Source organism: Hemicordylus capensis, chromosome 1 (genome assembly GCF_027244095.1).
Source record: "Hemicordylus capensis ecotype Gifberg chromosome 1, rHemCap1.1.pri, whole genome shotgun sequence".
Lineage (NCBI taxonomy): Eukaryota > Metazoa > Chordata > Lepidosauria > Squamata > Cordylidae > Hemicordylus > Hemicordylus capensis.
The window spans coordinates 295,487,264-295,760,858 of NC_069657.1; the positions used below are offsets into that span (position 1 = coordinate 295,487,264).

The following is a 273,595-nucleotide window of genomic DNA, read 5'->3' on the forward strand; positions in this document are numbered from 1 at the left end:
CTTGTATTTTTTGCAGATGTTCCAGTGTATCATCCCTGCTACCTTGTCATGCCTTTGTTTGTAGTCAGTCTGTGCAGTCTTTTTACAACAGCTGATTAGGTGGTCCACTGTTTCATCTGCATCTTTACAAAGGTGGCACTTGCTGTTTGTTGTTGACTTTTGCTCTTATTGCATTTGTTCTTGGTGCCTGTTCTTGTGCAGCCAGTATTAAACCCTCTGTTTCTTTCTTCAAGTTGCCATTCTTAAGCCATTGCCAGGTCTTGGTGATGTCTGATTTTCCACTTATATTGTGCAAATATTGACCATGCAGGGGCTTATTTTTCCATTTTTCTGCTCAATTTGTGACTTGTTCTTTCTTGTAGGCCTGCTTTGTTTCATTGATGTTGAATAGTTTCACATTATTGACCATCTTAAGTGCATCTTCTTCACTGTCCTTCATATTTTCTTCAAGGCTTCTTTTCTCCTCTTCTCCTGTTTGATGGACTTGCAGCATTCCTCTTCCACCTGAGCTGCGAGGGAGGTAGAGCCTATCTACATCACTGTGGGGGTGCAGAGCATGATTGATGGTCATGATTTTCCTGATCTTACGATCTAGCGTCTCTAGCTCTGCATGGGTCCAGTCTATTATTCCTGCAGTGTATCTGATAACAGGTATAGCCCAGGTGTTTATGGCTTGTATGGTGTTTCTGCCATTGAGTTTGGACTTGAGGATTTTTCTAACTCTCCTGATGTATTCACTTCCCATTTTTCTTTTAACTTCAGTGTGTGCAATTTTATCAGCCTGGAAAATGCCCAAGTATTTGTAAGGTTCTTTCTCTTCCAGGTTCTTGTTATTTTCCCTCTGTTCATTATTAATGCAGCACACTTGTCTAGTCCAAACTCCATTGCTATATTGCTACTCAATATATGGACAGTGTTTAGCAGTGATTCGATTTCTGACTGGGACTTTCCATACAACTTCAGATCATCCATGTACAGCAGATGGCTTATTTTACTTGATGTTTTAGATGTTTGGTATCCGAGGCCTGTTTTGTTTAGTATTTGTGAAAGTGGGGTCATGGCGATTACAAACAACAGAGGGGATAGTGAGTCCCCTTGGAAAATACCTATTATTTTTATTTTATTTTACACAGTCAGACAGGTGTTATTGACTGGTTTGTTTTATCCAGACATCGAGTCCTTCCCAAGGACCTGGGATGCCAGAATTTTATTGTCTATGTTGTTGCTGTTGTTATAGATATCGTCGCAGAATATAGGCTATTCCCAGTAAAGCTGCTTTTTGTAATTGGCTGATGGTGATTTCTGTGGCCCCTATGGTGTTGAAGTGCTCTTCATGGTCTTTTGGAACTACACCCAGGGCGCCAGTGGCCACTGGGATTATTTTGGTCTTTTTCTGCCACAGCCTTTCAATTTCAATTTGTAGATCTTTGTATTTTGTGATTTTTTTCTATTTCTTTTTCTTCTATTCTGCTATCCCCTGGTATTGCTATGTCGATTATTTTGACTTGTTTTTCTTTCTTCTCGCTTATTATTTATTTATTCATTCATTCATTCAATTTCTATACCGCCCTTCCAAAAATGGCTCAGGGCAGTTTACACAGAGAAATAATACATAAATAAGATGGATCCCAGTCTCCAAAGGGCTCACAATCTAAAAGAAACATAAGACACACACCAGCAACAGTCACTGGAGGTACTGTGCTGGAGGTCAATAGGGCCAGTTACTCTCCCTCTGCTAAATAAAGAGAATCACCATGTTAAAAGAGGTCTCTTTGCCAAGTTAGCAGGGGTCATATTGCCAAGTTAGCAGGGGTCATATTAAAATCAGAAAACACTTAAACCAGATTAAAATTTAAAATTAAAACTAGATATTATCATTAAAAGCCAGGTTAAAAAGATGAGTCTTTAAGGCTCTCCTGAAGACCTCCAAGGAAGATAATCCTCTGATATCCATGGGGAGCGCATTCCACAACCTAGGGATGACAACTGAGAGGGCCTGATCCCTGCTTTTTCAGACTTGCTTAGGATTGTCTTATATGCTTCAAGTGTTACTTTCAAAATATTTTATTCAGACAACTGTGGTTTAAAGTGGCTTACAATATCTCAATTCCTAAACTTAATGTGTCAATATATTCTTTTAAAGTGAATTATTTTCAAATAATCCATGTGAAGTGCACATGCTCCAGGGGCAGCTGTTGGGACTGGGTAGGCGCTAGGCAGGGCAGATGAAGGGCAGGGCCAGAGGTAGTAAGAGGCAGAGCTAATTGTGAGTGGTGCTGGAGGTGGAGCCAATTGTGGGTGGCACTGGAGGCAGAGCCAGGTCTAGACAGGTACATTAGTAATAACTTGCAAAGCCAACTCATTTCTGCTTTCTCCCTTTCCTCCTCCTGGGAAAAAAAATCCTCCTTGTGGATGGGGATGATGGGAGTTGTAGTCCAACAACATCTGGGGACCCAAGTTTGAGAACCACAAGTTTGAGATCTTTAGCATATTGTATGATATGGAACAAAATAAAAACAATAAGCCACATGTGACATCCTTCTCTCTCTGAGAACACTGTAGGAGGCTGCGCCACATAATACCATAAGTTCCGTAGAAGCCATCAAGGAAAATCATTTAAGTGATGCCTTTAATGTCATGTTATCATTTGCTACAGGGTCAACAAGCAGCACAAGGTAAATGACCATCAAAGCAGTCAAAATTTAATTTTAAAACACTCAAGATATTGTTGTAGAGTATTGGATTAAGGAGACCCGAGTTCAAATCCCCATTCAGCCATGAAATTCACTGGGTAACAGAGGGACAACCACTTTTCCATCAGTCTAACCTACCTCACAGGGCTGTTGTGAGGATAACCCCCACCCCCAAAGTTATGAACATCACTCAGGGCTCCTTGGATAGAGAGTGGGATAGTGGAGTAGATCAATCTTAATCTAAATTAGTCTTCACTAATTTAAACGGCACAGCCATGGCACAGCGGGGAAATGACTTGTTTAGCAAGCCAGAGGGTGCCCATTTGAATCCCCACTGGTATGTTTCCCAGACTATGGGAAACACCTATATTGGGCAGCAGCATATACACGAAGATGTTGAAAGGCATCACCTCATACTGTGTGGGAGATGGCAATAGTAAACCGCTCCTGTATTCTACCAAAAGATAAACACAGGGCCCTGTGGTTGCCAGGAGTTGACATCCTCCACTCAACGGTACACTTTAACTTTAACTTAAGTATCTTATCTAAATTAGTCTTCGCTACCAGATTAGGTTGTTTAGTAATCAGGATTCCTAGGTATTTCAGAGAGTCCGTTATCCATGTAAGGGGCCAGGGCATTTCTGCTAGAAAGAAATAATTTCCCAATGGACATAGCTTCAGGTCTTGCACCAATTAATGTGTTTCCAGACAGGTCCCCAAACTGGTGTAATAATTCCAAATGTTTAGGAACAGATTCATGTGGTTGTACTAGAAACAGAAGGGTGTCATCAGCATATAGCACAATTTTAAGTTCCTGCCCATCCACCTCAGTCCCTTTAATATCTACATTTTGCCTCACCACACAGGCCAAGGGTTCAAGGGCCAAGTAAAAGAGCCATGGAGACTGAGGACAGCCCTGTCTCACCCTACATTTTAGAGAAATGTGTCCTGTCCACTGGCCATTGGTAAAGATTCTTGCTGTAGGCATTTTGTAAACAGTCCACACCAAGTTTAGGAAGGTAGTTGTGAACTGGAGTTTCTCAAGGGTTGCCAGAAGAAAGTCCTTTTGTACTTTGTCCAACTTTGTCAAATGCCTTCTCTGCATCAAGGGACAGTAGGAGGGACTGTAAGTTCCTTTGGGACATAATACTAAAAAATATGGTGCAACACACGTATGTGTGTCCCTAGGTGCTACCCATAGGGAATAATGGGCTGGTTCGATTTTCCATTATTCTCTACAGCAGAACCAAAGAGCACTGCAAGTTCACACACACTAATTTTTTTTTAAGGGATTATTCCACAGAACATGACCCAAAGCAGACCAATAAAGAATCACTGATCCAGATTTTGTGCCAGCCACAGTGTCAGGTACCCTGCCCAGTGCCCGCCACTACATCATTACCAATGTCACAAGTTGCTCTCCAGACACACAATTATTTCATAGCAACAGCAGCAGGAAGTACCCTTTTGACAAAAGAACAGAAGAACAGCCCTGCTGGATCAGGCCCAAGGCCCATCTAGTCCAGCATCCTGTTTCACACAGTGGTCCACCAGATGCCCCTGACTCTGAGTGTACATGCACAATGCACAAAGCCAGACCATGAGACTACAGTTTACAGTCCACAGTACATTGTGCTGCTGCAAAGACAGACACATGTTATGGAGCAAATCTTACATGGAAAACCAGCAGAGATTTTGGCACCACGCCAGACAGAACCTCAAGTCTCCAGAAGGAAGGGCAAGCAAGCCTGGCAAGGCAATCAAGTTCTTCTGCCGTTGTCCATCCAAGATCCAAAAAAAGCAAGCAAAATTGAGTGTGTGTGTGTGTGTGTACCAGCCTCCGATGGGTGCTAGCCCTGGGGCACTAGTCCATCACGAGCCAGTGGTGTGCACATCTGTCTGCATATGTCAGGAGCACTAATGGGCAAACTGTGACACATTTTGGAATGGTAGTATACAAATCTAATTAATTAATTAATTATTAGTTAATTAAATTGGGTTAGCCAGGGTAAGCTGGTGTTGCAGTGGGTGGGGGTCACTCACCCTCCACATCCAGCTCAGGATAGCCCAGCAGGGTGAGGTGGGCCTTCAGGAAGACCTGCTGCTGTACCAAGCCAGCATCCAAGCATGAGCAGTGAAGTGTCACCACATCCCCAGCCATGGCGAACACACTCTCAGTCTGGACACTGGTTGGCTGGCAGGAGAGGAGCTGTCTGACAACTGAAGCCAAGTCCTGCCAGACTTGGTGACTTGTTGTCCAAAACTGGACAAGATCCATCTCTGGGTCTGCCACCACTGGCTCCTGCAGGTACTGCAGAACACTCTGCTTGGCACCACTGCAGGGCACAGTCGGTGCCTCCCATACCCCTGGCAATGTGCCAAGGCATTCCTGTTTGAACCACAGGACGGATGAACGGGTGGAAGTATTGGCAGCATTGGCACTGCAAGGGACACCCTGCTGCTGGACTGGGAAGCAGTGCTAATGCTGTTGCAGGGCATGGAGTGCACACTCAAAGTAGGCGCCCAGGACCCTCCTCCTGGTTCTGACCCAGCCTCCTCTCATCTGCCTTCTCTTGAACTAGAAGGCCCTTCCACATGTGCGGCAGCCATGTGCATGCTGATGCAGGCTGTTGGGAGTAGTGCTGCAGCCGTGCACAGCCTTTTGAACAGTGAGTGCTGCACCTGGAAATGCAGCGGGGCGGTGGAAGAGCAGGCACGGTCCTGCTTACCTTCTTTTTAAAGGAACTGCCCCCACCCCGCCCACATTTGCACAAGCCATGCATGCACATTCCTATCCACACCTCGAGTCCTCAGCTGACCTGATGGCATGTGCCTCTCCAGTGGTCATAGTGGTCTGGAGCTCGCCCATCGTCTTCTCCAGGACAAGAGCAGCAGGCAAAGCCTTGTTCAGAGCTGCTGTCTCAACACACAAGTTGCTTGTTGCAAGGAGGAATGGCTTGAGTGTCAAGACCAGCTTGTAAATGAGCTTCCAGTCTGCGGTGGAAAGTTCACACACTCCCAAGCCACAGCTCTTTGCCAAGGTGCAGGGTGTGGTTCCTTGCCACTTGCTGCTGCAGGCACTGGAGCAAGAGAAAAGTGGTTTTCAACCACATCTCAACATCCCCAGGGATGATGTTAGAAGGTTGGCCAAGCTCACATTGCCTCCCCCAGAGCATTCACCTACCCTTCTTGCTGAGCTGGAAATAGGCTGCAATCTTGCAGCACTTGTCCACAAGGGCAGCCATGGCAGCAGCAGCCCCTGATGTGGGGAGCCCCTGACACTTCCTCCCACTAGCCTCCTTGATGCCAACTGCACCCATCACAAGCAGGTGCAGTGTGTGTGCCATACAGCACATGGACACAAACGGCAGCTGGCGTGCCACCCTCAGCACATTAGCTCCATTGTCAGTGACCATGAATCCCTTGCAGAAGTTTGGCTGCCCAGACAGCCATTCCTCCACCTGGTGCCTGATGACCACAGGCAGCTCATCTGCTGTGTGGTCAGTGTCCAGCGACTCCACATGCAGCAGAACCCCGCTTTGCTTTGCTGCCTGGGAGTTTGTGCTGGCCATGCCAGCAGCAGCAGATGTGGTTCCCTCTCTCTCTGGCCCCCACCAGTGAGGGACAAGAAACCATCCTGCACTCCACTACAGCTGGTCCACACACCTGTAGTGAAGTGCACGCTTGTTTCGGGTCCTGCTAACTCCAGCAGCCCCAACAGGGAGGGCACCACCTTCCTACTGATGGTGGTGAGTGACGGGATACGGCACTCAGGGGGAAGCAGCGGGCAGAAGCCAGTGTTCTCCACCATCTGAAATGCCTGGTCACCCAGGGCCATCCTCTCTCCAATGGCCCGGGTAATGAGAGGTGCCTTGGGGCATCCAGACTATCTATCTATCTATCTATCTATCTATCTATCTATCTATCTATCTATCTATCTGATTTGATTTATATACCACTCTTCCAAAAATTTCTGGATTTGCCCACTGGATGCCCCCACTGCATGACAGGCAACGTGCCCTGCTTGAGAGCAGGAGCATGTCTCTTGCCACCACTAGTCAAGGGCACAACAAGCAACCTAGTACCACCAGCGGAAGTGAGGATGCCTGGATGATGCCATTTGATGTGCCTGTACATGGATGATGCCCCCACTTGCTTGGTGTCCTTTCTCCTGCTGACCCGTGCCCTGCATTATCCAACACAGTAGTGTGCACTACTTGCACACCGCAAGTATAGGCTCACTTTGGAAGTTGTGTGGACCACTTTGTCCCACACAGTGCTGCCAGTGGTCTTGGACTGGTTGGGTGCTGGTGGTGCTACTGGGCCTGCTGGATGGCCACCCCCACCACCCTCCATTGTCTGTGGTTGCCAAGGTTCTGGGGTAGGAATGACCTCCTCCTACTCCAGATCCTCCTTAGTCTTGGAATGAGTGGGGATCACACTGATAGGGGGAGGAGTGGGGAGGATCTTGCTGGGTAGGCAGCTGTCACCACCACCTCCTCCACCTCCATCAAAGGAAGAAGAAGTTCTTCTTCCCCTACAGGACTCCCCCCTACTACCACCACCTCAGCTACCATAGGCGGCTGCACTGTGGGAGCAGGAGTCACCAGAAATGTGAGCCTGTGTGCAACAACTTCTAGGGGACTTGGGCCTTTTGCTGCCCTCACCCCCAAACCAGCATCATCCCTCCCTCTGCCCACCCTATTCCTGTGCCCTCCTTGACATCCATTCCCTGAAACTAGGCCCAAGTAAACAAGAAAAAACTACACAAAGCACCTAAGCACAAAATTGAACCAGACTCTAGATACTACACAACCACAAAACCCAACCAAATCTACCACAACAAAACCACTACAAACTAGAACAGCACACTACACACTACAAGCTAGAACAGCACACCTAAGCCCAGAAAAGAAACACACACAAGCACCCCCCAAACCTAAAAAGAACCACCAAACAACAAAACTAGATTACTAAAACGAACCAAGAAATGAAAGAAATTGGTGAGATCTCAACAATCTGATGGTGGTGGAAGGGCCGTCAGTCAATCCAGTCATGTTGGGAATTTGGTGGGTAAACAAAGAAAAATCAAGATAAAGAGATAATCCACAAGGCTGGGGGTCAGGTGATAGTGGTGGAAAGGTGGGTAGTGGGGGGAAGGTGGGTGAGTCAGGTGGTGGCGGAGGAAGAAGGACAGGTGGGTCAGGCAGCAGCAAGGCATGTGGGGTTCCAACCAGGTAGGCGGCAGGCAGGGAGCAGATCAGAGAAGCAGGGGTTGGGGGTGCAGGGGGTCCACACCACAGCAGACCAAGGTCCAGTTGCAGACAATCCTCCAGTAGGGATGTGCCTGCCTCCAACAGGGGTGAGCCAAACCACCTGGGCTGGTTCAAGCCCAGTTCAGGGATGTCTGCAACATTACATCTTGGTTTTTTTAAAGGTGGATTTACCCCCGCAGAGGGCTTTGGTGGCCTCAGAGGGTGCTGCTGTGGCCATGGGGAGTGGTGGTATCCGGCAGCTCCCCCTCCCCCTGCTGGCCTCCCCCAGTCACCCATGGGCTAGTTTGGCCCATTTCAGGCCTCTTGTCTGTTTGCAGTGGCCATTTTTTAGGCTGCCATGCATGTGTGTGGTCCATTTGTATGGCCAGGTCATGACCCAGCCATGCAAATGGCCTACGCACATGTGTGGTGACTTAAAAAATGGCTGCCACACATCGAGGTGTGGCAGGTGGGAGAGAAGCACAGAAGCACCACCCCAAGGCCACCAAAGCCCTCAGCGGCAGTAAGGTCGCTTTGTTGTTTTTTTAAAATTAATGTCGCTGACATCCCCAAACCAGGACCAAACTGGGCCCCTCATCCGGGTTGCCAAAACTGAACATGCCCTGTCTGGTTTGGGTCCAGTTCAGGTTCGAGCCAAACTGGGCGAATCAGTTTCGTGCACATCCCTATTCTCCAAAATCCAGTAACTCCTGGAGCACAGCCAAAGCTTTTCTAGCAAAGCAGAAGAGTAAAGTCAGGCAGGCACTGCCTGGCTTGAAATACTTTTCAAACTTGCTCCTCCCCCGCCCCCCCAGAAGCTACACACACACACACACACACAATCCCACTGAACTCAGTGAGATTGGTTTTTGGTAAACTTGCTTAGGATTGTACTGCCTGAAAGCTAAATTATCCTCAAAAGTATCTTCCTGTGGCAGACTTAGAATACCCTCTAACTCAACATGGAGAAACACCCAATTTTCCATGTATTTCAAGATTTGATGGGATCAGCAGGCACCAGGCCCAGCACTGATTTTGACAACCAAAGACCCTTGAAAGGTCAAATGGAATTAAAAAAAACACAGCAGTGCATCAGATCTGTTTTCCTTTCTGTTAATTTGCTTGGTTGTCTAGGTCCAATAATCTTAAAAGACTCCCCCTGCCACCCCACACACACACACACACACACACACACATTTTCTGTTCCTCTGTTCTGTGCTCACATGGTATACAAGATTTTTAATCTTATGTAAACAAGGCATTTTATAGCATCTCTGACTAAAGGTTAAAATGCACATGTTTTCCACATCACAGAGAATGTTTTGTTTTCAAGTTGCTGTTCATCCTTCTCTCTGCATCATGAAGGGTTTTGACATGAACACTTGCTAGACAAACATTTTTAGAAGAGTTCTTCTGCTGGATGACCAGAATCCAGATACTCAAGAATGTGGATCAAACCCCTAATTTTGGCTTTCTATTCCTTTGCACTTGTGGTTTGCACAGAGGAACAATTTGCCTCCCGAAGGAATTTGCTGTCGGAAGCCTATTCTGCTGAAGATGGCAATAATTCTGGAAGAAATAGATCCAAAAGGACACTATCCGGGAGAAGTTATTGCAGGCTAAAAGGCTGCTGCCCAGGCAGAGATGATGGCTGTGCCTTAGAATACTATGCCAGAAATGCCACATGTTACTGTGATGACTTCTGTACTTCGGGTCCTCCTGACGCTGTGGACTGCTGTCCTGATTTCTGGACTGCGTGCCATGGCCGTGCTAGTGGGCAGCACCCAAATCCAGAGCTTATAAGAACCGTTCAGTTACAGCAAGTGGGTAAGTGTTTAAAAAGATGGTGCAACAACACTAGGTTAAAATAGATCAACATGCATCTTATCCTTGCTGCTACTAACCAATACAGTTCTACAAATTAAATGTTCATAAAACTCTAGAAGATATACCCATCTTTGAAGAAGTGCACTCTTAGGTTCTGCAAGAGGTGCAGTCTGTGAATTTGCAGACAAAAAAAGGGTAGCTTTTGTCTCATTGCTCTGTGTGTGTGTGTGTGTGTGTGTGATAGAGAGAGAGAGAGAAATTGATTCTAAAATCTCTGTGTAAAATCTCTGTGTAATTCTTTTGCTTCAAGAAAATCATACTGGTTTTTATCCTATCTACTTTGAGAATTCTCTCCCACAGTCACGAGACACAAAGATGATTTATTTGGCTGCATGGAGAAATGTAATATGCCATGTTGTTGTTGTTGTTGTTGTTGTACTGTTGAGTTGGTGTCAACTCCTGGCATCCACAGAGCCATGTTGTTTTCTTTGGTAGAATACAGGAGGAGTTTACCATTGCCTCTCTCACACAGTTTGAGATTATGCCTTTCAGTATCTTCCTATATTGCTGCTGCCCAATGTAGGTGTTTCCCATAGTCTGGGAAACATATCAGTGGGGATTCAAGCCAGCAACCTCTTGCTCCCTAGGCAAATTATTTTGCCACTGTGCCATTAGATGGCAATATACCATAGATCCCCTGTATTTTGGGACAGAAGAGCTACAGTATATAGAGTTACTGCAGGTATGGACAGACTTCAAGCTTGGAGGATCTACTTTGTTTTTTACTAGTGTTTACAGCTGGTCTGCCAACTGATGTGACATGCAAAATGACATCCCCAAAACTTGGGAAGCAGAGGCAGATGTAAGATCAGCTCAGAAGGCTGATCCAATTACCTACTGCACAGGTTTTCAAACTTGGGTCCCTAGATGTTGCTGGACCACAACTCACACCATCCCTAGTTATAATAGCCATAGCCATTGTGACTGTGGATGATAGGAATTGTAACTGACAACTCCTGACTCCTGAGGATGTGGACAAGCTGCTTGGAGCAGTATATCCTACTAGGGATGTGCAAAACATTTCGGATACAAAACATTTTGTACCCAAAACAGCCTGTTTCGGGTGTTTGGTAGACAAAACAAAACACCCATTTCCCAGATCCAAAAGTTTTGTATACAAAACAAAATGTCCCTGTTTCGGCTACAAAACGTTTTGTTGTTTCGGACCTCCATTTTGTAGTGATCTCTGAGTCAGTCTCCATTTTGTGTTTGACATCTCTTTGAATTTCCCACCCTTCCAGCCTTCTGATCGGTGACCTAAATCATGGGCTGACCTGCTGACAATTCCCTCCTTGTTCCCCATTGGCTCTTTTGCTTCTTGCCACTCTTTACTGACCCCACATTGGCCAGGGGAAGGGTTGCTAACCCATGGGGTGCTGGGTTCTGTTGTTTTCTGTGGTGTTCTGAGTGTAGATTCTCTGGTAGCATATGAGAGTGGATTCTTGTTTTTCACTGAAAATCTCATATGCTACCAGAGAATCTACAATGAACACCTCAGAACCACAAAACCTAGTACCCAAAGGCTTGTGGGTATGGAAGTGGTTGGCACCCTATGTGCACTACACAAACCCTCGCTCTGGGAAACCCCAGTGCCCCCCAAGTGGAATTATGGGGCTGCTGAAACCTCAATTATTCCCTATGGGAGAAATCTTAAAATGCACGTAAACTTCAACAATTCACAAAAGATCAGCCCTTTGCCCAATGGAGAGGAGAACTGGTCTTGTGGCTGAGCATGACTTGTCTCCATAGCTAAGCAGGATCTGCCCTGGTTGCATATGAATGGGAGACTTGATGTGTGAGCACTGCAAGATATTCCAATCAGGGGATGAAGCCGCTCTGGGAAGAGCAGATGGTTTCAAGTTCCCTCCCTGGCTTCTCCAAGATAGGGCTGAGAGAGATTCCTGTCTGCAACCTTGGAGAAGCTGCTGCCAGTCTGTGAAGACAATACTGAGCTAGATAGACCAATGGTCTGACTCAGTATATGGCAGTTTCCTATGTTCCTAATTTTTTTTTGAGATAATTCTGGAAGTTTCCTTGCCCCCATTGGGCACTACCACTCACCACACTCCACTCTGGGTCATCCCTTTCCCCTTGATTTGAAGCGATACATTTGCTGGAATCCCCATTATTCCCTATGGGAAAATTCTTAAAGATGTGTAAACTTTAAAAACGCACAAAAAAAAACAGCCCTTTGCCTAATTCCTTTGAAATTTGGGTGGTAGCTTCCACCCAGTGGACACTACCACCACCCACTCTTTTTGCCCTGGGACCCTTTTTAAAAATCCAAATCGATTCGGATTTGGAAAATTCAGCTACAAAACAAAACAGGGCTGATTCGGATTCAGAAAATTTGGGTACAAAACAAAACGGGGGTGTTTCAATTCGGATACAAATCGAAACAAGAAAATTCCAAAATGCACACCCCTATATCCTACCACCTGTTCTTTGGATCCTTGCCCAACGTGGCTGATTTAATCTTGCAGGGAGATTGTCTACACTGAGAGCTGGCCTAATTGATAACATTAATATCTCTCTGAAGGAGGACTGGATGCCACTTTGCTTGAAGTAGGCAGCGGTTGGTTAGACTCCTTCTTAAGAAGACCACTTTGGATCCCTTGGTGTTGGATGTTTATAGGCCAGTCTCCAAATCCTCATGGTTTGGTAACATGATTGAGAGGGTGGTGGCTGACCAGCTTCATGCTCTCTTGGAGGAAACTGTTTAGCTAGACCCATTTCAAACTGGCTTTAGAGGGGCTTATGGGGTTGAGATGGCCTTGGTGGGCCTGATAGGTGACTTTCACCAGAGAATTGACAGAGGGAGCATGACTCTGCTAGTTCTTTTGGATCTCTCAGCAGCTTTTGATACCATTGACCATGGTATCCTTCTGGATTGCCAGAGAGATCTGGGGACAGGGGCACTGTTTTACATATATATTTTTGTGTGTTCATCTGTGACAGCAGGTAATTGATTTTTATTAATTTTTGATGGTAATAAGCTTGAAAAAGATAAAGATAATATAAGTGTTACGTGTTTGGAAACTAATTAAATTTCTATATAAGTGTGTAAAAATGAACCGGATTTATTTAATGGACAATTTTATTTATTTATTTATTATTTATTCATTCAATTTCTATACTGCCCTTCCAAAAATGGCTCAGGGCGGTTTACACAGAGAAATAATAAATAAATAAGATAAATCCCTGTCCCCAAAGAGCTCACAATCTAAAAAGAAACATAAGAAAGACACCAGCAACAATCACTGGAGGTACTGTACTGTGCTGGGGGTGGATAGGGCCAGTTATTCTCCCCCTGTAAATAAAGAGAATCACCATGTTAAAAGGTGCCTCTTTGTCAAGTTAGCAGGGTTCCAAGTTAGCAGGGGTTAGGGTTACATTTCTACATTCATACATTTCTGAATTGGTAGATTTCAGATGGTGGCGCTTGTGACAGTTGCTCTTCAGACTATTATATGGAGCTACTATATCAGAGCTCCATTCTGTCACCAATACTTTTTAACCTCTACATGAAACCACTGGGTGAGGTCATAAGAGGATTTGGTGCTAGGTGTTATCAGTATGCTGATGACAACCAAATCTATTTCTCCTTAACATCAGGAAATGAAATTAGCCCCTTAAATGCCTACCTACAGGCAGCAATGGGCTGCATGAGGGACAATAAACTGAAGCTGAGACCAAGCAAGATGGAGGTGCTCATTGTTGGGGGTTGTAATCTTCATGATGGGATAGAACTTCCTGTTTCTGATGAGGTTACACTCCTTTAAAAAGAACAGATTCGTAGCTTGGGACCCAGGTCTCACCCTGGTGTCTCAATTTGAGGCTGTGGCCAGGAATGCTTTTTAGCAGTTGCAATTGAACCGACAATTCCACATGTACCTTGAGGAGAATGATGTGAAAACAGTGGTACACCAGCTGATAACCTCCAGGTTGGACTACTGCAATGTGCTCTATGTAGGGTTGCCTTGTATGTAGCTTGTAAACTTCAGTTAGTTCAAAATGTGGCGGCCAGATTGGTATCTTGGAGAAACCATATTATGCCTGTTTTTAAACAGTTGCACTGGCTGCAATTATGTTTCTGGGCATAGTACAAAGTGCTGATTATTATCTTTAAAGCCCTAAATGTCTTAGGTCCAGAGTACCTGAGAGTGTGCCTTTCTCTACAAGATCTCCACTGCTCATTGAGAACATCAGGAGGGGCCTGTGTTCGGGTGCCACCAGTTCATGCCACCAGTTCATCACCAGTTCATCGGGTGCCACCAGTTCATCATTCAGGGAAACATGCTCCCTGTTGATGTAAGAGGATTATCTTCCTTGGGGGCCTTCAAGAGAGCCTTAAAAACCCATCTTTTTAGCCTGAAAGGAAAGCCGAGAAGAGAACTAGAGGCCCGATTCAGCTAGTTGTTGTGCATTTCTTATGGTTTTAGAAACCTCCCTGGGCCATTTTAGGAAGGGCGATGTAGAAATCAAATAAATAAATAAATAAATAACCATCTGAGGACCCAGGTTTGAGAACCTCTGACCTGCTGCTTCTCATTAGTCCTGCAGTGAGATAAACGTAAATCTATATCTCAGGGCAAATTAAATATAGAATCCCCCCCCCACTTAAAGCCTGCAGTTGTTGGGGGGTGGAATCAAGATTAAGACTGCAGAACACAGGAAGGAGTTATTTAAGCCTTTTCTTGCATGACATGGCCTCAATAAAAACCATTGAAGCTCCCCTGCATGTGGAAGAGTGCAAAGCAGGGTCCACCCTGATTTGTATTTGAATGGGAGACTACATGTGTGAGCACTGTAAGATATTACCCTTACGGGATGGGGCCGCTCTGGGAAGAGTGCCTACATGCTTGCATGCAGAAGTCTCCAAGTTCCTGGCATCTCCCAGACAGGGCTGAGAGAGACTCCTGCCTGCAACCTAGGAGAAGCTGCTGCCAGTCAGTGTAGACAATACTGAGCTAGATGGCCCCATGGTCTGACTCAGTACAAGGCAGCTTCCTAGGTTCCTACGTTCCTAAGCTTTGGCTAAATCACCATTTCAGGAGTGGGGTGTGATTTTCAGCAGGAAAATGGCACGAGGTTAAAGAAAGGATTAACCTCTGCATCCTGCACATGGTCCTTGCTGAAATCACCCTCCCTGGATATGTGTGTGTGTTTAAGGGAAAGAGATGTTTTCTGTTGGAAGCCGGCCTCGTTAGCATGTGTTCCTATGAGTGGGTAGTTTGACCTTCACAGTCTGCTCAGTGCTTAAAGTCAATCTCATTGTGAGGATCAACTGCTTTTTAGATCATGAATTGACACTGAAACATTTTATTTAAATAAAAGTGTTGTATTTAAAGTAATTTCAAAAGGCAGAGGCTTCTGTTCTCATTTGCCTGAAAACAAAAGAGCAACAAAAGAAAATGTTTCTTGAAAAAGTACAGTGTTTTGACAATCCAGCCTCCTTCTCATTTAGTACTCTCCAGAGGAAAGGGAATCCCCATTGAATACAAATTGCATTTGGCTCCTTTATGTTCAGTAGCAGCCAAACCCTATCATTGCATTTTCTTCCTGCTGGCAGTCTGACAAGAAGCGGTCCTTGCCCAGAAAAATCCACGGAAAGCACTAAATTGTTACTAATAGTGGGAGAGGTCCCCTAATTTGAACTGATACGTATTGAGACAGCTCACATCTAGACCGTTGGCTGTCGAATTCAGTGGACTTTTTTTGTTAGAGAAGGTAGAGAAAAGGAAATAAGGCTGGCATCCTTCCCACTGCCTTCAGCAAATGAGTCTGAGTACAAAAGGCCATAAAACCAATTACAGACACCAGTACTGATCTCTCTGTGTATGCTATAAAACTGGCTCTTTCTTCTAAAAGTAAAGTAAAGTTGTACAGTCGAGTTGGTGTCAACTCCTGGCGACCCCAGAGCCATGTAGGGAATTATTATTTTTTTCCAAATAGAGACCCAAGATGGAACTTCTTTTGAGGGTGGTGGTAATATTGTTCTGAACACCAAATGTTGTAGGATTTTGTTGAGCGCCAAACCAACTTTGGATGCTTTATTAAATAAGAGTGGGCTGGGCCCCAAATCAGCTAAAACTAATGGTGACTAAAGCTGCAATTCTGTGCACACTTAGGGATGAAGGCTCATTGAATTCAGTGGGACATCCCAGCAAGCTCTGTAGTGCTCATGTCACCAGACTGTGTGCAAGGCATCAGCGTGTCTGCAGGGCGGCACCCATAGGCCATCATGGGGGGTGCGCTGAGAGTGATTCAGGGGGGTGCACTGAGAGTGATCATGCCTTTTCAGAATGGTTCTTCCTCCCCAGCAGGGAAAGGGCATTTAAATCTAGTGCTGCTTTTGACAACGAGTGCACCATTGCCCTCGTAAGAGCCCTAAAATAAAACTGTCTCACACAAGCACAATTTCTGATGGTGGGGGGATCTTGGGGGGGGGCACTATTTTCCTGTTACTCAGGAAAGGAAAGGTAACATGATGACCTCCAAGGAGGGGATATGTATATGAGAGAGGGCAAAAGATACTGAGGTGTGGCCTGCTGTAACCAGACCTCAAGGCTCACCCCGGCAAAGCAGTCCATGGAGACCCAACCAGCAGCTTGCTGCCAGCAGACTAGCACTCTCATGAAAGGGAGGACCTTAGGCTTGCAAAACCTTTGGTCTCCTGTCAGACTCCAGACTCATTAGTTGATTGCTTGATTAAGTGCTGTCAAGTCGGGGTTGACTCTTAGTGACCACATAGATAGATTCTCTCCTGGATTATCTGTCTTCAGCTTGGCCTTTAAAGTCTCTCAGTGGTGCATTCATTACTGTCGCAATCTAGTCCATCCACCTTGCTGCTGGTCTTCTTCTTCTCCTCCTCCTCCTCCTCCTCCTCCTCCTCCTCCTCCTCCTCCTCTTTACTTTAATTTTCCTCAACATTATGGACTTCTCAAGGAAGTTGGGTTTTCACATAATGTGTCCAAAGCATGATAGTTTGAGCCTAGTCATTTGTGCCTCACATAACGTGCCTCACATAATGTGTCCAAAGCATGATAGTTTGAGCCTAGTCATTTGTGAAAATTCTGGATTGATTTGTTTTATGATCCATTTGTTTGTTTTCCTGGCTGTCCATGGTATCCTCAAAAGTCTTCTCCAGCACCAAAGTTCAAAAGCATCAATACTTTTTCTATCTTGCTTCTTTAAAGTCCAGCTTTGGCATCCATAAAGTGTCACAGGAAAAACCATTGTCTGAACAATTCTAACCTTTTTAGGTATAGACATGCCACGGCATTTAAATATCCTTTCCAAGGCCTTCATTACAACCCTACCAAGTGCTAATCTGCAGTGTATTTCTTGACTACTGGATCCTTTACTGTTGATGATTGATCCTAAAAGGCAGAAGCTATCCACCACTTCAATGTCTTCATTATAAATTATGAGGCTGGTTGCTGTACCTGTTGTTGTTAGTTTAGTCTTCTTTACATTTAGTCGTAGACACATTTTTTCACTGTTCTCCTTGACTTTCATTACTAGAGCTTTGCAGATCATCCACACTTTCAGCTTTCAGAGTGGTGTCATCAGCGTAGCGCAGGTTATTGATGTTTCTTCCTCCAACTTTAAAACCATGCTCATCTACTTCCAGTACAGCTTCTCTCAGTATATGTTCAGCATGTAAGTTGAATAAATAAGGAGAAAGTATACAGCCTTGTCTTACTCCTTTGCCGATCTGGAACCAGTCTGTTTTACCATGTTCTGTCTAGACTGTGGCTTCCTGACCTGTGTATAAGGTTCTCATGAGAACAATGAGATGTTCTGGGATGCCCATTTTCTTTAGGATATCCCACAACTTGACATGGTCGACACTAGGGGTGTGCACGGACCGGTCCGGGGCCATGCAAGAGGCCTCTGGACCGGTCCGGAATTTGGCCAGTCTGGCAGTTCAGCGGGGGGGGGCTGTGGCTTTAAGGGTGAGGTGTAGTACTTCCCCCCCCCCACTGCTCTTCCCCCTCCGGTGCTGGACTTTTCTAAAATGTTTTTGGGGCGGCAGAGTTCCTCCCTGCTGCCCCTGCCCCCGTTGTTGTCTCCTGATTTTACAAGTAGTAAAAGCTGGCACCCGCATGCGCCCGTTGTGGTGCGCGTGCACCCATCACTGCTGTCGGCGCACGCACACCGCATACATCATTGTGATATATGCGGCGCGTGCGCTGGCGGCGACAACAGGCACACATGCGCCACTATGGGCACATGCGTGGCACCAGCTTTTACTACTTGTAAAATCAGGAGACAACAACGGGGGCAGGGGCGGCAGGGAGGAACTCTGCCGCCCCAAAAACATCTTAGAAAAGTCCAGCGCCGGAGGGGGAAGAGCGGCGGGGGGTGGGGTAAGTAATTGAATCTGGGCCAGTCACTTCTCTCTCAGCCTAACCGACTTCACAGGGTTGTTGTGAGGAGAAACTTAAGTATGTAGTACACAGCTCTGGGCTCCTTGGAGGAAGAGCGGATTATAAAATGTAAATGTATGTAATGTATTTCCATCCTCAAGGTCTTTACAGATGTCATTGTAGTAGTGCTTCTTCTAACAGCTTTCTGAAATTCCCTATTAAGTTCCTTCCTGAGGTCTTTATCTTTCTTGACTTTGGCTTCTCTCCTCTTTTTGGCAATTTCCACCATCTGTTCTGACATCAATTTCGCTTTTTTCTGTTTCTTGGTCTTTGACAGTCTCCTTTCACATTTGTCTTTAACAACTTCTTTGATTTAATTCCACAGTTACTCTAGTTTCCAATCAATGAGGTTCAGAACTTCAAAGAGGTTCCTGATCTTCTCCTTGGAAATGGTGGGTACATTCTCAAGATCATATCATGGAAATTGGATAGCTTTGTTTTTCTACTTTAACTTGACTTGGAACTTGCACATGAGCATTTCGTGATCTGTCCACAATTGGCACCCAGCCACCTTTTTGCTGTTATAACTGAGTTCTTCCACCTCCTTGCACCAAAAATGTAATCAATTTGATTTCTGTGATGTCCATCTGTATCTATAAGTGCTGCTTTGGTTGTTTGAAGAATGAGTTAGCAATGAAGAGATAATTGGATTGGCAGAAACTACTAAGTCATTCTTTTGCTTTATATCTGTTTCCTAGGCCATACAGTACAACTGTGTTCTCCTCCTTACCATTTCCAGCTTTGGCATTCCAATCTCCAACCACCAGCAGCACATCTTGCTTACATGTTCTTTCAATTTCAGACTGAACCTGAGCATAAAACTCATCAACTTCCACTTTTTCTGCATCAGTTGTTGGGGCATAGACTTTAAAAACTGTCATGTTAAAGGGTTTTCCATGAAATCTAATTTATATTAGTCAGTCACTGACCGCATTGTACCCAAGTACTGTCATTGCTATATCCCTCCAGACCATGAAAGCAACACTATTTCGTCTTTGTTTTTCGTGTCCTGAGTAGTAAATGGTATGATTTTCTGACTGAAAGTGTCCCATTCCAGTCCATTTTAATTCACTAGTGCCCAAGATGTCAATCTATAGTAGATTCATTTCATCTTTCACTGTGTCGAGCTTTCCCATATTCATGCTTCTTACGTTCCACGTTGCCACTGTAATTCTGTCTTTGCAGCTTCGGACTTTCTTTTCCCGCATGGCAACATCAGCTACTAGATGTCCAAAAGGCTTTAGCCTAACTGCGTCATAAACCCCATCGGTACTCTAAGAGATCCTCAGCTCTTCCTCAGTAGCATGTTGAGTACCATCCGACCTGAGGGGCCCATCATCCGGCACTACATCGACAATAATTCTATCTTGTCTATCCATGTGGTTTTCTTGGTAAAATATGGGAGTGGTTTATCATTGCCTTCTCCTGTGCAGTATGAAATGATGCCTTTGTCATTGTCACTAAAGTGACTGTCTTTCCCATGTCGCTGCTGCCCAATATAGGTGCCTGCTTGCTTTAGCTGGGCAGTTGGGAAGACCTTCGTGCCTTGGGTGACCCTACTGGGAGTATACCACCCAGCGTACTTTGCTCATCCCTCCTAGGAACACACACACACACACACACACACGCCACGATGAGGCAACATAGCAGGACTTAGTTGGGTCATTAGTTGAGCTAACCCAAAAGAGGGGGCCCATCTTGTGTGAGGCCACTGTTCTCTCTGGTTAATGATAGAACTTTTGCACAGTGACCCACTCTTCTCCAGGGAAGCCTTTCATGCATCCAAAGGATATTTTGATGCCCCATGTGTCCAGGTGTAGCCAGGTGGGCAGACTGGAGGGAAACAGGGACCGGGGACAGATCTTTACTTTCATTCAAATTTCATGGGTATGAATGGGCATGGAACGGGCATGATCTGGTTTCTTTCAGCATTCTTGAAGGATAACAAATAGAAAATAGTGTGTGAAGTGCTTTGAACACTTGAAGGAACTACACAAATGCTAAGTATTATTATCAGACTAGACAGACCTTGGTTGATTCAGCAGGTTATTCTCATTTTCTTATGGACTGTGTACCCCACTGAAACCAGTGGAACAAGTTAGTTGTGACAATCTTAACTCCCATTGTGGAGTTAATTCCACAATTAATGGAATTAATTAATGTCACAACAAACCTTAGCTGGATATAGAAAAATGTATTGGCCTACATGATGTGCAGCATTACAAAGCTGTAATGCTGTGCTCCGATGCTTTTTGCAGAAGTAGCTTTTCTGCAGCTTTCTCCATTTCCAGCAATGGGGAAACCTGCAGAAACACTGCTTCCACAATTGCTACTCCAAAACAGCATTGGAGCTGTCTTTGAAGTCCACACGGTCATGGGGTATAGCTCTACAGCTCCATACAGCTTCCTCAAGATGAACCTGTTTTCCCAGACTTAGCTGAAATTTAAATTTTAATGTTTTTATTCACTGAGATTTTTAAAATCTGTTTTATGAATTTTAACTGTTTTATATTGTTTTTACATTTGTTATGTTTTAACTTTGTACAATGCCTAGAGATGTCTATATCAGGTGGTGTAGAAATATGATAGCTAGCTAGCTAGCTAGATAGACAAAAATAATGCTGTGCAAAATGTCAGCTGTTCTTGGGAGTCATTTCAAACAAAAATGCTTCTTCATTCCAATTTCCATCTAATGATGCTGGGATGCTCTATGCAAATTAAGTACACAACAAAAATACTTTGGGTAAGAAACAAGGAATTGTTGCATTTTTGTGGAAATATGAACAATTATATTGGCTGAAGAGGGGCATATAAACAAATATCTAGAAGAGCTGTTGTAGACATGTATTTGAAAAACCTTTCTGGAGATCTACAGGCATGATGCATACCTTAATCAGCTTAACTGATGTAGAAAATTAACAGTTCTATTTCGCACAAATTATTCATTGACATATTATGCACAATTACTTCACTGGGAGCAATTTAATTGTTACCTTTTTCTCTCTCCTACTATTGTGTTGGCAGGTTGTTTCAAAGGTGGTCAGCATTATGGAGAAGGAACAATGCTTAAAGACAACTGCAACTCATGGTAATGGCATGGAGAGAAAGAAATTGAACTTTCCACTATAAGGGAGAAGTTGTCAGATAACATGTCATATGCTAAGTTGATGGTGACTTTATTGAGTTATATATTGAAAGGGCTTTCCAGGTTGAACACCTGCAAATTGGCTGTTCCACAACAGCACGAGGGGCCTTCTTGTGTAAGCATACACACACTGCTGTGCTGAAACAGCTTCTAGCTCCTTTGATCAGGGCTGGAGCTGTATGAGGAGAATTGTGCAAAGAGTGGGTTATGCCCCTAGTATCAGTAAAGATTTACATTGGTGCAAGAAGAGGTAGAGAGAAGATTTACTTATTTATCCCATCCTTTGTTCTCCAGTGAATTCAGGGCTTTGTGCCCCCCAACAGGAGGATACTGTTTGTCATCTTCCCGTTGGTGGTTTGCAGTGAGAGCCCTCAAGTAAATAGTCTACCATAAATTCTTATAGGTCATAGGTTTTAGAGTGACTCGGGCTTCTCCCTCTAGATAGCCCGCTCCTTGGCAATGCTGGTGGTGAGAGCCAGTTCCATGTCTAGGAGGGCTGTTGGTGCAAGAAAAGCCCTCCCCTCCTTTGGGTGCTGTTTCTGCTCTTCACAAGGGAAGATACACTGGAATTCGCCTCCCCTTGAGGGTTTGCAGGAAGGTCAGGAAGGGGAGTCTGTGGAGCATGTTCTCCTGTTCTGCAAATTCTATACTTGTGCCTGCCAGCAACTGATTATTTCCAAGCTGACTGTACTACCGGGCAGTTCTATCCAGTTTTATGTCAAATTCCTTTTGATTGATAAATCCAAGGGTCACTGTAGCAGATTAAAGCTTTTGTCTCAGAGCACGCTCATGTTAGGGAAAGAAATGCTGAATCATCCCTGCTGAGCTGCCTGGCTAGGCTTCTTCTAAAATTATTCTATATTCCCGGTAGGTTCAAAATGCCTCCACCGCCCTTCTTATCAACAGAGCTTGAACCTCCCTGGGCTTGGGGTTGAATCCTAGGGAAAACTCTCTTTATTTTGCTATTGGATAAATACAAAAATCTTCCACGTGAAGCCTAAATGTGGTGAGAAAACTTATAGTTTCTGAACATTTGAGGACGTGTTTGTATCAGAGGAATCCCCCTTCACACCATCCCACTTTTCTTGAGTTAAAAACCAACTCAGAGAGGCTTGTAAAAAGAAAAAAAACTTAACACAGTTTTATTCAATTACTACGGACTGCTTCCATCTGAGGCTTTCTCAGCTTTACATACAGTTAAGAACACTTAGTAAGATTACAAAAATAGATTGTCTTAATGCACGCTTAAATGTTTATAGATTCTTTTGCAATGCCCTAGGTAGGGTGGGCGTAGGTTAGTGTTTCTTATTTTAATTATGTAATGTTACAGGTAAACAATAATAGAACAGTATCAGGAATATGCAAAAGCACACCCAGAAAGAAATATAAGTTTCTAACACAAAGTCTGACTAAACAACATTTCCCTTAAATTAATCTTCCCGGAACCAAAGCCCTGGCGCCTTGCCTTGAACTCAATGAATGTCTGATGAGAACTGAAGCTTCCTGCCTTCTTGTCTTTCAAAGATCTGCAGAGTTATTCTGCTGCAGCCAGTCTCTATGGCCACGTCCTCCTGTGCACCTCCAGCCTAGTTTCTTCTAACAAACAACTCCCTTCTACTTGGCAGTAGCTCTCTAGGTCCCACCCACATGGTGTGCTGATTGGCTGAACCCTAGAGTTCACCAGTCTGTCAGTGCTTTTTCAATTAGGAACTCTGTGGCTTAAAACTGAAAATAAGGTGGCACCTAGCCTACATAACTGTGTTTGGGGGAAAGGGACATCAGAAACACAGTCTAGAGCCATTATCTATGACTAATTTGAGGGTCTCTCAAGAGTGCTGAATATCCATTAATCTTGAATAAGCCTATTAGCTTATTCTCATCAGCCTATAAGCAAGTCATGCTAATCGTCATAATAGTAATAGCATAATAGTAATAGCAAGTCGTGCTCATCAGCCTATTAGCAAGTCATATCTTTATACAGCAGATACAGATATGGAGGAATAGATAAGTGAGCATAAATGTTCTGCAGCATTTTGGGAAAATTAATACACTGATCATTTCAGGGCCACATGTCCTACAATATTTGTTTGGAATGTCAGCATCGTTTTCCTATGTCAATTTATTCTCTGTTCTGTTCATTTCAGCAAATGTGTAAACAGTAATTGGAAATGCTCTGATGAAACATGCCTTGTGCAACCCAGTTTAATTAAGAAAATCAACAATGGGAACTATGGGTAAGAATACTGTTTTGCAGCACTAAGATGCTATGAGTTTTCTTTAAAAAAAACCAAACCCAGACAAAACATCATGTGGTCTTTTTCTCTTGACACTAGGGATGCTAAAGCACTGTGCCCTCAGATGGGTGCCTGCATGGTATTGTTATTACAACATTTCATTTGAGCAGGCAGAACAAGTTGCATGCATGTTTTCAAGCTCATATTCATACTTACAAATAACACAATCAACATTCAGGCTGAAATACAGAAAAAAACCTGAAAGCTAACAAATAATTCTTCAGGTTTCTGTTTGTTTTTAAGATGGAAAACATTGATGTTTCCATTTATGTCTAGAAATGAACACGTTCATGATTCCTTATAGCTTACATGGGACAGATTTTTGTGTGCTAAATATTAATGTATGTGACATTTTCATAATGTAATGGAGTATTGAACTATGGATGCATTCCTAATATATGTCTATTTTCATATTAATTGATCCCATGGGGACAAAATGACATTGCCTTCTATTGCTATTCTATTGTTTCTATAGCTCACTGTGATAATACAGTATCACAGTATCAGTATTCTCTGATAGATTTATGTATTAATAAATGTATTAGTTTTTCAGATGCCACAGGACACTTTTAATGGGTCACAGTTCTTCAACTATTCTCTAAGGGTGATTAATCACCTGGTGTTCCAGTCTGCCATGCCTTGTGTAATAGTTAACAAAGTTGTGGCCCTTTTCTTCCATACTAAGTCTACGTGTTTTCTTGAGCTGGGGTCTGGGGACAATGTTTAATTTTTGTTTTAAAATGTTTTTAAATTGTTAGTTGTTGTTTTATTGTTTTTAATTTGTTTTAGCTTTTCATTGTTTTATAAGTTTGTTTTAATTGTAAACCGCCCTGAGCCATTTTGGAAGGGCGGTATATAAATCAAATAAATAAATAAATAAATAAAATAATAAACTATGTGCACTATTTTAGTCATATGGGATGCAAAATGCAGAACACAATAAGCAATAGTATGATCTATGTTTTCATAAGAGACAAGCTAGTAAGAGTGGTGCAGTGGTTAGAGTGTTGGACTAGAACCAGGGAAATCTGAGTTCAAATCCCCATTCAGCCATGAAACTTACTGGCCACATTCAGACATAGCAGGAACTGGATTAGAACTGCAGTTTGCAGTTAAAATTCTAGACTGGGGAATTGACAATCCTCCATCCCCAGTTTGGAAAACTCCAGAGGCAGGGTTAGAGTTTTCCCTCCCTCTTCTAAGTTCCCTCCAAGCCTGGTTCTGCTCACTTGTATAGCCATGCTGTCAGCAGGCTGTGGGCATGGCTTCACAGCTCTAGGCGTTCACTCACAATTAGCCAGGAGCTCAGGCGGTGTGTGATTACTGGCTGTGAGAGGAAATGTTATCCCTTTGCTCACAGGTCTTGTATCTACATGCTTATTTAAATATGGTTGTGATTGCGGGGTGGGAAGGGGTTTTTTTTCTACAGGTCCAGCATGTCCAGCATGAACCTAACCACCTTTGCTGCAAAGATCGCAGACTTCATTTCTGGCTATACAAATCAGGCACTCAAAAATGTAAAGAACATAAACAAATGAACATAAAGAATCCAAAGGATACCAATCAGTCTCTCAGTTGTTCAAAACAGACAAGGGGCAGACAATTTTACACGTTTGTACTGGCTGTAGAGAAGTAGTGCTTGGGGACTGTATATGTAGTCTGTTACACAGAGGCGTATCTAGGAAAAAATAGCGCTTAGGGCAAGCACTGAAATTGCGCCCCCTGTCCAAACATCTGACACCCATCTTTCAGATAACTTTACCATAATATCAGCTCAAAAATACATGTCAAGCTCGTTAATCTTTTAATATTTCAAAAACTATTTAGCAGTAGACTTAGCCAGACCAAAAAATGCTGGAAAACTACAAATTTCAGTATGCTGGGGCTCATGAAATACCCAATTACTATGTGGAGGTGTACTTGGAAAACTAAACAGAAGTGCCTATCTAATTCTCTACTATGCATTGTAGTATCACTATTACATAAGTTTTAAAAATAAATGGAGAATTTGACTTTTCCCAGATACTCTGGAAATACTTAAAAGATATGCAGAGTAAACTGTGTCACTGCTTGGAATATATTCTAGTATTTCAGAAAGACAGTAAAAATGAGAGAAAGAGAAAGAAACTCCCAGTGGGCCTTAATATTAAGGATTTCACACTGATTCAAAGACAAACTCACGATTAATAGCCATATAATTAAGACATCACATTTAACTCACTTATCACAAGAAGCAAAGTAAGAGCAAATGAATACAATCCTAGCTCATAAGCTTCAGCTCAGTATTCACAAGCCCTGATTCTCTGTACATAGTGCCAATCTGAATATGTGTACAGTGACTTAAATTTTTTTTAACTTGTAGCCCCTTCAGGGGGCTTCCTAAAGGCTGTGGGGGGGGGTCTGCAAAGGTTTCCCCTCCTCCCACTGGTCTCTAGGCCTCACAGGGACCATTTTAGCATGTGCAGTGGACATTTTTAAAAATAATCTTTTTTTAAAAAATGGCTGATGAAAACAAAATGGCCACCGTGCATGTTCAAATGGCCTCTGTGAGGCCTGGCATTAATTAAAAATTAATAATTTTTTAAAATGGCGCCCCCCCTTCAAGTGGTGCCCACTGCTTGTGCCCTACCTGCCCCACCCTAGATATGCACCCGTGTCTGTCTGCAAGACCTGGCTGTGCTGTTTACAACAAAAGGCAGGTCCCCTCATTTCAACCAGAGATTGACCATGGACATTTTGTAACACTTGAAGGCTGTTCATTCATTCATTCAATTTCTATACCGCCCTTCCAAAAAAATGGTTCAGGGCAGTTTACATAGAGAAATAACAAATAAATAAGATGGCTCCCTGTCCCCAAAGGGCTCACAATCTAAAAAGAAACATGAGACAGACACCAGCAACTAGGGATGTGCAAAAAATTTCGGGCACAGAACGATCTGTGCCCGAAATGAACAATTTCGGGTGATTCGGGGATGAACCGAATCACCCCCGATGTCCCCCAATATTTTTCGGGTACGAGCCGAATCACCCGAATTTCGGACCCAAAAAATTCGGGTGATTCGGTTCATGGTTGATTTTTGGCGATTTTTTGAAGTTTTAGTGACTTTGGGGCAGTTTGGGGGCATAGCATGGGATCTCGGCAAAAGGAGTGGGGTGGGGTGGTAGTGCCTAAGGGTTCAGGCTACCACCCCAATTTCAGGGGGATTGGGCAAAGGGCTGATTTTTGGTAAATTTCTGAAATTTTCATGTCTTTGGGGCAGATTGGGGCAGAAAGTGGGGCCTGGGGCAGAATAGTGGGGTGGGGTGGTAGTGCCTAATGGGTGGAGGCTACTCTCCCAATTTCAGGGGGTTTGGACAAAGGGGTGATTTTTTGAGAATTTTTGAAGTTTTAGTGACTTTGGGGCAGTTTGGGGGCAGAAAGTGGATCTGCCCCAAAAGAGTGGGGTGGGGTGGTAGTGCCTAATGGGTGGAGGCTACCACCCCAATTTCAGGGGGATTGGGCAGATGGTTGATTTTTTGGGAATATTTGAAGTTTGGGTGTCTTTGGGGCAGATTGGGGGCAGAAAGTGGATCTGCCCCAAAGGAGTGGGGTGGGCTGGTAGATAGTGCCTAATGGGTGGAGGCTACCACCCATCCCCAATTTAAGAGTGATTGGGCAGAGGGGTGAATTTTGGTGAATTTATTTTTATGAGGTTTGTCTTCATAAGGTGACTTCATAAGGCACTACCACTCCACTCCACTATTCTGCCCCAGGCCCCACTTTCTGCCCCAGTCTGCCCCAAAGACATGAAAATTTCAGAAATTTACCAAAAATCAGCCCTTTGCCCAATCCCCCTGAAATTGGGGTGGTAGCCTGCACCCATTAGGCACTACCACCCCACCCCACTCCTTTTGCCCAGATCCCATGCTATGCCCCCGAACTGCCCCAAAGTCACTAAAACTTCAAAAATTCACCAAAAATCAGGACTTTGCCCAATCCCCCTGAAATTGGGGTGGTAGACTCTACCCATTGGGCACTACCACCCCACCCCAAAATTTTGCCCCTGGGCCCCTTTTTACCCCCCCCAATCGATTCGGATTCGGATTCAGATTAAACCCGAATCCGAACCGAATCAAGGGTGATTCAGGTGACCCAGATTCGGGCACAAAACAGAACAGGGGTGATTCGGTTCGGGTCGGAGCCGAATCACCCGAAAACCCAAATTGCACACCCCTACCAGCAACAGTCACTGCAGGTACTGTGCTGGGGGTGGATAGGACCACTTACTCTCCCCCTGCTAAATAAAGAGAATCACCACATTAAAAGGTGCCTCTTTGCCAAGTTAGCAGGGGTTATTCATGTGCCATTGTAGATATAGTAAAATGCTGTGGCCCAAAAATGACACATTTAGATACTGCCATTCACCCAAATCAGTGGAAACTTATGGAAGGGGTCGAGCCATGTTATTCGGGATCATGGCTTTGCATTCTGTCCTCTGTGGATTGATTCTGGGTTGCCTGCTAACTCAATTAATAGCAGGGAGTGGAGATGTAATCTCTTTATGGATATCCATTGCTTGTTGGCTTTGTCGAGTGAAATGGTATGAGTTTTATTTCCAAATCTCATAAATAGCAACATGTGGAAGTCTTGGGAGAGGGGCCATAGCTCATTAGCAGAGCACCTGCTTTGCATGCAGAACGTCCCCTCTTCAATGTCTAGCATCTTCAGGCCATGCTGGGAAAGACCCCTGCCTGAAACCCTGAATAGAAGATGTGTAGACAACACTGAGCTTGATGACTCAGCCAAAGAGAGCTCCCGGGGTTCATCTGTGAATTGGGTGGAGTGAAGGCAGCATACAGAATGCTGGAACAGTAGGTTAATGACTGATTCACTATGTATTTATATTTGTGAGACAGGTGGAAAGCTAGCAACTACAGCCAGTTCTGGGGAATGAGCCTGAAGGGAGGTTTCCATTATCGTCTTGGCACACTTCCCCCATCCGCCGCTCTGCTGGCCATGAGACCAGTCACAGTAGGTATCCATTTTGTGTTTCATGTTCATGTTCAAAGGGCAAATGTCAACAAAGCTTTCCCCACCTGTAGTCCTCAGGCTATGCTTTAAATATATAACAGACTCTTCCATCATGCCAGGCACTGCACTGAAATAATTTGTCAGATGTAGGCTGTCGGCAGACCAGACCACTAATCTTTGTTGTGAGAATAAACTGTTTCCCCTGGAGTGCCACTGACTCAGACAACATTTGAAAGAATGGTCAGGATTTCCTAATTTGTTTCATAGAGCTCTGATGGATTTGTCATTCATGTATTAGGTAAGTTTGAATGTATTGCATTGGGGACAATGCCATTCCTTGCTCAGGCACACACTTGTGTACTGAAGGATCTCCATAGAGTGCAACAGAGCTCTGCTTCCTTTCTCTCCCATTTGGTGTGCTCACCGGACTCTAATATACCAAGCCATTAAAGCTGGGCCCTCGAGTCGGTGTTGACCACAGATTCATGTGGTTGTCTTTGGTAGAATACAGGAGGAGTTTACCATTGCCTCCTCCCACACAGTGTGAGATAATGCTTTTCAGCATCTTCCTATATCTCTGCTGCCTGATATAGGTGTTTCCCCATAATCTGGGAAACATACCAGTGGGGATTCAAACCGTCAGCCTCTTGCTCGCTAAGCAAGTCATTTCCCTGCTGCACCATTATGTGGCATTAGGTCCCCCTATATCCCTGTCCATCTGCCCACTTCTGCTTGGTCGAGGAACAGAGCTCAGAGCACAAGGGGCAGGCTGGATTGGGATGTTGGAGGTCTGCATGGGTCACCCTTCCCTATAACTCACAGGTGCACTGAGTGCCCATGTGAGCATGCGGCAGGGGGAAGGCAGGGAGGAGACAAGCAGCATTCTCTTACACACTCTAGGTACAGATGCTGTAGTCGGGAAAAATCACATTCTGCACATCTCTACAAATGAAAATCAAGGAAATGCACTCTCTCTGTTTTTCTTTTAGGGAAGCTTGGTAGCTGAAACAGACTTCCCTGAATTTTTTGTGGCCTGGTATGAATGGCCTGGGTGGATTCATGATCCTCTGGACCAAAGAAACTGTGCTGCATCCTGGGCTTTTTCAACTGCAAGTAATGTATTATTTTTATCTTCCTTGCACCCCAGAAATTTTGCATAATATGTATTATGAAATGCAGTGGTTATTTATTTATCATATTTCTATACCGCCTGATATAGACATCTCTAGGTGGTGCACAGTTAAAACACAGCAAATGTAAAACATTATAAAACAGTTAAAATTCACAAAACAAAACAAGAGGTAAAACAACTCTCAAGAGGTAAAAAAAAAGAGAAAGAAAAGATACAAAAAGGTGGCATCCATACCTCCTACCTACCCAACAACATCAGAAAGTAGGAACACCATTTTACTGTTTGCTTTTTAAAATGTAAATGTTTAAATATTTGTGTGAGCCCTTCCGATCCTTTAGGATGGAGCAGGATAACAAAGAAGTAAAAAATGCTGGAGGGAAAGACGGGAAGGCTTTTGTCAGGTGTTCTTTAGGTAGAGGACATCCTGTAGGCAAGCAGGTTGGAACAGATGACTCCATAATTATATCTTGTGTTTCTCCATCTCTCTCTTTCAATTGGCCAAACAGGCTGATCATATTTGTGAGTACAGCCATTAAGCCTGTCATAAGTAAAGAGATGCATGTATGGGAATAAAGAACTTTAAAGACCCTCATAGCATAGTAATGTTCTCACATGAATGAAAACCATATGGAAACAATACATTTTACTGGTTTCTCTGGGGCAGGATAAATTATATTGGTCCAGTGTGGATTGCTATGTAATCTAACTGTTTTCCATAAAAACAGGTGTTGCTGCAGATAGACTAGCAATCCATTCCAAAGGCCATTTCACAGACAACCTTTCCCCTCAACATTTGATCTCTTGTGACACCAGGAACCAACATGGATGTAAAGGAGGAAGCATACATGGTGCTTGGTCTTACCTCAAAAAACATGGGTAAATATTTTATTTATGACCATTATTAAAGTTTTAAAAGAAAGCAATAACACTTAGAGGAAAATAATTCATACACAAACATCTCAAAGCAAAAAATCCTCACAAAGTTCAAATGCAATTCATAATAAGTTTCTCAATAGGTGGGGATATAATTGGCAGATCTGAAGTAATGAATTAACATCAATATTTTAGGCAGTACACATATAAGTCAATATGAATTATATATAGTCCTATAAGCCATTCCTTTAATGTGCTGGTAATTTTATGGTGGAGACCTGGGTCTAAATGTGAACTCATCCATGGACTCACTGATCTCTTTAGGCAAATTGATCTCCCCTCCATTCTCCATCTACAAAATTAACATCATGACAGCCTCCCTCGTAAGACTGTAAAGAAGATAACTACTGTATGGCAATATTTTGAGTCAATATACAATATACAACTAACAGGAAATATTCCTGATCCAAATAGAACTAGATGAGTTAGAAAGATCAGGAGTTTATATTCATCAAATGTGTTTATTGGCTGATATATTTTAATATACATGTATTAAGTATGCAGGTGTGTGTGTTTGTGTGTGTATGTATTAAAATCCAAATAAATAATGATTCACAAAATATCTACCCACATAAATAACTGCTAAGTATTCTCACAAGGAAAGTTCCAGTGTGAGGTCAGCTGGATAGATTGGCAGGGGGACCAATCTAAAACCAGGCACAATGAGCTGAGCCTCGGCGTGAGGGCAGCGAATTGGCCAAGCAGGTAGTCATTTCAGCTTGGATGGCCCTAATGCAGGGGGCAACATCAAAGTGGTCTGCTGTTGCTATGAAGTCCCCAGTGTAAAGCACAAAGGGAGCACGAAGATGGTTCTGCTGAAGTCCTTGTTGCAGTCTGATGGAGTCCCGAGTGTAAAGCACAAGGGAGCACACTGGGTCATGGAGTTAGGGATACTTATATCACAAACTGTGCCTTGAGGGTACTTTTCTTTTGTCATACTTTGCTGAATAGGGTAGCCCATACAGGCTTCATTGTGCCTAATCGTCCTTCCTGGGTGGGAAGGTGTGTGAATCTCCTATTGTATTCAAGGCTGATTGTGAGGACAACTGGAGTGTGCAGGTGCGTCCAAGGGTATCCTGTGCTGGGAAGGGCTTCTTAATAGTTCTATCAAGAGTTTTGATGGGCACCTCATCAAAGTTACATCACTGATTCATCTCTATTGTAATGAGTCTGTTGTCTTATCTGCCTTTGCTTCCTGGCCTGAGTGCTTCATTAACAACATCTTCCTCTTGTGCGAGGAAGAGGGGAATTTAGATTTCATTCCAAGTCCGAAATGATCTTGAGTGCCAGACACTTGCAGTAGCTAGTTCTGGAGTCTGCTTAGCCAGGGTCCCCTCACAGAAAGAGGGAGTGTGGATCTAATTCCCCTTTCCAGTTTATGGGGCTTTCAGCCAAATCTAGGGGTGACCAGTCCACTGCCAACTAAGTGACTTGTCCCCATGTATAACATAGACTGGGAGCTCACATTGTGGTTCAGCTCCTGAGCATAGCAAAAGTGCAATCTGGAGATGCAGTTACAACAAGGGAGGCTTCTGGGAGCAGGTAGAATAAGCTCACCTGGTGACAGGCACCAATTTCCTAAATTAAGATAGCAAGGTTTTAAAGAAATGATTATAGGCTTAACAAAAAAATGAGTATCTAAAAGCTGTTCCCTGTACTAATTAGGTGTCAGCACTGCCATTCTGCTAGAGAGGGATATTATCCAGACAGAGCCGCCTCTCCTAAGAATCCAGTGTGGACTCCCCACACCATGGCATCATCTCACTCCATATGCCACTGATATGCCGCCAATCGCCCTGTATTTTGGCAGGCCCATTCTTCTAAACCAGGGGTTCCCAACCAGTTGTACTCCAGATGTTGCTGAACTACAACTCCCACCATCCCCAGCTACCATTTATTGTGACTGGGGATGATGGGAGTTGTAGTTCAGCAACATCTGGAGTACAACTGGTTGGGAACCCCTGTTCTAAAAAGAGGCCCCTCCACGCCTCCCTGCAAGTTAACGGCAATCTGTTTCTGCTTCAGGCCCCTGACTAAAAGTAGGAGCAGAGACACATCTGAGGGGCTGGACAAAAGGTGAAAGGATGGGCCTGCTGAAGTAGAGGATGCTCAGTGATGCACTGAGTACAGAGGGAAGTGCCCTGGTGAATGTCCTGTCCTGAAATCAGGAACCTACGAGGCAGTTGGGGTTGCAGCACCAGGATAACTCCTAGAGAGATGGAATGAGGCTTTACATCCCTGTAGGTTCCAATTTCCCCTCCCAGGCTTAGCCTCCTTGCCTGGACACCAGATTAATTTAAAGGGACAGTCCTCTGGCCCTTTTCCACTGCTCCAGTCCAGGCCCATTGCCGGCACTGTTGTGCAGGCTTGGGGAAGTACAATGTATGTGGTGTGGAAGAACCTAGTTCATTGGGGGCTTGGGCATGCTGATTCTGGGGTCTCTCTGCTGGCAGGCTCCAGCCTAGGGTCAGAACTTGAAGCTGAGAATGTTGGAGATTCAGCTCCAGATGGCCGTAAACCTAGCGACCTAGTAACCAATAACCCTAATGACCACTAGGGGCATTGGGGGTAGAGATAGATAGTTAGGGTCTCCTTCGCTTTCCTCTATGATCTCTCCTCTCTGATCTCTCTATGATCTCAATATATAGGAGAGATCGTAGACAATCATTTCTCCTCTGTGACCCCTATATTGATAGAATGTACTCAGGAACTTCCTGAGAATGACTTCCTCTCCCCCCTCCTTCTTCCCAGAATACTTCTAGCCCTCTCTCTGAGCACCATGCTTCTATAGGTCTCTTTCTGACCAGTTCTCTCTCTGACCAACATTTAGCCAGAAGTTAGATATAGTTCTTTTCTATCACAATGGACTTCTGAATAAAGTAGATTAGTTTAACCTTATAAGAATCTCCATGCTTATCATTTACAAGCCGTTGCCCCTGAGACTCTGTTAACTTCTGCTGTGATGGGAGTGAGTTAGCTCCTGAAATACTCTGCTATATAAGTAATCACCCCCAACAGAGACTGGTTCCTGCTGAGTATCAGACTCTATGCTACTGCTCAGGGCCAGGGTAATGGGCGTAACTTTGATTAGACAAGGGGAGACAGTTGTCTGTGGGCCCACTGCCTTCAAGGGGCCCCCAAAGACATGTCACATGACTCCCCATTGTCCACCCACCCAGCCCCAAGGACCCTCAGCCAGTCCTCCTGGCCGGCAATCTAAGCAGCCAGCCTGCAAGGTGCTAGAGAGCTCCTTCTCTCCCTGCCTTTCAGCTGATTGGTGGGTGGGCGGGGCTTCCAGAGAGGCCTCCATGCAGGCCTCCCTGAAGCCTGAACTTGAGTGCCCTGGCAGGCAAGCAAGGAAGGAGGAAGGCAGAGTGGCCATCGCTGGCTGCCCTTTACCCACCACAGTTCTCTGCAGACCCTCTGCCCAGCACAGACCAGTCTTTGCCTGCTTAGTAATGGAGGTATGATGTGAATTCCTTTTTGTGGTCGTCATCCCCCTCCATATATAAGGATCTGCTTGCCATAGGGCTTTGATATGGTTGGGGAGGAGAGACTGAGAAGTCTCTGAATATTTGAAACAGATTGGGAAATTTGCTGGGTTTTGTTTTTTTTAACTATCTAAAAAGTCCTATTAGTGTCTTGTTTCATGACAGAAAATTACAAAAACTTCTGGAACAAACAATATTTTATTCATTCATTCATAAATGCACTTATGTTCAAGTTGTTTTGCAATCCAGAAGGTCTGAGTGAGAACTGTGAAGCATGTGTTGTGCTTTTGTTTTATTTTTCTTTAAAAATGCCAAGCTGGTTGGACATGTCCAAAAACCTCACTCACACTATTTACACTGCATGTCATCAGTCAGTATGATTCTGTAATGATATGAAATGTTAAGGAGGCCCTGGACATACTGATTTGTCCCCCAGCCCCACACCCCACTAGGGATGACCCTGCTTCTGAGCACCTGCAGAGACTGGTTTTTAACTCAGTACAGTGAGAGACCACAACCAGCCCTGCTTCCACATTGGGGAGCAGGGAGAATGACTTTTAGGGCAGACAAGGACGTAACTTCAGGAGCTCCTTGAGCCCCAGCATGTCTTACAATTTTACCAAGAAGAATTCTTGGTAAAATTGGCAGATTCCTCATCCCCCCCTGCCCACCCTTTTTCTCCTGAGGAATGGTGCTAATTCTTGCTCTTTTCTCTGTTTCTCCCCACCTATCTTCCTTGCTTCAGTGGGACTTACTGGTCTCCTATAGGGAGTAAAATATGCTGGGAGCACAAATTGGTTTGGTTTGGTTTACATCCCTGAGCATGTGCAATCCTATATGCACTTACCAGTGAAGGATCTCAAACAGTTGAATGCAGAAGAGTTTATTTTTAAGTAGACATGCTTTCCTTGCTAGGAAATCCTTTAGGTTTCACTGAAATGTACTTCCAGCTAAATGTGGTTAGATTTGCTGCCTGAGGCTACAATTCTCCACACAGTTACCTGGGCAGGGGCGTAATGAGGCTGGAGTGGGACCAGAGACAAAATTTTTAAATGGACCCCTCGCTGATACATACACACTCACTTCACATGTGACTTGCCTCTGGGGGGCCCCTCGAGGTGTGGGGGCCCCCAGGCAGCCGCCTCCCCTTGCCTAATGGTAGTTACGCCCCTGTACCTGGGACTTTTACACACAGCAGGCTTTACTGCAAGTTTGCTGGGAGGCTTTACTGTGAAACTGAAGTTGTTCCAAAGAACCAACGCAAAATAGTGTATTTTTTTTACTCTGGATATAAATCAGGCTACACTCTAATGAGCAGTGAAAAACCTGAATTGTGTGTGAACTGCTCCCCAATAACTCTCAGGGACTTCAGGGTAAATCTGGCCAACATGTGGATGCAGCACCTCCATTCCAGAGGAGATGTGTGTTAAAGGGCTTTAAAAGCCCCGTGTGAAAAACCTCCTGGAATCAAACTTTACTGAATTTGTTCAGAATTCTGAGAAAACAAACATAGGCTCACACTGCATGGTTGAATGTCTCCTTTGCTAATCTGCAGCGAGGGACCCATTTTAATAATCAGTGTTTCTAATGTGTCCTAGGCATTAAAAGTAGCACAAATATATAGTATCCAATGTATATCACTAATGAGGTCATTCACACAATTGAAAACTGTGTTCTACCTGGGTTTGGGAACTGTGTGTACTCCCAATTTTTGATTGTGTGGAAGCAAGGTTAGAGGAAAACCTGGGTAGAAGTGACTGTGTGGAAGCAAGGTAGGAGAAAAAGCTAGTCAGGTTTTCCTCTGTAGCACAGGCTGATTTCGGCTTCAAACAGGGCCGCACGGCCCCGTTTGGAACTGAAATAATGCCCCTGTGTCTGACGTCAGACACAGGGAGCGTGTCTGGGGCCACGCTCGCGGCCCCTGATTGGTGGCAGCCCGGGTTCTTTGAACCTGTTCACCGAATGGTGGCTCCACCCCTGTGGCTGGGCATGATGGGAATTGTAGTTCAACAGCAGTGGGAGGGCCAAGTTTGCCCATCCTGCTCTAAAGCAACCTTTTTCTAGTTGTGTTCCTAGGAACCTCGTGCTTCCATGGCGGAGTGAGGGATGAGACTGAGCAGAACTACACAGTGCAGATACTGTATCTTGGAACCTGGGAAGTGGCCAACAGCAGCTAGTGAGGAGAGCGGCTTATGATGTTGCTTCCTGAAGTTGGCCAGTGTCTAATGTGTTTGCACTGTGTGCAACACTGTCCTGACCCACCTGCTGGTAATCACATGAATTCCCCCTCACCGTCACAAATTGGTTGGTTCTAAGGAATATGGTGGTTTCTAAGGAAAACAAACAAATGGATCCAGAATTTTCACTTGAGGCACAAATGACCAGGCTCAAACTATCATACTTCAGACACATTATGTAAAGATCCAGCTCCCTTGAGAAGTCCATAATGCTGGGAGAAGTTGAAGGAAAGAGAAGAAGAGGATGACCAGCAGCAAGGTGGATGGACTCAATTACAACAGCAATGAATGCACCACTGAGAGACCTTAAAGACCAAGTTGAAAAAAGATCATCCTGGAGAGAATCTATCTATGCGGTCGCTAAGAGTTGACATCGATTTGATGGCACTTAAACAATCAATCAGTCAATCAATCAAGTAATATATAGGGCCGGGTCTCACGATCAATGAGACCCGGTTTGGGGCAGTGAGCAGGAAGAGCGGGCAGGGAGCCTTGGGCGGCTGGATTGGCTGCCCACACGATGGCTGGCTCCGTGACGGAGCCGGTGGGGGGAGCAGGGGCCGTGTGGCCCCGCAAGCCCCAGTATACTGGGGAGACCCCCGGCTGGGGGTCTGCTCGTGAGTAGGCGTGGCGCGAAGGCACGCTGCAGCTACTCACGCTCCTAAAAAGCAGGTTTGCTGGAGCACTCGCTCCGCAAACCTGCTTTTTAGCAGGGGTTCTCGAGCGGGTTACCCGCTCAAGAACCACCGGGCTCGGCTGCGAGCCCGGTGGTTCTTATGGTCAACAAAAATCGGGCTAGCCTCTGCTAGCCCGATTTTTTGTTGATCATGAAAATCGCCTCATAGTCTGTCAGAATTCTGTCAAAGCACTTCTAATGTGTCTTCTTGGCTGTTTGAACCTGACAATGCCAAAGAGAGCATTGAATAGTTTGGTAATTTTTCTTACCTGATAAGAACAGATCAATCACAAACTACAGCTAAGGTTTAAAAGTGTGAGATACACTTATGACCACAATTCTTTTATTAACAAGGTTTTGTTTGCTAAGTATGATTAATGCCTTGGGCAGTCTCCACAACACGCTTAGCCTGGAGTACTTCATATCAAGTGCAATGGGACTATTTCAGAGTTGTGCATTGCAAATCTTTGTTGTTGATATGCAAATTATCTACAGAGTGAGCTGAAATTACTGCTGTGAAATTATCTTGGTAAAGCCTGGCATCTGTGTCATTTTATAACAATATTTTAAAATATCATTTTTAATCTTTTTGTTGTTTTATCCAAACAGGCTGGTTTCTCATGTTTGCTATCCATTATTCTGGCATCAGCCACCCACAAATGGTTGTGCATTTTCCAGTGAAATTGGTGCAGATGGGAAAAGGCATGCCACACGTCCATGTCCAAATAACATTGAGCCATCCAACCATATTTATCAGTGTGGTTCTCCCTACAGAATCTCTTCACAGGTAGGTGCCAAGTAGAGAATGTGACTTTTATGACAAAGGAGATGGGATTTGATAATATAATTCCATTTTAGGCTCTTATGACCCACATCATACATTTGCTTCAGTAGTATCGTCCTCATGTACTGGAGAAGCAAGCTAGCTTTGGTCCCATCACCATCAAGTGTGAACTAGGCTCATGGTGTGAATGCCAGATTGTGCAGAGCTTTGCATAATTTTAGTCCCTAAGGAAAAAATTAAGAATGGTTTGTGGGGAAGGGGTGATGCTGCACAACCTGAGTGTCTGAATGACTGGGCATCCCTCTAGTTCACACTAGTTGCTATTTGCATAGTTGAGGAAAGGGATGGTGACATCACTCCACTCATGTGTAAAGAATACAAATCCTGTGACAATAACAATAGACTATCAGCCTTGGTTATCATAAGCTGCTCTGTCTCAGCTGATACTCCAGTCCTATGAGACCATATAGAAACAATAAAACAATAAATGTGGAAACAATCAAGCTACCTTCAGTGCATATTGCACTTCTTGAATCATGGACAGTGGATTTCCTTTAAAAAAAACACAAGGATGTATTAGGAACAAAAAAACTTATTATGTTTGCAAATCCATTCATGCACCAAAAGGCATAGAAATGTTCAATTAAGGTGTTATGGAGCAGCTAGTATGCCTTATCTTAATTTGCTTGTTCAGTCACTTTGAAAATCAGACAATTTATCATCATGATTCCATGAGACATCATGTAAAATATTTTTACAGCTAGCTCATTCTGAAATGTTAAATGTGGGGAACTATATGTAAACCTTAAGAATATTTCTTATCTTTTCTCTTTTCATTCTTTTCTTTTCTTCTTCTTTAGGAGACTGATATAATGAAAGAAATTAAGGAAAATGGGCCAGTGCAAGGTAAAAACAAAAAACAAAATCACCACAACTTTGATTTTTTAAAAAAATTATTGTGCGCAACACATGCATAAAAGCAGGTTTTGCATAGACTCCTGCATTTTATTCCTCCTCTTCCCTATCCCACCAAACATACACTTGGTACATACACTTGATAATGTAAATTATCTCCACCCTTGACCTTTTGTTTCTCCAAAACAAAGATGTGAAATAAATATCAGTTTATTAGAATTTTCTTTCTCAGGTATGCATATCTGCTAGGTCTGGTACTGTCATGTATAATCTCTCTCTCTCTCTCTCTCTCACACACACACACACACACACACACACACACACACACACACACACACACACACCTTTTGCTGATTTCAGTGTTCTGGCAGCTATAATCTATTCTCTCAATAGTAATGGATCAAGGTCTCCTCTGAAAAATAACCGTTATCATGTGAATGATGGCTTGGATGATAGCTTCCACTGAGCTAAAATCAAGCTTTTTAACTGAACTGTGGTTTTAAATAGTTTTGAGGTCTTTATTTTTATTCTGTTTGATGTTGTTGTAAACCGCCCGGAGACGGAAGTATGGGGTGGTATACAAATTTGAAAGATAAATAAATATTGCCTGATTTCCCCCTCTGTGATGAATGTTATCACTAAGACACTTCTTTGACAGTGCTTGAATACTTGCTCAATAAGCACCTAGGCTTTATTTTCAGTGATTTGATCCTGATAGAGAAGTGCTCAGATAGCTCATTTGAGGCCTTTTCCTTAGGCCTGAAGCATGACCTTTTAGTAGACTATGAGGCTGTTCTCGTGAGCAGCCAAGTCTGGGCTAGGGCAGCTAAGCCTTGGCTTGGCTGCCCAGGCGAACTGCCAGGAGCTGCGAGGCTCTTGATGGCACCTTGGTGGCAAACCTGCCTAGGGAGCCCACTGGTCAGCCCAGGTAAAAGGTGTGAGCGCGCACTTCATTTTGGCTAACTGCTTGTGTGTCTGTTCTGAGCCAGTGCTGACACACAAGCTGGCTCCCGGCTGTCACTGGGGGGGATCCCCACAATGCACTGCACACTGGCGCAGTGCATTGTGGGATATCCAGGAGCCAGAATGATGCATCCTGGCCCCTTCAGGGGCAGCAGTGGAGCATCTTGGCGTGCAATCCACGCACCCAGCACCAACAGGATGATTTTCTGTGGGGGAGGTAAGCTTTCCAAGGTTTCTTTCCTGGCCACCCAGCTGTCTTCACGCTTGATTGTGAGAAAGGCTCCAATAAGTGCTCATCCATATTCAAGATGTGTTTCATGTCTCAGTCTGCCTTTAAACATTGTTTTTAAAAGCTTGTGTCCACAATACTGCTCTCCCAGAGCACATAGCTGCTGTAGGAAGGCCTGATCTTGACCAGGACTGCCATGGGGGTAGATGGTAACGCCTTCTCTCCATGTCCCAATCTGTGGTGGTGCCAAATGCTTGAAGTTGCCAGTTGAAGTGTCTATTTACTGAATAAAAAACAAGCACTGACCTCAGTCACATACTTCATGTCACGTCTAGTTTAACTACTAGCGGGTGTATGAAACTATGAAGCTCCAGGGATGGAAACGTGAAAGCAGGTGCAAGAAAGGATATGTTTTGGAAGATGGAAGGGAGGGCAGGGAGCATCCCTTAATATGATTTCCTGCAATTTAGCACTAACATTTTATAGATTAATTATGTGTCATATTGTGCGAGGGATTTCTAATTGTCCTTCTAAGTGGCAAAGCTACATATCAGCAATAAAGCAACAGTTGGAAGTAGAAGAGTAAATAACATAAATATTAAGTTGGCTTGGTGTTGCTTTTTAAATTTAGCTGTCATGCAAGTCTATGATGATTTCTTCCTTTACAAGAGTGGGATTTATAAGCACAGCCAGAATGCAGAAGGCCAGCTACCACACAGTCATCAGAAGAAAACTCACTCTGTTAAAATTGTTGGGTAAGTGAAACTGGGTGTGTTTTACTTGTCTTTCCCATCATTCATAATGGACAAGCAGTGAATGTACTGCAATAATACAAAAGGAGGCATGCATGTTTTCCCACAAAAGTCTAGGTAGGATCTAATCTTAGGAACTTGGGAAGTAACTTGATTCTTGCTTCTGTGATTGGAAAGATAAAGACTTTATCCTTTATTATTCCTGGATGCAGGAATAATAGTGGGCAGCCCTCCCACTAACTCTTCTTTTCTATTAGCCCACACATTTGCTCAGAAATATGAGTTCTAACCCAGAGTTAGAACCTATCGTTCGTGTTTTATGAATTGTATTCTTGTCATTTCCCAACCTGATCTATGCCAACTGTTCTGCTTTTACCAGAATTGAAGCATGTACCTGTCCAATGTGGACTGGGAAAGAGCTAGTTTTCTGGCTTGCACTCCCTAAGTTAGCACATTGTTGTTTGTTTTAAAATGTGTGGTGGTGTTGTTTTTTTAAAAAATCCATTACTCTATTATTGTGGCAAAGAGCATGTGCTGCAGGAAACAATAATTTTTAAGGAGGATATTCTGGGGCAACAAGAAAACTGGGCCACTGGGTCAGCATGTATGGCATTTCAAACAATAGAATGGCTGGTGCAGAACAACACTGAGCAATTGCAGTGGCGGGGGGATTTCCATTGATCTCGCTTTCCTTCTGAAGCTCACTGTGCTTCCTCAAAATATAAGAACATGAAAAAGGTTACAATATTCTATTTCTAATACTGTTACTAATACTAGTACAAAAGGGTAGGCACAGTCACCCAAACCTAATAAATTCTAAGTCTTTCTGGTTTCAGTAGAAGAGTTAATCCCATCCTAAGATTTCCTTTAGAATTTCAAGTCCCAGTCTACATTTTGATTTTGAATCTATGCATGCAAGAAATCTCTGTGCATGCAAATGCACACATTGATTTCCGGATTGGGGACCCTACATATTTCTTATGCAATGGAGGAGGGTGTCCTCAAAGAGGTTATATCACCAAACCACTCTGGACATGTTAATCACAGGCTTTCCTATGATCCCATTGGAAGTCCACTGCTAACTGAGCAAAGTGGTTATTCTTTTTAAAGTGGTGGTTCTCTTTATTTAGCAGGGGGAGAGCAACTGGCCCTATCCATCCCCAGCACAGCATCCCTTCAACGTTGCTTTTTTTCTTCCTCTATTGCTTTTTTTTAGATTGTGAGCCCTTTGGGGACAGGGAGCCTGTCTATCTATCTATCTATCTATCTATCTATCTATCTATCTATCTATCTATCTATCTATGAACTGCTTTGGGAAATTTTGTTGAAAAGCAGTATATACATATTGGCCAGATTTGTCGTCATAGTCATATAAGTAGCCACACCCCCAGTTGTGGTCCTGGATCATAGGACTGTGATGCAGCTCCATTGCTTCTTCTCTTTTCTTTTTCTTTTTATTTGTTTGCTCTTTCTCCCCTCTCACCTTTTCTCTCTTGGATAGGGAAGGAGGGGATGGGGAGCCAAATCCACTGCCTGGGAAATCACCAACTCCTAGAAACGGGAGTATTTGTGTAAGTGGGTTGGGGAAGCTGAAAACTGGAAAGGCAAGTTGGAAGACAAGTCCCTTGTCTGATTAGAAGACAAAGGAAACCTAAGGGACAGGGAGCCCTGAGGAGGGCAGACTGAAATGAAGGGACAGAATACATTCAGCATTCTACAGATTTTGGCTGTTCATGGATGAGTATTCCGATAGGCTCTCTCAGCATGGTAGGCAAGCGTGGTGCAGTGTACAGAGTTGATACTGGCATCAGGCTTCACTTTGTATCACTTCTTCTCCTCCATGGTGAGGAATGACCCAGGCCCATTTTCAGCCTTGTTTTGCTTCCTCTCCCTCTTCAAATCTGTAGCCCATAAATAGGCCACTGTGGGGTGGGGGCTTAGTCGATAGGCTTGGTGCTCAAGAAACTGGGTTGGAAATCTGCTCCTCCATTGTGGCTTTTCCAATTGCTCCTCGCCCCCTGAAAATATATAAATGGTTCCCTGTCTGTGAAGGGCTCACAATCTAAAAAAAGAAACCTAAGATAGACACCAACAACAGCCACTGGAGGGATGCTGTGCTGGGGATGGATAGGGCCAATTGCTCTCCCCCTGCTAAATAAAGAGAATCTCCACTTTCAAGGCACCTCTTTGCTCAGTTAGCAGGGGACCTGTTTGGTCTTATTTGCAAGAGTGATAGCATTGTCTTGGCAAGTCAGCCATTCTTCCATTTTTGGCATCCAACATTGTTCTCAGACCACTGAGCATGCAGTTTGCCAATTTTTAATTCACTTTTCTTCCTGTAAAAATTACCAGTGTACACCAGCACATATGCACATTGATTAAATCCATGCAGAAAGAAATCCTGATATAATCATGCAATTAAATAAAGGTTGTTTTGGGCAGGTTTGATCAATGCACCTCTGCACTTCTCATGCACATTGGTAAGATCTCAGGTGGAAAATGCACAAATTGAATCCTGCAACTGCAGATGCACCAATTCCCAAACTGATTTTAAAATTATCCAGGGTAAACTGAAAGGCAGGTTGACTAGAATGTAGGGCACAGCCAACCCAGCAATGATATTATTATTTATTATCATTATTATTTATTCAATTTCTATACCACCCTTCTAAAAATGGCTCAGGGCAGTTTACACTGAGAAATAATAAATAAATAAGATAGATCCCTATCCCCAAAGGGCTCGCGATCTAAAAAGAAGCATAAGATAGACACCAGCAACAGTCACTGGAGGTACTGTACTGGGGGTGGGTAGGGCCAGTTACTCTCCCCCTGCTAAATAAAGAGAATCACCACGAGTGATTCTGTGCCTCTTTGCCCAGTTAGCAGGGATGATATCTGGTGATATGTGGTGTCCTTAATCAAAATCAGCTTATTCTGAAGGGATAGTATGAAGTCCCTTCATCCACCTTAACCCTTTCCCTTTCTGATACATCTTCATTCCAAATCACCCCAAGCCACCCGCCACAGTGTCCCAATGGTATGCTTGTCTTCTGTAGGTAGTTAATATCTAAGAAACAAAACCTGCGCAGGAGCGAATATGAACAAACATTATTTTCACATAATATGCAGTTCTTTTATGTGAGGCAGTGGAACAGAAATCATAAAAACATATTAATACCACTACTGAATGCATATGTTCATGTTTTGAAATGCCTCCTTTATTTTCTTCTTCTTTTTCTCCATGAAAAAGAAGATAAATAAAGGATTTGAAAAGAACTGTGTAATTAGGTCATCACCACCCATGTCTTTTCTCAACAAAGGTATCTGTGACAATAGTTCTTATATAGGCACTCTTGTATCATTTCCACCAAAAATGTATTTCTAGTGTCAGTCATATACTCTGAATATTCCATATTCAGATAGATTCAAATAGATATATCTTCAAATTTCTTTGCTTAAATCTGTGTTTTGGACCTTTTCAAAGCAACATTCTGCAAAATCCATATTAAATGCAACAAATGTGTATTGGTAGTCTATCATCCAGGTTGTGATTTTGTTCCAGGAATGTTTTCATTTTCCCAGCATGGAAAAGTCTGCAGTAACGTTTATTGCTTCTTTCCATTGCTGCATGTAGTATGTGCTTCCGTAAATGTCACAGACATTGCCCATGTCTGTAGTTATACAACATTTCTTTTGTTATAAGTTATGTAACATTTCTTTTGCAATTGGAAGCAAAAAGATGGTGTGCTGCATAGCTCTCTTAGTTCCTGAGATACACAGAAAAAATTGATACCCTCAGTGGTGGTGTGCGTGCTCAAGGAGCAGTTCTGTTACTGAAGAGCTCATCCTGTCCATTTAAACAAAACCAAAAGGAGTTGTGAAGAGTAGCAAGACTCCCCTTACCTTCCATTGCTTCCCGTTGTTCTCTACTTTTAAAATGTCCTTTCCTCCTTTCTTTTCCTTTCCATTCTTTGGATGCCAGGTGCTCGTCTTCTTCTGTGCTGGAGCATATCTTATCACAAATGAAGTGAGCAGCAGCCAATCTATCCTCCTGTCGCTCTCTCATTATTTGGGATGAGATATATTAGGCCTTGGACAGTGGGGAGTGTTGTGGTAGGAATACAATACAATTGGCTGGGAGACATTTGTTTGATTCTTGCTCTCAGGCTGAGGCATTTGTTTGATTTTTTTGCTCTCATCAAAGGGAAAGACTGTTGTGGGACCAAACTACACATTCACTTGTTTAAAACTAGATGCATCCTTCTTTTTGAACAATTATGAGGGGGTCAAATTCTGACTGGAACTGTGGCATGAGGGAAGAAGGGGCTACTCTTTCCTCATGCATTTTGCCACTGAAAACGGCTCGCCCCAAGTGATTTCCTGCAAATAGTAAAGACTAAATAGGTAAAAACAATGGTTCCTCCTTGAGAGATAGATAGATTGACTGAATTTCTATACCGCCTAATATAGAAATCTCTAGGCAGTGTACAGATTAAAACATAATATAAAATTTGAAACATTTAAAATTCATAAAAACAGATAAAAATCACAATAGATAAAAACACATTACAATTTAAATTTCATTTAAAAGCCTGGGAAAATGTCTTCAAGGTCCTCATAAAAGCAAACAGAGAAGGACATGCTCTTATTTCTTATGCGGTTTTTTCTTGTGCTTTATTTCTTACGCTTAAAAAAATAAACACCCAGGTGATTGCTTGGGAAACCAGTTATCTTTGGGTTCTGACTGCATGATGAGCAGTCAGATGATATAACCCTGTGTAGCATGGTTCTCCCCCCCACCCATGTGTCTACACATGAAGGGTCCCATAGTGGGACCCTTTTACGCTTCTTCCTGAACTGATGGCCAGTCCAAGGTCTGCCTGTGCCTGAAATGCAGAGTCAAGTGTTGCCATCATCACCCTTTGCCTGGAGTAATGTTGTGCTTTGCTGCTGCTCCTTCACACACACTCTACAAATTTAAAAAGGAAGAGGGGAATGAAGAGGAAATATGGGGGATAGGAGTGGCAGGCGAGGCATCCCATCATGGGAGATGCTCTAGCCCACTACTTGTGTTTCCCATACTTCCTCTCCATTCTCCTCTTTCTTTTTATATTAGGGGAGCAAGGGAGGAACAGCAGCAATGGATATCAGAAGGGGACAGTGGCAATAACCCCCACTAATGTGCTGCCTGAGGTCAGCTTTCCTCACCTCATGGACACCTCATGGTGTCCTGGAAACTAGTTTGGAGTAAGACTGTTGTAGAACCTGCAACCACATCAACCACATCCCTGTTGAAGTCTGCAGGGGCTTTACTGGGATGATGGTACAACTATGTTAGTACTGGCTGTTGTGCTTGCACAGAGCACGGGGCTGAAATGTCTCTTTCAAATTATTGTCGGCCCTCTTCACTTTCCTTTTTGCACTTGTTCACTCAGTGGAAGAGAGAGGATCTTTTAAGAAATACATCAAAACCAAGATCTAAGCTGAATGCATTACTACACATTGATTTATATATGTGGTTTAATAGCAAAGGAAGCCATTAGCCTTTTCAGGGAACTAGCTTCAGTGTTAACCAGAGTGCTTCAGCATTTACCTCCTTGGTAACATTAAATCAACTAAAGAGGATGCTGCAGTTTAGGGCTGAGAACTCTGGCTGTAGGATACAGCAGAGAGTCAATTGCTAATACCAAAGAAGCTGGAGTCATGAAAGCAGGTACCTACTCCAAATATAATAACATAAGTCAAGTCATTGGAAGCCACAATTAAGTAAGGATGTGTGCATGAACCATCTGTGGTTGAAGTGCAACCACACACCTGCCACTTCTGGTCTGACTAGTTTGGGCACATCCCTACAATTAAGCACACAGAATAGAGGTCCTTGTAGTCTGCTTGTTGTGCCCATTCCCAACACAATAGTATTTTCCTTACAAGGAAAATGCTAGAGTTGTAGAGATGCTGTTGGTCACCTTTATCATAATTGGGAAAAAATATTCGAGCTGCTGTTGGGACATAAGTATCCACTTGGAATGGGCTATGTTTAAAATTGTTACTAGTATCATTAACATAAATAATAATGTATTTTAAATTATGCTGAATTGGTATCAGGGAGCAATGATGGAGTGGATGAATGGCAATAAACTGAAGCTCATTTCTGACAAGGAAAAGGTACTGTTGTTGGGTGCTTCATTGCTCAGGGAGAAAGGTAGCCCATTCTAGTCAAGGTTGCACCCCCCTAAAGAATCAAGTTCACAGCCTGTGAGCGCCCATATAATCCAGCTTTGTCATGAGGCCCATGTGGCACTCATGGTATGGTGCATCTTTCACCAGCGACAGCTCCACATGGATGGAGAGAGGCAAACTAGCCACAGTTATCCATGCTTTGGTAACCTCCATATCTAGACTACCATAATGGCCACATCCACACATAATGTGAATGTTAAGGGGCCAGAGGTTGTTGTGCCATTACAACTGAATGCAGAGAACTCCAGTTCCACAAGGTGATCGACTCTCCAATATGAACCCTCGGGTTGTATTGAGTTTCATTGCCCCAACCCGAGGTTCCACGCAGCCTGTGCTGCGTCCAAATTTGGAACTGCAGGCTGCATTCCCTTCAAGTTGAGTTGAGTGAGGAAGCTCCTCCTGCTGTGATTGGTTGTGTGGGTTGGCCTTCATGCAAGAAGGAAATCTGCATAGCCATTTCATCTCTCTCTGCAGTCTCACTAACTGCAGAGCGAGTGCTCTCCATTACATCTGAATTGAAAGAGAGTGGAGAGTGGGGAGCGGAATCAGTTCTGCATTATGTGTGAATGCAGCTGATATGTTTTATGTGGGGCTGACTTTGAAGACTGCCTGGAAACTGCCGTTAGTTCAAATTATAGTCACTAAGCTACTAACTGAGAGCAGTTATTGGTCATTGGGAACAAATCTTGCTGCTTCCTGAACAGCTCCACTGACTCCAGGCCTGTTTCAAAGTGCTGGCCCAGCGTGGTGTAGTGGTTAGAGTGCTGGACTAGGACTGGGGAGACCTGAGTTCAAATCCCCATTCAGCCATGATACTAGCTGGGTGACTCTGGGCCAGTCACTTCTCTCTCAGCCTAACCTACTTCACAGGGTTGTTGTGAAAGAGAAACTCAAGTATGTACTACACCGCTCTGGGCTCCTTGGAGGAAGAGTGGGATATAAATGTAATAATAATAATAATAATAATAATAATAAATTTAACATCCTCCATGGCCTGGGACCTGAAATAACACCTACTCCTATAGCAACCTGCCAATTCAATGAGGTGGGTGGCAACTTGGGGGTTGGTCTCCTTGCTTGTAGTCTCTCAGGGAGTCTAGTCTCTGCTACAGATTCTGATGTCTTTTGCACTAGGCAAAGACCTTTTAATTTTCCCAGGGTTTTTAACTATTGATGGAAGCATTTTATGCTGCTATTAGTGAAAGTATTTTATGACTTCATAGTTTTATTGTATTGACTTTGTAAGCTGCTCTGGCAAATTTGTATTTAAGTGCAGGAGAGAAATTTGTTTAAAAAATTAAGTAAAGGGACTTTGGCTAAAAGAGAAGTAACCTTAACTTTAACCTCCTGAATTCAGATTTTGAAAAATTGGGGACGTTTGGCAAATATTTCTCAACGTAAGGCCTATGAGACTCAGCGGTGGCTGAGAAAGTAGCGGCGCAATGCCCAGCACTGCTGTGGCGGAGAATCGGCTCCGCCACTCAGCTGGCCTCCGTTCATGCATGGAGGCCATTTGTTGGCCATGCAAATGGCCTCTGCCAGCTGAGTGGCAGAGCGGATCCTCCACCGCAGCTGGTGCTGGGTGGCATGGTGCTGCTCACAACAGCTTTCAGGTGTGGCGGGAGGAGAGGTAAGCGCCTAGTAATTTAGAGTTAAGGGTGCCTCCTGCCACTGCCTCCTGGCGGCGCCTGCACCAGCCACCTCTGATGAGACTGTAGCCTGCCTTTTCTCTCTTTTTTTGGTCACTGAATGATGGCAACAAACTCATATGCAGGTTATACCATGAAACAGTTGCTCATCAGGTTGTAGGGAATGAAGCCTGCATCTTCTTTGTCCAACCGTGAAATTCTCTCCTCTGTATTATACATGCTCTCGTGTGCAATTTAAATTACTCTGTATGTTTATGCTTCGACACTGATACAGCATAAACCATGAATCACAAAATGTTGAGAAGTGAGATTCTTCACAGCCTTGTCAAAAACAAACAATAGAAACTAAAATTCTGTATAATTTTATATTGATTGATTACATTTACACCCTGCCTTGCTTTCATCATGGAACTCAAGGAGTGACGGGGCAGGGCCATGGGCAGCCACCACAGAAGACTCCACAGTCAGGATGGAGTGGTGGGGAAGGTCAAGCTAGGAACTAGACTTGAAGTGTCAAGTCACTGGTCAAAGCTGAAGCTGGAAATCAGAAGTCAAACCATGAGTCAGAATCAAGAAGCAAGTCAGAACTGATGCTAGAGCCAAGGAGTCATAGAGTCATATTTATTTATCATATTTTTATACCTCCTGTAGGCAATGAACAAAATTTAGATTTAAAAGTCAACACAGATTAAAATACACGGCAGAATAAAAAGAATTGCATAAAAGAATTATTTAAACAAGTTATTAAAATTAATTATAATTAAAAGCCTGTCAGAACAGGAGAGTCTCAAGGATCTTCCTGAAAACAAACAGAGAAGGAGTTATTCTTATTTCCACAGGGAGCATATTCCAAAGCCCTGGGGCAGCCACAGAGAAAGCCTGGTCCTGGGTTGCCACCAAACAAGCTGGTGGCAACTGTAACTGGACCCCTCCAGAAGATCATAACAGGTGGCAGGGTTCATGACAAAGGGGTCGCTCTCTTAAATAGCCTGAACCCAAGCTGTTAAGGGCTTTATAGATGATAACAAGCATTTTGTATTTCACCCGGAAACATATTGGCAGCCAGTGCAGTTCTTTTAAAACGGTGTTATGTGGTCCCTTTGTATTGTCGCAGAGACCAATCTGGCTGGCACATTCTGTACCAATTATTAGTTTCCAGATTATGTACAAAGGCAGCCCCATGTAGAGTGCATTACAGTAGTCAAACGTACCTCTGTTTTAAGGTCATTCACCTCTAGAAATGGACATAGCTGATGTATCAGCCGAAGCTGATAAAAAGTGCTCTTGGCCACTACCTCAACCTGAGAAACCAGGGAGACCTTTGGGTCCAGGAGCACTCCTAAGCTACATACCTGATCTTTCAGGGGGGAATGTAACCCCATCCAGAGCAGGCAGATCTAAACCATCTCTCAGGTCGTGGCCCCCCACAGTCAATACCTCCATCTTATTTGGATTCAACTTCAGTTTGTTATCTCTCATCCAGCCCATTACTGCCTCCAGGCAGGCATTTAGGGAAGATATGCCATTTCCTGATGAGGTCAACATGGAGAAGAAGATCTGAGTGTCATCAACATATTGATAACACCCAGAACCAAACCTCCTGATTATCTCTCCCGGCAGTTTCATGTATATGTTAAAGAGCATTGGAGACAGTATGGAGCCTTGTGGAACTCTACACCAGAGGCGTAAATAGGGAAAACGGCGCCCGGGGCAAGCACTGAAATGGCGCCCCCTGCGCCCCCCTGCCCCCCCAACATACTACATTATACTTAGGTTTTTCCTCACAAGCACCCGCCGCCGCCGCCAAGCCAGGCCACTGACTGGCCGCCAGGCGCCAGCAAAGCAATGGGGGGGACGCGGGCGGCGCAGAAGGGACTGCTCGTGGGGGAGGGGGCGCTGACGCGCTCCCTTGACTGCTGCAGCGCTGCTGCACTGAGCAGGAAACATTTGTATTAACAAAAATTTTTTAAAAAAATTTTTTTAAAAATTGTCATGGCGGCGCCCCCCACGTGACCAGAAAAGATGGCGCCCGGGGCATATGCCCCCCCTGCCCCCCTATAGTTACGCCTCTGCTCTACACTTCAGTTCTTGCTTAACAGAACAACAGACTCCAAGAGACATCATCTGGAATCTACCATAGACGTAGGAACAGAACCCCTGTAAAACAGAGCCACCCAATCCCACCTCCCTCAGGCGGTCCAGAAGTATACCATGGTCAATGGTATCGAAAGCCACACAGAGATCCAAAAGGATCAGCAGAGTCACACTCCCTCTGTCGATAGCCCGTTGGAGATCATCCATTGGGCCGACCAAGGCAGTCTCAACCCCATAGCCCACACAAAAGTCAGTTTGAAATGGGTGTAGATAATTTGCATCCTCCAAAACTGCCTGGAGCTGAGAGGCCACCACCCGCTCAATCACTTTGTCCAACCATCATATCAGGATCAAGACCAAAAAGCAAGCCAAGTCAAAAACAAAGAAGTCAAGCCAGGATCAGACACGAGCCCAACAGATCCACTTGCTACTCAGACAAAATTCTCGCTTAGACAGGGAGTCTTTTAAGATGCTTCCTGTTCCAAAAAGAACTAATGGCAGCCGGGCTGGATGAAGTCAGTCCAGAGCTGGAAAACCCTATATTTCAGGGATGATTATGCAGTTCCTGCAGCATGCCAGGCAGCTCTCACCAAGTTTAAGCCTTTCAGTTTCAACCCAGACAATTGAATTCCTGACAAAGTGGTGTGCATGGTGTTCTCAAGCAATTGCACTGGCCACACGTTACCATACTTCAGACAAGCCAGAGAAACCTAGCTTTGCTGACTGTGTGGAGTCCATTGAATATGAGAACCTGTCATGTAAACTATTTCCATAGATTGATTGATTAAGTGCTGTCAAGTCAGTGTCAATTCTTAGCAACCACATAGATAGATTCCCTCCAGGATGATCTGTCTTCAACCTGGCCTTTAAGGTCTCTCAGTGGTGCATCCATTGCTGTTGTAATCGAGTCTATCCACCTTGCTACTGGTCATCCTCTTCTTCTCTTTCCTTCAGCTTTCCCCAGCATTATGGGAAATGCATTATTTCCGTAGTTGGTCCTGATAAGCCCTGATTGCAGCTTTTGAATCCTACCCCCCGCCATGGACCAACACATTTACTGAAAATGTGTGTGTATTTCCAAAGGGATTCATCAGTCTTATGACAGCAGAAGTCGCCATGGTATCTGCATAGCTGATCATCTGAATCTACCCTCATTCCTTCAGTCGTTTGTTCACCTGGCAATAGCTCCTTCAGTGAAAGGTTACAGAATGGAATGTCTCTAATTTAATTAGGGGCATAACAACTGGGACCATTCATTGTCCCAATTAAATTGTGAATAAAGTGATTTTGGAACTGAACTAAACACATGGGAGTGAAGCTCAGGGGAAAACTGTCTTTCTGTTTTCTTCTTCTCATTTAACTTAGTTTAGTTCATTTATCTTCCAACCTTCCCACAGAAGAAACCGATAAAGGAAAAATCAGGCTACTTCAGTGACAGGAAGGATGTGCTGTAATGTTGTATGCAGTGTTCCATACTGACACTGAAAATATGCTTCTCAGCATATTGTCAGTGTAACAAGAACATCATCAAAATTCTTGAAGGAATTACATTTTGTTTGTTTGTTTGTTATGATTTGTATTAATTCCTCACAGTAAAAAGATCAATGCACTAGGGATGTGCACAGAACTGGCCTGGCGCTCCTTTTCTGGAGTGCCGAACTGGTTCCATGGAGCAGCATTCGAGCCAGTTCAAACATGTGGGGATTCCCTTAAGAGGCAGAGAAGGTGCTGCCTACCTGCCAGCCCCTGCCCCACTACTCTTTCCCCACTGGCACTCTCTTCAAAAGCAGGCACATGGGACAGCAGCATCCCAAATGCGTGTGTGTATGCGCCTCGACCATTTGCACGGCGACAGAGAGGGAGGCTGCTGTCCTGTGTGCCCGCTTTTGGAGAGAGCGACGGCTGGGTAAGAGCGGCGGGGAGGGGGTTGACAGCTAGGCAGCACCTTCCCTTCCTCTTAAGAGAACCCTGCCCCCTGCCATCCCAGTTGTGTGCATCCCTACAATGCACACAACTGTCTCCTTGATATTTTTCTTCTCCCCTTCCCACCACTAAGATATAGAAGAGAAGTATAGCATGTCTCATTCATGTCATCTCTTTGGTTAGGTGGGGTGCACTGCAAGATGAAGAAGGACGAAGGCAAAAATTCTGGGTAAGTGAATGCTGGCTTTATAATAATGAAAGGATAGAGGCCCCGATCCAGCGAAGGTCAGTCATGCGTCTCATTGAAATTGGGGGAAGAAAATGTTCACAACTAATTTAATCATCAGTTTTAGTGAAACTTAAGTGTTAGTAACATTCTCTGGCTTTGGGCCACAGTCGTCTTCACTCATATAAGTTATGAACATTTTCAGTTAAAAAGTGACCATAGGAGAAAGAGTTCAGCAGCCTTTCTACATCAGCCTTGTCTTCACTCTCACCCTGACTTGCAGCCTGCTCATGCTTACTTTAGCTTTAAGAAAATGTGGAGGCAAAGAAACACAGGACACTGTATAAGGTGCTTTTTGGGCCAGAGGACCTAAGATGTACAGGTAGATCTCCTGATGTATTTTCTCAAAGATTAAACACAGGTGTGGAGATGAGTGGAAAAATGGCCCAGGGCAGAGATCCTGAGAGAGGTGGTTTGTCTGGTTTGGTTCGAATCTGGACTGGATTTGGGCTTGGATGAACTGGTCCAGACCAGCCATCAAACTGGGCTGAACCGGTTCGCAGACTGGTTTGGGGGTATACTTGTAAAGAGGAATCTGACAAAGATTTTCCTTTATAAGTAATGTGGAATTCCGTAACATAGGATTGTGGCGGGGGTGTGTGTGTGTGCAAAAGTACTTTTAATTTAAAGCAGGGCTTCTCAACGTGTGGGTCCCCAGATGTTATTGGACTTCAGCTCCCATAATCCCCAGCCCCAGTGGCCTTTGGTTGGGAATTATGGGAGTTGAAGTCTAATTACATCTGGGGACCCACAGGTTGAGAAGCCCTGATTTAAAGCCTGCAATAGCGGATAGTCTCCGGAGGCGGCAGTGGCAGTGGCGGGGGTTCTTCCAAGTCTCTTGGATGACAGCCTGGGCTGGCTGTAGCCTGGTTTGGGCCTTTGTGCACACGCAGAGGCCATTTTTGTGACCTCTGCACATGCACAGAGGTCATTTGTGTCACCTCATAATTTGCGTGGTGATGCAAATGGTCTCTGTGCATGTGCAGAGGTCACAAAATGTCCTCTGCATGTGCATAGAGGCTCGAACCGGGTTGCAGCCAGCCTGGGCTATCATTCAGTAGCTGGTAGGGGGCTTGGAGGAGGCCCCGCTGCAGCCCCCACCTTCTCCAGAGACTCTGCACCACAGGCTTTAAATGTATTTATTTATTTTTATTTATTTATTTGATTTATATACCACCCTTCCAAAAATGGCTCAGGGCGGTTTAAAATTAAAGTACTTGCTCACTCCCCGCTTCTTTATGTTAGGGAACTCCCATTTACCAGAACCAGTCCACGAACCGGTTCTTAGAACTGGGAGGCCAGGCCAGTTCGAAATCAGACCACCCAAACCAGGCCAGTTCAATGTCGAGCTTAGCTCAAATAGAGCCAGCTCGCACATGCCTAGTTATCTTTCTCCACAATGCTTTTCCCATTTGAAATCAATCGCTTGAAGCTGCTAATAACCTCACTGTGACAAAATGACACACACAATAATATTGCCTTTGTTTCCCCCACTAGCAAGGGACAATTAAGGTTGGGGAAATGCACAGGGGAAAGGATTAAATTCCTCTTTCCCCAACACGGAGCCAATTCTTCCTCCCTCTCTTGGATGCTATTGAATTTGAGAGATCTGATCATGGATCTCCCATGTCAAGTATACTTAGGCCCTAAGAGACTTGAGATATGCAGCCCGACTAAATTCCTGTTGGACTGTGCCACTAGTAGAAGGCAATAAAAGCTGATTAGAGCATTTGTGCCTTGAAACCTCTTTACTATTCCACAAGTTTGTTTTTTGCTGTAACCAAGAGAAAAGATTCCCCAGAGATCTGCTCCTAATCAGGATCAAACTAGATGTTATGAATGAGATGAAGCTGCCACCATTCTAGCCTCCACACTCTTTCTTGTGATGTCTAATACAAACAACATATGACGTGATGTCCTCATGCTGTCTCTCTCTCTTTTCACCACACCTTATGTATGTTGGGAATTTTCTCTGGTAAGAGAGACCCTTTTTCATTATAGCAGAGTGCACAGAGGCACAACACAGTGGAATTTGGTTAGGCATGCGTGTATGCTGAGAGTAAAGTAACTTGGAGCCAGTTCATAGTTTCAAATTAATATAAATGGTATTTATTAGAGAACTCCATTCTGGATAGGAAATTGAGGGTTAGGATCTCTAATCTATCTATCTAGCTGGATGCAGATGGATTCTGCATCTCTGCACACAGAGTGCAGGGGAGAGGAGCTTGCATGTTGCAAGGTAGAAGGAAGGGAAGAGAGGAAGGAAGTGGCTGGAAGGAAGGAAGTACCTAAGATTAGCAATCTACATATCAAAGGGATAGTGTCAGAGCAGTAGAGAAGGGATGACCAATGTCTTGACCTTCTAGCCCTCTGACTTACTAGTCTGTCCTCCTATGTCATTGAGACAAGAGACAGCGCATAGTCCTTCACTTCCAACAATGTAATTGGCTGGCCAAGCAGAAATACAGCCATATGATATCACATCATACACTGTTTGCATCAAATGTTACAACAAAGAGTATGTAAAAAAAGTACAGTGGCATCAGACTGTGTCACTCGTAACATGCAGTCTACTCTCATAATACCTGGATGCTGTCAGTGTAGGCAGTATTGGGATAGATGGACCACTAGTATGGCTCAGTATAACTTGGATTCTTATAAGAATCAGGACTAGTGACTTCCATACTGACTGTCACTAGGCCAATACTACCACTACACACTAGGGATGTGCAAACCGGCTTGAGGTCAAGCCGGATTGCCATTGAACCGAGGTGGCTTGAGGGCTCGAGAGGCCCATTGGGTATGTGCAGCAGCCTCCAAAATGGCTGCCACCACCAAAGGAATGACCTGAAAACATGCTGAACCAGCCCTTTTTAGAATGGGAGAAGGTGGAGGATGGGGATATGGCAGAGACCACCCCTTGCTGCCGCCGATGATGACCCTGACCCAGTGGTGAGTGTAAAAAGCTTAATTTAAAAACAAAAAACCCTTAAAAACCCCAAACTGTCTTGAATTTGAGCCCAGCCAGGGGTTTGTTCAGGGGGTACAAAACCGAACATGCCCGGTTCAGTTCAAATCTGGTCCAGACTTGAACTGGGGAAACAATTTTTGTGCACAGCCCTACCACTTGTAATTTAGGCGGAGGTCTATCACCCTCCAACCCACCTAATGGTGCAGCGGGAAAATGACCTGCTAGCATGGCAGAGGTTGCCAGTTCAAATCCCTGCTGGTATGTTTCCCATACTATGGGAAACACCTGTATCGGGCATCAGCGATATAGGAAGATGCTGAAAGGCATCATCTCATACTGAATGGGAGATGGCAATGGTAAACCCCTCCTGTATTCTACCAAAGACAACCACAGGGTTCTATGGTCACCAGAAGTCGACACTGACATGACGGCACACTTTACCTTTTATATCACCCTCCATCTTCTCCTTTCATTGCACTGCTGCATGATTATAATTTGGGAATTCACAGTAATAAAGTGCCATGTTTTCCAAAGTATCTCCATGTCATTTTTACCTACCTAGGTTGCTGCAAATTCTTGGGGAAGAACCTGGGGAGAAAATGGCTATTTCAGGATTTTACGTGGACAAAATGAATGTGATATTGAGAAGCTGGTTATAGCTGTCAAGTGTCACCTTTAGGCAGTTTTCATATTGATTTCATTTCAGGAATAAAATTTTGTCATTTTATTCTGTTCCATATGCAATCCTTCTGTATAAATGGGATATAATCTAGTGCATCAGTGTGTATCCTTGTATTTTTTTAGTTTTACCTTTCACTACATCTAGTGTATTTTTGTACATTACACATCCAGTATTATCAAACTCTCTGTTAGCTGTGTTTTCCTGCTGCATGGATGCTGGCATTTTACATATCTTTTTATTCATTACTGGCATAATCTAAAATACAGCAATTGAGCGCAAAAGTCACTTCTCATGACCCTCTAGTATGTGGCCTGTGGTAATTAGTCAGTGTATGCTGATCTGAATTGTGCTGACACCTGTGAATGCCTGAATTTTGCACAGCAGCCAAGTAATCAATTAAGACCATTAATTTCATAGAAATGAGGATGTAATGCATGTCTCTTTATTGTGAACAGTGGCATCAATTCAGTTCTTGTGAGCAACAAGTTGATGGCCCTGGATGCAGATATATCTAAAAATTCAATTAGCCCAGAGATGGCCAACCTGAAGCTCTCCAGCCGTTTGTCTGCAATTCCTAACATCTCCAGCTGAAGTCCAGCAACATCTGGAGAGCTTCTGGTTGGCCACACCTGAATTAGCTACAGATAGGGCATAGATGAGGACACAGTATGAATGCAGATAGTCAGGTGTGGATTTGTAATATCAGCTATGCTTGCATGAAGTTGCTTCTCTGTGTGGATCACCTTTGTTGGAATAGAGAGACTTTCCTCACACATTTAAAGCTTTGTTGACATCAAAGCTTTTATTGATCAATTTTATTGATTGTTTTAACTTTTAATTTTATATATGTTCTAAATGTGTTAATTTTTTTAGTTTGTTTTGTTGTTGTAAACTGCCTAGAGACTTTGGTCGTCATAATCATCATCATCATCATGTGAGTCAACTCTCTTTTCTCCACATAACACAATAACTTTGTGAATCTACTAAAAAATCTTGTGTTTCAGCAGCAGAAATTTGTTTTACACATCTTCTGGTGAAGTTGACACTGATAGTTGCAGGTGCTTTTTATGCAAGGACTGATAATCCATCTGCATCTGCGTACTAATTACTTTCTTGAAATAAGCACACACACAAGCAGTCCTTGCAAACACATAAAATCTGTTTTGAATTATATGCACACGTTCTGTGTTCCTAAAAAAAAAAAAAAAAGACCCAATGAACCATTATTTCATTTTATTGCTCAATACTTAATATGAGAAAAAATGATAACACAGGAAATAAGAGTTTGTTTTAAAACTGAGACCACATTCGTATATGTGATTTGTAGAATATAAGCTGCATGCTATAAGGGTTCAATTACATGTAACAAGCTTCAAGTGCGATGTGGTTTCCCACTTGGTTGCAATGGTTTCAACCACACAACACAATTCTTCTTTGCCATGGAGTTTCTGATTATTATTATTATTATTTATTTATTTTATATCCCGCTCTTCCTCCAAGGAGCCCAGAGCAGTGTACTACATACTTAAGTTTCTCTTTCACAACAACCCTGTGAAGTAGGCTAGGCTGAGAGAGAAGTGACTGGCCCAAAGTCACCCAGCAAGTATCATGGCTGAATGGGGATTTGAACTCGGGTCTCCCCGGTCCTAGTCCAGCACTCTAACCACTACATCACGCTGTAAAGTTGAAACTGATACAAACATATAGTAGGGAACCATGTCACACAAGGAGCTTGCTATATGGTACTGTGTTCGTATAGTTGTGTTTCAGGCAATTTATTGCACAGCAACACACATTTATAGAACCTAACTTAAAATTGTAGTTTATTACCTTATAAAATGCAGTGGAAAAATAACCAGATGGAACCAGTAAGAAAAGAACAAGATGGAAGCAGACTGCAGGCGCTTAAAGTAAAAAAGGTCGCAGAGCAGCTTTTAAAGTGATGCCTGGGGGAATGCCAACAGAAACTGGGTGGTATCTGGTTCAGCAAGCAAAATCCTCTGAGGGTGCAAACCTTTCAGAGAAACCAAAAGGGACCAAGTAGAACCAGGAGCAGAGCAGATGGAAACACATGACAGATGGTCAAAAAGGTCAAATGACAGATAGCACACATCAGTGCCAGGTAAGAGACTCAGTGTATAGGTGTTTATATACCAGTGCTAGAAGCCTCTGAGCCATTTTCAAACAAATGTTGGAAGTGTGGACATCTTGAAGGCACATTTTTTCATATGTGGTGGACCTGCGGGAAGGCTAAAGCCTGTTGGGATATGATATATAATGAATTAAAGAAAATATTAAAAATGCCATTTCCTAAGAAGCCAGAATCCTTCCTGCTGGGAATAACTCAAGGTGCAATTTCTACAACCAATTTAACATTTTTAATGTATGCCTCCATGGCAACTAGAATTATAATGCACAGAAATGGAAGTCTAGTGAACTGCCTGCAAAAGAAGACTGGCTGATAAAAATTTTGGAATATGCGGAGATGGCAAAACTTACAGCTCTATTGAGAGATCAAAACTTGGAATGTTTTAAAGAAGATTGGAAACCATTTTTGTTGTATCTAAAGAATTGCTTTCCTACTATGGACTTGACAGCAGGGTTTGAAATTTAGTATAAATCTCAGGTTGGTTAGATTAATTATGTTTGTAAGGGTTCGAACTTAAGTTTTGAATTATTATCATAGCAAGGGTAAACTTTATATAGTTGTTGAGTCACGAAGAAATGTGAGCGGGAAGTCCTCCCTTTTTGTGTGTATTTTTAATGGATGATAATATTGTTATTGTTAAAATCAATAAAAATTGAATTTGCAAAAAAAAGAAGAAGAAGAAGAAGAAGCCTCTGAGCCATGAAATATGCTTGGTTGCTAATGAAAACATAGATACGGTGGGCATAACAGAAACCTGGTGGAATAGTGACAACCAGCGGGAGACTGTTATTCCTGGATAGAAACCCTACAGAAAGGACAGGGAGGAGCAGGTTGGGGGTGGAGTAGCACTGTATAGGTGAAACTCGGAAAATTAGAATATCGTGCAAAAGTCCATTAATTTCAGTAATGCAAATTAAAAGGTGAAACTGATATATGAGACAGACGCATTACATGCAAAGCGAGAGAAGTCAAGCCTTAATTTATTATAATTGTGATGATCATGGCGTACAGCTCATGAAAACCCCAAATCCACAATCTCAGAAAATTAGAATATTACATGGAACCAAGAAGACAAGGATTGAAGAAAAGAACAATATCGGACCTCTGAAAAGTATACAGTATACTGTGCTTGATTGGCCAGCAAACTCACCTGACCTGACCCCATAGAGAATCTATGGGGCATTGCCAAGAGAAGGATGAGAGACATGAGACCAAACAATGCAGAATTGCTGAAGGCCGCTAATGAAGCATCCTGGTCTTCCATAATACCTCATCAGTGCCACAGGCTGCTAGCATCCATGCCACGCCTCATTGAGGCAGTAATTGCTGCAAAAGGGGCCCAAACCAAGTACTGAATAGATATGCATGTTTATACTTTTCAGAGGTCCGATATTGTTCTATTCTTCAATCCTTGTCTTCTTGGTTCCATGTAATATTCTAATTTTCTGAGATTGTGGATTTGGGGTTTTCATGAGCTGTACGCCATGATCATCACAATTATAACAAATTAAGGCTTGACTTCTCTCGCTTTGCATGTAATGCGTCTGTCTCATATATCAGTTTCACCTTTTAATTTGCATTACTGAAATTAATGGACTTTTGCACGAAATTCTAATTTTCCGAGTTTCACCTGTATATTAAAGAATGGATAGAACCCCAAAAGCTAGAAAACCTAGGAGGACCGGAGTTCTCCCCTTACCACTGTGTCTCTCTTTGATGCATCGCTGATTTGCTTGTCCAACTCCAGGCTACTCTCAGCTTTTTGATCCAGAGGGTGATAGCACATCCCTAGTAATACATTGGGCCTGTTGCCAGTTCAGACATAACACGTAACCGTGAGTCCAGTGGCCCTGTGGTTCCATACTCCCCACCCCAGCCTGGCATGGAAATTCAGATTGCCTCAACTATCATACAAGACTATTTTTAGATAGATTTTCTGGATTTTGAATGCAGATTTTCAGACCAAGCAACAATTAAAATTATGGCTGGCTCACTATATCCTCCTTCCTCAACTACTGCTCAAATCTCATGCCACAGGATAAAGATAACTGTTTCATTTCAGAATGTATCTTATTTGCTGTATTTCTCTGGACACAAACATATCTGAGGGGGGAGTTTGTGGACATTTTCCAGTCTTCTGTTTTGCAAATCTGCTAAGGGTGAGTTGAGTCCTTAATCATTTCTGTCCAAGATTAAGCCCTTAAAAGGAAAACAATCTTACTGCACTGGATATATGTATAATTTATATAGCACTTTAATATGTCATGTGCGCTTTCACCTGACAGAAACCTTGTAAGGTATGCTATTTACTGGAATCATGTAAACATGATTCATGTAAAACAGGAGGGGGGAGGCAAGTAAAGAGCAGGAGGTCCCAGAGCGAAAGCCCGTGGAGCGTACTTGGGACAATTGGCTGTCAGGTTCTAGCATCTACATTGGCATGATAATTAGGGCCCAGCCTGCTAGGGGCCCAGCCTTGGTTAGATACATGGATATTATCCATCAGGCCAACATAGATATTGCAGGTATGGCCTGGGATCGTTAGGATGAAAATTTCAGGATGAGGGCTGCCCTAAACCCCACCCTCCCATGGGAAGCCCCGCTCAATGAGTTATGGCTCCTCGTTATGTCCCACTTGTGCCCTGTTGTGGTGACAGGGTGGATAGCGATCATCTGCTGTCCAAGGCATCTGCCTCTTCACACTCTCCAGGTGCCAGGCGGCCGTGGGTTCAACCCCACCTGGTATGTTGAGAGTTCAACAGCGGGGGATGCTGCATCAGCTCCCCATGTAGGTTACAGCACTTGTGTGGTTTGTGTAACACAGATCCGCCTGCATCAGGGTGAGGGGCTGGAACTCAGGATTTAGGAGCCACCCAGACGACCAGAAGAAAGGCAATCTCCCTTCCCCGCCTCTGGGTAAAGGGGCCCAGTCCAATTAGATTAGGAGTCTTGTCACAGCTTCTAGTGGGTTACCCTCACATGCCAGGCTGCTGTTTATTTGTGGGAGGGCTTTCGCGATGGTTTTAGGATCCTTTCATCCTCACGGAGGGAGGGATTTGTGGCATGTAATCTGCATTCAGTTGGGGGCATGGAAGAAGTGGTGCTGCTGCATAAGATAGGAAAGGAGGTAAGCAGCGGGAAGAGTGTTGGGCCCCTTTGATGTTCCACCTTTCTCTGATCTGCGGGTCTCTCCTTTAGGGGTGGTTCCCGAAAAGGCTCCAGGCGCCACCTCTCCTACCCTATGGGGTCATCTGTTAATGATGGGATCCCTGTCTTCGGTGCAATATACCTCACCTGATGAAGCGATTAGGATGGTCTGGGGCTGTGGCCCCAGGGCCCTGTTGGCATGCCAAACTTGGTTTGGGGAGGCGTGCCCGCGTGTGCTGGCTCGGGATGTGGGGAATGCTGTGGAGCCAACTGCTTCCAACACTGTGGGAATATTTAGCTGGTAGCCCACCCACCCCAGGTTCTGGTCATGCATCTGGGCAAAAATGATCTGGGTCAGCGAACTGGGCTCTCCTGGATTCAACAAGCCACCTCCGACTTCAACACCATACGACGGGTTCCCAGGGTGTCTATTATATGGGCAGACTGGCTTCAACGGAGAGTTTGGAGCGGGGTTCAGAGCATGCCAGGAGTTGAAAGGGCCAGGAGGAAAGTGAATGCTGCCACGGGCAAACATGCCGTGGCCCACAATGGCGCATTTATCCCACAGCCAGATTTTACACGTTCGTTGCCACACCTTTTTCATTCTGATGGGGTGTATTTGGCCACAGCAGGGTGTGATTTGTATCTGGATAACCTTGCAGTGATCTTAGAGGTTGGTGAGGGAGGAAGGCCAAGGAAGGCTGACCTCCCTTTGTGGTAGGTGTAGCGTGGGCTGGGTGAGGCTCTATAAGGGTTTGAGATCAGTGAGCACCCTTGAGCAGTTTAAGAAGGATGGATTGGTCAATCAGTCCTTAGAGGCTTTGCGGCTCAGGGACTTTGATTCCAGGGTTTCATAAACCTTAAAGGCTGAGCGGCTTGGGGGGTCTGAAGCCCTAGAGTTGCCCTGACCCCGAGGGGATGACAATGAGGGGGATGAAGCGGGTTATCCCACTTCTATCCTGAGTCAGGATGTGTTGCTCATTTTAGGCACGAGTGAGGAAAGCAATGTTCTAACCCAGCCTTCATTATGCCCGCACTGCTTGTGGGGGTGGGTGGGGGGATACTTTTGTTGCAGTTTACTGATTATACCATATTAATAAAGTTGTGGTCCTTTTATCCAAGCCAATTGCGGCTCTGTCCTCCTTGTGACTGGAGTATGGGGACAATGTACAAACATCTCTTCCCATTGTTATTTTAAGGGGAAACCCACTTGACAGTGAAAAGGAAATTAAGCATATCAAACTATAGAGTTCTTATGCACTTTAAGAAAGAGAAGAATGATAGATGATACAGAAATAAACTTGAGAAATAACCATGCTAAGGTATAGTAGTAGTATTTATGAAATTATAAAATATGAATTTTAAAATATGAATTCTCATATATTAGCTCAGTAATCCTTACAACTCTCCTATAAGTAATCCGCTTTTAGATCTTTTGTTAAAAAGCAGTATATAATATTCATTGTATTCGTATTTGTTGCTCCCGAGGGGCCCACTATATCCCTGCCATGCTAAAACTGTTTCAGGCTAAAGCTGGGTCACAACTTCTTTACAGAGCTGAGTTGGGGCTGGTTGGTGTTGTTACTGACATTGAAAAGATACAAACAAGATTTTTAAGGAACATCTTCGAGGTAGCACAATGTGTCCCCTCATTAGTGTTACGCAGAGGCAGGATTTCTTAACATGGAGACTCAGATTTGGAAATGCTCAAGTCAAGTTGGAAAAAAGCATTGGCACTTAAGCTGCCCTATATTGGGTTTTCAAGCGAAATTTTATTGTCAATGGGCTATGAAAAAGCCAGATGAATATTGGTGCAATGTTTGATAGATTTAGACCTCCAAGAGGATATAGCCAGTTTACCAAGAGATGTTTTTCTTAGCAATGGTTCTCCTCTGCTGAGACCTGCTAGATATTTATATTCTATCACGGTCCCCAAGCTAAGAAGAGCCTTGACATTAGTTATATTTATTTTTTTACCTACAGCTGTTCTTGAAGGAGAGGAGAGCTGGTCTTGTGGTAGCAAGCATGACTTGCCCCCATAGCTAAGCAGGGTCTGCCCTGTTTGCATATGAATGGGAGACTTGATGTGTGAGCCCTGCAAGATATTCCTCTCAGGGGATGAAGCTGCTCTGGGAAGAGCAGAAGGTTCCAAGTTCCCTCCCTGGCTTCTCCTAGATAGGGCTGAGAGAGATTCCTGCCTGCAACCTTGGAGAAGCCTCTGCCAGTCTGTGAAGACAATACTGAGCTAGATAGACCAATGGTCTGACTCAGTATATGGCAGTTTCCTATGTTCCTAAGGTTCTTTATGGGGCCAGGGTTTGCCCATGTGGAGCTGGGGTTGTTGAATCTTCTTCTTATGTTCTATTGTACTGCCCATATTTCAGAGATGCTCGAGCTTGATTAATCTTACAATTGCTGTCAAAACATCCAGGGCACTCGGATGCTTTCTATTTGCAATTTTATTGTCTGATAATAATTATGCCATTTCTTTAAATGTTGCAAAATATTGTTTTGTTGTCTGTAAGATACGGCCTGAGAGCGGGATTGTCATTATTTTAAGCTTTCTTAAAGTTTTAGATGATTGTATGGCATCTATTGCTGTTATTGTCTGGTTATTAACTGTATTTTTAAAATAATAATATCTGATGTATCTGATCCTTGATCGTAAAATAAATCTGCATCTTCATATTTGTTAAACAGATTGTACACCTATATCACATGGAGAGAGAGAGAGTGTGTGTGTGTGTGTGTGTGTGTGAGAGAGAGAGAGAGAGAGTTTCAGTTTATTTCAGAGCTGATCAGGAATTTTAATCAGGATCTTTCTGGAACCCCACCATTTTCTGATTCTTGGAGAAAAATGTACATTGCATTGATTGGAATTGAGTTGTATGTATATGTATATGTGTGTGTGTGGAGAGAGAGAGAGAGAGAGAGAGAGAGAGAGAGAGAGAGGCAGCCAGCCTTGGCAGCATGAACTAAAGTCCAACAGTTGTCAGTTTGAGGCAACCTTTGGTTTAATTTGCACACAGGAGTTTTACCTCTTTGAGCCTTTAAAACTGCTTACAATAAGCTTATTTTCTTCAGTTCCCTAAAATCCACTTGCATTCTGAAACTTTCTTTGATACTGTGCCTGAATATTAGCTACACTTTTAAAATCACTGCAAATCCTTTACTGATATAGTTGAGGAATGAATATGAAAAAGTATTGTTGCAATATAAGACACTGCATTAAAAAAAAACATCTTTGGAAGACCTCATTTGGAATGTGCAAAGGAGACAATGAGGCTATTCTCACAACAAGTAGCCTGACCCAGGCTAGAGCAGCCCAGCCTAGATTAGGCTGCTGCTCATGGGGAACTCCAGGATTGAGGTTGATCCCAGAGCTGCCGCCCCGCCTAACCCACTGTTTTACCCCAGCCTTTAGCCAAGGTCAAGGGTGTAAGGTGACGCAAATGTTGTGTATTTTGAACATAAGAACAAAATTGGTGACGCAAATGGTGTCTGTTCATGCGTGAAGGTCATGGGAATGGCCACTGCACGTGTGCAGAGGTCTGAATTGGGCTGCAGACAACCCAGGCTGTCATTTGAGAGGCTGGCAGGGGGATTGGAGCAGCCCCCAACCCACCTCCGATGCTTCTGCGCTGCCTCGCCACCTATCCTGCAACCTCCACTAAAGGGATGGAGGCCTCTTTCTCTCACTACCTGCCCCTCTCCTGGTGCCTTTAGGGATTCCCCTATTTCTTGTAAAATAAAATCTTCAAGGATTCCCCTTTACAATTATACCCAAGCCGGTCCATGAGCTGGTTTGAGGGTTGAACCGAGCCGGACCCAGTTCGATGGAACCCAGAACCGAAGTGGCCAAACTGGTTCCGTGCACATCCCTAATATTATTGCCAAAGGAGATGTTGGGGTTTGACTTTGGTCCCCTCTTGGTGTGTCTGCTGCTATGGTTGTTATCTGCTGCTTGGTGTGTCTGCTGCTACATAGTTATTTTAGGATGGCGAGCTGCCTGTCCATGATTTTCTTCTGACAAACTTTTTTGGGATAATCCTGCCACACTCCCTGGGTGGCATGCACAGTCATACTCCCCATATGCTCTTATTAACAAGAAAGGATTGAGTTCAATGTCACTGGAAACTGATAAAATGCTTTTTCCATAGACTAATTTTGTAATTAACAAGGAAAAAACCCTTGGGCCATACTAGATGGGATTTGGGGATGGGAGCCATTATTCATACTGTCCCAATTTTTGTTAACGTAGGCAGTGGAACAGTCTAATTTCAGTATCGTAAGATGTGGACAGGTGAGGGGGGCCAAACCCTTCTGTACCTTACCTTCCTTGAGCACCAAACGTCAGATATATAGTTTCTCAGGCCTCCTCAGTTCTGTATCAGGGTTGGTCTCTAGGAGAACCAACTCAAGGAGCTCAAGGAGGGGTGGATGAGGGCTCAGCTCTCCCTTTGAAATAAAATTAGATCCCCACTTCTTGCATTATATGGGAACAGGACAAACACATGAACCACTACCATGGCTTCCCCCACAACATCTACTTAGGTCCTGAATTTTTTGGCTCCAGTAAGAGTGAGCGAGCTGAAGACTGCAACCATTACATCCAGCATAGCATAATGTACTACTGATTAAAGGACCAAACATGCATCCATTTTGTGTGGGTATGAACTGTGTTTTTTCTTCTTCTTCCTTTTAAATATGTGACTGAGTCATAGCAGTAAATATAGAATTCTAATAGGAAACTTTGCAAAAAAGAAATGAAAATGAAACAATGATCTTTTAGCTGTCAGTTTTGATTTGCCTTTGATTACTCTATAAAAAGAGAGTGTGCCAGGGTGTGTGAAAACTTAGTCAGTAGGAAACAGATACTTTTGGAAGCAGTAATTAGAGAGATGAGATGAATAGCTGCTCTGTGAGATTGATAGAGACTAGAGCACCTGGCAGCACTGTTTCCCTTCTGAATGTCACGGGCAAGCTTATGATAAGGCAGGAGAAGTTTTTAAAAAGGGATCCTACCCCCATCCCACTGCCAACATGTTTAATGAAAGAAAAAATCAGGATTCAGTTCACTATATTGGAACGCTTTGTTGTACTTCAGACACGTAATCTAAGATTATTGCATCACAGTTAGTAGCACTGAGGAGTAAAGAGCACTTACTAAGACATTTAGCAATGTTGTGTTAATAATACTGCCAATAAATGACTGAGTGATCTGTTTTGCTTGTACGATTTTTTAAATGTTTAAATTTATGCATTGTAGCAGTGTGCAATTATATAAAATTAAATACATGTTCAAGTTACAGAAGCCAAAAAACCTCACATCAGTATAAAAATATCAGCAAACATAAGAGTAGCCAGTGGCATAGCAACTTAAATTGTTTTAAGTTTGTGTGTGTGTGTTTTTAACTTGTTTTTATGTTGTTGTTAACCGCCCAGAGACAGAAGTTTGGGGCGGTGTACCAATCTGATAAATAAATAAACAAATAATAAATAAATAGCAATGTCATTTTTTTTTTATGGGCTGCCGCCTCTGTCACCGCAGCCCCCCGCCACTGGCCTCGTGATCCCCACAGCCGGCTTGCTTCCCTTTGCAAGGTATAATGAGATCGCCACTCAGTGCCTCTTATCCCGGAGATCACAGGTGCTGGGTGGTGACATCATTATACTGTGCTGCGGCTGGCAAAGAGAAGCAAGCCAGTTGTGCTGACAGCAGCAAGTACTGGGGGCCATGGAGGCCAGCAGAGGGCAGGGCTAGGATGGGAGAGTGGTAAACGGCAGGGTGGGGAGCACATGGTGGAGGTGGCAAACAGCAAGTCCCCTTGGTGCCCCCACCCCGGCAGGACTGCCGGCATATGCAGAGTACATGGCCGCTCAATCAGTGGATCCAAACTAATCAAGATGGGTCAGCAAGATGTGTCCTCCTTTGCCCACCTTAAAAAAGGGGGGGGGGCTGGGAAGGGGACAGTCTCATAAAAGCCAGCAGGGAGATCTTATCGGTGACGGTCTCCACTCCAACTACATGGCCCAGTACTGCTGCCTGCCTGCTTCCGATACGGAGGGAGCGAGACTGGTGCAGTCCGATCACCAGCTCAGTGAGAGAAAAACATGCATGGGGGAGGAGGATCCTGCCTGCCTGCACAGAAGCCTGAGAAGGAATGTGGCCACACTGAGGAGATGCACTGCCATGCTAGGGGCAGATTTTATTTTTATTTTATTTTATTTAAATTGATATACTGCCTGACTCCAAAGGCTCTGAGCAGTTCACAAAAATAAACATAATTTAACAAAAGCAAAGCAAAACAAATGGTTAAAACAATGTACAGTAAAACACTGAGATTACTAAAAGCCTGGCTAAAAAAATGTGTCTTAAGGGCTCTTTTAAAGGTTGGTAAAAATATGGCGCAGCGGCGGGGTATTTGAGGTATGTCACCTGTTATGCATGTGAGCCACCTAATGGCACAGCAGGGAAATGACTACCAAGCCAGAGGTTGTCAGTTCGAATCCCCGCTGGTATATTTCCCAGACTATGGGAAACACCTATATCAGGGAGCAGCGATATAGGAAGATGCTGAAAGGTATCATCTCATACTGCATGGGAGGAGGCAATGGTAAACCCCTCCTGTATTCTACCAAAGACAGCCACAGGGCTCTGTGCTCAGCAGGACTCGACGGCACACTTTGCCTTTAAAAATATGAAACCACAAACATCTATAGGGAGTGCATTCTATAGCCCAGGACTGACTACAGAGAAGTCCTGCTCCCAGTCAACGCCAAAAGACCTGGCGGCATCTGTAGATGGAACTCTCTTGATGACCTTAATGTGCAACAGGGATCATGCAGATCCCCAACAGATTAGGCATGGTGTGGTGATTGCACTGAAAGTGGGTATGTTGGGTGAAGCAGGGGTGAAAAAGTCCCCAACCTGGAGGGCAGGGTGGTGGTGTCATGGTACTTGTACATGGATGGCTAGGGTAAATTTGTCCCTCCCCTCTCCCCACTGAATGGTACGTACACCCCTGGTCAGTGTCTAAGACCTTCAGCACTCATATAATGTCTGTTTCATTCAATACTTATCTGCACAGCATGAATAATGCTGTGAAAGGGAGTTGTGAAGACAGTCCTTTTAAGGTGCTCGGGTTCCATGGTGGTGGCCATTTAAGAAGTTAAAGAGATAAGAGAGAATGATTACTTAACTGGAAAGGTAAAGGATAGCTACCAAATCACTTGGCATCTAGGAGTTGCTGGCACAAAATTGGGTTTTGAGTAGCCAGTAGTTGTACTGTGCCAATACACAGTTTGTTTTCTTCATTCTGATATCATAATGGAGACAGCAAATAAGTTTTGTTATGAAAGCAAACTAATATCAGGCCATTAAAGCTCTACCGCTGGATCCTTTACTCTGGAGCTGCTGTTCATAGTTGAATCAGAAGTGTGCCTTCTCTCTCTAAAATCAATTGCAAAACCAGGGAAGAATAATCTATTCTCAGCTTTCACAGCAAGCAAGCAAACATCAGTTCCACTTTAGAGATATAGAACCCATTGCTCTGGAGAGTTAAATTGTGCCAGTATGAGTGCTCTTGATCGTTTGAATATAGTACTTTTCAACAGGCTTCTCACATGGATTTTTTCAAAGAATGAATGAATGAATGTGTTTAAACCAATAGTTCCTTCCATAAAGTGACTAGTAAAATGTATTTGAAATGTTTAATGTACATGTGTCAGTTATCACAAACAGATGGAAATAAATGGATTCAAAGGAAGACAATTGCATGAGGTAAAAATGAACTTCATCATCAGTTTTATTACGGCCATTGGCCAGCAAAAATTGTAGTAACAAATATACACAGTACGTCAATAAAACAATGCTAAAACACAATATGAGAGATTACAATCAATAATAATAAATTATTTAAAAACAACAGACAGCTCTCGCAGTTAGGCACTTAATAGGGACCTCAACCTAATGGCAATACAGAAAAATTTAGCCACAACTGCTGTAGTCCCAGGGCTCGAATCCGCGAGGCAGTAATAAGTATAAAAGAGATCACACCTTCCGGGAAATTTAAGTAACAAAGGGGAAATGAGCTCTTCTCTAGCATCCCGATACAACGAGCAGTACAACACATGGGTGACAGTTTCCAGAAGGCCAATGCCACAAGGGCAGAAAACTGCAACAGGATTATCTTTTGCAAACCTCCGATCCAAAAGAGAAGAGGGCAGCACATTGAACCGGGCTCGGGCAAATGCAGCCCGAAATTTGGAAAAATGTAGCATTGTCAAATAACTAGCACCTCTATCTCCCCAGGGTGGCAAAATCCCAAAATGTAAAGGGGAGCAAGTCCTATTGGCCGAGGACCTAAGTTCCTGCCATTCAATATCATGCAACCGGAGAAATAATATTTCCTTCACCTTATTATATTCCCAAGTGAGGAGTTCTGAAGGAGAAAGGCCCAGTTGAATAATTTTATTATTTACAAATGTTAGCCAGGGGTTAGGATAAGAATCCACCCATAGATGTTGGAAAAAAGAAAATTCCTGAATCTCAGAACAGAGTTTACTCCATCTAGCGAAAGTAAGCTCCCAGGCTTTACAGACAATAGAGAAAGACCCAGATTCCAAACATAGAGCAGAATAAGGCACACATCTAGGCACTGCAAAAATTGCTCTCAGAAAAATAGACTGTACTCTCTCCAGTTCAGCTGTTACACCCTGGATCCATAGCGAAACTCCAAAAAGTAGTTGGGCCACGATCTTAGCACGAAATACCCGGAGTGCCATGGGAACAAACTGGCCCCCTTTAGAGTAGTAAAATCGCAAAAAGGCACTGAGGGTATTGCGGGCTTTGTGAATTGAAGACAGCCTTTGAGTTTTCCAATTTAGATTATATTGAAATGATATGCCTAAATATTTATAGTTGTAAACCTGCTCAATGTGGTTCTGATTTATTACCCATTTATATAGTTTCCTGGATTTAGAGAAAACCAGGACCTTTGTTTTTTTGTAGTTAACTGTTAGTTTGTTATCATTGCAGTAGCCGGCAAAAGCACGCAACAGTCTTTGTAAACCTAATCTGGACTGGGATAGCACGGCTGCGTCATCGGCATAGAGTAAAATGGGCACTCGTTTGTTAGCCAGCTTTGGGGCATGGGAGTCCACACTCTCCAGAAATGGAGCCAAATCATGGATAAAGAGATTGAACAGTGTCGGGGCCAAGACGCAGCCCTGTCTAACCCTCGAGTAGAGGGGATAGAATCAGTTAGGGCCCCATTGATAGCATATCTAACCCGTAATGAGGAATTGGAATAAAGCTGCATCATCAAAAATAGCAATCTCTTATCTATTGTTGTTTTTTCAAGTTTGGACCATAATAAATATCTGGAGATAGAATCAAACGCGGATTTTAAGTCAATAAAGGCAACAAAAAATTTACATTTGGGGCCACTAGAGTATTTCTTTGCTAGATGGTGCAAGATCATACAATGATTGAGAGTAGAGCGGCCTGCTCTAAAGCCTGCTTGTTCAATCCTGAGAATTTGATTTTCTGAGATCCATGCCTCAAGCTTAACCAAAAGGTACAGAGCATATAATTTGCCAACCACTGACAGCAAACTAATGGGTCGATAATTGGATGGGTCTGAATGGGAACCATTTTTGAATATGGGAACCACTATTGCTGATTTCCATTGCTCTGGAACAACGCCTGAACTATTGATCAATGTAAATAAATTAGCTAAAACTAAAGCCCACCATTCTATATTAGATTTTAATAGTTCAGGAAGAATAAGATCAGGACCAGGAGCTTTACCATTTTTAAGGTGACCTATTAGATCCGTTATTTCAGCGGGCATAACAGGAGGCCAACGGGGCAACTCCCCAATCAGAGGGGGAACAAAGATCTGGCTAGGCTGGGCATCATTATAGACAGCAAAAAAGTGAGATTCCCACGATCTAACCGGAATTTTACAAGGGATATTAACCCAGCCGGTTGCCGAAACCAATCTCCAAAAAGTGTGGCTATCTTTATTATTAGTGGCCATGATAAGCTTGTTCCAGACATTTCGCAATGCTTGATGTTTAGCATATTTAAGACTACTTTTGTATGCCTTTTTAATCTGATAGTAGATTGATGGAACTGTTTGTTCTGTACCCGATCTGTATTCTCTATAGATACTCAGCAGTTGTTTACGTAAAGCCCTGCAACGCAGATCAAACCAGTTATTAGCTGCTCTTTTACTATAGGTCTGTGTGGAATGTAGCTTACTACAATGTAGGAACTTTTGCATAAAAGCAGTTTCCAATTTTCCGTATGCAACAATTGTTTGAGGTCCCAGGTGAGCTTGCACAATGAAATCAAATAAATCTCTACCTTCGGGAAAATCATAGAACCTGGAGATCTCATTTTCTACCTCCTTGGACCATTTTATCTTACAGCTAAGATTGGCAGAACTTTCCTCAAAAGCACAGGGGAACAAATTACCCCTCCTTTCTTGAGGAAGATCTAAATAGATGTTCATGGGTAAGTGATCACTAAAAATTTGCTCACCCACTTCAAAGGAAGATACATAGGGAAGGATCGATTTGGAAACCATAACATAGTCCACTACACTATTTCCCCGGGAGGAAAGAAACGTATATTCCCCAGGAATATCTGAGGGTATAGTACCGTTTAAAATGGTCAACTCATGTATCTTAGTTAAATAGAGCAATTGAGCTCCTGATGAGTTGATACATTTGTCTTTAGAATAACGGTTAATGAGAGAAGCACCATCTATGCAATCTCCCCATTTCCAAAAACGTGAAGCCATCAACGTTTTATCATTGGTACCACATCTGGAGTTAAAATCCCCCATAAGAATTACAGAAGCATGGGGAAAATTCAATAATGCTTCAGTTATATAGATATCCAACTGTTCCCAAATTGTTGTAGTGGAATTAAGTGATTGACTGGGAGGCAGATAAACACTGATCATTGAAAAATGAACTTATGATAAGAGGGCATTTCTTATAGGTAATTGATTATGTTTTGGATTTGTTGGTGCTGCCACAGAGAACAAGAACTTTTTCGGTCCTTGACATTAGAAATTCAAATGTGAAAAATTTCGCATACTAATGATGAGTCATAGCAAGCATGGCAAGAGGATTTGAGCACTTGATCAAAAGGCTTCTGGGCACCATACAGGACTTCTGTTGATTTCAAAGGAATTAAGACAAAGTCTGCTCCAAAATGGATTATGTTTCTATTCAACACAGAGGGGCTATTCCCACGAGCAGCAAAAATCGGGCTAGGAGAACCTAGCCCCATTTTTGCTGCTTGTGTAAAAGCGGCTAGCCCGTTTAGTTAGCCCGCCCCTTAAACTGGGTTTGCAGAGCGAGGGCTCAGCAAACCCGTTTTTTAAAATCGTGAGTAGTTGCGGTGTGGTGCCGCTCTGCACCACAGATACTTATGAGTAGACCCCCCCCCCAGCCAGGAGGCTGAAAAGCAGCCTCCCGGCTCGGGGGTCTCTCCAGTATGCCCTGTGCACTTGCAGTATGCCACGCAGCCCCTGAACTCCCCTGACCTAGCTGGCTCTGTCATGGAGCCAACAGTCATGTGGGTGGCTGCTGCGGCCACCTAGAGCAGACTGCTGCTCGTGTGCGGGGAGAGCGGGCTAAACCCACTCTTCCTGCAAATCGCCTAGAGGTTCTTCTCCGTAATCGTGAGAAGAGCCTCATAGCGTTAAATTAATACATACTAGCTGACACCGCACAGAGTATCTGTGCAGTTGTGCACTGAGTCTGTGGTGTCCCCCCACAGTGCTCTCGCTCGTTCGCCCCCTGCAGCGCTCTCGCTCGCTCGCTCTCCTCCCTGCAGCGCTCTCGCTCGCTCGCTCTCCTCCCTGCAGCGCTCTCGCTCACTCACTCTCCCCCTGCAGTGCTCTCGCTCGCTCTCCCCCAGCGCTCTCGCTCGCTCGCTCTCCACCCGCAGCGCTCTCGCTCGCTCGCTCCCTCCGCAGCTCGCTCACTCGCTCTCCCCCCGCAGCTCGCTCGCTCTCCCCCCGCAGCTCGCTCGCTCACTCTCCCCCCGCAGCTCGCTCGCTCGCTTTCCCCCGCTCGCTCTCCCCCACTCGCTCTCCCCCTGCAGCTCGCTCACTCTCCCCCGCAGCGCTCTTGCTCACTCTCCCCCTGCAGCTCGCTTGCTCTCCCCCCCGCAGCTCGCTCGCTCCCCCCCGCAGCTCGCTCCTCATTAGGTGGGCCAGGGCCAGGCCATGCCACCTCCCACCTCCTCCTCCCAGCTGGTAGGGCTTTGCCTGCCTTCTGCCCACTTCCTCGCTGCCACCATTATTTCTCCCCGCCACCGCCTCCTCTTCCTGGCCAGCGGGGCTTCACCTGCCGGCCCTCCACCTATGCATCCTGACCGCCTCCATGATTTCTCTCTGCTTCAATGCTGGAACTCTTGCACGCTCTAGAGCATCTTTGTGTTAGTACTTGATTGCTCCCCTCACTTCAGAGATCTCCCCACCATCACCTCAACTGCACTCCTGTTTCTCCTCCATCCTGTTGTTTCCATCGCCCTCACCCTTCTTTTATTTATTTATTTGTTTGTTTGTTGTTGCATTTATATACCACCTTTCGTTAAAAGACAACCCCAAGGCAGTTTACAAAAGTTAAAACATACAATAAAAAGACAATAAAAATATTAAGCTAAAAAATATAAAAACAAACCAAATTTAAAATCTATAAAATATAACCATAAAAACAATACAACAGGTAAAAACACACAGAAGCAGCAGTAAAAACAATTATGTAAAAGCCTGGATAAAAAGCCAAGTTTTAACAAGCTTTCTAAAAGCCGTGATGGAGTCCGAGGAGCAAATGGCCACTGGGAATGCATTCCAAAGTCTGGGAGCAGCAACAGAGAAGGCCCTGTCCTGAGTGCACGACAGCCGGGCCTCCCTCATTGTTGGCACCTGGAGCAGGGCCCCCTCAGATGTCCTCGTCAAGCAGGCAGCAACCCTTGGGAGCAGGCGGTCCCTCAAATACCCCGGGCCCAAACCGTTAAGGGCTTTAAAGGTCAAAACCAGCACCTTGAATTGGACCCAGAAACGAACTGGCAGCCAGTGCAACTCTTTCAGAATGGGGGTGGTGTGCTCCCAACGGGCAGCTCCGGATAAAACCCTCGCTGCCGTGTTTTGCACTAGCTGCAGTTTCCGGATATTCTTCAAGGGCAGCCCCATGTAAAGCGCGATACAGTAATCCAGCCGCGACGTGACTAAGGCATGGGTAACTGTGGCCAGATCTGCCTTCTCGAGAAAGGGACACAGCTGGCGCACTAGCCGAAGCTGTGCAAAGGCACCCCTGGCCACCGTCTCCACCTGAGCTTCCAAAACAGAGCCGGCTTGGACGTGACTGCAGCATTGCTACCACCTATTGGCCAAGCTGCAGCCCCAGAGACCTCAGCTGAGCCCTGCTCCTCCCCACAGGAGCAGGAGCAGTGGTTGACCGGGCCCTTCCTTGCTGCTTGTGCTGCCATGGCTGCTCATTCCCCTCAGCCTGGCTCAGGCCTGTCCCTTGCCCTTCCTTCTGTCTCTCTTCCCCCTCCCTTCTTTTTCTCTTTCTCCTCCACTCGCTCTTCCCCACTCTTTCTTCCCCCTCCCTTCAAATTTTTTCTCCCTCTCCTTCACTCCCTGAATTAACAGATCTTGTCCATCTTGTTTCCTCATTTAATTCACACAACGGCAGCCTCCTTCCCCTGAAGGGGCTCTTTCCTCCCTCACGGCCCGTCTTTTTGCAGACCCCTGCCTGCTATCTATCTATCTATCCATCCATCCATTCCTCTCCTCTACAATCAAGAACATCTTCTGACCAGTAACAGTTGCATTCCAACTGACCTTAACCATCATAGGCTCCTCCTCCTTATCTGCATAGGGAATCCCCACTGCCCAATCACCACAGTGCCACAGGCTCCTCCTCCCTATCTGCATATGGAATCCCCACTGCCCAGTCAGGTGCTTCTGCTTGCAAACTCTGTCAGCCAATCGCCTCCTTTCTACCACATCCCCACGCATGGCCCGTGTTGGAGAATTAATAATATAGATGTATCTAGCTGGGTCTTCTTAAAATGCCTTATCTATGGGCATGCTGCCATCCCCCAATGAATTTTGGAAAGCTGTCTTAGCCTAATTAGACTGAAAATGCCCTAAATTTTCACCATTAATTGTAAACTCTATCCACAAACAGTCTAGATATTATTGTCTTAGTACTTCATTTCCTGCTCAAACCAGAATATCCATTTTCCTCAAAACAGTCTGTTGATTAATGTTATAGGGCATTTCTGCATGACGTTATGGATGCTGGCTGGCCATTTCCTTAGTTAAACAGATTCTCAGTTAATTGTACAGGATCCATGAGTGCTGTTTTCTCAATGGTGGCAAATGGTCTGAGGGTATTTCTCTTGTGTGTTTGAAAGAGTTGGCCCTTCCCAAGTTAATGGGAGGAGCTGATGTAAGGTGTATGGATGTGAAGAAACTGCAGTTTGCAGAGACAGAAGCTGAAAGCAGAGGCTGTGAGTTAGAAGTGATATGGAAATGTTTAATACAGGCTCATCAATAATCCGTAAGTGTAAAGTTTGGTTCAGTCTTCCAAAAAAATGGAAGATCAGAAGGTCTGAACAAGATTGTTTCAGAAGGTCTTAAAAAAGGATTGTTTAAGAATGTGAGGCCAAGAGGTAGCAAATACCAGGGCTGATAAAAATGTAACTGAGGAGATGAGACAAATTCACTTCTCAGCAGAAAAGTAACATGTCTGGTGTCAGAAGATACTGATAAGAAGTGGGTAATGCAGTAAACAGTAGCATATGCCAAGGCTAGTTGGCACTGTATGAATACAGCTATTTTAATGACATAGACATGTATTGAAGCGTCTGTTTGATTTGTTTTTTTATTTGCTTGCTGTTTTTAATCTATATAAACTAGCAGCTGGATGCCCTCTGGGCCCAGTGCTGGTCAGATTTCTTGGCCTGTACTCTTCCTTTCATGATCACAAAATAATTAATTAGAGCACCACCCTCGTTGAGTTCAATTTCTGAGCCAAGCAGCAAGCTCAAATGCGGGAACCTGGTCGAATCCTTTATGGTTCAGTAAGACTCCCCATGCTACATTGAATATTGATGGAAGGCTGAAATCAAGTGACTGAATCAGACAGGAGGGCAAAGATTCCAGAGGATTTCCCGCAACAGAAGCACCCTCTGGGGAGCAGGGCCTGTTCCTGAGGATCTATGCAAGCCTGCTGAAGTGCATGGTGCTTGCCATCCATGGGGTTCCATGTGCAGGAGGAGGCAAACATCCCCCCATTGTGGTTGTCCCTCTCATCTTGGTTTCAAAAACCTAATATGTGGGACTCAGCTCACACATCCAGAAATGCATTTTGCCCCTTCTGTGCCCCCCTCAGTTTCCCCCCAGTGCCGCCACTGTCCAGGTGTGCATTTGCAAATAAAGCAAGGATTACTAAACTGCCAGAAGTCTCCAGTGCTTTCTCATCCCAAGGCAATTAAACCAAAGTAATGCTACCTTTAGAACGTCTCACAGCTTGGGTTAAGTGGGAGGCGTACAACAATATAAACAACCACCAATATAAGCATGGCTGTGAGTAAACTGAAGACGTATTTTAAAAGGCACAGCATGTAGCGCCAGTTGTCTCCTGAAGTCTCAGCCTTCATTCTCAACAACAGCAAAAGGAACTCTCTTGTCCTTTTGGGTATGAAGAAGTGACAAATGCCTGATGACATCTCAGCAGCCAGAAGAGTTGATGGAGAGCCAGAGCGTAGTTCTCTGTGCACAGCCACCCACCCACCCTGACCAGCAGACACAAAATGGCATGCATCAAGCAAACAGATGGAACCGCGTAATTCACATTCTTTACAGAAGCTGCAGACACTTGATTCTTTATACCTTTATTCTTTATAGGAACTGCAGAAGCTTTTCTTGGTTAAGCACTGGAATATTGTAATATAGAGTTTTAATTTTTTTAAAAACAAATGCATATGCTTATGCATTAAACGTTTTTTTAATCAATGAGGAAATTAAAGGTTGAGACTTTTAAACAATGTCTTCTCCTTATAAACAGAGACAGGAATTGCATCAACAACTCCTTCCTCCTTCCTAATGCCCATTAAAACAAAATTGCATTCCACCGTTGTTCTCTCTTCCAAACACCTGTGGTCTTTTTGAAGGGCTAGAAAGACCACACACACATCTCAGTACATCAAGAGGCACCTTCAACGCCCTGCTGTATTTACTTGGAGTTGCTAGGTAATAGATGACAGCTGAAATCTAATTTTCTCTTCATTCTATAATAATACCAAGCACCTAAGACACTTACCTCTGACTTATGTGAGAGGCTTCTAAGGTTACAAGGGGAGATGAAAATTGCTCTTAGGAAATGCATTTCAAGCAGCAAAGTTATTTTTCAGAAGGAAAATGAAATAAAGGATAAAAGGGCACACAGTCAGGGAGACTGCAGAAAGGGGGAATGGCTGTGTGGGCTTCTTTCTTGCATGACGGACAGCCCGCACAGTCAATCACAGCTGGAGAGAGGGAGGAGCTTCCTCCCTCAACTCCGGTTTCAGACAGACCAGCCTGCAGTTCTGCATTCAGCTGTTCTGCAGGCGGCTGTTAACCTCAGGTAGGAGTGGCGAAACACCACAAACCGAGGGTTCACATTGGAGTTTGGAGAGCAAAACCTCGAGTCACTCTCTGTTTGGGGTCAGATGTTCAGGTTTGGGAACCTCCGGCCCCTTCAACTCTGGTTTCCTGTTATGTGCAAATGGGGCCATAGAGTCTGAGGGAGTGGCAAGACTTAGTTGAGGATACACCGGAGGGAACGTTTTCTCTCTGGTTCTTCCCTAGAGAATGGAGAATGTATATTGAGAATGGAGCCACACAACCTCCTCTTCTCTCCAGTTCTGTGTGGATCTCTCTCTTTCTCCTCCTCTTGTTGCAGGCATAGTTAGCTATCTGAGCAGTGACCAATGAATGAATTGGAGCCAATACTCGTTGATTACTATGACAGAATGATAGATGCCAGACAGTGCTAGATTTAGGCACAAGCTAGGGAAGCGACAGCTTTGAGGGCCTCACATTCTGGGGGGCCTCTGAATACCAAAACAATGACGAAATTTTCAGTGTTACATAATTGGTTGAAAAATTAAAGGAGGAAGAAAAATGACTCTAAAACAGACATCATTCTGATAAGATAAAAATATTATTATATGGCTACACAATTATTTCAGCCACCTAATGGTGCAGTGGGGAAATCACTTGACTAGCAAGCCGGAGGTTGCCGGTTTGACTCCCTGCCGGTATGTTTCCCAGTCTATGGGAAACACCTATATCAGGCAGCAGCAATATAGGAAGATGCTGAAAGGCATAATCTCATACTGTGCAGGAGGAGGTAATGGTAAACCCCTCCTGTATTCTACCAAAGAAAACTACAGGGCTCTGTGGTCTCCAGGAGTCGACACTGACTTGACTGCACACTTTACTTTTACCTTACACAATTATTTATCATTTTGAGTTTATAAATACGTGCAGAAATAAATGCAAGTTCTATTGAAATGTCATTAGACCAGGGCTGCACAAAATCAGTCCTCTGTTTTTGGACTACAACTCCCATCATCCCCAGTCACAGTGGTCAATGATCAGAATTGTAGTCCAACATCTGCAGGAGGGCCAGAGTTGTGCAGTCCTGGTATACAAAACAAGGTACAGACAGCATTTGCCTCTTTAGACAAACGCAGCTGTAACTGTGAGCAGTGCAGTGGGGGTGGGTGAGTGGTGTGCCAAGGTGGGGCTTCTGCCCCATTTTTTAATGTTATGGGGCCCCTTAACCTCCATAGCTTAGGGCCTCATCTTATCTTACTCTCTAATGCCTTAGATGGGAGAGGGACAAGGTGACTGTAGAAACTGGTAATGTATTTTATGTAGGGAGTACAGCCACATTTTAAGAGACTGAATGAATAGTGTTGATTTAAAAACAAAACAAAACATTTTTGTCCATTGTCAGCACACCTGTTTTCTATGGAGAGTGTTGATATCATATATCAATGTTCTTTTGTTATGTTGGTGGTAAAAGGCGAGGAGAGGAGAGCTGGTCTTGTGTAGCAAGCATGACTTGTCCCCATAGCTAAGCAGGGTCTGCCCTGGTTGCATATGAATGGGAGACTTGATCTGTGAGCACCGCAAGATATTCCCCTCAGGGGATGAAGCTGCTCTGGGAAGAGCAGAAGGTTTCAAGTTCCCTCCCTGGCTTGTCCAAGATAGGGCTGAGAGAGATTCCTGCCTGCAACCTTGGAGAAGCCGCTGCCAGTCTGTGAAGACAATACTGAGCTAGATAGACCAATGGTCTGACTCAGTATATGGCAGTTTCCTATGTTCCTAAAAAAACAAAGTTTTGGAAATCCTTCAGTGATGTTTATATATGAAAGAGGGATTGTAGTGCCACTATCTTTAATGAGCCTTCCTGGGCAGAATCCATCTTGTCCAAGACAGTTGACCAACATGTTAATATTTTTAGGGTAAACCCAACCCTTGCATATTGGTCTTGTATGCCGTAAATTAAAGTTTGTTTTGCAACTACTGACTGTTATAAATTAGAGGACTGTTAAAAAAAATCATATACAATAGGAGGTTAGCATTTACCAAAATATTCTGTTCAATGTAATTTTTACAAAGACATTTTGATCATATGTTTTATTTAAGCAGTAAAATTAGTGCATGGAACAATATTGATAGTAGAATTAAGCTACTTTGATCTATAAAGTATTCCCTTCTCTAAGCCAAAAAGACCCACTTTAAGGCTTTCATATTAATGTAATCTGTCTTGCTGAGAAACCATTGATTATTTTCTTTCATTATACCAGCCAATATGTAATTTTGTACTGAATGTTCCTAGGGTAATGTTAAAAAGCTTACACCATGCTGGCCAGTTTCCAACTCCCCTGGGCTACTTTTGAACTGCTTGAGCATGTAAAATTGCCATTAAACCAGAAATTATGAAACACCAATTATACATAGCTATGTAGTATAATTACTAATGTACTCATTTTTAGAAATACCAATAAGCCTAAATTCCAGCTTCAGTAAACGGAAAATGAAACAATTTTTTTTTGTAGAAACCGATGCTTTTAAAAAATGTCATCGCAATTCTCTGTATTCATTGACAAATGATTTTAAAAATTATAAAAAAGAAACACATGATGTATTGCTGCATATCAGGTTTAATAGTTGCCTGATAGGTGGCTTTTTCTGAAACATACTCCCCATCAAAATGACCTTAATGTTAAAAAAAAGAGTTGCTTTAGGCCATTGTACTCTATGTTAATAATAACAATGTTTTATTTGTTTTGTATTTTACATACATCTTTCCCCGTTTCCCCCCATCTCTTCCCCCCACCCTGCCCCTCCATCCCCTAGCCAGTCTTTGTATGCTACACTGGCTGGGGGGAGGTGGGAAAAGAAAGGAGAGATGGAGGAAAAGAGGGAGCAGAGGGGGAGGGAGGGAAGAAGAGAAGGAAATACACACCATTGCATCAAGAGATGTGGGTAAATCAGAAAGGGTTTTTCTTTTCTCTTAAGAATAGTTCAGGAAAGTTATCCCAGATTTCTGACCATTTATCCAGTTTATTTATTTTTATAAGGGCCCGTTTTTCATGTGCTGCTAACTTGAGCACATCATGCACCCATTCCTCACTCCTAGGGGGAGTGGGAAATTTCCATTGGTGCAGTATGAATTTCTTGGCTACCAGTAAGCTTCTCCATAGCCATTGTTTAGGACATGATTTTAGTCCCCATTCAGTTGGGATAGACCCCAGTACTGCATTCAGGTCCTTCAGTGCAAGGGTTGAATCCATCTCTAAATTGATACGTGAAATATTAATCGAAATATTTCAAAATTGAAATCGAATAAATAAAATAATAATAATAAAATAACCTCCCTCCAGAATCCTTGCACTACGGGACAGTCCCAGAACATATGCATTAAGCTGGCGTGAGGATTATTGTGTCTCCAGCAATTACCTTTTGAGGCCATTTTTAACCACTTAAGGTATAGAGGGGTCCAATATGCCCTGAAAATAATCTTCTGTTGGATAAAGCACAATTTAAGATCCATTGAGCTACATTTAACACTACCTAAAATATCTTGCCATTGCACTGGTGACAGTTTGTGTGTAAGATCCAGGTTCCATTTTTCCCTAAGTATATCCAGGCCACAGCCCATGTCCCCATATACGAAGGTAAACAGATTTTTATTTAGTTTTGAAAGAGGAGACATCTTAATGGCATGCACTAATATATCTGGAGCTTCCATGTGGGCACCAAGGCATTGGGTCCGAATTGAGCAGATCTACAATGTTTCAATTGCATATACTGCTAGGCACTGGATGAAGGTAAGTGGAACTCCTCTTGCTGGGAAGTGAAGGGTTTGTAGATGTTCTCCTCATTTATCAACTGTGATAAGCCGGCTGATGGCTTTCCCCACCCAATGCTTCCATAAAATTGGCTGTTTACCTATCAATATGTGTGGGTTTCTCCTCAGTGTCATTTCCATGTGGGCATAGGGGTCAAAGTTTAGTTGTCCTCCCAGTTCCTTCCAGGCATGATGGGTTGCTTGTATTGTAGAAGATTGGTAATGGGGGTGTTTAAGATAATTGGAGCCCAGTGCCTCCCAGCCTTCTAAGGGTTGCAGTTCTGCTAGCTCCACTTGTGCCCATTCTGGCCTTCCCCCTTCTGTGCTGGTTCGCCAGTGTTTAGTTTGTGCAATTAAAAACATGCTATGATACAATCTAAGGTCCATCAGGTTAAAGTCCCCCTGTGATTGCAGCTAGCTGGAGTTTGGTATAATAAGCAATCCGAGGCCTGCTGTTTCCTCAGAGAAACCTCCTCACAATTTCTCTGAAGAATCTTTGAGGAATAAGCAGCGGAAGTCCTCTTAAAGTGTAAATACATCTGGGCATAACATTCATCTTTATCACATTTATCTTACCCCACCAACTCAGAGGCTGGTCAGCCCAGTGGAGGAGATCAATCTTAATCTATGTGAGTATTTTATCTAAATTAGTCTTGGCTACCAGACTAGGTTGTTTAGTAATCAGAATTCCTAGGTATTTCAGGGAGTCTGTTTTCAGGGAATGTAGATTGTGATACTGTAAGGGTCAGCATCTGGATTTTATCGAGGAATTGCTGGATCCCTTCATTACCATGGGACAGAACATGGTTATATAGTGCTGAATAAAAATTTTCAAATGCCATATTAATAGCCTTGCTGTCTGTATGTAATTGCCCTGTACTGTTCTTGATGCCTGCTATGTGGGAGCAATTTTGTATTTGTTTGATCCTATAGGTCAAAAGCTTGCCTGCTTTTTCTCCTGATTCCCAGTATGTTTGCCTAGAGCAAGCTAGGAGAAAGGTATCAGATTTACTTCATACAGAAGCTTCAGGAGGCTAGCATAGGTATGAGGGGATGGGTTGGCATTATACTCAAGCCAAGCCGCTTTGAGTTTCTCTTCAGTTTCCTTGTTTCTCTTGAGTAAGAGAGAGAGAGAGAGAGATGGCAAAGGCGATAATTCTGCCTCGTATGCATGCCTTGAGAGTATCCCAAAGGAGTGCACAGCTAATTCCTGGGGTCCTATTAGACTGCAAGAATTCTTGAATTTCAGACTCAGTCATTGTAATACATTTGGGGTCCTTTAACAAGGATATATTTAGTCTCCATTGTTTCTGCTTCTGGTTTCCAGTATCTGTCAATAGTAATTTTAATATTACTGGTGCATGATCTGAGATATTAAGTGGGCCAATTTCGCATGCAATTACATGTATTCCCAAAATTGGGGACAGAAGCCAAAAGTCAATCCTTGAGCTTGTTTTATGGGTTTTTGATAAGAAAGTATAATCCTTGTATTTGAGATGTAACAGTCTCCATGCATTGTAGAGGCCAAGGTCCTCAATAATAATATTTCTAAAGGAGCACGATGTATGGCCTTTGGCATTAGTTTGGTAGGTTGTGGGGGTGGGCTTTAAAAGTTGTGTTATTTATTGTTTCAAATATATTTTAGGACTAATAATGGCTTTGAACAGTTCTGGAGAATGTATTCAAATATTTTGGATCAGACACCCTACAGAGGGGTGTAAGGTGTCTGATCCAAAAATAAATCTCAGCACAGTTCCATAAATCAGCATATGTTATAAGGAATGGAACTGTGGGGTGGTGAGGGTAAACAATGGGGAGATTCCTCTTCCCCTATAGTGAAATGGTGTGAGGCAGCTGAACTCTGGGGCTAGATGAAAGCATTCTACTCATCACACCTGAACACCAGCAGCCTAATGCAATAATCCAGTTGCCCTGCAGTGCTGACTGGAGTTTGGGGCTGGATGAGCAGGAGTGGTACAGCGCAGGGAAGATATTTTTACCTTCCTCTGTCTTCGGCTGCATGGGAGAGTTTGTGGGAAGATAACTGGGGTTGGGGGGTGCATATCTGTCTCCCACTAGGGTGCCATGTTAGGGACCTGAGGAGACCATTTCCCCCTCCTCCTCTGTTTCCTCCCTCCCTGTTTTAAATGACGTTCAAATGCCCTCAACATTCAATGCTTCCTTCAGAGCAATAAACGTGTTCAGACACCATCAGGCCTTGGGGAGTTCTACCCCCTTAAAAAATACAAAATGGATATTTATTTTTTTACATATCTGGGGATTCCCTTGGTATATAGAAACAACTACCTTGTCTGTGGATGGCTTCATTTCACTTCCATACTTTGGGTAGATTCAGAGGTCTGTGATGTCTGCTTATGGACAACATAGTGACACAAGGAGGCAGCCATTTGTAGTTTTTAATCATGCCATACATTGAGAATGACCACGTTCCATTTTCCCACCAAAAAATGTGGGAAATTAGAAGAAAGTTGTGGCAATGTTTCATTTATTTAACCACTGGAGGTTACAGATTACCTCTCCATATAGTTAAGGCCACTAGAGAGCCAGCGTGGTGTAGTGGTTAGAGTGCTGGACTAGGACTGGGGAGACCCGAGTTCAAATCCCCATTCAGCCATAAAACTAGCTGGGTGACTCTGGGCCAGTCACTTCTCTCTCAGCCTAACCTACTTCACAGGGTTGTTGTGAAAGAGAAACTCAAGTATGTAGTACACCACTCTGGGCTCCTTGGAGGAAGAGCGGGATATAAATGTAAAATAAAATAAAATAATAATAATAATAATAGTTAGTTTAGTTTATTATGGTCACAGACCAGATTAACAATTGATAAAGGCCATTACTTGATGAGTTTTTAACCTGCCACTGTATAGTTAACAGTTCTCTGATTTATTTATTTTTTGAGTTTATCCAGATTATGAGCGCAAAACATGTATTGGCTGACATCCTAACTAATCAAGTGCATATGCAAAGAGAGATGGCAGGGACACAACTGGAGCCCACATACAACTTCTCATGCTCATCTACATGTGCACTGTTGTACAAGCAGGTAAAATGTCCCCATACTGCCTGCACTCTTGAAGAGAGGAAACGCATCACTGAGCTTCAGTGATGTGTTTCATCTCTCCCAGAGGACCTCCAGAGTTGGCAGAGCAGGGATCTTTCTACTATTTGTGCAACAGTGTTCATGTGGATGAACTGGGCAGAGTTGTGCGCAAGCTCCAGTCATGTCCCTGCAGTGCCACTTTATATGTGTGCTTTAGTAGTCAGGATATCAGTTCTTGACTGCATTTTAGCCCTTATACGATAGTTCTGCAAGCCCCCGTTCAAAGGCAAGAGCATGCCAATAGATCTACATGTGATACAGAGGCAGATCTTCTTCCTTGGGGGGACAAGCAGCTCCACTGATCTAGTCCTTGTTTTTAAAAGGCCAAGCGTGTGTATGTGAGCATGAGAGAGTTTAGCACAAGAAGGAACTGACACAGGAGCCAAAATCGACTAGTGCAAAGCTTTGGCAAAAGCTGAATATTCTGTACAGCCTGACTGGCACTGCATGGAGATAACTGTTCCTACAGTCTGCAAGAGGAGAAGAATCACATTATTTAAAGACAACTAATCTTGTCCCTCATGAATGGTTGAAGTGGTGTTTTTACAATCTTGACCATATGAAAACGTTGGCTGTTAGGCCAAAGAAATTTAGTCACAGTTGAAATTTAGTCACAGTACTGATATTAACAAGTAGTACTGTTTAGGTTTGTTGTTGTTTTAAAGACAATTTACATGTTTTCTTTCTTACCACATACCCATATGATGGTGTCTGTCCAAGAGCAAACAGCACAAACCTGTGTGATTGGATTCAAAGGATGACAAGCTACAAAGAATCCAATGATATTACTATATAAATACAATACTATACCTAAATTCAAAATTATATAATGGCACATTTATTATAAACTATAAAAACAGTGGTTAAAAACATTTAACATACAGCATTAAACATCAAAATTGAGTTGACTTAAAAGGCCATATAGCCGTGGTGGCTGGTCAGTAAGGGCAATGCTTCCCCAAACAAAAACAAATAAGCGAATAAAGGAGGGATTGCGTCCCCCCTCCCACCAAACAAGCTAATAAAGGCTCCGACGTATGAGCAGCCAGGGAAACCTTCAGAGCAGGGAGCTTCTTCCAGGCCCTCCTCCCTTGCCTGCAACTTCTTATTTTGGTCTTACTGGCTGGAAAGTTGCTAAAGCTGTGCCAGCCAATCTGATCTCTGGGGGCGGGGGGGGGAGGGGCTCCTCCTGGCACTGCCCCCAGGAAGAACTAAAACAATGGGTTGAAAATTCACTTCCTGGTTGTTTCATGGAGTATATTTTTAATACATTTCCCCCTTCTTCCTGGGGACAGTGCCACCAATACACACGTGCTTCATCAGTTGCACTGGTTCCCAGTCCATTTCCAGGCCCAATTCAAAGTGCTGGTTTTAAACTTTGACGCCCTAAATTGCTTGGGATTGGGTTACCTGAGAGAGCACCCTGCCTCATATGTCCCGACTCAGACCTTAAGCTCTTCGGAGGCCCTGCTCCGAGTGCCCCTGTCAAACAAGGTGAGGCGGGTGGCTACTAGGGAAAGGGCCTTTTCAGTGTTTGCACCCCATTTATGGGGTGCAGTGAAGTTCTCATGGCTTCAGCAATTTGTTCTCTTAGATTCCAGGTAAATACCTTTTTCTTAAGTCAGGCCGTTTAAATTTTGATTTTTAAAACTGATTTTTTAAAAAAGTTTTAGAATTGCTTTGTATTGAAAGCTGGATAATTAACCCATAGCTTAAAATAATAAAGAAAGAGAGAGAGAGAGAGGAGGAATAGTGATTTTATAAAAGACTAATATGAAATCTGGGGCTCTCGATCTTCTAGAGACCAGATAATTAATCCACGATTAGGAAAAAAAAACAAAAAAGTAAAAATATAAATAGAGAAAAAGAAAGAAAAACATTGCCCTTTGGTATAAAGATTTCCCTCTTCATAAATTCTTGATAACAGCTGTTAAATTAACAGGGAATATATACGTTAAGTCTTCATGTTGGAAATAACTAATTACACGTACAAGAAAAAATATAACAGTAATTATAACAATAAACTGAATGTATATAATATACACTAATTTCCCTAGTCCTTGTAATACTTTTGTAAATAATAACAGGGAATCCAATGCAGAAAAAAGATAAAAAATCTACTTTCAGTAATCTCTATTCAACCCTATAATTTCAACTGAAAAGTTCAAATATATGCCCTTAAACACAGCTCTCCCTATTACCAATATCGTAGATTTGCTATTTCATAAGAGGGAATAAAACTGAGTATATTCACATTGAATAAGTTAAACAATAGTAATAACTAAAATAACAGATTGGGCATATATGTCCGTTGTTGTATATCAATTGTTATAGCCTAGATATATACATTTTTTCTTAAAGTAAGTCAAGAAATTATTATTTTTAAAAAACTCATTGTGGGGGGAAAAAGATAATAAGGGCAATGAATTTACAGAGGAAATAAAAGGGGAAAAAACCCTGTTACCTATTTTCAGAAAATCAAATCAAATCAGATAGTATTACAAATCTTTGGAGTACCATCAAAGGGTTAACGAGAGCCTTAACAAACATTCCCAATAGATATCGAGACTCTGCAGGGAGACTAAACAATGCCGGAACTAGACAGAAACTTGTGTGTGAGAAAATGTGTTATTAGGTTGCATGTAGTGAACATTCCCCCCCACCGCCCCTACCCATGAACAGCCGAGAAAAGTCTTAGTTCTTCTATTTATGATTGTTCCAATTTCCAGATGTTAAGTTTTGGGGCTGACTTCTAAGAAAGATTTACAGTGCTGAGTGATGTTTGTACTCCACCAGTAGTGTGTTCATCCAATAAGCAGGAAATCCTCTCTGTTCTATTCAGCTTTGTTCTCCTAGATCCTTTGAGCGTCCACACCTCCCACCCCAATTCCCTTTCTCAATGGCCTCTATTTCACTCTGGTTGTTGTTGTTTTTCCAGTTCTCTGCCTTTGTGCTTCCTTCCTTCAGATCCATCTATGTCTCCAAGCTCACCTACCAGTTTTTGCTTCCTGGGCCCTTGTTTCACTTGGTTCACACTACTACATACAGTATCTGCCTCTGCCTTCACTCTGTGCAATACCACTTGCCAACACAAATCTGGACTGAGTTGTGAATATTTTTCATAAGGAAGGTCATTTAAGAAGCACACAATTCACTGCAGATATTATAAATACAGTTTCAGACCATGCCATTTAAACTGGCTTTCTTGTACAAAGTAAAATCGGAAATTGTTGATTAACAGGTTAACTTTATTAAAATTCAGGAACTTTACTTTTGACAGAACAGCAGCTTCAAGTCTACTGATAACCATAGTTATCCTGAGTTATCTTTCTTGTAGCTCCAGAACATGTGCTTGAGAATTTAGGGCAGCAGGCTTTGCTGTCAATATTGAAAAACACTGACAAACTCCAGAGGTGTAGCCAAGCAAAAACAACAAAGAGTCTTGTGGCACTTTAAACACTTATTCATTGCAGCATAAGTTTTCATAGGCCACAGCCCACTTTATCATGTGCTTAGCAAACAAATCACATAGTGTGATTCACACCATCAGAAGCAAGGTAGGAGGAAAACCTGGGTAGCTTTTCCTCCTACCTTGCTTCTACACTATCACTTCTACTCAAGTTTTCCTCCTACCTACTGTAGCTTCCACACAACCAAAAATTGGGAGCACATACACCTCCCAAACCCAGGTAGAACACAGTTTTTGATTATGTGAATAACCTCATTGTTGCCATAGGGCCAAACCACAGTGAAGAATTCAATACAGCAAAATTTAGCAAGATCCTCCTATACATTTTATATATGCCAAAGTTTTATATCTAGCAAGGCAATATTTTATAGGATGTTATAAATGAACACACACTAGTGGATGAAAAGGGTGTTCATGCAGAGAAGCAGATCCTCATGCATGTCTCCTTCTCTGAACCAGAAACCACAAGCATACACCATGTGTGCATCAGAATGCAGCTCTCATCCATCGACACATCACTGCTTTCCATGGAATACAGTTAGATGCATATCCTATGCACATCATTAAGTTACTAAAGCAGGACAGTGGCAATGGTGTTTTGCAGATGATCCTTAAGGTAAAGGTAAAGTTGTGCCCTCGAGTTGGTGTCGACTCCTGGCGACAACAGAGCCATGTGGGGTTTTTTGGTAGAATACAGGAGAGGTTTACCATTGCCTCCTCTCATGCGGTGTGAGATGATGCCTTTCAGCAGCACCTTCCTATATTGTTGCTGTCCAAAATAGGTGTTTCCCATATTCTTATATAGCACACACATTTCCCATAACAATATAGGTGTTTCCCATATTCAAGTTTAAGAATTTCCCATATTCTGGGAAACATACCAGTGGGGATTTGAACCAGCAATCTCTTGCTCCCTAGGCAAGTTACTTCCCTGCTGCACCATTAGGTTACGCTTAACTTGAATTCATCAGAACTGAACTCCTGAATTTGATGCTAAACCAATTTTAAGAACTGCTTGTCAGATCATTGTCCTCAGCATAGACTATATCCTTTTGTCCATTTTAAATATAATCACCATTTGAAATACTGCATAATCACCATATTTGTATTATTTAAGTAGCTGTTACTGCTGATGGGTCAAAACTGGTTTTGACAGCAAAGAGTAAATCTCTTTGCTGGAAGGATTATACTGAAGTCTGGGACAGAGAGTGGCAGTACAAAACCTGGAGTCAGAAATGCTTATGTTCACCACCAATGGACAGCATGAGTGGAAAACATAAGGGTCAAGTTGGCTTTCAGCCTACTGATAATCATAACCTTGGGGGTCTGAAACATATTCCAGTGCTCTGCACCATCCTAGTAAATCACATTATGTTCTTACTGGCATTCAACCCATCCATTTACTCTTTCCCTTCTTTTTTAATGATTCTATATGTCACAAAATGTCACCTAGGCTCTCCTCTCCTAGGCTGAAGTAGTGCTGATTTTCTCTTGTTTGGATACCCTGATGTATAACATATGTCATACAGTATATTATCTCTCTCTTTGGCAGACAAGGTAGCCTATGAAGTTGTTCTCACGAGCAGCAAAGCCTGGGCTAGATTGCTCACGTGGCGCACTGGGATACACATGGATCCCCATGTTCCCGCCCAGCCAGACCTAACTTTTATGCCTGGCTCTTAGCCGAGGTTAAGGAAGTGAGGGGTCCTTTAACCTGGCTGCCAAGATCATGTATCTCGTCGGGCATATAGAGACAGGCACCTAGAGCACCCGTCTGACGGGGGAATACCCAGACGCCAGGATGCATCGTCCCGGCTTCCAGAGTGCCGTGCTGCCTGGAGCAGTGATGCTCATCTGGGAACGTGGTCCGCACTCCCAGCAAGGTTCCAAGGATCATCTGCGGGGGAGGTAACCACCCGGTAGTGTAAATACTCCTACGTTTGTTTTTGCAGTTCAGCTGCTGTCTATTGGGGTCATTCTGAGAGGCTTATCTCATGAAATATTGGTAGGAGTGCTTTCTCCATGATATATTACTTTGTTATAAATTGCAATTTGTGTCCTCTTCAGTTTTCGTAGTTAAGAACCTCACCTGAAGTCAGTATTGAAGGGGGGCGGAATCTGAATGTCACCAACAGGAATTCTTCTAAATACAAGAGCTCAGGAAGGCAGTTGAAATGTTAGGTGAATAATTAAGGGCTTGTTATGACTGATTTATTTATTTATTTATTTACCACCCAAAACTCATGTCACTAGGTGGTTTACAATAAAACAGTACAGATTAAAACATTAGACAATTTAATTTTAATTAAATTGTCTCATTACCCAATAAGGTTCACCTGGCTTCATCGCTTTGTTCTTTCAGATGCCAGGTAAAAACCTTTTTGTTCACTCAGGCCTTTTAAATTTAAATTTTTAGGAATTGTGATCTGATTGTAACTCATTCTAAAAATGTTTTTAAAATAATTATTGTATTGTATTTTCTCCCCCCCCCCACCGCGCCTTTTTTTTGGTCTGTTATGACTTACTGAGGCTATTTCTACACATGTGCAAAACCGGGCTAAGGAAGCCCAGCCCGATTCTCCATGTGCATGTGAGCTGCTGGGATCAAGTGTGATCAAGTGTGATCCCAGTGGCACCACAGCAGCAAACCTGCCTATGGAGCCTTCCTCTAAAATGAGGTTAAGGGAGCAAGCGATCCCTTAATCCCGTTTTTCGGATCGTACGTCAGACTTAGCTGCAAGCAGCCGTGGCTAGGAGATTCTGGGAGGAGGGTGGGTCCCCATAATGCACTGCACGCTTGCATGGTGCATTATGGGAGCTCCAGGGGATGGGGCTGCATGGGGCAACACGTCCTGGAACCCTGACCCTCAGAGCTACCAGGAGCACCCGGTGTTTGTCTGGGCGGGCCAATCCGCCCAGGCAGCTGATCCGCCCACCCAAGCAGCCAATTTGCCCGTAGCTGATCCAGCAGCTAATCCACGCGCCCAAGGAGAGGGAACTGCCTGTGTGCGGGGAGATAAGTTCTTCAGGGCTTCCTCCCCACTAACCCTATTGCCCTTTCTTAGTGGTCATGAGAAAGGGCTCGATGTGTGTTTTTATCGCATGTTTTAATCTTGTGTTGTAAGCCGCCTAGAGAACAATTTGTTATGGGGCAGCTAATAAATTGTGTGGTCATGCATATGGCCTTCACACATGCGCAGAGATCATGTGTGCACACAAGCCAGAACCAGGCTGGAGAAGGCCCAAACCGGGTCACCACAGGCCCTGGCTACTCTGGGGGAGGCTGGCAAGGGTGGAGAACCACCCTTACTCCCACGGTGGCTGCCACCACTGTTGTACTACTGACTCTCCCCCTAAGTACTACTGACTCCCCTCCCACCCCCTTTAGGCTTAGGGAAGCCCCCCTCCCCCTTTACTGATAAAGGGGAATCCTCACCAGAATCCCCTTTACCAGTAGAGCCCCAAACTGGTCCCAGTTCAAACCAGGGCCTGTCTGGTTTGAACTCGGACTGGCACCCCCCTTCAGAAGGACAGTCCAATTTGAATCTGAACAGTCCAAACTGGGCCAGTTCAATTTGAATCATGGGTTAAATCAAGTTGGCTCACACAGCCCTAATAGTAGTGTGTGTGTGTGTGTGTGTGTGTGTGTGTGTGTGTGTGTGTGAGAGAGAGAGAGAGAGAGAGAGAGAGAACGAGGGAGAACGAGAATGGAAAACAGTGGCAAACTCCATGCAGAAATTGTAAACAATGTTCTGAATTAAGTTGGAAAGCAGACAGGCAGAGCATAACATAGGGCAGAACCAAGTCACAAAACATAAAACAGGATGCTTGCAAGGGGGAGGCCAGCCTTTCTGCAAGAGACCCAGATTTTGCCATCACTGCTAACAGATAGTAGGTTATAGCAACTGAATCCAACTGGGAGTCAAGCTAGATGTTATAGGAACATAGGAAGCTGCCATATACTGAGTCAGACCATTGGTCCATCTAGCTCAGTATTGTCTGCACAGGCTGGCATCGGCTTCTCCAAGGTTGCAGGCAGGCGTCTCTTTCAGCCCTGTCTTGGAGATGCTGCCAGGAAGGCAACTTGGAACCTTCTGCATGCAAGCCTGCAGATGCTCTTCCCATAGCGTCCCCATCCCCTAAGTGGAATATATTACGTTGCTCACACATGTAGTCTCCCACTGAAATGCAAACCAGGACTGCTTCTCATAGAAAGAGGGTATGTAATCGTTTCACCCATGGTCCAGGTGAAAACAGTCCCCCCCCCCATTCAGGACGAAAGTGCTACTGGAGTATTGAGACAAAGAGAAGCTTTGAAGGGGCCATTTTCATTGGAATGATAGTGTGAGGGAGAGGGTTAAATATCCCCTCCCTGTGCACCATGATCCCAATCCTGACCCACCCCACAATAGCATCTTTCTGAGTTTAGTAATATATGTATAGGGCCAACCTTCACATTTAATGTTGCATATAGGCAGGCAACCTGCTTACATGTCTTATCTTATCTTATCACCCAAACAGGGAGCCAAGACAGGTGATGCATAAACATCTACTAGGGATGTGCATGGACCAAGATTCGTATACAGGTTTGATGCGGCTGCGGGGAGAGGAGGGGCAGGGGTGTAACGATAGGGGGGCAGGCAGGGCACGTGCCCTGGGCGCCACCCCGGCGGGTCATGTGGGGGGGGCGCCAAAAAGTGGCATCCCCGCCCCCCTGGATCGCCCGCCGAGTGCGGCGGCAGGTGTGCGGCGGCGATTCGGCGGAGGCGGGCAGCGGCGGCGGGTCGCCCGCCGAGTGCGGTGGTGACTGGTGGCTGGCGGCGATTGGCTGTAGTGTAGAGGCCCAAGCGGCGGCGGATCGCCTGCCAAGGAGTTCATGGCAGTTCACAGAATGAACTGCGCAGGCATGCCTGCGCAGTTGGGAAGTGACGCCGGGCCAAGCGGCAGGCCTCTGCGTCGCTCTGCCTGCACTCCTCGGCGGGCGATCTGCCGCCGCTTGGGCCACTACACTACAGCCAATCGCCGCCAGCCACCAGCCGCCGCACGTGGCGGGCGACCCGCCGCCACCCGCCACCGCCGAATCGCCACCACCGCCGGTGATCTGCCACCTGGGGCGCCGCCGCGCCAGCGGCACAGGTATGTGGGGGCTGGGGGGGCACCATTTCAGGGCCAGAGCTTGCCCTGGGCGCCGTTTCCCCCCGATAAGCCACTGAGGAGGGGAGAGCAGTGAGCAGGATCTTTAAAAAAGAGGTCCCATGGAGCTTACTGTGGTGGTGGTGCTCATCTCAAGAACCCATGCACAGCACCAGCATGCACATGGTGTCCGCATATGTGCGGACACCATTTGTGTGGTCAGCAACACCATGCTGACCATGCAAATGGTGTCTGAGCATGTGCAGATGCCATGTGCATGCTGGAGCCATGCATGGATTCTTGGGACCAGCTCCGCTGTAGAAGAGAGCTGGTTAGGACCTGATCTCCTTCTTTCTAAAGTTCCTCCCCGCTGCCCCGCCACTGCCAATGGCACCAAACCTCTGCATTAACCTCAGTTTGTGCTCATCCCTAACATCTACTTCACACAGAGCTCTGGGAACTCACTCACCATCATTACCATTTACTATTACTACCTTTTTTATGCATACAGTATATTTCAAATACTGAAAGTGTGTATTAAATTAATATTTATAAAGCATCTATAGTACTATGTATATAAAGATGCATGGACCTCACCATTTCACTCAAAGGGATATAAAAATAGGGTACTTCCACATAACCCAGATCTCTAAAATGTGGCATATAAATAGCTTAAAACATGTCCATTACTTGAAAAATTCCAGAACTGGAAGTTTGTATTTCTCTTCCTCAAACTACAAGCTCAAAATGTCTCACAAAATGGTCACGCTACTTTGGCATTGTCTAAAAGCTGTACTTTAGGATACCTGTAGCCAAATGTGTTTTTTTTTAAGACTAGTATGGCAGCAGAGTTTGACAACTAGACAAGACAATTAAGATCTGAAATGAAGGCCAACCTTTTACACAACCACCAATATTCAATATTAAATTGAAATTGCTTGATTAGCGATTTCAATTTAAAGGCACTATCCAACACTGAGAGAAGAGTTCAGGAAAAATTGACTTGCATCTTAACTGGGTGTCCCAGGTGGCACAAAGTGAGCACATGAAAGAAAGGCAAGTATTCCTAGAAAAAGGAGCATGCTTTGATATGTTACAGTGCATATCCAACATTTGGTGGATTTCAAAAATCACAAGTGAATGCTGACAATCCCAGATAAATTTTGTGGGTTATTGAAAACTCAGAACTACTTCAGTGAAAAGATACATAAATGTAATTGACAGAATTCACTATTTAAAAAGTTGGGAAATATTTGTTTTGTATTGTTAGCATTCCTAGGTGGACATCCACTGTAACAGAGAGAGACATCGATACACCTGTTGGGTATTAGTAGTAAGCCATATTTTGGCCACTAGAGGGCTGTACAGCTACAAGAGCCATGTGCAAAGAGTGCTGCTGAGCTTGTCCCACTACAGGCTGCAATGAGGTAAGGAACTTCATGCTGAACAAGGAAAGTGAATGTTTTATAACCCCTGCTGTGCTGATTGCTGCTCACATAAAATGGGCGGATTGAAACAGAAACAGGTGGCAAAAACAACAACCAACCACTAATCAGAAAGACTGGAGAACTGAAACATAAACATCCACGATATTAAAACACAGATCAAAGGGAATTTTGCAGAAGTTTGTAGAGAGAAAGTAAGAAGAACCCTGCTCAACCAGATGGCAGGTTCATCTAGTCCAGGATCCTGTTTCAAATGTCAACAGCAAGCCCCTCAGAAGTATTTTAAAAAATTATTCAAACCTCCAAATGTGTTAGTGCAGGGGTTAACATTGCTCCCACTCCCTAAACAATCATTTTGGTTGCCCCTTTCTGCACCTTTTCAAACTCTCTTATATCCTGTAAGGAAAAGGTAAGGTGTGCTGCTCCTGGTGACCACAGAGTCCTGTGGTTGTCTTTGGTAGAATACAGGAGGGGTTTCCTATTGCCATCTCCCACACAGTATGAGATGATGCCTTTCAGCATATTCCTATATCGTACGACTTGTATCCTGTAGCAAACTGAAATTGCTGGAGGGCAAAGGGGGAGAGTTATTGTCTAACTAACTTTCTAACGAAAATTGTTAATGAATAAGAAAATACAGTTAACATTAGATATCATATAAAGCTTTTGGGATTGGGGTTTGCCACTGGTGAAACCTCTCTTCACAGGTGACTCTTCTGTCTAGCTAAGCAGCTTTGAAGAGACAGAATAAATGCAGCAATGACAGACCTAGAACTACACACCCAAGACACTCCCCTGTAGATCAGAGCTGGGGTGTTTTTCGTCATGCAGTGTTAACTACCTTTTGTGTTTGCTTATCTTGGCTGGGTAATGAGTCTCCTTCAGATTCTGAAGATGGTGCTGTCCAATTTTTTTGTTCTGCTTTGCTTCTTTATGGGGCATTTGCTTCCATTTTCTTACACTATTTCACACATTGTCCTCATGCTGAACAGGTTGCTGCATGATGATAGTACCTATTGGTGGTGTGATGCCTGGCTGTTAGTTGGGAAGTCTCTGATCTAAAATCATTGGCGGCTTTATAACTTACCATTGCTGCTGTATACCACTGGTGATTTCTGCAACAAACACAAAACATGCAATAATTTAAAAGATTTATGTCCCATGGTTCATGTGTCTGCCTCCCAGAGCAGCTGATGTAGGAGATCTGTAAAAACAATTGTGGGCATTATTCCTGGGAGTATACGCAGACACCAACATACAGATCTTTAGGTAACATGTTTGGGCTAGTTTCCTCCCAGACATGTACAAACTAGTGCTTAAAGATTCATGCACACTCCACATCAGGGCTGCTCAACTTTGGCCCTCCTGCAAATGTTGGCCTACAATTCCCATAATCCTTGGCTATTGGCCACTGTGGCTGGGGATTATGGTAGTTGTAGGCTAAAAGGGGCTGTGGGGGCTTAGTTGAACAGGCCTGCTCCACATAGTACAATTGCAGTGGGTAACAGCAGTATTGCACCAATGCTTCCACAACAAGCTCACACCATGTGGACATCATATGTGACGTCCACATGGCATGGGTTTGCTGTGGGAAACAGTGGTGTGACACTGCTGTTACCTATTGCAATTGTAAGGTGTGGAACTGCCTCAAGTGGCTTTAAGGAAGTCACCGAGGCTGTTCGCACGTCTTGCAGCCCTTCCTGGGCTTGTGCAGCCCTACCAGGGTAGAGCTGCTTGTGTGGAGTGCTGCAATTGGGGCTGATCCCGGTGCTGCCCTGTTGGGTAGCCCAGGAATTTCCCCTAGGCTATTACTGGGGCCGTAGGGCACGAGTGCCCTTCCAAGCACACACAGAGCTGGGCGGCAGGAGCACCCGGCTCTGGGGAAAGCCCTGATTGCACTGTGTTGCTTGGGTGGTGCAGTGAGGAATGCACTCCCTCCTCTGCTGCTCAGGATAGGAACATAGGAAGCTGCCTTATCCCGAGCCAGACCATTGGTCCATCTAGCTCAGTATTGTCTACCCAGACTGGCAGCAACTTCTCCAACCTTCTGCATGCAGGCATGCAAGTGCTCTTCCCAGAGCGGCCCCATCCCCTAAAGGTAATATCTTACAGTGCTCACACATTCAAATACAACAGTATTTGGCATGGCACGGTGGACAGCAGAGTGAACTGGGGAGGGTGATCGTGTGTGGGGAGGCATAGGATAAATATGATTAAATAAATACATAAATCTGCTGCATCAGGAGATAATTCTGTGTTTCGTTTCCAAGTCAAACCTACCTTTATGCAGTACTTACTGAATAGTCTAAATACCACTCAGAGATACTTCACTAGTAATAGGTAAGGATCTCTCAGGGAGATAAGTGCACTCTACTTCTACCATATTATAGGGCAAATGGAATCTGAAGAATTATACAAGAACTCACCACAATGTGAAGAAAACTCCAGTTACTCATCAACAGATGCTAAAAAAATATGAGTGCAGATTCTTACAATCAAATTGAGAGGTGTTTTTTTTTTTTTAAATCAAAGTAGTAGTTAGTAAAAGTGCAGAAAATATGTTAACAAAAAGGCTGGAAATAGGGTTTAATTATGAATTTTTGATTTCATGCAAAACTGCAATCAATGCTAGTACAGAATAATACCATACTTTACAAATTTAAACTTAACTTTATTTGTACGTATGGGACAGTAACATTTCTACAAAAAGAAAATAACTTTCAGATCTTCTAGTTTCCAAACAGTTGTCTTATATAGTGTTGTTTTTCTTTTTCTTTTTTTACATTTTTCAAAATCTACAAGTTGGTGCTTTATTCTTTTCATTTCTTCTTGATAGACTTCTTTCTAAACCTTTCTGAATTCATAAATTTCCAAATGAATTTCAAATGGAATTGGAAATGCTGCTTCTTGTTTCTTATTCTTGTACTCCACATACATGGGTGCAATTTCAAACAAACCAAGGGGCTATTCACATGACAGTGCAGTTGGCAGCTAAACCTCCAGATGATTGATGTTAGTTGCTTTGGTGTACGAGCTATGCATCCACACAACCCATGCTGCCGGGAGCAGTGCAGATTAACACAGGCTGGGACTCATTTTCCCAGCCTCCGGATATCCCACAAGGCACCTCACAACCAGCATGGTGCTTTGGGGCAATTTCAGTGTCAGATGAGCACTCCAGACCCCCGTCTCTGTGTCTCCTTGGGCTCCATGGAGACCAAGGAGACACACAATCCTGGCAGCCGGGTTAAGGGAGCACTTGCTCCCTTAACCTCAGCTAAGAGCTGGGCTTGGGAGCAGGGTTAGTCTGGGCGGAAATTCCGGGATCCGCGTGGATCCCGGCACTCCACACAAGCGGTCTAGCCCATGCTCATGAGAACAGCCTGCTAGTTCCCTGCTAACTGGGCAAAGAGGCACCTTTTAAAAGTGGTGATTCTCTTTATTTAGCAGGGGGAGAGCAACTGATCCTATCCACCCCCAGCACAGTACCTCCAGTGACTGTTGCTGGTGTCTATCTTAGGTTTCTTTTAGATTGTGAGCCCTGTGGGGACAGGGATCCATCTTATTTATTCATCATTTATCTATGTAAACTGCTTTGGAAACTTTTGTGGAAAAGCGATACATAAATTGTTGATGTTATTGTACTTGTACTAGCATCAAATAGTATTATGTCGGAATGCATTACATTATATTTACAATCATCGCAGTGATGATGTCTGATAGCTGAAGTTCTTAAAGCAATGTCAGGTTAGGCAATTTGTTACAGGCCGAGTTGTAACTAACTGAAAGTGGCAGAAATTCTGAGCCAAAACCCACTTTAATTCAGTACTCAAAATGAATTATTCAGATCAAAACATTTGCTATTTTGCATAAAGTTGACCAGGCTTCATGCTTTACTCTGACTCTGAGGTTTTGCAGAATTCAGAACATCTAGGCAAGAAGCATGCATTATGATTACATGAGGGACACTAGAAATGTACTGATAGGCTAACATGACTAGAATGACAAATAGCCACAGAAAATACAGACACTTTCCATCTCCCTTGACATTAGAACATTTTAAAGACAATTGCCATGACAGTGCCCTGCAAGCACATTGTAGTGAACATATAACCCTTGAAGCATGAGCTACTTCCTTTATAAAATGAAAATAAAATTTAAAAAATCCCTACACAACTCTGTTCACATGTACCCATTATGTTCATGCAGCTTCCTCTCCGCTGAAATGTATGCTGGAACCCTCACACTCAGGTGCTCTGTGTGTGCTGAAAAATTCACACATGACAGGCACAAATAGGCTGACCCTCATGCTGTAACAGACTGCTGAAACGATGTGTTTCTAGATTTAGAAATATGGAGATATTTCTAAATATACATTCAAAACTAAGATGACTAAAAACCAGCATTTTAATCAATCAGTGATAGTTATTATTTTATTATTTATTCAATTATATACTGCCCTTCCTAAAGTGGCTCACAGTGGTTTACACTAAAATTTAAAAATACGTAATAATTAAAATAAAAAACACAATTAAAAGCAGATTATAATAACAATTAAAACTAGATATCATTAAAAGTTAAGGCTTTCCTTAAGGCCTCCAAGGAAGATAATCCTCTTATATTGCACCACGGCTACTCACGATAAAAAAAACCCCGGGTTTGCGGAGCTCCGCAAACCCGGTTTTAGGGGTGGGCTACTTGAACGGGTTACCCGCTCAAGAACCACCAGGCTCACAGCCGAGCCCGGTGGTTCTCACGATTGCAGAAATCGGGCTAGCGGAGGCTAGCCCGATTTTCTGCAATCGTGTGAATAGCCTCAAGATCCAATAAGATCCGATTCAGGCTGTTGGTGTGCGAATGTTCCAATATGCAAGACAGATCGTCAAAACCCAGATCGTACAAACACACACCAACCCTATATGTGGCAAAGCAATTTTAAGCTGTCATCTGGAAAGCACCCATGTTTGTCTGGAAATTCTGGGTTCTCATGACATGCTCCATGGGGTTAACTTTTTAACAGCAATTGTCATCATTGTGAGAATGCAGCCACAGTTGTCCTAAAATGCTGAAACAAATATACTGAACATTACAGAATATAATCAAGCTTTGAATCCAGGTTCTGGAAGGGTAATTTTAACACCTCTTGATTTAATCCAAACAACACTAGTTGCAAAATGCCGCTTCATTTTAATGTGGATAGTGCAAATAAGATCCATTGAAATTAATTTATGTTGTGCAGGGCTCATACAACCATTGAAACTTTGCTGAAACAAGCAACTGCTACCAATTCTCATTCCAAAAAGCTGGACTGAAACCCACCCCCTTTTGTGTTTCTTAAATGCCTTGGGCAAGTGTTGATTTATATATTATTTGAATTAGACTAGGATTGCTATTACAGTTAGCAGGAATGGGGAGGATTTTATTTCTAGAAGAGAATGCCAGTTTTTTAAAACTGTAGTGAAACTAAAGCAGGACAAGCCCAATGTTACAGAGGCTTACCTCAGGGATATTGAAACAGCAGCCAAACTAGTCCAACTTGTCCACTTTCCCATGCTGCTGCTGGGATTCATCTGGCAGTATGCTGTATAAGAAGTTCAACATCAAGGAGCAGCGTGGATTCACTGTTACCTTCTATGTTACAACAGCAGCCTCTTGTACCGCAGTTGAGCGGGCAGCCTGGTTCAGGCCTCCGTGCATGTGTAGCCAGAGACAAGCACATGCAACTTCCATGTGCGCTGGTCATGCATGTATGACTGGCATCCTCCTGACACTTTGGGTGGTGGGCAGCCTGATTTCAGCTTCTGCATGCGTGGAAGCCAAAACCGGGCCACCTGGCAGTCCACGGTGCAGGGGGGTTCGCTGGTGGGGCCACCACGTAGCTGCTTGCAGCACCAGTAAGTTGCCCCCTTACCCTCCCCCGCCTGCCCCTCAAACCCCTTTATAATTAGGGAATCTCCTTTGCTTGTAAAGAAGAATCCTTACTGGATTCCTCTTTACAAACAAGGCACTAGAACCAGGTTGAACCGGGCTGAACTGGTTTGACATCATGAACTGAACTGCCGGTCGGTTCTAATAAACTGCTTCATGGACCAGCTGTTTGGTTCAAATTGGCTTTGAATTTGAACCGAACCACTGTGGACGGTTCATGCATACCCCTAGTCACCACCTTGTTCATAGCTGGGAGAGCAGGTGCAGTCTTAAGAGATTTGAGTAATTCCAGATTTTCCATTGAGCAAAAAACCAAAAGAAAACTCTGAGGTCGTTCACACAACCAGGCGGGGGAGGCAAAACTTCATTCACCCCCCCTCCCCCAGATGATTGCAGGAATGTTGCTTGGAGCACAGACCATGCTCCCAGATGAGCGAGCACTGGAAAGCCAAGACAACACATCATGGCTTCCACGTATCCCACAATGCACTGCAAGCCGAGCACTATGCATTGGGTGATTCCCACAGGAGACGGGCACTCTAGGTTCCCATCTCTGTGACCATGGAGTCTGGATTAAGGGAGTGCTTGTGCTCTAAACCCAGGCTAAAAGCTGGACTACAAAGCTGGGGTAGGTGGTGGTGGTTCTCATGCACATCTTAACCCAGGCTAGGCTTCGGTATCCTGAGTTAGGCAGCACGTGAGAACAGCTTCTCTGATTCCCAAAGTCTTCTACATGCAGGATTGTATTTACTCACAAGCCTCGTCACAGAGCACCATAATTTCATGCAGCTCTGCAAACTTATTGTACCAGTACTAGTTTGGTGTTCTTCAAGCACACCGTTCATCAGGTTGTCAACAACTGAGTTTGTTTTCCTATTCAGTTATTTTTCGTGGAACCTTAGGTGTTGTTTTTTATTGTCTTTTACAAATATGCTTCATGGATTTCAATGAGCTCTATACGAATGAAAGTAATAAGAAAATGTAGAAAACAGCAGAATTTTGGAAAAGCAATACAAATAATCTGGATGGTGATTTTCTGGTGAGAAACTGGAGAAAGCATTTAGAAGCCATGATTGTATAAGAACCCATCAGTAAAAACAACATCCCCTTCTACTAAATGATATGAAATATAAAATGGCTTCATTATTTTATAACAATCTGTGAGAAGGCATACACCATAGAAGTTCATTATGGCATATTTTAATCTGTTATTTGTACTTTTCAATACTGCTTTTTCTTTAGAAAGCTCACAGGAGCTTAGATAGGCCCTAAGTGGATTCTCATGCAGGCAGAGAGCAGAATGTGAATATTTCCAGCAGATTAAGTGTTTGCAGACTATTCACATGCATTAAGAAAAGGGACTTACAGTGTGTAATAGACTATTGACACTTTTGCCTTTTGCAGAGATTACAAATTCATAATTTCAGAAACAGATTTGGTACAATACTGGTTATATAATGTTTTAAAAACTCAATTAAAACTATGAATGTTCTAATTATTACTGTGATGATTGTGGATTCAATATGCTCTTAGCTGATTTGATAGTTTCAACAAGGAAGTGTCAAGGAAGTTGGCAAATATGATTGGAAGTAAGACTAATTTATGGAAATCAGACACACCTTTTACGCTGCCACTCCACCTCATTCAGTTTTTCACAAAGTCGATCCTTGGAGTGCCAACAGACTCCTGTTCAGCTGTCTGATAATATGAAGTGGATATGGAATTCCCTGTTGCAGATTGTTCTTTTATTCTGCAGTGTACCATGTTATTAAATAGCCATATCTCAGGTAGTTGAACTTCACTGACAAATTATCTTCTATTTCCTAATGCTCAGTTCATTTAGTAATTGGTGGCCATAAGAATATTTTGATCTAACAATAAAATATAATAGATATAAAACTGTCCATGCAATTTTATATCCCATGAGGAATAAAGATCTTCAATCTTTATATCTCCACATGTAGCAGTCTCCTATATGTATAGATTTCTATTTGCACTGTAAAATGGTCAGTGCTAGATGTTAATCTAGCTGTTAATGCTAGATGCCATTTGGAAACTAAGTAGAGTGGTCAACACTGTCAAAGCAAACATGGCAAAGCTACTGTATACCTGGGCTGAGGCAAAGAATGTGGGGACCAGGCCATGTATAACCCCTGCGAACTGGGCAAGGAGGCACCTTTTAAACGTAGTGATTCTCTTTATTTAGCAGGGGGAGAATAACTGGCTCTATCCACCCCCAGCACGGAACCTCCAGTGACTGTAGCTGGTGTCTATCCAATGTTTCTTTTTAGCTTGTGAGCCTTTTGGGGACAGGGAGCCATCTTATTTATTATTTCTGTATGTAAATAGCTTTGGAAACTTTTGTTGAATATCATACTTCTGCGTGTGCATGCGGAAGGTAATTATTTCAATGCATGGGTCATCCTTGTTGGACTGGAGTGATGGTTTTTAATATTTTGTTATTTCAGCCAGGAACGGGGAACTACCATAAAAATATTTATGAAGTCATCCTACTTGGAATATGTGCATAGGTGAAAGTGGGCAGGAACCAACAGGTATGGAGTATCAAGATGGTATTACGGGGATTCTAGCAAAACATGTAATCCATTTTCATCACAGAATAAGTCACAGCATGAAATAGCATTACTATTACCAAGGAATGAGCCACATAGCAGTATGAAGCAATTCAAGATTCAGGTAGTCCAATGCAATGCACCAAAAGAGGTGAACAGGAAAATCAGATGTTGTTAAAACATTTTCTGTAATTCAACTGCATACTCAAGTAATACCAACATTTTCTTCCTCTTTCTCAATCCATTTTTAGTCCCATGTTGAAATTTAGGATACAGGAAAGATAACATGCTCAAAGTAGTAAACAGGGCATTTGACTATTACGCTGGAAACATTCTCTGATTCCTTAACAACTGCAGTAACTGAATTTCTGAAAACTTACTTGGAAATTGTGAAGAGCACTTTTAATGTCTTAATCTGTTTATAGCGGCTGATATATAAAACTGATAGTTACCCCAATTTATTAGGATTTAAAGACAAACCAGCATTTAAAGGGCTTTTTAAATGAGTTTCCTGTGATGAAGCAAGTGCATAAACATAGATTTTTTTGGTGGGGGAGGGGAAAATGCTTAATGTTCATTTTAGCAATTTGTGAAGCCACTTTCAAGAAGTTGGGGGTATTTTAGTGCAAGCTTAGGATTTAGAATTTCAGAAGATAGTCATTTCCTGATCCAGGAAATGGATCCAGGAAATGGATCATTTTCCATTTACAAATAAAATGAGGAGTGAACTGAACAGTTACTGCTGTTGGGCTTTGTGGATGCTGCTGGCTGCTCAAGCCTCCAAACGCACAGCAGGGTCCCCCCCAGAGTGCTAACATGCGCACGCACGCGCGCACACACACGCACACACCAGGAAGAAATTAATGAGTGGCACAAAGCGCAGCACACAACTGTTTACTCCCTTTCAACATTCTGCCACTTACATTGGCAGAATCATGCCTGTTCCTTCCTCGCGGTGGCCACACCACAGTGCAGAGGAAGCACTGGGCTGCTGGGAGCCACCACCACCACCATTCCTACTCCTCCATCCTCCTCTGGCTCCATCTGCAGATCTCATTGGAAGTCTCGCAAAAGGGAACTGGACTCTCCCAAGAAGACTTCTGATGAGATCTGCAGCTGGAGCTCGAGAAGGCCCAGCCAGGGAGAGGGAGGAGGAGGAGTCCGCCAATCTGAGGAGAGGGTGAAACTGGGACCTTGGTGGGCAGTTGGGCAGCGGTGGTAGGAGCAGCAGCGCAGCTGTTAGAAACAACACCATATGGGGAATCACGGACAAAAAACCAAGCTGGAAACAAAATCAAAAACCAAGCACCGCCCAGAGCCTCTGGATGGGGCAGTTTATAAATGTAATAAATAAATAAAATCTGTGAACCAGTTGTGAAAGGTGAATGTATATGACACAAACATATATGTAAATATGCAGTTTATATATCAAATTCCAAACCATACATGGAACCAGCATATGCAATGATGGTAAAGATGGAACAATGGGCAAATGTAAATGTTCAAAGTCCAATCTTCTCAGCTGGAGTATATAACATGAAAAATACTTCAAAGCCGGAGATTGCAAAAACAAATCTTCATTCTTCACAAATAGGAGATATGTGAATCCCCTAACAGGCATCCTAGAATATCTTCGCCAGTTTCGAAAACAATCTTCTTCAGAAGTATGTCATATCTATATATAAACAACAAACATTAACATAATATACATACCAAATGAACAAACTTGTTCCTTTGTTACAATAAAAACAAACCTATCTGGAACAGCCTTGCTCTGTCAAACCATATGTAACAAGTATCTGCACGAGCATGCTGGACTCCTTACTGAACTCCAAATGCACTCAAGGTTAAAATACACCCCAGCCAATCATCCAATTAACAACAGGTGGAAAGGATACTCTCAGTATACACTATACTCCCAAACAGTAATGCATCACATGTGTCTACAGAAAACTCGAAAAATCACAGTTAACATTTAACCCTGTAGGAGAGCACGTTCTGAATTTATAAACGAACCAAGCTTCTTTCTGGAGAAGAATCCTTTGAATATCCTGCTTTTCAAAAGAACTTGGAGAATATTTAAATAAAACAAAAAACCTCAGGTCATCCGGTGAATGAGATTTATCTCCAAAATGCTGAACTAATGGGGCATGCAGTACTCTATTTTTAATCCTAGACCTATGTTCAAGTATATGGGTCTTAATGGTTCTAGTACTGATGCAGTAGATGATTGAAATTAAGACAATATTTTGGGGATTCACCTATGCCATCGTTAGATATAGTTAGAGCTAGATCGGAGTTTATACCTAGCGGGGAGTGTCCTGCCATCCAGGTTTTCCAAAAAGTAGTAGAAAGAGATATTCATCGATTGGAGATGAATTTTAGAATGAGGCATTCTAATTTTTCTAGAGCCGATTGGTGTATTTTGAATGATCTAATTATGGATTCTAAGATCATAATTAAACAGCCTGATAAAGGTGGGGCGATTGTAATATTGGATAAGGAGGATTATTTGTGTGAGGTGAAGAAATTACTAGATGATATGGACAGCTATAACCCCATTTCGTATGGCCCACCTTTAGAATTATGAGCCTAGTTAAAATAGTCATCAATAAGGCGTCAGCTCTAGGGATCATTTCTGAAAAAACATCTAAAAGTTTATTAAATTTGTATCCTAAGGTCCTCATTTTCTATATCCTTCCCAAGATATATAAGGTGGGTTTTCCAGTATATGGAACCAGTATATGCTGGTTCCATGTATGGGTTGGGATTTGTTATATAAACTGCATATTTATGGCTGCTAGAAACAGCTGTGCGGGGGGCTGAAATATGTTTGTACGCACAGGCATGCACCTTAGAGGGAACAGTGCTTACAACTCTTATTTATTTTTAAAGGACATTGATTCATATATGTTTTTAAATAACAATAAGTCCAAATAATTTTGTTTTTAATATGAATGGCACCCAAATCTCTAACATGTTTATTTGGAAGGATTTGTTTGCCGACATGATGTGCAGCATTACAGAGACTAATTTTCCGGCCCTGGGCTACCCTGGACTCATGAGGCAGCTCCAGTGCTGTTTAGGAACAGTGGCTGCTTGGGCAGCTACTACTTCTGAACAGCATCAGGGCTGCCTTCTGAGCCTGCAGCAGCCCTGGGGTGCAGCTTACATCACATCTTCATAATGTTGTACATCATGTAAACCATTGATTTCAATAGTGTAAGGGACTCATGAGGGGAAATTCCCCAAGGAGACACATTTAGATAAGTAAAAGACATATCTCTGATATTTGCTAAGGGAGAGATATACACAGTCACAGCAACCTCCTATTCTTGCTGTACACTTATTTGGGGAAGGTTTATGGATGGCAAGCTGAGACTCCCAAATAATTTCTGAATGGTCTTGCATCTGAAAGTGGAAAGGGGAAAGAATTGGATGGACGTTGGGGTGGAATGCGTGAAAAGTAACCTGGTTAATTTTGCTTAGTCTTGCAGCACTAGATAAAGCCATTTTATTTACCCGGTGCTTAGATGCTGAATGTTCTGTATTTTTAAACCCGGCTTATGATGTTCTGCCCTTGCTATGGTTTAATATTGTTTTATGTATTTTCTTTAATTTCTTTTTTTTTTTAATTATGTCAGCCACTTTGGAAGCTCCCCCGGCCCTGCCCCGCACCAGCAGAACAGAACAAACGTTCTTTGAATGGATTAAAAAAACTTATTCCAGCATCCCAAGCTTTCTAAGATTTCCTTATTGCAGGTTAATAATGGATTCTGCACAATATACTGTAAAAATCACACAATAAGCCCACAATTCTCACAATGCTTTTTCATTCCATATTAATAATATGCTGGAGCTATGAATCTGGCTACATCAATGGAAACTTTATTACTGAAAAAGAGAATCATGATCTCTTTGTAAGTTTGTTTGCTTGTGAATTACAATGTGAGGGTTTCTGGATTTCATTAGTTTTGTTTAATAAACAAACAGGAATGTTCCAGCAATTTTGTTTTGTTGAACGCTTTTGGTCAAAAACAAACGCTACAAGAAACAAACACACTGGTATGTGTTTTTGATACATTTGTATGTATCAAAAAAGTTCACTACAAAGAGAAATAAAATAGAGAAGATTTACATATTGTTATGGCCCAGGCCACTCATATTGGACCAGAACTCATAGCCTAGCGGGCCAGGCTGAGGCCTGTGTGTCTTTGTCAGCAATTCCATTGAGAGAAACACTGATGCAAGGCCTCACTCAACTCTGAGTGAAATGATTAACTCCTAGGAAACAAGCTGGAAACTAATCCCTTACTTCCTATGACAGAATGCTTATGTTGATGTCACCTATATTGTTCTTCCTTAGTCAAATGTGTTAACTAGCCTCAAACATGTATCCCTTGGCTGTTACTTTAAACATTCTTTTTTTAGAATTACACATTAAGTAGATGTACACAAGAAGTAATTTAATTGCTGTCTCACACATATAGCTTAGTTTCTTCCTTCTTAAACAACCTCTTTTGAACTTTTAACACTCTTTGAAGCAAGAGGAGCTAGGAGCCTGCCTCTTAGGCAAAGACAGACCAACAACTTAAGAAATGCAGATGTTTGGGAGAACAAAACAAGCAAATTGCTTCTGACAACAAAAAGACAGTATGTAGAGGATGCTGCTCTGAACTGCTCTAACAAAGAAACAGCTTTTGTCATGAGAGGGAAGTTTTATGATAAGAGTGACTGACACTTTCCATGGACAGAGACTGTCTGTGACCTCTGCTGCACAGTAAGAAGTCAGGACTACCCAGCCATGGTGTTCTCTCTCTGCCTTGCTCTGAGCATCTACCACCAGCCTGCCTGACTGCTTGAAGCCTGCATTGCTCCCAAGCCCCAACAATGAACAAGTCCTTTGAAGCCTTCTCCGTGAACCTGGTGAGATGCCTATACAGCTAACAGCTCAGCCTTCTCCCCACTTCCCTTCTCCCTACTAATCTCTCCCATCCCTTTCCTAAGCCCTCCCTTCTTTCTTCTCTGTTTTTCTCTAAATGTTTTATTAGGAGTTGTTAGACAGCTGTAATTATTGATTGCACACACATGTGATAGCTAGGCACATTGCACTACACCTTGAACTGGAAACGTGTTTAATTTGGATGACCTGTTTGAATTTTATCCTGATGAGCAACTCTCTATAATAAAGCCCATTGAACTTTCTGAGTATGTCTCCCTTTATCTCTGTTTGCGTGCCCAGATCCTACATGGTCACCATCTCCAAGAACTAATTCAGTTTATGTATGATGTGATTTTGCCTCTTTGCCTCTGAGCACATACAGAGTGCGAAACACGGTGTAGCTCACAACAATATAAATATTTATGTATTTTATTATCTTTCTTATATTTGCCTAAGGAAGTGATCTTTATAGAAAAGATGACCACTTGAACCTATACAAAACCAACATTGGCATAAAAAGAGGCTTACATTCATTTCCCCCCTGAATTCCAGATGCTGATTAGATCCTTACACCTGAAACGTAGGCTTTCAGTGGGATTTCTGTATAGCATCTGAGCTCAAATCTAATAATACACTTCAGATATGCTGTGGAAGTGAAAAGAAGATAGAGTGGATCTAAACTCGGGCAAAACAAAAGTTGTATTTGTTGCATTTATCCTGTCAGTTTCTTCAGTACCTTGATCAAATATTCATTTGCCACCTTTTTAATCTAAGCAACATTCTTGCCCTTCAACTGGCCTGATTTTTATTCTTCACTCTAATTCAATGATTTTGAAACAACACCTAGCTGGCTTTCTAGGGTAGACATGACACATGACTTGCTTACCAAAGTTGTGTATAAGGCAACAGCACCCTGGCATATTTCACCATATGGCTATGTTGAAATCACTCCGCCTTTAAAAAACAACAACAGCTTGTTTATGCCTTCAAGCACATTATATTTGGAATATAAATCAGTCTTTGAATTATGAGGAAGAAATAGCAGGGGTGACTTAATAAAATCCACAAGTCTGACTCCCTGACTCCCCCATCCCCCTTTTAGCCAAATCACTCTTTCCCATAGTGTTCTAAAAACAGTGGTTAAGAAAACCACTAGAATAGATAAAAAGACCAACTCCCTTTTTTTCTTCTGTGAGTATTGCAAATGGCCTCAATTAGAAGTGGATAAGGAACAGGTATGCTCTGCAATTCTCCAACTCCTGCCGCCTCTGCCATGCCTCATTTCCTTCCTCATTTACACACTTCTCAAAATGCCTTTCATCCTGGCAGGTGTCACTGAAAAAGGGCACTTTCCAAATTACACACTACAACAGTGTCACTACATGTCCATTAAGTGTGGTTCCGTACTGCCTGTGTTTCAACATTGAAGTCAGCAAGGTGCTGGTCACATTTCCGAAGCTTTCTTTCGGATTTTATCCCTGTGTTTTAGTCCTACTTTGTTGCATGTGCATTGCAAATAACTCCTCCATTGTAGGAGGGTTGCGCAAGCTATTTATGTTTTCAAAATGATCCTGCCAAGCCAAAGCAATTTACTGCTGAACAGTGTGTAATCTGGAAAGCACTCAGGTCTCTGCTTTTTTGCTCTCCAGGAGCAGAATGGGGAAGGAATCTGACAGCTCTCAATTATTAAGCCTTAAAAAGAAGAAAATACTTGCTTGGGGTGATAGAGCACATGCCTTCTCCAGATTCAAAATTTAGAAACATCCCCCTCACCTGCACTTCCCAGTACCAAGTTCCACTTCCCCACATTATGTAGGGCTGAGATATCATCACAAATTCCCATCAGCACAATTTTAGTGCTAAGGGTAAGACTAGCTTCCCCCCCTCGCCTTTCTGAAAGCATCTTGACTCTTATTATGGGTAAATTTAGTGTTCTGGTAAGGTGAGCTAGTCCATACATTTTTTAAAAAAAATTACATTTATATCCCGTTCTTCCTCTGAGGAACTCAACACGGTGTACATGGTTATTGTTTTATCCTCGCAACACCCCTGTGAGATAGGTTAGGCTGAGAGATAAATGACTGGCCTAGAGTCACCCAGTGAGTTTCTTGGTTGAATGGGGATTCAAACTTGGGTCTTCCTGGTCCTAGTCCAACACTCTAACCACTATGCCATGCTGGTTCCCCTCAGACAGCCTTCTCTCTTTTCTTCTAGTTATTATGGAAAAAAAATGTTTAGGACTAATACTCCTCAGCCCTTCATGCTTCAAAAGTTCCTTATTTTTGTCAACTGTGCAGACTTGTGCTTTGTGTGTGCTCCCCAGCATACCAATTGCTAGGGAGTAAAAGCAAGAAAGGGCATGACAACATCACAGCATCTGAAATGGGTATTGCAATCCACTCCAGCGAGGCCTTGTATCATCAAGGAAAGTTTTCTAGGCTTTGCTAGACAACCTCGTATCTACTCTGAGGACTCTGATTCTCTGAAGGAGTAGCGGTTAGAGATGTGCACAAATCATTTTTTGTGATTTGATTCTATTCAATCTCGAATTGAATCACAAAAAATTGAATTGATTCATCGAATTGGCCTACTATAGCTGGCCAGTTCAACAAATCAAATTGGTAATTCACCAAAAAAAAAAGCAATTTGCCCATTGGGAACAATGGGGGGCTTGACTCATCCCACTGTTCCCCATCAGTAACTCCTAGGGACACCGAAGTGGGTCTGAGTGGTAGGCAGTGTTCTCTCTAATTTTTTTTCATCTGTGTGCGGAATGAGTTTTGTTCTGGGCGGCAGTATCCAAGCAGTGTGCATGCATATGCATTCAGAGTGGGGCCTTCCAGATTCAACCTGAACAGGATCTAAAATTAACGGAGCGGACATCCAGAAACTTGTGAACGTGCACACATGTGCACGCCTTAAAGGGAACAGTGGTGATAGGGCATGATGGGTGCTACCTACCATCCAAGCCAAATGGAAATGGGCGATTTTAAACAAATTTTTAACCTTTCCCACAAGGCTAAAAATTGTTTAAAATTGCCCACTTGCCTTTTATTTTGTGGGCTGGGTTGTAAGTAGCATCTATTATTACCTACCCACAAATGACTTTGGTGTCCCTAGGAGCTACCCATGGGGAACAATGGAGTATTTCAAGTTTCCCCATTGTTTCCTAGGGTTGAAACACTTGAAATGTTTTGAGTTTATTTCATCAAAACAGCTGGTTTGATTGCTGTTTTGATGAAAGGTGTCAGCCATTTGCATTTAGGTTTTAAAAGGTGGACCTACCCATGGAGAACAATGGGGTGATTCAAGTTCCCCATTGTTCTCTATGGGCGAAACAAACAATTGTGCAATCCTGCCTTGAAAACAAAACAAAACAAAACATGCAGAGCAGAAGCACACACAGTCTGTCCCAACACAAAACACATTTTGCCAAACATGACCCAGAATGTGACCCAGAATCCACAACCAGCCACAGTGCCTGTGCTCCAGTAACATCATTGGCAAAAGTTGCTCTGTCTCACACAATTATGACCCCATCCTTACTTGTAACAGCTGCTGCAGCAGCACTCCTAGCAGCCAGCAAGCCAAATGCTCAACTAGAACAATGTCTTCAGTCACATTTTGACTGAGTACACCTTGCAATGCAGAAAGGTCAGAGCAGTGAGTGAAGCAAATGTTAGTTTCAAGGCCAGACATGGAGCTCATCACAGCAATCACCAAGAAATATTACACAGAGACCTGCCACTGGTTATTTCTCACCACAACACTATCTCACAAACAGACCAAACCACAATTCAAGGAAGGCAGGCACCCAAGTGCTGCCTTTGTCAATCTGATATCCAGCAAAACCAGATAGTTATACTGTAGCAGTGAGCAATAGCACAGCAAGCATATTATACTTAGTTACTCACTGAGAAAACCACAAAATCTAACTGCCTGCCACAAAGAGACAGGAGGACAGAGCAGTCATGGCCTAATGGACCAATGGACTGACAAGAAAGTAACAAAGCTCTTATCATGAGAAGAAGCATTATTTCTTCTCTTCTTCTCCAGCCAGCGTATATTCCTGCCTGTCTGTGTCTGGATAACACCATGGCCTCAGATTTGTGCTGGGCTTCGGTTGACAGCCTGACACATGGGTCAGAGCTCCAGTCCATATCTCATCATCAGCCATGCTGGTGGCATGCATGTGTCAAGCACCTCAACTGCCTCTCCTGATTGAGATGGAATAGAGAGATAGAGCGGGACATCATCAGCATACTGGTGGCACCTCACTCCAAACCTCCTGATGACCTCTCCTAGTGGCTCCATATAGATGTTAAAAAGCAAATGGGATAAGACTGACTCCTGAGGAACCCCTTCCTCTTGGGAAAATATAGAAGGTGATTCTGGCTTTACTGAACAGTCTTACGCAGTCCACAAGACTTCAGTAGTTCGTCTCTGGACCAGAGTTCCATAAAGGCCTGAGCATATTGATGCCCTCATATTTTCCCACACGAGTACAAAACAATAACAATTGTAATATGGTTTGATAATCAATGGATCCCTGAGCTGGCCATCTGATTTGGTTTTCTAATTCGTAGAAAGGCCAAGCGTTCTGACAATAATTAATCATCTTCTTTTTCCTAAGGGGATCACCCCCTGTCAACACCTGCCAGTTTTTCAAAACACATTCCAGTGGTGTACAACCTTCGGAAGCCTTACTCTGGCTTCCTCCCATTGTCCCTTTGACCTTGGGGACTTAAACATCCTGGTCCTGAAGTGGAAGCCTTATCCACCATGTGAGTCATATTACGACAATCCATCCACCCAGGATGGATTCCATATCCTTCCTCTTTGGGGAAGAAGAGGAAGGAGGGAATGGAGTCAGAATATCTGCCTGACTACTCAGGTTTGGTTGTGGGTAGCTGTGCTCACGTTGCTCCCCGCTACCTGGGGACAATTGAGACCCCACCCCAAGGTACAAGGCCTTCAAGCAGTTAACATATATTTGCCATACATCAAGACTGCTATGATTGCGGTTGGGCGGTCTCGGCCCTGACCGCCTCCTTATATACATCCATGCCCCGAGGAACCTGTACCCACTATTCCTAGTGCCCCTCGCCCTCCGAGAAAGGTTTTGGCTCAACCCGCTCGGCCGCGGCTCCCTCCTGACCCGAACTTGGTTCTCCCTACTCACTTGCGTTCAGAAAAGGGGGGAGGGGATAGGTTGTGGTTGCCAACAGGGGGAGCGGGCGTCGGAGCTGCATGGTTGCCACTGTCAGCAGGAGCAACAATTCCCAAGCACCTGGATATTCCCAAGGCACGTTTAGAGGAAGAAGAGACAGTCCTCTTTCAGGAGGAGGAACAAGCTAATGGGGAAAGTTCGAGCCCGGCCCTTGTGGCCCCCCTTCGTGAAGCCTTGTTGAAGAATGGGGAAAAAACTTTGGTCCATGTTCCCTTCACCTCGGCTGATCTTTTAAACTGGAGGCAGAATACCCCCTCATTAAGAGAGGACCCTAATAAGATGTATGGCCTGTGGGAATCAATTTTTGAAACTCATAGACCTACCTGTTCTGATGTCCGCCAGATGGCTCATAGTTTGCTCACAATGGAAGAGCGCCGCTTGTTGGAAGAAAAGGGCTGGGAATTAGCAAAGAAGGCGGCAAATGGGAGTGAAGAAGGGGCCCAGGAGATCTGGCCCGTGGCTAATCCTGATTGGGATGTTAGGACAAGCGATGTGAGAAAAATCCTGGGGAAGGTCCATGAGACGGTGTTAGTGTGTTCCCCATCGTGCAAAGAGAAATACCTCCCCACATTCAGCTGTTCCCCCTCACATATATGGATTTGGAGCCAAACAAAATAGATATATGGATATGGAGCCAAACAAAATACCTCCATGACAACTCTATGATATCGACCCTGGAGATGGGAGCAAAAACACCACACTACAGTTCCTCCAACCCCCAACTCCCGAAGCCTTTCCAAAAGGATACCAAGGTCAGCGGTATCAAAAGCCGTCGAGAGATCGAGAACCAGCAGGTTAGCACAGCTCTTGTTCCTCTCCTGGTAAACGTAGTCAACCAGGGCGGCCACAGCCATTTTGGTGCTGTGACCAGGCCTGAGGCCAGACTGGAATGGATCCAAATAATCAGCTTCTTCCAAGCATACCTGAAGCTGAGTTGCCACCACCTTCTTCAATAACTTGCCAAGGAAAGGTATATTAGCAACCAGTAGATAGTTATTCAATACTTCTGAGTCTAGGGAGGATCTCTTAAGGAGGGGCCTCACCCCCACCTCTTTAAGAGCTGGCGGAACAGTGCCCTCCCACAACGAGGCACTAACCACTGCCACGACCCACCCGGCTATAGCCGTTCAACTAGCCCTTATCAGCCATGACGAGCAAGGATCCAGGAGACACATGGTTGGCTGGACCCCTACAAGCAGCCTGTCCACATCCTCAGACTGCAAAAATTGAAACTGAACTGCAACATAGTAACTGAACCAGACGGTTGTCTGGACACCTCCAACAGACCATCCTGAGACGTGGCCTTGAATCCCATGTGGATCTGAATGATTTTATCCTCAAAGTGCCTTGCAAATTTATCACAGCAGGCCTCCAAGGGCACAACACCATCCTTTCTCTGGCCTGATGTCACTAAGCCGTTCATCACTCAGAAAAGCTCTGCTGGATGGCTACTTGAGGATACAATAGTGGCAGAGAAATAGTTCTTTTTCACCGCCGTCACTGCCACATGGTTGGCATGATAATGTGCTCTAATCTGTGCTCGATCAGACTCGCACTGGGAAGTGCGCCTCCTGCACTCTAGTCGTTGGCCCTTCTGTTTCATTACCTGGAGCTCTGTGGCATACCAGGGTGCTCTACGGGTCCCATAAGAACATTGAGGACACTTGGGAGTGATCGTGTCAATGGTCCTAGTCATTTCATGATTCCATAGAGAGACCAGGGCCTCAGCAGGACCACCATCCATGCCAACCGGTAATTCCCCCAGAGCATTCAGGAATCGCTCATATTCCATAAGTCTCCGTGGGTGGACCATCTCAATGAGTCCCTCATCCTTATGGAGGGGAACTGCCACTATGAGTCCACATCTTACCAACCCGCCTATCAACAGATTCCCACCAACCCGCTCTGTAGCAAAGACCAAGTCAAGGGTATGTCCCGCTATATGAGTTGGGCCAATAACATATTGGGACAGCCCCCTGGTTGTCATGGAGGCCATGAAGACCTGAGTCGTCCCGGCATGAATGTTGAAATCCCCCAGCAACACCATGGCAGGGGCCTCCAACACCACATCCGAGACTACCTCGGCCAGCCCAGCCAGGGAGGTTGCTGGACAATGGGGTGAATAGTACACTAGCAGCATCTCTATTCTGTCCCTTTGACCCAATACCAGAAACAACCCCTCAAACTCAGTCACAGAGCAGATTGGTCGCCTGGCAAGAGAGATAGAAGTCCTATGGACCACAGCAACACACCCTCCCCGCCCCACTGGTCTGGAACAGTGTTGCACTGAGTAACCTAGGGGGACAAAGCTGAGTGAGACAAGGCTCACCCAAATCATCCACCCAGGTCTTGGTAATACATGCCAAATCCACCCCCTCATGCACAATCAAGTCATGGATGACCAATGTTTTATCCTGGAATGATCTTGAGGTCAACAGCACCAGAGAAGTGGGCTGGTTGACAAGATTCCCCAGAGTCTTCTGGCTCAGCGGTGGACCAGAAGGGATGATAGCGTTAATGTATCTAACACCCCTTCTCCCAATTAATCTCCTCCATCTTCCAACACCATATCTACCCCTGCCCAACGTTACAGAGATGGGTGCCCCCAGTAACGTTTCCTCCCCTCCTTCCCTGCCCAGATACATTGTTTCTTCCCCCCTCTCAGTACACTGTATCAATATAAAACAGAATTAAACAATTTAAGATTAAAACAAAATATCTCACAACCCATTCAACCTCACCCACAAATCCCGAGGTCTTGAACCACCGCCCTTGCCCCAAGTCTCCCTGAAGTGGCTCCCCAAAGGGGCAACCCCATTTGGTGTCACCCCTTCGGTGGTGGCCCCGCTGCCACAAGCAGCATGCCTAATGGCCAGCAGAGCCAGCAGCTGATGTTTATTTTATTTATTTATTTTATTTATTAGCATATTTTTATACCGCCCAAAACTTATGTCTCTGGGCGGTTTACAACAAATTAAAAACAGAAAGTAAAATATTAGTTTTTTAAAAATGAAAAATTAAAAACATTACAAAATTTTTAAAATTTTAAAAGAATATGTTAAAAGTATTAAAACCATTAAAACAATATTAATTAAAAGCCTGGGTGAACAGATGTGTCTTTAAAGACTTTTAAAAAGCTGTCACAGATGGGGAGGCTCTTATTTCACTAGGGAGCACATTCTAAAGCCTCGGGGCAGCAGTGGAGAAGGCCTGTCCCTGAATAGCCACAAGATAAGCTGGTGGCAAATGCAGACGAACCTCTCCAGCTGATCTCATTGGGCGGTGGGGTTCATAACGAAGAAGAAGTTCTGTGAAATGCCCAGGGCCCAAGCCATTTAGGGCTTTATAGTTTATTACCAACACCTTGTATTTTGCCTGGAAACATATTGACAGCCAGTATAGCTCCTTTAATACAGGACTAATATGGTCTCTCCGAGATGACTCAGAGACCAACCTGGGTGCCACATTCTGGACCAACTGTATTTTTCGGACTACATACAAGGGCAGCCCCACATAGAGTGCATTGCAGTAATTCAGTCTGGAGCGTCCCAGCAGATGTACCACTGTTTTGAGGTCATTCACCACAAGAAACGGACGCAGCTGGTGTATCAGTCAAAGCTGATAGAAGGCACTTCTGGCCACCACCTCAACTTGGGAGACCAGGGAGAGGCTCGGATTCAGAAGCACCCCCAAACTGAGTACCCATTCCTTCTGGGGAAGTGTGACCCCATCGAGAACAGGCAGATCAAAATCGTCGCCCGAGTTTCGACCCTGCACAATGAGTACCTCCATCTTATCTGGACTCAGTCTCCATTTGTTCTCTCTCATCCTGCCCATTACCAACTTCAGGCAGGCATTTAGGGAGGTTATGCCCTCTCCCGATGATGCTGACATGGAGAAATAGATTTGGGTGTCATCAGCATACTGATAGCACCCTGCACCAAATCTCCTGATGATCTCTCCCAGCGGCTTCATGTAGATGTCAAACAACATCAGAGACAATATGGAGCCCTGAGGGACACCATAAAAAGTTCAGATTTTAAAGAACAGCAGTCTCCAAGGGACACCATCTGGAACCTGCCTGAGAGGTAGGAGCGGGACCACTGCAAAGCATTGCCTCAAACTCCCAACCCACTCAGACGCTCCAGAAGGATACTATGGTCAATAGTATCAAAAGCCGCTGAGAGGTTCAAAAGGACCAACAGAATCACACTTCCTCTGTCTATTCCCAATTAGAGATCATCCATCAGACAGACCAAGGCAGACTCCACCCCATAGCCACCCCGAAAGCCAGTTTGAAATGGGTCAAGATAATCAGTTTCTTCCAAGACCGTCTGGAGCTGGGAGGCCACCACCCTACCTTGCCCAACCACGGAAGGTTGGAGACAGGCCTGTAATTGTTCAACTCTGAGGGATCCAAGGTAGGCTTCTTCAGAAGTGGTCTAATAATTGCCTCCTTAAGTCAAGGAGGCATCCTACCTTCCCTCAGAGATGCATTTATAATCTCTACCAGGCCTTCTACAACAACCCCCCTGCCAGATAATATAAGCCATGTCGGGCAAGGGTCAAGAGAACAGGTGGTAGGCCACGCAGCTCCAATCAGCTTGTCCACATCCTCAGGAGTCACAAACTGGAACTGATCCAACCAAATCACACAAGAGGAGTTTCTGTACACCTCCACATCAGACACTGAAGTAATTGTGGAGACGGAGTCCAAGTCGGCCTGAATACGAGAGATTTCCCCCACAAAGAATTCATTAAACACATCACAGCGGGTAATAGATGGTTCCAGATTCTGATTCAAGGGAGGAGGGGCACATACTAGCCCTCTCACAACCCTGAACAACTCCGCTGGACGTCAACTTGCAGATGCAATATGGGCAGAAAAGAATAGCTTCTTTGCCGCACGTATCGCCTGAGCAAAGGTCTTCAAATGAGCTCTATGTTGCAATCTGTTGAATTCCAGCCGAGTCTTTCTCCACTTGTGCTCCAGTCAGCTACCTTGCCGCTTCAGCCCCCTTAGTTCTTCTGTATACCAAAGGGCCAGTTTTGAAGTGGGTCAGAGAGGACACTTAGGAGTGATCATGTCTACTGCCCCAGTGAGTTTGCTGTTCCAATTCTCCACCAGGGCATCAACAGGATAACTGACAGAGCCAACACAAAATCCCTCTAAGGCTTCTTGAAACCCTATTGGATCCAATCACCTTCTCGGGTGGACCATCCTAATAGGTCCCTCGCCTCTGCGAAGGTGGGAAATGATTGTCAGGCCAACCTTAACCAGATGGTGGTCCATCCATGACAATGGGGAAATCACAGGATTCCCCACCCATGGAACACCACCCTCATCAGAGTGAAAGACCAAATCAAGCATGTGACCAGCAATGTGTGTCAGCCCCGAGACCACTTGGGATAGGCCCATAGTCGTCACGGCACTATGAACTTCTGAGCCTCCCCAGACAAATTGGTCCCAAAGTGAACATTGAAGTCCCCCAATACCACAAGCCTGGGGGACTCCAACACCAAGTCTGAGACCAAGTCCGTCAGCTCAGTTAGGGACTCCATTGAGCAGCAGGGTGATCAGTACACCAACAGAAGTCCCAGTCTATCCCTGGTCCCCAGACGTAAGTACACACATTCAATATTGTCTGACACTCTAACAGGGATCATGGTAAGGGAAAGGTTATTCTTATAGACCACAGCCACTCCACCTCCCCGCCCACGGTCCCTCACCCGCTCCTCAACAGAGTACTCTGAAGGAAGAAGCTGGGACCACACTGGGCCCCCAGCCAGGTCTCTGTAATACATACCAGGTCAGCACCTTCATCCAGAATCAAGTCATGGATGGTTTCTGATTTGTTCTGGACTAACCTGGCATTACAGAGGAGCAAGGCGAGGTTCCAAGAGTGGTCAGCACTGCTCCGCAAGGTGAAAGAGCTTGCAGGACACCCAGGAGGGGAAACAGCTATTAGATTTCCAATTCCAATTCCCTGTAATGGCCCACTGACCTGCCAACGTTACTTCTTCTGTTCCCCACCACCACCAGAATGGCCGCCCCACAGTCAGTTGACATGCCCCCTGTCTCCCCATCTCCAGGTATGCCCAGACACATCCTAGGACTGTCTCACCCAGGACTAATTAAAACAGAAGCCCCACTATTAAATGCCCCCCCCCCACATATAAATACCTGGGCCAGGAGACCTGGCCCTCACCCTCACTGTCCCCCAAAGGGGTGGCCCCCTTTAGTGCCACCCCACCAGTGGTGGGCCCGCCGCCACTGGCAGAACCCTATATAGCCCTGAGCAGGCAGCTCTAGGCAGATGGAATCCAGGAAACTGCCAAGTCACCCTCCTCCCCAGGCCCTAGTCCTGCAAGGCCTCACCTCAGCACAGTAGCCAGTCGTGGGGGGCAGATAACAGACAGAGGGCAGCAGAAGCAGTAAAACAGGCAGGCACCCAGTTTCTCACCCTGGGGTCTACCGAGGAGCAGATGTTGTCCCTCCTCTTCTCTCTCCTGCAAGATTCTGGGGTGCTGAAGTCACTGACAGAACCCTATATAGCCCTGAGCAGGCAGCTCTAGGCAGATGGAATCCATCTTAATGACTCCTCACTGTCTTGGGCCCAGTCCTGCAACCACTTCCCACTCACAACAGCCACAGGAGCAGTCTAACAGTTGGAGTGCCGGCAGTAGCACCACACAAAGTGGCACTAGCCAGATACCCCAGCCTCTCATCCTGGGCCTCTGACTGGGAGAAGATGGAACTCTCTTCTGGAGTGGAGCTTCTAGCAGGCTGAGAATACAAGCAGCATGCCTATATGAGGCAAGGCTAGAACTCCTGGGGCTTTTTAGTTTAGAAAAAAGATGACATGATAGAAGTCTATAAAATCATGCATGGCGTGGAGAAAGTTGGTAGAAATATTTCTGCCTCTCACATAACTCTAGTTCCAGGGATCATCCCGTGAAACTGAAGGATGGGGAATTTAGGACCAACAAAAGGAAGTACTTTTTCACACAATGTATAACCAACCTATGGAATTCTCTGCCACAAGATGTTGATAAAGAAATGTTTAATCCAAGCACACAAAAAAGTGTATAAAAGTTTGGTTCAGGCTCCTAAACAGAATGTAAGGCCAGTAGGTCAGAACAAAATTGTTCAAGTCAAGGATGTGAGGCCCATCAGCCAAGAGGTAAAAATACCAGAGCCTGACAGGAGACAATGTATGTAACGAAGGTCATGAGACAAATCTCCCACTCAGCAGAAAGAAAAATAGCTGGCACCAGGAGATGCTGATAAGGAGTAGGGTCAGCAGCAGGGGCGTAACTATAATAGGGCAAGGGGAGACAGTTGTCTGGGGGCCCACTGCCTTGGGGGGGGCCCAGAGGCAAGTCACATGACTGGCTCCCCAGCCACGCACCTGCCCGGGATTCCTTCAGTTGTATTCATCCTCCGAAACTGATGTGAGTGTTAAGACCTGGAGCTACCAGAACAGCATGCTTTTCTCTAGTACCATTACATGACTTGCATCGTCCACAATTTACAAAACCTTTAGGCATCTTAGAATCTTGTCTCTGGGCCCACTCCAACCTTGCTACGCCCCTGGTCAGCAGAATGGCCAAACAGGAACTCATGTCCAAGGCTCTAATTGGCAACACAGGAAAACATATGTTTAATCACAAATGACATATATTGATAGATTTACTTGCTTATTTTTAACCTATATAAACTGGCAACTGCGTACCCCGGGTGCGCAGTGCTTCTCAGACTTCTGGATTATACTCTGCCTTCATGATCATGAATAAAAGCTATTTTGAGCACACATCGTCGTTTTGTTGACTTGTAAAAACGGAATTTCTCCGTCAGGCAACGAGCTCTATTGCGGGAACCTTCTCTAATCCTCTTTAGTTTGGTTAGATGCCCCATTCTCTTTCAATTTGATGGAAGGATGATTTCAAGGGGCTGAATTATACAAGAGGGAAAGGTTCCAGAGGTTCCATTTTCCTGCAACAATGTGGATGGCTTTAAGTGGGGTTTAGAGAAATTCATGAAGGACAGGTCTATCAATGGCTAGTGTCTGAGGGCTATAGACCACCTCCAGCCTCAGAAGCATGGTGCCTCTAAATAAGAGCTGGTCTTGTGGTAGCAAGCATGAATTGTCCCATTTGCTAAGCAGGGTCCACCCTAGTTGCATTTGAATGGTAAACCATGTGTGAGCACTGTAAGATATTCCCCTCAGGGAATGTGGCCACTCTGGGAAGAGCATCTGCAGGCTTGCATGCAGAAGGTTCCAAATTCCCTCCCTGGCATCTCCAAGATAAGGCTGAGAGAGATTCCTGCCTGCAACCTTGGAGAAGCTGCTGCCAGTCTGTGTAGACAATACTGAGCTAGATGGACCAATGATCTGACTCAGTATATGGCAGCTTCCTATGTAACAGTTGCAGGGGAGTAGCAGTAGGAGAGAGGGCATGCCTTCAGCTCTTGCCTGTGGGCTTCCCAGGGGCATCTAGTGAACCACTATGTGAAACAAGATAGGGTTTGGGCTTGATCCAGTAGGGCTTGTGTTATGTTCTTATGTTGAGTGCACACTCATCTGAATCTCAGGTTCCTGCCAGCTTATGTTCCAGAATCACACAAATCTACCCATTGTTAAAGAAAAAAAGATGTCTTTGCTCCCTTCCGCGCTCCTGAAACTCTCCGCTCCTTGCAATGCCTGAACAAACACCACCATGCTCAAAGTATAGGAGGAGTAATTGGCTTCTGTGATGCATGGTAACAAGCCATAGTTCAGCTTCAGGCAAAGGTAGGAGAGAATTATAAAATGTTTGGAATGTAGCAGAAACATGTCTGGGCCTAGATATTGTATAGTCAAGTAGGAAGTAGATAAGCGTGTTTTCAAAAGCCAACAAAAACTGATTTTGCTGCCTACAAGACCAGAGGAAAAAAAATCTAATGTAAGATTAAATGTAAGAAAACTTAAGCTTCATTAGTTGAGTTAAAACAGCTCTAAAGAATGGCTTTCTCAGCAACTGTTGAACAAGGGGTGGTTATGAAAGTTATAAGGCCATAGGCAATTTCAGATATAAAGTAGATTTCACAATCCCGGAGCTTAAAACAAGTCCTTCTGTATCACACACTTCAGACAAGTTTGTCTGCAAATTAATAATCATTTTAAAAATGCAGAAGGCCTTTGCCACATCCTGCTAACATAGAATGATAATAATACTGAACTCAAAACCTGATCTGGTTGGGAGGCAAATTGTCTTAGGTGAATATAAAATATTTGCCTAGGGCTGGCATATGCTGCATATACTGTATAATTTTTTTTAAAAAGATGCCCAATAGGATCTACCAACATATTTAACCAATGAACAAAAAACAATTGACAGCCACAAGCATGTAGTCTCACAACAGATGCAATAAACCAGTTTGGAGTTCAGATTTCGAGTGTAATAGCATTTAGTGCTTTGTAGCAAGCTTCTTGCTCATATAATGCTGCATAGTATGAATTATTTTCATATTCACAGTGGGTTGTATCTAAAGAAAATTAGTTGTGACTCAGCATGTACTGAGATCAATGAGATGTTAGTCATGATCAATGTAACTCCTATTGAATTAAGTGGGAATTAGTCATAACTAACTAACTTTGGATATGACCCAATATATTTGATACCTTACAGATGCTCACATGCATTTGTATAACCAATAAATTAAATGTCCCATAATTGCTTTCAACATTTCTTTTGTCAAGAACTCTTCATTTTCTTGTTCTTTGAGAATTTTGCTTCTTATGGGTACTAATTCTGGCTAAATGCCTTATACTTTAGAAACTGGAAGTTATGGACACTCCTGTGATAGAACAGTGGGTTATTGCTTTGGAGTGCTTGTGGGGAAAAATGGCTTATTTTAAGAGAAAAGCTGATGACAAATTTCAGATAACTTGGAAACCATTCTTGAAATTATTATTTCAATCTTTTTAATAGAAATTAGAGTTCAACATGATTCTGTTACTAGCATCATTTTGTTTTGTTTATATAAACGAGGGAGGGGTTTGAGAAATGGGATGAGTATTTATATACTATATGAAGTAGAGAGAGGGAAATATTGTACAGTAATATGCAGAAAGATGAATTTTTATATCAGTTTGTCTTAATATATTTTATTAAAATCATTTATGCTCCATGAAAAAATAATTAAAATTAAAAGATGGCAATTAATTAATTAAAATAAAATAAAAAATAAATAAAAAGATGACAATTATCTTGTGATGGTCTTGACCACTAGAGGTATGTGTGGAGGCATGGCATAGCCACACCTTCAGTGAATGAACTGGGACTACCACCATCTGAGTAATGTCCAAATAGTAGCAAAAAGGCCCTTCTCAGTTACTGATGTGTGCAAGCAAATATATTTTTATTTATTTATTTATTTATTGGCACAAATGTATATTTGCTGACCCTTTAACGCAACAGCACTTGTTGTATAGCAGTAGCAAACATAAAAAATAAGGAGAAAGAACCATAGTTCTTTGCCTCTAGATAAATCCCAGTCCCTTGGAATATTCATGTATTGCTATAGAAGCTGTAGTTTCAAAATGAGAACCACACACTAACAATATTCTTTCAAAGACCTCCTTCTACAAGATGGGAACAAACTTACAGTCCCATAAAAGATGCACTAATCCTGCATCTCCTGTATTACACAGCCAACAGTTATCAGCAAATTTTAAAGTAATCAATTTGGCCTTTCAAATTTTAAATTTAGAATCTATTATCATCTGTGACTTGTATACTTGCTTACAGTTGTGCAATTTAGGCTTCTGCCACATTAGCTGAAACGGCACTAATTGGAGATGATGGAGGTTTATGTTGGAATGCTCTGGCTACCTGATCTGGAGATATTTCCATTTGTTATGCCTCCTTCAGGTTCTTCTTCTTTTGGAGTTTGATCTGTTGGTCCTACTCAAATACAGACAAGCTTATATAAAATATAGACAACATTCTTAATTCTTAGATGAGTTGTCAGTGATTGTACAATGGGCTTTGAATTTGTTGATGGGGGGAGATTATCTGAAACATGTATGCACACCACTTGCAAGTGGATCTTGTTTATTTCTGAATTGTGACAGTAATGTTTACCATTATACATTAAGTATCATACAAGTAAGTAAAACAGCAGTAGCAGTTAAACTTCATTAAATCTTTATCAGTACAACTGATGGGACATAAAACTGCTAAACTGTATAAGAAAATAAGTTTGACAAAACTTCACAGCCTTTGATTTACTATACAAGCTACTGCTGAGGGGAGCTGCACAGAAGGGAGACCACTATGTCAATAGGGTATCACAAACCACACCTGAGTGCCTGTGTGTTAGTCACTTCCAACGAGAGATACTAACACATCTTTCATTTTCATTTTTATCAGACACTTCAGATCTTCATCCAGGAGGTATATTATCTAGCAATAAAAAGCAACAATATCCTTAGTAACATCATACATAAACTATGCCCTGGAAATTCATCCAAGCCTCTACAGAAAGAGTCTAGCTCCGAGTTCCTTTGAAGTCCATGGTATCTCTTTACTGATCATGGCTTCTATCAAACAGACGTTATTATATAGTTGAAGTAATATTCTGAAGGTGCTTTTACTTTTAAAATGGTAACATAATAAACTTATTCACCATCTCATGGGGAATGTTTAGCATATTAGTGTGTATCTTTAAAAACATCTTCTTGGTCATATTTCTGAGGGTTTTGTGCTGCATGTTTGTACAATATGAAACTCTGCATTATGCTGATAAAAAAATTCTCAATTTTTTGTTACTCATCTATTTCATATGCTTAAAACCAATACTTTACGGCTTTAATCAATCGTGGATATTTATCTATGGTTTTTATGTTTCTAACAAGAAGAATCTTCAGTAGTGAAAGACATTTGTGATAAACAGTGTAGGGAAAACTGACATTTGCAATATTTTGTACAGTAGTCTGAGCCTATGCTAGACTTCCTTGTAGTGAAGGATACTAAATTTAAATTGAACATATGTTATATTCCATTGCAAAAAGCATTGCTTGAAGTATATGTCCCTTTCACCCATTTTTCAAATTGCCTCTCAAAGAAAACCATATTCTTTTTAGGATATTGGTGAGGACTGGTGAAGACATAAAGAGCCTCTTCTCATGATCCGTGAGAAGGGCTAGAGGGCGGTCTGCGGAGAAGGCGGGTTAAGCTTATCTTCCCTGCAGACAGACACAGTGGCATTGCTGGGTGTGCTCCCTGTGCCCCCAGACAATGACCCATGCACCGAGGCAGCGGGGAGGGTCTGGGACTGGGATGTGCTGTCCCAGCCCCTGGAAGTACTGTGATGCACAAGTGCAAGCCAGTGGGGTTCTGGCTTGGGGCTTCCGGGGTAACTTGTAGCCCCACATGCCTTGCCCCCAAACCCAATTTGGGGTGCCCAGGCACCCCTCCAAGGGGGCAGATGGGGCAGCCTCAGACCCCCATTATTCCCTAAGGGGGAAAATGCAAAAAACTGAAAAATATTTTATAATTCCTTTAAAATCGCAGGAGTGAGAGATTGCTTTGGAGTTTTGGTGGTAGTTGGCACCATGGGTGCCTACCACCCACCCTGGTTGTGTGCCCCTAGCAAGCCACAATCCAACAGTAAGTGACACAACTAAGAAGACAACAAACTGCAAACCAAAAAAACAGCTAACCACAGAGACAGACCTGCCTGCTTGCACAGAAAACCAAGGAAACCAAACATCAAAGACTACTACTACAGCCACAAACACCTAGCAAGACACACTACAGCACAAGGCAGCAAAACCAACCTAGCACGCAGGGCCGTCCTTAGTAGGGTGCAGGGCTGGGGCCAAATCAGCATGTGCGGGGCCTCCTTAACATTTCATATCATTACAGAATCATACTGATTGATGACATACAGTATAAATAGTGTGAGTGAGGTTTTTGGACATGTCCAACCAGCTTGGACATAATGCATTTCTAAAGAAACAGAAATAAAAAGCACAACACATGCTTCACAGTTCTCAGACCTTCTGGGTTGCAAATGAACTTGAGCATAGTGCATTAATACATACATACATACATACATATTAAATATTGTTTATTCCAGAGGTTTTTGTAATTGTCTGCCATGAAACAAACCACTTATAGGACTTTTTGGATGAGTTTTTAAAAAACAAAACAGAATCCAACCATTTGTCCAATCCACTTCAATTTAAAAATACATATTCCTCCCACCATAGGAACATAGGAAGCTGACATATACTGAGTCAGACCATTGGTCTATCTAGCTCAGTATTGTCTTCACAGACTGGCAGTGGCTTCCCCAAGGTTGCAGGCAGGACTCTCTCTCAGCCCTATCCTGGAAAACCTTTTGCTCTTCCCAGGGCGGCTCCATCCCCTGAGGGGAATATCTTGCAGTGCTCACACTTCTAGTCTCCCTTTCATATGCAACCAGGGTGGACCCTGCTTAGCTAAGGGGACAAGTCATGCTTGCTACCACAAGACCAGCTCACCCTGCCCTACATCTCTGCTCAATACCAAAGCCCTATGCCAAGTCATTCAAGGACAGGTGATTTAAAGGCTGGGGCAGAAAGTGGGGCCATTTTACCCATTTTTATGAAGGCAAAGGGCAGATTCTTCCATATGGGGTTGGAATGATGGTCTGGAGGGGACCTTCAGTTCCAGACATTTTTGTAATTTTCTGCCATGAAACAAGCCACATAGGATTTTTGGATGGTTTTTAAAAAAAAAAAATCTAAAAAATTAAAAACCAACCATTGTCCAATCCACTTCAATTTAAAGATGCATATTCCTCCCACCCTGCCCTACATCTCTGCTCAATACCAAAGCCCTATGGCAAGCCAATCCCTAAATATTCAAGTGCGGGGGGGAGGATATAACCACAAAAAGGAAATCACATCATACCTCCATTACTAAGGCTTGGCTGGGCAGAGGGTCTGCAGAGAGCTCTGGTGCTGGACACTCTCTGCCTGCCTGCCTGCCTGCCTGCCTGCCTGCTTCCTTCCTGAGCTTCAGGCTTCAGAAAGGCCTGTATGGAGGCCTCTCTGGAAGCCCCGCCCACCCACCAAACAGCTGAGAGGTGGTAGAGATGGAAATCTAGCAGCTTTTCAAACTGCACACAGACACAAAAGATCAGCTGTGGGGAAAGATATGTAGCTGGGAGTGGGAAAGAGAGGATAGCAGGCTACACTGCAGTGTGCCAAGACTGGGGCCTGTGCCAGTGGGGGGGGGGGGCTCGGGGCAAATGCCCCAGTTGCCCCGCCCTAAGGATGGCCTTGCCGGCACGCAAACTGCAAAGAAAGAGGTCTAGGCAAAAACACACCACTGAACGAGACATTAAAATAATGCACCTTGAGATTTTTCTGCTCCATTCTTCATGCATGTGGCAGTGCCTACAATAAAGGAAAATCTGCCTCAGACTGGCAGGTCCACCACATCTTTGCTGGAGGCCCCAGACGCGTGATAGCACCAGCTATTGTGGCAGCGCATATCTGATCACAGGAATTGTCTCATGACTGGTAAACATTTAGTATGAGTTACCTGTCAAAATACATGTTTTGAAACTGGCCTCAGTTTAGTTTTGCCTGGGTTCAAAGTGATACATTCACAAAGTATAAAAGCTGTAAATGTATGAGAATTGCATGGCTGGCTAATGAATGAGTAGCTACGTTTAGTTCAGGAACATTAGGAACAGGAAGGGTCATTGGAGCACCATGCTATTACACCTGCTCAACATAAAAAGGTCATATAAAAGAAGGGTTAGAAAGATAGACTAAGTTCTTTTAGTGCGGTCTAATTAAAGGTAGGAACACAGTATATATTCTGTAGTTCACAGTACAATGCAGGTATCTAGCCTGCTTTGTCAGAAATAGGATCTGACAAAGAGTCATCTGACTCTGTTCCTTCTACTGAAACAATGGCCCAATAAGAGCATTTTGCCGCACCTTATGTGGGCCAGTTTTCTCTCTCCACTGAATACAAACAGGCATTTTTAAGCCCCCAACTTTAAAATTACACAATGAATTTTCTCCAACCCAACAAATGCTTGAATTTTTGAAATTATTTCAACCTCTAAAAATATAAGATAAGAGTATGTATTTACTGACCAGGAAAGGGAGAGAGAAGAGAAAATGATTGAAAATAACATACCCTTGCAGCACAGTTTATTAAGCTGCTGCAGCTAAGACAATGATCATTGCATTTTTCCAATATTTGGAGCGCTTGCACACCATACCACAGTCAAGAGGCTAGGACGATACCTGAAGGGTACAACATACTTCAAACTCTCTGCAAACAGCAACCCCAGACTAGAGGGATACATAGACACAGATTGGGCTGAGGACACAAACTGATCACAAGTCCACAAGCGGAAATCTGTTTTTCCATGGAGGCAGAGCCATTGGACTAGCCAAAAACAGTCAATTGCTGTGCTTTCATCCACAGAAGTGGAGTACATATCAGCTGGGCAATCATGTCAAGAAGGCACATGGCTGCACAAGTTACTGTTAGACTTCAGAATTGATGAGCCAACTGAGATGTTTGAGGAAAACCAAGGGTGCATCCAACTCTCTCCGACAGAAAGGTCTCAAACAAAACACATAGATGCAAAGCACCACTATGTTAGAGAGGCACAAGAGAGTGGGCTAGTTAAGCTGAAGTACTTCCCCACTCAAGACATGATAGCAGATGGGCTGACCAAGCCACTACCAAGAGACTGGTTCTAGAGAGAGACTCCTCCTTCTCCCTTCCCCACTTTTATGTAACTAGCAATGAGGCATGATAGGTCTTATCTATCTCCTTGATGGATTTCCTAAATAAACTACTTTATTTGGAACTTTAACTGCATGTCTCCAGACAATATTAATTAACAGTGCTCCCTTACCCGTGCACTTGCATTGTAGCTGAGGCAGATAAAGAAATCTCCTCGCGTGAGCTTTCTAACGCTCAGCAGGACTTGTGTCAATCAGATGTTGTCCCAGAATGCTGTAGGAAATGGACCCATCCAGTTCTGGGCTGGTGCAGCTTAAAGCAAAACAAAACAGGGTAAAAGGCGGTCTTGATGTAGTGAGCATGAATTGTTCCCCTTGCTAAGCAAGGCCTGCCTTAGTTTGCATTTGAATGGGTGACTACATGTGTGCACTGTCTGTAGGGGATAGGGCTGCAGCTCAGAGGTAGGGCATCTGCTTGCATGCAAAAGGTCCCAGGTGAACTCCCTGGCATCTCCAGGTAGGGCTGAGAATGACTCATGCTGAAACACTGGAGAGTTGCTGCCAGTCAGTGTATACTAGGCTTGTGTGTTTCGATTCGGCCACAAAATGTTTTGTGTCCAACAATGGCATTTTTGGACATTTTGTACACAAATCGAAATGAGGAAATGAGAAATGAAAATTTTTGTAATCGAATCGAAATGACCCCATTTAGGACCCGAATGTTTTGTTCTTCAGAAAAACTTCGGACCTCCATTTCAGCATTGCATGAAAATTGTCCTTTTGGTCTCTCCACTCCAGCAACTGAGTGTTTGTCAAAAGGAATAGCAGAAGATAAGATATGCAAAAAGCCCACACAGCTTCTCTGAGGCCAGCCATTTCCTTTGGCATGAATGTTTTAGTTACAAATGTGTTGTATTGTAATGCAATTGTGTACTAAGAAATTCTGATTAACCTGAAGAGTAGCCATTGCCAACTTAAGCTTCCACTCTGTGCCGCTTGCTTTGATAATGTTGAAGAAGTTGCAAGGGTGGGGTGGGGGTTGAAGGAGGGAGTTTGGTTCAATTCATTCAACAAGTTAGTTAGTTACTCAGTCACCATTCTCTGCCTTTCTGCCTCATGAGAGAGAGAGAGAGAGAGAGAGAGAGAGAGAGAGAGAGAGAGAGAGAGAACTAGTTTGCTTTGCATGTCTCAACTAAAGCTTCCACACTGCCTTGTTGCCAGGCTGCCAGCCTGAGCCCAGCCTGCCAGCCTCCTATGGCTGGCTATGCCAGCCTGAGAAAATGGATTTATCTGCTGCATTGCTTTTATGTTCCAGAAAGAATTTTTTTAACCCCCTTGAGAGACTCGCTGCCTGACTGTGCCAGCCACCAGTGCCCTAGACTGACTGAGTGGGGAGGTTTAGGGAGGTTTGGGGTTGCAATTGAATTTAAAAAGTTGTGTGTTGTTGTTTTGTTTAGAAGAAGCTTAAATAGGGGTTCTGTGTGGGAGGGATCCCCTTCCTCATACTAGTAGGTGGTTAAGGGTAGAGTAGACTTGTGATTTTTTTTTAAAAAAACTGTCTTTTCCCCCTAGTTAATTGTATCTATTCTACATAGATACATAGTTATATTGTATCTGCTATTGTGTCTCTCTGTTCCCTTACTGCTCCCTATTTAGTTACAGTGTGTGTTTGTGTGTGTGTGTGTGTGTGTGTGTGTGTGTGTGTACACACACACACACATTGCAATTCAAATGCCTGTCTAGGATGGTTTGCTGTTGTGCTGTATTTTGGGACCTCATGGATGGGCATCTTGGTGGTTTTCTCTCTCTCTCTCTTTGGACTTCTTTGCAATGAAGATTGGGTCATATTGTGACTTCTAGCATCATCATCATTTTTATTCAAACTAGATCAAATAGGTTGTGTGGTGCCACAGGTTCCAATCTGTAGCAGAACAGTAAAAAATGCGCCAAAAGTTGTGTGCAATTGTCAGGATCATCACTCTTCTACTTGGGTAGGTGGGAGAGGGGCCAAACCTGGCTGTTACATGGCAGAATGTTGCTGTTGTTTGAACCCTTCCTTATTTATCCCACTTTTATGGCCGGGTGCCACAGCTGTAGCTGTGTCTCTGTTACTTGTGGACAAAAAATGCTTGTGGGAGAGAGAGCAGGGCACTGTTGTTGGCCCTACAGCCTAGTCTGCTGCATCTGTGTGATCTTGCTTAGGAAACCTGCTTTCCTGCAAAGCTCTGCTCAGGTGGTAGTCCCCCCATGGGTGCCTGCCACCACCCAGATTTCAAAGGAATTGGGCAAAGGGCTGATTTTTTTGCGATTTGTTGAAGTTTGAGTGTCTTTAAGCTTTTCCCCCATAGGGAATAATGATAGCAATAGCAATAGCACTTACATTTATATACCGCTCTATAGCCAGAGCTCTCTAAGCGGTTTACAATGATTTAGCATATTGCCCCCAACATTCTGGGTACTCATTTTACTGACCTCGGAAGGATGGAAGGCTGAGTCAACCTTGAGCCCCTGGTCAGGATCGAACTTGTAACCTTCTGGTTACAGGGCAGCAGGGTTTTTTTTATCACTGCGCCACCAGGGGCTGATGATGGTTTCAGCAGCCCAATAACTGCACTTGGGGGGTTCTGGGGTGGCCCAGAGCAAGTCGTGGTGTGGTGCACAGAGGGTGCTAACCCATTGGGGTACTGGGTTTTGTTTCTGAGACGCTGAGTGTAGATTCTCTGGTAGCATATGAGATTTTCAATGACAAACCATGAATCCACTCTTATATGCTACCAGGGAATCTATACTCAGAACACCTCTAGAACAACAAAACCCTGTATTTCATGCAACTCAGGGGGATGGTTGGCACCCTATGTACACTACACCACCACTTGCTCTGGGCCACCCCAGTGCCCCCCAAGTGCAGTTATGGGGCTGCTGAAACCTCCATTGTTCCCTGTGGGGAAAAATCTTAAACTTCATTAATTCTTTAAAAATCAGCCCTTTGCCCAATTCCTTTGAAATAATTGTGGAAGCTTCCTTGCCTCCATTGGGCACTACCACAAACCACACTCCACTCTGGGACACCCCTTCCCGTCCCATGTGAAGCTATACTTTTGCTGAAACCTCCATTATTCCATATGGGAAAAATCTTAAAGATGCGCAAACCTCAAAAATTCACCAAACATCAGCCCTTTGCCCAATTCCTTTGAAATATTTGTGGTAGCTTCCACTCATTGGGCACTACAACCGCCACCCACATTTTTGGCCATGTGACCCTTTTAAAAATCTGAATTAATTCAGATTTGGATTAATTTGGATCCAAATCGAAATTGGGGTGTTTTGGAAGGCTTATTTTCGGACAAAATCCGAACTGGGGGTGTTTTGGATTCGGTCCAAATCAAAACACAGAACATACAAAATGCACAACCCTAGTGTATACAATACTGAGTTAGATGGATCAATGGTCTGACTCAGTAGAAAGCATCTTCCTATGTTCCTAAAAGCCAACACATTTAGAAAGTTACAAAAATATTTACAAGCATCCACAGGCACTAACGCTTCCAACAGAACCTGGGAGTCTCTGCCACCAACATGGATCCCACCCAGAGGGATAAACAAACCAGAAACCACACTCACTGGGTTGGTTGGTATTAGACCTGTTGAAGGAATGCTCTGGGATTAAGGTGGGCAGATATAGTTTCCTATTTTGTGTGCTATGGCTGTTTGGGCGGTGGCTTTGTTGGAGTGGGCTAGAAGTGCTCATTTGTTGCAGGGAGAGCCAAAAAGGCAAGTTCTGTGGCACCATCTATCCGACTTAATTGTAGACTTGCCTCTGTTGTGATTGTTGGGGGTTGCAATTTTTATCCCCCAGTTAATTAGCAGAGCATTAAAGAAGCTACCCACTCCAGTCAGGCTTTGCCCTAATTTTTTTTTTTAAAACCTCCCTTCCCATGCTGACTAGCATTCAAGGGAATGGGTGGTGAAGAGAGAGAGAACAATAGCCAAATAAAAAACTAAGTATTGGAAGAACAGGAGCAAGACAGGACCAGAACAGGGTGAGTCCTCCACTCACGGTGTTCTGTGACAACTTTTGATTGACACAAACTCTGTCTACATGGAACAAGTACAAAATGCAACCTACAGAATCCAGCCTGCAGAATCAATAGTAGCGCTATAGTACTGCATGATGCTAGAGTGGTTGTGTATATGGTTATGTCACTGAGCAAGGCAGCCACCCAGAGAAGAGAAAAGGTAGCAAATGACAACAAAATTATCTACAATGAGGGGTGGGGGGGAGTGGAGGAGCACACAGGTGGCTTGAGTAGATTGATAAGGTGAGCTATCTCCTCAACAGTTATGTGCTTATGTGCTACAATAGCACTACCCCTTCTATTTTAGTTTTAATGTCTATTCTTCTGTGGCTGACACTTGCTCATTGATACCAGTCTAAGTAACACATTATTTATCTTTGTCACCAATTGCAAAATCTCTTTCAGTCAACTGTATCATGTTAAATAGTTTCACAAAGATAGGGATTTCAACACTTCAGCCTTCTTCAAAGTTTCACTATGATAATTCATTCCCAGAGCTGTCAGCTGATTTCTTGTCTGTCTTGCTATGTCTGTTGGGATAAATGTCCTCATTAGAATTGATGCTTTCGCTGGAATTTGCTGCCTAAAGTAACTTTCTAACATTGTCATGTTAGGACTTGTCTTTGATTCTAAGTTTTTACTGTCAGGGTGCAAAGACATAGCTGAATCTATGAGCTCTACATTCTCATCGCTATATAGTGAGCTTGATGCTGCTGCATCTGAGAAACTTCTTCAGATCTGTTGATTCTGGACAGCTTGTGTAATGACCCCTCAATAAATCTCTGCCACAGAATGTTAAAAATCATTCACCTATCTGGAATTGCTTTGCTGCAATTCATTTCATAGAGTCTCTATAAATATTTTTCACCTAGAATGCAGAGCCTAGAATCTTAAAGCCCAATTGTAAGCATATTTTAAATTCTGATTTATTCTTTTGGTGAGGTGCCTCGGTCAGCATTGCACTCAGGGGCAGGATATAAATATTTTTTTAAAAAATAAAATATGTATTTGAAATTAAGTTCTATTGTAATCAGTAGACCTCAGATTCAGCAAAATAAATGTACAGTGAAAAGGAGTGGAATGTGTACATTAGAGCACTTTTGTGATACTGCATAGTTATTTAATTTAGAAAATGCCGATATTTTTGGTGTGCTAGTCTTATTGTTGCACAACATCCAAATAAAGTATTTTGATTTAATGATATTTTGATCCACTGAATACAGTCTAGTACATTTAAGGGAAGCAATACATTCACATTAATACAGGTTCCATGGCTGCTATATAAAGCCATAAAATAAAGTAGCTACTAGTTATAAGTACACTTCTCCTTAAAATCCTGATTATGAGTTAAGTTGTAACTTTCAACCTTACTAGTCTAAAGTTGGGCATCATTCTTTGAGTAACTTGAGTGTGTGAAAACTTTAGGACTACTGGAGCCAGGAAAGGTATAAATCACTGAGTAAGTTTTGGAGCAAGTGTTACTACTTTTACATTTCCTTTGAGAGGAGGAAAAATGAATATACTACTGGCACAAAAATGACTATCAGAAACTTTTGATGAACTACAAAAGAAGAAATATTATGGTTACAAAAAGTCTGGGTCATAGCACAAATGTTAAAAAGATTTAATATTGAAGTCTATTGAACTAAATAATGGCTTTGTTTGAATCTAGATGGTATCCTTTTATTCAATCAATCAATCATATAGCGAACAGGGATAGCAAACAGGACGTTGGAGTTTTGCAGGAGTTTAGCGGGAAGTGTGAGGGGGAGCCTGGAACAAGCCCCTGCAATCACAAGGAGCACAAGGAGCCTGGTGGAGAAGAGAACGTAAGTACATATCCCTCCCTCATATCCCTCATATTCTTGGGAAAGGCTGTTTGGACAGTTAAATAGCTGCCCATTACAGCTGAGACCTACCCTAGTAAACTATCTAATAAACGGACAATAAGCTCCCTAAATACTGTAAAGAGCCAATTAAAACAGTATGAAGATAGAAGGTCAGCAGGGGAAGGGGCACTTCCCAGTGTATTGCACAGAGTGCCACATGTACGACTATTTGCCCCATGGGCAGAAGTCATGGGTGTGTGCTCGGTGCAAGGAGTTCCTGGCTCTCAGGGAACAAATCCGTTCCCTCGAGACCAAGGTGGCAGATCTGGAGACGCTCAGAGAGACAGAGAGGCATGTGGACGAGACCTTCAGGGATGTGATAGAGGCATCCCACTCCAGGGCTGGTAGCTCCTCTGCTGTCAGGGAGAATGAAGGTCTTGGGGAAGGAGGACATCAGTCTGAGGAAGAGGGAAATGCTCCTTTAGAAGAGACCCCTTCTGTGGATGATAAGCCCATATCCTCTCGCACAGGGGATACTCCTCTGGGGGGTGGGGGCCTCCTTGTAGTGGGTGATTCAATCATTAGGGGGATAGAGAGATGGGTTTGTGACCCGTGTATTGACCGCACGGTGACTTGCCTGCCTGGTGCGAAGGTTGTGGACATTACGCAGTGTCTAGACAGGCTCCTAGGCAGTGCTGGGGAGGAGACAGCTGTCGTGGTGCACGTCGGCACCAGCGATGTGGGGAAATGCAGTCGGGAGGTCCTGGAAGCTAAATTTAGGCTGATAGGTAGCATTTTGAAGTCCAGGACCCCCAAGGTAGCATTCTCAGAAATGCTACCTGTTCCATGCGCAAGTACAGTGAGACAGGCAGAACTGAGGGGTTTCAATGCGTGGATGAGATGTTGGTGCCGGGAGGAGGGGTTTAGATTTGTTAGGCACTGAGACACATTTTGTGGCAAGCAAGGCCTGTACAAAAGGGACGGGCTGCACTTGAACCAAGATGGAACCAGACTGCTGGCGCTTAAAATCAAAAAGGTTGCAGAATAGCTTTTAAAATGACACCTGGGGAACAGCCAATGACACCTGGGGAACAGCCAATGACACCTGGGGAAAATGACACCTGGGGAACAGCCAGGGAGCTGGGCAGTATCCCGTTTGGCAAAAGCCATCCTTTAAAGTGTGAGGCTGCAAAGAATTCAAATAAAACAGAAGGGGATGGAGCAGAAGCGCATAAAGAGCAGACGGGAGCCTGTGCCAGCAGATCAAAGAGTCAAAAGAATAGCATACATCAGGGGAGAGATTCAGTGTATAGGTGCTTGTATGCCAGTGCCAGAAGCCTCTGAGCCAAGATGGGTGAGCTGGAGTGCTTGGTTGCTAACGCAGAAATAGACATAGTGGGCATAACAGAAACATGGTGGAACAGTGAGAACCAGTGGGACACTGTTATCCCTGGGTATAAACTCTATAGAAAGGACAGGGAGGGGCACCTTGGAGGAGGGGTAGCACTGTATGCTGACGAAGGGATAGAATCTAACAAGCTAGAAAACCTAAGTGGACTGGAGTCCTCCACAGAAACCCTGTGGGTGACTATACAAGGCCGGAAAGGAATCGTGCTACTGGGGACATGCTATCGCCCTCCGGATCAAAATGCCGACAGTGACTGGGAGATGCAGGAGGAAATCAGGGAGGCGTCAAGGAGAGGCAGGGCTGTAATTATGGGTGATTTCAACTACCCACACATAGACTGGGTAAATTCACATTCAAGTCAGGACAAAGAGGTCAAATTTCTAGATACGCTAAATGACTATGCCCTAGAACAGTTGGTCATGGAACCGAACAGAGAGAAGGCGACTTTGGATCTAATTCTGAGTGACACCCAGGACCTGGTGCATGATGTCAGTGTCATCGACCCTTTAGGGAACAGTGACCACAGTGCCATCAAATTCAGCATACATGCGGGGAGAGAATCACCAAGGATGTCAAACACAGACATTTTAAATTTCAGAAGAGGAAACTTCTCCAAAATGAGGAGTATGGTGAAAAGAAAGCTGAGGGGGAAAATCAGGAGAGTCACTTCGCTCCAGAATGCATGGAGTTTACTCAAAACCACAATACTAGAAGCCCAGTCAGCTTGTATACCCAAAAGGAGGAAAGGTACCACTAAGTCCAGAAGGATGCCAGCATGGCTAACGGATACCATCAAAGAAGCCATAAAAGGGAAGAAGACTTCCTTCCAAAATTGGAAGGCCTGTCCAAACAAAGAGAACAGAAAGGAACACAAACTCTGGCAAAAGAAATGCAAGGTGACAATAAGGGAGGCAAAAAGAGAGTTTGAGGAACATTTAGCCAAAAGTATCAAGGGGAATAACAAAAACTTCTTTAAGTACATCAGAAGCAGGAAACCTGCCAGGGAGGCGGTTGGGCCACTAGACAATGAGGGAGTGAAAGGGATTATTAAGGAGAATATGGAGGTTGCAGAGAAACTGAATGAGTTCTTTGCATCTGTCTTCACGGCAGAGGATACTGAGCATATACCTGTTCCTGAACCAGGCTTTTTAGGGATGGAGGCTAGAGAGCTGAGTCAGATAGAAGTGACAAGGGATGATGTTCTAAACTGTCTGGAAAAACTGAAAGCTAACAAATCACCAGGGCCGGATGGCATCCATCCAAGAGTCCTCAAAGAACTCAAATGTGAAATTGCCGACCTCCTTGCTAAAATATTTAACATATCCCTGCAACTGGGCTCTGTACCAGAGGACTGGAGAGTAGCAAATGTAACACCAATTTTCAAAAAGGGATCCGGGGCAATCTGGGAAATTACAGGCCAGTTAGCCTAACGTCCGTTCCGGGCAAATTGATGGAAAGCATCCTCAAGGATAAAATTGTAAAGCACCTAGAAGAACAGGCCCTGCTGGGAGTGAGCCAGCATGGCTTCCGCAAAGGTAAATCTTGCCTCACCAACCTTTTGGACTTCTTTGAGAGTGTCAACAAGTGTGTGGATCAAGGTGATCCAGTTGACACAGTCTACCTGGACTTCCAAAAAGCTTTTGACAAAGTTCCTCATCAAAGACTCCTGAGGAAACTTAGCGGTCATGGGATAAGGGGACAAGTACATGTGTGGATTGCTAACTGGTTGAAAGACAGTAAAGAGGGTAGGTATAAATGGAGTTCTCACAATGGAGGGTAGTAAGAAGTGGGGTCCCCCAGGGATCTGTACTGGGACTGGTGCTTTTTAACTTATTCATAAATGATCTAGAAGCAGGGGTAAGCAGCGATGTGGCCAAATTTGCAGATGATACCAAACTCTTCCGGGTAGTGAAATCTGAAATGGATTGTGAGGAGCTCCAAAAGGATCTCTCCAAACTGGGGGAGTGGGCGACAAAATGGCAAATACGGTTCAATGTTAGCAAGTGTAAAGTGATGCATATTGGGATAAAAAACCCCAACTTCAAGTATACGCTGATGGGATCCGAGCTGTCGGTAATGGACCAGGAGAGGGATCTTGGGGTTGTGGTTGACAGTTCGTTGAAAGTGTCGACTCAATGTGCGGCAGCTGTGAAAAAGGCAAATTCCATGCTAGGGATCATTAGAAAGGGGATTGAAAATAAACAAGTTAACATTATAATGCCCTTATACAAAACTATAGTGCGACCACACTTGGAGTACTGCGTACAATTCTGGTCACCACATCTTAAAAAGGACATTGTAGAACTGGAGAAGGTGCAGAAGAGGGCAACCAAGATGATCAGGGGCCTAGAGCACCTTTCTTATGAGGCAAGACTACAACACCTGGGGCTTTTTAGTTTAGAAAAAAGACGTCTGCGGGGAGACATGATAGAGGTCTATAAAATCATGCATGGTGTGGAGAAAGTGGAGAGAGAAAGATTCTTTTCCCTCTCACACAACACTAGAACAAGGGGTCACTCCATGAAATTGATTGCCAGGAGGTCTAGGACCAACAAACGGAAGTACTTTTTCACACAACGCGTGATCCACTTGTGGAACTCTCTGCCACTGGATGTGGTGACAGCCAACAACCTGGATGGCTTTAAGAGGGGTTTGGATGACTTCATGGAGGAGAGGTCTATCAATGGCTACTAGTCAGAGGGCTGTGGGCCACCTCCAGCCTCAAGGGCAGGGTGCCTCTGAGTACCAGTTGCAGGGGAGTAATGGCAGGAGAGAGGGCACGTCCTCAACTCTTGTCTGTGGCTTCCAGCAGGATCTGGTGGGCCACTGTGTGAAACAGGATGCTGGACTAGATGGGCCATGGGCCTGATCCAGCAGGGCTGTTCTTAATCATCTTTATTTGGTCCATTGACCAGCAAACTCCTAGTGGCGTGCACGGAACTGTACCTCTGCAGTCCAGCACTGGGGAGGGTAGATCTTTAAGGGTGGGGGATGTACTTACCCCTCCCACCACTTTCCCCCCTCCAGCACTCCCCGTTTTGTACGCATTTGGGGCGGCAGGATACCTTGCTGCCGCCCCTACCCCCGTTCCTCGTCAAATGGCTTCAAAAGTCTCACATCGTGAGCGCATGTCGTGCACGTCATATCATGCACGTGCGCACACGGTGCAGGACATGATGCGCACATGCGCAGTGAGGCTTTTGAAGCCATTTGACGAGGAACGGGGGTAGGGGTGGCAGGAAGGTACCCTGCAGCCCCAAATGCTTACAAAACGGGGAGCTCTGGAGGGGGGAAGCAGTGGAAGGGGTAAGTACACCATCCCCCGCCCTTAAAGATCGACCCTCCCCAGTGCTGGACCGCCGAACTGGCCCCAGGTCTGGAGGCCCTTACAATGGGCTCCGGACCGGTCTGTGCACATCCCTACAAACTCCTTTCATTAATTTTTGCAAATTATTTCAGAATGTGAATATTTTTTAATCTATTGTAAAGGATATTGACATATATGGATACTTCAGTAGAGCTAGTATCTATCCATATATTTAATTCTCAAAGCCACCCATAGCTAATCCCATGCGTGGCAGCTCCTGCAAGAGTTCAGATAGCTGCTAGACAGCCACGGGTGGGAAGGAAGAAAATGGCAGTGGCAGCCTGTCAGCCGGCAGGCAATCAGAAAAAGCAGCGGGGAGGGAAAGCATCGGAAGCTCAGTTGGCAGGCAGGGAAGGAAAGCACTGGCGAGCGTAGGAAACTACCGCCAGAGGAGAGAAGGGAAAGGAAAGTGCCGGCAGAGAACGGACTGGGGCTGAAGGGAGGGGGGAGGAGAATGGACTGGGGCTGAAGGGAGGGGGAAATGAAGAGACAGGGAGAACTAGGGGCGCAGATGCTCTGTGCCGGATCAGCTAGTAGTATTATATTTCACAGTTTGATCACAAGACTTCATTATTAGCGAGTCGGTGGCAGTTACAATTTAGTTGGCTCTGGCAATATTCTGTTTAATATGCAGCAAAGGGGCAGGTTGGGATAAAAAGTGCATTTCCAGTGTTTCCCAGCATCCCAGGATGTTTCAGCACTTGCTTCTGACAGCTTTTGGGAAGATGTTCACTGTGAGCTCTGTCCAGGTAAACAAGGAGCCAATCTTTGCCAGACAAAATTCAGGGTCTAGATATTGTTGCTGAACATCTGGAAGATGTTCAACATTATCCAACTTCTATAAATTATTTCTCATGTGCTCATAAAGCCCATAAAGGGCCTCCGAACCAGTTTCGTGCATATCCCTAATCTCAAGCACAGTTTCCCAAGATTACTCTTGAAAGTATTACACATGCATTTAAATTAATGATGCTGTGTTGGCATTTTAATTATATTGCTATACATTAAATGGTACTCTGCAAAAGAGTCTGTTAGTAGAAAATCACTTTTCACTTCAATGTCCTGAACACAACTAAACTCTGCAGCCAGAAATGTATGGCCTTGGTGCAGGGGCATAGCTAGCCTGCCGGCGGCCTGTGTGCAGCCGTGGTGGGCGCCCCGGTAGCCCCGCCCCCTGCGTCTGACGTCAGATGAAGGGGATAGCCACGCCCCCATGTCTGACATCAGACACGGGGGGCGTGGTCTGGCTCCCGAACAGAGCCTTGAGGCTCCATTCGAGAGAAGCAGCTTAACTGCTGAAGGGGCCACGCGGTCCCTTCGGCAGTTAGACAAAGGCTGGTGCTGTGTTCACAGCGCAGCCCAGGAGCGGCTCTTCCCTGCAGGGAAGAGCTACTTCTGGGCTGCATTGCAAACGCAGCACCAGTCTTAGCTCCTGAAGGGGCCACGTGGCCCCTTCAGGAGCTAGTTAGGCTGGTGCTGCATTCGCAGCGCCAGCCAGGAGCAACTCTTCCCTGCCTTTGCAGGGAAGAGCCACTCCTGGCTGGTGCTGCAAACGTAGCACCAGCCTTTTTTAGCTCCCGAAGGGGCCGCGCGCCCCACGCTTGGGAGCTAAACTACCGGCCCCGTGTATGATGTCAGACGCAGGGGGCATGTCAGGGCCGCAGATGGCGGCTCCTGATTGGGCATGGCTTGGGTTCTTTGAACCCGTTCGCCCAATTATAGCTACACCCCTGCCTTGGTGATATCAGTGTTTTTACAGCCCCCATTTGTAAAATAGAAATAGTGATCTACCTTCAAGGGTTATCATTATATATATATACACACACACATATATGATAAAAGAAATAATATGAACAGCCTAGATTTCAAGAAAGTTCAGATCTACAATCATAAGAACACCCCTGCTGGATCAGGCCCAAGGCCCACCTAGTCCAGCATCCTGTTTCGCACAGTGGCCCACCAGATGCTGTTGGAAGCCACAGGCAGGAGTTGAGGGCATGCCCTCTCCCCTGCTGTTACGGCCTTGCAACTGGTACTCAGAGGCATCCTGCCTTTGAGGCTGGAGGTGGTCCACAGCCCTACGACTAGTAGCCATTAATAGACCTCTCCTCCATGAAGTTATCCAAACCCCTCTTAAAGCCATCCAGGTTGTTGGCTGTCACCACATCTTGTGGCAGAGAATTCCACAAGTGGATTATACGTTGTGTGAAAAAGTACTTCCGTTTGTTGGTCCTAGATTTCCCGGCAATCAATTTCATAGGATGACCCCTTGTTCTAGTGTTATGGAAGAGGGAGAAGAATTTCTCTCTATCCACTTTCTCCACTCCATGCATGATTTTATAGACCTCTATCATGTCTCCTCGCAGTCGTCTTTTTTCTAAACTAAAAAGCCCCAGGTGTTGTAGTCTTGCCTCATAAGAAAGGTGCTTTAGGCCCCTGATCATCTTGGTTGCCCTCTTCTGCACCTTTTCCAGTTTAGACAAAGAGCTTCCTGGGTGAATGGAAGGTAGGGCCTTGGTGGGGGAAGCAAGGGGAGGCAACATGGAGAGGGGACCCCATCCAAGGAATGGCTCAGTATTTAAAAGGATCAAATTGATCCCTTTCAGTCAGTAAAACTAATCAGTTAAAATATAACCGCAGGATCCAGAGTTATTTCTTTATTTTGGGTTTCCTCACATACTCCATTTACTGGACCACTGACTTCAACAGACAATAGCAATCCTGAACAGTCCTGTTTGACATATGGCCCATTAAGTCCTTGCTTTCTCCTAGCCTGGCAGTAGGGTGTGCAACTGAATCAACTTCCTTTTTGGATCTTCTACCAGCAAGGAATACTTACTGGCTCAGCTAAATTCCCTGATAGGCAGTATTGCCAACTTCCCTACTCTTCAAAATCTCACAAACTGGATGTTCAAAAGATTTAAACAAAGGGAAGATCACCCCAAAACTTCCCTATACTATGGAATAGTAATGCTGTTGTGTCACAAATTAATTTAAACACACCTTAGAAACACAAATTGTGGCTGCTGGCAGGTGCCTCACCAATTAAACTTCATGTTTGGGAAGTGGACTTGCAACAACTGAAAACAAAAATTACTGCCCTTCTCGCTTTGCCACTAAGGGGACTCAACCATCCAAAATATTTAGCAACAAGAATAACTGACTCTCCCAACCTACCCTGTCCCAAACTTTGGCTTTCAAGTTCTACACAACTCTGCCCCAGGCAATTCATTAAAAAGAGATGGGGGATGGGGTGCAGAATTTAGGCTCAATGTAAAAGTATTTCTTCTATTGTCACGGGCAAACCAAAGTCTGATTCCTACTTCAAACTTTCATTTTTTGTTATTTTGTTGTTGAAACATTTTAAATAAACCAAACAACACAAGCTATCCATAATAGTCATCACCCTCCAAAAGGAAAACAGGGTGGTAAACATAACTACATAAAATAATGTAACTAAATAAGATATTTAAAAAAGGTATTAAAAAGAAAAACGCTTCCATGAATCAAACATTGATTTTGTAAGTGTGCACTATTAGAATTCTAATATGTCCAAAATGGGTTTCCATCGTTCCATACACATGAGGAGTTGCCCATTTTTGACCTCAGGTTATACATATCAATTGCTGCAGTAGCACTTTTACCCCTGGACTTTGGGGCCGAAGTCCAGGGCCTCCACACCCCCTGAGGGTCCACAAATCCTCCTGTCCTGGGTCGGTGTGGTGTTGTCGCCACTGTCCTGCACTGTGCCAGGCGGACGAGTGTGATTGTGACCTGGGCTGAGTGCTGGGGGAGTGGGGAAAGAAATATGTGGGGTGGGAATATGTTATGTGTTGAAATGTTTCTGCTAATGCATATTTGCATGAATATACCTGTTTTATATTCTTGCGTTCTTGTGAGTTCAGTTGCTGTTTGTGCCCTCAAGAACCCACGTGTTAAAAATGCTCTGTGTGTGTGTGTGTGTGTGTGTGTGTGTGTGTGTAGGAGGAGGATGCTTAACTTGCAGGGGGCTGGGGGGCTCCAAAGGCCTTTAGGTCCAGGCTCCAAAATTACCTAAGTCCTCCTCTGAACTGCTGTGCCACAGAACTAGTTTTAGAACTGCTGGGCTTCTCTTCTATTTTTCTCCACACTTTGCAAACAAACGAGTAAGAAGCCGTGCCTGGCTCACAACTGTTTTAACCTTTCCTCAGATGAGGCAAACTTCCTATTCCAACTGCGCCCGCCCCCCCGCGCACACACCTGCCCTTCTGAAACAGCAGCAGCTGCGAAGTGACAATGGGAAGTAGGCAGGCATGTCGTACTTTGCTCGGAGAAGGGCTGGGCCTTCTGAGTTCAAACAGGTTCCTGCTTCGCTTTTTTGGCGGCGGCCGTCAGGGCAGGGTTTGCCGTGTGTAACACTCCTCTGACATGCTGGAACTGGTTTCCACGCCCGTCCCTGCCCACAACGCTCCTGAGAAAGAGACGGAGAGAGAAGGACGGGGCATACTTGCGAGGACAGAGGAGCTGTATTTTTTCCCCCTTGAAACTCAGCACTTTCCCCAACTTATGGTATACATACTTTCGCCTCCGCATTCTCATACTGACGGGAGCTGCTGAGGCCGGGACCGCCAAGCGCAGGGACGGAGCCAAGTAAGTGTGTGCAGGGGCTTTTCTCGCCCCTTTCCCTTTCTCTCCCTCGAATTGGGTGGGTTGGTTCGGGTTCTCCTGATGAGGGATGCAGGGCGACTTGGGAGAGCGCGCGCCTTGTCCCCGGCGCCAGCTTATTCCCTCCCTGGCAGCTCGCTTACTCAGTTTTGGTCATCCCTTGGAGAGAGGGGCGGAAGGGTGTCGCTCCGTCGAGATTCCCCCACTGACTGGCGGAAAACGATGGTTCTCTGTGTTCCAGGGCTTTGCCTAGGAAAGTATGCAGACTCTCCACTGGAGCTGGTTTGAATGGGTGGGAAGCGAGAAATAGAGCCTTTAGATTTGGAGTGAGGAAAGAAAGGTGGAGCTCCGTCTGTGAATGCTCTCTAGGCTCAACTTCCCCCTACTACCCCATAGCGGACACTGTAGCCTCTGGAAATTACGGCCTTGTAAATCCAGGGACGGTGCTTCGAGAGCATGACTAGATGCGCGCACATAGCGGGAAAAACCCGAGGTTTGACTGGAGGGGAAGGAGAGCGCGGGGAGCGTTCCTGGGCCAGACAGGGAGGGCGGGCTTCTCGGCAGAAAAGGATTCTAGTGAACTATATGCTTAAAATGCAAATATGAAAAATATTCGAGCAGCTCTGGTAAACCTCCTCCCCTCGAATTTCAGAATAAACATAACAAAAAAGGCTCCTCTTGAAGGTGCAACAGGAGCTTTGTTGTTTCCACAATGAAGAGAAACATATTGCCAGGGATTCAGCCTCTTCGCAGAGGACAGGATTAAATTAGTTTCTGTTTCAATAGAACTAGAAAGTGGGAAATCCACACTGGTCACACATTTGCTTACGACTTTGTGATTGGACCTAATTATGGCCATCTGTTGGTTTTGGGATTTTCTTTAATGGCTATCTATGATTTTAGTGTAATTTAGTATATTTCCTACAGTTTAAAGAGCAAAAGGGCCAATCTTGATAAATATTGTTGTTTATTAATTGCATCACCTCTTCCTGCAGGTAGCCCAGGGTAGGGATGTGCACGAACCTGTTCAGAGGCCCTGCCGCCGTTTGTCCAATTAAGCCAGAAGTAACAGGAAGTACCCAGTGCATATGTGCATGCCATGTGTGTGCATGTTGCACTTGCTCACCCGCTGTGCGTGCAAGCGAGCGTGATGTGTGTGCATAAGGGCCCCCTCTCCCCTGTTAAAGGTATGCCTGCCCTGCCTTTGAGCCACCCTCCACGGTTCCATGCACATCCCTAGCCCAAGATGCTGTACATGGTTCTGTCTGTGTTCCTCACAGTAGCCCTGTAAAGTCGGTTAGGCTGGGAAGAGGGAGTGGCTCAAGGTCACTAGGTGAGCTTTAGGGCTGGGTATGGGGATGTCAACCTTAATCTCCCCAGTCTAGTCGTCTGCCATTCTAGCCATTACATCTTGTTGATTCTGGTTTACCTCCCTGCAGGACCTTCACGAGTACTTCTCTTCTAGCTCAAAACCTGGCTGAGGTAAAAGCAATGTTAATGGCAATGTTATGGATACATAAGTGGTGGAGGTAGGGAATACATGAAGCTGTCTTATGCCAAGTCAGACCATGGGTCCATCTAGGTCAGGATTCTCTCTCTCACACACACACACACACACACACACACACACACACTCACTTTGTTCTCAAAATTGGGTCTATTCACTTTCTATGTGAATCTGTTTAATCAGAGCCATTCCAGAAGGGCGGTATAAAAATCGAATAAATAAACAATAATCACACAAATCCACTGCCATCACCTTTGATTAGGCACTTTTCTTGCAGTTTTGGTAATTAAAAACCACTAATCAACTACCATTAATCAACAACAACATATTTGCTTGACTACTAGAAAGGTTATTTCAAGTTATTTGGTCTGAGTTTTGCTCTTTGTGATTTGTTCCGGTAGATGACTAGACTTTGATAGATAGAGAACCCCTTGAGTGAATATATTTCAGACTGTTTGTTAGCTAAGAAGGAGCACCGCTCTAAAAACAGGTCAATCAGATAGAAACTGTATGTAAAATGAAAAATGGAGTTAAAGGATGTTCAATGGTGATGTCTTAAGTATGCATTAAAACTATTTTTTCTCATGGTGATGGGGTGTCATGCAAGGGATGTCTTTGAGAGGCTTTTTATTAAGCTACTTACTTTTAAAGCATATGCTTGTAATATTTATGATTATAAATGAGTGATTTTTTAAAATGGAAATAAGGAGTCACTGTAAAATTTAGTTTGGCCTAGAAATATTCTCTTTGTGATGTGCCACACAGAACAAGACACATGGAAACTATAGGTGTGATAGTGTTTATCTCCTATATTCTTTAACGTGTAGCATCCTAGATTCTTTAATGCATAACATTTGCTTAAGCTGCAGTTAACCTGACCTGTTAAAATGAATTTACGTTTTTCATATCTAAGATTAATCTAAGGACCAGATAAACCAGTGGAGACCCACTGTCTTGAAATGTATGTTAATAGGGTTTCAATACAAACAAGAGTGTTTAGGACTGATGTTGTTTTAAACTCAAGTGCCAGGAGGAACTTTTCTGTGAGCAGTTTGCTCTACATGTGAACACATGAAGCTGTCTTATGCCAGGTCAGACCATCGGTCCATCTAGGTCAGCATTGTCTATGCTGACTCGCAATAGCTTTCCGGAGTTTTAGGCAGAGTTTTTTCCTAGACCTGCCTGTAGTGATACATTTCCTATAGAAGCCTAAGCTTCAAATAAATCAACTCTACTTTATATCACTGCCTCCTATGTATATGCTTCCATCTGAAGTAAACAGTTGATGCAGCCCAGTCTTAAGCATGCTTATTTGGAAGAAGATCACATTGATTGCTCTGGGGTGTATTTCTGACTAAGCATACACAGAACTGAAGCTTTGATCTCTTACATTTCTGACGTGTATGGAGACCCACCCATAACAATAATCTGACTGGATTTTTTCTTCTTCTCTAAGTGTGTTGAATTAACTATACATTTCTAGAGCACTATTATTAGAGCCTATAACCATTTCTTTGCTTTGGCAAAATTTGAGAGAGAAAATTCCTATATTGCAAAGCACTATTTTCTCTTTGTATCCATCTTGGATGCAATTTTGATTCCAGTCTATGTAGAATAGTAAGGGAGATAGTACAATAGTAATAGTACAGAGAAGAATGACACTGTTCTGATATTTGGTCTGCCTGAATATGCCACCTACTCCAACATCACACCTCTTCATAGTCCACACAAATGATGCAAAAGAGCCAAAACAATGTGATCCATTGCATTAGACACATCCTTCCTGCGACAAAGGTTGTTAGAACAATACTTGTTCAAGCAAGGATATCTGTTCTAAATGCTTGCAGTAATTACACAAGGTAAAGTTAAGATATATGTATCATTAATGACTGAAGTAAGAGGTAAAGGTAAAGTTGTGCTGTCGAGTCAGTGTCAACTGCTGGTGACCACAGAGCCATGTGGTTTTCTTTGATAGAATACAGGAGGAGTTTACCATTGCCATATCCCATGCAGTATGAGATAATGCCTATCAGCATCTTCCTATATCACTGCTGCCCGATATCGGTGTTTCCCATAGCTTGGGAAACATACCCGTGGGGATTCGAATCAGCAACCTCTTACTCCCTAGGCATGTTACTTCCCCACTACACCATTAGTAAGAGGACAGTGGGCCAAATGACTTGCTTTTGCTAAAAAGCAGAACCAATGAGAGAAATAGGAGAAAATGTCAAAAATGAACTTGGGATAGGTATACTGTATTGTTAACTGGCATTGTTTTGCAACAATTATTTTATATGGGAAAATAACCATAGATCAAATGTAAACATAGGCAATTAAGAAAATACGCATATCTTTCTTTGTCCACAGTCTAAGGCTTGCATGAACAAGTTGCCAGAATCACACACAGCTGCTTTGCCAAACTCCCAGGCCTCACACCCACTATTTGAAATGCTGTATATTCATGAAGGGTGGAGAAGAATGAAAACTGGTAACAATTTTGAACAGCATTGAACAGTTCAGTTTTGAACAGTAAATTGAACAGCATTGATTACTGCACAGCACAAGACAAGACAAGGCACAGCAACAGTGGCAGAGCTAGACTAGAACTCTAGAAAATGGAAATATTTAATTGCAATAAATCTTAAAAAGGAAAAGATAAATATGAAACCCTCAAAATAGCAAAGTACCAACTGACTGGGATTTGGTGCAAGAGAAAAGGTGCATTTTCTTGCTCAGTTTCATTGTTGTTCAGTGGCAATCTTAAATTTGCACCTATTTAAATTGATTGCTATGTAACCAATGAAGCCGCCACAGGATGGGTGTATCACATAGATGGGTGTAACTGCCTTATTAAGGTTACTCCAGCCATCAAGAGCTGTCACCTGCTTCATTGTTTAATTGAATAACTTTTAACCAATTATTGATTAATACATGTATTACATTTCATTTAATATTACAAAATTACAAGGAACCTTTGAGAATCCTGAGGAAAAGCTTCTCTTAAGTGTGAGATAAATTCTAATGCAATAATCAGAAGTTTCTGCTCCTGCTTTTAAGATATGTCAGTCTTTCCTTCAACAAGATCTATAGTGAGACACCAGAGACAAAAAGGCTTCAGAATAGGTATCTTCATTCAGAACAGGCAAAAGAGGCTGCTCAGTATTGTAGAGAGTCCAGGTGTAAAAGATGTATTGATCTTGATCTTTTTATTGCTAGAGGGAAAACTAGAAAGGTTACATGGAAAATATAAAATGGGAAATATCTGCTGGCTTTGGGCACAAGCTGGAAAGGAAAAATAATTTTCATCAGATTTGGCTTGGGGAGGATGAAGATGCACTTCTGTGTGGCTTGTACAGAAGTCACCCTCCAAGAATCTTGAATCCTTCAGTGCCACCCTCACCAGTTAAATGGGAAAACACATTTAATCTGCAAGTCAAGTTGTAATTGTATTCATAAATAAAGTTTACAGCTGTAAAGCAAATTGTGCTAAGATCTGCTTTCAACAAGTCAATACCTGCTTGTGTGAATGATTTTTACTGTCATACAAGAGGGCAGATTATGTTTGACTGGAACAGGCTGCATTTTCAGCAGAGGGGAGAAAGGTAGTCTTATAGGTATGGCCAGTGTCAGGCTGGTGGCAGAGCGACTCTCTTGAGCACCACCCAGGTAGCAAGAGAGGGCCCATTTGTTGAGAGCCCCTGAAACCTGGAGCCAGTCCTGTCTGCAGGAGTGCATTTTTAAAGAAATGCTAAAAGTATGATTCAGAAGAGAATTCTGGTGAGGGCCTGTAAAATCAGGAGTTGGGGAACTATAGTTCTGAAGCTATAAGTATATGCTAAACTTTTTTTGGCACTGAATCACTCGGTGTTTGTCTTGTGGGAAATTTATGGGAACAAAGGATCTCAGCTATGTTATAGGAAAACTGGCTGAATTATGTTGAGAAGCCAGCTCTCTCTGCATGCAGTAAAATGAACATGAATGAAATGACTGAAACAAACATATTTAAAATACAGTGGGGATCCACCTGTGGACACTAGTGCTCCATAGTTGCTTTTGATGGCTCATTAATGTTGCTACAACAGCACTATTAAGTCACAGTGGTGACACTTGCATAGTTTTTGGTAAACCACATCCGAAATAATAATGCACTGATAGAACATGCATTACTCTTGGCCTATAATTTTGGTTTCCAGTAAAATATTATTTGCATATCTTTAATATAATGAGAAATCTAGTGGAATTTTATTTCTAATTCACTTTTCTCTCTCAGCAGCCATTCTGTCAAATCTATTGCGTGTTCTCCATCCCCATCGTATGCTATTTTTACCCTCGGAAAGTAAATTACAACATGATATTTTGGGTTGTATTTGGTCATATGTAGGAGTATATTATGTTGTTTAGTTTTCTGTATTCCTGTTTGCTGTGGACAAAACGATATAGACCATTCCATTCAGTTATGGAACTTAAGTGCTGGAATCAGTGGCTAACCTACTGACTAAGTTACTCACAGAAGTCCTGTTGACACCAAGAGGCGTAACTCCTGAGTAGTTCTGTTGAGTAACTTAGTCTGATTGTCAGCCATGACATCCTTGCAATAAATGATGTGTAACAGCAGTAAATAATTAGTTGGATTTGACCTGTGGGATCTCATCTCATGCATAGATTTACTGGGCTTAAACCAGCAAGGAAAGATCCACATAAGAATTTTGCATACAGCTCACCCTCACCACACATTAAGAATGCTGCTGCAGGGGCTTGAGATCCCATGTCTCATTACAGCTTCTGCATTTGGAAGTCCCACAGAGATCCATACCCACAGCAACAAACTGAGCCCTAATGACTGTATCTGGTGTAGCAGGTACCACACTTTCCTTGGTCAAGAGGAGGAAATCAGTACTTGCTCCTCCCACCACAGATCCTCTGTTTAAAGAAGGAAGGGTAGAAATGTTGACGGGTGCATTAGGGTGACTGTTTGGAACAACTTGTAAAATTACACTTTGTTACCCATCAAAGTAAAAATAGTAGCCTTTCTTATAGGGTTGTGATGATGAATGAAATAAGGGTTGTAAATTACTTCATAAACAAAATTCCATTTAATTTTTGTTTATATCCCACCATTTACAATAAAATGTAGCAAATTCTTATTACAATATATGTACTTTTTTGTAGCTTTGCTGGTTTTTCCTGCAATTAATTGAATGAATATATGTTTTAAAAAGCATACAGCAAAGTACTAGAATAAATGAATACAAAACAGAAGAACAATCCTAGTTCAGCAGACCAGAGGACTCCAGATGCCCTCTGAAATAAAACAGCCTTCTAGCGGCAAGTTAAAACTAACAGCAAGGAGGCAACACATTCCTTCTTCGGGAAATAATTCCTGAACTTTGGCGTTGCTGTAGAAAAGGCCGCCTCCCAAACTTAGCAGCTAAGGTGACTAAGTTTAAATCTGATAGAAAACCAGCCAATCTGCTCTTCTAATTAGGTTTTTTTGTAAATGTATGTGTATGGCAGCATCAAGTCTTCTGTTGCAAAAAAAAGCCTGTTGTAACGAGCAAGTTTTGATTAAAAACACTAAAGTTAAAAGTTGTTGCTTTTGAGAACAAAAAGGGTGGATACTTGTCATCATCTTGCTGATTCAATGTCTGATCTACAAGGTGTGGGAGCAAAATGGTTCTTAAGAGTAGGTCTAATAATTAGTCATGGAAGTAATGTAGGTTGGTACTGGATGCAGGCAGAAAATTGATTAGATCAGTGTGGGAAAAATTGATGATGAGAGTGCAATGAACTTGGAGACTGGGTGGCTGGAAATGAGTTACATGTCATTCATATAACTTGTGTAAAAGGCTGAGAAAGAAAAAGGAGTTGAAAGGAAGAAGGCATGAGGGAACGTTTTGGAAGGAGTGTCTTCCTACTGTTCAAGGGGCATTCTAACAATAGAGGTATTCAAAACACAGTTACACTTTGGAATTTGCTTCTCGCTGAAATAAGAGCATCTCTGTTTTTCAGGAAAAACCGCAATACTCACCTGTTTTCACAGATTTTTAATTAGAATTAATTTTAATAATTTGTTTTAATAACGTTTATGTGATTGTTTTTATTGTGTTGTGGATTTTAATTTGTGACTTTTATATTTTTAAATTATGTACACCGTGTATAAAAATATGATGATGATTATCTGGAACTAATATCTACTCTGATGATCAAAACATTCTAAGAATTCAAATGCTTGCATAAGTAAATCATTTCAGGAGTCCTAGTTTTCACATACCTTAATGAAATAAACATCATTTCATTGGGCAAGATGCGTCTGGGAGGAGGGCCTCAGAGTGCCAGTTACCAGCAGCTCACTATGACTTACAATGGGAACATGGAACTACTTTTGAAAGGAAAAGCACAAGTGTGGAATGGGGGGTGGGGATTTTATTTTATTTTATTTTATTTATTTATATTTAAAACCCTGCTTCCACTAACTCCTGGTTCTGTAATTCTAGACTAGAGGCTTAGGAATGTAGGAGCATAGGAAGTGCCTTATATCGAGTCAGACCATTGGTCTATCTAGCTCAGTATTGTCTACACAGACTGGCAGCGGCTTCTACAAGGTTTCAGGCAGGAATCTCTCTCAGCCCTATCTTGGAGATGTCAGGAAGGGAACTTGAAACCTTCTGCATGCAAGCATGCTGGTGCTCTTCCCAGAGCGGCCCCATCCCCTAAGGGGGAATATCTTACAGTGCTCACATATGTAGTCTCCCATTCAAATGCAAACCATGGTGGACCCTGCTTAGCAAAGGGGACAATTCATGGTTGTTACTACAAGATCAGCTTTCTTCCTATAGTCACATAATCAGGGACAGAACCAGAGGAACTTGAGTTACTGTACTTGTTGGGTCAGGACTCTAACCTTTGACCAATAGGGTTTTTTGGTAGGCTAACCCCCAGGTGCTTGCTAGTTGTCAGTCACAAATGTAATGTATTTACCTGGGGTGGAGGAACTTATTGCACCAACCATGTAGAAATAGGTTAACCCTGTAACAGTTTATCCTAACTAGAAGCTTCTCCACAGTTTCAGTTTCAGTGCATCTAATCTCTAGCCATATAAATGAAATGTAGATAAGATCTAAATAATAATATACTGATGGCATCAAACTCCACCTTTCTGTACAGATAGAACAGGACACTGCCATAAGGGGAAAAGTCAGGAAGGGAAGAGAAATACATTTTATTTTATTGGTAGGTTATTTTGACTATATACAGTATTTATGCAGCTTAGATTGTTCTAGCAGTTTGAGGAAAGGATACAGTTTAGAAATTATGGAAGCAAAGCACCTGTGAGACCTGATGTCATGATGGAGGGGTGATAGATAGCCTTTTGTCATCATTTTCTCTTCCAGGAATGAGCAGAACTATTCAAGTATAGGTTTATAAACCTAGTCTCACAGCTGTGTCATCAACATTTCAAGATCAACAATATTAAAGGCCACTGTTAGGTCAATAGGATGCAATTATCATTCCTTATCAATCTCTAGGTGAAGATTGATGATCAAGGGCATGAGTGCAGGCTTTGACCACACCCCAGCCAAAACTAGACTTGGGCAGAGGTCTAGAAAGCTAATGGGACCCAGGTGTGTCACGAGCTGGTAGGCAATTGCTCTTTCTGCAGTCCCATTGAGGATGGGTAGAGACTGCTCAGTTTCCTGATTGTGGGGGGGGGGGGGGAATGAGGCAAATTGGGGGAAAGTGTTGGGCCATACGTGAGAAAAGGCTTTTAAAATGTTCAGTCACATTAATATCTATCTATTTGCATTTATAAACTGTGATGTCTGAACCTGGAAATGTTGGCTTATCCAGCTGGACTTTGCTCTGCTACCAACTTCAAATCTTGGTTACAGATGTTGGGTGGCAGAGGGAAGTCTAGCTGGGAAATCCAAGATTTTCATGTTCAGAAGTCACAAAATGGTGGCAACATGTTCCACTCCAGGAGTGCACACTGCCTGGGATCTGGTTGTTGATGGCACCTTACTTGTTGCCATTACATGTGAAGCTGCCCAATGTGAGTCAGGACTACATCACATTGAAATTAATGAGATGTAAATTGGTCATGACTAATGTGCTTCACTATTTCAATGGTGCTTAGTCATGATTAACTAGTCTAGATGTTGTCCACTGTGTTGACAATATTTTTGTGCAAATCACTATGCCATAGTTTCCTCACATGTAAAAGGCATATCTGAATGAATCCTGGTTTCCATGATTCTGTTAATACATGAATTTAAAGCTTCCTTAGCCATTAAAAAGTGGCTTTTTAAGTTAAAAAGTGATTAAATAAGATGTTTCCTTCTGTTCCATGTTATTCCTATATAGTATTGAAAATGGTTTAAATATATATTAAAATATTCTGTTCTCTGTTTTGTTTCAGATACATCCCATAGTGCATGAATGGAGGTTTAGTAAGTCTTGCCACTAAACAACTGTGAAAATGGAAACTTCATCTCTGCTGTCGTCTTTACATGATGAGTGCAGACTGGACAGTTACCTTGAACCACACTACAAGGAATGGTACAGGCTTGCTATTGATGCTTTAATTGAAGGTGGTTTAGAGGCCTACCAAGAATTTCTTGCCAATGAGAGATGTTCAGAGTTTCTAGCAGATGATGAGATCAAGCATATATTGAACACTGTTCAGAAAATCCCCCAAAATACAGTTTATGCTCCTGATAATGCTATTGATGATGCCTCTTCCTCGGGAACCTACTGGCCTATTGAGTCAGATGTGGAAGCTCCTAATCTTGACTTGGGTTGGCCCTATGTAATGCCTGGAATTTCTGGTGGTACAAATATTGAGCTACTCTTCCATCCTCCACGAGTACAACCTTTTACAATAAAGGAAACTATTAGAAAGATGATCAAAGAAGCAAGAAAGGTAAATATTTACATCCCCCCCCCAAAAAAACCAGATACCTATTGATAAATTAGAGAGATTTATTGTTCAGTCAATCACTATTGTGATATAATGATAGTTCGTATTTGCCAAGGTCTGCAAAAGATTCTCACACAGTTTATGAACTCCTATGAGAGAATCCTTGTGTATACTTTTCAGAAGTTTCTTGTCTATCATGGTTGCAAAACTAAAATTGGAAATGGAGTGGCAAAAATATCAAGGACTCAGGAAATGGAGATAAGAAAACCCAATTTTCTTGCATTCTTCAACTTACCCCCCCAATAAGTTCACAAAAAAGAAAAAATACAACCATGGCAAGAGAATCATAAACAATATTTGGTGGTGTGTGTATGTCACATATCCCTTTCAGTTCAATCTATTTCAGACCATGGGCAGTATTTCAGAATGAATGTTTTCCCATGGCATTGTATTTCAGTAAAGTATAAAAGGGAGGCATTGTGGTTTTTTTAAAAGAAGTCACATTTAATTATTCTTCCAGCATTATATTCAACATTATATTGGCAAGTGATCGTGTTTCTAGCACAGGTGGCCTTCATTATCCGCAGACTCTGTATCCACGATTTTACGTCTCTGCAATTGGGTCTTCAGTGGTTTTGAGTGGCCAGAAATGACCGAGAATTGACTTCCAATGTCACATTTGTCCACCATTTCCCAGCAGAGAGCCATTTTGTTGCTCTTAAAAAAAGGGTTTTGTGAATATTTGACCCAAGGTGTGTGTGGGGGCGAGGGGGGATTGCTGGATAGCTGGAGACCTGAAAAATAAGGCACTCTCCTTTTCCTCTCTGTTTCTCCCCTTTTTTTTTGGTCCTTTGTGGGGGGAGGGGGGTTTCGTAACCTAACCGCCCAATTCCCATTGACTCAAGGTTTCATTATTTGTGATTTCTTTATTCGTGCCTATAGGCTAGAACGGAACCCCCGCAAATAACGAGAGACACCTATATTTAACTATTAAGACCCTACCTATGACAGACAAATTGCAGTCCAACTGTTGATTTTCAGATCTATCTAACATATAGTTTCACATATCCAAGGAAAAAACAATAGTTAAAGTGTTGACCAAACTGAGAGTTAGATGTGGCATTCAGGGTCAATTAACTGATTCAATCCCTACAATGCGAGGAGTCAAACAAGGGTGTGTGCTTACCCCATTAATATTTAAATACTATATCAACTCAGTAGTACATCTTGATAAAAAAGAGTTCCACCCGCCTAAATTAGCACATAGGCATGTCTCACTTCTTCTGTATGCCGATGATATGATTATTCTTTCACGGTCTGTGGTAGGGCTAAGAAGAGCCCTAAAATCTTTTGCGCAATTCTCTGAGAAGGAAAAGCTGCTGATAAATTATCAAAAGATGAAAATAATTACCTTTGCCAGGAGAGTTAAAGACAATAGCTGGTACATCAATGGCAACAAAACAGACCAGGTACACTGTTTTAACTGTCTAGGAATAACCTTCCATTCTTCAGGTTGGAGAGATGCACACCTAGATTGTGCTTCACAAGTAGCACAGAAGAGTGCCTCGGCCATTATATCCTACTATCATACCAAAGGAGGGCGATATGTCCCTGCAATTTTGAAATTATTTGAGGCAAAAGTAGTGGCGCAGCTACTGTATGGTGCACAGTTGAGCCCTTACTTCAACCTTGCTCAGATAGAGACAGTGCAATCTAAGTTTTTAAGATCAATTATGCAAGCCCCTAAATGCATCTCTAATACAGCACTAAGATTAGAATTGGGAGTCATGCGAGTGGAAACTCGAGTGTGGATTACTACCCTTAACTATTGGCTGAAGGTGGTATTCTCACCAATGGGTCTGGCTCCACTGATGCTTGAAGATAGTTTTCAATCACAGTGGGAGTCAGTTGTTAAAAAAAAAGAAAAAGCTTCCCTTTTATGGCTTTTCCCTTGAAGTGCTGCAAACTATGAGTTACGAACAAGCAAAAAAGGCTGTAAAGCAAAGAATATTGGATATGGAATGGCAACAGGAGATAATCAAGGCCCCAAAATGATTTAAATCATGGAGACATGCTTTTAGCACCAAGCCAGCAAATTATTGTCAAGCCTTAATAACTTCCAAATATCATAGAGCATTTGCCCTGGCCCGCTTTGATGTGTTGCCCTCAGCAGTGTTATATGATAGATATGGTGGGATTCCTTATTCTGAACGTTACTGTCCATGTAGTATACAGGCCGTAGAGGATTTGGGTCATGTTTTATTATACTGTAATTTTTATAGGGATTCGCATGAATCATTAATTTTATCCTTGATTAAGGACTTACCAGGCAGAGGAGATGAAGCATATATTTTATTTCTCTTATCAGACCATCAAGCCCACATTACTCATAACGTGGCTTGGTTTTGTGTAATAGCAATGAATATACGATGGCAGCTAATGAGTAATCTACTATACAGTGGTCCCTCGACTTACAAACTACTCGACATAAGTATTTTTCGAGTTACAAACGGCAGTTTTAGATCCGGTTTTAGATGCGGTTTTTTCGACTTACAAATTTTTAGATGGGGTTTCCTCGACTTACAAATTTTTAGATGGGGTTTCCTCGACTTACAAATTTTACATGCGGTTTCCTTGACTTGCCTGCCTGTTTACTGCCTGTTTATTCTTGAAAAGAAATGTTCCTGTGCAGTTTGCAAGCCTTACTGGGGGTCTGGGTCTTTTTTCTAGGCTCCGGAACACATTAATCCGTTCCCAATGCATTCCTATGGGAAACCGCTTTTCGACTTACGAATTTTTCGACTTACAAATGTGCATTCGGAACGGATTAATTTCGTAAGTAGAGGGACCACTGTACTACTGTATATTCATAAAGTTATTGCAGCTGCATTATTGTATGGACCTATTTGTGCTTCGCCTCCCCACCCCCCTTCTTGCTTCTGCACTGGTCAAAGATTGTAATAAAGTTTAGCTATTTAGTTAAAGTGTTGGTGAAGTCTCATGGCCAGCTATATCACACAATAAAACATTCTTCCAGTATTTCTGAACATCTTCATGTTCCTGCTAGAAGTGAAAGAAAGTCTCATTACTTTGTTGACATCTCCTTCACATTGTGATTGATTTTACTGAAGTTTTAAATCACTTTTAATTGTTGTTGTCAGGAAACTAAGCATTCACTTACCTCTCCCACAGTAGAACCAGTGGCCAATATCTAGACTAGGGTTGTGCGTTTTGTATTTTTTTCTGTTTTGTTTTTGGCCCGAATCCGAAACACCCCCATTTTGTTCTTTGTTCGAAATCAACCAGTCCGAAACACCCCAATTTTGTTCTTTGTTCGAAATTGCAAATTCTGAATCTGAAACGTTTTGGATTTTAAAAAATGGCCTCAGGGAAAAACTAGTGGGTGGGGGTGGTAGTGCCTGATGGGTGGAAACTACCACCCAAGTTTCAGAGGAATTGGGCAAAGGGCTGATTTTTGGAGAATTTTTGAAGTATAGGATTTTTCCCATAGGGAACAATGGAGGTTTCAGAAAAAGTATAGCTTCATGTTGGGGGGGAAAGGGGTGGCCCAGAGCAGAGTAGGGTGGGTGGTAGTGTCCAGTGGGGGCAAGGAAGCTGCCAGAATTATTTCAAAGGAATTGGGCAGAGTGCTGATTTTTAAAGATGTAATGGAGTATGTGCGTCTGTAAAGTTCTTCCCCATAGGAAATGATGGACCTCCATAATTCCTGCCCCATAACTGCACTTGGGGGGCACCAGGGTGGCCCAGAGTGAGTGGTCGTGTAGAGCACATAGGGTGCCAACCACCCACATTGGTTGCTAACCCATGGGGTACTGGGTTCTGTTGTTTCTGAGATGTTTTGAGTGTAGATACAGATTCTCTGGTAGCATATGAGAGTGGATTCATGGTTTGTCGTTGAAAATCTCATATTCTACCAGAGAATCTACACTCAGAACACCTCAGAAACAACAGAACCCAGCACCCCATGGGTTAGCAACCCATGGGGGTGGTTGGCACACTATGTGCACTACACCACCACTCGCTCCCAGCCACCCCAGTGCCCCCCAGGTGGAGTTATGGGTCTGCTGAAACCTCAATTATTCCCTGCGGGGGGGGGACCTTAAAGAAGCGTAAACGTCAACAATTCCTACGAAATCAGCCCTTTGCCCTATTCCTTTGTAATCTGGGTTGTGGCAGGCACCCCTTGGGGCACTACCACCTGAACCACTCTTTTGCCCCCAAAGCCCCCTTTCTGCCCCGAATCCACCCCAAATAACATCAACAACAGCAGAGCTTTGGGAAAAATCAGGCAGATTTCCAAAGGTCATGCACATCCACATCCCCCCCCCATCTGAAATGCAATTGATCTACACACAACAGTGTGAAACAACAACAATGAAATGTACACTGCCCCACTGGCCAATGGCGGTAAATGCACTCTCCCCCACTAGCCAATGAGGGTAAAATTTACCCTTAAATTTGCTTAAAAGGAATAAAGAGGCAATTGCCAGCAGATCAGCCCATGCTTTCGCTGGCCAGTCTGCAGGCTGGAAGGGCTGGAAACTCAAACAGATGTCAAAACTCAAAATGGAGACTAAAGGAGAAAGACTTTTTGCAATTGCAAAATAGAGTTCCAAAACAGCCGAAACAACAAAACATTTTGTATCCGAAACAGGGACGTTTTGTTTTGGCTACAAAATTTTCTGTTTTGAGCACTGGGTGTTTTGTTTTGGCTACAAAACAGCTGAAATGGCCTGTTTTGTGTCTGAAACGAAACGCACATCCCTAATCTAAACTAAACTTCCTCAGACACAGCAGCTTTTTACATTGTGTGAGGGGGAAAAGGCAAGTTTCAGCAACCCCTTGATCCTTTTCCAGCCACATGTACTCCCAAAACTATCCCTCTGAGGGCCCACCAACAGTCAGGTTTCAAGAGGCACAAGTGACAGCAGAGGGAAATAGTTTGCCAAAAATTGCACCACCCATTTCACACAGTGGAAAAACCTGGCACATCCATGAAGGCTAGTCTGCTAGTCATAATGATCAGTGAGATTTAAAAGTGATTAATTTAGGATGAATTGTAGAAGAGATTTCAAAAATCAGAGTGATCAGTTGTGAAGTAGGGAGAGGTGGGAAAGCTATACACTTTATGTAAATTTGCATTCACTTGACATTGCTATTGCGATATGGTATGTGTTTCTTTATGTGGGTACGAATTTTGATAACAATGCATGTTGCACATATTCGCATATTAAATGAATCTGTCTTCTACTGAGTCAGACCACTGGTCCATCTAGCTCAGTATTGTCTACAATGACTACCAGCAGTTCTCTGAGGTTTGAGGCAGGAGTTGTTTCCAGCCTACTGTATTCTATCTAATAAATTATTGTGTTTTGTTGTTTGGAAGTTTGTGCTAAGGGGGATTCTGTAGGGATCCTTGTTGTGGGCAGCGTGGAGTCCGAAAGAAAAAGGGAGGGAAAGGAGGAGGAGAAAATGGAGTTGTTTCTGGAATAAAGTCTTAGTTAAATCCACATAAGATCATTTTATGTTTATGAGAGAAGCAATTATAAAACACACATGTACGCTATAATTGACCAGTAACTCATCCCTCAGTGTTGCTGAATTAAGATAATCCTTTTCTCCTGCAATGGCATTATTATTTTATTCATTTGTTATATTTTTATCCTGCCCTTCAGGTTAAAACATCTTGAGTCTGGCTTACAATAGTTTTAACTATCAATAGAGAACAGCACAGATTCACTGAAAATGACAGTCTAGTTTTTGCTTGCAGTGTATAGTTGGAAAATCTGAACCAATGTAATTTGCTAAAAGACAAGGCCTCTCCCAAAAGCAGGATGTCTGGAAATTCTAACCTGCATTTCCAGACTCCCTCCACCAGCATATGCTCCACAGTGAAAATTGCAGTGCTTTTTTTCATGGACTACCCAAACCAGTGAAATTAGGTGAAAGAGCAAGGCCTATCTCAAAAGTATTTATTACTTAAGTTATTCTAATCAGTGGAGCCCCTACATTCCCATGGTGCTTGATGAAGTACGTCAAGTCTGTGTATTTATCTTATCTTGTATAATCCCTATCTCTGCTTTTTTCCTCTCGATGTAACGTTTTAAAAACTAGGGAACATATGCCTCCTTTTGATGGCATTTTATGCATACACAGCACCTACTAGCCTGCTAAAAGAACCTAATTTATTTCAATGGAAGGAAACAATATGCAAATATTTTAGGAATGCTCCTGATGCCTGCTGCTTTATTAACGTTTTAGCTTAATTTTTTATTAATGTAATGTTCAATTCACATTCACTTTAATGCCCCATTATTTGCGGATTCACTACCTACCACCTACCACCCCTATGGAATGGAACCCCTTTGAATAATGGGGTTCTCCTGTACTCTTATGCCCACGTAATGCAATAGGGGTTTTTGATACCATGTTTATCAGTTAGCAAAAACTACGATTTTAAACAATATTACGTGGGGTGGGGGACGTGGATGAAACATTACAGGGCATTTAAGGCTGATCCCGCATGGAGTTACAGAACACTGAACACGTAGAGTACAATCTACCCTGATTTTGACTGGGGGTTGAAAAATGTGACAGACAGCAAGCTTATGACTACCAATAGACAAATTACTATCTTGAAGTTTTGGCATGCAGCACAAGGTTGTTCCCACCATCAGGCACTGTAGTGACAATTCCTGCTCCTATCAAACCATGTTTATGAAGCTAACTAAAAGAGGTGTACTCTAGTCTAGGATAGTCTTTTTCATGCATTTTCCATTGAGGGAATCCTTTCCACACTGACATGTCTGTTGAGTAACACCAGCTCCTCTACCATGGAATCCCAGTGCACTGTGGAGGATTCTGGTACAAGTTTTTGGGAAGAAAGGGAACGGAAACAGTGTAATTCAGTTTATTAAAGAATAGATTCCAATGTGTTTCGAGTAGTACAATTCTTCTTCAAGGGAAGTGGTTTACAGCACACAATACTTGACTTCACAGCAGTTTAGCTAAGCTGTTTACACTTCCCCTGAGAAGAGTTTTACTTGAAACTAGCTGGGCTGGGCACAGAGCATCTGCGCCTCTAGTTCGCTGCCGCTTTCTCCCCCCACTCCCTGCTGCCCCTGTTTTGCCCACCTGCCCCCGCCTGCTGGCTGTCGTCTTCCCCACCCGCTTGCCATCTTCTTCCCTCCTCGCTGCCCCCCTGCCACCGCCATCTTCCCGCCCTGCCACCTTCTTTGGCTGGCTGGCCACCAGCCCGCTGCCTTCTCCCACCCGCCACCACCTCGTACCTGCCGGCTGACCACCATCACTGTTTTCTCCCCCCATCACTGTCGCTATCCGGATAGCAGTTCACGAATTCGCAAGAGAGCTGCCGTGCATGGGATTAGTGATGGATATGCCTAAGATAAATTATAGCACATTGATATGGCCATGGGCCTCCAACATGAACTGAAAGTGTGCATTACTCCCCTGCAGCTGCACACTTCAGGGGAAAATCAGTAGCAGCAGGAAAGCTGTTCTTAAGGGAAGCTTATCTCCTCTTATTGGAAACTTAAGTTTCCAAGGAGCTTCAGGTACTGAGTGTGAAAACTTTTGTACTATCACATTTGGGAAAGGCCCCTCTATAACATACAAAAAGTTATAAAACCTATCTCAAAGCAAAATAATATTTGCATAAATAGAAAACCTATAAACAGTTGTGATCAGAAACTATCATTAAAAAGCTGGTAGTGGCTTTCTTCCTAAGGTAGAACTTTCTTTAGGAGATGAACATTGTATTTTATCAATTACCACATACATTACAGTTCAAGGAAGCTGCAGGAATTTAACAAGTGTGGACATTTAATCAGCCTTTTGGTGGAAACTCATAAAGACAGCAACTAGTGAAATATCTTTCAATAATTATACAGACACTTGGAGAGTTTTATACCATGATGAATTCTCCAAACCAATGCATTTGGGATACTTTGTTTATATCCTATATGGCACAAGTCTAACAGATATATGCTCCTCAGTGTTCTGACTTATTCAGTGGAAAAACATTCTCAAGGGAGTTTCAGAACATTTTTATTGTTCTGTGTTCTCAATTTCAGAAGACTATCAAGGCAGTGATTCAGGAATGGGAGATGGGGCACTTGACTTTGGAAGAAATAAATTAATGGAACCGTTTTCAATAAGGTTAACATCCAAGGATGTACCTATGTCGCTCTGGATGCTACTGATTGAAAAATATTTTTCATAATAGCCAATCAAATTTAATGAAACAGTACAGCAAGATTCTGGCTTCAGGATATGATCATGGTAGATACCTTTTGCCTCTTCACAGAAAAGCTGAACAAATGGAACCATAGAAGCTTCATTTGGATGCTGTCTCACAAGTTCTATTGCCTTTTGCTGCCTGTTGTCACATGCAAAAGTCATGCAGATTATGTCTCCAAAACCTAACAAGCTTGCAGAAACACCTGTTGATATCTGCAAGTCATTTGAAAATGGATTACTGGTATATGTCATATAATTTCATATGTCCCTGGAATTTATCATCAACTTATCACTTCCCATGATGCCAGCTTTTATTGCATTCTTTCAAAGAAAGACTGTTGCAAAAGCTCTGGAATCTTTGTTTTCAATTAACCTTTGTCAGTGCCACTCAGTCTAGAGTGAAATTGCAACCTGTTATTACACAGCAAAAGTGTAATACTTTGAAATGCCTCATATTTTAAAGATACTGTTCTTCTTTGGCTCAAGAGCAAAGTACAGCCTTCAACTTGATACGCTTGAGAAGTGGAAGAGTAGCACGATGACCACGATGACTGTGCTAGAGCACTCTGAAAATTCCACAGCAGTGTGAATCCTTAATGCAGCTGCAAGAAAAATGGACTGCTGTGTAGTTCTGCTTTAATGGTGAAAAATATGTAAACGTGATGAAGAAGATGCTTAGAACATGCACATTTTGCTGATTTTTAATTTAAGAAATGACCTTTAGACCAGTGTTCTCTCTAATTTTTTTCACCTGTGTGTGGAATGAGGTTTTTTTCCCCCTGGGTGGCGATATCAAGGCAGTGTATGTGCACATGCGTTCAGAGTGCAGCCTTCCTGATTCAAACTGAGTGGGATCAAAAATTAACTGAGCAGACATTAAAAAAAACACCTTGTGAGCGCAAGCACATGTGCACACCTTAGAGGGAACACTCCTTTAGACCTAGGTGCTCACTGGCTGATGTCCGTAGCAATGGTGCAATGATCCAACAAGAGGCTACCCTAGCAGTTGAGCATGCAGATGAGCGGGGGGGGCAATTTTTGCTGATCTTCCTTGCCTCCAGAAGTGCTTAGTGCTTTCCAGAAATATGTCTCTGAGGGTTGCACAGCCCTCAGGGACATTTCTAGAAGGCACAGAGCACTTCTGGAGGCAAGGAAGATCAGCAAAAATTGCTCTTCTCTTCCCACATATGCGTGCTTAACACTGCCAGAGGCTGCTGGGGAAGCCTCTGACTGCCTTAAGAAAAGGCTCCAGCTGCTAGGATGCAACTCATGCTGTGCCCTCTCTTCATTAGTCAGGATGTCACCCACCATTTTTACATTACGCGGGGGGGCGGGATTTTTCACTGAACACAAAGAGCTAGAATGTATTACATTTGTCTCCTGCTCTGGCCTATTGCTTGGAGGGCAATGAGAGTGTACCTGCCCACCTGCTGCATGCGCCCTCCCCACAATGCCCTGCATGAATGATGGGATAGCACATCTGAATACAGGTTATGTGCAAAAAAATCAAACATATCTCAGTCAAAATCATACAGTTGATTGTTCGATTTTATTTTTAAAAACATTGATAATTCTTTTGATCCATTAGAAAAAAGAAATACAAAGTTCTTATTCAGATCAGCTAAAATAGCACAGAAGTAGTCAGCAAAGTGGGTGTGTGCACTCTCACCGCTGTCTGTGATTGGCAAGTTCAAGCACTACATCTTTTGAATTTTTTTTAAAAAAATCTGTGGTATTGATGCCATCAGAAATTAAATTTTCCTTCAAATTCCATTTTCTGATGTTTGTTACAAAGCAAGATGTTCTGAAAAAAGTGGTTCCAGAATTATTTCTGTACTTTATTCATGATCATCAGTCTATATATTGCCTGAAGTATGAGTTTTTCCTTGAAAGTACAGTAATAGAAATTTTATGTTGACTTTTCATGGGAGTACAGGTCGAGTACCCCTTATCCAGACATCCAAAATCCAGAATGCTCTAAAATCCGGACACCATGCCATAAAAACAAGCAAATACACACAAAAACCCCCGCCTTAGCTTACTTTAAAAATGCAGTCAGGCTGCCTTCCTTAGGGCCAGGCCGGGCCATCTCACCACCACCGGCGCCTCTAGCCTCCTCTGCTCGCCGCTGCCATTGTTTTTTACCGCTGGAACTCGCAAGAGTTCCGCCTCACTGTATGTATTTATGGACGATTCCAAAATCCGGAACTTATCCGGTCTCAAGCAGTCCGGATAAGCGATACACAACCTGTATAATGTTACCAGGAAAGGTAACATCAAGGATGGCCAATCATACCTGATTATCAGAACATTGCAGAAGCCTTATCTCATTCATCTTCCCAACAACTTGATTGCTTGTGACTATATTGCTCCTCCTTTCCCAATAGGGAGCAAGGTCATCCAATGACTCTATGGCTGAGCTAGGGTTTAAGAACAGATGACACAAGTGAAGATTTGATGCTCTTTTAACACCTGGACCACTCTGGCTACCTTATTATACTGGAGAGTAGCTCGATCTTCTTTGTGATCTCAGTGAAATCCCACAGTTGGGTTTGTCTTCTCACAGAGCTAAGGAATTTTCTAGAGTTCTAGACAAACACAGAGGTGTGTTTGTGTACATGCTGCAAGAGGTGGGGTGAGAGCTTTCCCCTCAGATGTCTTAATGTTTTAACACCTGGCCCTCTGGCTCTCATATTGTACTGTATTATAGATGATCTCAGTCTTTTCAGACTCTTTTTTCTTAGAGCCTTGTGAAACAAACCAGGCAGGAAAAGACAGATATTTTATATGTGGGTCAAGCCCTCTCCTATCTGTCTAAGAGCATGGATTTCACTCAACCTCAATGCAAATGAAGTAAATAAATAATGTATAAGCAGAACTGCTCCTCATCATGCTCCACTCTCCTTCAAGCAGCAATAGTCACATCATGAAATTATCAAACTATAAGGCTATTCACATGACTGCTGGGCAGGGTGGAAGGCTGTGCCAAACTTACCTTTCTCCAAGAAGATCCTTTCACACTGGCGGGACATGAGGATTGTACTCCTACACAGCCTGTGCTGCTTGGAGCAGCACGGATCTCTGGATATCCCACAATGCACCCTGTGGTGAGTGCAGAGCATTGGGGGAATCCTCCACGAGTTGGGCGCTCTGGGTGCCTGTGACTGACTCCGTGTGTGCTTGGGCTGCATGCTGCCCGAGCTTCCACACAAACCCAGCGCCAGGGTTAAGGGTGCACTCACGCCCTTAAGCCTGGCTAAAGGCCGAGGTTAAAAGTAGGGTTAGGTTGGCGGGCAGTGCCAGGATCGGCCTGATCCCAGCGCTGCACATGAACAGCCTAACCTAGGTTGGGCTTCCCTAGCCTGGGTTAGGCTATATGCATGTTGTTTCACCTTCTGCTTTTTAAACAGAGATGTTTTGCAAGCACTGTTAAATTTGTGTGGCAGATCTCTGCTTCCAGTTCCAATCATCCCTTGTTTCTCCTATGAATAAATTTCTCTCTTCATCTATCTATCTATCTATCTATCTATCTATCTATCTATCTATCTATCATTATAATTTATTGGCCTAGCATATATGGGTGCTGCCTCTGAGGGTGATGGTGTTTTAATGGGATTAGTGCTTCTTAGTTCATATAAGAAATAAGGCTCCCCCCCTTTTGTTTTTTTTCCTACGATGACAAAACTCAATAAAATACCTTTTTTAAAAAATTGAAAAGGTATTGTTAAATTGCCAACTAATGATGAATCCATTCCATTATAAGAACGCAACAACATCAGGCTTAGTGTGTGGAAAATAAATGATCAGTTGTATTTTATAACATAGCTTACCACACATGATGCTAAAAGCCTAACACAGTAAATTATGCTGGACAGTAAGTATACCCCATAAAAAGATAGAATTGCCGGGCAGTAAAACGGTTATGAGAGAACAAAAAACAATGCGATTCAGCACTAGAGATGGAGCTGGTTTAGGGTAGCTGTTCATGGTGCTCCGCAAATTAAGGAAACATTGATTGTTTTCTTGTGAGACTATAAAAGCTCTCCCTTTATTGTCATGCTTCCCGGTTTTGTGTGTTGCTTGACTGGGCCTAGAGTTTCAGTTTACCCTCCTTATGCCTGCTAGAGAGACTAAAGTATGCCCCTGGTACAAATGAGCAATTTCCTTTGAGTAATGACTTCTTGGCTATCCCTCCCTTGTTGACCTTGGAAAAAACTGTGTACCAGATCTGGGAGCTGATATTGTATACAGTGAACAATCTTTGATGGATTTGAGATATGTACAGCTGATAAATTCTGTGGAGCAATGGGACTGACTTTACTTTTATGACTATCATGGCAGTAGCTGTTATCTAGTGGCGGCAGCTTGAAAATTCATTGTAACAGAACAGGAGGGAAGGGCTTCACTATTTGCCAAAAAGCCTGTATGCTCCATTTTCCTAATGGTTAATTTCTAACTGCAGTCACTTCCCCAAGACCCTTCCCAGTGAAAGGAAGCAGTGAAATTGGCTGGGCCTATGTGCAAACAGCTTCTGGTCTAGTAGGTTTCACTTCATGGGAAATGTACTTTTTAAATTAAAAGTGACAAATTCCCTTTAGGTATGTGCCCATATTTTCACAAACTTTAAAACATTAATTTAAAAAACAAAACCTGAAAGAAGTTCTAAAACTACGTCAGGCAAGAAGGAAGGTATGTATATGGGTGTGGGTTCACACAGTCGGGATCTTGGTTAGGACATTGAGTGGATGACTTGCCCAGATGTGATCCTAGATCAATAGCTAAGTCTGCAGATCTTGGGATTTCTGCCATGCACAGGTTCACATGATCACACTCATGTTGGCCAACCCCATTTAGCCATAACACTGTCATGAGAATCTGACACAATCTGCTAAGATTTTCACTGCCAAGCCCAAGAATGACTCTAACCTACCAAAGCTGCAGGGATGATTTCCCAAGACTTGAAATGTGGCAAAGGTAAATTAAATATGTCAGGCGTGTGAGAGAAGACAATGGCTGACATTATGATAACCACAGTGTGCATGCTTCTAACATCAGTGTGCATGCTTCTAACATCAGTGTGCATGCAGTGGTAACCCGCTGACTAGTTAATAGTCATGCTTCGAAAGCATGGGTACTCTTGTGCAAGGGTGCAAATACTTTGGAGCTGCCTCCCATGCTCGGGAGCATTCTGTTAGAACCAAAACACATCACAGAGAGTCAGCGATGTGTATCCACTCTAACAGCACTTCCGAAGCATGGGTATATGTGCTGTTGCAAAAGGTCCTCTGTGGCATGGCCATCTGCAATACCTCAGGCAATGACCAAAATGAGCAGGTGAATTCATATTAATGCAACAAGAGATGCTTAGCTGGATGTAGTTTTCAAATGAAGATAGTTAGTTTTTATGGATTTTTATTTTAAGCTGTTATGTGAATACCAGAAAGGAAGTTAACTACCAATGACAGTAAGACAACCACTTTACTTACAACAACAAAGCAAGAGAGCAGATATTGTACTTCAGCCAGGAGTCCTGGGAGTCAGCAGCAGCTCCTCTCTTACCGCACCACCAAAACACACCATGTGTGTTTGTGTAGGTCTGGCAGACTCCTCCAATGCACATAAAAGCTAGTTTCCCCTCCTTCATTAATAAAAGGACATCTAACATTTATGGAGTTAAGACAGCATTGCCTTGAATTTAAATTATCACAATTCTAGTCTAAGCTCAAATGATATTGAAGATAGCTGGCAAATAATTATGTTGAGAAGGTGAAAAAAACATTGCTTAAATGAATCCTTCATACCTTTCATCTGCAATATGTTTCCTTCTGGGTACAAACATTTCCTTTTAATAAAATTGCAGACTTTTACATTGCTTAATTAACAATACATCTGGTACAGGCAAACCTCGTTACTCATGGGGGTTCTGTCTGTTCCTCACCTACTACCGTGAGTAATGAAACAGCAAGGAATGAGGCATTGTGCCTATGGTAAAAGGGGGATTAGGTTCCAGAATGGGCCCAAAAGGTGGCGGCGGGGGGGGACGGGACCGCAAAAATAAATCTGTTGAATGTACACATGCTCCCATGTGCTCAGGAATGGCCTTCCCAATCCGCAAAAAGTCACAAAAAAAGTTTTGTTTTGTTTTTAAAGAAGTGAGCCACAAAATGGCTCTTCCTGACTCCTCCAGACAAAATAGCAGCCAGAAGTGACCTCCACAGTCACTTCTGGCCCTCTAGGAACCATGGATATTTGGGTTTTAACCCTTTCATATCTGTGGATAATGAAACTGAGTGTCAGTTATACACCCGTGAATACACAAAACCGTAGATATAGAATCTGCGAGTAAATGGCGTCTGATGCCAGTGCTTAGATCTAGTTAATTAAATGTACTGAGTTTAAAGAAAGCTGAAACGACACTATTTTTGCACGAGCTTGTATCTCTGCCAAGTTAAGTCAAAGAGAAGCAGTATTACTTTTTAAGTCAGAGAACTTCAAAAACACAAGAGATGTCTTCTATAGGCAATTTGCAGGCCCTGGCTATTTGTAATAGTTATTGGCAGCAAGTTCAACTGACCAGAAGAAAACTTTAACCTTGTGCTTGTAACAGCAACATTATGTGTAAGCAGGTGAAGCTTGGCACAGCATGCAGAGGAATGTCATCCTTTGCTAATTGCTATAGCGCAAGTCACTGCTAAAAGCACAGTGACAGACCGGTTGAAAAGCTGGCAACCCTAGCAGTGAGGAATTTCATCACATGCAGTCCTATATGAAACAAGATGCTATTTCTCTCAGCAAGAAGAACTGTCTTACAAAAATATGAGGCAACCCCTCCCACCTCTAAGCTTCTGTCTTCTTGCAGCAAAGGTAACCAGTGCAGAGAAACAGGTTTCTCTGACTGGATTGCTCTTCTGCATTTCATTCCTTGTGTGTAGGAGGGTACTATGGGGGAAACCCTGAATCCAGAGGTCCAGTGAACATAAAAACAGAACAGCCCTGCTGGATCAGGCCCAAGGCCCATCTAGTCCAGCATCCTGTTTCACACAATGGCCCACCAGATACTGCTGGAAGCCTACAGGCAGGAGTTGAGAGCATGCCCTCTCTCCTGTTGTTACTCCCCTGCAGCTGGTACTCAGAGGCATCAGTTCTGATCACTGAAAGGGGAGGAAAGAAAAGTGAATGAAGGCACCATTCCTATCCACCCGACAGGGGATCACCACTGTCAGCTGTTCACAGTCTGGGTATGTCTGTGTTGGGGGGAAGATCCTTGCATGCATGAGCAGGCACTTGGCTCACTGTAGGTGCAGGGAGTGGGGTGGTTAGATTTCGTTCATAGGCCAAAAATCCATTAGTTGATTGATAAGCAGATTGAAGTTGTTCCTTATACATTTTTCTTGTAACATTTAAGTGAGAAAAATATAACCAGATAAAGTCAAGGCATTATGTTCTATGCACAATATTTTGCACTTCAGGTTTGGGGGCATTATTATTTCAACACTTAAGAATTTTTATAACAAAAATTGTTATAACAAAAATTCTTGCACAAAAGGACGGAATTCTGGAATTTGTTTAGAGCAATGGAATGGTGTGAGGGAATTCTTTTTTACCCCTTTCCCCAATCAAAATTGTCCCCTTCCTCCTGCCTTCCCACCCTCGGGGAAAAAACAAAAAATCAAATTTCAAACCTTTTTCCTGCAGCTGGAATCAGAAAAATGGAGAAAAGAGGTGCCCCACACATGCAGCTCTGGTGAAATTTCGTTCCCAGAGTTGCTTCTGAATAAGAAAATACAAACAATTGAGAGTCTGCCAGAGGTCTCCTCCGTTACATGTAATTTGATGCTTATATTGCAGATTGCAACCAAAGTTTAATGCTTCTTATTCATTTCAGCAGTTGGGAGAACACCACATCATTCTGGAGGTTATCATATTCTGATCTTTTAGAACTAACACCACATTGTGCATGCAAGCCTCACATAACTGTGTAGCAGCTGTTAATAGGGATCAATAGGGAATTCCTGGGAAAAGCTGGTCACTTTGGACAAACATGGGACAAAAATGCTTCATGCTAACCCTAAAGGTCATGAACAATCATTCCAACATTGGCTCTCAAACAATCATTAATAGAGAAAACCACCATTACAAGAAGTACATGAGAGGAGAGCAAATCTTGTAGTAGCAAGCATGACTTGTCCCCTTAGCTAAGCAGGGTCTGCCCTGGTTGCATATGAATGAGAGTTGATGTGTGAGCACTGTAATATATTCCTCTCAGGGGATGGAGCTGTTCTGGGAAGAGCAGAAGATTCCAAGTTCCCTCCCTGGCTTCTCCAAGATAGGGCTGACAGAGACTCCTGTCTGCAACATAAAATGGAAGCCCTTTCAGGGCAAGTGCACCCTTGGTGAAGGGGTGTCCAGGGGACAGTTGTGCAATATGTCCAAGCCCTGCATCTCTCTCCCTGTTCACATGTTGCACAGGCACTCACACATCCCTCCGCCCCGTCCCCTCAAGTGGGCAAAGAGCATCCCATTGCACTGCTCCCACAGGCATGTTACATGAATGGCCAGTTCTTCTTCATGGTCTCTGTGCATCACACATGGGATTTGCGCCTGTATGAAAACTTCTACCGTATGAAAACTTCTACAGCTTTACCTTATTAGGGAAAAAGAGCAGGAAAACCGGCTCCCCCATCTGACTTGCCAGATTTGCTCAGTCTTTTGTCAACCGCCACAGCTTCAACATCTTCTTTAGCTTTGCTCTCTCTTTTTCACAGAATTGTTTGTATTGTTAGGAAAATTTCTCCCCCCTTTTATTTGTTTATGATATTTTCTATCTCTACTATCTCCTTGTTCACTTCAACCATTTGTGTTTGTGTTTTTAATTATATCCGGTCCCCACCCCCTTATTTCCCCGGCCGCCTATGGCCATGAAACCAAGTTTTAAAAGGTGCTTGCAGTGCTCCTCTAAGCTCCCCTCATGCTTAGCCTGCTTGAGGGAGGCGCACAGAATGGATATTTGCTTGGTCTGCCGGGGCTTTACAAAGCAAGCCTGCCGTAATTGCACTGCTCGCCTTCGGGCGCTCCTGTGGGAAAGAGACCATCTAGCGAACTCTTCAGTTGGGAGGTTTTCAGAGGGCCTTCTCTGTGCTCTCTCCTCTCTACGGGAGGACTCTGGCTTGATACGGACATGCAGGCTGCCCCCGATCTACCACCTAGCATGCCTGTGCCCTTGGCGCTTCCCTTGGCTATCACATCACCCGCCTGCCCCACTCCAGTGTTACCAGAACCGCTCATGCCACTTATACCTCAGGCTGAGCTGTCGGTCCCGGTCGCTCCTCTTCCTCCTGCTTCTAATACTGGCCCAAGCAAGGAGCTAGCTTCTCTCCCAGCAGGGAAGAGTTTCATGAAGCTGATGAAAGGGGTGGAGTCCAAATCGGGCTCGACAGGGAAGCTGAGGAAGACACTGAAGAAGGCTTTACTGCCCCTGCCTGGATCCCGGTGCAGCCTTTGGTACATCATCAGTACCAAAGCGAAAGAAGAAGGTGAAGGCTCCAGTGCCTGCAGCACCACCGCAAGAGCTAGTACAACTCAAGAGGAAATGGAAAACTAAACATTTAACACTAGTGCCTGTACATACTCTACCTTCTGCCTCACCTGACCCTGGACTGTCGGAACCGGAGTTTATAGTGTCTAAAGCAGACTCCCTCAGTGACAATTCAAGTCGGAGTAGGACCCCAAGTCTCTCCTCTAGGAGAACTAGATGCAAGAAGTGCAGAAGTTGCTCACAGGGCAGATCATACTCCCCGAGAAGGCGCCCGACTTTGAAGGGTTGTGGGCCTCTCCAAATGATTTCTCTCAGTTGGGAGATGATGCGGATGACTGTTGCGCTGACCAACTCCATGACCCTAGTAAATGCTACATGGCTTACTACAATTGTTATGCACCGGACCATCGGCACCATTCCTTTTATTCTAGACCACACTATGGGTTCTCGGAAGGCACCTGCTTTGATGTTCGCTGTCATCATGACCAGTTTCACGTCTCTAGGAGATGGCATCGTCGCTCCAGGTCTAGATCTACCCCACCTAGACCCAGGTCCCGCTCCAGGTCCCCCGTGGACGATGATCCTCTAGTGCCAGTCCTAGCACCTGTGATTCCTCTGCAACCTACACTGGTTCCACAACCCATTGATTCCCCCCCCCCCCCCGCAAGGCCTCCTGTAGCTCTGCAACAACTGTTACCTTCTTACCCTCTGCCAATGGATCCTACACCAGAGGTCCCGGATCATTCATCAGAAGCCAGTTCGCCTTCAGACTCAGAGGAGTCCAAAGATGGAGTGCCCATTCTAGTCACTGAAGATGGTGTGCAGGAGTTGCTAGATGGCTCCATGCCAGAGGAATCAAAGTGGAATTCAGAGCATCTTATTTGTATGGCGACTTCCTTGGGCTTCGTGATTCACCAACAGCCTTTTCAACCTGAGGATCCGATTTTTCAACTCATGCAGGCTGAGTCCCATGTCCCTGTGGCCCTTCCCCTGATTCCCACTCTAGCCCAAGTGGTTAAGGCATCATGGGAGAAGCCTGCCTCTATCTCTGCAACCTCAAAAAAGCTGGAGCATATGTATAGAGTTCAATCACAGGACACGGGGTTTCTGATCAAGCACCCTATTCCAAATTCAGTGGTCGTGGAATCAGCTCAATCCCGCAATAGGCATCGCTTACTAAATGCTCCTGTGGACAGGGAGGGCAAGAAATTGGATTCTCTAGGAAAGAAATTGTACTCTACGTCTGGCCTCATGGTGCAAGTATCTAACCACCAGGCTTGCTGGGTGCGTTACCAACATTTAATCCTGGAAAAAATTATCGCCTTTTCTCCAACAGGACCAAAGGGATGCTGCTGTTGTTTCCCTGAATGAGAAACTCCGTGTAGCGAAGCAACAGTTACACTCTTCTAGACACTGTGCCGATTGTGGCTCGCACTCTATGGCATCTGCAGTTGCCCTAAGGAGATATGTGTGGCTGTGATCTTCTTATCTGTCACAGGAAGACAGATCATGCATAGAAGACTTACTCTTTGATGCGGAGGTGTTGTTTGGAGCAAACACTAATGACACTCTCAAGAGAGTTCAAAAACTACGCACTATGGTAAGGTCAATGGGCTTCTCCCAGTCTTTTATGTCAACTTCCAACACTGCGAAGTGGAGGCCATGGCAGCAGTATATGCAACCTAGACAATCCTCATACTGCACAGAGGATTCCTTTCGACAGCAACAGCACTTCTAGCACCACAGGCGATTCAATTCCGGCTCCAACTTTAAGTCCCAGTCAGCCATCAAGCCAAAGGTGCCATACCCCAAACGTCAGTGACGCCGCTGTATGAAAGCCACTCTCGGATTTTTACCAGGCGTGGAGGGAAATAGCGTCAGATGCCTGGGTCCTTGCCATTGTGAGAAATGGATACAGAATAGAATTTGACTCTTTGCCTCCTTTTTGAGGAGTCGGCACCACGCCTCCATCTCTTCATCTTATGGCAGAGATAGGATCTCTTCTCCAAAAAGGAGCTATTCAAAGGGTTCACAACAACAAACATATGGGTTCTATTCAAGGTATTTCACCGTCCCCAAACGAGATGGGGGACTGCGGCTGATTCTAAATCTAAGGGGTGTAAATTGCTACATCGCGTACAAGAGATTCCAGATGATGATCATCCCTACCATCCTCCGTCTCCTCTATCCAGATGCATGGTTTGAATCTATAGACTTAAGAGATGCCTACTTCCATATTTCTGTAGTGCCACACCATCGCAAATACCTGAGATTCCGCATGGGTCCCACGACTTATCAGTACTGTGTCCTTCCGTTTGGGCTAGCGACTGCCCCCCTCCTTGGTGTGTTTACCAAATGCATGGCAGCGGTGGTGGCGGCACACCTATGGCTTCGGGGCGTCACTGTCTTTCGTAGACTGGCTCCTCGTGGCTTCAATGAGAATCCAACCTGTAAAAGATATAGGACTGTCTCTTCATCTTCTCCGTCGTCTGGGCCTACAGGTGAACCGGGGGGGGATCAAAATTAATACCTGTGCAATCCTAGAGTTCCTAGGCATCGTCTTGGACTCAAAAACATCACTGGCCACGCTGCTTCAGCAGAGGATCCGACCAATCTGGCAAGCGGTGCACGTTTTCTGCATACACCGGATGCACAAAGTGAGGTTTGTCCAGCGTTTGCTCGGACTGATGGCGTCATCCACTGGCCTGTTGCCCCTGGCCCGTCTTCACTTGAGAGCCTTGCTGGCCTGGTTTCTGAGCAACTTTCGCCAATAGCACTCTCAGCAAAAGATCCTTGTAGCACCTTGCAGAGTGCAGAGGGCAGTTTACTGGTGGACTACAATGTCCAACCTCACTCATGGAACTCTGTTTCGGATGCCGACACCCACCTTTACAATCACTACAGATGCTTCCAATATGGGGTGGGGAGCACATTTTGAGGACTGGTGGTCGCTTGAACTTGGTCAAGGGGTGAATGCTACCATCACATCAGTTACCTCGAACTCATGGCAATGTTCCAGGCACTCAAGGTTTTCTGGCATTGGATAAAAGGGTCCTCTGTACTCCTTCCCATGGTCAACACTACAGCCAGGTCTTACCTGCATAGACAAGGAGGGACGGCGTCTCGCTCTCTGCTCGATCTGGCAATGCTTTGGTGCCTGGAGTGGAGAATATGGCCCTTGGCTGTACACATCCAGGGGAGGGTCAATACCTTGGCGGATGCACTGAGTCACCAGAACACCCTCTCTCTTCAATGGCGACTGGATTGGGACATACTACGGAAGATCTTCCGGCAGTGGGGGACTCCACGTTTGGATGTCTTTGTGTCCGCTCAGAATTCTCAGTGCCAGTTTTTGCAGCAGGGCCAGGAGGGACCCGGAGTCGGAGGGGGATGCATTTCTTCTGAACTGGAGCAACCAACTTCTATATATGTTTGCCCCTGCTAACTGGGCAAAGAAGCACCTTTTTAATGTGGTGATTCTCTTTATTTAGCAAGAGAAGAGTAACTGGCCCTATCCACCCCCAGCACAGTACCTCCAGTGACTGTTGCTGGTGTCTATCTCATGTTTCTTTTTAGATTGTGAGCCCTTTGGGGACAGGGATCCATCTTATTTATTTATTATTTCTCTGTGTAAACCACCCTGAGCCATTTTTGGAAGGTTGGTATAGAAATCGAATAACAATGATGATGATGATGATTCCCCCATTTTCTTTGATACAAAAAGTCCTACAGAAAATTGTCAAGGGCAGGGCCGTGTGTATCCTGATCATGCCATGGTGGCCCAGGCAACCCTGGTTCACAACCCTGCTTCAGCTTTCGTGAGAGACGTACCACCGTAAATAGGTACCGTACCTATTGACGGGGACAGTGGCTGCCATCTCCACCCAGACATAGAGTCTCTACATCTGACTGCCTGGTGGACAGAGGCATAGCTGCCTTTAGTGGCCCTGTGCAGGCCGTTTTAACAGCAGCAAGGAAACCTTCCACCTTAAAATCCTATGCTGCCAAATGGACTCGTTTCTCAAAGTTCATGGCTGACAAAGTTTTTGCAGCAGCTGCTGACTATTTGCTATCTTTGAAAGACAATGGGTTATCTTTGTCTTATTTGAGGGTTCATATAGTGGCTCTAGCCGACAAACATTCTATGCCAGGTTTCTTCATTCACAAATTGGTTAAAGAAAATTTGAAGGGTATACTCCATTTGTTTCCCCCTGCTCCCAAATGTGCCCCTCCTTGGAATCTATTACTGGTTGATGAAGGCCCCCTTTGAGCCTATGGCTACAAATTCATTCAGTGTAATTTCAAATTGTTATCTTTGAAAACTGTGTTTCTCATTGCAATTACTTCAGCTAAAAGAGTGGGTGAGATGAAAGCATTGCACTCTGATTCTCCTTATTTGGTATTCCATAAGGATAGAGTTGTGTTAAGGCCTGAGGTTTCCTTTTTGCCTAAAGTTGTTTCTGAATTTCACCTATCACAAGAAATTTCCTTGCCTACCTTTCCCCCCACACCTGCCATAGATGAGGAACGTGCATTTCATTCTCTCAATGTTAGCAGAGCTCTTGCTTTCTATGTAGACAGGACACAATCCTTCTGCAAGTCAGTCAACCTCTTTGTTCATTTCGTATCTGGACCCTTCAAAGGGATTACCTATCTCGTCACAGAGGATTGCCTCTTGGGTCAAGGAGGCTATTTCCTTAGCATATCAACTGGCCTCAGAACCCTTACCTGTCCCAATTAGAGCTCACTCCACACAAACTATGGCTACCTTAGTGGCTTTTTATTACGGTGTCTCTATGTCCAACATTTGTAAGGCTGGTATGTGGTCGCGTCTGACTACCTTTATCAGGCACTATGCTCTGGATGTTCATTCCAGGTCTCAGGCAATGTTTGGTACCTCTGTTCTTTGTTCTGCTTTTACAGTTTTAACGTTTAGATTCCTTTGTAGCTTTCTTTCTCCTGGGTCTGGGCTGCACCCTCCATCCAGGTACGATAGCTTGCTATTATCCCATGTGTGATGCACAGAGAATACAAAGAAGAAGGGCACGCTTCTCACCTGTAACTGTAGTTCCTTGAGTGGTCTTCTGTGCATTCACATGACCCGCCTGTCCTCCCTGCTGCAGCGTATTGTAGTATTCTTGCCTAGCTGCGGCAGTCTCTGACTGAGGGAATCTGGCAAGCTGTCAGATGGGGGAGCCGGTTCTCCTGCTTTCCCCCCCTAATAAGGTAAAGCTTTAGACGTTTCCGGACGGTAGATCTGCGCAGGCACAAATCCCATGTGTGAATGCACAGAAGACCACTTGAAGAACTATGGTTACAGGTGAGAAACCTGCCCGTCCCCCTGCCAGCATCTGTCAGAGGAATGTGGGCTGCTGGCAATGCATTGCTGGCCATGGCATGCTGTGCTGTAGCTTGAAGGGGCAGGTGTGTGGGTGTTGGGACAGGCATAGGTAGGTGTTGCAGGTATGGATGATGTGTTGTGTTGCCAGGCAGATTACAGCCGAAAGTGTTTTGGCTGCATGGTCATGGGGTCTAGGTGGGAGGCTAGAGCATCGGCAGGCACGGTCCCCTCTTAATAGGAAGCAGATTATATGCAAATTTGCTGCTGCTTCTTTGATCTTTGATTTTTACTTTAACTCAAATTTATAATTAAGCTCTAACTTCATTTTTGGGGAAGCAAGAACAAACCTTATGGTTAAAACACATCCTGCAACTGAGTTTCAGGAACAAAGATTGTAGGACATGGGTAGATCATAATCTTGAGTCCTAGCAGAATCAGATGAAACAAGATGGGGTGGTTTTATTTCTAATTTCCATGGCATGCTGTAGGTGCAAAAAAGCCCAACAGCAACAACACAGAAGCCTGTGCATCCTGGCTTTTATTTTGTATTTTGGTAGAGGCGTATGTAGCATTCTACGTACCCCACAGTGAATAGTGTTTATCAGGGTGCAGCTGAAATGTTTTAATCACCTAAGCATGATTGCTAATCTAGCTAGTTTCTTTATCTGGAATGTTCATTTTGACTGTTTGAAGGATAAACAGTAGAATAGGCAGAAAGCTTCATAAAACTAAGCATTTACTCTTATCAGAAAAGCAATTAATATAAAACCTAATGTACTTCAGAAAGAATCTAACTATGGCCCCATTCAGACATAGCATCAAACCACAGGTAGACAAAGCTGTGGTTAATCTGTGAAGCTGAGAATCATGCCTCAGGCTATTGATCAACTGTGGTTTGGCAACCTCCAGTCTCTGGACAGAGGAACACCTCCCTCTTCCTAGTCTGCCTGTGGCTGCAGTGTTCTCTCTAATTTATTTTCTTTCATTTTTGTGCAAAATTACTTTTGTTCTGGGCAGGAGTATCGAGGCAGTGTGCACGCACATGCATTCAGAATGGGACCTTACAGATTCAACCTGAGTGGGATCTAAAATTAACTGAGTGGACATCAAAAAATGTGTGAACGCTTTAGAGGGAACACTGCATGTCTGTATCCTAGCAAGTTGTGTTCTGCTCGCATCGCTAGCCTGTGGGCAAGGCATCAGCATGTCAGTAAAGCTGCAGCCATTGGCTGCGATGTTAGAGGGAGCATGATCAGTGCAATTGTGTCTTTTTGACATTGATGGCCCACCTTTGGCAGAGCAAAGACATTTTAACGCTTTCCTCACACCACTTGCATCACTGCCTTTGCAATAACGGTCTAGTTACGCAGTCATGTACAAGCACAATTATTGATACCCCAGAATGGCAAGGGGCACTTCTGGATAGGATCTTGCGGCGGGGGGGGGGGGAATGCAGAACAGCAGCTAAGAAATTGGGGTGATGGGGTGGTGGCTTGGTGGGTGGCTGGGAGAAGGGATGGTCCACCTGTAAAAGAGATGCTGTGTTGTATTCACACAGCTACTGCCATAGCCTAGGGTAGATCTCATGCAAATTAACTGCAACTGGTGTTTCTGGGAATTGTTACCTGCCAGGAAAGGCGGCACCTGGCAAAGCAATGTGACCACCATCCTTGGTCAGGAAGAGTGACCTGCGTTTTATGCATCCAAACTTAAAGAAAAGGATGGATTTGTGCATGTAATTTACGATTGCTGCATTTAAAAGTGCTGTTGTTGAAACTCCCCTCAGTAGCGATTGCAATGCAAACTCATACCCTGCCATCAGAATTCCCAAGCAAGAGCCATTGCTGATGGGGATTCTGAGAGCTGTTATCAACAACATCTCGGAATCCCTGTTGGGAACACTGATGGGAGCCTATAACCAGCAAGTGGACTCTATCTAGGGGGGATCTGCTTGCCACATTGGACTTAAACATCCAGAAACATAGCTTGTCACTTCTGGCTGTGAGGATCCCAGTGCTCCCCTTGTGGGGGTCCTCCTTAATCTCCCTGGGGAAAGACAAACTGCCTTCCCCAGTTTGGGAGGAAGGGACTAGGTGCCTCCTCCCTCCCCCCCCCCGGGAAGAGAGGATTGGGCCCCTTTCTTCCCACTTTACTAGTTAAAGACTAGTTGCACAAGCATTCTCTCTGCTTTTTTTTCATATGTGCACAGAATGAGTTATGCTCTGGTTAATGAAAGGGTTCCTTGCACTTGTGCCTCTTCTCCTTTTGCAGTTGGAAGTATTTTCAGTAGGAATTCTAAGTAGATGTCCTGCACACCAAGGGGTGTGTTGCAGGGTGCTCATGCAATCCAAGCCCCAATCCCTTTTGGTGCTAAGTGCAACAGAAACCAACCATACTCATCATGGTGGCCAAGAAGTGCCAAACTTTCAATATGTGTGCTGTCAATACACCCCAGAAGATCTGGAAAATCCTCTCCTGGAACCCTGCCATCACCTCCTGTGGGTTGCCCACTCAGATCACATCCTCCAGGAACAGTTCATTCAGCTGGAGAACAACTTCATGGAAAATCTCACATGCCATGGTGGTGCCTACTGCAAACAGGTCAGATAGTTCACATTGGAGGCCAACTTGTACAGTGTGATGGGTAACTACTTCTTCACTGGCACGGCACAGCACAGCACATGGTGGTATCCTGGCAGCAGCAAATTGGCTTTGTGTCACTTGCAAGGAACTCAAAAGTCTCTCTGGACATTCTGAAGCTGCCCATGAACTGCTTGTCATCCCCCTGTGATATATCTTTCATGGATTGTCAGGTATTGTTGTGTCTTGGCAGTGCCCACCTCCTGTCCACAGACAAGTCCTGTAGAAAGTGCACCAAGGATGAGACTGCTCCTACACTTCTTCATGCACTTGCAATGGCAGTTCTTGAGCGCACGAGCAATCCTTTCTCTCTGATGATGGCAGCATTGAACCTGAGAGCTTCCTCAAGGGCAGCAGCTGCCCCTATGCTCCTAAAGCTCGAGAGAATTTGCAGTATCGCGCTCACCTGTGCTTCAGTCTCATTCTGGCTTCGTCCTCCATGCTTTCTAAGACAATTTCCATCGTGATCTGCACTGCCATGCTGGGTGCTCTGGCCACCATTGCTCAAATCTTCGGTGCGCAAAAAGGAAGTAGATGTTGCCCATCACCACTTTGGAGAATTTACAGTGTGCATGCAGGTCGCCTGCCAGGCACTTCCCCTGCTATAGAGGAGAAGGTGGGCAGCTGTGTGTGCCCTGTGAGTTCCTTGAATAGCAATTTGGAAGAGGCCTGGGAGTCATGGGGGGGCCTTTTAAGGAGGGGGGAGGTTGCTTTCACTCCCCACCGCCGCGTTTCCTCCCAAGGCACTGTGGTTAAAAATGGTCCAGCGGGGCAGCAGTGTACCTCCTTGCCGCCATGGTATGTGTTGGACCGGAAGTGCCCGGTTTGTGTGTGTGCACACATGCACCAGGCACTTCCGGTCTGACACACACTGGGATGGCAAGGAGGTACACTGCTGTCCTGAAGGACCGTTTTTAACCACAGCACTATCGCTTTAAAAAAATCACAGGGAGGGGAGGATTTCTGAAATACCTAAAGTGGGAGAGACTTGTACACTGTAGAGGCAGCAAGATGCTATGGTCTCTGTGATCCTTTCTTCAGAAGGTACTGCCTTAACATACACCATCTGCCCCATAGGTACGAGCATTGGGAGGATGAGTAGGCAATTTTTTGAATGGGGGCCATTAGGGGCCCTCAATGGAGGGCATGCTGCAGGTCTATACGTTCAAAAGTTTATAAGCTCATTTTTCTGTGCTTGCAGCTGCACAAAGAGCTGGAAATCCATCTCTCCCCCTGCCCCCGGCAGAACAAAGAGCATTCTCCAGCTCCTTGTGTCCCCCGGCCACGTTGGCTGGGTAAGAGCACCCTCCCCGCTCCTTAAAGCCACACACACTTGGTGTTCGAACCGGTTCAAATGTTGGGGTTCCGAACTGGTTCGGCGTTCTAGGGATAGAACGCTGAACCAGTTCATACACATCCCTGTCCTCAGTCGCCTTACACAGAGACTCAGTGTGGTCTCATTAGATTTCCAATGTAATGAGACCAGACAGTGCACAGGCAGCATCCAGTCTGGCTCTGCAGAAACCTTAGCATCCAAGTCAGCACAGATATGAGTGATTTTTTTCAGCAAAATGTAATGCTGATTGGTCATAGCAGGCCCCTGAGGGGCTTTGAGGCCCTCACTTAAGAGCCCCCAACCATTCGTGAAAGTTCCACTGGATGACATTGAGTGGATGCAATGGTAGCAGAGAAGTAAAATTTATTCACTGCCATCACAGCCACAGAGTAGGTCCTAACATGGGTCGTACTCATTTTGAGTTTTCTGCCAGTGATGCTCAAGGCATCTGCTAGCATGCTTCCTAACTAACAACTCTCCTGTATACCAGGGGGTCACTTGGGCTCAGCAGGTCTGGAGAGAACACTTAGGCATGATAATGTCAATTGTACATCCCATCTTCTCATGCTAGAGGAAGACCAGAGCACCAATAGATCATCCACTCTCTCAGCAGGAAGATCCCCCAGAGTAATCAAGAATCCACTAGGATCCATAAGCCTCCAGGGGAAGACCATCCCAACTGGCCTCCACTCCTTCAGAGATGTATTGGGTCTAACCTCAGATCAATATGTCCACGACAAGTTTCCTGGACTATTGCCAAAGCACCATTTTCCACTGATGACTCAAAGACCAAATCAAGCATATGATCTGCCACATGTATGTGTGATCAAATATCAGTTGAGACAAGCCCATAGTGGATATGGAGGACATGAAGTCCTGAGCAGCATCAGACAAGGCAGCCTCAGCATGGATGTTAAAGTTCCCCAAGACTAAAAAGCCTCGGGGTCCTCAGTGCCACATCTAAAAGCAGCTTCATCAGCCACAAAGCTTTTTGATTCCAGCTTTTTAATTTTTAAGAATCCCAACTTAGCATACTTTCCAGTGGCTGTTGCTAGTATCTTTCTCCTTTTTAAAGGGCGTGAACCCCCTTGAGATAGAGAACCTTTTTTTCTTTGCTATGTGAACTTATTGTTGAAAAGCAGATGATGATGATGGAGTAATTGATTGATTGACTGATGATGGGTTAAAACTTTAGCGTAAGATTTGTTTATATGGTGAGGAGCTGAATCTGGATTTGAACAGAAAGCTTTGTGATCCGTGCTGTGGCAACACATGAGGAGACCCCTGGTGGGAGGCTGGAGCCAACCTCCTGGCCCTGGGGGGGTCTCTCTAGGATGCCCCGCACTTGCGCAGGGCATCCTGGAACTTCCAGTGGCTGCACGGCCCCTTTTCCCCGCAGCTCCCACCAGCTCCGTGACAGAGCCGGCAGTCATGTGAGCAGCTGATCGTCTGCAGGGAGAGCAGGCTAAGCCCACTCTCCCTGCAAACCCCTTAAAGGTGAGTCTCACAGATTGTGAGACTCGCCTCACTGTGTTACATTGTTAGGTTTTTGGTCATGCTTTGCTGCAAGTCATTCATTAGGTATATATTTGTGATTTGTAGGTTTTGCTTTTCAAAAAGCAGTGAACAAACCATGTAGAGGAAGTTCTGGAGTATCTTGAAGCTATGTACGGCAAAACATCACAGCTGTGACACACTTGTTTAGCACATTTAGCTTTTTGTACCACTGGAGCTAAAGTGGTAGCATAAGATCAAGATGGCTACCACATTCCTCCAGCATATGGTGCAGCTGATGCATTAGAGTGTTTTAGCAAACAGTATTTGCAGCTTTGACATGTGTATATTTATTTATTTTTTAAATGTGTGCCTTGTCTTTCCTGCAGATGGAAGCTCAAAGTGGTCAATGAATAATAAAATCTAAGAGAACAAATGAAAAGCAATAATGCACTATAAAAACAACAACATAAAGTTGTGCCCCAGTTTGTCTAAAGTGCCAGAATTTAAAGACCTTGTAGAATAAGATCCATCTCCGATCCTACATTCTGTCTTTCTGTCAATGACAGAATAGTTTGACTTCAGAGTTTCCTGGAACTCCATAATTCTCTCTGTCCTTGCCACACAGAATTAGTTCTCTGTAAGATAGATTATGATGTTGATGATGAAAACTCCATCAATGTACATGCAGTTTACAAAGTAAAATAAGAAAAAAGACTGGTCTCTGCCCCTAAGGAGTTTATAATCTAATCCATATGTAAACAGAATTATTAATGGCCTCGTGATGTAATCAGTCCTCAGTATTTATAGCTTGGAACATGTCTTGATATTTATTGCCAGATATATGATGCATCAATTTATTCTGTTTTAGAATAGTCAGACTAAATTATCCTTATCTATAAAACGCTTGGTGTCCGTCCGTGCCTCCCTGGCCTCTTCTGGGCATGCGCGAAGCGCATGCCCAGAAGAGGCCAGGGAGCCAGGACCGCCAGCACCCGGCGGCCATCTTGGGCGGCCAGAAGCGGCCGCCCCGAAGAAGCCGGGTAAGCGGCGGCGGGGGACACTGGCCGAGGCGGTGGCAAAGCCTCCTCGGCCAGAGGAGACGGCGCGGCCAGGGAGGCGGCAGAGCCATGGCCGAGGCCTGGCCGTGCTGCCGCTTACCCGGCTTCTTTGGGGCGGCCGCTTCTGGCCGCCCAGGATGGCCGCCGGACGAGGCGGCGGAGAATAATGCGGCGGTGGGCCCGGGCAGCGGTGGACCAGGCCGGAGCCGCGGGCAGCGGTGGGTGGCGGGCCCGGCCGGAGCCGCGGGCGGCGGTGAGTGGCGGACCCGGCCAGAGCCGCGGGCGGGAGGGGTAATGGCGGCGGTGGTCTGGAGCGCAGAGCTCCCCTAGCGCCCGTTATCCAACGGGCTACAAAACCACTAGTAGTTCTATAAATAGGTAACAGTAAGCAAATAAAATAATGCCTTTTTCCTTTTTTATTGTTTAAAACACTGAGAAATTAACACTTTCAAACATTTTCAGTGTTACTGATGATTCTGAACTAATATAAAAGCAGGTAAAATGAAAATGTACAAATAATCGTATGGGATTGTCAAGCTCATAACTCTTCAAAAAGGAAGTGAAACAGTTCTATATCCAACTTGCAATGAACATGAAATTCAGTTATATTTTTAAAAATCAAGTATTTAGAAACATGGTAACTTCACTGAGCATGCATTCTTTTTGTATGCAAGTAAATGATCTTGAGGATGGATGCACATTTTTTTGTACAGATAATTTAACGATCTGGTCCCTCACTGCATCCTTCCCCTTTTCTCCTGTGCGTGCTGAGCTGCACACAGAATTCCAACTGCCAATTGCCATACAGTGAAACACTGTATGCCCACCAAACTGTATGCATGCATTGCTACATACAAGGGACAGTCTTATCTCTTTCTCTCTCTTACTCTGGTCTAGTTCAGACAATTGTTTAAATGTAGGTTTAAAGTCGGTAACTGATATTAGTGTGATAGTGCAAACCCATGCCAAGGAATCTCAGATTCCTCCTGGGTCACAAACCAACATCAGTGTAATCTTGCCATGGGTTCACACATTCACACTAATGTCGGTTATCAACTTTTAACCTAGATTTTAACTATTGTGTCGACCAGGTTCCTCCTGCCCCCACCACACACATACACACAGACGAACAAGAAGCATAGTTACATCTTATCTATTGTTCAGATTCAATTTATGTTCATAAAATTATATTGAGCCACCACAGTAGAGAGACACATGCATATTCAATGATAAAATTACATTTCAGGATTCAAAATATGCAACACAGACAAATGGTATGAAAATTATGCATGTGCACCATATGGGATTTATGTAAAATAACTTACCCTGAGTAGTAAACCTAGTCAAAGATGTTGGTGCACCTATCAATATGGTATATGCTTATTAGGGGTGTGCACAAATGGTTTGAAGTGAGCTGGTTCACCGTGAACAGGACTGATTTGATTGCAAACTGGGCTGCCTTTCAGTAAGGGGGCCCAGTCCAAGATCAATCCAAACTGAACCTGGTCCAAAGGGAACCAGTTTGGTGGTTTGGCAGCAAGAGGGGTGAGGGCAGTGAGAGGCTTCTTCAAAAGTAAGTGAGAAGATCTTTACTGAGTACTAAAGTTGTCTGGACGGAGCAGCGGTTCAGTGCTCCCCCCAGCAGCCCACATGGTGGCGGCACAGCTCCAGCACTCACCTGGCCTCTGTGCATGTGCAGAGGCCAGGTAAGTACTGGATCCAAGCTGTGCTGGCTGCTGGGGGGAGTGCCGCACCACTGCTCTGTCCAGGCAGCTTGGGTAGCCAGGAAGGACCTTCTCATTTACTTTGAAAGATGCCTCTAGCTGCCCTCATCCCTTGAACCACTGAAATGGTTCAAGCTGGTTCGGTCAAACCCATGGATCCACAGTTCAGTCCAAATTCGGACTGAACTGTGAAAAAATGGTCCATGCACACCCCTAATGCTAATAATTCAGCTTAGAGTAGCTGTTGCCATATATATGAAAATCAATGAGCACATCTGCATACATTTCTGACAGTCATTTAGGCACAAATATATTTGTATCTCATATTAGATAGTTTCACCACCTTTTCATTTTGTACATTTATAAAGTGAGAGTGAGTGCATTTCGACTTTATTCTATCTAGTAGAGATGTACAGTTCAATTTGTGCAGAATTGGGAGTGATTTGCTTGCTCAACCTCAAATCAAATCACCCCTACATTGAAGGCAAGATTCATTTATCAAATGTATCAGCCCCAATTCGATGTGAATTGATTTGAGTGATTCACATTGTAAGCGTCATTTTGTCTCCATGTTTTTCCCTTGGTTTTTCTCATGTTTTTTTCCTTGGTTTTCTGGCACTGGCTTCCAATTGACTTGAGATCTCCTTGCTTCTTGGTTGGCTTATTGTAATTCATATCAAGTGTTGGCATGGGCAACTATGCCCCATTGGCTGAAGAGAGGAGGGGAGACATTTTGGAGGGAATTTCAAAATGTATGCAAAGGGACTGGGAGGCAGAGAGAACAAGCGCTTATGCCTCTCTTGAAGACACAGGAGCAAGGAAGGAGGAAGGAATGCTGTGCTAACTATTGCTGGATATAACTATCTGGTTTTGCTGGATCTCAGATTAACAAAGGCAGAACTCGTGTGCCTGCCTGCTTTCCTTGAGTTGTGGCTTGTTTTGTATGTGAGATAGTGTTGTGGTGAGAAACGGACTCTGTGTGTGTGTGTGTGTGTGTGTGTGTGTGTGTGTGTGTGTGTAATATTTCATGGTGATTGCTGTGATAAGCTCCATGTCTGACCTTGAGACTAATTTGTGCTTTACTCATTGCTCTTCTGTACTCGCTCAGTCAGAATGTGGCTGAAGACATTGCTGTATTTGAGCTTATGGCTGTGTTTGCTGCAAAGAGTGCTGTTGTGGCAATTGTAATGCTGGAAAGTAAAGATGGATTCATAATTGTGCATGACAGAGCAACTTGTGCCAGTGATGTTACTGCAGTGCAGACACTGTGGCTGGCAGTGGATTCAGGGTTAGTGATTCTTTTTTGGCCGTTTTTGGACTGTGTTTGAAATGTGTGTTCTGTGTTGGGAGGGACAGGGTTCCTTTTACTGTGTGCTTCTGCAGTATTTTTCAGGGCATGGTTGCAAAATGTGTGCACTCTCCATGTTTTGCCAATAGGAAACAGGAAGCTGCTGTATACCAAGTCAGTTCATTGGTCTATCTAGCTCAGTATTGTCTGCACAGACTGGTAGCAGCTTCTCCAAGGTTGTAGGAGTTCTTTGAGAAAGTTTTTTTTTAATTTAAAACCACCCACTTGTCAATTGCTTTTGGAACATAGGGACATAGGAAACTGCCATATACTGAGTCAGACCATTGGTCTATCTAGCTCAGTATTGTCTTCACAGACTGGCAGCGCCTTCTCCAAGGTTGCAGGCAGGAATCTCTCTCAGCCCTATCTTGGAGAAGCCAGGGAGGGAACTTGAAACCTTCTGCTCTTCCCAGAACAGCTTCATCCCCTGAGGGGAATATCTTGCAGTGCTCACAGATCAAGTCTCCCATTCATATGCAACTAGGGCAGACCCTGCTTAGCTATGGGGACAAGTCATGCTTGCTACCACAAGACCAGCTCTCCTCTCCTTAAACCAGCTCTCCTCTCCTTAAACCAGCTCTCCTCTCCTTTGTGGACTGGGTGGTAAGGTAGCACCTTCATGCCCTACCACCCAACCCACTTTGGTGAACCTAGGACCTACCCATGGGGAACAATGGGGTGATCTGAATTCCCCATTGCTCCCTATGGGCAAATCACACAATTTATTTATTTTTGAATTTTTGATTCGATTCGTCAAACTGACCAGCAACGTCCATCCAGCTGTTTCAACAAATCTATTTGAGTTTTTACTAATTGATTCAAGGTTCAATAGAATTGCAAAATACGATTCGTGCATATCTCTACTATCTACATCACCACTGTGTGTACTTTCAGGTGATTGGCAATAGTATTGACCAGACAAGGAAGAAATGCCCTGGGGTTTGGACTGTAGGGAAGTGCTTATACAGCCTAATGATGCAAAGAATCATATTTTGTTTTTAGACCAACATTTATTTCTGTAAGAATATGCAGATTTTCAGCTTACACAGAATTTATTGAGATTTATTTATTTATTTATAAGCAAAGGGAGGTCACATTATTAATAAATGAAAATAGTTTAATTATTAGTAGTCCAATGTCAAGATGTGTATTACGATAAGCGTTGATTCCATATTCCTGCAAACCCGAAATTTAGCATTGCTGTTTAGTCAATTATCTTTTGTATTCAAAAGTTGGACTTTAAAAAAAAATATTCCCAAGTGGGCCTTTTTAATGTTAACTAGCCTCTCTCTTTAATGGTAATTATCAGCTGAAATCAGATCTGATAAGCAGTATCCCTGCTCCTTTTTCATTTTACTAACATTTGCCGAAGTTGGACTGTGTATCAGGCTTGTAGCTAACCTTCTTTTGAAGAATTGTTTCAGGATTTTGTTTGTGAAACATTTAAGGGCTCCTGACCTTTTAATGGGCATCCCATGACCATTACAGTTGGTTGTTAATATTCTCAGGCTATCGGCCATGGTTAAGCAGAGATCTCTGATTAAATGTGTGCCTGTGGTTGTAAATTGTTGTCTCTAACCTTCTAGTTAAGCAGCTTGCTGGAATTGCACTCAAACTACCCTATGGCCATAGGTAGCACTAGGGTAGTTGTATTTTCCTACAAGAATGTAACCATTATAATCCATATTTTCTGTGTTGGTTATATTAGTCTTACTCCTCATGAGTAAGAATGTAGTCATGACCAACTCTGGAGAATTAACAAGCATTTCCCTTTGGCTTCATTGCATTTGAACATAAATTACAGCTGCAGAAATTCCATGCTCTGAGGACTAGATGTTGGTATCAGCTGCAGAGATTTCAAGTGAACATTAATGTATGCTTAATAAAGGCTCAAAAGGCAATGAGTTATTGAATTAAGTCTAGGACAGTAGCCCCAGCACTCTAATTACATGCAACACCTGCTCTGGATATTTTTCAAACAGCATGCTGCCTTTCCCACAAATCCAATTTAGAGGGTGCATCTTTTCTCTGAGTTACGGTTAAAAAAGAAGTGTTCTCCATTTTAAGCACAGAAGATTCTCAGTCTCCACTCAATCTCCTCTCCCCTTGGAGAGAGGAGTGTAGTTGCTCTGGGGATACGTATTTATTTAGGAAGGGAAACTCTTTGCTGAGCTTCTTCTTAATTTAGGTGGTAAGTCATTACTGAAAGGATATTTGAGAACTGTGTTATGCTATTCTTTAAAGCCAGCCATGTGTGAGGTGAGCAGGCACTGGACATCTGGCAATCCAGTAACCACTGTGCATATTTGTGTATATATACCTCAAAAAGAGATGGTGGATAATTGGTATATATTACACATTGCCAACAAGCTGTGGGTGATGGCACATCTAATTGGTGCTTCCAGAAGTGTTTTTCTTCACTGTGAATATGACCGTTTAGGAACATAGGATATACTGAGTCAGACCATAGGTCCATCTAGCTCAGTCTTGTCTATACAGACTGGCAGCGGCTTCTCCGAGGTTGCAGGCAGGAATCTCTCTCAGCCCTATGTTGGAAATTGCAGGGAAGGAACTTGGAACCTTTTCTTCCCAGAGTGGCTCCATCCCCTGAAGGGGAAATCTTACAGTGCTCACACATCAAGTCTCCCATTCATATGCAACCAGGGTGGACCCTGTTTAGCTGACAAGTCATGCTTACTACCACAAGACCAGCTGTCCTCTCCACAGACCAGCTCTTCTTCATTGTTAGACATTAACAATAATCTGTGCACACTTACAGGCTAGCACTAGGTAGTTACACACTTTTCTCTTTGATAGAGGTTGAAGCCTGGTCGGCAGATGCTAGAGAATGACATAGTAGAATAAACTCCATCACTTCAGACTGCAAGTGGCAATTCCTGATCTTCATTGTCCTCCACATAAGAAAAACACCTTCCTGAAGATAGAAAACTAGCACAACAAGGAGAAAGGTTGTATCCAAGCCCTTTGCTATCTGTGTTTATTTCTATTTGCGAGGATTTGCTAATATAGGGTAGCGTTAAATAATGTGATTTCCCACCTGCAGTACTACAGCATCTGGAGTAGTACAATTTGCTCTACTAACTCAGCACTCTACCACCTCACTCTGCTGTATATTTGTCCAGGCCATAGTTATAGGTGCATAGGTGATGGTCTTTCCCCCACCTCCGCTTCCCACCATGTTCATGTGATGCAAGGTTGGATAGGATGTTCCTGGGATTACAAGACTGGTGCTGAAGTAAAGACCCATCTATTTATTTCTCCTAGGTGTACCCATCGCTAATTCCTTGCATGGCAGCTCTTGCGTGAGTTTGCGAGCAGCTGCCAATTAGCGACGGGGATGGGGGACAAAATTGGGATGCCGGTGGCAGGGGGCAGGAGGGAGCAGGAGCAGGCAGTGGTGGGCCACCCGGCTGGCAGGAGCAGCAGCAGGCAGCGGTGGCAGGCCAGGTTGGCCACCGGAGCAACAGGCGGCGGCAGGCTATCTGGCCACAGGGAGCAGACGGCAGCGGCGGGCTACCTGGCTGGCAGGAGTAGGCGGCGGTGGGCTGGCCCCGCCGCTGGGAATTGGCGGGTGGGCGGGCAGGAGGAGGTGGCAGGCAGGAGGAGGAGGTGGCGGGCGGCCTGACAGCCAGAAAGTACCGGGCAGGGGTGGGTGGACGAGAAGAAGTAGGCCGGCCAGTCGGCCGGCCCACCAGCCAGAAGCAACGGGCAGGGGAAGCAGGCTGGGCAGGAGGGAGGAGGAGTGGGCCAGGTGTGTGTGTGGTGGGGGGAGAAGCAGGGCGGCCAGCCGGGCATCTGTGCTCGGCCCAGCTGGTTCTCTTTTAAGTCATACTAGCCGACCCCGCATAGAGCATCTGTGCGCTCTTTGGGGCCAGCGGTTACCTCTCCCCCCGACTTCTGCCCCAGTCTCTGCTTCCAGGCCCAGCCACCTCTCCTCCCCACTGCTACTTCTGACCCCCCTTTCTTCCCCCCCTCCTGGGCCTTGCCTCCGCGGCCAGGCCCGCCATCTCTGGCCTCCACGGCTGGGCCGCCACCACAGCAACCAATCTTTCTGGGTGTGCCTCAGCCAATCAGGCACGTCTGCTGCCCAGCCAATCAGTTGGGCTCTGGAACGCACATTCCAAGGCACACCCAGGAGAATTAGTATAATAGATTCCTACATTATGTTCAACACACATATAATCTGTGTATAGTGCACACAGGCACATCTCTATCTATCTCTTTATCTTATTTATATCCCGCTCTTCTTCCAAGGAATCCAGAGTAGCGTGGAAATCATTTCTGATTTTTCTGCAGGCAGTTTCAGTAGCGTGCAGGGGACATTAATGGAAGCCATTCTTGAAGGATATTAATTTGTTACCTTTTATCATCTTTTTCTAAACTTTTCAGAAGCTGGAAGAATTATTCAACAGCTTCTTCAACAGTAAGCACAATGGCTTTAATCAACCTTTTGAGAAATATGCAATTAGTAAAATTTAAATTGTGGAAGACTTGAAAGCTAGCCAGTATCTATTACAATGACATTCAAGCATGCATTCATTTTTTAAAGTTCTTTTCTGGAAGGCTTGATCCTTAACTTCACAAATGTCATAACATTCAATATACAGTGTTGTCTGTAAACGTCTTGAAACATTGCACACCTGAGTTTGAGAATGTTTTAATGATCACTTTTCTAGCAGTGAATGATTAAAAGACTTGAAAGGGTTGCAGCTGAATTTCATTCTGAATAGCAGTACAAGTCCACTTGTTAAGGCTGAATGGTTTCCTTGTCTAATTTTAATGATACTATGAATTTCCCTTTAGCAACTTTTCCTTTGTTCTTTTAAAAATATGTGTTTTCCATAATGTTTTTCAGTGTACCTGTTTTTCTTTTCTTTTCCTCAGTCTAACAAACCACAAGTTTTGGGCGGTATAGAAATGTAAGAAAGAAAGAAAGAAAGAAAGAAAGAAAGAAAGAAAGAAAGAACTATTTGCTATATTTACCACCACAGTAATTATAAATAACTAGTATTTTTAAGCCCGTTAAAATAACGGGCGCTAGTAGCCTTTCTTTCTTTTTTTCTTTCTTTCTTTCCTTCCTTCCTTCTCCCTCCCTCTTGTCCTCCTTTCCTTCTTTTTTCTTTTTCTTTCTCTCTCTCCCTCTTTCCTGCCTTCCTTCTCTCTCCCTCTTCCTCTCTCTCCTTTTCTTCCTTCCCCCTCTTCTCCCTCCCTTCTTTTTTTGTTTCTCTTTCCCTCTTTCCTTCCTTCCTTCTCTCTTTCTCCCTCTCTCTCCATTCCTTCCTTCCTTCTCCCTCCCTCTCGCCCTCCCTTCCTTTTTTTCTCTCTCTCCCTCTTTCCTGCCTTCCTTCTCTCTCCCTCTCCCTCCTTTTCTTCCTTCCCCCTCTTCTCCCTCCCTTCTTTTTTTCTTTCTCTTTCCCTCTTTCCATCCTTCCTTCTCTCTCTCTCTCTCTTTCTCCCTCTCTCTCCATTCCTTCCTTCACACCCAGCACAGTAGAAGCAGTGGGCCCGCCTCGCCTCGCCTCGCCACCCCGCTCTCCCTAGCTTGCCCCCGACACCCTCACTTTCCGCCCTTATCCTTGCCATACATGTGCCCGGCTACCTGATGAGAAAGCGGGACGCAACCGCTGAAGAGTCGCCCTGTCCCTTCACCCGCTTCTTCCTCTTCAACCTCCCCCACGGTCGCTGCTGCAGAGCCCGGCAGCGCGTCTCCCTGGACGGCCCGCGGAAGGCGCTCAGCCTCGCCACTGCTTGTCGCACAGTGCGGTGGCTCGGTGGCCATTTCCTGGGTCGGCCTCTGTGGCGGCTCCCACAGCCTCCCCGTCTTCAAGGACCCCAGCCGCTGCCGTCAGCTGTCTGCTGTCCTGGCAGGGCCCGCGGCTCCATCGCGCACCCCCGGCCGTTCCTCCGCCTCTGGGAGCAAAACTGGTCCTTCGTTGGCTCCGACGCTCGGCTCGCTGGCTGACTAAGTGGCCGCCAGCCCACTGCCTCCTCCGGCTTCTCCCCACCGGGTTCCCAACTCTTTTTTGGCTTTTGCTGCTGGCGAACTGCAGGCAGCGGCGAGTCTGCTCTGGCTGGGGGTGAGATTTTTGCGGGACCTGGACAGAGCCCTCGGGGGCGGGCTGGGCATTGGTGGCCATGAAGGGGAGTGGGGCAGGGGTCGCCAGTTGGTCGCGGGGGCCGGGGGTCGCATGGCCGGGGGTCGCATGCCCGCCGGTGCTGCCTAACGGGTTTCCCCTTCTTGCAAGCGGAGCGCGTGTTTCAATGTGGCTGTGTGTGTTTTTAACTGTTGGAAGTGTCTGTGCTGCAGTCCAACATGGCCGCCTGGTCCCGGCGGTTGTGTCTCCCTCGGCGTGTTCTGGGCATGCGCAGAGCGCATGCCCAGAACAGCCGAGGGAGACACGGACGCACACCAGGCATTTGACACGGACGCGCACCAGGGATTTTATTATAGAGGATTATTTTAATTATACAGAATAGGGTTTCTTAGGGCACTCCCCGGAGGACCAGAAAGTACTTTGAAGGGGGTGGCAATAGAATTTGCAGTTGCCTTCACAGTTGCCAGTCAAGAAGGAAGAGGGGTTTATGGAGGGATTAGGTTGTAGCTAGTGGGCTTATCAGCAGCCTATTTGGGGGAGTGATAAGGGCAAACTGGGTGTAGCCAACCATCTACCACCAGTGTCCCCTCTAAAAGGAATTCTCACATGTTGACTACAACTCCCATAATCCCCAGCCAAAGGCCGTTGCAGCTAAGGATGCTGGGAGTTGTAGTGAACAACATCTGGAAATCCCTGTTAGACGGAATGCTGTCCACCACCAATCAGTCTTCCACCCAATAAATGTGGCCCTCTCGCATAACTAGCTGCTGCCTAAGAATCTCTTTGCAAATGGAAAAATAGCAGTAAAACAGAGAGCACAGCAGCTAGCTGAAATCTGCATAGAACGTAATCTTCTGATTATGTATCTGCCAAGGAGGTTTTCCCTCTGTTTTCAGGTGAACATCCCTGGCAGATACATATTGCGAAATCCTATTCCATATTTACAAGACTGAACAAATGGGAGTTTGTTGCCTCTTGGGAGGAATTAATTTTTTCCAAGGTATGGGGAGGGCATCCTTCACATGACGGGTTTTTAGGCTCAGCATGCTCTGAGACAGGGCCAATCAAATTTAAACTCGCCCTCTTAGCTGGTTGCATCGCCCCCTGGACCCCAGTTCTGGTCCTGTCTAGCTCTGAAGACAGTTCTGCGTACTTACTTGGAAAACAGAGAGTTTAGCCACGCTCTTTCTTCTTTTTACCTTCTCCTGTGTGCCGGGCGGGGAGAGAAGTTGCCATGTGCGCGGTTCCCTTCATGTGTGATTCATTTGTACCTTTCTTTTCTATACTTGCCGCCCTTCCAGTGTTAACGTTCCCTCCCCTTCGGCTGTTGTCTGTGAGTATTTGCCTCCCCCCCCTTTTTCCCACCGCGATCGCAGCGTTCGTTAATTTTACTTTGAGCACTCATAGAGTTGGCTCATACCAGGGACATGCTCAGAGGATCCCTTTCGGAGGGCCCTCTTTCCGATGCTCCTCATGGTGCCCCGATAGTCTCTGAGAGGACTGGGGATGGAGTGGTGGATGCTGTGGCGGCTGACAACGTTCCCCAGGAGGCTGTTAAAAAGTGCAGCGCCTCCTCTAAATCTCCCTCCGCCGAACAGGGGCATTTTAAGGTGCCAATGAAATCTAAGCACCTGAAAAGCTCAGAAGGGGCATCTAAACCCTCCCTTTTTAAACAGCCCACTCTGCTGCTTGATTTGTGATGAAATGCAGGAAGTTTCTGCTAGAAAAATGAGTCAGAAGCTCCAGTGTGTTTTCACAAACCTGTTCACATGCCTAGAGGGGCTTTCAGCACTCCAGCCCACATTTCAGGATCCCTCACCCCTTGTGAATTCTCTCCCTGAAAGGTGACACTGCAGATGGCCGTTGTTATTTGTGGGGATTCAGTGCCCACCAATTAGCACGAATTTGGAAACCATGAATAATGAAACCTTGAGACAATGGGAATTGATAGGTTAGGTTCCCTGAGCTTAAAAAGGTCCAAAAAAGCAGGGAGGGGGCAGAAATATTGATAGAAAAGCATGTTCTCTAGGCATGCACCTAATCCTTTTTTTTAAAGTCTTAAAAAAAACCCAAAAAAATGAACCACAAAATGGCTCTGCACTTCAATATGTCAGCCAGAAATCACATCACATCAGAAGTCATTTCCAGACACTCAAGAACTGCAGATAGGCAAAAAACTGCTTATATTTCATACTGTGGATAAAGAAATTGGGTCTGTAAGACCCATCCATGGAGACATGAAACCGCGATCCACAAACCCATGGATAACAAGGGTCTCCTGAATTCAAGTAGCAAGAATATGAGGTCAGCAGTTGCCTTTGCCAAAATAAGTTGTATGAGTAAGCACACAGGAGTTGGTGCACACAGGAGTTGGATATGGGCCTGTTGTTCTAAGGGTTTCAAGTTAATTGGTTTGTAATGTTATGAGTCAAAACTGACATACATTCAGTGAACTTTTTAACACCTGTACATTATCATGTTTTTAATATGTAATTATCCTAGTTTTGTTCCTTTTCAACTCAAAATAAAAAGCAAGTAAATTTATTTAGAACCTAGAGTTAGTGAAGAAGTGTAGTGTACCATTTCTTAAAGCAAATGAGGAAAAGATTGCTTTACAGCAAATGCATCACTGAGTGCGGTAAGAGCAAGATTTCCCCCCATTTTAAATATGTGTATGGATACATACAAAAATATTAAAAAGAGCCTACACAAAATAAAACACATAAGAATACATTTTTGATACTATCATAAATATCAACATGCTTAAATCCAAAAGATATACAGGTAAAACTCGAAAAATTAGAATATCGTGCAAAAGTTCATTAATTTCAGTAATGCAAATTAAAAGGTGAAACTGATATATGAGACAGATGCATTACATGCAAAGCGAGATAAGTCAAGCCTTAATTTGTTATAATTGTGATGATCATGGCGTACAGCTCATGAGAACCCCAAATCCACAATCCCAGAAAATTAGAATATTACATGAAACCAATAAAACAAGGATTGTAAATAGAACAATATCGGACCTCTGAAAAGTATAAGCATGCATATGTATTCAGTACTTGGTTTGGGCCCCTTTTGCAGCAATTACTGCCTCAATGCGGCGTGGCATGGATGCTATCAGCCTGTGGCACTGCTGAGGTGTTATGGAAGACCAGGATGCTTCAATAGCGGCCTTCAGCTCTTCTACATTGTTTGGTCTCATGTCTCTCATCTTTCTCTTGGCAATGCCCCATAGATTCTCTATGGGGTTCAGGTCAGGCGAGTTTGCTGGCCAATCAAGCACAGTAATCCCATGGTCATTGAACCAGGTTTTGGTACTTTTGGCAGTGTGGGCAGGTGCCAAGTCCTGCTTGAAAATGAAGTCAGCATCCCCATACAGCTTGTCTGCGGAAGGAAGCACGAAGTGCTCCAAAATCTCCTGATAGATGGCTGCGTTGACCCTGGACTTAATGAAGCACAGTGGACCAACACCAGCAGATGACATGGCTCCCCAAATCAACACAGACTGTGGTAACTTCACACTGGACTTCAAGCATCTTGCATTGTGTGCCTCTCCATTCTTCCTCCAGACTCTGGGTCCTTGGTTTCCAAATGAGATGCAAAAGTTGCTCTCATCAGAAAAGAGGACTTTGGACCACTGAGCAACAGACCAGTTCTTTTTTTCTTGAGCCCAGGTAAGACGCTTCTGAGGTTGTTTGTTGTTCAGGAGCGGCTTGACAAGAGGAATACGACATTTGAAGCCCATGTCCAGGATCCGTCTGTGTGTGGTGGCTCTTGATGCACTAACTCCAGCCTCAGCCCACTCCTTGTGAAAGTCCCCAACACTTTTGAATGGCCTTTTCCTGACAATCCTCTCCAGGCTGCGGTCATCCCTGCTGCTTGTGCACCTTTTTCTTCCACACTTTTCCCTTCCACATAACTTTCTATTAATGTGCTTTGATACAGCACTTTGGGAACATCCAACTTCTTTTGCAATTACCTTTTGAGGCTTTCCCTCCTTATGGAGGGTGTCAATGATGGTTTTCTGCACAACTGTCAAGTCAGCAGTCTTTCCCATGATTGTAATTCCTAATGAACCAGACTGAGAGACCATTTAAAGGCTCAGGAACCCTTTGCAGGTGTGATGGATTGATTAGCTGATTGGAGTGGGACACCTGGAGCCTAGACTGTTGAACCTTTTCACAATATTCTAATTTTCTGGGATTGTGGATTTGGGGTTCTCATGAGCTGTACGCCATGATCATCACAATTATAACAAATTAAGGCTTGACTTATCTCGCTTTGCATGTAATGCGTCTATCTCATATATCAGTTTCACCTTTTAATTTGCATTACTGAAATTAATTAACTTTTGCACAATATTCTAATTTTTCGAGTTTCACCTGTACAATATCAATCAAAAATATTTGTAAACATTCATAGCCATTATACTGGCACAGTTGAGCCAGTATAGTTAAAATGAGGAGTGTTTTCAACATTCCTCCATTATAGGCCCTGAACGTTCTATGCTCTTAAAGTCAAACATATCCATCCAATCCTGCACACATCAACTCGGGGACAAGAGTTACCACCCCTCCATATTTGGTGCACATCCATTGCAAAATGGCTAAGATACAACAGTTTCACGTTTTTAACTCCTAAAAAGAGGTTTCAAAGTTTTGATGTCCTACAGATAATGCATATTTTTAAATGTTTGATGTCTTTTTATCATTTCCCAAAAATTCAGATCCATATGGGACTGGTGCCTTTTGTTGGTTTGAAAAACATCAATCTAGTGATTTTTGAGTAATTGCTGTTTGAAATCCCCATAATAACAGGGAAAATAACTAAGGGAACGTTAGCAAAAAGCATAACTTTGCCCACTGAGAATTCTGAAGCCAAATTTGGAAGGGGCAAGTCCTGGCAATTTCTAGTGAGTGACTTCCTGGTTCTGAACATAGGTGCCTGATAAGGACAGTCTACGAGCACTCCCGCACTTTTATAGTTAAACAACCATTCCTCCTCCCCCCATTTCCTTTCATGGGCATTTGTTTTCTCCCTCTGCCTCCCTTCTCTTACCTTACAAAAGAGGAGAAACAGAGGCCCTGAGCAAAGCTTGGAATAAATTACTAGAAAGTAAGTACATTGATTCTACTGGAGCTTATTTCTGTGTAAACACACATAGGAATCAGGACTAGCAGAAATCCTACCCTCCCCCCATTGCGTTTCCCCCACCAGTACACGAGTCCTTAAAAGCCCGTCAGGGCGTCAGCGTACCTCCCTGCCACCCTGTACCAATGTTTACCAGATGTACCTGGAAGTAGGAACTACAACTGCGTGCATCGCTCATGCACACTCACCCACTGTGCCCCATTTGGTTCATATTGGTCCATGCATTGTGAAGTTGACAGAGTGGGGACACACACATGGACTCATACAGAATCCCAGGTGATCTCATAAACTTACTTAAGGAAAGTGGGCTAAAAATGCCTCTACTACTTTGTAGAGAATACAAAAAAGAGATTGCAGAAAGAGATCGTGACTGACATATTACATATACATAATGCATATACACTGAACTTGTGAACATAGACTGAATATATGAACATAATACATATACACTGATGGAGTCTGAGCTGTCAGTGACTGACCAGCAGAAATATCTTGGGTAGACAGCTCACTGAAACTGTCGACTCAGTGTGTGGCAGCTGTGAAAAAGGTCAATTCCATGCTAGGAGTCATTAGGAAGGGGGTGAAAATAAAAATGCTAATATCATAATGCCCTTATACAAATCTATGGTGCGGTCACAAAAGCATACAGCTTTTGTCACCATATCTCAAGAAGGATATTCTAGAACTGGGAAAGGTGCAGAAGGAGGCAACCAAGGTGAACCAAGGCCACCTCCAGCCTCAAAGGCAGGATGCCTCTGAGTACCAGTTGCAGGGGAGTAACAGCAGGAGAGAGGCCATGCCCTCAACTCCTGCCTGTAAGCTTCCAGCGGCATCTGGTGGGCCACTGTGTGAAACAGGATGCTGAACTACATGGGCCTTGGGCCTGATCCAGCAGGGCTATTCTTATTTTCTTATGATCAGAGACCTGGAGCACCTTCCTTATGAGGCAAGGCTACAGCATCTCGGGCTTTTTAGTTTGGAAAAGAGGCAACCACAGAAAGACATGATAGAGGTGTATAAAAGTATGCATGGAGTAGAGACAGTAGACCGAGATAAATCCCACCCCCCCTCCCAACACCAGAACCCAGGGTCATCCCATGAATCTGAAGGCCGGGAAATTTAGGACCAACCAAAGGAAGTACTTTTTCACACAGCACATAATTAATGTATGGAATTCTCTACCATGGGATGTGGTGATGGCCACTAGCCTGGATGGTTTTAAAAAGCCCCCCCTCCCCGTTCCAACGTCAGTCATTGCCTTCTTGCAAAGCTGATCTATTACTGCAGGAGACCTCCAGCAGGGAGCTGTGCCCTCTTGAACTATCTGCTTCCTTGGGAATGGAGTATGTAACTTCCAGGCCCGATACAGCCAAGAGGGACATTTTGCCAAAGCAATACTTTGTAATACGGATATCCTAATTGTTGAGAATTCTCTGTGGTAAGAGAATCCCTTTTTTCATTATAGGAGAGTGCACAGAGGCACAACACAGCGGAATTGACTTAAGGCGTGTATGCTGAGAGTAAAGTAACTTGGAGCCAATTCATAGTTTCAAATCAATATATAAGGCATTTATTAAGGAACTCCATTCTAGATAGGAAAGTGAGGAGTTAGGATCTCTAATCTATCTATCTAGCTGGATGCAGATGGATTCTGCATCTTCTCTGCACACATGGTGCAGGGAGAGGAGCTTGCCATGTTGCAAGGTAGAAGGAACGGAAGAGAAGGAGGAAGTGAGTTGCTGGAAGGAAGGAAGTCCCTGAGATTAGCAATCTACATTCCAAAGGGATAGTGTCAGAGCAGTAGAGAAGGGATGACCAATGTCTTGATCCTCTAGCCCTCTAACTCACTAGTCTGTCCCCCACTGTCTGAGACAAGAGACAGCGCAAAGTCCTTAACTTCTAACACTAACTTGGGCAATTTGAGAATGATGGCACCTAGTAAATTGGCATGCTAATTTATTTGAAATTTTATTGCTACTAGGCTGGGTCTGGGTTTTTTGAGTCTGTTCATTTATATCCTTTAATGTTGCTAGGGATTAATTTTATTAATTTTTATTATGTTAATATAGTGCAGCTCATAATATTTTTGAAATGTCATTATTATTTTATCATAATAATCATTATTATTATTGTCATTATTATGGTTATTTAATTGCTGCCTACTTTGAATTTTGTTTTGGAATTTTCTGGCGTAAATTAAGTACCAAATTGGTTTTTATTGATGGTTGTACTTTTCTTGCTTGTTTGGTTTGCAATCTGTGTTGAGTGTCATTGAGACAGAAAAGTGTTATCTGCCTCTCAGTTTCAGCCTCCCATTGGAACAGGGTATAGCTCACTGTTAGAACACATTCTCTGAATACAGATGGTTCCATCTTCAATCCCTGGCATTTCCAGTCAAAGAATGTCAGGTAGTAGGTGCTGAGAATGACCTCTCCCTGATGCTTTGGAGAACTTCTGCCAGAAGTTTTGGGTTAGATAGACCAGTTTTCTGACTCTGTATAAGGCTAACTCATCTATGATGCAGGTTTCTCAGTTATTGATGCCTAGTTTCATCACATGATGAAAAGGTCAGTAAAGCAAATGGACTGCCTCTACATTAAATATAGAGTAGAGGTGTGTGTACTACTTATTGAGTAGAGGTGTGTACAAATCAAATTCTGTGATCTATTCGAGCTCAGATCAAATAACAGAATCCTTGTATTGATTCGTCAAAAACAGCCAGCTCAAATTGATTTGGGTGATTCAAGTGCCATTTTTCCAGGGAGAGCTGGTCTATCATGGACTTAGTGTGTCAGCCCACCATGGAGGACTGGTCTACCCAGATAGACCAGCTTCTGAAGCAGGCAGATGCGCTAAGTCTGAAGTGGAGGGTGGTCTACCTACCAATCCCAATTGGTAGGCTAGCTCTCCCCAGCAAAAGGACATTCAGGTCATATCGGGGGTGATTATCCTCAGCCCTGCTTCAGGCCCTTTATTTGGGGGGTGATTTGATTCGAGGGGAAATCCTTGAATCACCCTCAATTCAACCGGAATCAATTCGAGATTTAATTGAATGGCACATTGCTATTATTGAGGATCCTCTCCTGGGATCATTTAAGAGAATGTCTTATTTGCCATGAGCCCCACTGCCTGCTAAGATCTTCTGGAGAGCTTCGCCTGCAGCTGTTGCCAACTCATCTGGTGGCTACTCAGGAACGGGCCTTCTCCGTTGCATCCCCTGGACTTTGGAATGCTGTTGAAATAAATTCCCTGTTGAAATAAGAGCCTCTTCATCTCTGGCAACTTTTAAAAAGGCACTGGACACATTTATTCACCCAGGCTTTTAATTAGATTTATAGTTGTAAATAATTGTAATACTGGGTTTTAAATGTTTTTAATGTTTTAAATGATTTTAATTGTTAATTGATTTAATGTTTTAAATGATTTTAATTGTAAACCACCCAGAGACGCAAGTTTGGGGCGGTATAAAATATTTTAAATTAATTAAATAAATAAATCATTGCACTGATCATATGTGACTCTTTCCTAGCCCCATAGCATGCTATCATCTAATCTTACTGCTCCCTTGGGGCCAAAAGTAGATAAAGGTGCACTTTACTCCACAGGGTGACTATATCGGTACACTAGGGTCTGCTGTTGGTATATATATGAACTCAGCTAAACTCATAATTACTAGGTTATTTTTCTTATTGCTCTTTTAAAAATATGACTGAGCTAGCTATGCTCTGTTTCTTCTGGTCAAGATTATTCAGTTTTTATTCTTTGCTTTGCAATGAAAAGTGTTATAGCAACTAAGGCTCCTTCGAAAAATGCTTTGTACTTTTCATCCTTGGTGCAGAAACATAGTGTTTTGCTGGCTAAGATTTAAAGTTTACCATTCTCTGTGATCAATACAGAAGTGTGTGTGTGTGTGTGTGTGTGTGTGTAATATTTTATCTTATTTATAAACCACCCATTCCAGAATGGCTCAGGGCACTTTACATCAAAAATTCAAGCCATTTAAAATTTAACATAAAATAAAAGCAATTAAAATGTTAACATAGAACATAAATTTGTTATAAAACCAATTTAAAACCAATTAAATATTATTAAAAGCCAGCGTCTTTATGGCTCTCTTGAAAGCTTCCAAAAATGATAAGTGTCTTATAGCTATGGGAAATGTGTTCTGCAATCTAGAGGCAACAACTGATAAGGCCATATGGAGATCCCACTGCTGGCACCCAAATATGGTCCCTGTCCTGATGATCTTAATGAGGGGTGGGAATCTTGTAGGGAAAGGCGTTCTTTCAGGTGACCCAGGCCTAAGCCATTCAGGGCTTTTAAGGTGATAACCAGCACTTTATATTCCACCTTGAAACATACTGTATCAGTATCATTTTGTGTCAAAGAAAAACAGACTATTAGTTTTATAGTCTGCTTTCTACCTTGATGTTTTCCACTGTGGTTTTCATGTTTGTTTACAGCATAAAGTGTTATATATTCTTATAATGTAGGAGGTAACAAGGCGTAGGTATCCCTAGGCTGTTTTGTTGCTTTTCAATGGCTTATGTTGTAGTCTTTTAATTATCCCTAATCTCTTAATTATTTCTAGACTGTTATAAGTGTCTTTCCTTCAGGGGTGTTGCTAGATACTTAAAAGATAAGGTAGCTGGACCCACAGCCTCCCAAGTTTTTGATAATTATACCTTTTCATGCTCTCCTAGTGCCAGATTTGGCTTTTTTAAAGCCAAATTTTGGGTTACGGCCCATTTGACTCACTAGTATACCCCTTAGGTTCTGGCCACCCTTTACCCTCTTCCACTTCTTGAAGCCATTAATCACCAGGAGGACCTCCTTGTTTTGGCCAGGGGCTTCGCTAAGATCCTATTAGGACTGGGGGTCTCATCCACAATATTTGCTTTATTTTAAAATAGAGAGGGTGGCCTGCCGACCCCCTCCATCGAGCCTAGAACCTATGTTTATGCTGGGCACAAAGCCAAGGATCCAGCGCACCATCAGAGCCATCCCCAGAGCAAACCCCTCCCTTTTGCATGCAAATAGAAAGGGAAGGATCAGAGAATGTAAGAGGAAATGGGAGAAGATGCTTGGCTGTGTCCTCTACCCTTTCTTCTGCAAACACATGTAGAGAGGAGGACAGAGACTCAAGGATGGAGAAGGCAGTGACAGGAAGCACCTGCTTGGCTGGATTTTTTAATTCCAGTCCAGAGTGTGCCCTTCTCCACTGCCTCCTGATTCATCCAAAGAAGATTGGTGGTGGGAGGCGAAGTATTTGGAGCACCCAGCCAGATGCTGGAGGCATGTGCCCCTTAGGCCTAGTCATAGCAACACCAACGCTTTAATTGCTTCCCAATCTCTAGAGATGTGTTTTCTGAGAAATTCAGTAGCATGTATCATTCTGCGAAAATGCCTAATTGTGACTCCGTCTACTACATTTGAAGTGGGATTGGGGGGAGTTAGCCTGAATGAAAATGTGGCCTGGTGTGAGAGGTCATTGAGGAGGACTGCCATTATTTATTTGATTGATTGATATACCACCCTTCCAAAAATGGCTCAGGGTCCAGACTTGTTAAAGACAAGGCTGGCCCAACTGCTAAGCCAACTAAGCAGCTGCTTAGGGTGACCGCCTGTGAAAAGCACAATTTCACCTGTCAAGTGGCCTCTGCTGATGTCCCCGCTGCCCCTAACAGCTGGCGTGACTCTGCCAAGGTGGCAAATGCAGCCACTGTGGTGGGGAACATGGAGAACTTGAGGATGGGGCAGCAGGCACAGCATCCAACTGTCTCCTGCATTGGCCTGTCTGCCCTTCCTGCTCTCCTGAGGGAGAGGGGGCAGGCAGGTCAGAGGAGAGAAGGGGGGCAGAGGAGAGAAGAGGGGGCAGGCAGGTCAGAGGAGAGAAGGAGGCACGGCGGTGGGTGCAGGGCTCGAGGCCCCATCCTACCACTGCTGCTGCACTTTCCCCTCTCCTCCTCCCCCTGCCCGCCTGCACACCCACCTGGACCAGTCTTCCTGTTTCTGGCTCCCAGAGAACCAGGTGCGTGGTGGGTGGAAGGGAGGCATGGTGGCAGCGGGCGCAAGATGGGCATCCTAAGAAACTCCGGCCTGCACCTGCCTCTGCTGCTGCCGCCACCACATCTCCTCTTCTCCTCTGACCTGCCCTCTGGTCAGCTGCTCTGGCGGCACAGGAGGTGGCAGCATGAACAGCGGCAGGGGTGGCTGGAAGTAAAACATCTCTATGGCGCCATTAGATGCTATGAGAAAAACACACAAGGGAGGCAGTGGGTAGCAGCCAGGCTTTGCCCGGGGCACCAAAAGTCCTTTGCCCAGCTCTGATTAAGGATTCCAGTGACAGAGAATAGCTCCACCATCTTGAGTTGCACTTGACATAGTCTGGCCAAGATGGATACAATGCATATTATCTCTTAGCCAAGTAGAGGTATATCCCTATGTGACCATGGTGGTGGGGATTGGAAATTGTGCTCCCTTCCACCCCTCATGAGCCATGGCTTCTTTCCCCACAGTAGCTAAGGCACCTTCCTGTACTAGGATAATCAACAATCATAGCACATTGGAGTCAGCTTCTGATCGCCAATTTCCCCCCACAACCTTCCAACTATCAGAAGACAATAAATACATTTGTTACATTCTCAAACTGGAGTATAATTCTATAGCATTCATATACTACTATTAAGTGGAGTAAGGAATGTGACTGTGGGAATATTATGTGTACTTATTACTTAATGCCGATCATATCACTGGTGAGTGCATAGCAACACAAGTCCTCTAATACCATTTTGTGAATTTCAGAAAAATTGTTTGATAATATTAATAACAATAGCAATGTTATTGCTATTAATTTAGTGGCTTTGTGCTCTTCCACTGTGCCACTCCGTAGTGCATTTGATTCCTTAAGTGGGGAATAACAGCAGCCTTTCGCCTCTCCTGCAACAATGCCTTGGCATTTCATTGTTTGCTCCTGAACAATAAATCCCAGTCTTGTGTTTAATTTCCATGTGCTATATCTGCAACCTCATGTGTGACCCATGGACAGCAGGAACAGCTGTTTGAAAAATCTCTTGTTCTGATGTCTAGTATCAAACAACCCAATCCTAACCGCAATGTGACCAAAATAAAGTTATTTCCATTTTAATAAGGCATATGTTATTTACTCAAGCAAGTAAGCTTAAAATTTGAGGAAATATGTACCATAGAATGGCAGTATTTTGTAGTGGAGAGTTCCACTAAGGTTCATTGGAGATACATATCCACCACATTAAGTTCTGGGTGTATATTTCAAATTTTATACGGCTATCACTGTATAAAATGGTATAACAAATTCTCTTTTGCTTATACAGGTTATTGCCATAGTTATGGATACGTTTACGGATGTGGATATTTTCAAAGAAATTGTAGAAGCATCCACAAGGGGAATTTCAGTATATCTTCTGCTAGATCAATCTAACTTTGACCACTTTCTCAAGATGACAGAGAAACAGGGCTGTCAAGTCCAAAGGCTTAGGGTAAGTGATTTGTTAAATGGGAGTGGTAAATATTTAGCTCTCACATGTTCCAGATCAATAAATTGAGATTTTAACTGTAGAAATAGCAAAAGACTGACTATCTTGAAATAAACGTAAGGAACACTTGGGGAAAACTTTCTGTCGGGTTTCCAAAGCCATGTGGCTGTTGCCTCCAAAATGACAAGAAAGAGAAAGGGAGCATGTGAGGACAAGGCTCATTCATGCAGAACCTATAGGGTTGGGTGTTACATCTGAGTCAAGCCACTGGTGTGATCCCCCCCCCCCCCCGGCCATCCAGAAATATTTAGAACAGCTGACTGCAGAATATTTTCCTGGTGAGTTTGGGGAAACTGCTAATGCAAATATTTTTGACAGGTAGTAACATGCTGGCTTTATAGATATGAGTCAGTGTATTTTGTCTTTTGCCGGTTGCCTCATATCGAGATAATATGGAGCTGCTGCTTCTAAGCACAACAGAGTTGTACGGCCAAGATGAATAGATTGTCAGTGAAAATTGCATGTTCCCATGGCTTCCTTTTCACTGCTGCTGCCTATTTCACAGTGGTGGTGCTTCAGTCAGCAACTGCCAGCAGTTACCATTTTCCCTACCAGAATGCCTCTTGGAACAATACTATCTGATGTCAAAGTGTCGTTCCCAGGGGCATAGACGAACCTACCAACTATCCATACCAGTGAGTTTTGCTGCCTACTGCCCAAATCACTGAGATGACCCCGCCTCTTTCATATTCTGTGAATGGGACTCCAAAACATCGGGGGGTGGGGTGCATTTTGGTCTAGGCCTAAATTAAGCAATTATAGCTAATTGACTTCCATCAGTTAAAAGGCAAGTAGTAATCTAAATCTATTTAATCAGAAATAACTTGTATTGAATTCAGTGGAACTTCCTCCTGGTAAGTGTGTTAGGAAAGCAGTCTTACATGAAATGCTATGTACACTTACTGGGGAATAGATCATACTGGATTCAGTGGGACTTACTTCTGTGTAAATATGCATAGGATTGCACTGTTAATATCTTAAATTTCCTCATATCCACCGAGTGCTCACTATTATATTTCATCATAAGCATATCTATCTGCCTGAAAGTATGTCAGTATAGATCCTGTGCTATGCTTTCAAAAAGCAAATGGTTTGTCTGGACATCAGCATTATAGTGGCTATTCAGTTTTTATAATTTAGTGTAGGATAATTGTGAAAAGATTATCAGGTTAGAAACACACAGAAAGTAATTTATATTCTATTTGGGGCATGCACATGGTAATCCCCTCAGGATGCATATAGCCCTATATGCAGTGAATCTGGATGCATATAGCCTTATATGCAATTGACTGGGCATGTCTACCAGGTGGTGGTGCTTATGTTCAACACCTTTCAGGGGCTGGACCCATATACCCTAGAGACTGCCTCTCCCAACACTCTTCAGGTCAGGCTCTGCGTCAACTTTTTTCATTGCACAACATTAGAATGTCAGTGGCAAGGAGCAGGAACATTAGAATGCCAGGGGAGAGGGGGCTTGGGCAATCGGGAGCTGCCTGGGGGGTGTTTTGGGGTGTGTGTTTTTTTGCTGTTGCTGATTTTATAGTACAGGTAGTCTCCTTACTTACGAACAGGTTGTGTTCCGAAAGTTCATTTGTAAGTTGGATGTTCATTACCCGGAATGCTTATAGTTCCCATGAGGGATGACTTGTTTGTATGTGTGGGTTGGTATTTGTAAGTTGGGGACTTCATTAATTTAATATGTGTTGAAACTTTGTTTGTAAGTATGAGTCATTTGTAAGTCGAGGAGTGCCTGTAATGTTTTAATGTGAATGGCTTTAAGCTGCGGAAAGGGCAACCTATAAATGTTTTAAATAAACCAATACCATGGGTAGAGATCCAATGGCAAGCAATGGATCCTCCGCCTTCATTACATGAAGTTGGGTATGTTAGGTGAGACCATGACATGCCGTTTGGAACACTGTGCCTATCTTCTCCATGGTAGGAGGAGAATGATCGAGCTACAGTTTGTCCTGCTGTGGGACTGTTTTGTCTTGGTGGGTTGCAGGAGAGACTACCTGACAGTGAGAGCAAAGCCACTGGGTCATTCTTCCAGTCTGGTTTTTTTGTTTGTTTGTTTTTAACATTTTATATCTCGCTCTTCCTCCAAGGAGCCCAGAGCGGTGTACTACATACTTAAGTTTCTCCTCACAACAACCCTGTGAAGTAGGTAAGGCTGAGAGAGAAGTGACTGGCCCAGAGTCACCCAGCAAGTCTCATGTATGAATGGGGATTTGAGCTCGGGTCTCCCCTTTCCTAGTCCAGCACTCTAGCCACTACACCATACTAGCTCTCGCAGGCAAAAGGGCCCCTCAGTATTGCCTCCATGCTGCCAGGTCACCCTGAGAAGTGAATCAATGCCATGTGACTTCAGGGCAGAAGTTGTTGCCACATGGACATTGCAGCTTGAGATTTCCCTGGAGCAAGCAGTATTGTGGTGGGGACTGCTGGGGACTTCTGCTTTCCAGCTTCATGGGCCTGCAGGGCATTTGACCAGGTTGTACTGGCAGGGAACGTAACAGAGAGCGGAAAGGGAGTGTGTTTTCTCCTCCTGTCCTCTTTTTTCTGCCAGTGTGAATCACAGCAGGTCTCTGCTTGTTCTTAATTTAATAGATCTGTTTGATCATAAGCAATGGGTTAATCTGCTTCATTAAATAACTTGAATGATTAGATGTTATGCCTTTTGATTAGAACTCCAGCTGCGTCTTCTGGTGGCTTTTTGGATTCAAAAATAAATATTTTATAGAGTCCAAATAGACTATGCTTTCATGGTGTCATTGGGGTATTTCATGAATACAGATTTTCACAGCTGGAAGGGCCCTAATCTGCATCTCCATGTGTGCAAATTAATTGGATAGTGCGGTATCATTTCCCTTTTGTGAAACCACTACTCTTATCCCAGTACCCCCTGTTCCTCTAATACAGGACTGCACAACATTGGCCCTTCTGCAGATGTTTAACTACATCTCCCATAATTCCTGATTATTGGCCACTGCGGCTGGGGATTATATGAATTGTAGTCCAGCAGCCGCTGAAGAGCCAGAGTTGTGCAGCCCTGCGTTAATAGTTTATAAACCTGTTTTTCTGTTTATTGTATCCTTGCAAGTCACCTGTGTGTTACTTTGTGTAGCAAATAGTATGCAGTTATAATGAACCAGAGTAAACCAGGGAAGTTTGCAGTTTACTGAATACGTGGGTGGAACTAGCATTATTTTCTGTGTGGCGCTTATTAGCAGGTCTAGACAGGCATGCATGTGTGTTAAGATATTAAATAAAAGTGCACATCCAAAAACCCAACAAAGCAAATAAAAACAAATCAGAAATATAGTTATTGTAGTCCAATACTTTATGGAACCAAACCACACATCTCTTCTAAAGGTACTAGTTCTTCCATGACCCTGCAAGTGCAACCCTACTGTAATCCTACACACATTTGCTTAGGAGTAAGGCCCATTAACTAAAAGGGTCTTACTTCCAAGGCAGAGATTGTGTAAGAAACATATGTATGCAGATCCTAAGCATCTTTTATCTTCAGCCCCCTCCTCCCAGCTGCTGTGCTCCCAGGCAAGTTGTGGATCACACCATGGGAAACCCTGAGTCTTGACTCTTTACGATTCTGTTGTCAACATGCTATGCAAAATTGTGTGCATTTCCCCAAAGAGATTTAGGCTACTGGACTTAAGTACACAAGGGTGTTAAGCCCTATAGATGGGTGACACGACATGCAGTGACCTGCTGATGTGGGGCTGCCATGCAGTTTCAAAGGTGTAGCAACGAGGCTGTTGCAGAATGCCTTTGAAATTGTGCAGCAGCCCTGGCGGGTCCCTGGCATCGACGGGGGACTATGCATCATATCACCCAGTAGGACTTGCTTCCAAGAAAACACAAATGGGATTGTTCTGCATAAAGGTTAAAAATAATGCAGGCAAACTGGTTTCACACACAAAAAAATCTTTATATTATGTCCTTTTCTCAAAGAAGTTTCCCCCCTCTCTTTTTCTGTCATGTTTTCAGTACCTGCACATTGCTATTCTAATTCTAATAAATGCTAGGGAAAATTGTGTTTCGTATTCTTGAAGGTAGGTAGGTGCCAACTGTTGCTGCCTTCTCTATTAATTATTTACATTGGCACAGGCATACTTCAAGTCCAGAACAGACGCATACTAGAATTTTTCTTTTGTCTTTTCTACATTAAGACATTTCAGCTTTCTGCTTTGAGAAATTAAATTACATTTTTGAATGAGCAGAAAGCAAAATGAATATATATGGTAAATAGAAAATGAACAATGAACAAAGATTAATAATATAAGGCCTTTTGTTCTTTCGCTATTATGATGAATGGTACTACAACTACCAAGCCTGACTGTTTTAGATAACAAATGCATATTCAACCTATTGTAACCAAAATAACAAGTACTATCTCTCTTACAAAAGTGAGAGGGGGGGGGGTTCTCGTGGGAAAATAAATAATATCTACATGGCACATGCCATTTTTAGGAGGATGTTGACCCAACTGTGAAAGTTTTTCAGTTTAAGGAGAGTTCAGATAAAATCATCCTCTTGGTGGTGGGTGACAAAATGCACAAGTTCATAGATACTGATCTGCATATTTATCCACATGCACTTTTTATCCTCTTGTACACGGTTTATCCTCATCTTACTTCACCTATACCCCAGTAGAGTGTAGCTTTTAATGTCATAAATTTAGACCATAGAGACCTGATCCAAATTCCTACTCAACTCACCAAATTCCTACTCAACTCAACCTACAGCCTAGCCTTAAGTGCTTCTGTGACAATGAAATGGGGAGAGGTAAAATGAAAAAAATGCCTCTGAAGTTTGTATTGTCTTAATATGTAATGTAAAACTTTATTTCGGTCGTAGACCAGCAATACAACAATATTAAAATAATGATGATGATGATAATAATAATAAGATGATAATATAAAATCAGACTACATTTATACGCATTTGGTATACTTAATACTATCAGTCCCCTAAGAAAATCTGGCCTAATAAGTGCGCTGCTTCTCTTTCCTTGATCATGGCAATGACTCATATTCTTTGCGAAGTTATGAACTAGCACACTGGCTAGCACATGGAACATCTCTGATCTGGTCAACTGAGTTATTGGAGCTTCTGCCAATAAAGGCAGCATTTGTGTGCTGAGAAAAGCAGCATTCTGTAGCACGTAACTACATTTGTCCCCTAAAAAATAAATCATATGCAAGATTAAATATGCTAGAAATAGACTGCACATGATGCAGATCTCTAACTTGCTGTATTAATGTTGTGCATTACAAATGAAAAGTTCCCTTTTTCTTTTCCAGTGTGCTTTTAATTTGTCTGTTGTGGAAGAATGCTTTATTTTTAGTGTGTCAGGGCTGTTAGGCAGTGAGTAAGCAGTGAAGGAACATTGTGCTACATCTAGATGCTGGATGTGCCATTTACACACACAATAAAATGTAGCCTTTTACAGTTCTAGTAAGCCATATGGAAACATCTTTTCTACATACGGATAGTGTTGAAACAGTGTATCCAGGAAGTTTAGGCTTCCTTGTGCCCAAAAAGGCAGAATTAGAACCCAAAATGCCCAAGAGTAGTCTCTAAAACTACAGTCTCATGCACACCTACTTGGGATTTAATAAATGTCAAAGAGTGATATTTAACACAGCAAGAGTGTTCACATGATCAGGAGACTAGGTGGGAGGGGAAAGGCTGCACTAAACTTACCTTTCCCCCAAATGATCCTTCAATGTTGGTGGGAGGAGCCGACTGCACTCCTACATGATCTGTACTGCTGCATGCAATGCAGATCTCCAGAGGCCGGGACGATGTGTCCTGTCCTCCACATATCCCACAATTCACCATTTGATGAGCACATTGCATTGGGGGGTAGCCCTGTGCAATGGGTGCTCTAGGTGGCTGTCTCTATATCCACTTGGTCTGCAAGCAGCCCAACACAACCCCGGCAACGGGGGTTAAGGGCGCGCTCACACCCTTAACCTTGGCAAAAGGCCGGGGTAAAAAGCTGGGTCAGGCAGTTGGGCAGCACCAGGATCCATGCAGATCCTGGCGCTTTACACGCACAGCCTAACCCAGACTCGGCTGCCATAGCCTTGGTTAGGCTGCATGTGTGAATACCTTTATTTATTTATTTGATTGATTGATTGATTGATTGATTGATTGATTGATTTCTATATTGCCCTTCCAAAAATGGCTCAGGGCAGTTTACACAGAGAAATAACAAATACATAAGATGGATCCCTGTCCCCAAAGGGCTCACAATCTAAAAAGAAACATAAGATAGAAACCAGCAACTGCCAGTGAGTGGAGGGAAGCTGTGCTGAGGGTGGACAGGGCCAGTTACTCTCCCCCTGTTAAATAAAGAGAATCACCACATTAAAAGATGCCTTTTTGCTCAGTCAGCAGGGCTTAGCAGATCATACTTTGGCATTATCTTAGTCTTGTGCAGCTTTTGTTGACCTGTTATCATGATCATTGTAATGGCAATTTTTGTTGTCTCGCTGTATTTTGTAATAAGTTGCAAGAAACAAATTGTATTTTATTTTGTCCTCTGTATTGTGGCCTGTGGCTAATATGGAAATACAAATTAACTGAGCTTGGACTCATTGAACTCTTTGGGACTAACTTCTGAGTAAACAGGCATAGGACTGGACTGTAAATTGGCAACTATTTGTTATCTTCAAAATGTAGTGGCTTGGATCCAGAGAACCTTGAAAGCACTGTTCTGAACCACTCACAGAATAGTGCTTTGCTTCATCCTGCAGCCATCCTCCATCCTGCAGCCCTCACCACCCCTGAAAAGTCAGTCATGAGGGTTGGGGGACACGCAGGAGTAGTGTGAAGAACAGCAAGGAAGGCTGCTATTGGAAGGAAGAGTCAGCAAAAATCCTGACTCAGACACCCCATTATGCAAGTGGAAGTGCCAGTTAGGCTCACACAAACACTAATTGGTATCCAGCCTTTTGACTTGTACTATTTGTAATCTTTTTCAGAACATGAGAGTACGCACAGTAAAAGGACAAGATTACTTCTCCAAGTCAGGGGCAAAATTCCATGGGAAAATGGAACAAAAATTTCTCCTTGTTGACTGTAAGAAAGTCATGTATGGTACTTACAGGTAAGAACCTATGCACATGTAATTATAACATATATATTGTAAACATAATTTCAAAATGCTGTTAAAACTGTTGTCATGAATTGCAAAATTAGATAACATTGTTAATAATTATCTAACGTGTGTGTGTATTTAGGAATTCCTGTAGCCATGGTTCTAATGCAAAATGTGGAAGCTGCTTTCTAAACCAGAATCTGAAACTACGATCTTAGAACAAAATATAAGAATAGTTTCTGTTAGACAATTAGAACATAATTTAGCACATCATTGTGCATGTGTAAATCCTCCTAAAGTCAATTCTGACATGATGATTTCCTCATGTACATTGATTTTTTAAAATAAAAATAAAAACACCTCTACATGGTGGCACTTCCATATAAAACTCATAGCCTAGGTTTACATAGGACTTACTGTGGTACCAGCTGCAACACTGGGTGCTCCCAGCTCATTTACTGGGCCATGGGACAGCCCAATGAATGCCATATGGAGCTCTTTGGCAGAAGGATTGATAAAAAATATTAAAATAATTATATTTTAAGGTCATCCTATGCTTTTTAGAATGCAGGAGGACCTCGTTAATTACAGGTCCAGCACTTGCGGTTTCACATATCCGTGGTCTTTGGTATATGTGGGGAAAAAACCTGAAGGAAAAAAGGGTTAAACCCACATATCTGTGGGTCAGGGGTGGCCAGGAATGACCTTGGAGGTCATTTCCGGCCATTATTTTGACCTCTCAAGAGATCAGTAGCCTTGGATTACTTGAGTAATGTTAATTATTCCAGTCACTGAGGCTATTCCCACGAGCAGCAAAAATCGGGCTAGGAGAGCCTAGCCCAATTTTTGCTGCTCATGTAAACCACCAGGCTAGCAGGCGAGCCCGGTGGCATACAAGCTGCCAGCCCACTTAGGTAGCCTGCCCCTTAAACTGGATTTGTGGAGAGAGCGCTCCGCAAACCCGGTTTTTAAAATCGTGAGTAGCCACAGCCCCCAAGTGAGTACCGCGCGGCCCTTGAACTCCCCAGCCAGCTCCATGATGGAGCTGGCAGTCATGTGGGCGGCCACTGCGGCCACCCAGAGCAGACTGTCTGCTCGTCTGTGGGGAGAGCAGGCTAAGCCCGCTCTCCCTGCAAACCCCCTAGAAGCTCTTCACACTAATTGTGTGAAGAGCCTCACTATCTCTTTCTTGCTGTATTCTCTACAGGAGAGGAGGGATTATTGTCATTTTTGTTTTAAATATACTAACAGATCTTATGCCGTGTGGGATGCTTTGGCTAGTGTCAGATTCTTGGAGAGCAATCTGTGTCCTAAGTGGGGTGCTGCTTTGTTTAGCCCACAGGATGTTTACATTGTTTTCTACTCACATTTTAAAAGAACCTTTCAGTTATTCTCTCTTCCCCCAAGACCATTTTTCAGGAATGGTTGAAATGTCCGCTCATTATATGGAAGAAAGTCCTACAGACGTTAATGGAGTTTATTTCCTTCTAGGTATGCTCATAGAACTGCAGGTTCAGTTATCAAAATGCTGCTGGAAAAGGCATGTGTACTCAGCCCAGAATCTGAGAATCTGTAAGGGAGGGGGAGGAATGGCTGTTTAACTATACAAGTGCCAGAGTGCTTATAGACTGCTCTTAACAGGCACCTATGTTCAGGACCAGGAAGTCACTCACTAGAAATTGCCAGGACTTGCCCCTCCCAACTTTGGCTTTAGAATTCTCAGTGGTCAGATTCAGTTATGCTCTTTGCTAGCTTTCCCTTAGTTATTTCCCATGTTGTTATGGGGATTTTGTGTGATTACTCAAAAATCACTAGATTGATGTTTTTCAAAATGCACCAGTAACGTATGGACCTGAATTTTGGGGGAGTCCTAAAAAGACATCAAACATCTAGCAATATACATTATCTGTGGTGAAAAAAAGTCACCAAAACTTTGAAACCTCTTTTTAGGAGTGAAAAATATAAACTGTTGTATCTCAGCCGTTTTGCAACTGATGTGCATCAAATATGAAGGAGTGGTTTTCTTGTCCCCTAGTTGATATGTGCATTATTTCAGAGGGATTGGGTGGATACGTTTGACTTTATAAGCAATAGAACATTCAGGGCAATCAATCAATCAATCAATCATCTTTATTACGGCCAAAGACCAGCACAGGATATAATACAGATAAAAGATCATGTGGCAAGTACATTAAAATTATTATTCATCTAAATTACTAAAAATTAATATACTACAATTAGACTATAAAATTATGATTAATAAAATAAAACTCTAAAAATTGTGGGGAGATTAATAAAATAGAGTTTTTTTAAAGGGCAAATATGTAGGTATTAAAGTAAAGTAAAGTTGTGCCGTCGTGTTGGTGTCGACTCCTGGTGACTACAGAGCCATGTGGTTTTCTTTGCTATAATACAGGAAGGGTTTACCTTTGCCATCTCCCGCGCAGTATGAGATGATGCCTTCTGGCATCTTCCTATATTGCTGTTGCCTGATATAGGTGTTTCCCATAGTCTGGAAACATATCAGTGGGGATTCGAACTGGCAACCTCTTGCTCCATAGGTAAGTTTCTTCCCCGCCATTAGGTAAAGGTAAAGTGTACCATCAAGTTGGTGTTGACTCCTGACAGAGCCCTGTGGTTGTCTTTGGTAGAATGCAGGAGGGGTTTACCATTGCTTCCTCCTGTGCAGTATGAGATGATGCCTTTCAGGATCCTCCTATATCGCTGCTGCCTGTTATAGGTGTTCCCCATAGTCTTGGAAACATACCATTGGGGATTACAACTATCTATAAAAGTAAAAGCATCTGAAAAGTATAAAATATTTAAAATATCATATAAAATATAAGGCGAAGTAGCTAAAATGTGAAGTAAACAACTAACTAAAATAGGGTGATATAGTAAAATAGACAGTAATTTAGAATCTGCTACATGTTATGGGCTGGCAGTCAGGGTCCGGCAGATCTTGCATGCTGCCATGCAGAACTTGGCAGCATTGTATGTGAAGGTCCGATTTTCATCCGAGAGCAGCATCTTGGTGTAGTCTTGACTAGGGTGACCAGGGTTTCTGAGAAGTAGAGGGAGTATGAGCTTTTATCGGCTGTCTTTCTAAAAAGGACAAGAGAGGAGTACATGATCTATGGTTTCCATCTCTCGAGAGTCATGGGCAAAGCCTTTCTATGAATGGGATCTTCTTGTATTTGCCTTCCAGAACAGCAGAGGAAAAGGCATGACAGTGGGTGCGGGTGAACACCGTTCTGTGGCTTGGAACTTCCAGCTGAGTCAAATATGTCGGCGGAGATACCGTGCACCTAGAGCTGTCTGAGGCTGGGTAGCCAGGCACCGTGCTTAAGTCTGCCTGTCATTCCATATCTAGGGTCCTCTGTTTGATGGCCGTTTTCGTTTTCGTTTGATGGCCGTTTTCGCAAAAGGCTGAATGCTATTTTGTGGCTTGGTATCAAATATTATTATTATTATTTCTTGTTTACACAGTCAGACAGGTGTTATTGACTGGTTTGTTTTATCCAGACATCGAGTCCTTCCCAAGGACCTGGGATGCCAGAATTTTATTGTCAATGGTTATAGATATCGTCGCAGAATATAGGCTGTTCCCAGTAAAGCTGCTTTTTGTAATTGGCTGATGGTGATCTCTGTGGCCCCTATGGTGTTGAGGTGCTCTTCAAGGTCTTTTGGAACTGCACCCAGGGCGCCAATTACCACTGGGATTATTTTGGTCTTTTTCAGCCACAGCCTTTCAATTTCTATTTGTAGATCTTTGTATTTGGTGATTTTTTCTATTTCTTTTTCTTCTATTCTGCTATCCCCTAGTATTGCTATGTCGATTATTTTCACTTGTTTTTCTTTCTTCTCGACTACAGTGATATCTGGTGTATTGTGTGGCAGATGTTTGTCTGTTTGTAGTCGGAAGTCCCATAATATTTTTACATCTTCATTTTCTTCAACTTTTTCAGTTTTATGGTCCCGCCAATTTTTGGCTACAGGTAGCTTGTATTTTTTGCAGATGTTCCAGTGTATCATCCCTGCTACCTTGTCATGCCTTTGCTTGTAGTCAGTCTGTGCAATCTTTTTACAACAGCTGATTAGGCGGTCCACTGTTTCATCTGCTTCTTTACAAAGGCAGCACTTGCTGTTTGTTGTGGATTTTTCGACTTTTGCTCTTATTGCATTTGTTCTTAGTGCCTGTTCTTGCGCAGCCATTATTAAACCCCCTGTTTCTTTCTTCAAGTAGCCATTCTTAAGCCATTGCCAGGTCTTGGTGATGTCTGATTTTCCACTTATATTGTGCAAATATTGACCATGCAGGGGCTTATTCTTCCATTTTTCTGCTCGATTTGTGACTTGTTCTTTCTTGTAGGCCTGCTTTGTTTCATTGATGTTGAATAGTTTCACGTTATTGACCATCTTAAGTGCATCTTCTTCACTGTCCTTCATATATTCTTCAAGGCCTCTTTTCTCCTCCTCTAGTGTTTGATGGACTTGCAGCATTCCTCTTCCACCTGAGCTGCGAGGGAGGTATAGCCTATCGACATCACTGCGGGGGTGCAGAGCATGATTGATGGTCATTATTTTCCTGGTCTTACGATCCAGCGTCTCTAGCTCTGCCTGGGTCCAGTCTATTATTCCTGCAGTGTATCTGATAACAGGTATAGCCCAGGTGTTTATGGCTTGTATGGTGTTCCCACCATTGAGTTTGGACTTGAGGATTTTTCTAACTCTCCTGATGTATTCACTTCCCATTTTTCTTTTAACTTCAATGTGTGCAATTTTATCAGCCTGGAAAATGCCCAAGTATTTGTAAGGTTCTTTCTCTTCCAGGTTCTTGTTATTTTCCCTCTGTTCATTATTAATGCAGCACACTTGTCTAGTCCAAACTCCATTGCTATATCGCTACTGAATATATGGACAGTGTTTAGCAGTGATTCGATTTCTGCCTGGGACTTTCCATACAACTTCAGATCATCCATGTACAGCAGATGGTTCCTAGAGAGCTAGAAGTGACCGTAAAGGTCATTCTCGACAGCCATTTTGTCTGTGGGAGCCATTTTGTGACTCATTTCAGCCCCTTCTTTTTAAAAAGATTCACAATTTGGGGAAACATTTGGGGAGGTATTGCTGGACACCAGTAGAACTGTGGAGCATGGCAGGGCACCTTTTTGCCCCATTTGGGGTGTTTTGGGGTATTGTTTAATTTTAGTCCAGGAACCTAACCCCTGCTTCCCATAGACTCAATTACTCATTATTCGTGGTTTTGTTATCCACAGTAATATGCAAATGGAACCCCCACAGATAATGAGGTCCACTTCTATACGGCACAACTGTGCCACTATAATTAATGTACAGATCTAAAAATGAACAGTATGCTGTATAATTTACATTTACAATAGCTCTCTGGATCTACAATTCCCCCCCCCCATTTTCCCCCCTGTAATTACATTCAGATGTGATAGCAGTAAGGTACATTATATTCTGTTACCCTCAGGTTTATGCCAAGACTGTACCTTGGCATACTTTATACATACAACTGTCATTTAAAATATGAGTTTTGAGGCACAAAACGGATTGTATTCAACACTTCTGCCAATTCACTGATTATTAATATGGTGTTTCCAAACTGAGAAGTTATGTAAGAATTGGTGGGATAATTTTTACATTTATTAAATGATGTGAGTACAAGGAATTATAACACAGAACTTTCGTTTAGATATATTCCAACAAAGCACCTAATGCTTAAATGTCTGAATTTAAATATAATAATCTGAATAGTCTATATCTCAGTAATATGCATATTGGAAAATATTGTTGAGGTTTTATTTCTTTTTATAAATACCTAGTTCATTGTGTCCCATTCTCAGAGCAGATACTTGCAGTAATATCTTTGACTGTATGAATATATCAGTGAGTATTCATCACGCTACTTTAGTCATCTGTTTGATATGAATTGTTTTTTACTCAGTTTTTCAGAGGCAACACAAAGTTCTTTTCTCATATTAGTCCTGCTCCTGAAGTGCTTTTCACTGTCTCTGAACTCATCAGGGATAGCTTGCTGCTATGTCTTGCTTTCAAAGAGACTTCAGTGTGCTATTTTGGGGACTGCATCATAATATTCACTTTGAGGGGTTTTACTCCACTCTGTACAGTGCAGATATGCACAAAACAGGATATCATACCTGTTTTTGCCTACATATGACACATAAGTGAAAAGTGGCCATCAGTCAGTCAGTCAGTCCTTTATTACGGTCATTGGCCATCAGATATTAATACTATAACCATAAACAAATTGGTTCAAAGTAGATGTAGTACATCCAATATACAAGTGTCTCTCTCTGCCTTAGTCACCAGTAAGTGTTCTAAGTGATTTTACAATTCCTGTGCACATTTCAGGGCAGAACAGGGTTTTTGGTTTGTGTGTGTGTGTTTTTTTAAAGAAAGTTTCTATATCTAGCCTAAGTCACTAGTTTAATAAGTCACAAATGAATAAATACAAGTGATTTAAATTACTAATTGTCATTTCTTCATCTTTCAGCTTTATGTGGTCATTTGAAAAAGCCAACCTGAGCATGGTCCAGATTATCACAGGACAACTTGTTGAATCTTTTGATGAAGAGTTTAGGACACTATATGCCCGTTCTTCTGTTCCTAGTTCATTTGCTCCAGAACTAGTTAGGATTAATAGCCGCCGAGCACTCTGGGAGAACAACACATACCAGCATTCACACTCATCTTTAGCTTCTGTTTCTAGCCAGCCTAACCTTTTGGGGAGGCAAGACAAGATTCACAACTTGGATCTTAACCTTCTGAAAACACGAGGAAGATACGGAATAAACGACAATGACAAATTTGGTACTAGAAACCAGCTTTTTAATAAAACACAATTTGCTCCAGGTTTTCATATGCAGAATAGAATCCAGCAGTATCAACCCAATGAAATAAATGAGCATTGGAAAAGACACAGCTATGCAGGGGAGCAACCAGAAAGAACTCCATATTTGTTGCTCAACAGAGCAATGAATCGGGCAAATAATCCACCCAATATTTGGAAAGTACCCTCTGATAGCCTCAGTATAGTATCTTCTTTGCGTGAGGGCTATACAAATCGCAATGTGGCTCAACAAAGTTTAGCTGATCGGCTTCCACAGCCAAAACTCAATATTGCAGATAGGAACTCAGTTGTAAGGAGGTCTTTTAATGGAACAGACAGTCACATCCGCTATCTACAGCAGAGAATGCCAACTCTTGAACGTACCACCAAATCATTTCTTCGTAACTGGCGCATTGAATCATACCTAAATGATCAGTCAGATTTTCCACCAGATTCAAATGGTTCAGGGGTAGGTGACAGGTGTGAGGGCTATGATGCAGCAGAAAACATCAAAGCCCATGCCCTTTTTGCCCATTCTCGCCTACGTTCTTCATTTGTTTTTAAACCTACACTGTCAGAACAGAAAGAAGTAAACAGTTGTGCAAGTTCTTCAAATTCAACTATCATTGGTTCAGATGGTAGTGAAACACCTAAAGGAACACCCAATCATGTTCCCAAACTAGAAGACGCAGCTGATAACACAGAGGCAGAACTGAGGACTAATGTCCCTCTGGAGCCTGTCGCACTAAAAAGCCACAATGTGCAAGTTTCAGAAGATAAAAAACCGACTGTAACTCCTGTTACTAGAGATCAGCCTCCCCACCGGTATTCAATTCTGAGTACAAGCAGGCCAGTAGAATTTCTGAAAAACCATACAAATGAAAATATACTGAAAAGGCGAAGTTTTCCAATGTTTGAAAATTCAAAATCTGGTTTGGATTATGAAGATAACAAAGAGGCATCTAGCTATGTCTATAGCACACTCAATAGGAATAGATTTAAGCGACCAACAGTTCTAACACTTCCTGCAGAAGACAGTCTAAAAAACTCCAAAAGCCTACATAGTGTACCCAACCACCTTGCACATGGTGGTAAAGATCACAAAGTAGAACCAAAAACCTCACCCACTGCCAAGTCCATCTCTGTGGCTGCACTAGCTGAATTGGGCAAAGAAGAAACTTGCAAGGATGCCTCACCAAAGAAAGAGAACAAGAACTCCCCAAATTTCCTGAAAAAAGGATCACAGAAACTGAGGTCATTGCTGAATCTTACACCAGACAAGAAAGAAAGCTTGTCAAAAAACAAAGCTCCTGCTTTCTACAGAATGTGCAGCAGTTCTGATACTTTGGTGTCAGAAGATGAAGAGAATCAAAAGCCCAAAATATCTGATATTAAGATTGATTGTTCTCCAAGAAGAAAAAGAACCTCCTCATCTAACTCACAAGGGAGCATACATAAGAGTAAAGAGGATGTTCAGGTGTGCCCAGCAAAGTCCCCCAAATCGCCCAAGCCTCCCAAATCCCCTAAACCTCCCAAATCTCCAAAGTCTCCAAAATCTCTAAAACCTCCATCTGATGAAAACATTAAAAGATGTCCTCCTGTGAATCCTATAGAAAATATGTTGCTAGATCCTCCAGGTGATGCATCTGCTCCTAGATTTAATACTGAACAAATTCAGTACCAGGATGTCAGGGAGGTACGTACAAATGCAGGCCGTGAGCGGGTACCTGCCCTTGCCTCTGCTCCCATTGCTCCACAAAGAGTCAATGAAGTGACATCTCGCCCTTCAAGTTCAAAGCCCAATGATGAGATGATAAGGTCTCACTTGAGTGCAAGGCGTATTTACAGTCGCTTTGAGCCATTCTGTAAAATGGATGGTGCTTCTCAGCCAGTAGGAACTCCACCAGTGATTCACACGCCAAAAAGCAGCACTCAGCTCTCAGACACAAATAGCAAGACCTCTAGAAATAATTATACAAGGAGCAATCAGATGGCTAATTACAATCCTGGTGTATACCACCCATTACATCCAAATGAAAACAAGCTTCGAGGATTTATGCAAAAGTTTGGGAACTTTATATACAAAAACAAATGAAACGTTACATATGGGATTTTTTTTATTAAAAAAACTTGCTGTAAATACTTAACAAATGTAGACTGATGTGGAAGCTTTTGTAAAGCTTAACTAAAGTTACTGCAGGGATTAAACTTGAAAATTGCGATATGTATATATAATTTTACAATATCCAAAATGCCACTGTAAGTTTTGGAATTAGCGGTGTTTATATCTTTTTACATTTTTATGGAATTTGAGATGCATTCATTGCCCAGCAATAAGACATATTTTATAAATCCTAATAGTAGTGACCTAGATGGCACAATAAGCCAGAGGAAACCTTTAAAACAGAGGTTAGAACCCTTTCAGGGTCTTTTCAGATAATTACTTACTTGCCCGACCAATGCTTGTTTGTTCCTCCTTTAAAAATAGTAGAACAACAAGATAATTATGCATTGTTGTAACCCACTGGATGGAGAAGTTAAGTCTCAATGAAATAAATAAAATATATGTATGCTCCATGGGCCCACTGCAGACATAATGACTCTGATTGTCTCTGGAGCATGCCATGAGCTCATAATTCTACCACTTCCTAATTTTCTTTCGTTATCTCATTTGTCAAGATGCCCAAATTGGCAACCTGTGGTTAGTGCTGCCTCTAGTTTGAAATCATGGTTTGGAGGCAAGTTACTAATTGTAATTTGCCAATGGATGCCATAGCAAACTATGTTTAGAGAAAAACTGTGGTGGAGGAGGAAACCCATGTGGAAAACAGAAAAGGGCTGAGAGCCCTCAAGCCCTCAAGCCCCACAACACATTTCCAAGCCCTCAAGCCCCACAACACATTTCCAAGCTTCCAAACCATGGATTGGAGGATCCATTCATAACATCTGACTTGGACCATTATGCACTCAGTTACATCCAATGCTATTTCAGCATTTGGGGATTTAATACAGAAAAAGGCAACTTTGATTTAAAATTTATGATAGATGGATAGCACTCCATGTCCACGAAAAACAAAGGGAGTTAAAAGTACTTGCCTTTGACTAGATTGCACCTTCAGCTTTTAGACTGATTTTGAAAGCTTTTTAGCTATGTCACTTATTGTATTTAAAAGGCCACTGAACTGTGGGGCCAAAATGATAAATATAAAACCTGTCTTCTTTTTTGCACTTTTGTTTGCAGAGTATTTGATACCTCAAAGTTATCTTCTGACAAGTTAGTGACATATCAATTGTTTACACTTTTAAAAACTGATTATGCTGGTTCAGGACAAGGGTCCCTGTAGTTCAGCACTGTAGCCCTATTCAGACATTATGTTCAACACTCATACAGTCTGTATACAGATCTGTACACAGGCATAGTTATTCACATGTTTTGTTGAATGCAGGCTCAGCAGAACACTTCCTAGCTGTATTGTGCATTTTAGGAGGCCTGTACCCTGGTTCACTTTTAAAATGAACACAGGAACAGTCATTCACTTTAAAAAAACAACAACCCACAATGTCTGGCTTATATCTCAGTTGGCCATGGAAATCTCACAAGTAAAGCAAGATAGAGATAGCTGTTCCCTAGAAACAATTAATCCTATTTGCATGTCCACTTCTCAGGAGCTCAGGGTGGTGAACATGGGATTATCGCATTTTACCAATGCAGGCCCAGGTGAAACCATCCTTGCCTATCTTTCCCTTGCAAGATTTCTCCCAAGATTTCACCCCGAAAATAACCTCTTCACAGCCCCTTCGCAGTCAAGGACTAGGCCTCTGGAGGCCTGAACAAGCCAGTCCAGTTTCTTCCTTCCTGCACTCCTAAATCTCAGGAGATATCTTTATGTAGCCAAGGTTTCTGGGTTTGGCCTCCTTTTCAGGGTCTCCAAGGAAGAAATCCCCAAGGTGATAAGCTAGAAGCAGGGAGTTGGGTTGTTTTCCACAGCGGCATACCTAGCCTTCTCTCCACCCCATCTAAGGTTTGGACTAGCCACAGTTTTTTAGCATATTCTTCCAGTCTTCATATTTCCCCCCCCCTCTTTCTATGACAGAGTGTCCGAGAGGCCCACTATTTGTAACATTTATTATCTTTATGCCACTGTCAAGCCTTCGATAGGGGGAAATGGCAGTTTTTAAGTAAAAATAAAGAGGAAAGGAGATCTGAACGTGGATCTTCCCCACTGTAAGAAGTGGACAATGATACAAGCATCATAAATATGTTTTTAAACTACATGGGAAATAGGAAAATAACAATGCACTTGAGGATTGCAAAATTTAAAAAATGTAACAAGTGTCACCAAGCTCTGTTGTCTGCTCCACCAGGCTACACACTTGAACTCTTAGGTTTCACCTCCAAGTCTCAGGGCCAAGTGACATGGGAGTTCCATGTTTGAAACTCTTAACATGTTATTCTTCTTTAAAACAACGAAACAGCTACTGGGAGACCAAATTTGGATTGGCACTGAGACAATCCAAGACAAGGTGGATTGTCTCAGGGTAAGGTGATATCTAGCTCTTTTCCCTAGTCCACAGGCCCTGTCCGAATCTTACGTCTCAAAACTGCTATTAGCATGGAGCTAAAAATTTATACTCCAGTGAGTTTTCCCCTCTGCAGCTAATAGGGACTTTGGGGAAAGACGGGTTTAAGTCAGGGAATCCGCACAGGGACAAAAGGCTAAGATCCCCTCCCCTCCCCTCCTGTGCTGTGGCCCCAGTTTCTGGCCCCAGTCTCTCAACCGCATGACAGCTTTTTTGGGGGGGAAAGAGACAGAATTCCAATCACAGAACTCCACATCAGTTTAGGCCTCAGCATCTGACCTCCGGGGGGCAGGCGACTTCCAATACTATCGCAAACCTGTATTGATGATGCCAAAATAATTTCATCTTAGTACTGAGGAAGAGCATAACTTGAACCAAAGACAATTTTCTGCTATTTATAGCTTTTGTTTTTATTTACAAAATACTGAAGTCTAGAAACACAGAAGAACCAAGAAGCAAGCAGACAAGATTGAATTCTCCGTGTGTGTGTGTGTGTGTGTGTGTGTGTGCGCGCGGGGGGGGGGGGGAGAGCGGAATTACCGAGGAGGTAGGGATGGAATGCCTACCCCCCCAAAAAAGCATAGGTGAAGTATTAATAAATTCGAATTAAGAAGATGCCTCATGGATTTTATCTGGGGGGCAGGATTTGAAAGAAAGGAATCCAGAATAAGAAACCACAGGAAAAGCCTAAAGGGCAAGGGTCTGTGCTTATGTTATTAACCTCTGCTCTGTTATTTAACATCAAGTAGGCTATAATTTGCACCAAGGAAATGTAGTTTGCAGATGGGCAGTTATAAAGATTTCACATATTTCCACAGAACGTTCCTTGCGAAATGTGATGATGGAGTAACATCTTTTGTTGAATTAAACTACAGTTAAATTTAACTATTTAATAATGTTACATTTCTACAGAAGATGTCATCTTAAGGTTTTTGAGGAAATGTTATCCACCTTTCAGAATTATATGCTTAAGTGAAACAAGAAAAAAATATTATCCTGTGAAGATACTTGTCTTGATTTGTTATGCTTTGGAAGAGCTTCATATTTTTCCTGAGGAAAATAAAATGAACTATCTTAATGGAGAATTTCTATTTTAGTCTTTGCATTTATTTTTTTTAGAGGCCTGCAATACAAGAATGAGATTTGAAATCTTCCATTTAAAGGTTAGGATTAAAGCCTTTGGATTGGGAATGGCATCATTTGAACTATTCCCCTCAAATGATAAATTGTCTTGGACCAACCCTGAGGATACATATGACAAAAGTTAGTTTGCAGTAGAATATGTGTCATTTAATCTTTATTTTCTACCGTAAGGTACAAGCAACTTTCTATAGTAGGTTATAGAGATATTTTCTCTGATCAGACCTGTCTATCTTGCTACAGATATTTCTTCGAGTTCTTTACAAATATAGTGAGAGAAGAAAAGTGATAATACAGGTGAAACTCGAAAAATTAGAATATCGTGCAAAAGTTAATTAATTTCAGTAATGCAAATTAAAAGGTGAAACTGATATATGAGATAGACGCATTACATGCAAAGCGAGATAAGTCAAGCCTTAATTTGTTATAATTGTGATGATCATGGCGTATAGCTCATGAGAACCCCAAATCCACAATCCCAGAAAATTAGAATATTGTGAAAAGGTTCAACAGTCTAGGCTCCAGGTGTCCCACTCCAATCAGCTAATCAATCCATCACACCTGCAAAGGGTTCCTGAGCCTTTAAATGGTCTCTCAGTCTGGTTCATTAGGAATTACAATCATGGGAAAGACTGCTGACTTGACAGTTGTGCAGAAAACCATCATTGACACCCTCCATAAGGAGGGAAAGCCTCAAAAGGTAATTGCAAAAGAAGTTGGATGTTCCCAAAGTGCTGTATCAAAGCACATCAATAGAAAGTTATGTGGAAGGGAAAAGTGTGGAAGAAAAAGGTGCACAAGCAGCAGGGATGACCACAGCCTGGAGAGGATTGTCAGGAAAAGGCCATTCAAAAGTGTTGGGGACTTTCACAAGGAGTGGACTGAGGCTGGAGTTAGTGCATCAAGAACCACCACACACAGACGGATCCTGGACATGGGCTTCAAATGTCGTATTCCTCTTGTCAAGCCGCTCCTGAACAACAAACAACCTCAGAAGCGTCTTACCTGGGCTCAAGAAAAAAAGAACTGGTCTGTTGCTCAGTGGTCCAAAGTCCTCTTTTCTGATGAGAGCAACTTTTGCATCTCATTTGGAAACCAAGGACCCAGAGTCTGGAGGAAGAATGGAGAGGCACACAATGCAAGATGCTTGAAGTCCAGTGTGAAGTTTCCACAGTCTGTGTTGATTTGGGGAGCCATGTCATCTGCTGGTGTTGGTCCACTGTGCTTCATTAAGTCCAGGGTCAACGCAGCCGTCTATCAGGAGATTTTGGAGCACTTCGTGCTTCCTTCCGCAGACAAGCTGTATGGGGATGCTGACTTCATTTTCCAGCAGGACTTGGCACCTGCCCACACTGCCAAAAGTACCAAAACCTGGTTCAATGACCATGGGATTACTGTGCTTGATTGGCCAGCAAACTCGCCTGACCTGAACCCCACAGAGAATCTATGGGGCATTGCCAAGAGAAGGATGAGAGACATGAGACCAAACAATGTAGAAGAGCTGAAGGCCGCTATTGAAGCATCCTGGTCTTCCATAACACCTCAGCAGTGCCACAGTCTGATAGCATCCATGCCACGCCGCATTGAGGCAGTAATTGCTGCAAAAGGGGCCCAAACCAAGTACTGAATACATATGCATGCTTATACTTTTCAGAGGTCCGATATTGTTCTATTTACAATCCTTGTTTTATTGGTTTCATGTAATATTCTAATTTTCTGGGATTGTGGATTTGGGGTTCTCATGAGCTGTACGCCATGATCATCACAATTATAACAAATTAAGGCTTGACTTATCTCGCTTTGCATGTAATGCGTCTATCTCATATATCAGTTTCACCTTTTAATTTGCATTACTGAAATTAATGAACTTTTGCACGATATTCTAATTTTTCGAGTTTCACCTGTAGTAGCTGACTGAAATCCTGATTTTACTGAGGGGAGTCCTATTGAAGTTGAGTAGTCCTTAAACTATTCCTTGAGTAGGACAGTTGGGAAATTTAGTCAGATAGCCAGTGCTTCTCTTCCTCTTGCTTTTTATTTGTGGCTGGTAGTGGGATAAGCATCCTCAAAAAATGTTTCCTGTCGTAATCCATAATAATTCATATGCAACTCTTGAAATATTTTCCCTTTTTGTCATGAAGGTAACATCTTTTGAAATGAACTACAAGGCCATAGTCCAGAGATCTTTAGTTGCATCCAAGTACGTGGCCATGCCCTTGGTTTAATAAACTTCTTGAGTTATTTTATGAATTGTTACACTTGTCAAGGCCGATGTATTCTACACACATGTGCACCTTGTTTGCATACCCAGAGCTGCAAACACCAAACTGATTCTAGGGAACTGTACTTTGAAACTGGGGAAACCTCTGTAGCCAGCTATGGAAGACAGCTATCCGGCCAGTAGAGCAGGCCTCAGGTAGCTAGTACCAAACTAGCAGGCATGTGTAACTTTAGGTCAGGTCAGGAAAGTGAAGTGTTGCTATAGAATACCATAGAGAGGCAAAGAGAATCAAGAGGAAGGACATTTCCAAAGAAAAATACAAATTTAATTGCAAGGAAACAACATCATAGTTGAGGCTTGAGTACTGGCTGTGCTTGCGGATTTGAGGGCTGTTCTGAACAGGGAGGAGCATTAACTGATGGAAGGAGAGGGAAAGGAACAAGATAAAGAGCAGTTTATGCCCCTCGTTAGTCTGCTGAGGGCTGAGTGATGAAGGGGATAGATCTCTCTTAGAAGATCAAGGTTTGAGGTTACAGTAAGGGAGAGAAAGAAGACTGGCACTTTGATGCAAAGGTGTCTGAGGCTGGACTGGCTCTGGAGTTTCAAGCAGGGCTTAAGCATGACATGTTTCTTAAGTCCAGTCTAGGGGGCAAGGGCGAGTGAAAAAGCAGGCACTCTGGGGTTCTCAGGCAGTACTAGGCAGTGTTGTTGCCTAAGTCCATACACCACACACCCTGAGTCCAATCCCCAGAAGGAGGAGTTGTATTGCTGTCGTTAGGGACTGCAGTCTGGAGGAATGCTTACACACACCCCTTAGCCTGTATTGAGGCTTGCTAGGCGACCCATTAGGTGCAGAAGCACAAGCCTGCTGGTTCCATTTTGAGCTCTACACTTTTACCTTCGAGAGAAATGCAGCTGTTTCCCAAAGGCTGCAGTGATGAATCATCTACCCAGTTGCCTTTGATTACTCAAGAGCACTCTTTTCTCTGAACATGATCCCTCCTGGGAGGAAACCATCAGAGCCCTCTTGGAGCCAAGTCAGGCACCTCCCTGAACATGGTTATCTTTCCCTTTGGAATCAAAGGCCACCTTAAACTCCCCCTGTAACACCCATATGCACCTGAACCAATCTGTACACAATGATCATGTTCAGACAAAGATGTTACCGTAAACAAGGCTTTCTGTATGCAATTGTACATAACCACAGAATAATGCCTTTGTGTAAAACCATATTTAATGCATTTAAAGCAATTTCAATGGCTTGGTATTATAAAAAATATTGGGGGAAACCTCCAGGAATAGGTTCAGTGAGAGTTGGCAACCCTATGACCTGCTACTCCCTTGGTTGTAGGGTTGCCAACTCTCACTGAACCTATTCCTGGAGGTTTCCCCCAATATTTTTTATAAAACCAAGCCATTAAAATCTTAAGGATAGCTTTCAGGAAGACCTGGAGACCTATGCCCATTCTGGAGACTTCAGGTCAATCTTGGAGGGCAACTCTACCTGCTTGAGACATTCTTATTTTGTCCAGAGAGCAGATGATAAATTGGTCCCAGGGGTGCAAAGTCCACACACACCCTTGCATTTGAGGAGTTCCTACCCTCATTTTACTGAACTCCCCTCCTGCCAAACCTCTTAAGCCATATCTCCAATCACCAAAATGTATTTCCCACCCACACACACACCCCAAAAAAGAAAAAAAGAATTTAAGTGCAGAGTTGCTCCTCAAGCCTTCCCTCTTCTGCACCCCTGAGCTGAAATCTCTTCATGGCTCCTGCCCTTGTGTACTTGGGATTCTGGGATTCTCCAGACCTCCTTTCCTAGTCCTCCATGTTGTGCTCTGCCAACAAGTATATCATGACTGAATCTCAAGGGCTACATGCATTTGCCCTTCCTCTTAAAGCTGATAGCATCAACTGCCTATTAAACAGAGGAGATTCTTGCACACAGTGGTGCCTTCATAACTTGTTTCTGCATACAACAATATCTGGATCAGAGCCAATGTGTCACTTTTTGGTTTATTATACAATGAGGCTGTTCACATGAGCAGCTCTACCAGGCTAGGGCTGCTTGTGTGAAGCACTGGGGTCGTGGCTGATTCTGACATTGCCCTGCCAGGTAGCCCAGCAGAGGCGTAACTATAGGGGGGCAGGGGGGGCACGTGCCCCGGGCGCCATCTTTTCTGGTCACGTGGGGGGTGCCACCATGACAAAAAAGTAATTTTTTTAAAAAAAATCAATACAAATGTTTCCTGCTCAGTGCAGCAGCGCTGCAGCAGTCAAGGGAGTGCGTTGGCGCCCCCTCCCCCACGAGCGGTCCCTTCTGCGCCACCCACCCACCCCCATTGCTTTGCTGGCGCCTGGCGGCCAGTCAGTGGCCTGGCTTGGCGGCGGCGGTGGGCGTTTGTGAGGAAAAACCTAAGTATAATGTAGTATGTTGGGGGGGGGGCGCGGGGGGCGTGCTTGCCCCAGGCGCCATTTTCCCTAGTTACGCCTCTGTAGCCCAGGAATTTCCCATGGACTATTACCAAGGTAGAAGGGAGCAAGTGCCCCCATCTACCCAGGATCTGGGTCGTGTGTCTGGAGGCCAAGCAGTGTTTCCCCAGCCTCCAGAATGCCACGCCGCTCCTCACAGTGGTGATCATGTGCATGGCGAAGCAGCACAGCAAACAGCTCCAGGAAATCATGTGGGGGGAGGTAGGTATACTCCTGCCTTCATCCCCAGCCCTCCCTAGCCACCAGGGCTTTCAGTTGTGTGAACAACATTATTGGGGTTTAAAATAATGGTGATATATGTGATACAGGCATTTAAACAAAGAGATTTTTCATATTTAGAAAAAGTCAATTTCTACAGAAAGCACCAGAATCGGGCATTTAGGTGGTTAAAACAAAACACAACCCTGCAATATGCACTGTCAATATTAATAGAAGAAATGAATATTTCTCTGTTCTGGTTTTCTGTGTGTGTGTTCCCTATCCATAAAATCTCTTATTGGCTTACAGTCTGACACTGTTTAAAACAGCTACAAGTTGTATAAAATAGTTGACATGTTTTTCTTCCCACATCTGAAGTGGTTCAAAGAAGGCTTCTAAAAATTATGTTTTACTATGCCCAGTCATAAGTTCATGACTGGTTTTTATATCCTAAAGTTTAACAAGCCATACGGCTATTGCTGTTTGCGGCACATATCTAAAGATTAGGGAGCCAGACTTTAGCAAGACATAAATTGTGAATTTATAAGCAAGTCTTTAAAAATTACTATTTCCTTAGCCATAAAAAGGTATTTTATGGCCTTTAAAATGTTTCAGTACAAAATTCCATTTTTTAAAAAAGGAGACATGAAAAATAATACCAATAATATCTTGCAATTCTATGTAACAACAACTTTTAAAGGCACATCACTAAAATGAAATTTTGTGGTGGTTTGCTGATATAAAGGTTTTATTAGCACTCATTTGGATTATATACTTAATCCATGTCATGAATAACACACTAAGGAAGAAGAAGGGGGGGGGGGTTATAACATCTGTGCTAACAGATTCCTGATGGGAATTTGCCTGAGCATCATTTCCATACTCAGGAACTAAAAACTTTGCTAAGCAATGGTGAGGCCTCATCTAGAGTTCAGTCCTGGGCACTACAATCCCGAATGTGTATTAACATATAGACCTGATACTGCATGATATTGCTCTTGCAGTTTTGAATGCTAGTGTGTGATCAATTCACACTATCGTTCAATAATACACAGGCAATACTAGGCAGGTTGGTTCTAGTTAGGGATGAGCACAAAGCATTTCACGAACCTCTGGGGTGGGGTGGGATGGAGATCAGGTGCTTTAAAAGGTGGAAGGCAAATCTGACCTGCCCCTCCATCGCTCCTCCGCCACCTCACCACGGTGCTATTGGTATTAAATGTCATGCCGCATGCCATTTTAATACCCACAGTGCTGCGGTAGGGTGTGTGTGTGTGGAGTGACGGAGGAGCAGGTAAGACCTGCCTTCCTTTTTTTTAAAGCACCCACTCACCTTGAAACGATTCAGCTGGGGAAACTTGGAGCATTCATGAGCCTTGAATTAGAGGCGCCAAAATGCTTTGTGCACATCCCTAGTTCTAGTGGCTTTCATGTGGTGGCCATTATATGTAGACTGGCCCTCAGCCTGGCAGGACTGACCTGCTCCTTAAACTGAGAAGCATGTCATGGCTACTTCAGTTTAAGTTAGCCATGGCTACCTCAGAGGTAACCTTATGGCTCCATAAGGTAACTTCACGGCTACCTCCAGAGGCAGGGCCCATCAGGCAAAGATCTAGGGCTACCGAAGCAAGAACAGGAGAAGAGATTGACAGTGCTGCACGCACAGGAAGGAAACAGAAAACGTTATAGCTGGTTCTTGGAGCTTAATTATACACCCAACATAAGCGCATGCAACCAAATTCCAAGAATTCTTTCTCCAAATAAAAAGAACTTTGACTGGTGTGTTATTCATGACCTGGACTAAGTATATATTCCAAATGAGTGTTGGTAAAATATGTATATCACTAGACCTCTACAAACAGATCACCGGATCCAAGGGACATTACAGCTGCACTCTTTACTACAGATAAATTGTTATTTTCAGAGTAGGCAAGATAGACCAAAAACTTTCCCTGGGGGTTTGAAGGGAGAGGAGTAGGAATGTGTAAACAGAAGTTTGATGGTTTTGAGCTCGAACCAGACCAACCCTCCAAAAAGGGTGCCAGTCCAAACTCGAGCTGAACCAGCCCCAGTTCTAATGAACCGGTTTGGAACCAGTTTGACCAGTTCTAGTACTTGTAAAGTACTATTCAAAGGTGGGTTGAGGGAACCTTTGTTGGTTTTCACAAGAACATTTTGTGTGTGTTTTCCCTAAGGCTAGAAAAGAGCTGCATAATGTGATGTATACTGACTGCACCAAGGAATAGGAACATATAAAACTACCATATATTGAGTCAGACCATTTTAGCTCAATATTGCCTACACTGATCTCTGGAGTGGATCTCCAGAGTTTCAGAAGGGGGTCTTTTTCAGCCCTACTTGGATTTGTACAAGATTGGCCTTGGGACATTCTGCATACAGAGCATGTGCTCCACAACTGAGCTGTGGCTTCTCCCTAATGTGATAAATCCACTTGGTGAACCATAAGCCCATAAAACGAGTCCTGCTGGATCAGACCAAAGGTCCAGCTAGTCCAACAGCCTGTTTCCAACAGTGGCCGACCAGATGAATCTTGGAAATTCACAAGCAGGGCATGAAAACAAGAACCCTCCCCATGGTTTTCCCACCGACTACTGGTATTTAATGGCACACTGTTTCTGAACATGGAGATTCTCTTTAGCTATTATGGCCAATAACTATTGGGAGACCTATCCTCTGTGGACGTGTCTAATCCTCCTTTAAAGCCACCCACCCCTGCAGCAGCACATCTTGTGGCCATGAATTCCACACATACATTGTTCTTTGGGTAAAGCCATACTTTCTGGTATCTGTCTTAAATCAGCTGCCAGTCAATTTGTGCATGAAACAAGCCCTCTGGAGATGCATCTGCACCTGTAACTTTCTACCAGTAATACCTAAGATTAGAGTGACAGTATTTTTTTCTTTTTTAAAAAAACACACCTGCTATACTTAAAAGCCCCTGCTAAATGAGCAACACAGCATCTTTTAAAGTGGTGATTCTCTTAGATTTAGCAGGAAAACTGTCCCACAGGTTGAAGGAGGCCACCATTCCCTCCCCTGCCCACAGCTTCGCTCATCACTTCTTCTCCCACCAACTCACAGGGTTCTTTTTTCCTCTGCAAACCACTTTGCTTACCAGTTCTTCCCCCACCTGCTCACTAAGTTTTTGCTTGTTTGTTCCGATCATGGCAAGATTGGGGCAAGCTTGGCAGTGTTAGCCAACATGGAGTTGGGGTGAGCATAGCCGTGATCAGCAATATGGGGGGTGGGTGTAGTGGCACTGCAGAAGAGGAGGCGAGGAGGCCTAGTGGTATGATCCACTTTTACTCTCTGCACATGTAGACTTACAGTATATATGTATGTATGTATGTATGTATGTAAGCTGCTTTGTGTACATTTGTTGAAAAGTGGTAGATAAATATTTGTAGTAGTAGTAATGAAGTTACCACTAGGAAGCTGTGGCTATTTCTATCAAAGGCTATTTCTACCCATATGCTGTAGTTCTCCGTGTGAATGTGTTTGCTAAGGAAGGTGGGGTAGATTGTATGCACTGTAGAGGGGAGAAAGCTGGTTATTCATGATTTTCACACATTCTAATGTATGCACATTTGCTATATTGAGGCAGAGCTTTAAAAAAATAGGCTGTGTTAACTGTCCCATGGTCTGATGGAGACTGTAACCTCTTTTAATAAACATTCACAAAGATTGACACCATGTAAGATTCCATTACTGTTTTCTGTGACTGAAACTTAGGCATTGTTATTAGATCCTGGGAGATCTAATACAAAGGTTGTGCCTCAGTAGTAAAGGGAAATTTCAAGCGTCATTCAAACCAGTTTCTCCCCAGACAGGAGAAATACAAACTTGCTTTCATTGCAGCCATATTCTCCCCACCTATTCCAAATGAAAAAGGTCTTTGTAATGCCACACCCAAACTGGCGAAGACACCTATGAACCAAGCCTCCCATTTACAGGCAAGACTACATAAAGCTGAGGAAACTCCCTGTTGAGTCATCTGAAAATCCATCTTGCAAAATGTCAGGTGCTACTGGGGCTTCCCAGAATGCTAACCAGCTCAGGATGCTACACAGAACTGCATCTTGCATTTCCCAGAAGCAAGTTACAAACAATTCGATTCTGGGCAGCACACACATGCATTAAATACAGCAAGGAACAGACAACAGGGAACTTTCGACTGCATTCCATGATGATTTCTTTTTCCTACACAGGCATCACATCCATACAGGATGTTTTCAAGCCTAATTTAAGCTGAGGAGAGCTGCCAATGGGAGACTGACATCCTGGGCAGTGGCTCCTTCCTTGAGAAAAGGGGTGGTGCTTTTGAAGAAAGCTCAGGGCCCCTCTTGAAACATCTCTAATTGGATCCCAGCCACCAAAACAAAAAACAAAGAAACTATTAGTCAGTCTCTAATGCAGCATTCTTCACTGAAAGGCCCAGGAGCCAGTGGCAGCCCCCATCAGCTGTGCAGCCCCCTAATTGTTTATTAGCTCTGCGTGAAACTTTGGCTGAAGCTGAATCCTCTGCACAGTCCCTCTGGGACCATGTGGAGATGCCCATTCCCATCGTGCAGTGCTATACTTTGCTCAGCACCAGGTGGGGGTGGGAGGTCCCTTTAATGGAAATGGAGCCCTCTTAAGCCCCTGTGCTATCTTGGAGGTTGTGGACAGACTCCTGGGAAGAGTAGGCCTTCCCAGTGCTTTCCCCCTAGAGTTCCTAAGAGAGGGCTCCATCTTTCTTAAAGGACCAGACCTGAGAAAAATGCACTACTGTGTAGAGGTCAGCACACTGGGAAATGGCGCCCATATTGAAAGTTGGGGTTTTTGGTTTTGGTTTTGGTTTTTTGGTTTTTGCCAAAGGAGCCCCTGCTTGGAAAATAGTGAAGGTCACTGCTCTAATGTGTCGTTCTTGTGCAAGATAATGGAGAACATAGTGGCATCTCAGCTCAAGGTCATCCTGGAGGATACCAGTTAACTGGTGCCTTATCCAGATCAGAGGTACATATAGGTAATTTTGGAGCCTGGACCTAAAGGCCTTTGGAGGCTCCCCCCTCCACTGCTTGGCCAGGCAACCACACCACCCGGGACAGACTAAAAAGGATGGGGGTGGGTGGTACAGAGACTGTGGAGGCCCTGGACTTTGGCCCTGAAGTCCAGGGATAAGAGCGACTCTGATCCAGACAACCTGGCTTCTAGCCTGAATGTGGGACCTGAAGTGCCTTGATTACTCTGGTGGATGATTTATGCCAGGAAGGAACTGAGCAAGAGGAATGGAACCCTCTTAATCCTCCTGTCACTCTCAGCAGTCTTTGATACCGTCAGCTATAGTATTCTTCTGGATAGTCTCTCAGAGATGGGACTTGGGGCACCATGTTTTTTTGATTACTCCAGTTGTAAGCTCTCAGGATTGCCACTATTCATTACATATCTCACTCTGTTCCTGCCCAGAACCCACATTCCCTATTATATCCCTTACCGTCTAAAGCCTTCTACCTCTTTTGCCTGCTATGTCTGTCCCACTTACCCTAAACCCCACATCTCTGAAAAGAATTCCAGAGTGTCTATAAAATGCCATTGAAATGCACCCAATGTAGTTCAGACGCAGCATCTGGAGAGGCTACTACTGCATTATGCACTCCTACCAACATTGTGTTTGAAGCTGCTCGTGTGCTGCTTCATTCCTGGTGTGGTTCTTCTCAAAAGCAATGATTCTAGCTGATGCCAAATAACTGGGGTGGCCAGCCTGAGGCTCTCCAGCTGTTATTAGACTACAGCTCCCATCATCCCAGCTTCAATGAATTGTGACCAGGAATAGTGGGAGTTGTAGTCCAAAACAGCTGGCAAACCTCAGGTTGGCCACTTCTGCCATATAAGATCATTTGATGAATGTAGTAGTACAGCTGTTTATCATTGGATCTGTATTGCAAACACTGATTTTTAAAAACACTTTTTGCCAGCCTAGCATGGATTCTATGGGTATGTGAGCAACACTGCTTTTATGCCTCCTCACTAGCTTAGTAATAAGAAGTGCAAATAATTTTGTCAGTTCTTTGCATGATACAAATTGCCTGCTGAAAGACAGTAATACGGATATTGCTTTATCGTTACTCTCTTTGGTTCTTTGTGAAAAGAGCCCATCTGCAATAAAAATTTAATTGCAAAAAAACTCACAAAAACTTAAAATGCTAATATATAAATGCCTTAAAGGACATTCTCTGAATATATTGGGAAGAAAGTATCCTCTACACACAGATTATTTTTTAACTGTTCACCATAAAATTTCAAAGCAACTGGAAATTCTGTTAATTCAACAGCTCTGGCTCTTGAATTAATAAAGGTCTGCATCACATGAGACAGATGCCTAAGTGGATGCTATTTCAGGGCATTTGTCTTCACAGGGATTGCTGTTTTATTGATTCTGGCTCAAAATATTTCTGGGGTGGTTTGCAGCAGCATGGAGAAAGTTACATAGCCATCATTCAGCTTAAATATCAGGCAGCCTCCATCAGCCTCCATCAACTTCATTGTGAAGTTGGCCTACCATAATGAACTACAAATAGAATTTGTAATTGTTCTTCTCCTATCTATCTATCTATCTATCTATCTATTTATCACATTTTTATACCACCCAAAATACGAGTTCCCAAAACGAGAGTGTCTCAATGCAGATACTCTCCAACATGTCACTGATTAAAAGACGGCTACTCTGGTGGACTTGTAACATCCCTGTTCTAAGACCAAAGCTTTTATAAATGCTCTATTATAACTATTATAAATGCTCAAGGATCTTCTCTGTCTGCTATACACAGCATCCACTTATTCTACAACAGCCTGCATTGCATAGAGCTAAAAGTAAACAAGGTCTGCTCTTTGCTCTTCTGGTTAAGGATATAACAGAGCAACTTAATTATCCCAAATTCCTGCAGTCTCATTCATTCATTCATTCATTCATTCATTCATTCATTTATTATTTAACATGTTTGTATACCACCCAAAACGCAAGTCTCTGGGCGGTTTACAACAAAACAATAAAAACAACAAGTAAAAAGGTTACAACACTACAACCATTTAAAACTTAAAACAACTTTAAAACTATTATCATCAAAAAATAAATAACTCATCAAACTATTAAAACAGCATCCAATTAAAAGCCTGGCTGAATAAATGTGTCCTCGGTGCCTTTTTAAAAGTTGTAAGAGATGGGGAGGCTCTTATTTCAGCAGGGAGCGCGTTCCAAAGCCTCGGGATAGCAATGGAGAAGGCCCGTCCCCGAGTAGCCAGCAGATGAGCTGGTGGCAACTGCAGACGAACCTCTCCTGATGATCTCAATGGGCAGTGTGGTTCATAGCAAAGATATTCTCTTAAATACCCAGGGCCCAAGCTGTTTAGGGCTTTATAGGTTATAACCAAGACCTTGTATTTTGCCCAGAAACTTATCGGCAACCAGTGTAGATCTTTTAAGATGGGGTAATATGGTCTCTCCGAGATGACCCAGAAACCAACCTGGCTGCCGCATTCTGGACCAACTGCAGTTTCCAGACCACGCACAAAGGCAGCCCCACATAGAGCGCATTGCAGTAGTCAAGTCTGGAGGTGACCAGCAGATGTACTACTCTTCTGAGGTCATTTACCTCAAGAAATGGGCACAGCTGGTGGATCAGCCAAAGCTGATAAAAGACACCTCTGGCCACTGCCTCAACCTTGTACAAAATGGCAACCTGCATGAATGTCCCCTTGCATAAAAATCAAGATAGATCTCAGACTCAGAGATTTAACTCTTAGAGCAGTGATCTCCACAGTTTTTAAGGGGGGGGGCTCCCACAAAGGGTGGCGGGGAAGAAAGGCAGTGGCTGAGGCAGTGGCCACAGGACAGAGAAAGAGAGACATAATACTCATGGGGATGGGAGCAGAAGGGGAGCATGAGAGAGAGTGCTGGTATGAGTGCAGTGGCTGCGGCAGCAGGGTGGTGGGGAAGAGAGAGAGTGGGGAGAGGAACAGAAGGAGGGGAGCAAGGGAGAGATAGTGCTCAGGCGAATGTGGTGGCAGCAGGGCAGGAGCAAAAGAGAGAGAAAGCTGCACAGAAGCAGCAGGAGGAGCTCATTTGTATGCTGCTGCTGTGCTTGCAATTCCCATCCTGTTTCCCCAGCCAAGTGTTTTTTGCAGCAGCCTGCCGCCTCCTTTTCTCAGTGATTCAGTCTGACTGGCCCAGTGGCCCCAAGGAGAGACTTCTTCTTCTGTGTGTTTCTCTGCTGCTCTGCAGCTGTGGTTCACAGCCAAGAAGCTCCTTCCAGGTCAGGAAACCTATGCTACCCCTCTATGCACCACTGTGGAGGGGAGGCTAGTGCTAAACTGTAGAGAAGGGGTTGAACAATGGAGAAGTGGTGCTCCCTCCCCGCCCCCCACTGCAATTAAATTAAAATACTCACTTTGCCCTATGGGATTCTGTGATCCAGAAGTTATTGGTGCTTGAACTATGTGGAAAGGGTTCTGTGGTGGTTTCCCTCCACCTTGAAATGAAAATAAAATGCATCATTTGTCCCATAGGATTCTGTGATCCAGTCAGAGGAAGGCTGGTGTTTGAACTGTGTGGGGTAAGGGGTGTGTGAGCTCTATTTATTGTCAAATTATCCTGTTTTTAGACAAAAAATGCATATATTATACCAATTGTATGCATTTTTAAGATGCAAAATGGATACTTTTTAGATACTTTTTTGGTGAACAGCACCAGTTATTTCCACTTTTTTTGGTGACAGATTTCGACTATTTTCACCACCTGGATCTGGCAACTCTACTCCAAACTGGGTGAGTGGGAGACAAAATGGCAAATGTGGTTCAATGTAAGCAAGTGTAAAGTGATGCATATTGGGGCAAAAACAAAACAACAACAACAACCCAGTTTCACATACAGAGGTTCACCTATGATGCAGCCTATGGTGCTGCCTCCAGGTAATTTTGGAGCCTGGACCTAAAGGTCTTTGAAGCACCCCCTTCCCCACTGCAAGTTAAGCATCATCCCCCTACACATATACACACTGTGACAAGCAGTATTTTTTACAAATGGGTTCTTGAGGGAACAAACAGCAACTGGACTCACAAGAATGTAATAATATAAAACAGGTAAAAAAGTGTGCTCTCAAGTCGATTTTGACTCCTGGAGCCCACAGAGCCCTGTGGTTGTCTTTGGTAGAGTCCAGGGGTTTACCATTGCCTCCTCCCATGTAGTATGAGATGATGCTTTTCAGCATCTTCCTATATCTCTGCTGCCCAATATAGCAGCAGTGGGGATTTGAACCAGCAACCTTCTAGGAATGTGCACAGACCGGTCCGGAGCCCATTCTAAGGGCCTCCGGTCCGGACCTGGGGCCGGTTCAGCATTTTGATGCCAGTGGGGGGGGGGACCTTTAAGGGTAGGTGAGGGTGTACTTATCCCTCCCACCACTTTTCCCCCTCTAGTGCTCGCGGTTTTTAAGGCATTTGGGGCGGCAGGGTACCTCCCTGCCGTACCTTCCTGTTCCTCGGCTAAAAGTTTCAAAAGGCAGACCGCGTGTGCGCACGCTGCGCACGCATCACATCCATGCATCCTGTGCATGCATTAGATGTGCACGCACGCAGTGTGCACATGTGCAGTCTGCCTTTTGAAGCTTTTAGCCAAGGAACGGGGGAAGGGGTGGCAGGGAGGTACCCTGCTGCCCCAAATGCCTTAAAAACCGGGAGCACTGGAAGGGGGTAAGTACACCTTCCCCCGCCCCTAAAGAGTCCTCCTCCCCAGTGCTAGACCGCAGAGGTGCGGTTCTGTGCACATCACTACGACCTTCTGCTTGTTAGTCAAGCATTTCCTTGCTGCACCACTTACGGTGTATATTCATGCAAATATGCATTAGCAGAAACATTTCAACACACAACTTAACATGTTGCCATCCCACATATTTCTTTCCCCACTCCCACCCCTGTCTCTAAAGCAGAGGTCATGCTCAGCCACCCAGCACAGATCACAGTAATGCTCGGCTGCTTGGGACAGAGTGGGCAGGTGGAGCGGCATGGCAACCACACCACCCAGGACAGATTAAAGAGGATTGGGGGGGGCACAGGGTGTGGAGGCCTTGGACTTTCTCCTGGATGTCCAGGGGTAAGAGTGCCTCTGTTCACATATACATTGATGGGTTCTGAGCTGTCAGCAACTGACCAGGAGAGAGATTTTGGCGTTGTGGTGGACAGCTCACTAAAAGTGTCAAGTTAGTGCACGGCAGCTGTGAAAAAGGCAAATTCCATGCTAAGCATAATTAGGAAGGGGATTGAAAATTTTAAAAAATGCTAATATTATAATGCCAAACTAGTTTGGATGACTTTAAAGGTGCCTTAGACAATTTCATGGAGGACAGGACCACCAATGGCTACTAGTCTGGTGGCTATAGGTCATCTCCAGCCTCAGAGGCAAGATGCCTCTCAATACCAGTGGCAGGGAGCAACAGTATGAGAGGGGGCACGCTCTCGTGTCTTGCTTGTGGGCTTCTCAGAGGCCCAGATGGTGGGCTACTGTGTGAAACCATATGCCAGAGGACTAGATAGGTCTTGGGCCTGGTCCAGCAGGGCTGTTCGTATGAGGGGCAAGTCAGGGACCGCCAGTGGGATCTGCACAGTTTGTTCTTGGCCTGCAGTGTTCTAGAGGACTGAAGAAGGGCCCAAAACCTCCATGACAAGATCATTGCACAAGCATGTAAACAACCAATATTTTAAAAAGATATCCTTAAAATCTTCCTGAAAAGCAAAATGTGGACAACGATTTAAGAAGGACAAACACTAGAAAATACCAGGAACTGTTTTTTATAAATAGGGACCGTTGAGGTGAATGTTTAGTGAACATACATATTTTTATCAAACTTTTTCACTAAAGCATGGTCTTTAGAAATTGAAGTCAATGCTGAACATTCAAGATATATCCTGAACTTCTTGCATCATTTACATATCCGCCTTCCGCAAACAACAACTACTCTTCTCCTTCTCCTTCTCCTTCTCCTCCTCCTCCTCCTCCCCCTCCCCCTCCTCCCCCTCCCCCGCTTTTCAGTTCAGTTTTTTAATATATTTTGTTGTTTGTATTTTTCATGTTCTCTTTTCTGGTCAATAACTGTAATAAAATTGAACTGAACTGAACTTTTCTTATGTGCACCTCAACTACAAAGAAAGATCACAAAGGTGAAATTGTTGTAGTATATTGACTACTAAATATAATGTCATTATGTTATGTTATAGAGTTCTCCTCCCTTCCCTTTGCCCTCACCACCTGCATCCAAAGTTGACTTTCTGGTAGATTGCAAATTCATATGATAAATCTTGGCATTACTGAGGTCAGTGATAAATCATTATTCGTATCAGGAGAATCGTGATTCTGTTTCAAGATAGATTGATTGTTTTTAGCATTGTCTGTTTCCTAGTACTGAAAGAGTCTTGATTTTATGGGGTGAGGGGAGCAGTGGAAATGTATGTTATACCCCAGATTGCATCCCCTCTTCAGACTGTAGTTTTTGAAATTCTGGCAGAATAACCTAGAATCATCTGCTTTGGGTATAACAAAATAGCTTGTTCTAAGTCAGGGTCTCTCACTATATATGAACCAAGTGATTCCACCCAACACAGATTTATCTTCTAGATGATCAGACGGATGGCTAAAACACTGATAGTGGCAACTCAGGTGCACAGATTTGAAAATAAAAAGATGTCCATAAAATCTTCCCCAAGAGGCAAGACAGTGACAATGAAGGGCATACTATGAAGGACTTGTTCTAAGCCATGGAATGGAAACAAAATCTTCCCTCCTCTTGCATATACAGGTGAAACTCAGAAAATTAGAATATCGTGCGACGTGCAAAAGTCCATTAATTTCAGTAATGCAAATTAAAAGGTAAAACTGATATATGAGACAGACGCATTACATGCAAAGCGAGATAAGTCAAGCCTTAATTTGTTATGATTGCGATGATCATGGCGTACAGCTCATGAAAACCCCAAATCCACAATCCCAGAAAATTAGAATATTACATGGAACCAAGAAGACAAGGATTGTAGAATAGAACAATATAATTTGCATTACTGAAATTAATGGACTTTTACACGATATTCTAATTTTCCGAGTTTCACCTGTATGTCGTAGGCTAGGAGGAGTTGTTGAAAGTCAAGATTCAATCCTGGCTCTGTGTTACATGTTCCCCAAGTTAATTTTTGTGCACCACTTTCAACACCCAAAAATGCTGTGTAAAAGCAAAAGTATTATTACACTACTGGTCATACAGACTCCAGAAGTAGTATATGACTAATACTATTCATTTGCAGCATTGATCAAGAAGAAGTGTGTCCTTTTCACACTTAGAAACAAGATCATTTGTTCCCGTTCATACCATTGTTTGACAAGAGTGGGTGTTATCCATGAATTATGTATGCTGCTGTTTGGCCTCTCTTGCCATCTTTTCTAGATATCAGGAGGCCTGCTAACAACTCTATAATCTGACTGCAAATTGTGTGGGCTAGTTTTATAACTGGGAGGCCACAGATGAACTATGCATCTGCTAAGCATATGTTTCCAGCAGCCATCAACAGGACATACAATCAGTTTTGCATTGTAATTATACTTCAGTTATCTCTTTTACTGAGGTTTCATATTGCATGCTAAGAATGCTTTACCAGACACAGTTTGTGGCTGCTTGTATGTGCTGGCTCATATTTTGATTTTCCTAAAGTTATGCCAACATTTGAAAATGCAAGACCAAATTCCTTTTTAATAATGTGCATGAGAGAAGCTAGCTGCATTAAGCACACTGTGAGTTAATTATGTTGGCATCAATAATTCACAAAGCCACTGAAGCCAGACAGAGTGGGTTGTACTTTTTTGGTATTGAATTGGTATCCAAGAGAATCTAAGGTAAAATTAGTGTTGCAATATTTAATTGGTAGATTAATCAATTAGAATTTATCATTGTTAATCTAAGCCAATTTAAATCAATGAGAGCCAAGTTTAATCTGTGAGGCAGTGAGTTAAAGATACACTTGTTTATTTGTTGGGAGGATATTTGGATTCCAGTGTGTTACTATAATAGACAAGGCAAACAAAGTAGACTTTCCATCTAATGGTGGAAATGGTAACACATTTGACTATTAAAATGGTAAGTGTGAGATATGATATAATTGTAATAATAAAAACAAGTTGCTCTAGTAAGAACTAAGCAGCCTACTTTACTTTCACTGTGTCTACAACTGGACTAAATTTGGTTCAAATTGAGGCTCACAAGTTCAATCCCTTGCACCTCAAATGTTCATGCATCCACCATCTTGGAGCAGGATGGATAACATTATTACAAACTATACCATTGAGGTGTCCCTGTCTGTCACTCACTACAACGGTATCAAAGCTGGTTCAAATGGGTTAGACAGTCCTCAAGTTAGTGCACTAGCACCTCAAAAGTTCACACATCCCCCATCTGGGATCCAGGTGGTGACATCATCACAAACCACACTATATGTCCATACAGCTGTAGCAAATTTGGTTCAAATCAGACTGTCCACAAGTTAGTGCACTTGCACCTCAAAGGTTTATGTGTCCACCATCTTGAATTGGGTTGGATGACATTGTCACAATCTATGCTGTTGAGGTGTCCCTATGTGTCCCTACAGCTGTAGCAAATTTGGTTCAAATCATTTAAGTGGTTCACAAGTTACCCCACTTGCGCCTCCAAAGTTTACGCATCCACCATCTTGTATTGGGGTGGATGACATCATCACAAACTACACTGTTGAGGTGTCCCTGTGAGTCACTCACTGCAACTGTACCTAATTTGGTTTATATTGGTTACACAGTCCACAAATTAGATCGCTTGCACCTCAGATGTTTACACAGCTGCCACCTTGAACTGGAGTGGATGACATCATCACACACCCTGCCATTTGGGCATCCCTATGTGTTGCTACAGCTGTAGCAAATTTAGTTCAAATCAGTTAGGTCACAAGTTAGGCCACTTGCATCTCAAAAGTTTGTGTGTCCACCATCTTGGATTGGGGTAGATGACATCATCACATACTATGCAGTTGTGGTGTCCCTATGTTTCCCAACAGCTGTAGCAAATTTGGTTCAAATCGGTTAAGCGTTCATAAGTTAGCCCACTTGCACCTCCAAAATGTATGTGTCCACCATCTTAAATCCGGGTGGATGGCATCATCACAGGCTATGCCATTGAGGTTTCCCTGTGTGTCACTTACTGCAACTGTACATAATTTGGTTTAAATCGGTTAGATAGTCCACAAATTAGCCCACTTGTACCTTGGATGTTCACGCAGCCGCCTTCTTGAATTGGAGTGGATGACATCATCACACACCATGCCATATGGGCATGCCACTTGGGATCTATGTGTCCCTACAGCTGTAGGAAATTTGGTTCAAATTGGATAAGCAGTTCACAAGTTAGCCCACTTCTGCCTCCAAAGTTTACCCATCCACCATCTTGGATTGGGGTGGATGACATCATCACAAACTATGCCATTAAGGTGTCCCTATGTGTCCCTACACCTGTACCCAATTTGGTTCATATTGGTCCAGGCATTGCGAAGTTGATAGGGGAGGACACATGGACACACACACAGAATGCCTACTGAAAAGTAGGCTAAAAACCACCACGCCCCCCAAAAAGAACAAAAGGCTACCTTGTTGCATTTTAAATTTTATTGGCTTTTACAATAGCTTTACATTCAAATTACATTCATTTATTTAATTAAGTAAATATTGACTTCCCGCTTACCTATCAGCACGGTTTACGTTAACTATACATATAAACCATTGCTATAATAATTCAAAACATAGATAATCCACATTACTACTTGATTTTACCCTACCCAACCTGCTGTTATTACTATATTTCAAACCCTGCTGAAAAGTCCATATTAGAAAAATAGTTCTTTAAGTAAAGTAAAAATGGTTCCCAACCTTCTTTGAAACATTCCAAATTTTCGTCCCTTATAAGCAGAGGCGTAACTAGGGAAAACGGCGCCTGGGGCAAACAAAACAATGCCCCCCCGCCGCCCCCCCCAACATACATCTGATGATACATCCCACATTACACTTAGGTTTTTCCTCACAACAACCCTGTGAAGTTGCCTTGTATCTCAAACACCAGAATTATGATGCAATGAGTGATGATACATCCCACATTACACTTAGGTTTTTCCTCACAACAACCCTGTGAAGTTGCCTTGTATCTCAAACACCAGAATTATGATGCAATGAGTGATGATACATCCCACATTACACTTAGGTTTTTCCTCACAACAACCCTGTGAAGTTGTCCATATTGTCTCACAACAACATGTGCACTAGGAAATGGTTGCCATGGCAATGAGTTCTTTAAAAGCATATTCAAGTATAACCTAGTGGGTGTATAACATTTTAGGGAGACTGTCAATGGGCAAAATCTCTACTTTAATTTTATTTAATTTAAAAATAAATTTGGAACTTGCTTTTGCAACAAACCAAATGGGGGCGCAGGCTGCTAAAAAGGACACTTGTGGAATGCATTGTGCTAGCAACACAAGTCCAAATAGAGGCAGTATTCTGTACAGTAGAAGCAAGAATTATGTAACCACTTTTATTGATTTTTAAGAGCCAAAAAGCTTCATCTCCTGGAAAAAACATTGTCTGGCTTCTTGTAACTAAAACTCTTCAGAGGATCTGCAAAACCATCCTCCTTGTATTCTCCCCCCACCCCCGCAGTTCTGCACCTGCCCCAAATCGTCTTCGAAAGTCTCTTTTCCCTTCTTCTTTCTACCCATTAATCCTTAATACTGTGTACTTTTGACAGCCTTTCTCTCAAAAAGCAAAGGGTTTTGTTTGTTTGCCTCCCTGTATTTGTCTGCCTCCCTGTATTATGGATTTGTTTGCCTCCCTGTATTATGGATTTTTTTAAAGGAGAGGGGAAAAATCAGGATGTGAAATAGAATTAGCAGGAACTGCAGGATTTTTAAGTGATGTGAGTTGAAAAGTCTTTCATTTCTAAATGCAGCTAACTCACTCTCAAGTTCCAAGAGACTGAACCATCTTTGTTCCAAGGCAGTTAATGCCAGATAATCATCCAGATGTAATGATTCCTTCACTCGAATATGGCCATTTGCTACATCTTCCTACTTATTTGAGTTTTAGGTGGCTACCCATTTTCCCCAATATTTTTGCTCTCTGGAACTGAATGCTCAAGCATTCTTGTGCTAAAAAATGACTTTTCGGACAAAATAATCACACTCCCCATAGAACTGCACAATGACACACAACTATAGCAACGGGAACGCCAGATACCAACCTTCACTAATTGTACTGTACACTGCCGAGATTTAAGCATGCAGCGAGGAAAGTTTAAAACAAACAAACAAAAACCCCTAACCTGAACTTTAGCCCCCCCAAGAGTGGAGTGGGGGGTTCCACTTCCACCCCTCCCTCTCCTAGTCCATTAATAGCTCTGAGGAAACAAACCTGCCCCACTGCCTGAAACCTCTCCGACCCGGGCGCAATCTAGTCAATGACACCAGGCGCAAGCCAAAAGCAGAAGGGTGGTAAGGAACATAGGAGCTGGGTCCGACCCAACGACTTGCAAAAAGACAGAACAAGGACTCATATGTCACAAGGTCAACGTGCAATCGGGGTTACCGTAAATACTTGAAGAAATGCACATCCACCCCAAACTGGATACTTCTTGTGGCATTGTTCTTTTGAGCTCTGGTCTTTAAAGACCAAACGCCTGTTGTTTGGTATATTTTAGAGAAAGTTAGCAGCTCTGACTTCAGACGTATTTAAGCTGCTGCAAGGACTTTCCCTCAATTGTGGCGCTCTCCTGGCTTGCATTGTGCGAGTTTCCTTTGCAATCCCACCTCCTCGAGTGGCTCCGAGGTGGGATTGCAAAGGATACTCGCGCAATGCAAGCCAGGAGGAGAGCGACTTGTGGCTCCTCTTGCATTGCGTGAGTTTCCTTTTGCAATCCCACCTCGGAGCCACTCGAGGAGGTGGGAATGCAAAGGAAACTCGCACAATGCAAGCCAGGAGAGCGCCATTGTGAAGCCATTGGGGGCGGGGAAGAACAGGGCACCCGGCAGGGAGCGAAATGCTATCTTGGCAGAGCATTTCCATAGGCGCTGCGGCTGCTCCTGCAAAACAGGCACTGCTAAAAACTTTAGGCGCCCGCGCCACGGCGCCCAGTGCCGGAGCTGAGCAATGGGGGGGCGCCGGGGGAGGGGGAGGGGAGAGGGAGGGGGAGAGGTCTTTGAAGTTGGCGGACTGCTGCAGTGCAAAAAAAAAATCACAAAAGAAATTTTTTTCGCTGGGGGTACTTTTTGGCGCCCCCTAGCAAGTGGCGCCTGGGGCACGTGCCCCTCCTGCCCCCCTATCATTACGCCCCTGCTTATAAGTGCTGTAGGCTTTGCCATCTCAGCATATTCCAACATTTTTATCAACCAGTCTTCTTTTGAGGGCATTTTAGTGTCTTTCCATTTCTGCGCATATACTATCCTAGCCGCTGTGGCTGCATACATAAAAACTGTTAATTTTTTTCTGGGAAACTCTTGTGTTATTCCCAGCAGGAAGGATTCTGGCCTCTTAGGAAATGTCATTTTAAATTTTTTCCTCAACTCATTGTATATCATATCCCCAAAAGCCTTTGCCTTCCTGCATGACCACCACATATGGAAAAAAGTTGCTTCACATTGTCCACATTTCCAACATTTGTTTGAAACATTTTTATACATTAATGCTATTTTTTTTCCGGGTCAGATACCACCTATACCTCATCTTAAAAAGGCTACCTTGTAACACACTTCCTCGCTGATTTCAAAAAGGGACATACAATGAGGCACAAATACAGTGGCATAGGGAGGACATAGGCATTCTGTGTTCTCGTGGGCAGTGGCCTCTCATCTGTGGCTGCACTGGCATGCTTCCTACCTCCTGCTGCTGGTGGTGGCGGCTCCCTCCACCCCCAGCAATAGCAAAGGCAGCTGCTCTCCCCTGACCTCAGCTCCACACTCTCAGCAATGACATCCTCCATGATGTGTGGCACTGGGGATGAGCAGTGTGTGGGGGGTAGAAGGCAAACCCCAGTGCACTGCTGGAGACTTTGACACTCCTGCCACTGACACGCTCTCGCTCTCTCGGCATCCCTGCACCACACACATGTGCAGCAGACCCAGGAGTGGCTGGCTAGTGTGTGTGTGTGTGGGGGGGCAGTGTTGAAGCAAGTGAGGCAGCCCTAGGGAGCCTCAAAGTGGCCCCAGAGGCAGGAGCCCCCGGGTTCTTGGAACCTGTGTGCTCACTTATAGCTCTGCCCCTGCACAAATAATAGAATATTTCAAAATGTCATATAGCAATAGCAATAGCACTTACATTTATATACCGCTCTATAGCTGGAAGCTCTCTAAGCGGTTTACAGTGATTTAGCATATTGCCCCCCAACATTCTGGGTACTCATTTTACCGACCTCGGAAGGATGGAAGGCTGAGTCAACCTTGAGCCCTTGGTCAGGATCGAACTTGCAACCTTCTGGTTACAGGGCAGCAGTTTTACCACTGCGCCACCAGGGGCTCTTTGACATGAAATTTTAGATTGTGAGCCTTTTTGGAACAGGGAACCATCTCTTTTATTGTTTGCTTTCTGAGTAAACTGCTTTGAGAACTGTTTTATAGCTGGTTCCCTCTCACACACAAGGAAATATGTGGATTTAACTAAAGGTTTATTCAGCAACAACTCCTTTTTCTCCTTCTCCTATCCCTACCTTTTCCTTTCTGACTCCTCACACATATATACTCTCTACAGGATCCCCCTTGGGAGAAATGTCCAACAAACAAACTGTGAAAGATAATTGGATAGGATATACTGCACATCCTTCTGCTTTATAACAATTAAAAACTGAATTGATTTAAAATCTATTGTCAAAGCCTTGAAGTATTTTAGGTGGCCTCCTGTCATGCACACCACTTTTGAGTCTTGGGTCCTCTGGCACAGGAGCTGTTTGTTCTTCTGGTACCAAGAACTGTCCATCACTTTCATCAGTCTCATCTGCAAGGTCAAAACTGGAGGCAAGATAAAATTCCTCTTCAGTTGCTCTCTTGTCGCATAGAGGGATGCTGGAAAATCTTCTTTCTCTTCAGTTGCTCGTTTCCCTCTTGTCTCATAGAGGGATGCCGGAAAGTCTGCATGTTGGAAAATTTGCATGCATGCTGGAAAATCTTGAACTGTTTCATTTCTTTCCATCATCCAATAGGGCAGAATCTGCTTGGATTTCAATTATTTTTTCTGGTCCAGAATATTGGAAACATTCCTTTCTCACTTTATAAGGCAACCATACTTGAACAAAGGCCCTCACCTGAAATGTTCACTGTTTCTCTCCCGGTTTCTGTTCTATATACAATTTATATTTTTGTTGCTTTTACCAATCACAAATCTCTGCATCCTCAGGGTGAGATGGCATGGAAAGCCCTATCAGTTGTTGCCATTGGGTAAGTTTGGTGGTAGCTTTGTGTTCTCTGAGGAGTTCAAAAGGTGATTTTCTTGTAGTGGAATGAAGAGTAGTTCAGTAAGCAAATAGAGTTTCATGGATTGCCTCTTTCCAGGGTTGCTGTTGTATAGTAGCCAGTTGTAAACTTTCTTTCACTAATCTGTTCATTCTTTCCACTAAGCCATTCCCTTGAGGATGGTACAAGGAAATAGCCTTGTGTTTTTTTCATGGTTATGCAAGTATTGCTCCATTACAAATGAGCTAGGCTGTGTCTCATTGTCATAGTTCTTAAGGAAGACCTTCCTTCACAAAAACTGCGGCCATTAAACAGGATCACCTTGTTTGTAGTAATGTTGTCAACCAATTAAACTTCTGGCCACCTGGAATAGTAACCACGATCACTATAATAAATCTTTGTTTTGTGGGTTGATTATCAAAAGGCCCCATGATATCCAGAGCAAGTTTTTCCCCAGGGACCAATTGGATAGTCTATTGGAGTCAAGGGGGTGGTAAATGTCACTGATGCTGTTCAGAAGCAGCAGTTGTGGAAGCACAGTTTGTGCAGGTTCCCCCATTGTTGTGAATCTGAGCCATTGTCTGTAAAGAAGGACATGTTCATGTGCGTCAGTTCTAATTATTCTTGCATAAATAAACAAGGTACGTCAAAACTGTAATCAGCTTGAGCCTCATGCACTCAGATTTGAACACCTGCTCCCAAGGAAAGCCCTGTATTCAGTTAAAAACATAAGCAGGTTCATGACACTGTAAACAGAAAAAGAATCTATTGTTATGGGGCAAAGGACACTGGGAAGGAGGAACTAGAATCTGTAAGGCAATTATGTACGAATTATATACAAAGTACGGTGTGTGTGTGTGTGTGTGTGTGTAAAAGAGAGAGAGAGAGAGAGAGAGAGAGAGAGAACATTTCCCTCCAGACATGTAAAATGTCTTGGCCAGAAATCTTGCCACAAACCAAGATCATTCTTTTTTAAGAAAAAAAGCAAAACATTTCAGGAATCCCTGGAGAATTTCAGGAGTAGTTTTCATGTAATATAATATGTAATATGAGAAGTTGTACTTGGGGCAAGAAAAGGAGCAGCCTCCATGTGTGTGAATGCATGTGCATCAGAGGTGCTGGTTGTGATAGTTAAAACAACCATTTAGACATCCAGAAAATGGAAAGATTTAGAAATAAAGCATTTAATTTCACCTGCGGGGGGGGGGGGAGCAGGCTATGAAATATGAGGGAATTTTTTTATTTTGGAAAGGGGCAGATAGTCCATAGAAAGATGTAGTACTACCCCACGCCTGCTTTACATCTGAACCTGAGATTAGGTCCTCTTTTTCTTTTTTACTTTTTCTTCTTCATCAGTTCTGCAGTCACCAACTTCTGCCAAGACAAAATAGTGCCAGGATGCTTCCTAGATCCTAATCTTCCCTTTCTGCCTGTCTTGCTAGACACAGAATCTGATAGGACTCCTGTAAATCTAAGAGCAACATCAGAGAGAGAATTTAATCAGGTAAGGTTTTTTTTTGACAGTGATACCACCTGCTTGAATTTTCCCTTTGATGTAATTCTGGAGGGGGGTGGGGAGAAACCAGGCAGGAAGGCTCTTCGTCTGGACCTGGCGGCAACATACTTGCATGGGTACAAAGGAATGGTGTAAAGCAACTGGCAAATTAGGGTACTCCAGCCTATCAACTTTTGTTTCCAACATGTTTACCTCTGTTCAATTGGTGGATCCCTCTTCTCCCAGCTTCTCTCTATGGGCCCTTACAGATTCATGGTTTATTCCATCACAAACACTGCTTAGTTACAGGGGATTTTATAGAGCATCTCTGCAGCATAGTCTATATCCAATGTGTGTTTTGCATTATCCTTGTAAACATTCCTTTCTTTTCATCGCTGTAGTATGCTGACTTAAAAACTTTAGCAACAAACGTGCAATGAGGAAAGATGTAGACCAGCCATAGGACACTAGGTCTGGGTATGAGGAGGAGTGGTTTTCTGCATACATGCTAGTGTATTGGAGGTTTGGCTCCCAAGGACATGCCTGCCACTCCCACTTCCACTTGACCTAGAGGCAATAGGGTCCCCTGCACTGTATTTGGATACATCTTTTATAGTGCAGATCATTTATTTCCATCCCCAAAATAACAGCACAAGCTAATAGACAATTAAAACAATTTGATGTACTGGTTTTGGAAGCCCTGGATGCCCTCAAGGGTGTAGTTTCAGAATTAAATGATTTTATTATAGACCACAAATTTAATCCATTGCCTAGCCTTAAAGAGTCGTGAGGAAATGACTTCAAACAGGAAATCAAATATCAGGGGTGGAAGGACATATGGAAATGGAAGCCAGTTACTTCCTCTCCGGCCCAAATTAAGGAGAACTTTCTCAAAGTTTTTCATAGATGGTACCCGGCCCCAGTAAAAATAGCATACATCCAAAAAGACTGCTCTGCACTTTGCTGGAGTGATCATGGGATGAAGAGTACCTATTTTCATTTTTGGTGGATTTGTCTCATCCTTTTGGACAGATATATTCATAGAGATGAGCAGGATTGCAAACCAGAAAATAGGATTATGCCCCCAGTTTGAGTTAAAAATGTATTTTCTGGGGTCAATACAGTTGTGATATCAAAAAAATAATAATTGTGTGTATGGTAACTGCTGCCAGGTTAGCTATAACCAAACACTGGAAAAATCAAACGATGTTGATGGATGTCTGGTATAAGAATTTATGGCATATCACAATCTCAGAAAAGCTATGCCAAGCCTCAGTACTTTAAAATATACCTATTACAGCTATTTATCTGAAATGGGGGTGGGGCACAATGGCCCCCATTACCATGCTTGCAAATTCCATCCCATTCTGACAAGAGAGAGAAAGTGTTGTTTTCTTGATTCCTTATTATAGACTATGGTTGAAGCAAGAATAAAAGCAAATGTTTTGCTTGATTGCTTATTCTCTCACTCTCCAGTAATCAACTGCTTTACAGTGCCACTTAAATATAACATTTTTTAAAGGAAGAAAGGGTGATCTCAATAGAACAATATATGCATGTTTACTTGAACATGTTCAGTGGGACCTATTCCCAGGAATGTGTGCATAGAATTGCAGCAAAATCATTAAAGGGGAAGGTTATGGGAAGAGGAAACTTTTCCAGGAAGTGATTAACAATCAGCAGCAATGCCCCTCCCAAGGCCTCGTGCTGCAGGGAGGGTGATTTGCCCCAGCCCATTTCCTAGCACGCAGCCCCAAAGATAGTGATTGGGCAGGGATGTGAAAAGGGGGTGGGGTTAATGCGGCTGCTCAAGCAGCTCCCCGCCCCCACCTTTAGTCCAGTGTTTACTTTCCCCTCCCTCCCTTCCCTAGGGGCAAAATGGGTCTCTTGGCCGGTTGTCCTGTTGGGGGCCAAGTAGGAATTTTTGGCTTTCAACACTTTGGCCTTGTTGGGAGTTTTTTCACCTATTCCGTTCTGCTGTCCTAGTCCCTTTGTAGATAGTTAGGTCACAGCTTGGCAGGGACAGTGAGGGCTGGGGGGTAAGTGAAGAGGGATGTAACATCGGTGAGCACCCTTGGACAGTTAAAAGGGTAGATTGGTCAATTGGTCCCTTGTGGTTTATGCAGCCCAGGGATGATGATTTGCCATGAAACCTCTTCACAAAGAGGTTACAAACTTAAGGCTGAGCAGTCTGGGCGGTGTGAAGACCTAGAAGTTGTCCACGCCTCTTCGGGGGTTGACTATGAAGGGGCAGAAGCAGGCTTTACTCACTTCTTTCCAGTCAGGGTATGTCACCCACACAAGGCGCGGGGAAACACTGTGAAGTCTGAACCCGGTCTTTGTTAGGCCTGCACTGTTTGGGGGCTGGAGTGTTTACCCTCCTTCTGTCCGCTAATTTGAGTTAATTTGGTTAATAAAGTCGTGGCCCTTTATACCCACTATACTGCTGTCTGTGTCTCCTTGGGGCTGGGGTGTGGGGACAAAGTTCAGAGAACCAGGTTATGCTTAAAACCAGAGCAAGCGTTTGTTTATTTTGTTCGCTTCGTGTCTGAAACAGGGGCACCTTTAACTAGAGCAATTGTGCTTAAACAACACCTGCCTTATTCCAAGCTCCACAGGAATTAGAGGAGGTTCAGCAGAAGAGGGCGGGGAGCTCTAGAAGTTTGGTAAATCAGAAGCATGTGATGACAGAATCGACAGGTTTTTGAAGTCAGATTTGGTGGGGATGAGAGCCATCTTCTGACCTTAGGAGGGCAGCAGCACTCAAGGCTATCATGTCGAAAGTGGGGAGGAAGCTCCGCCCTGGCACTGTCACTCACCCCCCTCTCTCCAGCCGCTCACAGTTACAGTGTGTTCTCCCTGGGATGCTGACCATGGAAATACCTTCCCTCGCGGTTACAGTGGGTCCCTCTGCAGGGAACTTCTGCTGGAACTCTGCAGGGAACTTCTGCTGGAACTCTGCAGGGAACTTCTGCTGAACAGCTGGAGAGAGAGCAAATGACAGTGCCGGAGCAGGACTTCCTACCCATCTCTGGCACTATAAGCATGAGCAGTTTGCAACCGGTGGGGGGGGGGTCCTGAATGGGACAGGGACAGGGGAGGGACAGGTGACCAACTGATAATGCTCCACCCCCTAATGTGGATGGAAAATAGTCACATGCGTACAAGAAAGAAACCCACAAGAATTGCTGAGTGTGGAACCTCCATTTCTTTTCTGCATTGTTTTAGCCCAGGCCACTCGTATTGGACCAGAACTCATAGCCCAGTGGGTCAGGCTGAGGCCTGTGTGTCTTTGCCAGCAATTCCATTGAGAGAAATACTGTTGCAAGGCCTCACACAACTCTGAGTGAAATGATTAACTCTTAGGAGACAAGCTGGAAACTAATCCCTTACTTCCTATGACAGAATGCTTATCATGTTGATGTCACCTATATTGTTCTGCCTTAGTCAAATGCATTGATTAACTAGCCTCAAACATGTACCCTTCTGCTGTTACTTTGAACATTTTTTTCATAATTACACACTAGGTAGATGTACACAAGAAGTAATTTTATTGCTGTCCCACACATATAGCTTAGCTTCTTCCTTTTTAAACAACCCCTTTTGACTTTTTAACACTCTTTGGAGCAAGAGGCGCTAGGAGCCTGCCTCTTAGGCAAAGACAGACCAACAACTTAAGAAATGCAGATGTTTGGGAGAACAAAACAAGCAAATTGCTTCTGACAACAAAAAGACAGTATGTAGAGGATGCTGCTCTGAACTGGTCTAACAAAGAAACAGTTTTGTCATAAGAAGGCAGTTTTATGATAAGAGTGACTGACACATTGGAGATCCATGACAGAGATTGCTATCTTAAAAGAACTCCTAGTGCAGGTCTACAGGATCCAGCTGCTATAAAAGGTGGTCTCTGGACATGGCAAATCAGCAAGCTTTGCCTAACCAGCAGATCTGTGCTCAAGAGCGATCCCAGAGTTCGCTGCTCAAGCCGTGGGGCTAAGAGCAGGAATTCTTTCCATGGACAGAGACTGTCTGTGACCTCTGCTGCACAGTAAAAAGTCAGGACTACCCAGCCATGGTGCTCTCTCTCTGCCTTGCTCTGAGCATCTACCACCAGCCTGCCTGACTGCTTGAAGCGCATTGTTCCCAAGCCCCAGAAGCGAACAAGTCCTTTGAAGCCTTCTTCGTGAACCTGGTGAGATGCCTATTCAACAAATAGCTCAGCCTGCTCCCCACTTCCCTCCTCCCTACTAATCACTGCCATCCCTTTCCTAATCCCCCCTTCTTTCTTCTCTCTATCTAAATGTTTTGTTAGGATTTGTTAGACAGCTGTAATTATTGATTGCACACACCTGTGCTAGTTAGGCACATTGCACTACACCTTGAATTGGAAACATGTTTAATTTGGATGACCTGTTTGAATTTTATCCTGATGAGCAACTTTCTATAAAAAAGCCCATTGAACTTTCTGAGTGTGTCTTCCTCTATCTCTGCACACCTAAATCCTACTTGGTCACCATCTCCAAGAACTAATTCAGTTTATGTATGATGTGAATTGCCTCTTTCCCTCTGAGCATATACAGAGTGCAAAACCAGGTGTAGCTCACAACAGCATATGGTTCAGTGTGGAAACCCACAGAAATGTAAAATAGACTTCCATCTGGAAACCCTCTGCGACAGCTTTGCTTGTGTGTGTATCTGATATACTTCCCCCACATTTCGTGTTCCCATTTGAATCTCACTGCCATTGTCTGCTTTCCCACCCAGTCAGAAATGTTGACAGTTTCCAAAAGGACAGCTTTCTTTCAGATGTGTCTTTCTGATTCATGACTGTTGTATGTTCAGCTTTGGCTGTTGTATTCAGGCTCTATAGAGGTGTTAATTAAATGGCTTATTAAACGGGGTTCTCTATAGCTCCCTAAGTAAAGTAAAGTGTGCCATCAAGTTGGCTTCAACTCACAGAGCCCTGATTAGGGGACTAGCTGTGATAATCATAGAATTTTGGTTAGAAGAGACCTTTGGTGGTCTTCTAGTTCTATTCCCTGCTCAGTACATAGTTAGCCCTGGGTTAAAGTAGATCAATGGTCCATTACAGTTTTGAGCAGTACATGCTTAGTTGAGAGGGTGGCAATTCTAGTCTTCATGACAGATCTGTCAGAGGAAATTCTTGTCTCTATAACTTCACAGATATACACTTCACAGATACACATGTGAAGGAAGCTAAAGTGCACACACAGTTCATTCGCTTGGGGAATAGATGCATTAGTAAATTTTCCTGCAGGGTTCTTGCCTCTCTGGATATTTATGGTTTTAATTGAGAGTACTGAAACAATGTTTTTAGTTTCCTGGAAGAAAAGGACCAGAGTTTCTCTTTGTTGTATAGCACTGGGAAGTCAACATGAGTTCTTGGGCTACGACTGTTGATTTTATAGAGATATGGAGAAAATAACTATTACACAATATAGCTCCCCAGAGCTTTCCTGAGTTGGGCTGAGATTTACCTTTCTTTCTGAGCAGCAAACTCCTGCAGTTTGTTTGTATATAAACCCTATTCCCATTGCTAAAGACACCTTAAGTGGCGCAGTGGGGACATGCTTGACTAACAAGCAGAAGGTTGCCAGTTTAAATCCCTGCTGGTACTATATTGGCCAGCAGCGACAAACCCCTCCTGTATTCTACCAAAGAAAACCACAGGGCTCTGTGGGCACCAGGAGTCAAAATCGACTTGACGGCACACTTTACCTTACCCATTGCTAAGTGGGGCTTATCCTGTCTGTAAGGAGCAAATCTTCTGGAAAGTGACAGGACAATAAGTTCAGCTGAAAATGATTGCAATCTGAAATGTCAACTTTTAGGTGTTTTTCCTGCTCCATCAACAGTTGCAACTGTTCTAGGTTAGCATGCCCCTGTGAATACAAGAGCAGTCTTTCTCAGTGAAGGAAACAGGACTAATTGCCTGCATCACTGAATCAAGAGGGGTGCAGGCATTTCATTTCCAGTCAAGGACTTGTTTGTGCTATGGCATGGAAAATGCACTTGCGTGTGTCTGGTCATGCTGAACTGTAGATTTATGATCCCTGAAAACCCTAATTGGATGGCAATTAGCAAGAGAGTCCTGAGTGGGCAGAGTTTAAGCTAAGTGTTGGCCTTTAAAACAAAAGCAAAAACCAAGAGTGTCCACCAGCACAACCAAATGTTTGTGTCCTCAACATGTCTTTGAACTTGTGCCATTCTAACTGCAGATATTTATCTCACACTGTTATTTCCAAGATCTCCAGCAGGGGCGTATCTATAGGGGGGGCAGGGGGGCACGTGGCCCAGGCGCCACTTGAAGGGGGGCACAATTTCTTAAAATTAAATAATTTTTTAAAAATGGCCACCAAAAACAAAATGGCCACTGGGCATGCTCAAATGGCCTCTGTGAGCCAACATGTGTGTCAGTCAGATGTATGTTGGGGGTGTGGCGGGTGTGTGTGGCGGGGGTGTGTGGCGGGGGGGGTGCAATTTCAGTGCTTGCCCTGGGCGCCGTTTTCCCTAGTTACGCCACTGATCTCCAGTCTTGAGCTTGTACAAAAACCAGTTATGAACAGCAATAACTGAACATCCAGGTTGCCGTGATCATGAATGACAATGATGAATAGTAATGGAACACGCTGTATTTTGCAAATTACGTTGTCTTAATGGAGAAGAATCTCAGACTACTCATTCCTGCTTGAGCATTTCTATCCAATTTCACCCTCCTTGTATTAAGCAGCTATTTCTGGGCATTTAATGTACAAAAAGCAACCTTGTTTGTATTTTATTAGCATTGTATAAACAGTGAAATCACTTGCTGTTCATTTATAATGTTCCCATGGTGGAGATATTTGCAGGGGAGCACCTGTGTGCTCTGGCAGGGTGCTTCATACTTCCCTCTGGTGCCAGTTCTCTCCACAACTGTCCCCAGGTTGAGCTCTCAGCCCAGCTTTCTCCACTTGGCTTTTGAAATTACAAAGTCATTCACACATTCAAAAGCTGTTTTCTACTTGGGTTTGGGACATGTGTGTGCTTGAGGGCTGTCCCTAGGGGTGTGGGGGGCTGAGGGCGAATCAGCATGTGCGGGGCCTCCTTAACATTTCATATCATTACAGAATCATACTGATTGATGACATACAGTGTAAATAGTGTGAGTGAGGTTTTTGGACATATCCAACCAGCTTGGACATATAGTGCATTTCTAAAGAAAATAAAAATAAAAGTAATAGCACAACACATACTTCACAGTTCTCACTCAAGCTTACTGGGTTGCAAACCAACTTGAGCAAAGTACATTTATATGTATGTCTGTGTGTCTATCTATCTATCTATCTATATCTACATCTACATCTACATCGATATATATAGAGAGAGATAATTATTTGTTTATTCCAGAAGTTTTTGTAACTTTCTGCCATGAAACAAGTCACTTGTAGGACTTTTGGGATGGTTTTTTAAATTAAAAAAATATTAAAAACCAACAATTTGTCCACTTCAGTGTAAATATACATATTCCTCCCACCTTGCCCTACATCTCTGCTCAGTACCAAAGCCCTATGCCAAGTCATTCAAGGACAGGTGATTTAAAAGCTGAGGCAGAAAGTGGGGGCATTTTACCCATTTTTATGAAGGCACAGGGCAGATCCCTCCATATAGGGGTGGAATAATGGTCTAAGGGGGGGGGGCCTTCAGTTCTAAACATTTTTGTAATTTCTGCCATGAAAAACCACTTATAGGACTTTTTTATGGTTTTTAAAAAATTAAAAAATATATATGAAAAATCAACAAATTCCACAATCAGTTTCAAATTAAATATTCAAAGTCTCCCCAATCTGTCCTTTATCTGTACATGATATCAAAGCCCTATGGCAGGCAAGCCATTCCCTATATATTCCAAGGGTGGGGGGCAGAATCACCACAAAAAGGAAATCATATTATACCTCCATTACTAAGCCTGAGGAGTCAAAGGCTGGGCTGGGCAGGGCTGGGCGGAGGGTCTGCACAGAGTTGTGGTGGGCATGGGCAGCCAGTGCTGACCACTATGCTTCCTTCCTTCCTTCTCTACAGCAAGCAGCGTGCTGCCAGCCAGCTTTGGAGAGCTTCAGGCTTCCTGCAGGAGAGGCCTCTCTGGAAGCCCCACCCACCTGCCGAACAGCTGAGAGGCACACACACACACACACACACACACACACACATTGGCTCCTTGCTGGGCTGTGAGTGGGGAAATATAAATTGCTGGGAATGGGACTGGGAGATAGAGCTGGGCAGGCTGCAGTGTGCCCAGAGTGGGGCCTGTGCCAGTGTGGGACTCAGAGCAATTGTCCTGCCCTAGGGTCAGCCCTGGTGTGCTCCCCATTTTTGGTTTTGTGGAAGCCAGGTAGGAGGAAAAGATACCTTACACAGCCTAAAATTGGGAGCACACACCGCTCCCAAACACAGGTAGAACATGGTTTTTGATCATGTGGATGACCTCTACATGTAAGCGTGGATGGCACCTCGGCAGCTACACACTTTTCTGCATATTTGTTTGTGACAAATGGGAAATTGAACCCAATTAGGTCCATTTGGTCCAATAAACTGTCATCTCTATTCCCTGCTAACTGGACAAAGACACACCTTTAACTGAGCAGCCCAGTATAGCCTTTCTTGATTGGCTATTGCTGATGTCATGTGTGTGTGTGTGTGTGTGTGTGTGTGTTTAAAAAGATGGTGAGCCCGTTTCTCATTCTTTTTGTTATATAAACAATAAAGTTATGTGAACCAATCTGAGCATTTTTGTGTGTGTGTGCTGAAAAGTGGTAAGTAATAATAAATAAAAGAGTGCCCACGGTACCCAAATAGTCCATACAGCACATAGGCAGTCCATTCAGAGTCCCTTTGTTTTTGTGATGAAAGGGGAATCGGGGATTTAGTTTTTAAAAGGCCAGAGTAGTGATCTTTCTTTCTTACTTCAAACTCTTTTTAAAGTTCAGAAGAAACATTAGAGCTCCTCCCTGTGGCTGCCTCCTGGCGGGTACCATCATCTGGATATTGTGCTCCATTCCTCAACATCTGGATATTATGTTGATCCATGTTTTTGTAAAGGTGGCTATGTAAAGGTAGAACACGTTTTTTACCCTACTTTCCAGTAGGCTTATGAGATCACCTGGCATTCTGTGTATGTGCCCGTGTGTCCTCCCCTATCAACTTTGCAACGCCTCAACCAATATGAACCAAATCGGGTACAGTTGTAGAGACACATAGGGGCACCTCAACGGTGTAGTTTGTGATGATGTTGTCCACCCCAATCCAAGATGGTGGATGCTTAAACCTTTGAGGCACAAGTGGACTAACTTGTGAACCACCTAACCGATTTGAACCAAAGTTGCTACAGCTGTAGGGACACATAGGGATGCCCAAATGGCGTGGTGTGTGATGATGTCATGCAATTCAAGATGGCAGCTGTGTGAACATCTGAGGCACAAGTGGGCTAATTTGTGGACTATCTAAGCAATTTAAACCAAATAAGGTACAGTTGCAGTGAGTGACACATAGGGACACCTCAATGGCATCGTTTGTGATGATTTCGCTCACCCCGATCCAAGATGGTGGATGTGTAAACATTTGAGGCGCAAGTGGGCTAACTTGTGAACCGCCCAACCGATTTGAACCTAATTTGCTACAGCTATAGAGACACATAGGGATGCCCAAATGGCATGGTGTATGATGATGTCATTCACTCCAATTCAAGATGGTGGCCACATGAACATTTGTGGTGCAAGAGGGCTAATTTGTGGACTGCCTAACCTATTTGAACCAGTTTGGGTACAGTTGCAGTGAGTGACACACACATGGACACCTCAATGGCATCGCTTGTGATTATGTCATCCACACCAGTTCAAGATGGCAGACACATAAACTTTTGAGGTGCAAGTGGGCTGACTTGTGAACCGCTTAACCAATTTGAACCAAATTTTCTGCAGCTGTAGGGACACATAGGGACACCTGAACTGCAAAGATTGTGATGAAATCATCCACCTCAATTCAAGATGGTGGACAAGTAAACTTTGGAGGCGCAAGTATACTAACTTGTGGACAGTCTAACTGATTTGAACCAAATTTGCTACAGCTGAATGGACACAAAGGGATGCCTCAATGGTGTAGTTTGTGATGATGTCACCCACCCCGATCCAAGAAGGTGGATGCATAAACTTTTGAGGCTCAAGTTGCCATCCTCCACCTATGCATGGTGCACCCTGTTCTTACTGACAAGGCTTTGGCAATTAATGTTTTACTTTACCCTGCATACTGCATTTGGCATTTAGCTACAAAAAGTGCATTAATTTGAAGATGGCAATTATCAATTAAAATAATAGTGACAGGAAAGTAGGTGGATTAGTTCTTACTAGAACTACTAGTTTCTGTGTAATTTCTTTCCATTCTCTGTCCTCTTGCACTTCTCCAAACTGATTACCATTATTTGCAGAGAGCCATTAAAAGTAGCATGCATTATTATGGCCTAATTATAATTGCCCCCCTAGCCCTGCTATGATGCCTCATTGTGGAGGGGGGTTGTTCCTGGGAGGGATGAGTGAAGTACGCCAGGACATATACTCCCATTAGGGTCACCCAAAGCGGGAAGGTCATCCCAGCTGCCCAGCTAAAGCAAGCAGGCACCTATATTGGGCAGCAGTGATATAGGAAGGTGCTTGAGGTGGACGATCACTTCAGTGACAACAATAAAGGCATCATTTCATACTGTGTGGGAGAAGGCAATGGTAAACCACTCCTGTATTTTACCAAGAAAACCAGATGGATAGACAAAATGGAATGATTGTTGATGTGGTGCCAGATGATGGGCCCCTCAGGTTGGATGGTACTCAACATGCTACTGAGGAAGAGCTGAGGATCTCTCGAAGTACTGACCAACAAGCAATTCCTCTCAGGGATGCAGCTTCCTCTTTCATCTTTCAGGAATGCAGCTTCAGGAATGCAAGGATGAAATCACTTAAGCAGTGTAATAAGAAACATCCATTTTAATCACTTCCATAAAGGGATGTGCCAATCCAAATAGGAGATATTGTCTCTATAACAGGAGAAACCTCTGGGTTCTTTTTCATTATAATAAACAATCTTAGTACAAAGAAAATAGATGTCAGTACACATTGAATATAAGAGAATTTTTACACTTTAACAGGAATTTATAAATGCCTTGTTCCTGAAGAAGATTTTGAGTAGCATGGTCCCAAGCTGGCTACAGTTATTAGTAAGCAACAGCCTTTCAAAAAGGCTTTAACCAAACTATGCCAGCAAATTTGGAGAACAACCCAGTGGCCAACAGATTGGAAGAGGTCAGTCTACATACCCATACCAAAGAAAGGAGACTGAACAGATTGTGCAAACCATCGCACAATAGCCTTAATTTCACTTTCTAGCAAAATAATGCTTAGGATCATCCAATGCAGATTAGAGCCCTACGTGGAAAGGGAAATGTCGGATGTTCAAGCTGGTTTCAGAAAAGGCTGAGGAACAAGAGACATCATTGCTGATGCAAGCTGCATAATTGAGAAAGCCAAAGAATACCAGAAAGAAGTAAATATGTGCTTCATTGACTACAGAAAAGCCTTCGGTTGCGTCGACCATATCAAGTTGTGGAATATCCTTAGGAAAATGGGCATCCCAGAGCATCTCATTGTTCTCATGAGAAACCTATACACAGGTCAGGAAGCCACAGTCCAGACGGAACATGATGAAACAGACTGGTTCCAGATCAGCAAAGGAGTAAGACAAGGCTGTATACTGTCTATTCAATTTATATGCTGACCATATACTGAGAAAAGCTGGATTGGAAGAAGATGAGCGTGGTTTTAAAGTTGGAGGAAGAAACATCAATAACCTGCGCTATGCTGATGACACCACTCTGATAGTTGAAAATGTGATGATCTGTAAGCTATGAAAGTAATCTGCAAGTAAAGAAAGTCAAGGAGCACAGTGAAAAAATTGGACTACAGTTCAATGTAAAGAAGACTAAACTAATGGCAACGGGTACAGCAACCAGCCTCAGAATTGATAATGAAGACATTGAAGTGGTGGATAGCTTCCGCCTTTTAGGATTGACCGTCAACATTAAAGGATCCAGCAGTCAAGAAATATGTCGCAGACTATCATTTGGTAGTGTTGCAATGAAGGCCTTGGAAAGGATATTTAGATGCCATGACGTGTCTATACCTACAAAGATTAGAATCGTTCAGACAATGGTTTTCCCTGTGATACTCTATGGATGCGAAAGCTGAACTTTGAAGACGCATGATAGAAAAAGCATTGACGCTTTTGAACTTTGGTGTTGAAGAAGACTTTTGAGGATACCATGGACAGCCAGGAAAACAAATGGATCATAGAACAAATCAATCCAGAATTTTCACTCGAGGCACAAATGACCAGGCTCAAACTAGCATATATTACTTTGACACATTATGCGAAGACCCAGATCCCTTGAGAAGTCTATAATGCTGGGGAAAGTTGAAGGAAAGAGAAGAAGAGGATGACCAGCTGCAAGGTGGATGGACTCGATTATGACAGCAATGAATGCACCACTGAGAAACCTTAAAGGACAAGTTGAAGACAGATCATCCTGGAGAGAATCTATCTATGTGGTTGTTAAGAGTCGACACTGACTTGATGGCACTTAATCAATCAATCAATTATAATTGTAGGGAACTAAAAAAAAGAATCAAAACTATTCCTGTGCTAAAAATAAGAAGGAAGCTATCTAGTTGTTGAAATAAATAGTAATAAAAGTGCACCTGCCTTTGAGATGTGTCAAATAGATTGAAAGTTGCTCTTTATCAATTTGTGTTCAAACTATGTTGACCATTTTGTGGGTTAAATTCACGAGTGGTTCATATGACACTTTTAGATTATTCTTGACTATATTTTGAACTAACTCCTTTAGTGTCTTTGTATAAACCAGGTGCTTCATAGTCACAGAAAATATGATTATCTGTTGACATGCTATCTTGAAGCTTCCATAACTGTGGAATTTGTTGTAGCTGACATCTGAGAGTTTCTGGCTCATATTTACACTATAGACCACTCAGGTCAGTTTAAAGGTAATATATAATTGCCTCTCAGAGACTTGAATTCAGAAGAGAGTAGAACAGCACTGACATTTTGGAACAAATGCATTGCAATTATATGTTTTTCACAAAATGTATAATCAACCTATGGGATTCTCTGCCACAAGATGTGGTGACAGCCAACAGCCTGGATGGCTTTAAGAGGGGTTAGATAAATTTATGGAGGGCAGGTCTATCAATGGCTACTAGTCTGAGGGCTATAGGCCACTTCCAGCCTCAGAGGAAAGATGCCTCCAACTACCAGTTGAAAGGGACCAACAGTAGGAATGCCGGTCCCCGACGTCGCAAGAGTGTGATGATGTGAGGGGTGGGGTTGTGCCCCGTCACATGAGGCAGGCTTTAAGAGGGGTTTAGGGATAAATTCATGGAGGACAGGTCTATCAATTGATGCTAGTCTGAGGGATATAGGCTATCTCCAGCCTCAGAGGCACGATGCCTCCAAATACCAGTTGCAGGGGATTAACAGTAGGAATGCCGGTCCCCGACGCTGTGCCAGCACGATGTGGCAGGGGCGGGGTTGTGCCCCCAACATGAGGCGGTTCCACATTCTAGTTAGTTAGGTACCTCGTTGCAAGTCTTATTCTGCTGTTCATTAATAAAGTGGCCCTATTTTATGCCAGCTAAGCATGTCCTGTATTCATTGGGGCTGGGGGTGAAAATAGGACATGCTCTCAGCTCTTGCCTGTGAGCTACCCAGAGGCATTGGGCCTTGGGTCTGATCCAGCAGGGCTGTTCTTATGTTCTTTTAAAAGAATGAATGAATTTATTATTACAGTCTGTGACCAGCAATCAAAAAATAAAATGGAAAATAAAACTAAAGTAAAATAAAATAAAAAACAGGGCTGGGTGATAGAGTATCAAAACATATACATACCGAGGTTCCAATTACAATTCATCAACTGCTCCTGTCTCCGTTTGCATGCTGCGGCAAAGAATCTGGCTACTCCAGCTGTAACGGCTGTATACTGGTCTACCAGAAGAAAGGGAGTGTAATACTCTTCTGATCGACCTGGCATGCTTTTTATAAGTGGTTCAATCCAGGCAATGCGAATGTCCCTATAAAATAAACAGTATAAAAGCACATGGGAGATGGACTTGATATTGCCCAAACCACATGGACATAGCTGGTTTCTGAACAGTATTCTCTTAAATCTGCCATCCAAAATCACAGAAGGCAGGGGTCTTTTAAAAGAAGTTAATTCAGTTCAGAGTTTATCAACTCTGAATGATCTAGACTAATTCTGATTTACTAAATATCATCTTAATATAATGTGCATTCACTTTCAATAGCAGCAATGTTTTGTGGATTGGACCTTATATTCCTACTTCATTTCAAAATCCAGTGTTCAGTAGCAAATATAATCCCAATAAATAATACAGCCCAGTAGGAAAATTGTGGTGGCGATAGCAATCTCTGTAGCAAATGTAAGTCTGGAGCAGTTTTCAGAAGAAAATTAGGACAGCTTATTTACTGAGAGGAATATGGGAAATGGACAAACTGGGGGCCCAGATGTGGAAATCAGAGACCAAGTAGGTCCCATCAAGTTTCCACTAGTCACAAAGTCAGTGGGATGTGTGAGAAATGGCTGTTGGGTTTAGAAACTGAAGTCCCTAGCTGAGAATATTTGAGTGGCTTGCTTGAAAACTATCCTGAAAAATTTGCAGTAAGATGCAAAATGTCTCAGCTGAGCTGAATTAGTTTTAAATCTTTTTTCTTTGTAATTCACAGTAACAGAAACATTTCCCCTTCTCAAACGCTGCTTTGGATCCTCCTTCTACTATTTTGAGGGAATCCTTTACAACAAATTGAATTATCTTTTTGTTTTGGGTTGACAGTCCATTGATCTAAAACAAACAAGCAATGGTGCCACTAGTTGAGTTTGTTTTGGAATGTAATCCTGCTGTCTGGGTGAGTGAATGTGGTGATCTTGAGATTTAATAATAGTTGAAATAGAGCTGCAAGCTTAATATAGTCCATGTCTTTTTACATAGTGGTTGCAAAGATTTGTTGTATTGTCTGAGACTCTGCATTCTCTCTAATTCACTGTATTGTAGCAATGTTGTGCCAGTATTCCTGCCTACCATCTGTTGCTGCTTCCATCTGTTCCCTGGCATTACAATTGACTGTATTGAGATTGCAGTGGGATCTTCCCAAGGTTTTCCCCTGGTCTGCCTGTTTAATCCCACCAGCTGGATTGCCTTTAGCATCCCCATGTAGAAGCTTTATTTTGGCTGCATCTCTGATATATTTTGTTTGTTTGTTTGTTTATCATATTTCTATACTGCCTGATATGTACATCTCTAGGCAGTGTACAAAATTTAAAATATTTAAAAGTTAAAAAAGTTAAAATACATGACAATAAAAACAATAGAATAAAATAGATATTAAAACAAGGTTTTAAAATTATTAAAATTCATTCTAATTAAAAGCCTGCAAAAACAGGAGAGTCTTGAGGTTCTTCCTGAAAACAAACAGAGAAGGAGATGCTCTTATTTCAGTAGGGAGCATATTCCAAAGCCCTGGGGCAGCCACAGAAAAAGCCTGGTCCTGGGTCACCACCAAACGAGCCGGTAGCATCCATAACCAGACCTCTTCAGAAGATCGTAACAGGCAGCAGGGTTTATGACAAAGGCGGTGCTCTATTAAATAGCCTGGACCTAAACCATTAGGGCTTTATAAGTAAGAACCAGCACTTTGTATTTCACCCAGAAACATATCGTCAGCCAGTGCAGTTCTTTCAAAACTGGTGTTATGTGCTCCCTTCTTGTTGCCCCAGAGAACAATCTGAATGCCGCATTCTGTACCAATTGTAGTTTCCGGACTACATACAAAGTCAGCCCCATGTAGAGCGCATTACAGTAGTCAAGCCTGGAGGTTACCAGCATATGTACTAATGTTTTAAGGTCATTCGCCTCTAGAAATGGACGTAGCTGATATATCAGCCAAAACTGATAAAAAGCGTTCCTGGCTCAACCTGAGAAACCAGGGAGAACTTTGGGCCTAGGAGCGCTCCCAAGCTATGTGCCTGATCCTTCAGGGGGAGTGTAATCCCATCCAGAACAGGCATATCTAAACCCTCCCCCCCCAGTCAGTACCTCCATCTTATTTGGATTCAACTTCAGTTTGTTATCCCTCATCCAGCCTATTACTGCCTCCAGGCAGGCATTTAAAGAAGATTTGCCATTTCCTGATGAGGTCGGCATGGAGAAGTAGATCTGGGTATCATCAGCCCCTGGTGGTGCAGTGGTAAAACTGCCGCCCTGTAACCAGAAGGTTACAAGTTCGATCCTGACCAGGGGCTCAAGGTTGACTCAGCCTTCCATCCTTCCGAGGTCGGTAAAATGAGTACCCAGAATGTTGGGGGCAATATGCTAAATCATTGTAAACCGCTTAGAGAGCTCCGGCTATAGAGCGGTATATAAATGTAAGTTGTATTGCTATTGCTATTGCTATATTGTTAACACCTCACACAAAACCTCCTGATGATCTCTCCCAGAGGTTTCATGTAGATGTTGTAGAGCATTGGAGACAGTATGGAGCCTTCTTGAACTCCACATTTCAGTTCTTGCTTAGTGGAACAACACTCTAATAGTCTGCCTCACTGCCTTCAAAGGCTTCATGGAATCCTCTTGGATCCCATAACCTCCTCAGGTGGACCAATCTAAGAGGTCCTTCACCCCTGCAGAGGTGGGTCATGGTTGTAAGTTCTACCTTAAGCAGATGGTGATCCGTCCATGACAATGGGAAGATAACAGGAGTCCCCACCCACGGAACACCACCCTGATTAGAGCAAAAGACCAAATCGAATGTATGACCAGCATCATGTGTTGCACCAGAGACCAACTGGGATAGGCCCACAATCGTCATGGTTGCTATGAACTCTTGAGCTGCCTCCAAAAAACCCCAAAACCTGAAATGAACATTAAAGTCTCCCACTTTAATATGTACTATGCTTCAGATATATACTATGCTTCAGATATGACTAGCAATTTTATTTATTTATTTATCAAATTTGTATACCGCCCCAAACATTCGTCTCTGGGCAGTTTACAATAAAATAAAACCAGTTAAAAACATATACAAAACTTAAAAACAGTTTAACAATTTAAAAATAACCAGAAATTAAAACCCAAAAATATTAGGAAGCTGAGAATGCTTGGGCGAAAAGATGGGTTTTCAGGTGTTTTTTGAAAATTGCCAGAGATGGGGAGGATCGTATCTCAGCAGGGAGTGCATTCCACAATCCCAGGGCAGCGACTGAGAAGGCCCGTCTCTGTGTAGCCACCAAACGAGTTGGCGGTAACTGGAGACGGACCTCCTCAGATGACCTCAATGGGCGGTAGGGCTTGTAATGAAGAAGACACTCTCAAATACCCAGGGCCTAAGCCATTTAGGGCTTTGTAAGTTATAACTAGCACTTTGTATTTTGTCCAGAAACCTATTGGCAGCCAGTGTAACTCCATCAGTAAAGGAGTAACACGGTCTCGCCGAGATGACCCAAAGACCAACCTGGCTGCCGTGTTTTGAACCAACTGAAGTTTCCGGACTACATACAAAGGCAGCCCCACGTAGAGCACATTACAAAAGTCAAATCTGGAGGTTACCAACAGATGTACCACTGTTTTGAGGTCATTGATCTCGAGAAATGGGCGCAGCTGGCGTATTAGCCGGAGCTGATAGAAAGCACCCCTGGCCACTGCCTCAACCTGAGAAACCAGGGAGAGGTGTGAATCCAGAAGTACTCCCAGACTGCAAACCTGTTCCTTTTGGGGAAGTGTGACCCCATCTAGAACAGGCATATCAAAATTGTCTCTAGAGTTCTGACCCCGCACAATAAGTACCTCCATCTTATCTTGATTCAGCTTCAGTTTATTCTCTCTCATCCAGCCCATTACTGCTTCCAGGCAGGCATTTAGGGAGGATATGCCAGCTCCTGAAGAAGTTGACACAGAGAAGTAGACCTGGGTGTCATCAGCGTACTGGTAACACCCAGCTCTAAATCCCCTGATGATCTCTCCCAACGGTTTCATGTAGATGTTAAAAAGCATTGGAGAAAGTACAGAGCCTTGAGGGACACTATACTTAAGCTCAGATTTTGAAGAGCAACAATCTCCAATCAACACCATCTGGAATCTATCTGAGAGGTAGGAGTAAAATATCACTGTAAAACAGTGCCTCCCACCCCCATCGCCCTCAGAAGTTCCAGAAGGATACTATGGTGCATAGTATCAAAAGCCGCTGAGAGATTCAAAAGAACCAACAGAGTCACACTTCCTCTGTCAATTGCCAATTGGAGACCATCCATCAGGCCGATCAAGGCAGTCTCCACCCCATAGTCCGCCCGAAAACCAGTTTGAAATGATAAACTAGATAATCAGTTTCCTCCAAGACCGCCTGGAGCTGAGAGGCCACCACCCTCTCAATTACCTTGCCCAGCCATGGGAGATTGGAAACTGGCCTATAATTGCTCAACTGAGGGATCTAACACAGGCTTCTTTAGAAGAGGTCTAATAATTGCCTCCTTAAGACAAGGAAGCATCCTGCCCTCCCTCAGAGAAGCATTTATGATTTCCACCAGGCTGTCTACAACAACCTCCCTGCTAGATTGAACAAGCCATGTTGGACAAGGGTCAAGAGAACAAGTGGTAGGCCTCACCGCTCCAAGCAGCTTGTTCACATCCTCAGGACTCACAGACTGAAACCAACCCAGTTGAATCACACAAGAGGGAGTTGTTGGACACCTCCAGCTCAGATATCAAATTAATTGTGGAGTCTCCATCTAAGACGGCCCGAATTTGAGAGATTTTATCTGCAAAAAGCTCTTTAAACACACAATGGGTAACTGATGACTCCAAATTCTGGTTCAAGGGAGCGGGGGCAGATACTAGTCGCCTCAGAACCCTGAACAACTCCACTGGATGTGAACTCATAGAGGCAATACGGGCAGAAAAGAACCACCTCTTTGCCGCACGTATTGCCTTAGCAATCTTTAGATGTGCTCTATGTCACAATCTGTCAGATTTGAGTCAAGTCTTCCTCCACCTGTGCTCCAGTTGCCTACCTTGCCGCTTCAGCCCCCGGTCTTCTGTATACCAAGGGGCCAAATTTGAAGCGGGTTGGAGGGGACGCTTGGGAGCAATCATGTCTACTGCCCTGGTGAGCAAGTTGTTCCAATTCTCCATCAGGGCATCAACAGGATCACTGGCATAGCCCTCCAAGGCTTCTTGGAATCTTAGTGGATCCAATAACCTCTTTGGGTGGACCATTCTAATGGGCCCCTCGCCCCTGCAGCGGTGGGAAGTGGTTGTAAGTCCAAACTTAACCAGATGGTGATCTGTCCATGACAATGGGGAAATCACAGGAGTCCCCACCCACGGAACACCACCCTGATCAAAGTAAAATACCAAATCAAGTGTGTGACCTGCAATATGCGTCAGTCCGGAGACCTCTTGGGATAGGTCCATAGTTCTCATCCGCTATGAACTCCTGAGCTACCCGGGACAGATTGGTCCCAAAATGAACATTGAAGTCCCCCAGCACCAAAAGTCTGGGAGACTCCAACGCGAGTTCCACAACCAAGTCCGTGAGCTCAATAAGGGATTTTGCTGGGCAGTGGGGCGATCGGTACACCAATAGAAGTTCCAATCTATCCCTGGTCCCCAAACTCAAGTACACATATTCAATATGGTCCGACACCCTAACAGGGACACTGGTAAGGGAGATGTTATCCTTATACAGTAGACCACAGCCACACCACCTCCCTGTCCACATCTCCTCACCTGCTCCTTTACAGAATATCCTGGAGGGAGAAGCTGGGACCAAACTGGACCACTAGCCTCCCCCAACCAAGTCTTGGTAATACATACCAGATCGGCCCCTTCATCTATGAGTTCAGATTTATTTTGGACCGACCTGGCATTACAGAGGAGCAGGGAAAAGCTATGTGGGTTGTTGGCAGTGCTCCCTGAGGTCAAAGAGCTGGCAGGACAGCCGGAAGGGGAGACAACTATTTCTGACTACCCTTCCCCTGGAATGGCCTGCTGACCTGGCAATATTACTTCTTCTATTCCCCACCACCACTGGGATAGCTGCCCCATAGTCAAAGAAGGTGAATTTTGTTATTTTGGTTACACCACTGAATTAACTTTCCCTAGGATTCTTGTTTTTGAAGAGTATTTAGTGCCAACTGGGCATTTAACTAGTGAGGAACTTACTCAAGTCAGTTCTGGAGTTAGCTCTGTGTCTCGTGTAAAACCCCACCCTGTGGAGGACAAATGCTTGGTTTCAAGTGTCCATGCTGTATTCTCAATTTGTGTGTTCTGCGAGGACTGGGATGCCCCCTGCTGCCCCTGGAATTGCCCTGGAATTGCTGTGGTGGAGGAGATGTGTCCTCCTGGGTTGCTAGTGGCTGAGGGAA

The 273,595-nt window shown here is 43.6% G+C and overlaps 2 protein-coding genes and 2 long non-coding RNA genes across 13 annotated transcripts; 3 read left to right on the forward strand and 1 right to left on the reverse strand.

The window, feature by feature from the left end:
* The first annotated feature begins 9,393 nt into the window (after positions 1–9,393).
* Positions 9,394–56,770, forward strand: TINAG (tubulointerstitial nephritis antigen). Its single transcript, XM_053279088.1, has 11 exons — positions 9,394–9,775; positions 21,295–21,358; positions 23,560–23,649; positions 28,606–28,720; positions 29,710–29,833; positions 30,578–30,728; positions 37,799–37,976; positions 38,834–38,879; positions 40,712–40,835; positions 52,922–52,967; positions 56,558–56,770. Exons 1-11 carry the CDS (start codon positions 9,394–9,396, stop codon positions 56,672–56,674), a joined length of 1,437 nt encoding a protein of 478 aa, XP_053135063.1. The 3' UTR covers positions 56,675–56,770.
* Positions 56,771–103,593: 46,823 nt separating this feature from the next.
* On the forward strand, positions 103,594–109,298 carry LOC128340776 (uncharacterized). Its single transcript, XR_008313948.1, has 2 exons — positions 103,594–104,075; positions 107,738–109,298. It is a non-coding gene; the product is annotated as an uncharacterized LOC128340776 (long non-coding RNA).
* LOC128340775 (uncharacterized) lies at positions 105,388–145,909 on the reverse strand. Of its 4 annotated transcripts, XR_008313947.1 has the most exons (5): positions 145,256–145,909; positions 144,937–145,147; positions 109,922–109,989; positions 109,564–109,680; positions 105,388–105,768 (listed from the first exon to the last, which is right to left on the reverse strand). It is a non-coding gene; the product is annotated as an uncharacterized LOC128340775 (long non-coding RNA). The 4 variants fall into 4 exon arrangements; XR_008313946.1 differs by lacking the exon at positions 109,564–109,680 and having other exon boundaries at positions 144,999–145,147; positions 145,256–145,887; XR_008313944.1 differs by lacking the exon at positions 109,564–109,680 and having other exon boundaries at positions 145,256–145,883.
* Positions 144,839–224,021, forward strand: FAM83B (family with sequence similarity 83 member B). Of its 7 annotated transcripts, XM_053286424.1 has the most exons (7): positions 145,375–145,598; positions 146,781–146,823; positions 154,013–154,078; positions 155,265–155,768; positions 207,150–207,314; positions 214,388–214,512; positions 221,045–224,021. In XM_053286424.1, the coding sequence occupies exons 4-7, from the start codon at positions 155,325–155,327 to the stop codon at positions 223,473–223,475; spliced, it is 3,165 nt and encodes a 1,054-aa protein (XP_053142399.1). In that variant the 5' UTR covers positions 145,375–145,598; positions 146,781–146,823; positions 154,013–154,078; positions 155,265–155,324; the 3' UTR covers positions 223,476–224,021. The 7 variants fall into 7 exon arrangements, with proteins under 7 accessions (XP_053142395.1, XP_053142394.1, XP_053142399.1 ...); XM_053286420.1 differs by lacking the exons at positions 145,375–145,598; positions 154,013–154,078 and adding an exon at positions 144,839–145,326; XM_053286422.1 differs by lacking the exon at positions 154,013–154,078 and having other exon boundaries at positions 145,375–145,681.
* The last annotated feature ends 49,574 nt before the right edge of the window (positions 224,022–273,595 follow it).

Excerpts from the sequence above, each read along its gene's own strand:
- FAM83B (XM_053286420.1), top strand. The coding sequence starts at position 155,325 with ATGGAAACTTCATCTCTGCTGTCGTCTTTACATGATGAGTGCAGACTG. Across the intron at positions 155,769-207,149 it reads TGATCAAAGAAGCAAGAAAG|GTTATTGCCATAGTTATGGA; the intron begins GTAAATATTTAC and ends TTGCTTATACAG. Across the intron at positions 214,513-221,044 it reads GTCATGTATGGTACTTACAG|CTTTATGTGGTCATTTGAAA; the intron begins GTAAGAACCTAT and ends TTCATCTTTCAG.
- TINAG (XM_053279088.1), top strand. The coding sequence starts at position 9,394 with ATGTGGATCAAACCCCTAATTTTGGCTTTCTATTCCTTTGCACTTGTG. Across the intron at positions 38,880-40,711 it reads GGAAAATGGGCCAGTGCAAG|CTGTCATGCAAGTCTATGAT; the intron begins GTAAAAACAAAA and ends TTTTAAATTTAG. Across the intron at positions 52,968-56,557 it reads GACGAAGGCAAAAATTCTGG|GTTGCTGCAAATTCTTGGGG; the intron begins GTAAGTGAATGC and ends TTACCTACCTAG.